Source organism: Macaca nemestrina, chromosome 1, assembly GCF_043159975.1.
Source record: "Macaca nemestrina isolate mMacNem1 chromosome 1, mMacNem.hap1, whole genome shotgun sequence".
In the NCBI taxonomy this organism is placed as follows: domain Eukaryota; kingdom Metazoa; phylum Chordata; class Mammalia; order Primates; family Cercopithecidae; genus Macaca; species Macaca nemestrina.
Window position 1 is genome coordinate 205,441,386 of NC_092125.1, and position 274,179 is coordinate 205,715,564.

The following is a 274,179-nucleotide window of genomic DNA, read 5'->3' on the forward strand; positions in this document are numbered from 1 at the left end:
AAACCCCGACTCTACCAAAAATACAAAAAAATTAGCCGGGTGTGGTGGTGGGCGCCTGTAGTCCCAGCTACTCGGGAGGCTGAGGCAGGAGAATGGCATGAACCCGGGACGCGGAGCTTGCAGTGAGCAGAGATCGTGCCACTGCACTCCAGCTGGGCGACAGAGCAAGACTCCCTATCAAAAAAAAAAAAAAAGGCCGGGCGCAGTGGCTCAAGCCTGTAATCCCAGCACTTTGGGAGGCCGAGACGGGCGGATCACGAGGTCAGGAGATCAAGACCATCCTGGCTAACACGGTGAAACCCCGTCTCTACTAAAAATACAAAAAATTAGCCGGGCGTGGTGGCGGGCGCCTGTAGTCCCAGCTACTCGGAGGCTGAGGCGGGAGAATGGCGTGAACCCGGGAGGCGGAGCTTGCAGTGAGACGAGATCGCGCCACTGCACTCCAGCCTGGGAGACACAGCGAGACTCCGTCTCAAAAAAAAAAAAAACAAAAAAACAAAAAAAAAAACAAAAAAAAAATGCTCTAGTGCAGGGGTCCCCAGTCTCCAGGTCACAGACCAGAACAAGTCCATGGCCTGTTAGGAACCAGGCCACACAACAGGACGTTAGCCAGCAAAGCTTCATCTGTATTTACAGGGTGCCTATCCCTTGCATTACCGCCTGAGCTCCGCCTCCTGTTAGATCAGCCCAGGCATTGGATTCTCATAAGAGCACAAACCCTATTTTGTGAACTCTGCATGTGAGGGATCTAGGCTGTTCACTCCTTATAATAATCTTTTTGGTTTTTTTTTTTTTTTTTTTTTGGAGACAGAGTCTCACCCTGTTACCCAGACTGGAGTGCAGTGGCTCGATCTCAACTCACTGCAACCTCCGCCTCCCAGGTTCAAGCAATTTTCATGCCTCAGCTTCCCCAGTAGCTGGGATTACAGGCCCTGCCACCATGCCCAGCTAATTTTTTTGTATTTTGAATAGAGACAGGGTTTTGCCATGTTGGCCAGGCTGGTCTCAAACTCCTGTCCTCAGGTGATCCACCTGCCTCAGCCTCCCAAAGTGTTGGGATTACAGGCGTGAGCCACCACGCCTGGCCTCCTTATGAGAATCTAATACCTGATGATCTGTCATTGTCTCCCATCACCCCCAGAGGGGACTGTCTAGTTGCAGGAAAACAAGCTCAAGGCTCCCAACTGATTCTACATTATGGTGAGTTATATAATCTTTTCATTATATATTACAATGTTACATTAATAATAATAAAGTGCACAATAAATGTAATGCGCTTGAGTTATCCCAAAACCATCCCCTCTCTGTCAGTGGAAATTGTCTTCCACAAAACCAGTCCCTCATGCCAAAAAAGGTTGGGAACTGCTGCTCTAGTCTTGGTGAGCGGAAGCCAAGCCCTGTTCTTACTGTCTCACTGTGACCCAGGGCAAGCCACTGCTCTGTGCAAGCCATTCCCTCACTCCGTGTTTACCAGTCTGAAATACATAAGACTTGTTGGAGCTGGAATGGGATTCTTCCCTCATTCCCATATAGGGCCCTGGGGTGGGAGGTGGGAAGAATTAAAGGGAGTGTAAATTGGAGTAACCTTGTCATCTGGCAACCAATCAGTCCCCAAGTTCTGTCACTCTATTTTTTTCTTTTTTTTGAGACGAAATTTTGCTCCTGTTGCCCGTGCTGGAGTGCAGTGGCACTATCCTGGTCACTGCAACCTTCACCTCCCAGGTTCAAGCGCTCCTCCTGCCTCAGCCTCCCGAGTAGCTAGGATTACAGGCTGGTGCCACCACGCCCAGCTAATTTTTGTATTTTTAGTAGAGATGGGGTTTCACCGTGTTGGCCAGGCTGGTCTTCAACTCTTGACCTCAGATGAACCACCAGCTTCGGCCTCCCAAAGTGCTGGGATTACAAGCGTGAGCCACTGCTCCCAGCCTACTCTTATTTTCTTGAGTCCCACTACCCTACTCCAAATCATTTGGAGCTCTGACTTGTCCCAGAACAGTGACCTTGCCACAGTAGGCCATCATAAACATGATTTAGATGGCTAGAAAATCCAGACAGTTTAATTTTGAGATGCTCCTACACTGGGAGTGTCCCAGGCCTCGGACTTACTTTGGTGCCCGGTCCTCAGTATGGATAGCTTCTTCTGTATGCAGTGATTGGCATCTCTGAGAGTGAAACTCACTCCGAGTGTTTAAAGGCCACTTTCTGGGGCTCCCTCTGGATTAATGGGCACCCAAAGTCCTTTCCTACCAGTCTACACATCCTCAACTTAGGATGTTGTGCTCTCAAGCCAAAGATTCATCAGCCTGAAAACCTGAGGTTCAACCACGAGTTGCCATATTTCTGGCCGTATCCTACCATCACCGCAATAGTAGTGTAGTGGTTAGGCATTTTGGCTGTAGATTCAAACAAATGGAGCATGATCCCGGCCCCACCTCTTGCTAATTACTTATTTAAGTTCTGGGCCTAATGTGGATAGTGCTTCCTTACCCCACAGGATGGTGGTGAGGAAAAAAATAAATTGGGAAAGTACTTGGCCCAACGCCTAGCATTCAGTAAATCCTCCAACATGGCAGTTGGAAGCCTTAAAATTATAACCGATAGCTATTAATTTAATATTATTTGCCAGTCACTGTGCTTTGCTCTTTATTAAAAAATTTTATTTTTGGCTGGGTGCAAGGGCTCACACCTGTAATCCCAGCACTTTGGGAGGCCGAGGCAAGCAGATCACCTGAGGTCAGGAGTTCAAGACCAGCCTGACCAACATGGTGAAACCCCATCTCTACTAAAAATACAAAAATTAGCTGGGCATGGTAACACGTGCCTGTAATCCCAGCTACTCAGGAGATTGAGGCATGAGAATTGCTTGAGCCCAGGAGGCAGAGGCTGCAGTGAGCCAAGATCGTGCCACTGCACTGCAGCCTAGGGGACAGAGAGATACTCTGTCATAACAAAATGGAAAGAGACAGTAGTCCCTTATCCTCTGTCCCCCAGTTCCCACTTCCCTTGAGTCGACTATTTCCAAGTCTTTTTCCTAGAACCTACCTGTGTATTTTAAAATATATACTTTCTACTACACTACTTTCTCACTTGCAGTTTCAGGTATTTAGCTGCTGCCCCCTCCCCATATACATAGACACTTATCTCTCCATCTCCTATGTTTTCTTTCTTTCGATTTATTTGTGAATTTTTTATGAGATGGAGTTTTGCTCTTGTCGCCCAGGCTGGAGTGCAATGGCGTGATCTTGGCTGACTGCAACCTCCACCTCCCGGGTTCAAGTGATTCTCCTGCCTCAGCCTCCTGAGTAGCTAGGCTTACAGGCATATGCCACCATGCCCAGCTAATTTTGTATTTTTAGTAGAGACGGGGTTTCTCCATGTTGGTCAGGCTGGTCTCGAACTCCCAACCTCAGGTGATCCGCCTACCTCAGCCTCCCACAGTGTTGGAATTACATGAGCCATCATGCCCAGCCTTTTTTTTTTTTTTTTTTTTTTTTTTTTTTTGAGACAGAGTCTCACTCTGTCACCCAGGTTGGAGTGCAATGGCAGGGTCTCTGCTCACTGCAACCTCTGCCTCCTGGGTTCAAGCAATTCTCCTGTCTCAGCCTCCGGGGTAGCTGGAACTGCAGGCACCCATCACCACACCCAGCTAATTTTTGTATTTTTAGTAGAGATGGGGTTTCACCATGTTGGTCAGGCTGGCCTCGAACTCCTGACCTCAGGTGATCCACCTGCCTCAGCCTCCTAAAGTGCTGGGATTACTGGCGTGAGCCACCGTGCCCTGACTTTTTTAAAAACAGGGTCTTGCTCTGTCACCCAGGCTGGAGTACAGTGTTATAATCATGGCCCACTGCAGCTTGGATGTCCTGGGCTCAAGCTGTCCTCCCACCTCAGCCTCCCTGCTCTCAATAGCTGGGTCTACAGGTGTGCACCACCACACCCAGAATTTTTTTTTTTTTTTTTTTTTGGTAGAGATTGGGGGTGGGGAGATGTCTCATGATATTGCCCAGGCTGGTCTCAAACTCCTGCCTTCATGGAATCCTCCCACCTCGGCTTCCCAAAGTGCTGGGATTACAGGCGTGAGCCACCATGCCCAGCCTTCCTGATATTTTGTTAAAGCACTGTTGAACATCCACATTATCATGACTGTAAGTATTATTTATAGCTGAGCCATATATTGTATTACATTACATTTATTTCGGGGTAACTAATCCAGGTTAAGAGAGGATGGAGGAAAGGATAAAATTGAAAGTAGGTGATGTGTTTGAATACCCAAAAGATTTATACTTCTGATATATTGGAACTGAATTAATGATACTTACACAAACAAAACAAAGTACATTAAAAACAAGGCAATTATTAACTACAGGGAATATAAAATGTAAAATAATCATAATAGCAAAGAATTGTAGCGCATTTACTACGTGGTTCTGGGCTCAGGTGGCAGCTGATTAGACTATGCACTTGGTAGCCTCCTGACCTCAAGCAAGTCACTTCAACTGGCAGGGAGTTTCCTGAAAGATAGTAGAGCTGATGTGAGGATTAAACAAGCTATTGCATGTAAAGTGCTCAATACAATGCCTACCCTATTGAAGTCACAATGTATACGAGTTATTAAGAATGAGATACTGGCCGGGCATGGTGGCTCACGCCTGTAATCCCAATACTTTGGGAAGCTGAGGCGGTTGGATCACCTGAGGTTGGGAGTTCGAGACCAGCTTTACCAACATGGCAAAACCCTGTCTCTACTAAAAATACAAAAAAATTAGCCAGGCATGGTGGTGCACGCCTGGACTCTTAGCTACTCGGGAGGTTGAGGCAGCAGAATCACTTGAACCCGGGAGGTGAAGGTTACAGTGAGCCAAGATTGCAGCACAGCACTCCAGCCCAGGCAACAGAGCAAGGCTCTGTTTCCAAAAAAAGAAAAAAAAGAAAAAAAAGAGGAGGTACTGTTTTTTTGTTTGTTTGTGTTTTGTTTGAGAGTCTCGCTCTGTCACCCAGGCTGGAGTGCAGTGGCACAATTTCGGCTCACCGCAACCTCCTCTTCCTGGGTTCAAGCGATTCTCGAGCCTCAGGCTCCTGAGTAGCTGGGACTACAATTGCGTGCCACCATACCCAACTAATTTGTTATATTTTTACTAAAAATATACAGGGTTTCACCGTGTTGGCCAGGCTGGTCTCACACGCCTGACCTCAGGTGAGCTGCCCACCTCAGCCTCCCTAACTGCTGGGATTACAGGTGTGTGGGCGGCAAGCCACCCAGGTGCCGAGGCAAGAGACTGAAGGCACAAGCTGTTCCAGTATCATAAAGAAAATGCTTAAAATAAGAGGTTATATTAGACACAGAATATAGACATGATTATATATGAATATTATCAATCATTACCTTGCAGCATTACTCTTTATTCCAATATTATAATAATCTCTGTTCTACAATTATAACCTAGGAAAAACCAGGCCATACAGAGATAGGAGCTGAAGGGACATGGTGAGAAGTGACCAGAAGACAAGAGTGTGAGCTCTCTGTCACACCCGGACAGGACCACTAGAGGGCTCCTTGGTCTAGCGGTAATGCCAGTGCCCGGGAATGCACCCATTACTTAGCAGACCTTGGTCTAGCAGTAGCGCCAGTGCCTGGGAAGGCACCCATTACCCATTACTTAGCAGGCCGGGAAAGGGAGTCTCCCTTTCCTCTGGGGAGTTAGAAAAGACTGCTCCACCACTTCTTGTGGAATGCCTGACAGTCAAGCCCGCTGGCAGCCATCTGGAGGCCTAAAAGTCTCCCTGTGATGCTGTGCTTCAGCAGTCATATTCCTGGTCCACTTTCACGTTCCGCCCTGTACACCTTGCTCTGCCTTCTAGATAGCAGTAGCAGAATTAGTGAGAATATTAGTCTTTGATCTCTCCAAGAAATGCATAGAATAATGACATAAGCTGTCCTCTCTCTCTCCGCCTCAACTACCAAACAGGGAAGGGCCCCCGTCTGGAGGACACGTGATTCGCGTGACCCTTACCTATCATTGGAGATGACTCACACTCCTTACCCTGTCCCCTTGCCTTGTATACAATAAATAACAGCACAGCCGGACATTCTGGGTCACTACCGGTCTCCGCATCTTGGCGGTAGTGGTCCCTGGGGCCCAGCTGTCTTTTTTTTTTTTTTTTTCCCCAAGACAGAGTCTCGCTCTGTCGCCCAGGCTGGAGTGCAGTGGTGCGATCTTGGCTTACTGCAAGCTCCCCCTCCTGGGTTCATGCCATTCTCCTGCCTCAGCCTCCTGAGTAGCTGGGACTACAGGCACCTGCCACCACGCCCGGCTAATTTTTTTTTTGGTATTTTTAGTAGAGACAGGGTTTTACCGTGTTAGCCAGGATGGCTACAGATCTTCCGACCTCGTGATCTGACCGCCTCGGCCACTCAAAGTGCTGGGATTACAGGTGTGAGCCACCGTGCCCGGCCCAGCTATCTTTTCTTCTATTTCTGTCTTTTGTCTTTATTTCTACAATCTCGTCTCCACACACGAGAAAAACCCACAGGCCCTGTAGTGCTGGTCCCCACACAGGTGTGAGCCACCACACCTGACCAATAATGAGGTACTTTTGTAGGTGTAGTGGCTCACGCCTGTAATCCCAACATTTTGGGAGGCCAAGGCAGGCAGATCACTTGGGTCCAGGAGTTTGACACCAGTCTGTACATCGTGGCAAAACCCTGTAATTACAAAAAAACACAAAATTAGCCAAGTGTGGTGACACACGCCTACAGTCCCAGCTACTTGGGAGGCTGAGGTGGGAGGATCACCTGAACCTGGGGAAGTCAAGGCTGCAGTGAGTGGTGACTGTGCCACTGCACTCCAGCCTGGGCAACAGAGTAAGACCCTGTCTCAAAAACAAACAAAAAAGAGGTACTTCCACCCTGCTATATGATATTGCTGAGTTGGAAAACTCCAATAAATATAATCCCAAAGGATTTTTTTGGGGGTGGAGTAGCAGACATACAAGCACTTTTCGCAAAGCAAATATTAAAATAGTATATATATATATGCCGGGCGCGGTGGCTCAAGCCTGTAATCCCAGCACTTTGGGAGGCCGAGACGGGCGGATCACGAGATCAGGAGATCGAGACCATTCTGGCTAACACAGTGAAACCTCGTCTCTACTAAAAAATACAAAAAACTAGCCGGGCAAGTTGGCGGGCGCCTGTAGTCCCAGCTACTCGGGAGGCTGAGGCAGGAGAATGGCGTAAACCCGGGAGGCGGAGCTTGCAGTGAGCTGAGATCCGGCCACTGCACTCCAGCCTGGGCGACAGAGCGAGACTCTGTCTCAGAAAAAAAAAAATAGTATATATATATAATTTTTTTTTTGGACGGAGACTCGCTCTGTCGCCCAGGCTGGAGTGCAGTGGCGTGATCTTGGCTTACTGCAAGCTCCACCTCCTGAGTTCACACCATACCATTCTCCTGCCTCAGCCTCCCGAGCAGCTGGGACTACAGATGCCCACCACTACGGCCGGCTAATCTTTTGTATTTTTAGTACAGATGGGGTTTCACCGTGTTAGCCAGGATGGTCTCCATCTCCTGACCTTGTGATCTGCCCGCCTCTGCCTCCCAGTGTTGGGATTACAGGCATGAGCCACTGCGCCTGGCCTTAAAGTTTTTAAATTTATTTTTTTTTGAAACGAGGTCTCGCTCTGTCACCCAGGCTGGAGTGCAGTGGCCCAATCGTGGCTCACTGCAACCTTCACCTCCCAGGTTCAAGCAATTCTGTGCCCCAGCCTTCCGAGTAGCTGGGATCACAGGCGCTTGACACCACACCAAGGTTTTTTTTTTTTTTTTTTTTTCCCCCCAGTAGAGACGGGTTTCACCGTCTTGGCTGGTCTTGAACTCCTGACCTCGTGATCCACCGACCTCGGCCTCCCAAAGTGCTGTGATTACAGGCGTTGAGTCACCGCGCCAGGCCTAATTTATTTTTTGAGATGGAATCTCGCTCTGTCACCTAGGCTGGAGTGTGGTGGCACGATCTCAGCTCACTGCAACCTCCGCCTCCCAGGTTCAAGCAATTCTCCTGCCTCAGCCTCCAGAGTAGCTGGGATTACAGGTGCGCACCACCATGCCCAGCTAATTTTTTGTATTTTTCGTACAGACGGGGCTTCATCATGATGGCCAAGCTGGTTTTGAACTCCTGACCTCAAGTGATCCGCCTGCCTTGCCCTCCCAAAGTGCTAGGATTACAGGCATGAGCCACATATTAAATTTTTTTAACATCATATTCATTTTCCCAAGTCTCTGACATCCAGTAATCCTCCTGGTGCTAATAAAACTTTCCTGTTACCATACACCGATTCTTTGTATCAGCACTGTCCGCTGTAACTTTCTGCAATGTGAAATGTGTTGTATTTGCAGTCCCATACCACAAGTACTAGCTTGTCATTACTGACTACTTGAAATGTGGCTTGTACAACTGAGTTTATTTCGTTTTAAAAGTATATTGATTTCAACGTAAATAGCCGCATGTGGCTAGTGACCACTGTATTGCACAGGTCAGCTCTGTATGATTTTTGTAGGTCAAGTGCTTGTGAAAATCTACAGTAGGCTGGGCGCGGTGGCTCAAGCCTGTAATCCCAGCACTTTGGGAGGCCGAGACGGGCGGATCACGAGGTTAGGAGATCGAGACCATCCTGGCTAACACGGTGAAACCCCGTCTCTACTAAAAAATACAAAAAACTAGCCGGGCGAGGTGGCGGGCGCCTGTAGTCCCAGCTACTTGGGAGGCTGAGGCAGGAGAATGGCGTAAACCCGGGAGGCAGAGCTTGCAGTGAGCCGAGATCCGGCCACTGCACTCCAGCCCGGGCGACAGAGCAAGACTCCGTCTCAAAAAAAAAAAAAAAAAAAAAAAAAAAAGAAAATCTACAGTAATATATATCATCGTTAAGAGTTATTGTGTAGCCGGGCGCGGTGGCTCAACCCTGTAATCCCAGCACTTTGGGAGGCCGAGGCGGGTGGATCACAAGGTCAGGAGATCGAGACCACAGTGAAACCCCGTCTCTACTAAAAATACAAAAAATTAGCCAGGCGCAGTGGCAGGCGCCTGTAGTCCCAGCTACTCAGGAGGCTGAGGCAGGAGAATGGCGGGAACCCGGGAGGCGGAGCTTGCAGTGAGCCGAGATCGCGCCACTGCACTCCAGCCTGGGCAACAGCGTGAGACTCCGTCTCAAAAAAAAAAATAAAATAAAATAAAAAAAAAGAGTTATTGTGTAAGGCGGGTGCAGTGGCTCCCGCCTGTAATGCTAGCACTTTGGGAGGCGGAGCAGTGTGGATCACCTGACGTCAGGAGTTCTAAACCAGCCTGGCCAACATGGTGAAACCCTGTCTCTACTAAACGTACAAAGCTACTCAGGAGGCTGAAACACGAGAATCATTTGAACCCAGGGGGTGGAGACTGCAGGGAGCCTAGATAGAGCCACTGCACTCCAGCCTGGGCGACAAAGCAAGACTCCATCTCAAAGAAAAAAAAAAAAAAAATAAGGCCAGGCGCAGTGGCTCATGCCTGTAACCCTAGCACTTTGGGAGGCTGAGGAGGGCGGATCACCTGAGGTCAGAAGTTCGAGACCAGCCTGGCCAACATGATGAAACCCTGTCTCTACTAAAAATATAAAAATTAGCCGGGCATAGTGGCGCATGACTGTAATTCCAGTGACCCGGGAAGCTGAGGCAGGAGCATCACTGGAACCCAGGAGGCAGATGCTGCAGTGAGCCAAGGTGGTGCCACTGCACTCCAGACTGGGCAACAGAACAAAACACTGTCTCAAAAAAAAAGTGCTGGGTGTGGTGGGGTATGCCCTATTTTTTATTATTATGCAATTAATGATGTCTGAAAAGAATACCTAAGTGGCTCAGTAAGCATTTATTTTTTCTTTTTGAGATGGAGTCTCGCTTCTTCACCCAGGCTGAAGTGCAGTGGTGCGATCTCAGTTCACTGCAACCTCCACCTCCTGGGTTCAAGCAATTCTCCTGCCTCAGCCTCCCCAGTAGCTGGGATTACAGGCATGTGCCACCACGCCCAGCTAATTTTTTAATTTTTAGTAGAGATGGGGTTTCACCATGTTGGACAGGCTGGTCTCAAACTCCTGACCTCAAGTGATCCACCCACCTTGGCCTCCCAAAGTGCTGGAATTACAGGTGTGACCCAGTGCACTTGGCCTCAGTAAGCATTTCTGGAGATGGTACTGTATTAAAAAATATAGTATAGTGGGCATGTGGCTCATGCCTGTTATCCCAGCACTTTGGGAGGCTGAGGTGGGCAGATCACAAGGTCAAGAGATCGAGACCATCCTGGCCAACATGGATGGTCTAAAATTTTTGTATTTCTAGTAGAGACAACAACCCTGTCTCTACTAAAAATACAAAAATTAGTTGGGTGTGGTGGCACACACCTGTAATCCCAGCTACTCGGGAGTCTGAGGTAGGAGAATCACTTGAACCCGAGAGGCGGAGGTTGCAGTGAGCCAAGATTGCACCATTGGACTCCAGTCTGGGTAACAAGAGCAAAACTCAGTCTCTAAATAAATAAATTGCCGGGCACGGTGGCTCGCCTGTAATCCCAGCACTTTGGGAGTCGGAGGCAGGCGGATCAGGAGGTCAGTAGTCCGAGACCAGCCTGGCCAACATAGTGAAACCCTATCTCTACTAAAAATACAAAAAAATTAGCCAGGCATGGCCAGGCGCGGTGGCTTACGCCTGTAATCCCAGCACTTTGGGAGGCTGAGGCAGGCGGATCACGAGGTCAGGAGAGCAAGATCATCCTGGCTAACATGGCAAAATCCCGTCTCTACTAAAAATACAAAAAAATTAACCAGGCATGGCGGCGAGTGCCTGTAGTCCCAGCTGCTGAGGAGGCTGAGAGCAGAATGGCGTGAACCCAGGAGGTGGAGGTTGCAGTGAGCCGAGATAGCGCCACTGCACTCCAGCCTAGATGACAGAGCAAGACTGTCTCAAAAAAAAAAAAAAAAAAAATCAGCCAGGCATGGTGGCACACGCCTATAGTCCCAGCTACTCAGGACGAGGCAGGAGAATCACTTGAACCTGGGAGGCGGAGGTTGTAGTGAGCCGAGATCGTGCCACTGCATTCCAGCCTGGGCAACACAGCAAGACTCCGTCCCAAAAAATAAATAAATAAAAATTTTTAGAAATTAGCTGGGCTTGCCGGGCGCGGTGGCTCACGCCTGTAATCCCAGCACTTTGGGAGGCCGAGGCGGGCGGATCACAAGGTCAGGAGATCGAGACCATCCTGGCTAACACTGTGAAACCCCGTCTCTACTAAAAATGCAAAAAATTAGCCGGGCGAGGCGGCGGGCGCCTGTAGTCCCAGCTACTTGGGAGGCTGAGGCAGGAGAATGGCGTGAACCCGGGAGGCGGAGCTTGCAGTGAGCCGAGATCGCGCCACTGCACTCCAGCCTGGGTGACTAAGCGAGACTCTGTCTCAAAAAAAAAAAAAAAAAAAAAAAAAAAAGAAATTAGCTGGGCTTGGTGGTGTGTGCCTGTAATCCCAGCTACTTGAGGCGCTGAGGCAGGAGAATCGCTTGAACACAGGAGGCAGAGGTTGCAGTGAGCCGAGATCACGCCATTGCACTCCAGCCTGGGTAGAAAAAGCAACTGTCTCAAAAAAAAAAAAAAAAAAAAAAAAAAAAAAAAAGGCCAGGCGCAGTGGCTCACGCCTGTAATCCTAGCACTTTGGGAGGCCGAAGCAGGCACATCACCTGAGATCAGGTGTTTGGGACCAGCCTGACCAACGGGGCAAGACCTCGTATCTACTAAAAATACAAAAAAATTTAGCCAGGCGTGGTGACGCATGCCTGCAATCCCAGCTACTCGGGAGGCTGAGGCAGGAGAATTGTCTGAACCCGGGAGGCGGAGGTTGCAGTGAGCCGAGATTGTGCCATTGTACTCCAGCCTGGGCGACAAGAGAGAAAGTCTGTCTCGGGGAAAAAAAAAAAAAAAATCTTCGTTTGGCATTAAAAGATCCACCCCACCTCTATTGTACTATGCAGCATTTAAAAATAATCCAGTGACTCCGAAACAGAAATACCCAAACAAAACTCAACTTTTTTCTTCCTTCTTGACAGATTTGAAGACTTTGTTAGTCACACTGACAGCTGGCTGGCACCTAAGGACATCTTGACATCACTTAAGTTGGGTTGTAGCCTCAACACCAGGTTTATAGTTCATTCTGTCTTTCCCAGCAGTGCCTGGCACATAGTATGTGCTCCCTTAAAAAGCAGGGAGTGTGTAGAAAACAAATGGCCTATTTTATAAAACTCTAAATTTATTCAAAATGTTAAAAGATTTTGTTCTACCTCCAAAATATTTTACAATTTAAAAAAATCAAAACTATATCCTATTTTCTCAGCCACTGTACAAGTTGCTGTTTCTGTCCCAGGACTAGTCTCTGGCCCTCCAACACTCTGTCCTTCCCTCAATCCCTCCCCTTTTACTATTGCTGTTAAGTTTGTTTATAAAACCCTCCACCCTCTCTCCCCACCCCACACCCTGCTCTGCTCTGCCCAGCCCAGCATGGCTTCTCTTTGCGATTCCAGGCTCTTGGCTGCAGGTAAAGACGAATGGATGGGTGCGATGGACAAAGGCAATGCCTGAGGGGCAAGAGTATGCTTTGTGCTTCTGGGAGAATCATTTTTCTCTTGGTCAAGTGGAGGATCATTCTTTTTTGTCCCATGGACACCTGTTCCGAGCCAAATATTTGGCTTACAGTTGCCCACAGCCATGCAGCTCTGCTTTTTCTGCACGTTCCTCTGGGCGTGGGTCCATGACAGACGGGTCTTATGACTATACCATTTGTTTGCCTGTAGACTGTTAGGGACAGGAAAGGGGCACATGACTAGAATGGGGCTTGATGGAGCCCAGCTTCTCAGAGAGTGGGCACCAAACCCCAGGGGGGAGGTTTTGGTTTTCTAGTAGGTAAAACCCGGGCCAACCAGGACCATGGAAGGTAGGGAAAAGGGGAGAAACGTCTAACCATATAGCTCTGGAACGAGCCATGTTCCTTCTGAAAATCCCCTGTCCATCCCCTCCTTTATTCTGTAGGTCCCAGGAGAATTCCAAAGAGGAGGAAGAAAAATAGGAAAAGGATGCTGTTCTGCTGATGGGAAAAGGCAGGAGCTGACATAGTGCTCAGGGCTGGGGAGAGGCCCGCTACCATCTGCAGCTGTCACTGCTTCCCTGTTCTGTGAGGGAGGTTGAGTGGGACAGAAGCCAGGCCCTCAGAGGCTTCATCAGCTCTGTTCCTTGTCCTTGACTAATAAGACTGTATGCTGGCCCCCGCTGGACACAGATAAGACCACACGGTTCTCCAGCTGTTTGCCCGTCATCTCCACAGGGCTCCAGGCGTCCTCATCCTGCCCTGTGCCCAGCTGGTAGTTGGTGCCCATGCCCCAGGCGAAAACACGACCTGCAAGAGAAAGAAATGGGTATAGCTGTCTCCAGGATCCCCAGCCCACTTTTCTGTGGCAGGAGAAACCTGGGAGATGGGTGTGGACTGTGGCCTTGGCCAACAGCAGCTTGGCAAGATCCCAGACTCTCGGAGTTCAGGGAAGTTGGGAGAACCCAAGGAGATGATGGATGAAAAAGAACGCTGTAAACCAGAGACCACAGTCCCTACACATTGCCAAAGGCTGCTCCTAGGTGTGGCATTCAAGACCCCAACCCCACCCTCCGTTCCCAGGATCAGCCACCTTTGAGACTGCCCTGATGTTCCTCTGCCTGGAATGGCATTCTTTGCTTTTCACAAAGAATGGAACCTTCAAGGTGCAGTGCAAGCCCCACTTCCTCAGGAAGTCTTCCCAGATATCTCAGGTCCAGCACCTCTGCCAGCTCCAGGCTTCTACAGGACCTCCATGGCTGTCCCTCTCATCTACTCAGGCTTTGGTGGTCACTTGTTCACACCCTCCTCCGCCATACTTGCTACAACTCTGACTACTAAGTCTTTTTTTCCCCTGATTTAGATTCTAAGTACAAGTGCCTGGGAAGCGGGCACATACAAGGTGATATATGAAGAGGTTACCCTGATGGAGAGAGCAGCCTGGGTTAGGAGTCTGGAGACTTGGGTTCCAGTCCCATTGCCTCCTTAGGCCTCAGTGATATCTCACTCTTTGCTATTTCTCTCCTCTGCATAATAAGTCACCTTTACTAAAATAATTTGTGTACTCATTTCATATTCATCAACACCAGAGCTTCTGAGAAGCAGGAACAGAGTGCATCACAAACACTGCTGTCTGCACCTCGGCTCCACCTGAGAGTGGACATCACAGCCTACTGGGGAACTGGGTAAGAACCATGACCCACAGGACCCAACTAGACAGAGTGTAGGCAGCCCCACTCACCATCCTTGGTCACAGCATACCCCACAGAGGCCCCACAAGCCACTGAGGAGACAGCAGGCAGCCTGGAGATGAGGGTGGGTATGCTCTTCTCCTCAGCACCCTCCCCAAGGCCCAGCCGCCCATACTCAGCCCGGCCCAGGCTGTATGCTTTTCCTGTGGGAGGAGGGAGAGAGATGAGCAATAGCAGACGGCGTGCTACAGGCAAAATGGGTGGCAGGCTAGGTGAGTGCCCCTGTCCATGGGAGTGTGTCACTGCTCCCAGGGCGATCAGAAGGAGATCTGCAGTGTCTCTTCCCAGTTTTGGAGGAGACCTAGGAGAATCTCTACATAGGCCCCCATTGAACTCACACTTGGAAGGGCACCAGGACTCTAGGAGGATGAGAGTGACTCTCATGGACCCACGTGTGGCACAACCCATGGAACAGACCCAGGCTCCAAGGACCACGGTCTCAGGAATCTGGCTAAGTCTAGGCCAGGGTACACTCCGCCCCCAAACTAGAGAAGGACGTAAAGGACCTACCTTCTGAATCCATGCAGACTGTATGGTGCTGGCCACCAGAGAAGCCCACCCAGGACTTGGTGGAATTCTTAAAGGATGTTAGGTTCTGGGGTATGAAGCAAGATTCTGTGCCCGGAGTTCCTGGGGGAAAGGCCGGAGCCATCAGGGGTGAAGGTGTTCTGAAAGCTGCCCTTCTCAATCCCCTCCCACAGTGAGGCCACCTCCCATCAGGATATGGACATTTTCACTTTACAGATGACAAAACTGTGATTTCGAGGGCTTAGACAACCCCGCAAAGGATGCACAATGAATGAGTGGTAGAGCCAGGACAGGAACGCAGGCTACTGGATCACGCCTGAAGCTGGGCTCAGGGCTCACCAAGCTGATGGTAGTTGGAGAGGCCAAAGCCGTACACGTGGCCCTCGTGGGAGATGGCAAAGGTGAAATAGGCACCACAAAAGGCATCCTGGAATCTCACGTGGCCCCGGCTTCCCCTGGATTTCAGCATCACACACTTGGGGACCAGGAGTCGTTCTGCAGGCAGAGGGAAAGGCACAGTCAGTGACAGACAGACACACACGGCTTCCCTCTGCCCCAAGTTTAATTCTCCTCCATTATAAAAGCCCTTGACAGGCTAAGTAGGGACTCTCATCCCTATTTTATAGAAAAAGAAACTGAGATCAAGAGAATATAAGTGCCTTGCTCAGATTCCCACAGTTATTAGAGGTATCATTTACATGGAACTTACCATCTGCCTGATATTCTTCTCATTAACTCATTTAACTTCAGAGCAACCTAATGAAGTAGGTTTATAGGTAGGTAGACTTAATGATGAAGAAACTATGTTCAGAGTCCCATAGACAGTAGGTGGCAAAACTACCAGAGCAGTCTGTCTCCAAAGTCTTAACCAATACCACAAGTCCATCTGCTGCAAGCCTGACCACAGCAAATCCTTCCCGCCTTTGGCCTTCACTGTGGGGGTGGCCTGCCAATTTGCCCTGCTGGAGGTACCAAGGCCACTTACCAAGACCTTGCCGGCCACCACGGTTGGCAAATAACTCAGGCACACGGCCTAGCTGGCCCTGTTCCCCGCAGCCCAAGGTGTAGAGGTCACCACCAGCTGTCAGCATCACCAAGTGGTCGTTTCCTGAGGATGAAAAGGTAAGGGATGCAGGCCACATCTGTAAGGCCCAAGGCTGGGCCAGCCCCAGAACAAGGTCCTCCAAGTCCTGCCCCGAGCAAGTACCCCCAGACCCACCTGAGGCCACCTTTACCACAGGCACGTCCAGCTGCACCTGCACTGGCACCATGCTCTTCTTCATGGGCTCCAACAGCCCAATCACACCGTTATTGTCCTAGAAGGGAGGGACAGGGCACTTATCAGCCAGTCCTGCCCGCGCCATACCAGTGAAATCCAGAAGGGCAGTGGCACCAGATGGGGATGGAGAGGTGGGCAGGAGCCGGGCCACATACTCAAATACTTATGAATGCAATCATTTATGGTCTGCAACTTGCATTAAAATAATCAAGGAGTCAGAGAGTGGATGTAAATAGAGATAAACAAGTCTGGCCATAAGTTGATAATCATTGAAACTGTGTGGCAAGTAAACGGGCGTTCAGTATACTATTCTGGGCCAGGCATGGTAGCTCATGCCAGTCATCCTAGCACTTTGGTAGGCCCAGGCAGGCAGATCGCTTGAGCTCAAGACCAGCTTGGGCAACATGGTGAAACCCCGTCCCCACAAAAAAATACAAAAACTAGCTGGGTGTGGTGGCACAAGCCTATAGTACCAACTACTTGCGAGGCTGAGGTGGAAGAAATCACCTGAGCCCAGGAAGTTGAGGCTGCAGTGAGCTAAGATGATGCCACTGCACTCTGGCCTGGGTGACAGAGCAGGATCTCATCTCTAATTAAAAAAGAAAGGAGGCCAGACGCGGTGGCTCACGCCTGCAATCCCAGCATTGTGGGAGGCCCAGAGGGGCGGATCACCTGAGATCAGGAATTCGCAACCAGCCTGGCCAATATGGTGAAACCCCATTTCTCCTAAAAATACAAAAATTAGCGAGGCATGGTGGCGCGTGCCTGTAATCCCAGCTACTTGGGAGGCTGAGGAAGGAGAATTGCTTGAGCCCAAGAGGCAGAGGTTGCAGTGAGCTGAGATTGTGTCATTGCACTCCAGCCTGGGTGACATTCTCCATAAAAAATTCAAAATAGACGTGATAAGAAAACACCCATCAGGCCGGTGCGGTGGCCCACGCCTGTAATCCCAGCACTTTGGGATGCTAAGGCGGGTAGATCGCTTGAGGTCAAGAATTCGAGACTAGCCTGGCCAACATGGTGAAACTCCATCTTTACTAAAATACAAAAATTAGCTGGGCGTGATGGTATGCGCCTGTAGTCCCAGCTACTTGGGAGGCTGAAGCAGAAGAATCGCTTGAACCTGGAAGGAGGAGGTTGCAGTGAGATCTCGTCACTGCACTCCAGCCTGGCTGATGGAGCGAGACTCCATCTAAAAAAAAATAGTAAGAAGAAAACAATTTTAATACAGAATTTGGCCCTGGGCACGGTGGCTCATGCCTGTAATCCCAGCACTTTGGGAGGCAGAGGCGGGTGGATCACCTGAGGTCAGGATTTTGAGACCAGCCTGACCAACAGGAGAAACCGCATCTCTACTGAAAATACAAAATTAGCCAGGCGTGGTGGCGCATGCCAGTAATCCTAGCTACTTGGGAGGCTGAGGCAGGAGAATCACTTAAACCCGGGAGGCAGAGGTTGTGGTAAGCCAAGACTGCGCTATTGCACTCCAGCCTGGGCAACAAGAGTGAAATTTCGTCTCTCAAAAGAAAAAAAAACAAAAAACCAGAATCTATTTTTTAAACTACACTCCTCTCTACCTTGGAAACTCTGAGATGCAACAATCCCTGCCTGCTTGCCCCATCCAAGCCTCTGGGGAATGTGGAAGAAGCAGTGCTGGCGAGGTGAGGTGGAGACGGAAGTCAGGGAGATGGGTGAAGACAGCAGGCCTCCTGGATCAGCCTCAACCCAGGGACATCCTTGACCCACTCGCTTCCCAGGACAGACACTTGATGACATTGGATCCAAGGAAGCAGCTGGTGGTGTGGCCCACATGAAGAAGCTAGAATCCTGGGTCTGGGCCTCAGCTCTATCTGTGGGCTTTCATCTCCCCACTAGTAAGTACCACGGATGCATGGAAGTGGATTATCTTTGGGGCCCCACCTGTTAGTTCTGCCTTTCAGGCCCCATGCAGACTTCCAGACCCAGCCTTACCCGGAAGGAGCCCCAGAGGAAGACACGGCCATCCTCGGTGAGGGCTGCTGTGTGACTGTCTCCTGCTGACACCTGTACCACCTTCTCTTGCAGCTCCACTTTCCCAGGGATCATCTCCGAGCCCTCCACTGATGTGTCCCTTCCCAGGGCACCCTCATCATTGCAGCCGAAGGAATAGACCTGTGCCCAGGATGCCCTCATTAATGCAAAGTCTGGCCTCGCAGTCCATTCTCATGTAGGCCACTCCCCGCTGGACTAGCCAGCTCCATTTCCACAGTGAACGTGTGTGGTTCAAAAGCCCTGCCCCAAGCCACCCAATCCCAGGCCTTGTCCAACCCTATGCCAGCCCCCAACACCTACCTGGCCACTTTTGCTTAGACACACGGTGTGCATGCCCCCAGCCTCAGCCTGCACAACATCCTCTGGAATGGATACCAGGGCCGGCTTCTTCCTCTCCATCACATTCTCACCCAGCCCCAGCTGGCCCACATCGCCCTGGCCTAGTGTCAGCACCAAGCCGGGTTCTGTGCTGTGGGACCTGTGTGAGACTGAAGGGTGAAGAAGATAGACCCTGAGTGTAGAGGATGACTACAGCGAGGAGAGGTCACAGGCTCTGCGATCAGACAAACCTGGGCGGAAGCCCCTGCTCTGCCACAGACCGTTAGTATGAACTTTCTAAGTTTTGTCATCTGTGAAATGGGGACAACAAAATACCTCTCTCACAGGATTTTTGTGGAGATTAAGAACTGAGGACATTATTCACATGAAAGGGGAGAAAGGGAAACAAGGAGACACTGGATACTGTGAAATGAATCTTGGTGGAGAGGGCAAGAGGGGCCGGGTACGGTGGCTCACACCTGTAATCCTAGCACTTTGGGAGGCCAAGGCGGGCGGATCACTTGAGGACAGGAGTTCGAGACCAGCCTGGCCAACAGTAGCCTGTAATCCCAGCTACTCGGGGGGGCTGAGGCAGGAGAATCACTTGAACCTAGGAGGCGGAGGTGGCAGAGCCGAGATCGCGCCATTGCCCTCTCTAGTCTAGGTGACAGAGTGAGACTCGATCTCAAAAAAAAAAAAAAAAGAAAAGAAAGCTAATTATTATTATTATTAGTTTGAGACGGAGTCTCCCTCTGTTGCCAGGCTGGAGTGCAGTGGCGGCTCTCGGCTAACTGCAACCTCTGCCTCCTGGGTTCAAGTGATTCCTCTGCCTCAGCCTCCTGTGTAGCTGGGATTACAGGTGCCCGCCACCATGCATGGCTAATTTTTTGTATTTTAGTAGAGACGGGGTTTCACCATGTTAGCCAGGATGGTCTGGATCTTCTGACCTCGTGATCCGCCCGCCTCAGCCTCCCAAAGTGTTGCGATTACAGGCGTGAGACACCGTGCCTGGCCGAAAGCTAATTATGATAGAATCTGCACCAAAAGCAAGGGAGACTACGTGGGTCAGAGCACAGTGCCCAATCTCCATCCTAGCCCTCCTCCATGCCCAGGCCGTCCGCCAGTGAGTAAGTTCAGCTCCCGGGCAAATCCACTGCAGAAACGGACTCCTCCCTCCGCCATCCAGTGGAAAGGCAGGAGGGGCAGGAGGAAGAGCGGCCAGCGGCATTTGCAGGAGGTGCGCACCAACCAGTGGGCGGCCCGGGGCCCTCTGTGGGCCAAAGGCAGCCCCCCAACCCGCAGTCCCGGGCAGCCAATGGCGCCCAGCCCCTCCCCCGAGGCTGTGGCACCGCTGAGGAGCCCGCGCTGGCAGCACAGAGGGCGCGCCGGGCGCGGAGCCACCTGGTCGGGTTTTCTGGTCAGGAGGGCTCGGCCCACAGGCACCTTGGCAGGAGCGGGCGCCAGGAATGCGGCGGGAGGCAGCGGCCCTCGCGTCTGCAAAAGACAGACACTGTCTGAGCGTGGGTCCACACTTCCCCTCCCAGTTTAGTGCTGGCTTTTCTTTCCTCCCTGTGCCCCTCCGGTGTCCCAGGAGAGAGGAAACCACAGCCACCTCCCTCAAATTCTGCCAGGCCATTATCTCATCTCATCCTCACACAGCCCAGAGCGGGTGGTGCTGCTTTGGCTGCCTCCATTTTATGAAGTTGATAATCCAAACTGGAGGATAAAGTGACTTGCCCATCAGCTAGAAAGTGGCAGAGCAAGGACTTGAACCCATGTCGTAAAGTCAGTGGTCCTAACCACAATGCATCACTGGCTGGGGTGAAGCCCTAGGGTCTAGTTTTTTTTGCCAGTACTGCCTAAGTGCTTTGGGAGGAGTTTCTGCCTACTTTGTGATTCCCAAAGAGTGGGATTCAACGAGCTATGGGAAACATTCCAGCTGGGTGGGGTTTCTGCTCATCCACACCCTTCAGTTTCAAGTGTCAGGAAGGAGGGAGCCCAGTCCCGGGTTCTCAGGGTTTCGAGGGGCCACCTGTACCCACAAAGAGGCCAAGGCCAACTTACCCTTCACCTTCTTGCTTTTGGGGATGGCATCTGCTGGGGGGGACCTTCTTTTAGCTATGCGCTTGGGTGACATCTTCCTGTCCTGAAAAAGTCAGTCAAATACTACATATCAGAAATGGCAAACATTTTCCTGGGCCAATTAGACAATATTTATCAAAAACCCTAGAAATAGGTTAAGAGGAATTGCCCAGCAATTCCACTTCTCAAAATGTATCCCAAGAACAGAATAATGGATGCACCCAAAGATCAATTACACAAATATTCTCTACTGTATTCTTCATAACATTGTAAAAACAACAAAAACAGAACCACCCAGGGGTTCAGTAGTAGTGAACTAGTTAAATATGTGGTATATTCATGATAGAACAGTATGAAGTCATCAAAAGTGATGTTTTCAGAGATCAATCTATTGAATAGAAAGATGTTCCCCATTGCCAAGTAAAGCAGAATGAAAAACAGATGGCCAGGTGCGGTGGCTCACATCTGTAATCCCAACACTGTGGGAGGCCGGAGCGGGCGGATTACCTGAGATCAGGAGTTCGAAACCAGCCTGGCCAACATGGCAAAACCCCATCTCTACTAAAAATACAAAAATTAGCCAGGCGCAGTGATGGGCGCCTGTAATCCCAGCTACTCAGGAGGCTGAGGCAGGAGAATTGCTTGAACCTGGGAGGTGGAGGTTGCAGTGAGTCAAGATGGAGTCACTGCACTCCAGCCTGGGCAACAGAGCCAGACTCTGTTTCAAAAAAAGAAAAAAAAAGGCTAGGCGCAGTGGCTCATGCCTGTAATCCCAGCACTTTGGGAGGCCAAGCTGGGTGGATCACTTGAGGTCAGGAGTCCGAGACCAGCCTGGCCAACATGGTAAAACCCCAGTGCCACTAAAAATATATATATACACAAAAATCAGCCAGGCATGGTGGTGCGTGACTGTAATCCCAGCTACTCGGGAGGCTGAGGCAGGAAAACTGCTTGAACCCAGGAGGTGGAGGTTGCAGTGAGCCAAGATCACAACATTGCACTCAGTACTCCAGCCTGGGTGACAGAGTGAAACTCCATCCCCCCACCAAAAAAAAAAAAAAAAAAAGAAAAACAGCCTATCATCCTTTTTTTGGAAAAAAAATGCATACACATAAAAAATATGAGAAAAATCTGGGGAAGAAAATATATCCCATATTAACAATGGTAACCTCTGGAAAATGGTATTATAGATAATAATTACTTGTTTCATTGTAACTTCCTATATTATCTAAGATGTTTAACAAGGAGCACTATATGTATTTTTCTTTTTTTTTGAGACGGAGTCTCACTCCCTCGCCAGGCTGGAGTGCACAGGCATCTCAGCTCACTGCAACTTCTGCCTCCCAGGTTGAAGCGATTCTTGTGCCTCAGCCTTCTGAGTAGCTGAGATTACAGGCGTGCATCACCATGCCCTACTTTGTTTTTTTTTTTTTTGAGACGGAGTCTCGTTCTGTCGCCCAGGCTAGAGTGCAATGGTGCAATCTCGGCTCACTGCAACCTCTGCCTCTTGGGTTCAAGTGATTCTCCTGCCTCAGCCTCTCCAGTAGCTGGGATTACAGGTGCTCACCACCACACCCAGCTAATTGTTGTATTTTTAGTAGAGACAAGGTTTCACCAGTTTGGCCAGGCTGGTCTCGAACTCCTGACCTCAGGTGATCCACCCCCTCCAACCCCTGGCCTCCCGAAGTGCTGGGACTATAGGCGTGAGCCACTGCACCTGGCCCAAATTTTGTATTTTTAGTAGAGACAGGGTTTCACCATGTTGGCCAGGCTGGTCTCAAACTCCTAATCTCAAGTGATCCACCTGCCTCAGCCTCCTGAAGTGCTGGGATTACAGGCGTGAGCCACTGCGTCCGACCAATTACATGTTTTTTGTTTTGTTTTGTTTTGTTTTTTGAAGCAGAGTTTTGTTCTTGTTGCCTATGCTGGAGTGCCATGGCACGATCTCGGCTCACCACAACCTCTACCTTCCAAGTTCAAGTGATTTTCCTGAATTTTGTATTTTTAGTAGAGATGGGGTTTCAACATGTTGATCACGCTGGTCTTGAACTCCTGACCTCAGGTGATCCACCCACCTCGGCCTCCCAAAGTGCTGAGATTACAGGCGTGAGCCACCGTGCCCAGTCACATGTATTTTAAAAAATTTTAAGTCTCGGCCAGGCGCGGTGGCTCAAGCCTGTAATCCCAGCACTTTGGGAGGCCGAGTCGGGCGGATCATGAGGTCAGGAGATCGAGACCATCCTGGCTAACATGGTGAAACCCCGTCTCCACTAAAGAATACAAAAAACTAGCCGAGCGAGGTGGCGGGTGCCTGTAGTCCCAGCTACTCGGGAGGCTGAGGCAGGAGAATGGCATAAACCCGGGAGGCAGAGCTTGCAGCGAGCTGAGATCCGGCCACTGCACTCCAGCCTGGGCGACAGAGCGAGACTCCGTCTCAAAAAAAAAAAAAAAAAAAAAAAAAAAATTTAAGTCTGTTGTAAAAAATTAAAGCATTCAAGAACAACATTAAGTGAAATATCCATCGTAACTTCATTCAACCCCATGTAAGCACCAGTAACTTTGGTAATGTGTTACTGTTAAAATCAGAGGGGGAGAAAAGCTATTATCTTTTCTTATGTGATTGATTTTTTTAGAGACAAGGTGCCACCACATCTGTAATCCTAGCACTTTGAGAGGTCGAGGCGGGAAGATCGCTTGAGCCCAGGCGTTCAAGACCAACCTGGGCAACATGACGAAACCCCATCTCTATCCAAAAAATTACAAAAATTAGCTGGGCATGGTGGTGCACGCCTGCAGTCCCAGCTACTCAGGAGGCTGAGGTGGGAGGATGGCTTCTGCCTGGGAGGCTGAGGCTGCAGTGAGCTGAGGTTGTGCCATTGCACTTCAGCCTGGGCGACAGAGTGAGACCCTGTCTCAAAAAAAACAAAAATACGTATGCACTTTAAGACGGCAGCTGCTGTGGGCAGGTTGCTCCGAGCATCAGCTGCCGGCATGTGAGTGTCATTCCTTGGGGTATTTCTGCCACTGCAGCCATCAGGCCTGCTGATTCTGGAAGAACAAGTTTGACAAACATGTTGTGGTCTGGTTCCGGTCAAGCAAAATTCTGGCACCAGTTCCTCATACTGTGCACCTGATGTCACCCAGCATGCGCCCTATTTTAAGGGTACAGCCGTTGTCAATGGAGAGTTCAAAGACTTAAGCCTTGATGACTTTGAGGGGAAATATTTGGTGCCTTTCTTCTATCCTTTGGATTTCTTTGTTTTTTTTTTCAAGATGGAGTCTTGCTCTGTCACCCAGGGTGGAGTACAGTGGCACGATCTCGGCTCACTACAACCTCCGCCTCCCAGGTTCAAGCGATTCTCCTGCCTCAGCCTCTCAAGTAGCTGGGAGGTGCCTGCCACCACGCCCGGCTAATTTTTGTATTTTTAGTAGAGATGGGATTTCACCATGTTGGTGAGGCTGGTCTTGAACTCTTGAACTCAGGTGATCCACCTGCCTCAGCCTCCCAAAGTGCTGAGATTACAGGCGTGAGCCACCGTGGTGGATTCCCACTTTAGCCATCTTGCCTGGATAAATACACCAAAGAAGAATGGCGGTTTGGGTCCCATGAACATCACACCTTTGTCACATTTCACTAAGCGAATTCCCGAGACTACGGTGTGCTGTTAGAAGGTCCTAGTCTTGCACTAAGAGGTCTCTTCATAACTGACCCCAGTTGAGTCATCAAGCACTTGAGTGTTTTTTGTTTTGTTTTGTTTTTTGAGAAGGAGTCTCGCTCTGTTGCCCAGGCTGGAGTGCAGTGGCGCAATCTCGGCTCACTGCAAGCTCTGCCTCTCAGGTTCACGCCATTCTCCTGCCTCAGCCTCCCAAGTAGCTGGGACTACAGGCGCCCGCCACTGCACCCAGCTAATTTTTTGTATTTTTTCAGTAGAGATGGGGTTTCACCATGTTAGCTGGAATGGTCTCGATCTCCTGACCGCCTCAGCCTCCCAAAGTGCTGGGATTACAGGCGTGAGCCACCACACCTGGCCGCACTTGAGTGTTAATGATCTCCCAGTGGGCTAAAGTGTGGAAGAAACCCGCCTCTTGGTGAAGGCGTTCCAGTATGTAGAAACCCATGGAAAAGTCTGCCCAGTGAATTGGACACAGGATTCTCTAAAAATCGAGCCAAATCCAGCTGCTTCCAAAGAGTATTTTCGGAAGGTAAATCAGTAGCTTGCCCATGTGTATCTTCACCTTCTCACCCCAGAGAAGAACCACAGTTGAAACCTGCTTTTATCATTTTAAAGATGATTATCTGTGGCCCGGAGTGGTGGCTCATGCCTGTAATCCCAGCACTTTGGGAGGCTGAGGTGGGCGGATCACCTGAGGTTGGGAATTTGAGACCAGCCTGACCAACACAGAGAAACCCTGTCACTACTAAAAATACAAAATTAGCCGGGCATGGTGGCGCATGCCTGTAATCCCAGCTACTCAGGAGGCTGAGGCAGGAGAATTGCTTGAACCCAGGAGGTGGAGGTTGCAGTGAGCCAAGACTGTACCACTGAACTCCAGCCTTGGCAACAAGAGTGAAACTTCATCTCAAAAAAAAAAAAAAAAAAAAGAAAGAAAAGATTGTTTGTAGGCTGGGCACGGTGGCTCATGCCTATAATACCAGCACTTTGGGAGGCTGAAGTGGGCGGATCACCTGAGGTCAGGAGTTCGAGACCAGCCTGGCTAACATGGTGAAACCCCTTCTCTACTAGAATACAAAAATTAGCTGGGCATGGTGGCGGGTGCCTGTAGTCCCAGCTACTCGGGAGGTTGAGGCAGGAGAACTGCTTGAACCCAGGAGGCAGAGGCTGCAGTGAGTGGAGATTGCACCACTGCACTCCAGCCTGGGCAACAGAGCGAGACTTCCTCTCAGGAAAAAAAAGAAAAATAAAAAGAGAAATCAGGCCGGTGCGGTGGCTCACGCCTATAATCCCAGCACTTTAGGAGGCTGAGGCAGGTGGATCATGAGGTCAGGAGATCGAGACCATCCTGGCCAACATGGTGAAACCCCGTCTCTACTAAACAAAATACAAAAATCTAGCCACTCCATCTCAAAACGGAACAAACAAAAACAAAACAACAAAAAAAGAGATCAAAGCTGTATATGCAGTCACACCAAAATACAAACACCAAGTATGACATAAACGGGGAAAGGAAACCATCTACGGGTGATTAGGAGGGGCGGCAGTGGGAAGATCCAGGGCAGCTGGAAGTCTCAGCCCCTCCACACTCCTAGTCTTTTAACTGCTGCTGCTGCTTCCCAAGACTTCCATGTCTTCTCCAGGCTTCTGGGAATACAGACATGCTCCCCAGCTCTCTAATTCTAATCCAGCCCAAATTGTGTCCAATGCCTTTTTTTTCTCTAAACGTACAGCTCTGGAAATAAATTTTTATTTATATATACATATTTTTTTTTTTTTTAGACAGGGTCTCACTCTCTGTCACCCAGGCTCAAGAGCAGTGGCACAATCATGGCTCATTGCAGATTTGATTGACCTCTTGAGCTCAGGTGATCCTCCCACCTCAGCCTCTAAGATAGCTGGGACTACAAGTCCGCATCACAATTCCCAGCTAATTTATTTTTATTTTTATTTTTTTTTTTGAGATGGAGTCTTGCTCTGTCACCCAGGCTGGAGTGCAGTGGCGCCATCTCCACTCACTGCAAGCTCCGCCTCCCGGGTTCACGCCATTCTCCTGCCTCAGCCTCCCAAGTAGCTGGAACTACAGGTGCCTGCCACCTCGCCCGGCTAGTTTTCTGTATTTTTTAGTAGAGACGGGGTTTCACCATGTTAGCCAGGATGGTCTTGATCTCCTGACCTCATGATCCGCCCGCCTCGGCCTCCCAAAGTGCTGGGATTACAGGCTTGACCCACCGCGCCTGGCCACTAATTTTTATATATTTTGTAGAGACAGGGTTTTGCTAAGTTACCCAGGCTTGTCTAGAACTCCTGGGCTCAAGCGACCTACCCGCCTCAGTCTCCCAAAGTCCTGGGATTACAACAGGGGTGAGCCATCATGCCCGCCGGAGCCATCGTCTTTAAGGTTATAAAAAACAGTCAAGTTGCCTAAGCCTTTACTTAATGTTACAAAGCGAAGGAGAACTCCAAGAGCCCTTCTCAGTTTCAGCTGTGGGCCTAACCAGCAGCCCCCTCATTCCTTCCTTCTAGTGGTTCCCAAAAGCCCAGCCTCTCTAGCTCTCCCCTCCATGGTACATGGACACAAGGCCAGGCACTTTTCTGCTGATTATCCTGTGGAAGGAGAACAAAATACTAAAGATGGGAAAGTAACCAAGGGCCCAGAAGCCTGACAAGCCTTTGCAGGCTGAGCTTCTGCGGGTTGTCACTGGCCCAGTTCTGACTGATGAGTTGGCAGTTCTGAACTTCACCCAACTTTTATTCTCCCAAAGCTGGGAATCCTCCAACCTGTCTTTTGAGACCTCTTGTCCCACACTAAAAATGCACATTCTTTGGGATTAGAGGGAACTGGATTCACCTTCCAGAGCTTGTGGCTGGCCAGTGGCCTTAACCTCTCTGAACTATATCCTCATCTATAAAAGGAGATGAAATGACTACTTCTCAGGGCTGTCATCAAGACTGAATGAAAAGGTTTTAAAACCACAAATATTTATAGTGCTTACTACTACTAAGTGAGGAGACCACCTCACTTATTGTCTCATGCCCCATATTGTCTCATGCCCAATTTCTGCCTCCAAAGAAAGAAGTAAAAACTAAAAGGCAGGCCGGGCGTGGTGGCTCAATCAAGCCTGCAATCCCAGCACTTTGGGAGGCCGAGATGGGCGGATCACGAGGTCAGGAGACAGAGACCATCCTGGCTAACACGGTGAAACCCGTCTCTACTAAAAATACAAAAAACTAGCCGGGCGAGGTGGCGGGCACATGTAGTCCCAGCTACTTGGGAGGCTGAGGCAGGAGAATGGCGTAAACTTGGGAGGTAGAGCTTCCAGTGAGCTGAGATCCGGCTACTGCACCCCAGCCTGGGCGACAGAGAAGACTCCATCTCAAAAAAAAACACAAAAAACTACAAGGCAGAAATGAAATCCACAGGCAGACAGCCCGGCACCGCACCCTGGATCTGGTTAAAGATCTACCCCTGACCTAACCGGTTATGTTATCTATAGATTCCAGACATTGTATGGAAAAGCACTGTGAAAATCCCTGTCCTGTTCTGTTCTGTTCTGTTCTGATTACCGGTGCACGCAGCCCCCAGTCAGCAGCCCCCAGTCGCGTACCCGCTGCTTGCTCAATCAATCATGACTCCCTCACGCGGACCCCCTTAGAGTTGTAAGCCCTTAAAAGGGACAGGAATTGCTCACTTGGGGAGCTCAGTTTTTGGAGACATGAGTCTTGCCGAAGCTCCTGGCCGAATAAAGCCCTTCCTTCTTTAACTCGGCGTCTGAGGGGCTTTGTCTGTGGCTTATCCTGCTACACTATTGCTTGGCTTTGGGCCAGGAGGCGTAGCAAGGATAAAGGAGACTAACCCTTTTTTACTCTCATAATTTGTTCATCCTTTTTATTTGTTTATTTTTGAGACAGGGTCCTGCCCAGACTGGAGTGCAGTGGCATGATCATGGCTCACTGCAGCCTCAACCACCTGGGCTTATGCCATCCTGGGTAGCTGGGACTACAGGTGTGCACCACCACGCCCGGCTAATTTTTGTACATTTTGTAGAAACAACGTCTTGCTATGTTGCCCAGGCTGGTCCCGAACTCCTGGGCTCAAGCGATTCTCTGGCCTTAGACTCCCAAAGGTGTTATTATAGGTGTGAGCCACCATGCCCGGCCTTTTATTTTATTCTTTTAAGAGAGGGGGTCTCACTCTGTGACCTAGGCTGGAGTGCACTCGTGCAATTACCTCAATGCAGCCTCAAACTCATGGACTCAAGCGATCTTCCCACCTCAGCTTCCCAAGAGGCTGGGATCATGGGCACATGCCACAGCACTTGGCTTGATTTGTTCATCCTAAAAAAGTCCAGGGGATTCTTGGCAGGCCTGCCCAGGATCCCCCTATGAGCTGGCCAAACACAAAGACTCCCAGGCTTGGGCTTAAATGACCAAGTAGATGGTAGATTTCCATGTAGTGAGATACACAACACTGGTGAACAAACAGGAGAGGAGAGACGTGAAGCTCCATGTTGCTAGGTATTTTCATTCAATCTGAAGTGCTTGGGCGCCATCCCAGAAAGGATGTCAGGCAGGCAAAGTTAGAAGGGCTAGGGGTGTGGAATATGAGGCACCCTTGTGGCCGGGCACGGTGGCTCACGCCTGTAATCCCAGCACGTTGGGAGGCCAAGGCGGGCAGATCACCTGAGGTCAGGCTGATCAACATGGGGAAACCCCATCTCTACTAAAAATACAAAATTAGCCGGACGTGGTGGCCCATGCTGTAATCCCAGCTACTCGGGAGTCTGAGGCAGGAGAATCGCTTGAACCCGGGAGGTGGAGGTTGCAGTGAGCCGAGTTTGCGCCATTGCACTCCAGCCTGGGCAACAAGAGTGAAACTCTATCCCTCCACCAAAAAAAGAGGCACCCTTGTTTTAGATAGACAGCTGTGTGCCAAGGCAAATATCCCATCAGTTTATCAGAATAATCTGTAGCAGTCTCCTGTGCCTGGGAGAGAGACTGTATTAGCATGAAAAAGTACTCACAAGAAGTCAGGAGAAAAAGCAGGAAACAATTATGTCAGCACAGTTGGTGCTGATGGCTGGGCTGCCATGAGCACAGCTTGGAATGCAGTCAGACACATAAGGGCTATGTGAAGTGTTGGTGTCATGGGGCATTAACCAAAAAATCTGTTATCGTGGATGGAACAGACCCAGTCAATCAACATCTCCTTAGTTATCTGTGTTTGGCTATTACTCTGGAGCGTTTCACTACAAGCTGGCCACAATGATCCCACTCTACAGAGAAGAAAACTGAGGCTCAGAAAGGTCAAGTATTTTACTCAAGATTGGAAGAGGAGGCCAAGATCTGAACCAAGTTAGTCAGACTCCAGAGCTGGTGCCCTTGAGTGTTATTAGAAATTTCTCTGCCTCCAGTCGGGCACGGTGGCTCACGCCTGTAATCCCAGCACTTTGGGAGGCCGAGGCGGGTGGATCAGGAGGTCAGGAGATCGAGACTGTCCTGGCTAACACAGTGATATCCCATCTCTACTAAAAATACAAAATACAGGCCGGGCGCGGTGGCTCACGCCTGTAATCCTAGCACTCTGGGAGGCCGAGGAGGGCAGATCACGAGGTCAGGAGATCGAGACCATCCTGGCTAACACAGTGAAATCCCGTCTCTACTAAAAAATACAAAAAATTAGCTGGGCGTGGTGGCGGGCGCCTGTAGTCCCAGCTAATCGGGAGGCTGAGGCAGGAGAATGGCGTAAACCCAGGAGGCGGAGGTTACAGTGAGCCGAGATCGCGCCACTGCACTCCAGCCTGGGCGACAGAGCAAGACTCCGCCTCAAAAAAACAAACAAACAAAAAATACAAAATACAAAAAATTAGCTAGGCGAGGTGGCGGGCGTCTGTAGTCCCGGCTACTCGGGAAGCTGAGGCAGGAGAATGGTGTGAACCCGGGAGGCGGAGGTTGCAGTGAACCGAGACCACGCCACTGCACTCCAGCCTGGGCGACACAGCAAGACTCAGTCTCAAAAAAAAAAAAAAAAAAAAATTTCTTCTGCCTCCTTCCTCCCCATGCTCCTTAGTAGTCTCTCAGCTTGCCTGGAACTATCTCTCTTCCTCCTTCCCCTAGGAAAGACAGCAACTTGTTGCTGGTCTTCTGGTCCCCACCCTCATCCCCTCATCTCATTCTCCAAGTCATTCGTGATAAATAAATGTGTGTGTGTGTGTGTATATATATTTTGAGACAGGGTCTCACTCTGTTGCCCAGGCTGTAGTGCAGTAGCACGTACATGGCTCACTGCAACCTCCACCTCCTAGGCTCAAGCGATCCTCCTGCCTCAGCATCCAAGCGTCCAGAGTAGCTGGGACTACAGGCATGTATCACCATGCTTGGCTAATGTGTAATTTTTTTTTTTTTTGTAGAGACAAGGTCTCACTATGTTGCCCAGGCTGGTCTCAAACCCCCGGGCTCAAGTGATCCTCCTACCTCGACCTCCCAAAGTGATGGGATTATAGGCGTGAGGTACTGTGCCCGGCCTCATTCATGATCTTTCCAAACCTCAAACCTGAAGCAAGCTGCTGGCCTGCTTGGACTCCTTATTGGTTCCCTTTGCCTGAAAGATAAAGCCCACGTTTCTTAGCATGGTCTTAGAGGTGTCCAACATCAGGTACTGACAGAACCTTTAGCTTCACATCCTATCTACCACATCCTCCCTTCTCTTCCCACACAATCTCCTTGCCAGACCCACTAGGCCAGAATGTTAACTGTCCTCTCCATACTATTTGCATCTCTTTACCTTGAATGCCTTCCCATCCCTTATCCCACTGGAAGAACATCTACTGGTGTCTCAAAGTCATCTCCTCTGATCCCTCCTCCATCCTGAGGATGGAGTCATTCTCTCTGAGAAACTGGGACAGACTTTTAGATCACAATCACTTTAATTTACATGCCTATCCACCACACCAATCAACTTCCTAAAAGCCCCTGGGGGCACCAGTCAACTCACTGTATCTTCCATATGCAAAACCCTTTTACTTCTCACAGGAAGCTGAAGAAGGCAGCACTGTCACTCCTATTTCACAGTTAAGGGACTGAGGCTCAGGAAGATAACTTTATTGGCCTAAGTTCACACAGCAAGTAAAGGGGAGCCTAGAAAAACAACCCAGGCCTATCTGACTGATTCTGAAGGCTGACCATGGTCCAGGCAGGGGCTAAGGCAGCCTGGACAGGCCTCCCGAGGATCCCCCACGCGCTTGGCCAAGTCCCAGAAGCAGAGAGCAGAAGCCAGCAGAGAAGGAGAGGACAGTGAGACCAGAGAGGAGACACTGAGGCAGCTGGGGCCTGAGGGAAGGTGGGGTGGGTGGTGACAGATCCGACGACAGACGACAGACATGGGGTAGGACAGTGGCAACAACTCCCTGCTGTGGTGGAGACAGCCTGAGTGCTCGTTGAGTCCCAGAGGAGAGGCTTCCTCTCCAAAATGAAGACTTGAGGCCCCGCACTGGGCTGCTGTGAGCAACTGCCAGGGAAGGGCAGGGGATGGAGGGCTACCTTTTTTTTTTTTTTTTTGAGACGGAGTCTGGCTCTGTCGCCCAGGCTGGAGTGCAGAGGCGTGATCTCGGCTCACTGCAAAGCTCCGCCTCCCAGGTTCACACCATTCTCCTGCCTCAGCCTCCCGAGTAGCTGGAACCACAGGCGCCCCCCACCTCGCCCGGCTACTTTTTTGCATTTTTAGTAGAGACGGGGTTTCACTGTGTTAGCCAGGATGGTCTCGATCTCCTGACCTCGTGATCCACCTGCCTTGGTCTCTCGAAGTGTTGGGATTACAGGCGTGAGCCACCGCGCCCGGCCGGAGGGCCATCTTCTAAAAGGTGGAGCCCTGTTCCCGGTACCTGCCTGCACAGCCTCTACTGCACAAACGGGTCTTTTGTACAGACTTCTTCTCTCACTGCTCTGGGTGTGTTTTCCTTTTTCTTCATCATCTTTTTTTTTTTTTTTTTTTTGAGATGGAGCCTTACTCTGTTGCCCAAGCTGGAGTTCAGCAGCACAATCTCAGCTCACTGCAACCTCCGCCTCCCAGGTTCAAGTGATTCTCCTGCCTCAGCCTCCCTAGTGCTGGGACTACAGGCGCATGCCACCACGCCTGGCTAATTGTTCTGTATTTTTAGTAAAGATGGGGTTTCGGCTGGGCGCGGTGGCTCAAGCCTGTAATCCCAGCACTTTGGGAGGCCGAGACGGGCGGATCACAAGGTCAGGAGATCGAGACCATCCTGGCTAACCTGGTGAAACCCCGTCTCTACTAAAAAAATACAAAAAAAAAAAAAAACTAGCCGGGTGAGATGGCGAGCGCCTGTAGTCCCAGCTACTCGGGAGGCTGAGGCAGAATGGCATAAACCCGGGAGGCGGAGCTTGCAGTGAGCCGAGATCCGGCCACTGCACTCCAGCCTGAGCAACAGAGCGAGACTCCGTCTCAAAAAAAAAAAAAAAAAAAAAGACGGTGTTTCACCATGTTGGCCAGACGGGTCTTGAACTCTTGAACTCCTGACCTCAGGTGATCTGCCCACCTCAGCCTCCCAAATTGCTGGGGTTACGAGCCTGGGCTCTCTCTCTCTGCCTGTGTTTTCTTTCTTTCTTTCTTTCTTTTTTTTGAGACGGAGTCTTGCTCTGTCGCCCAGGCTGGAGTGCAATGGCGTGATCTCGGCTCACTGCAAGCTCTGCCTCTGAGGTTCATGCCATTCTCCTGCCTCAGCCTCCCAAGTAGCTGGGACTACAGGTGCCTGCCACCACGGCCGGCTAATTTTTTGTATTTTTTTTTTTTTTTCAGTAGAGATGGGGTTTCACCGTGTTAGCCAGGATGGTTTCAATCTCCTGACCTCATGATCCACCCGCCTCGGCCTCCCAAAGTGCTGGGATTACAGGCGTGAGCCACTGCGCCCGGCCTGTGGCTGTTTTCTTAACCTGGCAGTGTCTGGGCTGGGAATAAGGAGTCGGCTTTTAGCATCAAGCTTCCCTGCCCAGCCCCACCCAACACAGCTTCCTTCTTCAAGGAGCGTACAGTCTCTGGGAGAAGAGTGAGACAGTCCCAGATAAGTTGGCTACAGAGTCAGCTTCCACCATCAGGCACTCCAGAATGCCCACAGCTGCCCTTTGAGGTGAGCAGATTCATCCCGGTTTTACAGCTAAGGGGAAGATGAGGCTCAGGGAAAGGTGGCCCAGGTCCCACAGAGGTGCAATGAAACCCCAGTCTCATGACCCTGCTCCACCAGAGCCAGAGCTGCCCTACCCCACCTCACTTTCCTTATTTATTGAAGAAAGTGGGTAGGCATGCCAGTCTAAACAGTCTGCCTGGAGTTTGGTGCTCCTGCCCTGACCTCCAGTGACCTCACCACAGCCTCAATTTCTGTAAAAGGAGACAGAGCCCTCCCAGACCACTGCAGCTGTGCCCTCCGTCCCCCACGCCAGGAGGGAGAACTTGCCTGCCAGACTCAGGCTGAAAAATCTCTTTGTGTGAAAGGTCCCCAGGAGGGAAGGGAGGAGAGGGCTCGTGTGTCAACAATATACATTTGGTGAGCTGCTGTTACGCCAGGCACAGAGCTGGTATATTTCACACTAGGAGTTTCTCACTTGGGATCCCCACTGGATACAACCTGTGCTTGGGTCTATGTGTTCATTTTTCCTGGGGGAAGGGACCCACAACTTCCACTAGATGTTGGAATGACTGCTTTATGAAAATTATAGGATATTACTATTTGGGAGGCTGAGACAGGAGAATTGCTTGAACCCAGGAGGTGGCGGCTGCAATGACCGAGAGCACGACACTGCATTCCAGCCTGGGCGATAGAGCAAGATTTCGTATCAGGAAAAAAAAAAAAAATTGGCCGGGTGCGGTGGCTCACACCCGTAATTCCGGCACTTTGGGAGGCCGAGGCAGGTGGACACCTGAGGTCACGAGTTCGAGACCGGCCTGGCCAACATAGTGAAACACCGTCTCTACTAAAAAAAAAAAAAAAAAATACAAAAATTAGCGGGGCCTGGTGGCGCTGTTCCTGTAGTCTCAGCTAGCTACTCGGCAGGCTGAGGCAGAATTGCTTGAACCTGGGAGGCGGAGGTTGCAGTGAGCCGAGATCACACCACTCCACTCCAGCCTGGGTAATAATTGCGGAAACTCCGTCTCAAAAAAAAAAAAATCATATCCTCACCACATGCCCCCTACCATTGCTATAAAGATAAGGAAACCAATGCTCTGGGGGACTGAGTGGGTTGCCCAAGGGCATCTGATGAGAAAGTTGTAAAGAGGAACAGAACAGGATTCCTGCTCTTGGGATGTCTTTGAAACAAGAGCCTCGGGAACTCCTAATTCATCTGTCCAGGTTTCACTCTGATGCCCTTCTTGGGGCAATCCTTCCCTGCCTCCTCCACCCCGCAGTGTTCCTTAGTCTTGCACCCAAGACCCTTCATGACCCAGCCCTTGCTGTATCATCTTGTTACTCTCCTCCTCCAGTCACCTCAAGACCTGTGATATCCCTTACCACAATATCTATACTTTCATGCCTTTGCACCTGCAGTCCCTCTGCCTGAATCACCCTAATCCCACTACCCTCAGACTGCCCGAAAAACTCTGTTCCTTCAAAACCCCATTCAAGAGTCACTTCACCTAGAAAGCCATCCCTGAGCCTCCTGGGTAGGGCGGGGGGTCCCCCTGAGGGTTCCCGTAACACCCCACACACTCAACTTTTGCTAGGCCACACAAGTCACACGTGGTCGAAGTTAGGTCAATATGTGATGAATGAAGACTTGGCAGTAGCGTTCGTCGCCCGGGCTCCAGGGCATAGTTCGCTAATGACACGGGCCTGCCCTTCTCACCACTGTCCCCCAGCCCTGCAAGAGCGGCACGGAATAGATGGCCAGCAAATAATTTGCTGACAGATTGAGCTGCTGCGGAGTTCGAGACACACGGCTCCCAAAGGTCCACAGCGGTGCCTGGGTGCCTGCCGACGCTGGGACTTCTCTCGCCGCAGCAGACCCCCAACTACCCACCCTCGAGCTCTGAAGATCCACCCTCTCCCGGGCAGGGCTCCCTGCCAGCTCTGCAAACCGCCTTCTCCAAACGCATGCTGGACAAAACCATTCTCCTCGCGGCAGAGACCCATCCCCCGCCCGGGCGGCCGCGCGCACCCGGCCCATCGCGCTCGCGCCGTTTGAATCTCCCGCCTGCGCGGGCGCCGCGGTGCAGGCGTGAGAGGCGCGGCGGCGGAGGGGCAGCGCGGCCCTAGCTCCCGCGAGGCGGGGCCCAGCGGCCGCTGGAGCGCCCCGCGGGGCCGGGGAATCGCGAGCCCGCATCGCGCCTTCCTGCCGCCGGGCTTCACGTGGGGCCAGCGCCGCGCGACACGGGCGAAAGCTGACAGCGACCTAGGCCCGCGTGGACCGGCCCGTGCTCCGGCTGTGGCCGCCCCGCGCACCGCCCTCTGCCCGGACCCTCCGCGCGCCCTGAGCGAGACCTACCTCGGTGCACGTCGGCCACAAGGAACTCCAGCGTTCCCCGCCGGGCCGCGAACTGCCCCAGAGCATGCGCTCTGCAGGCCTCTGGCCCCGACCCGGGCGAGAAAGGAAAACAAAGAGCCCGGCGGCCCCTGGCGGCCATCCCAGGATCTGCATGTGGCGCGCTCCCGGGCTGGGGGGAGCTCTTGGCCAGGCTGGCTCCCCTGGCCCGGTTCCAGTGAGTGTGTATTTTGGAAACCCCAAATCGGGACACGTGGACTAACAACCAGAAAGACTCCTTGAATTCGGTCTGTTTAGGAAAATCTCGTGCGGTAGGGTCTGTACGGAGAAAAAAGATATCTTCCCTACCCTCAAGAGGGCATGGAGAAGGATGAAAAATCAGACTATCAGCAACCACACAGCGCTATGACCGTGATACCCACAGGGGCATCTTACTCAGCGCGGGGCTTAAGAACGGCTTTCCAAGTTAAGTCTAGGAGGGCAGGACATCCTAGGAGAAGCGACGTTTGCAATGACAGGGAACCATGAGAACCCAGGGAGGTTGTGGGAAACTGCCAAGTAGATGGGAGCAGAGGGTGCCTGTGGGAGTGACAGATCATGGATGCAGGGTCTTGTGTGTCTAAGGGGTCCAGCCTGTATCCTGAGGCAGTGGGGATATATGAGGATTTGGGCACGGGAATGGCATGATCAGATTTTTTGCCCCGTGAGTTAACATCAGATGGGTATGTGCCCATGTCTTAAGGTTTGAGGGAGGCACATCTCACATGCGTGTGAACACCCAGTCATCATTCTTATGAGCTACAAAAGCATCCCGATATGATCAGATCTTATAGAACAAAATAGAGAATGGACTTGGGGAAAACGGGAGCCAAGTGGGGAAGAGCAAGAGGAACGAGAGAGACCAGATAAAATAGGAGATAAGGGTGTGAGTTGGGGTTGGGTTGGAGATGGAAAACAGGTACCAAGGAAAGGCTGTCTCTTGTTAATACACGCATTCTTCAGGATGGATACAAACAGTTCTTCAGGATTTCAGGTGTTCCCTGAAACCCTTGCAAATGATGTTTTGTTGATTTCGCGTTGATTCAGACTCTGAGTCATTCTACTGCACCCAAAGTCTAGATGGACACTTTTGATGAGTTCTTACCAACTGAACTTTTTTTTTTTTTTTTTAGACCGAGTCTCGCTCTTGTCAGCCAGGCTGGAGTGCAGTGTTGTGATCTCGGCTCACTGCAACCTCTGCCTGCCGGGTTCAAGCGATTCTCCTGCCTCAGCCTCCTGAATAGCTGGGATTACAGGTGACTGCCACAACACCTGGCTAATTTTTGTATTTTTAGTAGAGACAGGGTTTCGCCATGTTGGCCAGGCTGAATTTCTTCTATGCAGGGCCTGCCACAAAGGACTCCCCCGTCTTCAGAGTTTCTTACCTCTCCAAGTTTACCTCTGCCTCCATCATGGACTCCTCTTTTGGATGATGTACTGTGAAATTTCTCCAACTTTTAACCCTGGGATCTCTGATCTCCCTCTCTCTCTCTGCTGTCTTCCTCCAAGATCTTATTCATGTAGCTTCATGTAATAATAATAAATGATGATGATTATTATTGCCTATTTTGTAAGAGCCTTTATTTTGTTAACTACAGAAACATATCCATGTCAGCTCATGTGTTCCTCATGAAAACCTCATGGCAGTTGGAATATAAGAAAACTGAAGTTTAAAGAGGTAAAGCAAGTTTTCTGGGGTCATCGCACAAGTGGTGGAAGGTAACCTGAACTCTTTGTTTTTTTTTTGACATGGAGTCTCTGTTGCCCAGGCTGGAGTGCAGTGGCGCAATCTCGGCTTACTGCAACTGGGTTCAAGCAATTCTCCTGCCTCAGCCTCCCGAGTAGCTGGGATTATTACAGGCGCTCACCACGACACCCGGCTAATTTTTGTATTTTTAGTAGAGACAGGGTTTCACCGTCTTGGCCAGGCTGGTCTTGAATTCCTGACCTCATGATCCACCCACCTCAGCCTCCCAAAGTGCTGGGATTACAGGCGTGAGCCTCTGCACCCAGCCTTAATTTTTGTACTTTTAGTAGAGATGGGGTTTCTCCATTTTGGCCAGGCTGGTCTCAAACTCCTGACCCACCCAGGCTAGAGTGCTATGGCATGATTTCAGCTTACTGCAATCTCTGCCTCCTGGGTTCAAGCGATTCTCCTGCCTCAGCCTCCCGAGTAGCTGGGATTACAGGTGCCCACCACCATGCCCAGCTAATTTTTGTATTTTTAGTAGAGACAGGGTTTCGCCATGTTGGCCAGGCTGGACTTGAACTCCTAACGTCAGGTGATCCACCCGCCTCGGCCTCCCAAAGGGCTGGGATTACAGGCATGAGCCACCGTGCCTGGCCATTTTTTGTATTTTTAGTAGAGACCAGGTTTCACCATTTTTGCCAGGCTGGTCAGGAACTCCTGACCTCAGGTGACCCGCCCATCTTGGCCTCCCAAAGTGCTGGGATTACAGGCGTGAGCGACTGCACCTGGCATTTATTTATTTTTTAGTTTTGTATTTGTATTTTTTATTTTATTTTGAGATGGAGTCTCATTCTGTTGCCCATGCTGGAGTGCAGTGGTGCAGTCTCGGCTCACTGCAACCTCTGCCCCATGGGTTCAAGCAATTTTCCTGCCTCAGCCTCCGGAGTAGCTGGGATTATGGACACGCACCACCATGCTAGGCTCATTTTTGTATTTTTAATAGAGACCGGGTTTCACCATGTTGGCCAGGCTGGTCTTGAGCTCTTGACCTCAAGTGATCCACCCACCTTGGCCTCCCAAAGTGCTGGGATTACAGGTGTGAACTACCGCACCCCACCCCAGTTGTTCTTTTGAGACTGAGTCTCACTCTGTCACCCAGGGTGGAATGCAGTGGCAGATCTCGGCTCACTACAACCTCTGCCTCTCCGGCTCAAAAGATCCTCCTGCTTCAGCCTCCCGAGAAGCTGGGAACACGTATGTGCACCACCATGCCCAGCTAATTTTTTTTTTTTTTTTTTTTGAGACAAAGTCTCACTCTGTTGCCCAGGCTGGAGTATAATGGCATGATCTTGGCTCACTGCAATCTCTGCCTCCTGGGTTCAAGTAATTCTCCTGTTTCAGCCTCCTGAGTAGCTGGGATTACAGGTGTGCACCCGGCTAATTGCCCATCTAATTTTTGTATTTTTGGTAGAGACAGGGTTTCACTATGTTGGCCAGGCTGGTCTTGAACTTCTGAGCATCAGCAGTCAGCCTGCCTTGGCATCCCAAAGTGTTGGGATTACAGGAGTGAGCCACTGCTACCAGCTGATATGGAGGTCCTGGTTGTAATAATGTACTGTGGGTTTTATAACATATATAAAAGTAAAATACATGACAGTATCAAAGACTATATAGTGAGAAATGGAAGAAATATTTTTATTTTTATGTATGTATGTATTTATTTTTTTTTTTGAGACGGAGTCTCACTCTGTGGCCCAGGCTGGAGTGCAGTGGCACGATCTCCGCCCACTGCAAGCTCCGCCCCCAGGGTTCATGCCATTTTCCTGCCTCAGCCTCCTGAGTAACTGTGACTACAGGTGCCTGCCACCACGCATGGCTAATTTTTTTGTATTTTTAGTAGAGATGGGGTTTCACCCTGTTAAGCCAGGATGGTCTCAATCTCCTGACCTTGTGATCCGCCTGCCTCGGCCTCCCAAAGTGCTGGGATTACAGGCGTGAGCCACCGCGCCTGGCCAGAAATATTTTTAAGTGTCTTTTTTTTTTTTTTTTTTTTTTTTTGAGATGGAGTCACTGTCGCCCAGGCTAGATAGAGTTCAGTGGCGTGTTCTCAGCTCACGGCAACCTCTGCCTCCCGGGTTCAAGCAATTCTCCTGCCTCAGCCTCCTAGTAGCTAGGACTACAGGTACGTGCCACCATGCCCGGCTAATTTTTGTGTTTTTAGTAGAGAGGGGGTTTCACCATGTTGGCCAGCCTGGTCTCAAACTCCTGACCTCAGGTGATCCGCCGGTCTCAGCCTCCCAAAATGCTGGGATTACAGGCGTGAGCCACCGGACTTGGCCTTTTTTTTTTTTTTTTTTTTTTTTTGAGACGGAGACTCGCTCTGTCGCCTAGGCTGAAGTGCAGTGGCACGATCTCAGCTCACTGCAACCTCTGCTTCTAGGTTCAAGTGATTCTTCTGCCTCAGCCTCCCAGGTAGCTGAGACTACAGGCGAGCACCACCACACCTGGCCAGTTTTGTTTTTTTTTTCATTTTTAGTAGCGGTGGGGTTTCACCATACTGGCCAGGCTGGGGAAGATTCTTATACTACAGGTGAACTGGTTTAATATCAATGGAATGTAAACTATTATAAATTAAAAATGTACAATATGGCTGGACATGGTGACTCATGCCTGTATTCCCAGCGCTTTGGGAGGCCAAGGTGGGAGGATTGCTTGAGCCCTGGAGTTCAAGACCAGCCTGGACAACATCGTGAGACCTTGTCGCTACAAAAAATACAAAATTTAGCCAGCCATAGTGGCACATGCCTGTGGTCTTCACTACTCAGGAGACCAAGCTGGGAGGATCATTTGAACCTGGGAGTTCCAGTTTGAGGCTGCAGTGAGTCATGATCTTGCCACTGCACTCTAGCCTGGGTGACAAAGTGAGACCCTGTCCGAAAAAAAAAAAAAAGTAAATCGCCTAAAGTCTCCAATTAAAAGGCAGAGACTGTCATACTGAAAAACCTAAAATGTTACCTACAAGAAATAAAATTTAAAAATAAGGCCAGGCACAGTGGCTCATGCCTGTAATTCTAGCACTTCGGGAGGCCAAGGCAGGCAAATTGCCTGAGCTCAGGAATTTGAGACCAGCCTGGGCAACATGGTGAAACCCCATCTCTACTGAAATACAAAAAATTAGCCAGGCATGGTGGTGCATGTGGTAGTACCAGCTACACTAGAGGCTGAGACATGAGAATTGCTTGAAGCTGGGAGGCAGAGGTTGCAGTGAGCTGAGATCGCACCACTGCATTTTAGCTGGGCAAAAGATTGAGAATGTGTCTCCAAAAAATAAATGAATATGTAAATAAATATGCTCAGCCAATGCTGGATCTGCAAAAAGAAAAATAATATAAAAGTAAATACACAAATAATAAATTTGTACAAAAAGTAAAAGATACACTGTTGTTTTGTTTTTGAGTCAGGGTTTGCTCTGTTACCCAGGCTGGAGTGCAGTGGTGTAATCATAGCTCACTGCAGCCTCCACCTCTAGGGCTCAAGTGAGCCACCTCAGCCTCCCCAGTTGCTGGGACCATAGGCATACAGTACCACCCCTGTATTTTTTTGTAGAGACAGGCTTTTGCTGTGTTGCCTAGGTTATTGTTTTAACACTAGTCAAAAGAAACACTGGTGGCCAGCTGTGGTGGCTCACGCCTGTGAACCCAGCAGTTTGGGAGGCCGAGGCAGATGGATCACTTGAGGTCAGGAGTTGATGACTAGCCTGGCCAACATGGTGAAACCCCGTCTCTACTAAAAATACAAAAAAATTAGCTGGGCATGGTGGTGCGTGACTGTAATTCCAGCTACTCCGGAGGCAGAAGCTGCAGGGAGGTGAGATTGTGCAACTTCACTCTGGCTTTGGTGACAGAGTGAGACTCTTGTCTAAAAAAAAAAAGAGGCCGGGCGTGGTGGCTCACGCCTGTAATCACAGCACTCTGGGAGGCTGAGGCGGGCAGATCACGAGGGCAGGAGATCAATACCATCCTGGCTAACACGGTGAAACCCCGTCTCTACTAAAAATACAAAATATTAGCCGGGCATGGAGGCGTGCGCCTGTAGCCCCAGCTGTGAGACTCCGTCTCGGAGAAAAAAAAAAAAAAAAAAAGAAAAGAAAATAAAATAAAGAAAGATGGAGGTATGCAGCTATGAGCAAATTGCTAAAGTTTTCTGAATTTCAGTTTATTATTAAAAAATAGAAACAAAGCCTACTTCACCATTTTGTGAGATTAAGAAAAAAAAAAGCTGGAGTGGGAGACAAAGTAGATTTTATGGCAGAGTATTTAAAGGAGTCAATCAATCAAGAGACAATATCTAAAACATAGTTGTATAACTATATACAACTAATAACAGAACTTCAAAATACATGAAGCAAAATACATGAAGCAAAAACTTATAGAACTGCTAGGAGAAATATAAAAATCCACAATTACACTTGGAGATTTCAATATCCCTCTCGATAAATGATAGAGCGAAGTAGGTATGAAACTAGCAAGGACAGCCAGGCACTGTGGCTCACGCCTGTAATCCCAACACTTTGGGAGGCTGAGGCGGGTGGATCACCTGAGGTCAGGAGTTCGAGATCAGCCTGGCCAACATGGTGAAACCCTGTCTCTACTACAAATACAAAAATTAGCTGGCCAGGCATGGTGGCTCATGCCTGTAATCCCAGTACTTTGGGAGGCCGAGGCGGGTGGATAACCTGAGGGCAGGAGTTTGAGCCCAGCCTGGCCAACATGGCGAAACCCTGTCTCTACTAAAAAAACACAAAAATCAGCTGGGTGTGGTGCAGGCGCTTGTAATCCCAGCCACTTGGGAGGCTGAGGCAGGAAAATCGTTTGAACCCAGGATAGAGGTAGCAGTGAGCCCAGATCATGCCATTGCACTCCAGCCTGGGAGACAGAGAAAGACTCCATCTCAAAAAAAAAAGAGATCAGCCTTGAGGCTAGGGGCAGTGGCTCACGCCTGTAATCAACACTTTGAGATGCTGAGGCAGGCGGATCACTTGAGGTCAAGAGATCGAGACCAGCCTGGCCAACATGGTGAAACCCCCGTCTCTACTAAAAAATACAAAAAACATTAGCTGGGCATGGTGGTGTACGCCTGTAATCCCAGCTACTTGGGAGGCCGAGGTGGGAGAATTGCTGGAACCCGGGAGGCGGAGGTTGCAGCAAGTCAAGATGGCTCCATTGCACTCCCTCCTGGAGACAGAGTGAGACTCTGGTGGTGAAATAAAAAAAAAGGCCGAGCGCAGTGGCTCACGCCTGTAATCCCAGCACTTTGGGAGGCTGAGGCGGGCAGATCACAAGGTCAGGAGATCAAGACCATCCTGGCTAACATGGTGAAACCCTGTCTCTACTAAAAATACAAAAAAATTAGCTGGGCGTGGCGGCGTGTGCCTGTAGTCCCAGCTGCTGGGGAGACTGAGGCAGGAGAATGGCATGAACCCAGGAGGTGGAGCTTGCAGTGAGCTGAGATCGTGCCACTGCACTCCAGCCTGGGCAACAAAGTGAGACTGTCTTGAAAAAAAAAAAATATCGGAATTGGATACTGTATCCTTGCTTCCTGAGAAGTCAGAAAATGTTATTTAATAAGTGATCATGCCACTGCACTCCACCCAGAGACCCTAAGAAGCTTTTCACCGATATACTCCTTTGTCCTTATCACAACTCCACGAGGTAGTTTATCATTCTCATTTTGTGACATGAAATTGAGGCACAGGGTCTAAGTAACTCACCCAGAGCCTCATAAACAGCAAGTGGTGGGATCAGGATTCAAATCCGGGCGGTCTAGGACTTCTAAGATGGGCAACCAATACTGTCTGCCTACACAAAGAACAAAGGCCAGAGTGCCTGTTTGGAAAGTCTAAAGGGGTATTGCAAGCTGAAGTTCAGCAGAGTGGGATCTGAACACCTACTGACAGCTTTGCTTCAGCTGTATCTTGTAGGTCAATAGAAATTCTCATTTCCTGCCCAGCACTGCAGTTACCGAACTCCACCTGAGAATATGAATTGAAAACATACTAAAGTCACTGGTTCAGAAAAAAACCTTACTCAGGAGAGATCTATGTAGTTAGAGCAAGACACGAACGGGACTGGGCATACACAGATGGATGGGGCTGACTATCTGGCTTCTTCCTGAGCAGGGAACTTGAGGCCTGTTTCTGCAGAGGTGCCACTTCTGGTTGTGGACTTGGATTAGCCTTTTGGTTCCTGGGTTTCCCCATGGGAATATGCTGTATTAAAGCCCCCCTCAGCACTAATATGCTAAGTGCTTACCTAGAACAGTGCCTGGCACAGGTAAGCGCAAATGCAACTGGTTTAGGAAGATGCCTTGAGACTTACTGTCACCAGGCTGGAGCACAGTGGCGCTCTCAGCCCGCTACCACCTCCACCTACCGGGTTCCAGCATTTTTCCTGCCTCAGTCCCTACAGGCACACACCACCATGTCCGGGTATTTTTGTATTTTTAGTAGAGACAGGGTTTCACCATGTCGGTCAGGGTATCTAGATGTTGTGATCCACCTCCCTCGGTCTCTCTAAGTGCTGGGATTACAGGGGTGAGCCACCAAGCCCGGCTACATTTAAGATGCCCTCTTCAACACTGCCTCACTCCACTCCACTTCTAAGAAAAATCAAGCTGTGTATTCCCCTGCAATCCTAGCTAGTTAACTAGCTTCCATTCTCAGACCAGTCCTGCCCTGAACACCCTGACAAGCAAGCTCTAGTCCACCAAACTCCAATCTCACCCACCTCCTTCAAACCTGTCCCATCAACTTCCAAATGGCTGTCCCACCTCCCCTATGCCAGCAGATAGACTTTACCTTCTAGATGATTCCCCATTACTTCCCATCCTTCAGGGTACTGAATATTTATGTTGGCAGCCAGTGTAGGGGGCTTGACAAAGTTCCCATTATGACCCATGTCATGAGGCAACCAACTCTAGCAATCTTCAGGCTGAGGTGCACCAGGTAGCAAAGGCTCATACAACTCAGCTAGGGATACCACAACCTCCCATTGCTACCATTGATTTTCCTCCACTACATTGCAGGAAGCTAAAGGATTGGTCTAACAACTCATCTTGCACTCAACCCAGACTTATGGTCCTATTGGTCAGGATCTAATAACCATTTTCCCAATAACTTGCCAATATAAAGTGAACCCAAGGGGGACCCACCTGAGACTAGGTTTCAGGGCCTTTAGAACCGAAGCTATCATGCTAGTTTCCTTCAGCAGTACCATTCAGATTCTTGGCTGATGTCACCACAGCCATCTCCACATAAAAATGAACCACAAACATGTACAGCCATATTTATTTTAATACATTAACAAAGCAGATTAAGCAATTTGTTAGGAAAATTACAAATACATTAGAAATCACACAAAAGCAAAATACTCAAGGACTTTTAAAATACCCACCAACACTGTGTGCCTTCTGGAATCTGGCGTAAGGCCAAGCAGAGTCACTTCTCTGGTTCTTAAGGTATGAATGAGGTGAAAGAAGGTGCATTCCTAACCAAATGCCAAACTCCGAAGTCTTTAATACAAAACAGCAGCAGACTCTTAAAAGAGGTCCAGGTGTGGCGGCTTACGCCTACAATCCCAACTACTTGGGAGGCTGAGGTTGCAGCCAAGATTGCGGCACTGCACTCCAGCCTGGGCGACAGAGCAAGACTGTCTCAAAGAGGTATGAAACGCACCCCAATCTTTTGCTCTAAGTCTGCCAGACTGTCCAAACCTCCCTGTTAAAAAAAAAATGGTTTACCTAGTCTCCCTACTATATAAAGGACCCCAAAATTAAACATCAATGCTGAAGTGTGAACTGCAGACTGTCTTCTTTCCTAAAAGAAAATAAATAACGATTAGACTCCTGAAGATCCTATTTCAACTTAAAATCTAGTACACTGGACATGTTTCCTGCATGGTTTGTCTCCCCAGTCATTGTCCACAGGACTCTGGGAAGCTGTAGGAATATGCAGGCGCAGACACAACGCCCAGCTTCATCTTCAACGTTGTGGAAAGGGACTGTACATCATGGGGCAGAGCCCTAAGCTCCCGTAGGCCACTTGGACAGAGCCTGGGGAGAGTGACCTCCCAGGGTATCCACGTTGGAATGCTCATTAGTGAGGAATTGGAGTAACTGATAAATCCAATATTGCTAATCACCCACAGTATTTTCAAGGGCTATCTTTTTCTCAGCTCAGACTACAGATGTAGACAGCCAATTAGGCTTCCTACAGTTCACACTAGGTTAACTTTTACTACATTGCACACTTTTAATCAGCTGATTAAAAAAAGCAATTTTTACATTTGGGTGTATCAAACAAAAGTATTGCTCTGAGAATGATTCAATGCCTCAGAGGTAAATAAATCCTGACCGACTAAAATAAAGGTCTCTTCAATCCTGCTTCCATCACAGAAATCATTGACACAAGAGCTGATAAGCCAAAAACAATTAAATTTACTTACCAAGTAAGAGTTACTTGGAATCCTTAACAAATCCTGCAAAACAAGGTATTAATCTATTAGTACAGCAAAACACTAATCTTTTTCAATGAGGGGCCTCACGGTATAGCCTGGGGTTGGAGTGCAGTGGCACAATCATAGGTCATTGCAGCCTTGAACTCCTGGGCTCCAGCGATTCTCCTGCCTCCAGCTACCTATCATCATGCCTGGCTACTTTTTAGCCAATTTTTCTTAAACACTTATTAAGACTTCAATCCAGATTGAGTGCTCTAGAAGGTTGTTTCCTGCATGGTTTGTCTCCCCAGTCATTGTCCACAGGACTCTGGGAAGCTGTAGGAATATGCAGGCGCAGACTCAAGGCCCAGCTTTATCTCCAACGTTGTGGAAAGGGATTGTACATCACGGGGCAGAGCCCTATGCTCCCCTACGCCACTTGGACAGAGCCCGGGGAGAGTGACCTCCCGGGTGTATCCACGTTGGACAATCACTGTAATGCGTAAGTTTACAGATTCCAATAGGAAACAATTTCATCCATTCATGTCACTACAGATCTTAAACAAGAACGCAAACGAGTTTCCACCCTGTCCACAGTGGGGTGTTAAAAAAAAATCGGTTTCTAGACGGGTAACATGTCATATTCAGCTATTCTGATTACTTTTCAATAGGCGGTTAGTACCATGCGGAAGGTATGGCAGAAGCAAAGACAACAATTAGGCCCAGCTATCCTAAATTCAAATCAAACACGCGGACTCGTTAAATTACCCCCAAATCGGACAGGCACGGTGGCTCACGCCTGTAATCCTAAAAAAGCAAAAATAAAAATGACCCAACTCACAAAAGTACGAGAGAATTACGAACAGTATGCTTCGAAACTATGAAAATCTTAGGCAGGGTGGGGAGGACCGCAAGGTAAGGAGTTGGAGACCGGTCAACATGGTTAAATCCCGTCTCTACTAGAAATATAAAAATAAGCCGGCCGTGGTGGTACACGCCTGTAGTCCCAGCTACTCGGGAGGCTGAGGCAGGAGAATTGCTTGAGCCCAGTAGGGGTCGCGATCAAGAAAAAAAAAAAAAAAAAAGAAAAATTGAGAAAATTCTTAAAGGCAAGTAAGGATCCGGAATAAAACTGTGCAATTCCATTGAGAACGACAATGTGCATACTGAGAGGCAGTAAGATAAACAATGGTGGTGGCGGTGCACCTTCAGATTCAGAGACTCAGCGGGTCGGGTGGCAGCCCTGCAGGTCCCGAGGTCTCCATGGCCCACTTCTGGCCCAGGCCCTTCTAACGCGTACATTAGTTGGGACAGATGCCGCCTACGACATCCATATATAGTTTTAAATTACATGATTCTCGGCCAGGCGTGGTGGCTCACGCCTGTAATCCTAGCACTTTGGAAGGTCGAGGCCTGTGGATCACCGGAGGTCAGGAGTTCAAAACCAGCCTGACCAGTATAGCGAAACCCTGTCTCTACTAAGAATACAAAAATTGGCCGGGCGTGGTGGCGCATGCCTCAATCCCAGCTGCTGGGGAGGGTGAGGCACGAGAATCGCTTGAACCCGGCAGGCGGAGATTGCACCGAGCCAAGATCGTGCCACTGCAGCCCAGCCTGCGTGACAAACCGAGACTCCGTCTCAAAAAAATAAATACATAAATAAATAAAATACTATATGATCCTACGGAAGCCCGGCTGCTGATTCATGGTATTAGACCCACAACTCCGGCGGCAGGCATCTGATAACACTTACCAAGCCGAAGAGACGACCGCGAATCTTGTCTCCAAAAGGCCGAGTGAACGCAAAGCATCCTTATTTAAACCTTACGAAGTGCCCGGAAGTCATGGAATGTATAGTGCGCGTGCGCAGGAGCATGCGCAGTTAGAGAATCAGAAACTCGCGGAGGCTGCTGGGAATCTACTGTAGATTGAGTCCCACACCTTCCTGGCTCGGAATGCTCTCGCGGTAGTGGAGCCTTCGCGCGGGACCTTGCCTGGGAATGTACGTTACAGAAATAGGTTTGTAGGTATGTAGCTACAGAGGACGTTTACTTCTGTGCAATCATTGGACCCAGTCTGTAGGATATGCCCGTAGATAAACTGGCCAAAAAATTTTTGGAAGAGCCGAACGCGGTGGCTCACGCCTGTGATTACAGCACTTCTGAAGGCCGTGAGGGGCGGATCGTTTGAGGCCAGAAGTTCGAGACCAGCCTGAGCAGCGTGGCGAAATCCAGTCTTTACAAAAAATACAAAACAGAAGCCGGGCGTGGTGCCGCCAAATTCCAGTCCCAGCTACTCGGGAGGCTGAGGCATGAGAATCGTTTGAACCTGGGAGGCCGTGGTTGCAGTGAACCGAGATCGCGCCAGGGCTTTCCATCCTGGTCGACAGAGCGAGACTCTGTCTCCAAATAAATAAATAAGTAAAACGTTGGAATAATAAGAATGCAGAATTGAAAAACATACAGAGAAATACGGAGTATCAAAAGGAATTCAATCTATCCTCTGACCTGTGAAAGAAATCATTTGATAAATGTGAGGGTAAATAGGATGAAAGTGCCTCTAGACGAATCAGATAAAAATAAAAAACACCAGGCCTGGCGCGGATAAAAATAAATAAAACTAAAAAATAAACTCCTTTGCACAACAGTGTGAAGGAATGTGCTTAAAAGCACTGCTGTATACTTTTTTTTTTTGAGATGGAGTTTTGCTCTGTCACCCAGGCTGGAGTGCAGTGGGGCCATCTCGGCTCACTGCAACCTCCGCCTCCTGGATTCAAGCGATTCTCCTGACTCAGCCTCCCGAGTAGCTGGGAGTACAGGTGCCTGCCACCGTGCTAGGTTAATTTTTGTATTTTTAGCAGAGACGGGGTTTCACCATGTTGGCCAGGCTGCTCTCAAACTCCTGACCTGAAGTGATGCGCCTCGGCCTCCCATAGTGCTGGGGTTACCGGCTTGAGCCACCGCGCCTGGCCCCCTATACATTTTAAACTAGTTAAAATGGCAATTTGTACGTATATTTTACCACACAGACAAAACACTCCCAATATGAAGTAGGCAAGTAAAGAATGCTTACGATATATATACATGTGAAATGTTGCAAATATGATGGAATTTTTAGTATGGTGTAAGGTGAAAAAACGTTGGCTAGACGGACAGAGCTATCACAGCTGGGCTATCTTGAGTAGTAACGTTTATGGTGTTCCTCCTACACATTAGATTTTGTTCTGAATGCTTTATTACGCAAATTACTGTTACAGCAATTCTAAGACATTGGTATAATTATCCAGATTTTAAGATGTGAAGCAGGCCCAGAGCAGTGGTTCTTAAAGTGTGATCAGCAGACCACAGGGTTCCTGAGACCTTTTGGGAGGTTCATAAGGTCAGAACTATTTGATAATAATACTTAGACTTTATTTACCTTTTTTGCTTAGTTGATAAAAAATGATGTAAAAAACAGTGGTGGCAGGCATGGTGGCATGGGCCTGCAATCCTAGCTATTCAGGAGGGTGAGGTGGGAGGATTGCTTGAGCTCCAGATTTCAACAGCTTGCGCAACATAGTGAGGCCCCATTTTAAAAATAAACGAATTAACTAATTAATTTTAAAAAACAACAGTGGGTAAAACTGCTTGTGCCCTAGCACAATTCAAGGGCCTGTCACCAATGTGTACTGGTAGGTATCATCACAAAATCTCAAAATCAGTTAACAAAAATCACAATATCAGTGAAAAAGTTAAGATTTTTTTTTTTTTTTTTTTTGAGACGGAGTCTTGCTCTGTCGCCCAGGCTGGAGTGCAGTGGCGCCATCTTGGCTCATTGCAAGCTCCGCCTCCCGGGTTCACACCATTCCCCTGCCTCAGCCTACCAAGTAGCTGGGACTACAGGCGCCCGCCACCAAGCCCGGCTAATTTTTTTGTATTTTTAGTAGAGACGGGGTTTCACTATGTTAGCCAGGATGGTCTCCATCTCCTGACCTTGTGATCCGCCTGCCTCAGCCTGCCAAAGTGCTGGGATTACAGGAGTGAGCCACCGCGCCCGGCTAAGAATATTCTTGATGGGGAAATACAAATCATTAGTTTTACTAACTGTCAACGTTTAAATATCTGCCTCTTTAATAGTCTGCATGATAAAGTGAGAAGCACACATAGAACACTGCATACAGTACGGGGGATTTCTCTAGGAACTAATGTGAGTTATAAGCTGAAAGAGCCACATTTTTCACGGAATAACATTTAACTTGAAAGAATGGCTGACATCTTTTCCAACTACATATCCATGTGAGACTGAAACAAAAGTCTTTTTATTAAATTTTTTTTTTTTTTTTTTTTTTTTTTTTTTGAGACGGAGTCTCGCTCTGTCGCCCAGGCTGGAGTGCAGTGGCGCGATCTCGGCTCACTGCAAGCTCCGCCTCCCGGGTTCACACCATTCTCCTGCCTCAGCCTCCCGAGTAGCTGGGACTACAGGCGCCTGCCACCTCGCCCGGCTAATTTTTTGTATTTTTAGTAGAGACGGGGTTTCACCGTGGTCTCGATCTCCTGACCTTGTGATCCGCCCGCCTCGGCCTCCCAAAGTGCTGGGATTACAGGCGTGAGCCACCGCGCCCGGCAATTTTTTTTTTTTTTTGAGACGGAGTTTTGCTCTTGTTGCCCAGGCTGGAGTGCAATGGTGTGATCTCGGCTCACCACAACCTCCGCCTCTCGGGTTCAAGTGATTCTCCTGCCTCAGCCTCCCGAGTAGCTGGGATTACAGGCACGTGCCACCATGCCCGGCTAATTTTGTATATTCAGTAGAGATGGGGTTTCTCCATGTTGGTCAGGCTGGTCTCAAACTCCCAAACTCAGGTGATCTACCCCTCTTGGCCTCCCAAAGTGCTGGAATTACAGGCGTGAGCCACCGTGCCTGGCCTATTACAATTTTTTTTTTTAGAGACAGGGTCTCATTTTGTCACCCAGGTTAGACTGCACTGCAGCAATTATAGTACACTGCACCCTTAAAGCCCTGGTCTCAAGCAATCCTCCTGTTTCAGTCTCCCAAGGAGCTGGGACTACTGGTGTGAGCCACTGCACCTGGCTTAAACCAAAGTCATATATTCTAACTATATACTCAAACAAAACAACACATAATAACAGATTGAATGTAGGTCCAGATATGAGAATTGAACTGGATTCTATTAAACCAAACATTCAAGAGATTTGTAAAAAAATGTAAAACAGTACCACTGTTCTCACTAATTATTTTTGGAAAACTTTTTTTTTCCATAAAAATACATTGCTGGTGGGCGTGATGGCTCATGCCTGTAATCGAAACCAGCCTGGCCAACATGGTGACACTCCGTCTCTACTAAAAGTACAAAAATTAGCTGGGCATGATGGGGCACGGCTTTAATCCCAGCTACTTGGGAGGCTGAGGCAGGAGAATTGCTTGAACCTGGGAGGTGGAGGTTGCAGTGAGCCAAGATCACACCATTGCACTCCAGTTCTGGGCAACAGAGCAACACTCCGTCTTGGAAGAAAAAAAAAATTATATATTAATTCGAGTTCCTAGAGAAATTGGTTAAAAAAAATTAAAAAAAAAAAAATATATATATATATATTTTTTTTGAGACGGAGTCTCGCTCTGTCACCCAGGCTGGAGTGCAGTGGCCGGATCTCAGCTCACTGCAAGCTCCGCCTCCCGGGTTCACGCCATTCTCCTGCCTCAGCCTCCCGAGTAGCTGGGACTACAGGCGCCCGCCACCTCGCCCGGCTAGTTTTTTGTATTTTTTTAGTAGAGACGGGGTTTCACCGTGCTAGCCAGGATGGTCTCGATCTCCTGACCTCATGATCCGCCCGTCTCGGCCTCCCAAAGTGCTGGGATTACAGGCTTGAGCCACCGCGCCCGGCCTAAAATATATTATTAATGTAAACATGAAGTGGGATTATTATTATTGTTTTTTGAGATGGAGTTTCCATCTTGTTGCCCAGGCTAGAATGCAATGGTGCGATCTCGGCTTACTACACCCTCCACCTCCTGGGTTCAAGCGATTCTCCTGCCTTAGCCTCCTGAGTAGCTGGGATTACAGGCATGCACCACCATGCCTGGCTAATTTTGTATTTTTAGTAGAGATGGGGTTTCTCCATGTTGGTCAGGCTGGTCTCAAACTTCCGACCTCAAGTGATCCGCCCGCCTCTGCCTCTCAAAGTGCTGGGATTACAGGCGTGAGCCACCGCACGCAGCTATTATTATTATTTTTGAGATGGAGTCTAGCTTTGTCGCCCAGGCTGGAGTGCAGTGGTGCAATCTTAGCTTACTGCAACCTCTGCTTCCCAGGTTCAAGTGATTCTCCTGTCTCAGCCTCCCAAGTAGCTGGGATTACAGGTGCCCACCACTACAACGGGCTAATTTGTGTGTGTGTGTGTGTGTGTTTTTTTTTGAGACGGAGTCTCGCTCTGTCGCCCGGGCTGGAGTGCAGTGGCCGGATCTCAGCTCACTGCAAGCTCCCCCTCCCGGGTTTACGCCATTCTCCTGCCTCAGCCTCCGGAGTAGCTGGGACTACAGGCGCCCGCCACCTCGCCCAGCTAGTTTTTTGTATTTTTTAGTAGAGACGGGGTTTCACCGTGTTAGCCAGGATGGTCTCGATCTGCTGACCTTGTGATCCACCCACCTCGGCCTCCCAAAGTGCTGGGATGACAGGCTTGAGCCACCGCGCCCAGCCCAATTTTTGTGTTTTTAGTAGAGACAGGGTTTCACCATGTTGGCCAGGCTGATCTCGAACTCTGGAGCTCAAACAATCTGCCCGCCTTGGCCTCCTAAAGTGCTGGAATTACAGGCGTGGGCTACCGCGCCCAGTTAGATTATTGTTTTATTTTATTTATTTTTATTTATTTTTTTGAGACAGAGTTTCGCTCTTGTTGCCAAGGCTGGCGTGCAATGGCATGATCTCGGCTCACTGCAACCTTCACCTCTCAGGTTCAAGCTATTCTCCTGCCTCAGCCCCCAAGTAGCTGGGGTTACAGGTGCCCACCACCATGCCGGACAAATTTTTTTTTTTTTTTCAGTTGGAGTCTCACTCTGTCGCTTAGGCTGGAGTGCAGTGGTGAGATCTTAGCTCTCTATAAACGCCGCTTCCTGAGTTAATGTGATTCTCCTGCCTCCGCCTCCCGAGTAGCTGGGATTTCAGGCATGTGCCACCACGTCCGGCTAATTTTGTATTTTTAGTAGAGACGAAGTTTCACCATGTTGGCCAGTCTGGTCTGGAACTCTGGAACTCATGTCCTCGAGTGATCCACCTGCCTTGGCCTCCCAAAGTGCTGGGATTACAGATGTGAGCCACGCGCCCGCCCAAGAAGCAGTAGTTTTAGAGGAAAGACGACTAATAATTCTACTTCTTTGGCCACATTATCAGAATTCAATTTTAATCATTTATTCAACATTTACTTAATGAATATTACTTATTACTTGCTATGTGCGGTGTTAAGACACTGGAGATTCTGAAATGAAACACTGTTTCTGTCCTTGCAAACTCACAGTGGGAGAAATACACATGACAGGAAATTATACCAGTACTTGATGAAAACTGACATGGATAAAGTATTCTGAAACAAAGGACATAGACACTGAATAATTTGTTAAAGGCAGAGAAAGTTTCACTGGGGAGCTAAAATTTATGGGATTCGAATGGGTGTGGTGGCTCACGCCTATACTCCCAGCACTTTGGGAGGCCGAGGCGGGTGGATCATGTGAGGCCAAGACTCGTGACCAGCCTGGCCAACATGGTGAAACCCCGTCTCTACTACAAATACAAAATAGCCAGGTGTAGTGGTACGCACCCGTAATCCCAGCTACTCGGGAGGTTGAGGCAGGAGAATCGCATTAACCCAGGAAGCGGAGTTTATAGTGAGCTGAGATCTCACCACTGCACTCCTGCCTGGGCGACAGAGCAATATTCTATCTCAAAACAAACAAACAAACAAAAACAAAATACATAAATAAATAAAATAGATAAAACTTATGGGATTAGTAAAGGGGTGGAGCGTGGATGATGACAGTATTTCATGCTGAGGAACTAGCAGGTGCAAAGGAAGGCCTGTGGTCTCCCGGAAGAGTAAGAGGTCAGCTCAGTGAGGAATGTAAAGGTAGAACTGTTGGACTTTCCATGAGTTTGGGAAATAGGCAAGAGATGAATTACAAAATATCTTGTAGCCCAAGCCAAGGAGTTTAAAATTTATCCTGGAGGCCCAGCGCGGTGCCTCACACCTGTCATCCCAGCACTTTGGGAGGCCAAGGCAGGCGAATCACCTGAGGTCAGGAGTTTGAGACCAGCCTGACCAACATGGTGAAACCCTGTCTCTACTAAAATTACAAAAATTAGCTGGGTGTGGTGGTGGGCATCCATAATCCCAGGTACTTGAGAGGCTGAGGCAAGAGAATTGTTTGATCCTGGCGGCAGAGGTTGCAGTGAGCCGAGACTGCACCACTGCACTCCAGCCTGGGCAATGAGCAAAATTCTGTCACACACACCAAAAAAAGAAAAAAAGAAAGAAAGAAAAAAAAAAAAGGCTGGGCACGGTGGCTCATGCCTGTAATCCCTGCACTTTCAGAGGCCCAGGCGGGCAGATCACAAGGTCAGGACTTTGAGACCAGCCTGGCCAATATGGTGAAACCTCGTCTCTACTAAAAATATAAAAAAATTAGCCGGGTGTGACTGGGTGTGGTGGCTCATGCCTGTAATCCCAGAACTTTGGGAGGCCGAGGCAGGCAGATCACGAGGTTAGGAGTTCGAGACCAGCCTGGCCAATATGGTGAAACCCTGTCTCTACTAAAAAAATACAAAAATTAGCTGGGCGTGGTGGCGCAAGCCTGTAGTCCCAGCTACTCGGGAGGCTGAGGCAGGAGAATTGCTTGAACCCGGGAGGCGGAGGTTGCAGTGAGCCGAGATTGCGCCACTGCACTCTAGCCTGGGTGACAGAGTGAGATTTCGTCTCAAAAAAAAAAAAAAAAAAAAAGCCAGGTGTGGTGGTGTGAGCCTGTAGTCCCAGCTACTTGGGAGTCTTAGGCAGAAGTATTGCCTGAACCTGGGAGGCGGAGGTTGCAGTGAGCCAAGATGGCACCACTGCACTCTAGCCTGGGTGACACAGTGAGACTCCATCTCAAAATAAACAAAACTAACCAACTAATTAAATAAATAAAGTTCATCCTGCAGGTAACTGGGGGGCCAATAAATTTCGAAGTAAAAGTTTGCTCTGACCAGGTTTGCATTTTATTTTATTTTATTTATTTATTTTTATTTTTGAGACAGAGTCTTACTTTGTCACCCAAGCTGGAATGCAGTGCCGCAATCTCAGCTCACTGCAACCTCTGCCTTCCAGGTTTAAATGATTCTTGTGCCTCAGCCTCACAAGTAGCTGGGACTATAGGCGCATGGCACCATGACCAGGGTTTCACCATGTTTGCCAGGCTGGTCTCGAACTCCTGACCTCAAGTGATCCACCCGCCTCAGCCTCCCAAAGTGCTAGGATTACAGGCATGAGCCACCGTGCCTGGCCTGCATTTTATTTTTTTTAAATTTTTAAATATTTATTTTATTTTTTATTTTTTGACACTGAGTTTTGCTCTTTTTGCCCAGGCTGGAGTGCTATGGTGCAGTCTCGGCTCACTGTAACCTCTGCCTCCCGGTTCAAGTGTTTCTCCTGCTTCAGCCTCCCAAGTAGCTGGGATTACAGGCACCAGCCACCATGCCTACCTAATTTTTGTATTTTTATTAGAGACAGGATTTCACCATGTTGGCCAGGCTGGTCTTGAGCTCCTGATCTTAAGTGATCCACCCGCCTCGGCCTACCAAAGTGCTGGGATTACACCCAGCCCATGTTTGTATTTTAGAGAGGTAACTCTAGTGGCAAAATAGGAGGATAGATGGGAGAGACTGGTGGGGAGGATGTCATAAAGTCCCATTAAATTATGTTGCCTTTGAACTCAGATGGTAAACAAGGTGAGAAGAGATATAAGAATCAAGATATTTCTGGCCAGCCGTGGTGTCTCACGCCTGTAATCTCAGCATTTTGCGGGGCTGAGGAGGGAGAATCGCTTGAGGCCAAGGAGTTCAGGATCAGCCTGGGCAACATGGAGAGAGACCCCATCTCTACAACTTTTTTTTTTTTTTTTTGAGATGGAGTCTGCTCTGTCAGCCAGGCTAGAGTGCAGTGGCGCCATCTCAGCTCACTGCATTCTCTGCCTCCTGGGTTCAAGCAATTCTCCTGCCTCAGCCTCCCGAGTAGCTGGGACTGCAGGTGAGTGTCACCATGCCCCACTAATTTTTGTATTTTTAGTAGAGACGGGGTTTCACCATATTGGCCAGACTGGTCTCGAACTCCTGACCGCGTGATCCGCCCACCTTGACCTTCCAAAGTGCTGGGATTACAGGCATGAGCCACCGCACCCGGCCTACAAAAAATTTTTTAAACAGTTAGCTGAGTGTGGTGGCGCATGCCTGTAATCCCAGCTACTTATGAGGTGTGAGGATCACCTGAGCCAAGGAGATTGAGGCTGCAGTGAGTTGTGATCATGCCACTGCACTCCAGCCTGGGCAACAGAGCAGTAACCTATCTCAAAAAAAAAAAAATAAATAAAGACATTTCTGACGTAGGGTTTCTCATCCCACTGGAATTGCAAGGTAAGAGAGGAACTTGAAGATGCTAGGCTTAGGAGACTGAACATACTATGGTCTCTAGCCTTGATAAGTGGAAACACGGGCAGTGGGGGAGGAGTAACGTCCACATTGGAGTATATATGAGTTACCTGAGTAACATCTGGTTGTATATAAGTCCAAAGAGCAATTAGATATATGGGGTTGGGGTTCCTGTAAGAAATGTGAGTTGGTGATAAAAGATGTAGAAGTTGTCAGAATTAGGGTGGTGGCTAAAGTCATCTTGGAAGAATGAGGAGAGTGATGGGAGGACATGAAACCCAGCATTTATTTTATTTTGAGATATCGCTCTGTTGTTGAGGTTGGAATGCAGTGGCATGATCAGGACTCACTGCAGCCTGGGCCACCCGGGCTGAAATGATTCTCTCACCTCAGCCTCTTCTGAGTAACTGGAACTAGAAGCATGCACCACTGTGCTCGGCTAGTTTTTTAAATTTTTGATAGAGAGGGAGTCTCACTATACTGCCCAGGCTGGTCTTGAACTCCTGGCCTCAAGCAATCTGCCAATCTTGTCCTCCGAAAGTGCTAGGATCACAGGCATGAGCCACCACACCCGGTAAAACACAGCATTTATTTATTTTATTTTATTTATTTATTTTTGGATGGAGTCTCACTGTCACCCAGGCTGGAGTGCAGTGTTGTGATCTTAGCTCACTGCAACCTCCACCTCCCGGGTTCAAGCAATTCTCATGCCTCAGCCTCCCTAGTAGCTGGCACTACAAGCACATTGCCACCATGCCTAGCTAATTTTTTTGTAGTTTTAGTAGAGATGGGGTTTCACCATGTTGGCCAGGTTGGTCTCAAACTCCTGACTTCAGGTGAACCACCTGCCTCGGCCTCCCAAAGTGCTGGGATTACAGGCGTGAGCCACCACACCTGGCCGAAAACCCAGCATTTAAATGGTGTTCAAGGAAGAAGCCAGCAGCACAAAGAAAGGTCAGTCAGGGGCCGGGCGCGGTGGCTCAAGCCTGTAATCCCCGCACTTTGGGAGGCCGAGATGGGCGGATCACGAGGTCAGGAGATCGAGACCATCCTGGCTAACACGGTGAAACCCCGTCTCTACTAAGAAATACAAAAAATAGCCGGGCGAGGTGGCAGCGCCTGTAGTCCCAGCTACTCGGGAGGCTGAGGCCGGAGAATGGCGTGAACCCGGGAGGCGGAGCTTGCAGTGAGCTGAGATCCGGCCACTGCACTCCAGCCTGGGCTACAGAGCGAGACTCCGTCTCAAAAAAAAAAAAAAAAAAAAAGAAAGGTCAGTCAGGGAAGGAGAACCAGAAGACAGTGGTGCCTCAGAAGCCAAGGAAGAAGAGTTTTGAGGACTAGGACATTGCCCAAAGCACCAAATGTTGCAAAGCAGCCAAGTGCAATAACTGAAGGCCTTTGGAAGTGGCAGTTAACTGAAAAATCCCTGGTTACCACAGGAAAGCCATATTGGTTTGGATTTCATTTAGATTTTAATGAGCTGAGTGAATATGGCCTTAGATAGGGAAAACAACGTGCACAGACCAGAGGTTATGAAGCAAGGCCAAGAAGCCTGTTCAGTTTATATCTCCATCACTAGTTCTTCCTCTGTCAGTCATTTAGCTCAGCTGCCTGGCCTGGGAACTTGGGTTGTTTAACATTGGAATAGATTTTGTGAAGGGAGTATAGGAAAAGCAGGAAAGAGGGTAATCGATTGAAGAGAAATTGGGGTCACAGGAAGATTGTGTCTTTGTTGTGGGGGAGGGTAGGAAGGAGGTAAGCACTAAATAATTTATTTAATGCTCCCCCTCCCACAGTCCTCACTGAGGACTGTGTGTTCTCAGTGCCAGATGAAGGAACATTATAGCTATTTGTTCCTGTCAGATGACGTCTATGTTCTACACAGGAGGCAAAATTCTTTCAGGAAGAAATTAACAATATCCACACAAAACGACAGATGGAGCAAGAGGTCTGGGTTGCTGGTCATTCCTGGTTTTCCCTTCATGCCTCCTAGGGCTGAAATGGAATAGAACATTGAAACAGTGGTGCTGGCTGTGTTTCGGCTTCAGGGCTAGGATTTTCTTTGTTGCACATTGTCATCTGTTTATGCTTACTATTTCATTCTCTGCCTATTCAGTATCCATTGGACTTGCCCCTCCTCTTTTTTCAAGAGATAGGGTCTATGTTGCCCAGGCTGGTATTGAACTCCTGGGCTCAAGTGATCCTTCCACCTCAACTTTCCAAGCTGCTGGGACTACAAGTGTGCACCACTGCACCAGGCTGGACCTGCCTTTTCTTGGGGGATAGTTATATAAATCCACAGAGACCCAAAATTCATTCATCATTTTGGCAAACACTGGGCAATCTTCATCTTCAAAACAGCTTTCTTGAGACAATTTAACTCAAAAGGGCAATAGCAATTTGAGGCTTCTTTAGAGGGCTAGTAGAAGGGCAATCCGGGAGCAGGTGGACACAAGGAGTTCTGACTCATGGTTTAACTCTTGGTCAACGGTAGTGCACTAAACATGGCCAGTCTCTTAAGGGACAAGTAGAAGTCATTGCTGAGGCCACCTGGACTGAAACTGGGCTGCTTGCTGGAAAAGATAACATGAAGTACTAAGTGTCCTGGGTCCAGTGTGGTGGCTGATGCCTGTAGTCCCAGCACTTTGGGAGCCTGAGGCGGATGGATCACCTGAGGTCAGGAGTTCGAGACCAGCCTGGCCAACACGGTGAAACCCCATCTCTACTAAAAATATAAAAAATTAGCCGGGGGTGGTGGCAGATGCCTGTATTCCCAGCTACTCGGGAGGCTGAGGTAGGAGAATCGCTTGAATCCGGGAGGCAGAGGTTGTAGTGAGCCAAGATCATGCCACCACACTCCAGCCTGGGTGACAGAGCAAGACTCCGTCCTGAGGAAAAAAAAAAAAAAGAAAAAGTACTAAGTGTCCTTTTGTGATGTCATCTTGGGGGTCGTTATATGTGGTTAATATAAATTCTTTTTTTTTTTTTTTTTTTGAGACGGAGTTTTGTTCTTTTTGCCCAGGCTGGAATGCAATGGTTCTCGGTGCACTGCAACCTCCGCCTCCCAGGTTCAAGTGATTCTTCTGCCTTAGCCTCCCGAGTAGCTGGGATTACAGGCATGTGCCACCACGCCCGGCTAATTTTGTATTTTTAGTAGAGATGGGGTTTCTGCCTGTTGGTCAGGCTGGTCTCAAACTCCCGACCTCAGGTGATCCTCTTGGCCTCCCAAAGTGCTGGGATTACAGGTGTGAGCCACCGCATCCGGCCTAGAGTAAATTTTCATAGGGGCAGTTGATGGGCATGCAAGTGCTTGTCCTTGAATATATTAGAAGATTACATAATTTGTTTTGAACTTGGGGAAGCAATTTAATCTCAGTTTCCTAATTGGTGAAATGAGTATACTATCACTTACCAAACAGGCTGCAGTGGGCTAAATAGGATCAAGTGTCTGGTACATACGGGGTTCATAGTCGGCTCTAGTCTGTAGCCTATTCTTTCTCCGTATTTGTGCACTGACAGAAATAAACATGAATGACCCTCACCTCTGTCTACATTTAATGTCCTCACTACTATTTTTCTCTTCCTCATCCATTTCTCATTTTGGGACATTAGAAATAACTTACCTTTTTTTTTTTTTTTTTGAGGCAGAGTCTTGCTCTGTCACCCAGGCAGGAGTGCAGTGGTGCGACCTCAGCTCAATGCAAACTCCACCTCCCGGGTTCATGCCATTCTGCTGCCTCAGGCTCCCGAGTAGCTGGGACTACAGGTACCTACCACCATGCCCAGTTTTTTTGTATTTTTAGTAGAGATGGCGTTTCACTGTGTTAGCCAGGATGGTCTCGATCTCCTGACCTTGTGATCCGCCCGCCTCGGCCTCCCAAAATGCTGGGATTACAGGTGTGAGCCACCATGCCTGGCCTACATATCATTTTTAAGCTGGGTTTAATCTTTTGTGATAGAGTGTAATGTAAAAGAAAATACCTCGGCCGGGCGCGGTGGCTCAAGCCTGTAATCCCAGCACTTTGGGAGGCCGAGGCGGGCGGATCACAAGGTCAGGAGATCGAGACCACAGTGAAACCCCGTCTCTACTAAAAATACAAAAAATTAGCCGGGCGCGGTGGCGGGCGCCTGTAGTCCTAGCTACTCAGGAGGCTGAGGCAGGAGAATGGCATGAACCCAGGAGGCGGAGCTTGCAGTGAGCCGAGATCCCGCCACTGCACTCCAGCCTGGGCAACAGCCTGAGACTCCGTCTCAAAAAAAAAAAAAAAAAAAAAAAAAGAAAATACCTCACACCAGAAGAGTATAGTTGGTATTTAAAAATTCTAAAACATTTAATAATTAATATTGATGGGAAAAATGATATACAATGCAATTATTTATTTTACAAGGAGATTCTATACATCGGGGAGGCATCTTGAAGTACAATACACCAGGCTTTCATTTCTTTATGATTCTGAGTTTCCATATCAGTTGGTAAGGAAAGGGAACATAAAATCCATTTTTATATACATAAAAACAAAATAAACACCCAGAGACTTGACCCCCAAAATGTCTTGTTTCACTTGAAAAGAACATGAATGAGATGAAAGATGAACCAGATTACTTGGTGACGCACAGAAGGCGAACAAGTAGCTCAGGAAATCAAATCCTGTTTCAAGCTTGGCACGTTAAAGGTAAGAAAGGTAGTGAAAGAAGGGTTCAAAAATATCATCTCAAGCCACAAAAAATGCTGGCAGAAGACAGTCTCTAAACCAATAAGATAGAATGGTTAGAAGAAGTTAAGTTAGAGTTATTGTGTGGCTACCTTATATCCAGACCTCTAACAGACTGAGTGGAATTGTCACTTCTTTTCCCTCAGTTATCCCAAGTGTTAGTAAACTTCAAGGATGCTGGGCACGATGACTCACACTTTCAACCTCAGAACTTTGGGAGGCCGCAATGGGCAGAGTCCTTGAGCCCAGGTGTTCAAGATCAGCCTGGGCAACATTGCAAAACCTCATCTCTAAAACAACACAAAAATGAGCTGGCTGTGGTGGCACGTGCCTGTAGTCCCAGCTACTTAGAATGAAGTGGGAGGATCACTTGAGCCTGGGAGGCAGAGGTTGCTCTGAGCCAAGATTGTGCCACTGCACTCCAGCATGGGTGACAGAGTGAGACCCTATCTCCAAAAACAAAACAAATCAAAACCAAACAAAATGCTTCAAGGAAGGCCGGGCACGGTGGCTCATGCCTGTAATCCCAGCACTTTGGGAGGCCGGGTGGATCACCTGAGGTTGGGAGTTTGAGACCAGGCTGACTAACATGGAGAAACCCCATCTCTACTAAAAATACAAAATTAGCCGGGCGTGGTGGTACATGCCTGTAATCCCAGCTGTTCGAGAGGCTGAGGCAGGAGAATCGCTTGAACCTGGGAGGCAGAGGATGTGGTGAGCCAAGATCGCACCATTGCACTTCAGCCTGGGCAATGAGAGCAAAACTCCATCTCAAAAAAAAAAAAACCCAACAACAACAATAACAATAGAACTTCAAGGAGATATGGATCCAGCATTCTTTCTTTCTTTCTTTTGTTTTTTTGAGATGGAGTCTTGCTCTGTTGACTAGGCTGAAGTGCAGTTGTGTGATCTTGGCTCACTGCAACCTCCACCTCCCGGGTTCAAGTGACTCTCCTGCCTCAGCGTCCTGAGTAGTTGGGATTACAGGTGCCTGCCACCACACCTGGCTAATTTTTGTATTTTTGGTAGAGATGGGGTTTTACCATGTTGGCCAGGCTGGTCTCAAACTCCTGACCTCATGATCTTCCCGCCTTGGCCTCCCAAAGTGCTGAAATTACAAACGAGAGCCACCATGCCTGGCCTAGGTTTTGTTTTGAACTGATATTCTGATTCTTCAGCAAGTCTTATGTGGATATGAAAGGATGAAAATGTACTGAAAGATTATATACAGGACAAATAACAGGGACCCACAGAATAAATCAGAAGAAATCTGTGAAATAGCCACAACTTCTTGAACATTAAAGTGAAGGGAAAAAAGCCACATTCATCAGATTAAACAGAAACTATTAATTTTTTTTCTTCCATTTATAGTGTGGATAAGAATTGAAGCGAAACAGTGAGACCATATGGTTTTCAATACAAATTCAAAGAAAGCAACAAAACCTTCTGTTTTAGGAAATCGTATTAATATCTATTACAAATGCATAAAGTAGGGGGGCTGAGTCAATGCCCCAGCACCAACCATACTGGCTATAGTGTGGAAGAGGGGCGGGTGAGGTGGAAGCTGCCAGAGAGAGTCAGCAGGAGGATCAGCACTGGAGTGAAGAGGAAGCACGCAGCAGGAGAGGGCAAAGAGCACTGAGAACAAGAGGGGAGCAGTGGGCCATGATCGTGCCCTCTGCTTCTCCAGAGACCCTTTCCTATGCAGCAACCCACATCCAGCCAGACCTTACTGTGATTCCGGCTGGAAGTGTGGGGACCGACAGCTCATAAATGCTCCCACAGAGTTGATACAACTCTGCTTTAAGGAGGAGAATACATTTATTGGTCGAAGTGATTTAGAGAATATCATTTGGTAAATAAAACTACAATAGCCTATAAAATGTAACCCACAACTCAGTTTTCTGCCACGTTAGCATTAATATTAAGGCTTTTTTTTTTTTTTTTTGAGACGGAGTCTCACTCTGTCACCCAGGCTGGAGTGCAGTGGCGCTTGGCTCACTGCAACCTCCGCCTCCCAGGTTCAAGCAATTCTCCTGCCTCAGCCTCCCCAGTGGCTGGGACTACAGGCACAAGTCACCATGCCCGGCTAATTTTTGTGTTTTTTAGTAGAGACAGGGTTTTTGCCGTGTTGGCCAGGCTGGTCTTGAACTCCTGAACTCAGGTGATCCACCTGCCTCAGTCTCCCAAAGTGTTGGGATTACAGGTGCGAGCCACTGAACCTGGCTAAGGCTTTTTTTTTTTTTTTGCAAGGAAGGAATAAAAGGATTTATTGAAAATGAAAGTACACTCTACAGTGTGGGAGTGGGCCTGAGCACAGGGGCTCAAAAGGCCTTTCTTGTTTTGTATATAGAAAATATATGTGCTTTCTCATCTAACCAACTTTTTTTTTAAGACAGAGTCTCACTTTGTTGCCCAGGCTGGAGTGCAGTGGGCGGTGATCTTGGCTCACTGCAACCTCCACCTCCTGGGTTCAAGCGGTTCTCATGCCTCAGCCAGGCGCCACCACACCTGACTAATTTTTGTATTTTTAGTAGAGATGGGGTTTCGCTATGTTGGCCAGGCTGGTCTTGAATTCCTGACCTCAGGTGATTCACCCACCTCGGCTTCCCAAAGTGCTGGGATTATAGGCATGAGCCACTGCGCCTGGCTTCATCTAACCAATTTGGATTCTGGTTGGAGTTCACGAAAAACATAACTTCCCATTACTTCCAGATTATTTTGAAATAAAAAATCATGATGACTTGTGAGGAAAAGGAAGAACATGTCAGATCCTGAGCTTCCTCTCAGGCTTGAGTGCCCTCAAGAGACTGTATTGCTGTGTTATGAGAGGTACAGTGCAATGGCTTCATCTGATATGCCAGTGTGGTAAGGCTTCCCCTGGAGGTAGGGACTCTTTTACCAGAAGGTTGGGGGCCTCCAGGAGGTTTTCCCCATCAGGAATTGGATTTGATGGCTGGGATTTAGAGCCTACACATTTGGGTCTCACAATCAGGGCAGAGCAGGTAAGGCTAATGGTGCAAACTGTGCCTCAGCACAGGCAGTCATCTAGGGGAAGGGGTGGTGCAGCCAGTAAAACCTGGAACCTGCAAGTGGTCCAGAACTTTGGTGGCCAGTGAGGGAAAAACTCCTCAAGTAAGCTACAATATTGAAAGGTTCAAAAGCACTGACAAAGTGTTGTTTTGCCCCAGGTGCAGCACATGAGACTCTGTTCCAGTGAAATGCTACATTCAAAGAAGTGCTGTCCACCTCAGAAGATCCCAGAGGATGCAATTCTGGCTGTGCTGGGAAGTGCTAAAGTTCCCTCCATATGTCACTCTGGAGAAGGAAGCAGCAAAGCAGCCATGTTGAGTTCCTCTCTCAACCTTTGGCATCATGGACGATGGTAGCTAAAACAGATAAAAAAGAGACAAGTTACCACATGATGTCCATTGCTTTGCTATTAATGTATCAGTAGTAATGAAATTATATCCTAATTAATACTGCCTCTCCTCTGCTCTAATTCTACCTGACCTTTCTGTTGCATCTGATACTCCTCATCTGCTTCCTTCTTTCTTGAAACTCCTCTTGGCTTCTGTAACACTATCTTTTCCATAGTTTTCTCTCTTCTTCATTTGATCTTCCTCAAATGAATGTATGCTGTCCTGGTTCATTTTCCTCTGTCCACCCTTTAAATAAAAAACAACTTCCTTGGCCGGGAACGGTGGCTCATGCCTGTAATCAATCCCAACACTTTGGGAGGCCAAGGTGAGAAGATCATTTGAGCCCAGGAGTTTGAGAGCAGCCTGGGCAACATAGGGAGACCCTGTCTCTACAAAAGTTAGCCAGGTGTGGTGGCCTGTGCCTGTAGTCACAGCTACTGAGGAGGCTGAAGTGGGAGGATGGCTTGAACCTGAGAAGTTGAGGCTGCAATGAGCCATGATCATGCCATTGCACTCCAGCCTGGGTGACAGAGTGAGACCTTGTCTCAATAAAAATAAAATAAATAAATAAATAAATACATTCCCCCCTAAAGGTCCACTATCTTCTTTCATTTGTTTTTTTTTTTTTTTTTGAGACGGAGTCTCGCTCTGCTGCCCAAGCTGGAGTGCAGTGGTGTGATCTCAGCTCACTGCAAGCTCTGCCTCCCAGGTTCCCACCATTCTCCTGCCTCAGCTTCCTGAGTAGCTGGGACTACAGGCGCCCGCCAGCATGCCTGGCTAATTTTTTGTATTTTTAGTAGAGACGGGGTTTCACCGTGTTAGCCAGGATGGTCTCAATCTCCTGACCTCGTGATCCGCCTGCCTCGGCTTCCCAAAGTGCTGGGATTACAGGCGTGAGCCACTGTGCCCGGCCCTTTCATTTGTATCTCGAGACTTTGCTTTTTTTCTGGATTCTAGGCTGCCTATCTAACGGTCTTCTAGGTAACTCCGTATGTCATAGGCTCATCAAACTCAACACATGCAATTTATTTTCTAGCTTGTTCATTGTCTGCCTTCTTCTTTTAGAATAAAAGCTTGGCCAGGCATAGTGGCTCACACTTGTAATCCCAACACTTTGGGAGGCCAAGATGGGAGGATCACTTGAGGCCAGGAATTCAAGACCAGCCTGGGAAACATAGCAAGACCCCATCTCTATTAAAAAAATAAAAGAAAAAAAAAAAGAATAAAGCCTCATTGAGGACAGAGATTTTATCTTATTTCCTGCTGTATCCCAAGGACCTAGCACTATACCTATCATGTGGTAGGTGCTCAGTATTTGTTGAATAAACTAAACTGTTCAGCTAAACTCCTTATCACCTTCACAGACCTCTCAAAAAATACAACTTAGAAATATCAGAGTCATTCTGACTACTCCTTTATTTCATCTCTGGAATACAACAGATTGCCACATCTTGTTGATTCTATGCTTGAAATGTCTTTCAAATCTATCACCTTTGCATTCTCACTGTCGCTGGTCTGAGCTACCACTATGCTCACTATGATTATTTCAGACACTTCCTGTTTTCCTTGCTGCTAGTCTCTTCATCCTTCCATATCATCTTCCTTGTTTGCATCAGAGCTTGTTCTGAAATACACAGAATTTCCTGTTTATAAACTGCCAATGGTTCCAACATCCTAGCATAACAGTGAAAGCACTGCGAGGGACTGCAACCCATTTTCTAGCTTATTTTCATCACACTGCCCCATACATCCTCTGTTGAAGCTACATTTTCTATTATTCAGAAACGCCATGTGTTTTCCTCTCTCCCATCATCTTGCATAAGCCGGTCCTTCTTTTTCTTTTTTTTGTTCGAGACACAGTCTCGATCTCTTGCCCAGGTTGGAGTGCAGTTGCACAATCTTGGCTCACTGCAACCTCTGCTTCCAGGGTTCAAGTGATTCTCCTGCCTCAGCCTCCCAAGTAGCTGGGATTACAAGCATGCCACCATGCCCGACTAATTTTTGTATTTTTAGTAGAGACACGGTTTCACCATGTTGGCCAGGCAGGTCTCCACCTGGCCTCAAGTGATCCACCTGCCTCAGCCTCCCAAAGTGCTGGGATTACAGGTGTGAGCCACTGCACCCAGCCTATACTGGTCCTTCTGCTTACAAGGTTCTTTCCTTCCTTTTTTTTTTTTTTTTTTGAGACGAAGTCTCATTCTGTCGCCCAGGCTGGAGTGCAGTGGCTGGATCTCAGCTCACTGCAAGCTCCGCCCCGCTGGGTTCACGCCATTCTCCTGCCTCAGCCTCCCGAATAGCTGGGACTACAGGCGCCCGCCACCTCACCCGGCTAGTTTTTTGTATTTTTTAGTAGAGACGGGGTTTCACCGTGTTAGCCAGGATGGTCTCGATCTCCTGACCTCGTGATCCGCCCGTCTCGGCCTCCCAAAGTGCTGGGATTACAGGCTTGAGCCACTGCGCCCAGCCTTTCCTTCCTTTTTGTTCAGATTAATTTTTTTTATGTACCTTAAGATTTAGCATAAATGTCACATTCTATAACTCTTTCCTTTAGCAAAACTGTTCTTTTTAGCAATGGAATCTTACTTTGTTGTCCAGGCTTCAGTGCAGTAGTGTGACCATGGCTCACTGCTGTCTCAATCTCCCAGGCTCAAGTGAATTTCCCACCTCAGCCTCCCAAGTAGCTGGACTACAGGAGTGAGCCACTGCACCTTTTGGCTATTTTTGTTGTTGTTGTTGAGATGGAGTGTTGCTCTGTCACCCAGGCTGGAGTGCAGTGGTGCAATCTCGGCTCACTGCAACCTCCGCCTCCTGGGTTCAAGCAATTCTTCTGCCTCAGCCTCCTGGGTAGCTGGAACTATAGGCATGAGCCACGACACCCGGCTAATTTTTGTATTTTTAGTAGAGATGGGGTTTCACCATATTGGTTAGGCTGGTCTCGAACTCCTGACCTTGTGATCCGCCCACCTCGGCCTCCCAAAGTGCTGGGATTACAGGCATGAGCCACCATGCCCAGCCTGTACCTAATTTTTTTAAGTTTATTTTTTGTAGAGATGGGGCTCACTATGTTTCCCAGGCCGGTCTCAAAGTGATCCTTCCCTGTTGGCCTCCCAAAGTGCTAGGAGTGTGCCACTGCACCAGGCCCCTGCCTAATTCAAAAAATAGATTTTTTTTTTTTTTTTGTAGAGATGGAGTCTTACTATGTTGCTCAGGCTGGTCTCAAACTCCTGTGCTCAAGTGATCCTCCCGCCTCAGCCACTCAAAATGTCGAGATTACAGGCATGAACCACTGCACTCAACCTCATTTGCCTCTTTTATAAATGTTCTAAGAATCATGTAAAGATACTCTGACTGCTTCCATTTGTGGCTAGCTGATTCTTTGGATATGGGTGGCTCCTTAATCACAACCGTAATTCCAAATCAAAACACTTGATTTGTTGGCTTGTTGGCTTTGCTGGATTTCTTGGCTTGTTTCATGAGGACAGCTAATTAAAATGTTGTTTATACATTAAGTTGGTAAGATCAACTGTGCTAGACAGAACTGAAACCAGAGAGGGCAAGATCTTGTCTAACTTAGCACCGTTTATAACCTGAGAGAGTAAGGTACAACGAAGAGAGCACCTCATTATCCTTGAAGTCATTGATTTCTTTCTCTGAATCCTGGTTCTGCAATTTATTAGCAAGTCAACCAAGTTACTTAACCATTGTGAGCCTCCATTTCTTCAGTGATAAAATGGGGATGTTAACACATTTTGCATGTTTATTGTAAGGATGAAATAATATACATAAAATGCCACAATCAGAATAGGCGTTTGCTTATTTTTTTTTTGAGATGGAGTTTTGCTCTTATCACCCAGGCTAGAGTGCAATGGTACAATCTCGGCTCACTGCACCCTCTGCCTCCCGGGTTCAAGCGAGTCTCCTGCCTCAGCCTCCTGAGTAGTTGGGATTACAGGTGCCTGCTACCACGCCCAGCTAATTTTTGTATTTTTAGTAGAGACGGGGTTTCGCCATGTTGGTCAGGCTGGTTTAGAACTCCTGACTTCAGGTGATCCACCTGCCTTGGCCTCCCAAAGTGCTGGGATTACAGGCGTGAGCTGGCCTAGGCATTTACTATGGCTTCTTACTTTTCATCCCTTTGAATGCAGTCTTGCAATCAACACTGAGTGTTTTTCTTTTTACTGACGTCATTAGAGCCCTTCATACCTGAACAATGTTTTTTGGAAAACTCTACCTAGCACATGTATGACTGGGTCTTTTGGGTCTTACCGTGTAAAATGTTTGCTCTCTTCATGAACCTCCATCTCGGAGCTTTTAAATTCATTTAATTCTTTTCTTATGGCAGCCTGTGGAGTAGAAACAAAAATGTTCAGCTTCTTCTGGCTGCTTTGTACAGCAGTGTAACTTGTCATTTTTTCTTTTTTTCTTTTTTTTTTTTTGAGACAGAGTCTTGCTCTGTTGCCCAGGCTGGAGTGCAGTGGCGCAATCTCGGCTCACTGTAAGTTCCGTCTCCCGGGTTCACGCCATTCTCCTGCCTCAGCCTCCTGAGTAGCTGGGACTATAGGCGCCGCCACCATGCCCAGCTAATTTTTTGTATTTTTAGTAGAGACGGGGTTTCACCGTGTTAGTCAGGATGGTCTCGATCTCCTGACCTCGTGATCTGCCCGCCTCGGCCTCCCAAAGTGCTGAGATTACAGGCGTGAGCCACCGTGCCCGGCCGTCATTTTTTCTTTACTGTGTTTAACTTTGTAAGTCACTGCAACCCCTCACAGGCAACCCAGAGATACCCATCTGTCTCATAGTAAACCTAAAATTTCTAGTTTAATCAAAGTACTTGAAAATCTTGAAAGAGATATTGTAGCTTTTATAGTTTTTTTGTTTTTGTTTCTTCCTGAGATGGAGTCTCCCTCTGTTGCTGAGGCTGGAGTGCAATGGCGCAATCTCAGCTCACTGCAACCTTCGGCTCCTGGGTTCAGGTGATTCTCCTGCCTCAGCCTCCCGAGTAGCTGGGATTACAGGTGCACACCACCATGCCCGGCTATTTTGTATTTTTAGTACAGATGGGGTTTCACCATGTTGGCCAGGCTGGTCTTGAACTCCTGACTTCAAGAGATCTACCTGCCTCGGCCTCCCAAAGTGCTGGGATCACAGGTGTGAGCCATTGCACCTGGCTAGTTTTTTTTTTTTAATTTTTAATTTTTATTTACTTATTTTTTTTGAGACGGAGTCTTGCTCTGTCACCCAGGCTGGAGTGCAGTGGCACTATCTTGGCTCACTTCAAGCTCTGCCTCCGAGGTTCACACCATTCTCCTGCCTCAGCCTCCCGAGTAGCTGGGACTACAGGCGCCCGCCACCACGCCCTGCTAATTTTTCGTATTTTTAGTAGAGACGGGGTTTCACGGTGTTAGCCAGGATGGTCTCGATCTCCTGACCTCGTGATCCGCCTGCCTTGGCCTCCCGAAGTGCTGGGATTACAGGCGTGAGCCACCGCACCCAGCCTTTAATTTTTATTTTTGAGATGGAGTCTCACTCTGCTGCCCAGGCTGGAGTGCATTCTCATGATCTCGGCTCACTGCAACCTCCACCTCCTGGGTTCAAGCAATTCTCCTGCTTCAGCCTCCCGAGTAGCTGGGATTACAGGTGCACGCCATCACAAACCTGGCTAATTTTTGTATTTTTAGTAGAGACGGGGTTTCACCATGTTGGCCAGGCTCTCGAACTCCTGACCTCGAGGGATCCCTCCACCTTGGTCTCCCAAAGTGCTAGGATTACAGGCATAAGCCACCACGCCTGGCCAGCTTTTACAGTTTTTCACAGCATTATAAAAATGAGATATGGGTAATTACTAAAATATATAGCCCAAATTCTCTCTAACCAAACAACCACTGTTTAAAATGTATTCCTTCCAGTATTTTTACTCTGATATAGCAGGGATTTTCTTTCTTTCAGTATTGGTGGTGGAATTACCAAAACATTATACTGAGTTAGTATAACGTTTTGACTTGTTCAACTTGGCATTTTGTATCGTGATTTGAAATTTAATATTATATTAAAACTAAAGTTTTGTTTATGGTTCTCCCTTCTAGTTAGCATCTTGGATCCTCCAAATAAAGAGAAAAAGAAAAAGAGAAAAAGAGCAAGAGAGCGCTTTCCAGGTACCTTATCAGCAGGGGTCAGTTTGGTCCAAGGTTTGTCGGCTCGCCGGTCATAATCTTGAGCATCTGTTACCTCTACATATTCATTAAACCTCAGAATCTTCCTGGCAAGGAGTTCAGCCACAGTTGGCCTTTGACTGAGCTGAAGGAAATGGAGCCTCTTAGTTCACTAAGCCAATAATTAGGCATCAATCATGCATTCAAATTGCCTCTAACCCAGTGCTTCAATCTTCACTGGAATCACCTGGGGGAGCTTTATACACTATTGATCCCTGGAGGTCCAGCCCCCAGTGATTATGGTTATCTGGTGATTTTTTGTTTTGTTTTTTTTTGAGACAGGGTCTTGCCCTGTCACCCAGGCTGGAGTGCAGTGGCACAATCACAGCTCACTGCAGCCTCAACCTCCCAAGCTCAAATGATCCTACTACCTCAGCCTCCCAAGTAGCTGATATTACAGGCACATACCACCATGCCCAGCTATTTTTAAATTTTTTTTGTAGAGATGGGGTCTTGCCATGTTGACTGGGCTGCAAATTCATTTTTTTTCTTTTTATTTTCTTTCTTTTTTTTTTTTTTTTTTAAACGTAGAGACAAGGTTTCACTGTTTTCCCTAGGCTGGTCTTGAACTCCTGGGCTCAAGCAATCCTCCTGCCATGGCCTCCCAAAGTGCTGGGATTACAGGCGCAAGCCACTGTGCCTAACTGCAAATTAATTTCCAATCAAATAGGTCATCCAAATATAACACATATAGTTAACTGAACACACAGGGAGTAGTACCTTTCTAGTGAGCCGACGTTTAATTTCTCGTTTTTCTGCCTGACGATCAGCTTCATTTTTAGCTACAGTTGACAATCAGAAGGAAGGAAGATTACTCACAAATGACAATGTGCATATCAAATGTTTTAGTAATTACATTACAGATATTTCTTTTTCTTTTCTTTTCTTTTTTTTTTTTTGAGACGGAGTTTTGCTCTTGTTGCCCAGGCTGGAGTGCAATGTTGCAATCTCGGCTCACTGCAACCTCCGCCTCCTGGGTTCAAGCGATTCTCCTGTCTCAACCTCCCGAGTAGCTGGGATTACAGGCACATGCCATGCCCAGCTGATTTTTATATTTTTAATAGAGACAGTTTCATCATATTGGTCAGGTTGGTCTCGAACTCCTGACCTCAGGTGATCCTCCTGCCTTGGCCTTCCAAAGTGCTGGGATTATAGGTGTGAGCCACCGTGCCTGGCCCAGATATTTCTTTTTTTCTTTTTTCTTTTTTTTTTTGAGACGGAGTCTTGCTCTGTCACCCAGGCTGGAGGGCAGTGGCGCAATCTCGGCTCACTGCAAGCTCTGAGTCCCAGGTTCACGCCGTTCTCCTGCCTCAGCCTTCCAAGTAGCTAGGACTAAGGCGCCTGCCACCATGCCCAGCTAATTTTTTTGTATTTTTAGTAAAGACGGGGTTTCACCGTGTTAGTCAAGATGGTCTCAATCTCCTGACCTTGTGATCCACTCGCCTTGGTCCAGATATTTCCTATAGGCCCAAATCAGAATAAAATACTAACTCTGGAGATGGCTAAACAAAACAATTTTCTTGTCAACGATACAAACAGGTAAGAGCAAGAGTCAGCAAACTATGGCACCACATCTTGCCGGTTGTCTGTATTTTTCCTGCCCATGAGCTAAGAATAGTCTTTACATTTTTAAATGGTTTTGTAAGTACCTATTACATATAGTTGTTCATTTGCTTTTTGGCCTGCAAAACCCAAAATTTTTACTATGTACGCTTTAAGGAAAAGCCTGCAGATTCTTGCTCAAGAGTAACTGCTAAGAATGGGCAATGGCGATTACATGGAGTTTTGTGTGATATGTCTATAAGGGCTCCCACACTAGAAAATTTACTGAGTGATTTAAGTTGTGTATACCCAAGTAGTGCTGAGGGAACAGGGGATGGATTGGTCAGACTGAACATGCTCACAAATAGCCCTGAGGAAACCCAAACCTTCTCAGTGAGGAAACTTTTAAGGCCAAATTTTACTCTATATTCTGGAAAAACAAATCAAGTATGTGCCAGATTAGAATGCTATTTCAGGAAGTTAATTATGTACACAGACAGCAAATTAAATACCTGGTCCCATTTGGTAAGTACAGAGGTAAGAAAGTCTTAAGAGATTAAAGCAAGAGGAAAACTGCTGCATTTGGGACTTGCTTTGGGCCTCAGCCCTCAAATTCTAGGAATAGGAAGGTCTCCATATGCACAGCTACCTCCTTAGCTCCCTGAACACAGAAAAATTGGGCACATCTCCCATATACTGTCAAATCCTCCCAAATGCCCAAGGCAGTTCCAGGATACGGTGAGAACACTGAAACAAAGCTTTCTAGAGTATCACAGCACACTAAACAGTACCATAATAGCATCTTCCAAAGGAAGCTTGGTGAGCTCTGTTCCTTCATGGGGAACTAAATAGTCCTTGCCTGGCTGGAACCCTCTCCCTTAGCCCTTGTAGCAAATGCTTCTTTTCTCTTTCATGTGTATTAAAGTCAGAAACATACAAAGAAAATCTATACAACTTTATTTCCATAACTGGACTCACGTTGCAATATATTGCGTTGTTCTAGTTCTTCTGGTGTTGGTCTTTGACTCAGTCGCCTAAAAATGAGATAAGGGTAATGTTTATGTTGAACCTCCTAATCTTGTTTATAAAGATTTTTTTGGTCACAGTATATATTAGCCCCTATATAAGTAAGAAATCAACAAATTTTCAAACCAATATGTTTCACTTACAATTGTTTATAAAACAATTTCACATTAAAAGTGTTAACACAGATATCGCATTATAAAAAGGAACTATATATGCAAACAAGTGGCCAGGATTCTAGTTCTAGACCTTGATAAGAGCTATTAGCACAAAAAAGTTCAGTTAGACCTTGGCCAGGCGCGGTGGCTATAGCTTGCAGTGAGCCGAGATCGTGCCACTGCACTCCAGCCTGGGTGACAGAGCAAGACTACATCTCAAAAAAAAAAAAAAAAAAAAAAGTTCAGTTAGACCTTGAGTGTCCTCATCTGTGAAGCGAAGGTTTCAGATGGCTCCTAAACAAATTTGCTCCTTCAGAAGCGTTAGAGACTTTTTAGAAAACACAGATTCCCAAGAAACATTAACAGAAATTCTGATTCAGAAAATCAGGATGAAAAATGAAATTACATCTATCTAATATATAGATTTTTTTTTTTTTTAACACAAAACTTCTCCTATGACTCAGATGTCTCTCTTTAGATTCTTTTTTTTTTTTTTTTTTTTTTTTTTTTTTTGAGACGGAGTCTCGCTGTGTCTCCCAGGCTGGAGTGCAGTGGCGTGATCTCGGCTCACTGCAAGCTCCGCCTCCCGGGTTCACGCCATTCTCCCGCCTCAGCCTCCCAAGTAGCTGAGACTACAGGCGCCCGCCACCACGCCCGGCTAGTTTTTTGTATTTTTAGTAGAGACGGGGTTTCACCATGTTAGCCAGGATAGTCTGGATCTCCTGACCTCGTGATCCACCCGCCTCGGCCTCCCAAAGTGCTGGGATTACAGGCTTGAGCCACCGCGCCCGGCCTCTTTAGATTCTTAAAAAAATTTTTTAAAAATAGAGATGGGGGTCTCACTCTGTTGCCCAGGATAGTCTTGAACTCCTGGGCTCAAGCTATCTTACCACCTTGGCCTCCCAAACTGCTGGATTATAGGTGTAGTGGCGCAATCTCAGCTCACAGCAAGCTCTGCTTTCCAGTTCACGTCATTCTCCTGCCTCAGCCTCCCAAGTAGCTGGGACTACAGGTGCCTGCCACCATGCCTGGCTAATTTTTGGTATTTTTAGTAGAGACGAGGTTTCACCATGTTAGCCACGATGGTCTCAATCTCCTGACCTCGTGATCCGCCTGCCTCGGCCCCCCAAAGTGCTGGGATTACAGCGTGAGCCACCAAGCCCGGCCATGCACAGCTAGGTTTTTAAGGACAGATTTTTTTTTTTTTTTTGAGACAGAGTCTCGCTCTGTCGCCCAGGCTGGAGTGCAGTGGCGCCATCTCAGCTCACTGCAAGCTCCGCCTCCCGGGTTCATGCTATTCTCCTGCCTCAGCCTCCCAAGTAGCTGGGACTACAGGTGACCACCACCACGCCCCGGCTAAGTTTTTGTATTTTTAGTACAGACGGGGTTTCACCGTGTTAGCCAGGCTGCTCTCAATCTCCTGACCTTGTGATCCGCCTGCCTCAGCCTCCCAAAGTGCTGGGATTACAGGCTTGAGCCACCGTGCCCAGCCACAGCTAGGTTTTTAAATCAGTGGTTTAGGAACCACTGGAATTTAAGTTTGTCTCTTTCTGGGTGATATTCTATAATTCTATGATTTAAATATCAGTCTTTTCTGTGAAGCATTTGATAAAGTTATCTCACCTCATCACAGTTCTGAGATGTTATTCACCAATAACAATTTGTTGGCCAGGTGTGGTGGCTCATGCCTGTAATCCCCAGCACTTTGGGAAGCTGAAGCCGGTGGCTCACCTGAGGTCAGGAACTCAAAACCAGCCTGGCCAACATGGTGAAACCCCATCTCTACTAAAAAACAGAAAAATTAGCTGGAGGTTGTGGCGTGCTCCTGTAGTCCCAGGTACTTGGGAGGCTGAGGCAGGAAAATGCTTGAACTGGGAGATGGAGGTTGTGGTGAGCTGAAGCTCACACTACTACACTCCTGCCTGGGCGACAGAGTGAGACTCCATCTTAAAACAAACAAGCAAACAAAAACTACAATTTGTCATTTCTGGAATCAGAAAGTTACTCATTTCTTTCTTTTAATTTATACTTCTCAGACAGTATTTGCACTAATTAGCTAGTACTTGCAAATTTTTCAACTCTTTTGTTGCTTGCATAAGGAACTTCCAGTCCCATTCTACATACAACTTTTCTTTCTGAACAAGACCTTCCTTTTTTTTTTTGAGTCAGGGTCTCACTCTGTACCCAGGCTAGAGTGCAGTGGTGCGATCACAGCTCCATCTCCTAGGCTCAAATGATCCTCCTACCTCAAGGACCTTCCATTTTATTTATTTTTATTTTTTTTGAGACAGTCTTGCTCTGTCGCCCAGGCTGGAATGCAGTGGCTTGATCTCGGCTCATGGCAACCTCCGCCTCCCAGGTTCAAGCAATTCTCCTGCCTCAGCCTCCCAAGTTGCTGAGTACAGGCACCTGCCACCATACCCGGCTAATGTTTTTGTATTTCTAGTAGAGATGGGGTTTCACTATGTTGGCCAGGTGGGTCTCGAACTCCTGACCTTGTGATCTGCCTGCCTTGGCCTCCTAAAATGCTGGGATTACAGGTGGGAGCCAATGTGCCTGGCCTCCTTTTGTTTTTTTCTGAGACAGAGTTTCACTCTGTTGTCCAGGTTGGAGTTAAGTGGTGCAATCTTGACTCACAACAACCTCTGCCTCCCAGGTTCAAGCAATTTTTCTGGCTCAGCCTCCTTAGCAGCTGGGACTATAGGCACGTGCCACCACGCCTGGCTAATTTTTGTATTTTTAGTAGAGACAGGGTTTCACCATGTTGGCCAGGCTGGTCTCGAACTCCTGACCTCAGGTGATCCACCCACCTTGGCCTCCCAAAGTGTTGGGATTACAGGCGTGAGCCACTGCGCCCTGCCTGTATTTGTTTTTTAGGGCTGCTCTAAGAAATTACCGCAACTGTGTGGCTTAAAAAAAACAGAAATGTATTCTGTCATAGGTCTGGAGGCTAGAAGTCCAAAATCAAGGTATTGGTAATATTGGTTCCTTCTGAAGGCTCTGAGGGAGAACCTGTTCCACGGCTCACTCCATGCCTCTGGTGGCTGCTAGCAATCCTTAATATTCCTTCGTCTGTAAACATATCATCCATGGCCATGCACGGTAGCTCATGCCTATAATCCCAGCACTGTGGGAGGCCGAGGTGGGTGGACTACCTGAAGTTAGGAGTTCGAGACCAGCCTGGCCAACATGGTGAAACCCTGTCTCTACTAAAAGTACAAAAATTAGCTGGGCATGGTGGCAGGCACCTGTATTCCCAGCTACTTTGGAGGCTTTGGCAGGAGAATCGCTTGAACGTGGGAGACAGAGGTTGCAGTGAACTGAGATCGCACCACTGCACTCCAGTCCTGGCTACAAGAGTGAAACTCCGTCTCAAAATTAAAAAAACAAAAAACAAAAAAACCGCATCATCCCGACCCCTGCTCTGTCACATGACAATCTCCTCATGTATGTCTGTGTCCAAATTTCCTTCTTAAATAACACTAGTCATTGGATTAGAGCCCACCATAATCTAGAATGATTTCATCGTAACTTGATTATACCTGCAAAGACTCCACTTCCAAGTCAGGTCACATTAACAGGTACTGGGGGCTAGGACTTGAACATGTGTTTTTGGGAGACACAATTTTACCACCTATAAACCCCATCCCATTTCATCACATTCTTTTATAATTTCATCCTCCCTAACCCAAGGCAAATAATGATCTGCTTTCCATATAGATTTTCTATAATTTTATGTAAAATGGACTCAAAGAGTGTGTTCTTTTTTGTCTAGCTTCTTTTACTTAGCGTAACTGAGATCTACCTAAGTTGTGACATTGGCAATCATTCTTTCCTCTTTATTGCTGAGTAGTATTTCTTTGTTTTTGGAGAAACTGAGTCTCGCTTTATTGTCCAGGCTGGAGTGCAGTGGTGTGATCTCAACTCACTGCAACCTCTACTTCCTGGGTTCAAGCAATTCTCCTGTCTCAGCCTCCCCAGTAGCTGGGATTACAGTTGTGTGCCACCACGCCTGGCTAATTTTTGTAATTTTAGTAGGGACAGGGTTTTACCATATTGGTCAGGCTGTTCTTGAACTCCTGACTTCGGCTGATCCACCTGCCTCAGCCTCCCAAAGTGCTGGGATTACAGGCATGAGCCACTGCGCCCTGCCTGCTGAGTAGTATTTCATTATATGAATATACCACAGATTGTTCACATCTATTCACTTATTGATGGATGTTTGGGCTGTTTCTAGCTTTTGGCCATTACTAATAACAGCCAATGGAATGGCTGGATCATATGTAGAAGTATGTTCAATTTTTTAAAAAACTGCCAAAGTGTTTTCCTAAATACTTCTATTGTTTACATCCTTATTACCAGTGTATGAGAATCCAGTTGCTCCTCATCCTCAGCAACTCCTGGTATTTATTTATTTCTTTTCTTTTCTTTTTTTTTTTGAGACAGAATCTTTCTCTGTCACCCAGGATGGAGTGCAGTGGCCTGATCTTGGCTCACTGCAACCTCTGCCTCCCAGGTTCAAGCAATTCTTCTGTCTCTGCCTCCTGAGTAGCTGGGATTACAGGTGTGTACCACCACACCCAACTAATTTTTGTTTTTTGTTTTTTTTTTGAGACGGAGTCTAGCTCTGTCGCTCAGGCTGGAGTGCAGTGGCCGGATCTCAGCTCACTGCAAGCTCCGCCTCCCAGGTTCCCGCCATTCTCCTGCCTCAGCCTCCCGAGTAGCTGGGACTACAGGCGCCCGCCACCTCGCCCGGCTAGTTTTTTGTATTTTTTAGTAGAGACGGGGTTTCACCGTGTTAGCCAGGATGGTCTCGATCTCCTGACCTTGTGATCCGCCCGTCTCAGCCTCCCAAAGTGCTGGGATTACAGGCTTGAGCCACCACGCCCGGCCTAATTTTTGTATTTTTAGGAGAGATGAAGTTTCAGCATGTTGGCCAGGCTGGTCTTGAACATATGACCTGGTGATTTGCCTGCCTTGGCCTTCCAAAGTGCTGGGATTACAGGCGTGAGCCACTATGCCTGGCCTTGTCTTTCATTTATTATTTTTATTTTTGAGCCGGTCTTACTTTGTCACCCAGGCTGATGTGCAGTGATGCGATCATGGCTCACTGCAGCCTTGACCTCCAGGGCCCAAGGGATCCTCACAACTCAGCCCCACTCCGAGTAGCTGGTAATACAGGCATAGGCCACCACACCTGGCTAACTTTTCTATTTTTTTGTAGAGACGGGATTTCACGACGTTGCCCAGGCTGGTCTCAAGCTCCCGACCTCAAATAATCTGCTTGCCTTGGCCTCCCAAAGTGTTAGATTATAGGCGTGAGCCACTGCACCAGGCCTATATTGTCAGTCTTTTTTTTTTTTTTTTTTTTGAGACTAAGTCTCGCTCTTGTCCCCCAGTCTGGAGTGCAACAACGTGATCTCAGCTCACTGCAACCTCCGCCCCCTAGTTCAAGCGATTCTCCTGCCTCAGCCTCCCGAGTAGCTGGGATTATAGGTGAATAACACCATGCCCAGCTAATTTTTTGTATTCTAAGTAGAGATGGGGTTTCACCATGTTGGCCAGGCTGGTCTCGAACTCCTGACCTCAGGTGATCCTCCCGCCTTGGCCTCCCAAAGTGCTGGGATGACAGGTGTTGCCACCATGCCTGGCCTTTTTTTGAGATGCAGTTTCGCTCTTGTTACCCAGGCTGGAGTCCAATGGTGCGATCTCAGCTCACTGCAACCTCTGCTCCCCGGGGTTCAAGCGATTCTCCTGCTTCAGCCTCCCAAGTAACTGGGATTACAGGCATGTGCCACCACGCCCAGCTAATTTTGTATTTTTAGTAGAGATGGGGTTTCTCTATGTTGGTCAGGCTGGTCTCGAACTCCCAACCTCAGGGGATCCGCCTGCCTCAGCCTCCCAAAGTGCTGGGACTACAGGGGTGAGCCACCGCACCCGGCCTTGTCAGTCTTTTAAATTGCATAACTTTAGCCATCCTAGTGTAATCGTGGTGGTCTCTCATTGTGTGTGTGTTTTAAAATTTCAATCTTATAGTGATAACAACACTTACTATGAGATCTACCTTCTGAACAGACTTTTAAGTGTACAATACATTATTATTATTATTATTATTTTTGAGATGGAGTCTCACTCTGTTGCCCAGGCTGGAGTACAGTGGCACGATCTCGGCTCATTGCAACCTCCGCCTCCAGGTTCAAGCGATTCTCCTGCCTCAGCCTCCTGAGTAGCTGGGATTACAGGCACGTGCCACCACGCTCAGCTAATTTTTATATTTTCAGTAGAGACAGGGTTTCACCATGTTGGTCAGGCTGGTCTTGAACTCCTGACCTTGTGATCCGCCTGCCTCAGCCTCCCAAAGTGTTGGGATTATAGGCGTGAGCCTCGGCACCTGGCCAATACAGTATTAACTATTGACTGATTGATTGAGACAGAGTCTCACTCTGTTGCCCGGGCTGGAGTGCAGTGGCACGGGATCTCAGCTCACTGAAACCTCTGCCGCCCGGGTTCAAGCGATTCTCCTGCCTCAGCCTCCTGACTAGCTGAGATTACAGGTACCCGCCACAACACCCGTCTAAGTTTTGTACTTTTAGTAGAGATGGGGTTTCACCACGTTGGCCAGGCTGGTCTTGAACTCTTGACCTCGTGATCTGCCTGCCTTGGTGTTCCAAAGTGCTGGGATTACAGGTGTGCGCCACCATGCCCAGCCTATAGTATTAACTATAAACACAATGTTGTACAGCAGATCATAACAAACCTTATACTTATTAGCAACTCCCTATCACCCTTGCCTTCAATCCCTGAGCCCCTGACAACGACCTTTCTACTCTCTGCTTCTATAAATGTGACTATTTCAGATACCTCACAGAAGTAGAATCCACCCGCCTTGGCCTCCCAAGGTGCTGGTATTACAGGTGTGAGCCACTGCACCTAGCCCACGTATTCTAATTTTTTTGAGACAAGGTCTGGCTCTGTCACCCAGGCTGAGGGCAGTGGTGCGATCTTGGCTCATTGCAACCTCTGCCTCCCAGGCTTAAGCCATCCTCCCACCTAAGCCTCCCAAGTAGCTACAACTAAAGGCACATGCCACCAAGCTCAGCTAATTTTTTGTATTTTTTGTAGAGATGGTGTCTTGTTGTGTTGCCCAGGCTGGTCCTGAACTCCTGTGCTCAAGCTATCTATCTGCCTCGGCTTCCCAAAGTGCTGGGATTATAGGTGTGAGTCACTATGCCTGGCCCATAAATTCTTTTTTTTGTTGTTTGTTTGGAGACAGAGTCTCACTCTGTTGCTCAGGCTGGAGTGCAGCGGCGTGATCTCGGCTCACTGCAGCCTCTGCCTCCCAGGTTCAAGTGATTCTCCTGCCTTAGCCTCCCGAGTACCTAGGACTATAGGTGTGTGCCATCATGACGGGCTAATTTCTGTATTTTTAGTAGAGACAAGGTTTCGCCATTTTGGCCAGGCTGGTCTCGAACTCCTGACCTCAAGTGATCTGCCTGCCTCAGCCTCCCAAAGTGCTGGGATTACAGGCATGAGCCACCACGCCCGGTCAAATCTTGTATATTATTCATTTATTTATTTATTCATTTTTTAACTTTTTTCGAGATGGAGTCTCGCTCTGTCCTCCAGGCTGGGGTGCAGTGGCATGATCTGGGCTCATTGCAACTTCCACCTCCCAGGTTCAAGCGATTCTCTTGCCTCAGCCTCCCAAGTAGCTGGGATTACAGGAGCCCACAGTTTTTTTTTTTTTTTTTGAGACGGAGTCTCCCTCTGTCACCCAGGCTGGAGTGCAGTGGCGCGATCTTGGCTCACTGCAAGCTCCACCTCCTGGGTTCATGCCATTCTCCTGCCTCAGCCTCCTGAGTAGCTGGGACTACAGGTGCCCGCCACCACGCCTGGCTAATTTTTTTGTAATTTTAGTAGAGACGGGTTTTCACCATGTTAGCCAGGATGGTCTCGATCTCCTGACCTCGTGATCCACCTGCCTCGGCCTCTCAAAGTGCTGGGATTACAGGTGTGAGCCACTGCACCTGGACCATGTTTTTATATTTTTAAAGGTAGGAAAAAAAAAAAAAGAGTTTATATGGCCAGCAAATCCTAATATATATTTTTATTTATATATGTGTATATATTATATATATTTATAAATATATATTTTATACATACATATATAAATTATATATTAAATATATATTAATATATACATATATATTAAATATAACTATATTTATACCCTGTCTAGTATATAGACTACTGGGCTTAATTCTGCTGCCACAGCTTCCCACGTAGCTAGGACTACAGGGGCATGCTACCATGCCTGGCTATTTTATTTTTATTTTATTTTATTTTATTTATTTTATTTATTTATTTTGAGACGGAGTCTCGCTCTGTCACCCAGGCTGGAGTACAGTGGTCAGACCTTGGCTGCAAGCTCCGCCTCCCAGGTTTACGCCATTCTCCTGCCTCAGCCTCCCGAGTAGCTGGGACTACAAGCTACTCGCCCGGCTAGTTTTTTTGTATTTTTTTTTAGTAGAGACGGGGTTTCACCATGTTAGCCAGGATGGTCTCGATCTCCTGACCTCATGATCCGCCCGTCTCGGACTCCCAGAGTGCTGGGATTACAGGCTTGAGCCACTGCGCCCGGCCTTTATTTTTTTTGAGATGGAGTTTCACTCTGTCTTGCCCAGACTGGAATGCCATGGTGTGATCTCAGCTCACTGAAACCTCTACCTCCTGGGTTCAAGTGATTCTCTTGTCTCATAGTCCTGAGTAGCTGGGATTACAGGTGAGCACCACTACACCTGGCTAATTTTTGTATCTTTAGTAGACAGGGTTTTACCATGTTGGCCAGGCTGGTCTGGAACTCCTGACCTCATGTGATCCACATGCCTTGGCCTTCAAATATGCTAGGATTACAGGTGTGAGCCACTGTGCCTGACCTATTTTTATTTTTGTAGTGACAGAGTCTTGCTATATTGCCCAGGCTGGTCTCAAACTCCTGGCCTCAAGCAATTCTTCCACCTTGGCCTCCCAAAGTACCAGGATTACAGTCATGAGCCACTGCACCCTATCCTAAAATATTTACTATTTGGTTCTTCACAGAAAAAGTTTGCCAAATCCTGGCTTATCAGGTATAGGATTATGGCTGATTTATCTCTCTCTCTCTCTTTTTTTTTTTTTTGAGAGGGAATCTCACTCTGTCACCCAGGCTGGAGTGCAGTGCAAGCTCCGCCTCCCGAGTTCACGCCATTCTCCTGCCTCAGCCTCCTGAGTAGCTGGGACTACGGGCGCCCACCACCATGCCTGGCTAATTTTTTGTATTTTTAGTAGAGACGGGGTTTCATCGTGTTAGCCAGGATGGTCTTAATCTTCTGACCTCGTGATCTACCTGCCTTGGCCTCCCAAAGTGCTGGGATTACAGGCGTGAGCCACCACCTCCGGTCATGATTTATCTCTTTTATTTTGGTAATTTTTCAAACTACCATATAATAAACATGTCTGTCTTTACTTTTTTTTGAGACAAGGTCTTGCTCTGATGACTGGGCTGGAGTGCAGTAGGGCATGAGCACAGCTCACTGCAGTCTTGACCTCCTGAGCCGACCCTGAGCCCCTCCTAGGCTCAAGCAATCCCCCTGCCTCAGCCTCCTGAGTAACTGGGACCATAAATATGTGCCAGCACGTCTGGCTAAGTTTTTTGTTTTTTTGTCGAGACAGGGTCTTATCATGTTGCCTCAAACTCCTGGGCTCAAGTGATCCACCCACCTCAGCCTCCCAAAGTGCTGGGATTACAGGAGTGAGCCACTGTGCCCAAACTTCTCCCTTAATTTCAAAGTAGTCAGACCACAGAGGTCATACAGGATGATAATTATGTTTAAGTAAAGAAATTGCAGAGAACAATTTCTGCATCCAAAAAGTGTCTATTAGAAGACAAAGGGAAAACCTGCCCTGAGGTACAGCATACACAGTAAAGCCAGGTGTCTTTTTTTTTTTTTTTTTTTTTGAGACAGGGTCTTGCTCTGTCACCCAGGGTAGAGTGCAGTGGTGCAATCACAGCATACTGCAGACTTGATCTCTAGGGCTTAAGTGATCCTTCTACCTAAGCTCCCAGAATAGCTAGCTGGACTAGAGGTATGTGCCATCATGCCCAGCTAATTTTTAAATTTTTTGTACAGATGGGATCTCACTGTGTTACCCGGGTTGGTCTGAAACTCCTGGGCTCAAGTGATCCTCCCACCTCGGCCTCCCAAAATGTTGGGATTATAGGTGTGAGCCACCTTGCCCAGCCAAAACCAGGTATCTGCAATAGTACAGAAAAAGATATTTTAATTAGTAGACATGATAAATTAATTATTTTGTAGGGAACTGTGCCATGAGTTCCAGCTCCTTATCCTCTCTTTATTGGGAGAAATATCTGTGTCAAACAATAACCTGTCTATATAACCTGGATTCTTAAGGTGTTACATATGTAGAAAGCTGGCTTGCATTCAGTTTCTCTATCCTTTTGGTTCCAGTTGACTTGAAAAATATACTAACATTTTGAAAGGAGGCAGTTACATGGAACATACGAAACAGATATAATGCAAATATGGGTGTGACTGTTAATTGGGTTGGCATCTTATGGTTGAGCAACCAGATAAAAAAAAGTGACAGAGAAGCTTTTCTGTTCTGGGAACCATTCTGATTTCTGTAGAAACTTTTGCAAAACCTTATGTCTATCTCATGGTTTAAAGCTCTCACAGGCTGGCTGGGAGTGGTGGCTCACACCTGTAATCCCAGCACTTTGTGAGGCCAACGTGGGTGGATCACTTGAGGTCAGGAGTTCGAGACCAGGCTGGCCAACATGGTGAAACCCCATCTTTACTAAAATAACAAAAATTAGCCAGATGTGGTGGTATGCGCTTGTAGTTCCAGCTACTCGGGAGGCTGAGGCAGGAGAAGCACTTGAACCCAGGAGGCAGAGGTTGCAGTCAGTTAAGATCGTACCATTGCACTCTAGCCTGGGTGACAGAGTGAGGCTCCATCTCAAAAATAAAATAGGCCAGGCACTGTGGCTCATGCCTGTAATCCCAGCACTTTGGGAGGCCGAGATGGGTGGATCACGAGGTCAGGAGATCGAGACCATCCTGGCTAACATGGTGAAACCCCGTTCTACTAAAATGCAAAAAATTAGCCAGGCGTGGTGGTGGGCGCCTGTAGTCCCAGCTACTCGGGAGGCTGAGGCAGAAGAATTGCTTGAACCCTGGAGGTGGAGGCTGCGGTGAGCCGAGATGGCGCCACTGCACTCCAGCCTGGGCGACAGAGCGAGACTTTGTCTCAAAAAAAAATAAATAAAATAAAATAAAACAAAATAAAGCTCTCACAGGCAGCTACACCTTCAATTTCCAAATTCTTAGAGGATACCCAACTGTATACAATATATTTTTTGTTTCTTTTCTTTTCTTCTTCTTTTTTTTTTTTTTGAGACAGAGTCTTACTCTGTCACCCAGGCTGGAGTACAGTGGCGTAATCTCGGCTCACCGCAGCCTCCGCCTCCTGGGTTCAGGCAATTCTCCTGCCTCAGCCTCCCGAGTAGCTGGGACTATAGGCGCATGCCACCATGCCTGGCTAATTTTTGTATTTTTAGTAGAGATGGGGTTTCACCGTATTGGTCACGCTGGTCTTGAACTCCTGACCTCAGATGATCTGCCTGTCTTGGCCTCCCAAAGTGCTAGGATTATAGGCATGAGCCACCGCACCCAGCCTCTTTTCTTTCTTTTTTTTTTTTTTATAAAGTTAGATGCTACGTGGTAGATGGCAATGCCTTGTATGTGTGTTGTCAGGCCCAAAGGGACTCTCCATCCTTGTCAAGTGGAGTGCTAACCTTCTCACCTTTCATACAAAACCCAGTATGTATTTTTAAAAATTATACTCAAAATGATGGGTGTGGTGGCTCACACCTACAATCCCAAGACTTTCAGAGAGCAACGTGGGAGGAATGTTTGAGGCCATGAGTTCGAGACCAGCCTGGGAAACACAGACCCTGTCTCTACAAAAAATTATAAAAATTAGCAGGGCATGGTGGCGCATGCCTGAGGACCCAGCTATTCAAGAGGCTGAGGTGGGAGGGTGCCTTGAACCCAAGAGTTGGAGGCGGTGAGCCATGATCGAACCACTGCACTCCAGTGGTTCAAAAAATTACACTAAAAAAGATAAATGAATACTCCATGACAAAGTAAACATATAGGCTAGGTATAGGGGATCATGCCTGTAATCCCAGCATTTTGGGAGGCCAAGGTGGGTGATCATTTGTGGCCAGCAGTTCGAGACCAGCTTGGTCAACATGGCGAAACCCTGTCTCTGCTAAAAATACAAAATTAGCCTGGCGTGGTGGTGGGTGCCTATAACCCCAGCTACTCAGGAGACTGAGGCACGAGAATTGCTTGAACCTGGGAGATGGAGGTTACAGTGAGCTGAGATCGCGCCACTGTACTCCAGCCTGGGTGACAGAGCAAGACTGTCTCAAAAAAACAAAACAAAACAAAATAAAAAACCAACACATCTAACAACATCTAACACAAATACTGGCATAACCAAATCAATCAAGCGAATCTAAGCAAAGGCCTACCGGATCAGTGTGTTTCCAATCTGGTGCCGTATTTCATTCCACTCCTCCTTGCTTTTACAAGGCCAAGAATTCAGGTTCAACTCTGGTTCACTGGGTCTGTGGTTCAACTTCATTGCCAGTGTGTCTTTCCTCTTCACTTTGTTGGCGAGAGCACCTTTGCACACAGGGAAGAAAAATAGTAGAACTTGAGGCTTAAAGCCAAAGGTTCAACCTTACCTAGAGCTAGGCAAGAGTCTGAACAAATACAATATTTAATTCCCAGTTCCCACCTGGCCTCAAATGATCCAGCCAGACACTGAGGTGGGGGTAAAGCTAAAGACACCTAAAAATCTTTTTAGCCAGATGGACTCAGATGGTTAAAAGGTATCTTTTCTCTTCTATCAGGCCTCTACATTTTTCCTCCTTGATAAGAGTTGCAACAGGAGAGAGAATCTAAGCATGGGACAGCCCTCTGAATTAAAACATAAAGGCTTTCATACTAACACCCCATAGTCTGTTTTTAAAGCTGCCTTTCTACTTTATCAAGATTCAGTTATTTGCAAAGATGTGCGGGTATGAACATGTTTATTCATTAGACCAAAGGGAAAACATCACTTTTATCTTTTAGCCCATGTGCTACCTTTCCTCTACTCCATATTGTTTTATTTTTTCCTTTGAGACGGAGTTTTTGCTCTTGTTGCCTAGGCTGGAGTGCAGTGGCACGATTTTGGCTCATTGCAATCTCCGCCTCCTGGGTTCAAGTGATTCTCCTGCCTTAGCCTCCTGAGTAGCTGGGATTATAGGCGTGCATCACCACGCCCAGCTAATTTTTTGTAGTTTTAGTAGAGACGGGGTTTCATCATGTTGGCCAGGCTGGTCTTGAACTCCTGACCTCAGGTGATTCACCCACCTCGGCCTCCCAAAGTGTAGGGATTACAGGCGTAAGCCACCGTGCCTGGCCTTTTTTTTTGTTTGTTTGTTTTTGAGATGGAGTCTTGCTCTGTCACCCAGGCTGGAGTGCAGTGGCACGATCTTGGCTCACTGCAACCTCCACCTCCCAGGCTCAAGCAATTCTCCTGCCTCAGCCTCCTGAGTAGCTGGGGTTACAGGTGCCCGCTACCACGCCTGGCTAATTTTTTTTTTTTTTTTTGCAATGGAGTCTTGCTCTGTGACCTAGGCTGGATTGTAGTGGTGCAGTCTTGGCTCACTGCGACCTCTGCCTCCCGGGTTCAAGCAATTCTCCTGCCTCAGCCTCCTTAGTAGCTGGGATTACAGGCACCTGCTACCATGCTCAGCCAATTTTTTATTTTTAGAAGAGACGTAGTTTCACCATGTTGGCCAGGCTGATCTTGAACTCCTGACCTCAGGTGATCCGCCTGCCTCGGCCTCCCAAAGTGCTGGGATTATAGGTATGAGCCACCGTGCCTGGCCATGCCCAGCTAATTTTTTGTATTTTTAGAAGAGATGGGGTTTCACCATGTTGGCCAGGCTGGTCTCAAACTACTAATCTCACCCACCTCAGCCTCCCAAAGTGCTGGGATTAGAGGCACTTAGGTGAATAGTTTTAAAATTGGGGGCAAACAAAAACCTGAAATTAGTACAGCCATTATGGAAAACAGTATGGAGGTTCCTCAAAAGACTGAAAATAGGCCAAATGAGGTGGCTCATGCTCGTAATGCAGCACATTGGGAAGCCAAGGCAGGAAGATTGCTTGAGGCTGGGAGTTTGAGATCAGTCTGGGCAACACAGCAAGACTCCGTTTCTACTTAAAAAACAAAACAAGACCAACAAAACACCCTTAAAAATACAACTACTGGGCCAGTCGCAGTGGCTCATGCCTGTAATCCCAGCACTCTGGGAGGCCAAGGTGGGTGGATCACTCGGTCACGATCAAGAGATCGCGACCATCCCGGCCAACATGGTGAAACCCCGTCTATACTAAAAAAAAAAAACCAACCAAACAAACAAACAAAAAACTAAAATTAGCTGGGTGTGGTGGTACACACCTGTAATCCCAGCTACTTGAGAGGCTGAGGCAGAAGAATCGCTCGAACCCGGGAGGCAGAGGTTGCAGTGAGCTGAGAAAAAGCCAGTGCACTCCTGCCTGATAACAGAGTAAGCCTCCGTCTATTTAAAAAAAAAAAAAATGTAATCCCAGCACTTTGGGAGGCCGAGGCGGGCGGATCACAAGGTCAGGAGATCGAGACCATCCTGGCTAACACTGTGAAACCCCGTCTCTACTAAAAATGCAAAAAATTAGCCGGGTGAGGCGGCGGGCGCCTGTAGTCCCAGCTACTCGGGAGGCTGAGGCAGGAGAATGGCGTGAACCTGGCAGGCGGAGCTTGCAGTGAGCCGAGATCGCGCCACTGCACTCCAGCCTGGGCGACTAAGCGAGACTCTGTCTCAAAAAAAAAAAAAAAAAAAAAAAAATATATATATATATATATGAAAGGAAATCATCAAATCAATGTCATCCTTATTGCAGTACTATTTATAATCCCCAAGATATGGAATCAGACTAAGTGTCTATCAATAAACGAAGGGATAAAGAAAACGTGGTGTATATACACAATTGAATATTAGTCTGCCATGAAAAAGAAATAAATCCTGTAATTTGCAACAAAATGGATGAAACTGGAGGACATTATGTTAAGTGAAATAAGCCAGGCACAGAAAGATAAATGTTGTATGTTCTCACTCTTACGTGGGAGCTAAAAAAGTTGATCTCACAGAGGTAATAAATAAAATGGTGGTTACTAGAGGTTGGGAAGGGTAGAGGGGATGGGGGAGAGAAAGACTGGTTAATGGGTATAAAAATATAATTAGATAGAAGGAATAAGATCTAGGCCGGGTGTGGTGGCTCATGCCTGTAATTGCAGCACTTTGGGAGCTGAGGTGGGCAGATCACTTTGAGCTCACGAGTTCAAGACCAGCCTGGGCAACATGGTGAAACCCTGTCTCTACAAAAAAATACAAAAATTAGCTGCGTGTGGTGGCTCATGCCTGTGTTCTCAGCTACTTAGGAGGCTGAGGCGGGAGCATCACTTGAGCCAGAAAATGGAGGTTCCAGTGAGCTGAGACTGTGCCACTGCACTCCAGCCTGCAAAGTGAGACACTCTCAAAAAACAGGAATAAGATCTAGTGTTCGGTGGCACAATAGGGTGACTATAGTTAACAATAATTTATTGTATATTTCAAGATAACCAGAAAGGTAGATTTGGAATATTCCCAATACAAACAAATGGTAAGTGTTTGAGGTGATGGATACCCTGATTACCCATACACACATGCTTATATCAAAATATCTCATGTACCCCATAAAAATGTACTACTATTATATATCTATAAAAATTAAAAATAGGCTAGGCATGGTGGCCCATGCCTGTAATCCTAGAGCTTTGGGAGGTCAAGGCAGGGGGATCACATGAGGTCAGGAGTTCAAGAACAGCCTGGGCAGCTGGGCACAGTGGTTCACGCCTGTAATCTCAGAACTCTGGGAGGTGGGCAGATCATGAGATTGAGTTCGAGACCAGCCTGGCCAATATGGTGAAGCCCCGGCCTCTACTAAAAATACAAAAAAAAATTAGTTGGGCCTGGTGGCAGGCACCTGTAATCCCAGCTACTTGGGAGGCTGAGGCAGGAGAATTGCTTGAACCCGGGAGGTGGAGGTTGCAGTGAGCTGAGATCGTGCCACTGCATTCCAGACTGGGTGACAGAGCAAGACTCCTTCTCAAAATAAAATAAAATAAAATAAAATAAAATAAAATAAAAAAATCCTTTATGGCCAGGCGCGGTGGCTCACGCCTGTAATTCCAGCACTTTGGGAGGCTGAGGCAGGTGGATCACCTGAGGTCGGGAGTTTGAGACCAGCCTGACCAATGTGGTGAAGCCCATCTCTACTAAAAATACAAAATTAGCCAGGCATGGTGGCACATGCCTGTAATCCCAGCTACTTGGGAGGCTGAGGCAGGAGAATCACTTGAACCTGGGAGGTGGAGATTAAGGTGAGCTGAGATTGTGCCATTGCACTCTAGCCTGGGCACAAGAGCAAAATTCCGTCTCAAAAAAAAAAAAAGAACAGACTAGGCAACATAACAAGACCCATCTCTACAAAACAAAACAAAAAACCAAAGAAACCTAACCAGTTGTGGCACACATCTGTAGTCCTAGCTATTTGGGAGGTTGAGGCGTAAGGATCACTTAAGCCCAGGAGTTCAAGGCTACAGTGAACTACGATTGCACCACTGTACTCCAGCTGGGTGACAGAGCAAAACCTTGTCCAAAAAAAAAAAAAAATTAAATTAAAAAACCCCGAAAAACCTAACTGAGTGACTCAATCTACTTGGATCCCTGTCTTGGCTTGTTTTATCAGAGGGGTGATAACAGGGACAAGGAGTACTTCACAGTGGCTTCCAACATCAGTTAGCCAGATGAGTTAATGGGAGAAGGTACCTGTTTCCATATCTCTTTTGACACTTGCTAAGATCAGCAAATAGCTTTATCTGGAAAAGAATTTTCCCTTTTGCTTTTCCCTCCCTTTCTTACTCTGATAGCTTTCATCTTCATCTTCTTCATCTCGGTACTGAATGGGACCTTCTGAATCAGAGTCGCTCTCCTTCTCTTCTTCCTCCTGTACACACTGTGGTAATTTAGAAATGACTGAGGTAGATGTTATGTCTTCACTGAATGTGGATGGACAGGTTTGCTCCTCCTCTTCTTCATCGTCTGGACTAACAAATTAACATAATTATATTTTCTTTTTAGAAACAAAGAGGATAACTGACCTTTTTTTTTTTTTTTTTTTGAGATGGAGTTTCGCTCTGTCGCCCAGGCTGGAGTGCAGTGGCCGGATCTCAGCTCACTGCAAGCTCCGCCTCCTGGGTTCACGCCATTCTCCTGCCTCAGCCTCCCGAGTAGCTGGGACTACAGGTGCCCGCCACCTCGCCCGGCTAATTTTTTGTATTTTTTAGTAGAGACGGGGTTTCACCGTGTTAGCCAGCATGGTCTCGATCTCCTGACCTCGTGATCCGCCCATCTCGGCCTCCCAAAGTGCTGGGATTACAGGCTTGAGCCACCGCGCCCGGCCAAGGATAACTGACTTTTAAGACAAAGGACTGAAATAAAGTCTGAGCATAGTGGCTCATACCTGTAATCCCAGCACTTTGGGAGATGGAGATGGGGAAATTCACCTGAGGTCAGGAGTTTGAGACCAGCCTGGCCAACATGGTGAAACCCTGTCTCTACTAAAAATACAAAAATTAGTCAGGCATAGTGGTGGGCACCTGTAATCCCAGCTACTTGGGAGGCTGAGGCAGGAGGATCTCTTGAACCCAGGAGGCGGAGGTTGAAGTGAACCGAGATTGTGCCATTGCACTCCAGCCTGGGTGACGAGAGCGAGACTCCGTCTCAAAAAAAAAAAAAAAAAAAAAAGACAAAAGGACTGAAATAACCATAAAAAAAAAAAAAAAGAAAATCTATGAAGTAACTTATAATTCTCTCCCTTAACTTTTTTTTTTTTTTGAGACAGAGTCTCGTTCTGTCGCCCAGGCTGGAGTGCAGTGGCACGATCTCGGCTCACTGCAAGCTCCGCCTCCCGGGATCACGCCATTCTGCCTCAGTCTCCCGAGTAGCTGGGACTACAGGCGCCTGCCACCACGCCCGGCTAATTTTTTGTATTTTTTTTTTTAGCAGAGACGGTGTTTCACCGTGTTAGCCAGGATGGTCTTGATCTCCTGACCTCGTGATCCGCCCGCCTCGGCCTCCCAAAGTGCTGGGATTACAGGCGTGAGCCACCACACCCGGCCATTCTCCCTTAACTTTAACAATCTTGCTAAGAAACTTTTTAGCAGGTATTAATCTAAGGGTTCAAATTCCAGCTTTACCACTTATTAGGCACTGGTGCTTTCCAGCATTTGTCTAATGTCATTCTCACAAGCCTACAGAGTAAATATTATTCCCATTTAGAGATGATATAACTATAGAGCAGAAGGCTTAAGTAACTTAACATTACTATAAGCTAAGAGTGGTAGTGCTGCAATTTGAACCCAGCGCTATCTCACTCCAAGGTGAATGCTCTTAAGCACCACATTATACAATGCCTTCACTGTAGTATATAAAACTAACAGTTGTAATTTTTCATGTACATAATTTTGTAAATTTTGTGTCATCACAAAAATCTCCATGAAAAAAAAAATCACGAGAGTAAAAAGTTGAAATTTGGCCAGGCGCAGTGGCTCACACCCATGATCCCAGCATTCTATGAGGCTGAGGCAGGCAGACTGCTTGAGCCCAGGAGTTCACGACCAGCCTGGGCAACACAGCAAAACCCCATCTCTAACAAAAAATACAAAAATTAGCTGGGTGTGATGGCATGCGCCTGTAGTCACAGTTACTCGGGAGGCTGAGGAGGGAGAATGGCTTGAGCCCAGGAGGTGGAGGTTGCAGTGAGCCAAGACTGCACCACTGCATTCCAGCTTGGGTGAGAGAGTGCACTCCAACCTGTCTCAAACATAAATAAATAAATAAAAATAAAGTTTTAAGATAAGATTAAAAAAAGAAAGAGTCCAAATTCTATAACTTATCCTTTTGGCAGAGTATTCTTTGTACTTTAAATTTATTCACATTGCTGGGTGCGGTGGCTCATGCTCGTAATCGCAGCACTTTGTAAGACCAAGATGGGTGGATCACCTGAGGTCAGGAGTTTGAGACCACGCTGGCCAACATGGTGAAACCCCATCTCCACTAAAAATGCAAAAATCAGCTGGATGTGGTAGCACATGCCTGTAATCCCAGCTACTCGGGAGGCTGAGGCAGGAGAACCACTTGAACCTGGGTGACAGAGGTTACAGTAAGCTGAGATTGTGCTACTGCATTCCAGCCTGGGTGACAGAGCAGGACTCTATCTCGGGAAAAAAAAAAAAAAACTTTATTCACATTTTCTTTTTTTCTTTGAGACAGAATCTCGCTGTCGCCCAGGCTGGAGTACAGTGGCACAATCTTGGCTCACTGCAACCTCCACCTCCCAGTTAAAGCGATTCTCCTGCCTCAGCCTCCCAAGTAGCTGGGATTACAGGTATGCGCCACCACGCCTGGCTAATTTTTGTTATTTTCATAGAGACAGGGCTTTACTATATTGGCCAGGCTAGTCTTGAACTCCTGACCTCAGGTGATCAATCCATTCGCCTCAGCCTCCCAAAGTGCTGGGCTTACAGGTGTGGGCCACCGTGCCCGGCCCACATTTTCTTTCTATGAGTAATTTTTTCCAAGCAGGGCTATCTAGAGTAAAGGAGAAACAAGAGGCAAGCTTCAAAGGCACTTACACTTTCAGCATTTCAATAGTGATGGGAAGAGACCTGGTCCGACCCAGCGTACTGCTGTCCTCAGAAAAGCCGTCACTGGTTTCAAAGAGCAACGAGTGAGCTCTGTGAGAACCCTCCAGAGGAGGAGTCATGGGAAGTGGGCTGGTGAGGGCCTGCTGGATTCGAATATGCAGTGGGAGTGGAGGCAACCTAGAGGGTATATGGGGCTCCCCAAAGTTCTGGTCCAATATCCTCTTGGGGACTTCCTTTTTCTGATCTTCCTGCTGGGGAATCTCCTGGTGTAGATCTATGGATGGTGGAAACTCAATTTCTGGCACAACTTTAAAAGTCTTAGCAGAGAATGGAGGGGTGCGTGGAGGCTCTGGAGGTATATGAGCAGGCAGTGGGGGGGACGGAGAGCGAGGTGAGATCATTGATAGCAGTTCTGAGCCCATAGAACATGTGCTCTTCTCTCTTTCATCACTTGGTGTTTTTGTGGTGATGGCAGCAGCAGACTCCAAGGTGGGTACTGAGGTCGATGGAATGCCTCTCTTAGGTGGTAAGGGTGGGGACGGTTTTGATAACAATGTACCACTGTTTATTGCTTGGGACAGTTCAGCTGGAAAAGAGAGAGCAACACATCAATTTCACATGACTTTCCAATGCTTTGAAGGACTGGCCCAGGGCCTAGAATTAAAGTTGAGTTCAGTTTTAATCTTTCAAGCAAGTTAAATAATTTCATAGTTTTGCCATTCCCTACATATTTTATCCTGAAACGAAGTTTATATTTATTCAAATAGAAGGCCTAATAAATGTACAGAGGTGTAGGAAGACTGATGAGTAGCTTACTTCATTGCTATGGCAACAGATATGACAATTTTTTTTTTTTTTTGAGACAGGGTCTCACTCTCTCACCCAGACTGGAGTGCAGTGCGCACGATCTCGGTTTACCGCAACCTCTGCCTCCCAGGCTCAAGTGATTCTCCTGCCTCAGCCTACCAAGTAGCTGAGATTACAGGCACATGCCACTATGGCCCGGCTAATTTTTGTATTTTTAGTAGAGATGGGGTTTCACCATGTTGGCCAGGTTGGTCTCAAACTCCTGACCTCAAATGATCCACCTGCCTTGGCCTCTCAAAGTGTTGGGATTACAGGCGTGAGCCACGGCACCTGGCTGACAACTTTTTGTAATTTGATCTTTGTGTAGTTAATATGAATAGAGACAAAAACATCCAACAAAAAGTTATTTTGTGGCTGGGCACGGTGGCTCACGCCTGTAATCCCAATACTTTGGGAGGCCAAGGTGGGCAGATTACTTGAGGTCAGGAGTTCAAGACCAGCCTGGCCAACATGATGAAACCCCGTCTACTTAAAAAACAAAAACAACAACAAAAAAAACCCCAAAATTAGCTAGGTGTAGTGGCAGGCACCTGTAATCCCAGCTACTCGGGAGAGGTTGAGGTACGAGAATCTCTTGAACCTGGGAGGCAGAGGCTGCAGTGAGCCAAGGTCACGCCACCGCATTCCAGGCTGGACAGCACAAGATTCTGACTCAAAAAAAAAAAAAAAAAAAAAAAAAAAGATTATTTTGTATAACAGTACTCCATTAAAAAATTTAAACATTCAGATAGCATAAAATAAGTATTAGTGGGTATTGTTACCATATCCTGATAATGATATCTCAATATCTCAGCTGTGTTATAAAACTATCAATACTGACATCTTGAATTTTTATAGCAATTGCAAAGTCCTTTGAATAAATCAGTGTTTTCTGTCCTTGAAGTCATATTCTCCTTCTACCACCTGAGGTGACAGGGGAAACAAGATAGCATCTTTACCATTTTTCAGAAGGAAAAAGCGAGGCCACAGAAGTTAGGTGACTTTGCCCAAGATCATACTACAAACTGGCATGGACTCAGCTAGTATCCAGGTCTCTGACTATTTGACTGCATCTTACTGTCTCTATTTATTACTTTTTTTATTTTACTTTTTTTGAGACAGAGTCTCACTCTGTCGCCCAGGCTGGAGTGCAGTGGCACGATCTCGGCTCACTGCAAGCTCTGCCTCCTGGGTTCACGCCATTCTCCTGCCTCAGCCTCCCGAGTAGCTGGGATTACAGGTGCCTGCCACCAAGCCCAGCTAATTTTTTTTTGTATTTTTAGTAGAGATGGGGTTTCACTGTGTTAGCCAGGATGGTCTCAATCTCCTGACCTCGTGATCTGCCCACCTTGGCCTCCCAAAGTGCTGGGATTACAGGTGTGAGCCACCGCGCCCGGCCTACTGTCTCTAATTTTTATTACTGTGTACACCTCTTATGTTCCCTTTGCACCTCAGCTTCCCATGTTCACTCTCCACTACATGATGGGCTCCTTGATGGCAGGGCAACCTTGTCTCCATCAACGTATCATCCACAAGGCTGTGCACAGTACCTGGCATCTAGTGGACCCTCAATATATGCTTATGAGATGAGAAGCCCTCACCCTGTATCATGACAGTATATATTCCTATGATTTCACCAAAGCCCACAATGACTCAGCAAAGGTGTTGTTGTTTCAGCAAAATTCCTTTGGAGGGCTGCAGAAGACCTGTAAAAGTGGATCATTAGATCACACAGGAGCAAAACTGGTAAAATAATTAGAGTAGTCATTTTTTCCCTGCTGAAAGCAAAAAAAAAAAAAAAAAAAAAGTAGTTCTTTTGATCACCAACCTGTAACCTACTCAAACCCTTTATTTTTATTTTCATCCCATTCAGTATTCTCAAATGGTCTCAAAAACTTCCCTTAAATAAAACTGTATTTGTCCTAAATCCCAAAAATTGGAGACGTTCAAAGTAAAAGGCTAGCTAATTATTTTTTTCTTTTTTGAGACGGAGTTTCGCTCTTGCTGCCCAGGCTGGAGTGCAATGGCACCATCTCAGTTAACCACAACGTCTACCTCCTAGGTTCAAGTGATTCTCCTACCTGAGCCTCCCAAGTAGCTGGGATTATAGGCATGCGCCACCAGGCCCGGCTAATTTTTTGTATTTTTAGTAGAGACAGGTTTCTCTGTTGGTCAGGCTGGTCTTGAACTCCCGACCCCAGGTGATCCACCCACCTCGGCCTCCCAAAGTGCTGGGATTACAGGTGTGTGCCACTGTGCCCGGCCAAGGCTAGCTAATTTTGTAATTCTTCTTTTTTCTTCTGAAACAAGGTTTCCCTCTGTTGCCCAGGCTGGAGTGCAGTGGCATGAATAATAGCTCACTGTAGCCCCGATCTCCTGGGTTGAAGTGATCCTCTTGCTACAGCCTCCCAAGTAGCTAGGACTACAGGTCGATGCCACCATGCTTGGCTAAATTGTAATTTTTAGTAGAGACAAGGTCTCGGTATGCTGCCCAGGCTGGTCTTGAGCTCCTGGGCTCCAGTGATAGGCCCACCTCAGCCTCCCAAAGTGCTGGGATTATGGATGTGAGCCACCACACCCAGCTTCTTTTCTTTTTCTTTTTTATTTATTTATTTTTGAGACGGAGTCTCGCTGTGTCGCCCAGGCTGGGGTGCAGTGGTGCGATCTCGGCTCACTGCAAGCTCCGCCTCCTGGGTTCACGCCATTCTCCTGCCTCAGCCTCCGAGTAGCTGGGACTACAGGCGCCCGCCACCACCCCCGGCTAGTTTTTTGTATTTTTAGTAGAGACAGGGTTTCACCATGTTAGCCAGGGATGGTCTCGATCTCCTGACCTCGTGATCCACCCGCCTCGGCCTCCCAAAGTGCTGGGATTACAGGCTTGAGCCACCGCGCCCGGCCTTTCTTTTTCTTTTTAAATTAAATTATTTTAGACAGGGTCTCACTGTGTCACTGGAGTGCAGTGGCGCAGTCACGGCTCACTTCAGTTTTAACCTCCCTGGGCTCAGGTGATCCTCCTACCTCAGCCTCCCAAGTAGCTGGGACTATAGACATGTGCCACCATGCCCAGCTAATTTTTTGGGGGTTACTTTTTGTAGAGATAGGTTTCTCCACATTGTCTAGGCTGGTCTCAAACATTCTACCTGCCTCAGCCTCCCAAAGTGTTGGTACTACAGGTGTGAGCCAACCAGCCGTACCCAGCCTTTTTTTTTTTTTTTAGAGACAGGATGTCGCTCTGTTACCCAGGCTGGAGTGCAGTAGTGTAATCATAACTCACTGCAGCCTTGAACTCCTGTGCTTACCCAGTCCTCTTACTTCAACCTCCCAAGTAGCTAGAATTACAGGCACATGTCACCATGCCCAGCTAATTTTTAAATATTTTATAGAGATGGGGTCTTGCTACGTTGCTCAGGCTGGTCTTGAACTCCTGGCCTCAAGTGATCTTTCCACCTCGGCCTCCCCAAATGCTGGGATTATAGGCATGAGCCACCGTGCCTGGCCTAATTTTATAATGTTTTAATGTCACTCATTATAAATACTTTCTTTCTTTCTTTTTTTTTTTTTTTGAGACAGAGTCTCGCTCTGTTGCCTAGGTTGGAGTACAGTGGTGCAGTTTTGGCTCAATGCAACCACCACTTCCCGGGTTCAAGCGACTCTCCTGCCTCAGCCTCCTGAGTAGCTGGGATTACAGGCATGCACCACCATGCCCAGATCATTTTTTGTAGTTTTAGTAGAGACGGGGTTTCACCATGTTGCCTAGGCTGGTCTCAAACTCTGGGCCTCAAGCGATCTGCCCTCCTTGGTCTCTCAAAGTGCTGGGATTACAGGCGTGAGCCACCGTGCCTGGGCCCATTAATAAATTTTTAAAAAGGCTTTCTAGAAAAACACTTCATACACACACAAAAAGATTCTAAAAATATGAATTTTAGGAGCAGTGAAAGATATATTTTTGGAAAGATTGGATTTTTGCTGATTCTCTAAAAACAGCTGTTAGCTATTCCATCTACAACAAAACTCATTCCTGATGAGACCATAAATGAATATTTTTACTTTTGAATTAATAAGATAAATTATATTTGGTAATCTGAGGAAGGCATATATGTTAAGGAAGTAAATTCCGGTACATATACCCTGACAACAGCATCTGGCTGTAGTTTTGTGGAAAAATTCCAGAGTGTTTCTGGGATGGGTAATAATTCTCTTTCACCTGTTCAGCTATTGCTGGTAGTTTTTCCTTAGTCCTAATACTCCATGTTATACCAATGAGAAGACAGTAGTACTTCTGAAGCAATGGTTTCCAAACTTTTGGATTTCAGTGACTAAAACAATAAAAAAAATCTTGATCAACCTTAGATTGTTGGTTTTTTTTTTCTAGTTTTTTTATTGAGGTTGTCATTTTCTAAGATTTCCAAATAAGGCTTGATATTAAGTAAACCATTTATGAACATAATCCTTTTGTGAAAGAAATGGCATTTTAACCCCAAAGGATTACGAAGATTATAATTTTAGAATAAAAGAGAGTCCGTTAAATTAAATCTATTTAGCTTTAAGTAACGCTCTGTGAACTGTTCTATTTTTCTTCTTCTGCTGAGGACCCCTCATGGACTAATACTGATTCCTCAGTTACAAGGTCCTCAGTTACAAGGTCTATTTACCTCAAGCCAAGAATGAGCTCTGCAGTGTAGTCCAGGGTATCATACACAAATGATCATTTTATATGTTGCCTTAATTTGAAAAGGGTGGTATTCCACTGGTCTAGCACAGAGGCTCTCAATGTGTGCTCCCTGGACAGCAACATCAGTATCATCTGGGAACCTATTAGAAAGGCAAATTCTCAAGCCCATCTCAGACTTACTAAAATCAGAAACTCTAGGGGAAGCATCCAGCAGTCTGTTATCATAAGCTTTCTAGGTGATCCTGAGGAGAACACCAGTTTGCGAACACTACTGTAAGGAACAGAGGTCTGGACCTGAGAGTTGAAAAGCCTATGTTCAGTTTCTATCTTTCACTAACTACAACCTTTTTTTTTTTTTTTTTGAGATGGAGTTTCGCTCTTGTTGCCCAGGCTGGAGTGCAGTGGCACAATCTCAGCTCACTGCAGTGTCTGCCTCCCGGGTTCAAGCAATTCTCCTGCCTCAGCTTCCCGAGTAGCTGGGATTACAGGTGCCTGCCACCATGCCCAGCTAATTTTTTGTATTTTTAGTGGAGATGGGGTTTCGCCATGTTGGCCAGGCTAGTCTTGAACTCCTGACCTCAGGTGATCTGCTTCCCAAAGTGCTGGGATCACAGGCATGAGTCACCACGCCCGGCTTACAACCTTGAATGAATCACACACAATGTCTTCATGTTCTAATTGCCCTACCTATAGAAAAGATAAAATCGGTTTCCTGCAGCACAAGGTAGTTTTGAAAATAAGCATGTGAAGGCTCCCCAAGTTCCTCACAGATAAGTCAACATGACACTATCCTTCCAAAGTGGTGGTAATAACAACTTCACCCTGTTTTCATCAAGCTACTCCAAACTGTCATACTCATAAAATATTCTAAGCCTGTTTTTCAAGGTTTGAATCACTCCACCCAACTTGGTGATATTAAATATTTAATGAGTATAGTTTTTATTCATTCATTCAATCCTGAACAAGAACTTTAAGCAGTACTAAGCCTAGTATCATTTTTCCTGAAAAAACTATATTTTTATTAGCTTTGAAGCACTCATTAGCTTTCCTCTCCCTTTCTTGAAAATTCTTCTAAGAAACTGTACATTTATATAAAGAAAGTAGACTTAAATAGAACTTTGGGTAAATGCAAAAAATTTACTAAACCCATACAAATTTACTGATTATGTTACCTGCTTTCTCTACCATCACTTATTTTAATATAAGAATAGCATTCTTAACTCTCCCAAGATAAAACATGATTTTCTCAGAACAATTTAAGTAATACCTTCTGCAGTTCCCTATGAAAATAACTATGCCAGACACTGAATCCCAAGTTCCACTGACATCTACAGAATCATCCTTTTATCTACTAGACTCATTTATGCTTATGGAAGGCATAGGTAGTTTTAAGTAGATTAAACAAATTTTCATTTGAAAAGTTTGCCTTGCCCCTTGTGAGCTGAGGCATTATTCTAATTTTTTCACAAGTGCCACAGATAACTCCATGCAGGTGGAATCTGTTATGGTCTTCACATATCCAGTCCAACTATACACACACACATACACACACACACACACACACAAATATAGTGTTTTGGAATCACTGTTTTAGAAAAACAGATTAAATATTAGATTAAAAAGTAGATTAAAACCCCCCAAACTTAAATCTAATCTTAGTGATGTTTACATTTATGGCCATCTGCCTCAGTTTCACGACTTTTTTTGTTTGTTTTTGTTTTTTTGAGACGGAGTCTCTCTCTGTCGCCCAGGCTGGAGTGCACAATCTTGGCTCACTACAACTTCCGCCTCCTGCGTTCAAGCAATTCTCTTGCCTCAGCCTCCCAAGTAGCTGTGACTACAGGCACGTGCCACCACGCCCAGCTAATTTTTTGTATTTTTAGTAGAGACGGGGTTTCACCATGTTAGCCAGGATGGTCTCGATCTCCTGACCTTGTTGTGATCCACCCACCTCGGCCTCCCAAAGTGCTGGGATTACAGGCGTGAGCCACTGCACCCAGCCTATTTTTTCTTAACCTAAGACTTTTCTCCATATTGAGGTCATTCAAAGGGACAAGATATGGAAAATTCTCAGAGACTATCAATATTATACCAGTTATCCAATAAAATAACCATCCAACATCAAACCAAACCCAAAACACCAGAAGCCTAAAGACTTACTTACCAATGACAGGGTTGCTATTTCTGTGAGCTGGTTTAGGGGGAGGGATAGGGGGCTGCTTGGCAGGGACCACATGAGTGAGGCTTAAGGTAGCAGTAGTGTTAGTGCTGGCAGGAGTAGCAGGCAGAATCCTGGGTGCTGGGGAAGGAGTGACAGACAGATTAACAGTCTTTGCGAGGCTTGTGGCAGCAGTGGTGGCAGCGGGTGCTGTGGTGATGGAGGTGGAGATGATGAACCTTGCCATGCCGCCAGAGGAAGTGGCATCCTTTGCTTGACCTTCATTTGCTTCATGAGAAGAGGACAAGGGTCTTTTGGGAGGAAGTAAAGGTTGTTTGGGTACATTCTCAGGAACAGACTCTGCTTCAGAATTAGGCTGGCTTCCAGTTGAGCCTGTGTAATAACATGTATGATATAAAAAGGGAAGAGAGAGTAACAAGAGAGACTGAAAAAGCTAACACATCTATGAATTTATGGCCAATTTCACCAATTAATTTATAGATTAGCTCATAGGTTACCGTTCTCGATGCCTCCCAACCTCCCCATACTTAGGAAATGTCAGTAAGAAAGGCTCAGTAAGAGATGCTCATTGTGGTAGTGATTCTTCACACGAGGGCTAGGCTACTGGAGGAGAGCCACAACAAAATTCCTTGGGTGAAAGAAGTGGAATGTGTAGCTGGAAAAAATCCTATAGGTATCTGATACTAAACATCCTCTTCCCTTCTTGAGGATCACAAATTTGGTATTTTGTGAATAAAAGTGGAGCAGGGGAGGAAATTCCCCTTAAAGTTGCTAATTAAGGTATTGCTAAAGGAGAATGTAATTCTCTCTAGATTTTACTTTTCCCTATTCTCTTGCAAACTCCTTATGTAACGGAGAATAACTGGCTCATGGCTCTTAAACTCAAAAATCCAGAGTTTCTTACCTAGTCGTTTCTTTAGGTCCTCTTCTGGAATAGCTTTCCTAAGACTTGCTAATCTTACTGGCTCTTCCTCTACTTGGACTGGACTAGATGATGTAGCATTCCCTACAGGGGTGGTATGGCCATTCTTTAACATGGCATGGCTTGGCTTTCCTGGATCCTCACCACCTGCAAGGTGAAAGAAGAGTACAAAGTGATGAAGTTGGCATGAACAGATAGAAGAGTTAGTAATTTCTTTTCTTCTTTTTCTCTCTTTTTAAAATTGAGACAGGGTCTCACTATGTTGCCCAGGCTGGTCTTGAACTCCTGGGCTCAAGCAATCTGCCCGCCTTGGCCTCCCAAAATGCTAGGATGAATGGCATGAACCACTGCACCTGGCCAGAGTTGGTGATTTGAGACAGGGTCTCACAGACCAGGCTGGAGTGCAGTGGCATGATTTTGGCTCACTGCAGCCTCTGCCTCCCAGGCTGAAGTGATCTTCCTGCTTCAGCCTCCCAAATGGCTGGGACCACAGGTGTGTGCCTCCACACCCAGCTAATTTTTTTTATTTTTGATGGAGATAGGGTCTCACTATGTTGCCTAGGCTGGTATCGAACTCCTGGGCTCAAGTGATCCACCCGCCTCGGCCTCCAAAAGTGCTGGGATTATAGGTGTGGGCCATAGCACCTGGACCAGAGTTGGTAATTTCTTTTTTTTTTTTTTTGAGATGGAGTCTCGCTCTGCCGCCTAGGCTGGAGTGCAATGGCACAATCTTGGCTCACTGTAAGCTCTGCCTCCTAGGTTCATGCCACTCTCCTGCCTCAGCCCCGAGTAGCTAGGACTACAGGCGCCTGCTACCACACCTGGCTAATTTTTTGTATTTTTTAGTGGAGACGGGGTTTCACCGTGTTAGCCAGGATGGTCTCGATCTCCTGACCTTGTGGTCCGCCTGCCTCGGCCTCCCAAAGTGCTGGGATTACAGGCGTGAGCCACTGCGCCCAGCCCAGGGTTGGTGATTTCTAAACTTTCTTATCTTCTTTCCCCCATCTTCCTGTTTTAGTTTATTATTGAGATCTAGATTATCTGGATGCTTAAACAGAAATAAGTAATTTCTTTTTCCAATACATGTTTGATAGGCTATCATGTGCCAAGTATGTTGTTATATGAATAAGACCAATAAAACCCAGGCGCAGTGTCTCACCTGTAATCTCAGCACTTTGGGAGGCTGAGGCAGGTGGATCACCTGAGGTCAAGAGTTCGAGATCAGGCCGGGCGCGGTGGCTCAAGCCTGTAATCCCAGCACTTTGGGAGGCCAAGGCGGGTGGATCACGAGGTCAGGAGATCGAGACTATCCTGGCTAACATGGTGAAACCCCGTCTCTACTAAAAATACAAAAAACTAGCCGGGCGTGGTGGCGGGTGCCTGTAGTCTCAGCTACTTGGGAGGCTGAGGCGGGAGAATGGCGTGAACCCGGGAGGCGGAGCTTGCAGTGAGCCGAGATCACGCCACTGCACTCCAGCCTGGGAGACACAGCGAGACTCCGTCTCAAAAAAAAAAAAAAAAAAAAAAAAAAAAGAGTTCGAGATCAGCCTGGCTAACATGATGAAACCTTGTCTCTACTAAAAATACAAAAATTAGCCAGGTATGGTGGCAGGTGCCTGTAATCCCAGCTACTCAGGAGGCTGAGGCAGGAGAATCAATTGAACCCAGGAGGCAGAGGTTGCAATAAGCCAAGATTGCATCATTGCACTCCAGCCTGGGCAACAGAGCAAAACTTCCAACTCAAAGGAAAAAAAAAAAAAAAAAAAGACAGATGAATAGGGCAAACTTATTATATATAAGTAACTACAATGTTAAATGTCAAGAGCTCTAATTAGTGAAGTACTGTGGTAGGAATGAAGAATAAATCATTCTCCTGGAGTAAGAACAGAGTTAGGAAGGCATCACAGAAAGTATCTGAGCTGGAGTTGAGATGGTCTTGCTATGTTACCAGGATGGGTCTTGAACTCCTGGGCTCAAGCAATCCTCCTCTCTCAGACTCCCTATTAGATGGGACTATGGCACACACCACCATGCCTTGCTTTTAACTGGATCGTGAAGGAGTAGGAGCCTACCATACTGAATAAAGTCAGTCTGTTTGGAAGAAGCATAGCATGTATAAAGGTGTGAAGTTATTCAACATGTTTGGGGCACTGGCAACTAGTTTGGTCTGGCAGGAGAATAGATTCACATAAGAAATGGTTATGGGGGGCCGGGTGCAGTGGCTCACACCTGTAATCCCAACACTTTGGGAGGCCGAGGCGGGTGGATCACCTGAGGTCAGGAGTTTGAGACCAGCCTCGCCAATACAGTGAAACCCTGTCTCTACTAAAAATACAAAAATTAGTTGGGTGTGGTGGCAGGCACCTGTAATCCCAGCTACTCGGGAGGTGAGGCAATAGACTCCATCTCAAAAAAAAAAAAAAAAAAAAGAAATGGTTATGGGCTGGGCACAGCGGTGCTCATGCCTATAATCCCAACAATTTGGGAGGCTGAGGTGGGAGGATTGCTTGAGCCCAAGAGTTTGAGATCAGCCTGCGAAACATAGTGAGACCCTGTCTCTACGAAAAAGTAAAAAAACTAGCTGGGTGTGATGGCACGCACCTAGTCCCAGCTAACTGGGAGGCTAAGGTGGGAGGACTGTCTGAACCCAGGAGGTCAAGGGTGCAGTAAGCTATGATCAGACCTCTGGTCTCTAGCCTGGGTGACAGAGTGATATCTAGCATTATTCTTCATGAAGTTCCAATAAGAGGTGGAGTGTGGGCTCAAAGTAATGAAGATTCTAAGGCAAGTGAAAAGGTACTTCAAAAGCCAAAGTAATCTGACAACTACTTTTTACTTTTAAAACAGGGTGGTGGTAAGATGACAACAACTATACAAAAATAGTAAGTTACTGCCCATGTTTAACAAAAACAAGATTTTCTAGAATATCGAAGCAATGATTTCAAAGCCAACAAAGACTGCTCTTCGTGAAAACAACATAATCAAAGTTTAAGACGGTGTTAATTAGTTTCTACTCAGTACACACTAGTAAAATACATGTAAAACTGATCAGTTATCTCAAGTTACTTAATCAGGGATGTCTACTTTGCAGTATCATTTCTTATATGAAATACAGAGGGTTCTGCAATGTTAATGAAGTGCAGTAGTACTGTGGGGCTTTAACATCATTGAATGTTCTCCCTAAACCCAGAAAATCAATTAAAATCTATTAAGTATTTTATAGTATAGTCAAGTTAGCACTACAATCAAGCCAAAAGCCACCTTTAAAAAAAACAAAAAAAAACAACAAAAACAGGGTCTCACTCTGTCGCCCAGGCTGGAGTGCAGTGGTACAATACATACTTACTGCAGCCTTTCATCTCCTGGGCTCAAGCCTTCCTCCATCTTTTGGGCTCAGGTAGCTAGGACTACAGGCCTGCAATACCATACCTGGTTAATTAAAAAAATTTTTTTATAGAGATGAGGTCTCACTATGTGGCTCAGGCTGGTCTTGAACTACTGAGTTCAAGGGATCCTCCCACACTGGCCTCCGAAAGTGCTGGGATTACAGCATGAGCCACCATGCCTGGCCAAACAAAGGCCCCCTTTAAGTATGAAGAGGACTTCAAGGTTCAAACACTATCTTTGGTCTAAAATGCAGATCTATAAGCCAGCATGAGGCCCATCCCTGTTTTTAGATACAGAATAAAGCTTAGGTCCGTTATCTGGTTGGCAGAGTGGCATCTTGTCCAATGGCTGCAACTTGTTTATTAATTGGGCCTTTGAACGTGTAGGCTAAAAACAACTTGGATTAGGAGCTAATAGAAAGTGTAGGGCAAAAGATCGTTGGGCGTAGTGGCTCATGCCTGTAATCCCAGAACTTTGGGAGGCCGAGGCAGGTGGATCACTTGAGCTCAGGAGTTTGAGACCAGCCTGGCCAACATGGTGAAACCCCGTCTCAACTAAAAATACAAAAATTAGCTGGGCGTGGTGATGCATGCCTACAATTTCAGCTACTTGGGAGGCTGAGGAAGGAGAATTGCTTGAACCCAGGAGGCAGAGGTTGCCATGAGTATAGGGCAAAAGAGATTGAAGATGAAAAACAAGAAATAAGTAATGTATGTGGTTTATGATAAGTGAGCAAGAAAGGTGAAAAGAAAGGCCATGGAAAGTGGAATGGCTGTATCAAAAAAGCAAGGGCCAGGCCAAGTGTGGTGGCTCACGCCTGTAATCCCAGCACTTGGGGAGGCTGAGGTGGGTGGATCACTTGAGGTCAGGAGTTCAAGACCAGCCTGGCCAACATGGTGAAACCCCGTCTCTACTAAAAATACAAAAATTAGCCAGGTATGGTGGCAGGTGCCTGTAATCCCAGCTCCTCGGGAGGCTGAGGCTGGAAAATTGCTTGAACCCAGGACATGGAGGTTGCAGTGAGCCAAGATCACGCCACTGTACTCCAGCCTGGGAGACAGAGTGAGACTGTCTCAAAAAAGAAAGCAAACCAAGGGCCACAGAGGTGCTACAGTGGAATCATTATAATAGTATGTAACTACCTAAATACTGAGAAGATTTTGTGTCCTAATGTAAAAAACAAATAGAGTTATGTAAAACAAAAGTTACACATGCTCATAACTAATCACATACAAAAAAAAAAAAAAAAAAAAAAGGAAAGAAACTATCCCATAGTGCCTGGGCACAGCACCTTACGCCTGTAATCCCAGCACTTTGGGAGGCTAAGGCAGGAGGACTGCTTGTGCTGCCCAGGAGTTTGAGACTGGTCTGGGCAACATAGGGAGACCCTGTCTCAATTAAAAAAAAAAAAAACAAAAAAAACCCACTCAAGTTCCCACTTCAACTTCAGAGGTAATCAATTGTAATAATATTTCAAATTGCTCTGTCAAGCTTATTTTCTCTGGTTAGTTTTTATACAGTTGAGATAATAAATCTTCAATACATACAATTTAATTTTTTGAATAGGCAATATATTCACATGGTTTAAAGCCCAAAAAGTATACAGTAATACTCCATCTGTTTGGTTCCTTTCCCCTATTCTTCAAAGCATGCGATTTTTTTTTTTTTTAGGAGTCTTGCTCTGTTGCCCAGGTTGGAGTGCAGTGGCACCATCTCAGCTCACTGCAACCTCTGCCTCCTGAGTTCGAGTGATTCTCCTGCCTCAGCCTTCCAAGTAGCTGGAACTACAGGTGTCTGCTACTATGCCCTCTTAATTTTTTGTATTTTTAGTAGAGGCGGGGTTTCACCATGTTGGCCAGGCTGGTCTCAAACTCCTGACTTTAAGTGTTCTGCCTGCGTCAGCCTCCCAAAGTGCTGGGATTACAGGCGTGAGCCACCATGCCTGGCCAGTATACAATATGTTTTTAAAACTTGGCTTTCAGATTTTGCCTCATGCAATATAACTCAAATGAAGAGAAATGAGATGCAACCAATGTACTATACTTTTACATTTACAATAACTTGCTTCATAGAGTCACACACTGAAGAAAGTCTTGACATTATTTTTGTTTTGTTTTTTTGTTTTGACATTATTAAACAAATAATGAGTATGGACTGGTGCAATGATGGGCATGGGTACAAATGTGTTCAAAAAAGAAAATGAGCTGGGCACAGTGGTTCAAGCCTGTAATCCCAGCACTTTGGGAAGCCAAGGTGGGTAGAACACCTGAGACCAGGAGTTCGAGACCAGCCTGGCCAACTTGGTGAAACACCATTTCTACTAAAAATACAAAAATTAGCCAGGCACAGTGGCTCACGCCTGTAATCCCAGAACTTTGGGAGGCTGAGGCGGGTGGATCACCTGAGGTTAGGAGTTCAAGACCAGCCTGACCAACATGGTGAAACCCCATCTCTACTAAAAAGACAGAAGTTAGCTGGGGGTGGTGGCAGGTGCCTGTAATCCCAGCTACTTGGGAGGCTGAGGCACGAGAATTGCTTGAACCCAGGAGGCAGAAGTTGCAGTGAGCCGAGGCTGCACCACTGCACTCCAGCCTGGGCAACAGAGCGAGACTCTGTCTCAAGGGGAAAAAAAAAAAAAGACACACAATACTGCAGCTGGCACAAAGTTGAGGATGTACAAAGAGGAAAGGAATGTTTGCCCCAAGGAAGGAAGGGTGAACTTTTTTGTTGTTTTTTAAAGGCCACCCTCCAACCCAAAAATAGCAATACAAAAGAAAGAAAGAAAATTCAAATACCTAGTCAGACCCAATGAAAGACCAAGTGCACAGATACAGGCATATGCTATTCATTTGTAAACTCACCTTGCTCAGGGTCTTCCAACAAAACCCCTCTTTTAACCAGCTCTTCTCTTGGTTTTCGCATAGATATTTTCCGTTCTAAAACTAACATTAAATTGGAAAATGGCACTCAGAAATGTGATAGTTGAAAGTCAACCTTACACTTAACATTCTAATTCTACAGGTAAAAGAATAAAGTAGTTTAAGTTTATATTCTCAGGAAAGAAAATAACTAGTAGACTAACTTCAAATTTATTTGTTTTTTTAATTTATTTATTTATTTATTTTTTTTGAGACGGAGTCTCGCTCTGTCGCCGGGGCTGGAGCGCAGTGGCCGGATCTCAGCTCACTGCAAGCTCCGCCTCCCGGGTTTACGCCATTCTCCTGCCTCAGCCTCCTGTGTAGCTGGGACTACAGGCGCCCGCCACCTCGCCCGGCTAGTTTTTTTGTATTTTTTTAGTAGAGACGGGGTTTCACCGTGTTCGCCAGGATGGTCTCGATCTCCTGACCTCGTGATCCGCCCGTCTCGGCCTCCCAAAGTGCTGGGATTACAGGCTTGAGCCACCGCGCCCGGCCCTAACTTCAAATTTAAAATCTTAAATTTCTTTTATAACCTGTGCTATCAGGAAAGCATCACTTCCAAAAAACTAGCCTTACATAATTGTAACTTAAGAGAAAATTTCATTAGTAAGTTATTTATGGATGAACTTTGTGTGGATGGGCAGAGTAGGAAAAAAAATAAGCATTTTATTTATGTATGTATTAATTCATTTAATCATTTTCTTCACCAAGTTCTGATGGAAAGAAGCATCTTAGATTTGCTACAGTTCAGGAATTCCATTCACCACTCAATAGATACGTATATCCCATCAAAATACAAACCTGGGGATGAGGGTATACAATATTAGGTTTAGTAAATGACCATTTTGATGTTTAATTCTAAAAGATTAAACTCTGGCCAGCCACAGTGGCTCACGCTTGTAATCCCAGCACTTTGGAAGGCTGAGGTGGGAGCATCGCTTGAGCCCAGGAGTTCAAGACCAGCCTGGGAAACATAAGGAGACCCCGTCTCTACAAAATATTTAAAAATTAACTGGGCACAGTAGCTCATGCTTGTACTTACAGCTACTTGGGAGGCTGAGGCAGGAGGATTGCATGAGCCCAGGAGGTTGAATATTCAGTGAGCTGTGACTGCGCCACTGTACTCCAGCCTGGGCAACAGAGGGAGATCCTGTCTCACCAAAAAAAAAAAAAAAAAAGAAAAGAATAAAAGATTAAACACCCTCTTCAAATAGAGGACTACAGAAACTCGGTAAGATAAGGAAAAATTAAATACTTCTAACATAGAGAACTCTAACTCAGAACACACATTTAACCCTTAATATCTCACCTTCTGAAGTCTCTTTAAATTTATCACTACTTTTTTTTTTCCTCCATTTCCAGGGCTTGAAGATCTTGCCAAAGCCTGAGAACTTGCTCTTCCTTTTGGTAGGAGGTGTTGTGTCTCCTGCTTCCACACTGTCCATGACCATGCCTGGCTCTGTAGCGGGCTGATCTGCTTCCTCTGTTACATGGAGAGAAGAGAGGGAAGGAAGCAAATGTATTATTTCAGCATAATCATTAAAATGCCCCTTCCCCTCTCTTCCTGTGGTAGTTGGAAAGGATCGGAGCAATGATAAACAATCATGCAGACAGAGAGACTCCTGGACATCACATGGACACCAAATATCAAAATCCATTAACAGATAAATTACTAAGGAGGAAAAGGAACCAAACCAAGCTGACATCATTTTTAGGACAAAATCTGGTGCAATGATCAGAGCCAGCTCAAAATCTTTTAAAGGTGCATGTATACAAAATGTGGATGTCTTACCAAATGCATGAGATCTTGCCTTACTGAGGCAGGGAATTCCAACCTCATTAGTAAGTGAGTCATTTTCTCTATTAAACATTGCCCTTTCCCTGACCTTTTCAGGATATAAATAGTTCAGGGAGAGTTAACACATTAATTGTTAATACCTTACTTATATCTGCTCATCAAATTATTTTCTCCCTTCACAAAAAGGACCCTAGGTACTGGGAGGTGCAGAAGCATTAGAAAGTGGGTGCATTAAATTGGAGCAAAATATTTTCAGAAAGTAGAGGTGAGATTCCAATTTGCCTACCATAGTAGTGCTTTAGAGACTATTATAGGCTAGGCACAGTGGCTCATTTCTGTAATCCCAGCACTTTGGGAGGCTGAAGCAGGTAGATCGCTTAAGCTCAGAAGCTTGAGACCAACTAGGGCAATAAGGTGAAACCCTGTCTCTACAACAAATACAAAAACAAAAATTAGCCGGGCATGGTGGTGTGCACCTGTAGTCCCAACTACTCAGGAGGCTGAGGTGGGAGAATGACTTGAGCCCGGGAGGTCAATGCTGCAGTGGGCCGTGATTACGCCACTGTACTCCAGCCTGGGCAATAGAGTGAGAGCCTGTCTCAAAAACAAAAACAAAAATAATAATAATATTAAGGATTTGACACAAAACATAACTGACATGATACATGTGCAGAATTGAAATAAAGGCCATGAACCCCTCATAATGACCACACATGCAGGGTTTAGTTAGTTTTAATGGCAGAGAAAGGAGAGCCAAGGCAGGGCCAAGAATTTAAAGAAAAAAAAAAAATAATAAACCCAGCAGGAAAAGCAACAAAAAAAAGCAGGAAGGTACACAATGCAGCTTTGCACTCCACCTACTGTTCCAAGGTTCTCTGGAGAAGTCTAGAGAGGAAGAAAAAAAGAGTCATGTGGAAAAACCATCCTGAAATTAAAGTGGAACCTCTATTTTGTAGAAATACATCAAGGAACAGCATATGATAAGCTAACATGTTGACTGCAAACAATTTCACATCTGAAGCAAATCACACTTTTGGAGGAGGGTAAAAAGATCATAATAATCACTAAAAAATCTTTTAAAAAAATTTATTATTATTATTTTAGAAACAGGGTCTCACTCTGTTGCCCAGGCAGAAGCACAGTGGTGTAATCATAGCTCACTGCAGCCTAAAATTCCTGATCTCAAATGATCCTCCTGCCTCAGCCTCCTGAGTAACCAGGACTATAGGCAAGTACCATCATGCCTGGCTAATTAGAAAGTTTTTTTTTTTGTAGAGAGAGGGTCTCAAATGCCTGGTCTCAAGAAATCCTCCCTGCTTGGCCTCCCAAAGCACTGGGATTAAAGGTGTGTATCACCACACCTGGCCCCTCTTTTAAAACTAGATATTTTCTTTTTTTTTTTTTTTTGAGACGGAGTCTCGCTCTGTCGCCCAGGCTGGAGTGCAGTGGCGCAATCTCGGCTCACTGCAAGCTCCGCCTCCTGGGCTTACGCCATTCTCCTGCCTCAGCCTCCCGAGTAGCTGGGATTACAGGCGACCGCCAACTCACCCGGCTAGTTTTTTGTATTTTTTAGTAGAGACGGGGTTTCACCGTGTTAGCCAGGATGGTCTCGATCTCCTGACCTCGTGATCCACCCGTCTCGGCCTCCCAAAGTGCTGGGATTACAGGCTTGAGCCACCGCGCCCGGCCAAAACTAGATATTTTCAAAAAAGAAAATACACAACCAACAGGATTACATTTTTAAAAGAAACAACTGGCAAATTCAATCTTTTTTTCAGTTGATTGATGGAGGTCTAGGGAAGTTTTTCAGTAAAGGTTAGATTTATACAATCGTAATTACCACAGTAAATGCAATGATGACTACTGATGCATTAGTTTGCTATACCCAGAAGACTTAGGCAAAATAGAGTCCTCATTACTAAAGGGCAAAAGATGGAAATGATAAGAGGACAGTGACTCTTCCTAGTTGCATGTCTTATTCAAGGACATTCTGGATCTCAATTGCTTTAACACTTTACATGAAATACAATAGAATCTGATTCTCTCTCTCTCTCTCTCTCTCTCTCTCTCTCTCTCTCTCTCTAATTATTTTAGAGACAGGGTTTTGTTCTGTTGCCCAGCATGGAGTGCAGTGACACAATCACAGCTCACTGTGGCCTTCAACTCTAGGACTCAAGTAATACTCTGCCTCAGCCTCCTGAGTAGCTGAGATTACAGGCAAATACTTGAAATTATGAGAATGTCTCAGATTACAGACACTGGCTACGACATCTGGCTTCTCCTCTTTTTTAGGTAAAGACAGACCAGCCTGGGGAACATGAAGAAACCCTATCTCTTAAAAAAAAAAAAAAAAAAAAGGCTGGGTGTGGTGGCTCAAGCCTGTAATCCCAGCACTCTGGGAGGCCGAGACAGGCGGATCACGAGGTCAGGAGATCGAGACCATCCTGGCTAACACAGTGAAGCCCCATCTCTACTAAAAACTACAAAAAACTAGCCGGGCGAGGTGGCAGGTGCCTGTAGTCCCAGCTACTCGGGAGGCTGAGGCAGGAGAATGGCGTAAACCTGGGAGGCGGAGCTTGCAGTGAGCTGAGATCCGGCCATGGCATTCCAGCCTGGGCGACAGAGCGAGACTCGTCTCAAAAAAAAAAAAAATTAGTTGGGCATGGTGGTATGTGCCTGGTGCCAGCCACTTGTGAGGCTGAGGTAGGAAGATCGCTTGAGTTCAGGAGGTCCAGGCTGCATTGAGCTGTGATCGTGCCACTGCACTCCAGCCTGGGCAACAGAGCCATACTGATATAGTTTAGATATATGTCCATGCTCAAATCTCAGGTTGAATTGTAATCTTCAGTACTGGAAGTGGGGCCTGGTTGGAGGTGACTGGATCTTGGGGGTGGATTTCTCATGAATGGTTTAGCACCATCCATTTGGTGCTGCCTTAGCAATAGTGATTGAGTTCTCATGAGATCCGGTTGTTTAAAAGTAAGTGGCGTCACCCTCTTTGCTCTCTTGGTCCTGCTCTGGTCATGTGACATGCTTATTCCTGGTTGGTCCTCTGTCATGATTGTAAGTTTCCTGAGACCTCCCCAGAAGCAGGGCAGATTGCAAGCATTATGTTTCCTGTACAGCCTACAGAACCACGAGCCAAATAAAGCTCTTTTCTTTATAAGTTACCCCGTGTCAGGGATTTCTTTATAGCAATGCAAGAATGGCTTAATACAAGGACCTTGTCTCAAAAAAAAGTAGTTGATACATAAGCAGAATATGTATTAAAAAAGAAAAAAAGCCACTGAATACAAAAAACAAAGAGAGCAACATTTTCTTTGCTTGTTATGCAAATGTGCTTGATTTTCATGTTTACAAAACTTTTAGAGGCTGATGTCCTTCTTTCCTCCTACCTCCTGTGTTGGGGTCGAGCCACACCTGGCCCTGACTCAGTTATCTCAAATTCACACATACATATTCATATCCTCATATTCTCCCTCTTTCCTTCCCCTCTTCTTCCTGCTCTCCAGGACAAACAGTACCTTATTTCCAAGACTCTGAAATCTGTCCAAATACTTGGAATCAGCCCAATTGCCTTTTCAAAATACAGAATCTCCAGGAGGTAGGACTTGAGAATCTGTTTGAAAATATACCTCCAGGTCAGCCTAGGGTCCTAAGGTCAGCCGGGTGTGTTAAACCCAATACCAGATTATTATCTGGAAACCTCATGGAGGTTAAAAGAGACAGAGGCAGGCATTCTTTGGCTATAGGCTGCTTCTTTTTTTTTTTTTTTTGAGACGGAGTCTCGCTCTGTTCCCCTGGCTGGAGTGCAATGGTGCGATCTCGGCTCACTGTAAGCTCAGCCTCCCGGGATCACGCCATTCTCTTGCCTCAGCCTCCTGAGTAGCTGGGACTACAGGTGCCCGCCACCGCGCCCGGCTAATTTTTTTTTTGTATTTTTTTTTTTTTTTTTTTTTTTTGAGACGGAGTCTCGCTCTGTCACCCGGGCTGGAGTGCAGTGGCTGGATCTCAGCTCACTGCAAGCTCCGCCTCCCGGGTTCATGCCATTCTCCTGCCTCAGCCTCCTGAGTAGCTGGGACTACAGGCGCCCGCCACCTCGCCCGGCTAGCTTTTTGTATTTTTTAGTAGAGACGGGGTTTCACCGTGTTAGCCAGGATGGTCTCGATCTCCTGACCTTGTGATCCGCCTGCCTCGGCCTCCCAAAGTGCTGGGATTACAGGCGTGAGCCACCACGCCCGGCCTAGGCTGCTTCTTTGTTGAAGAAAAATGAACTAGAGGCCGGGCACAGTGGCTCATGCCTGTAATCCCAGCACTTTGGAAGGCCGAGGCCGGCAGACCACCTGAGATCAGGAATTTGAGACCAGCCTGGCCAACATGGTGAAACCTCGTCTCTACTAAAAGTACAAAAATTATCTGGGTGTGGTGGTACATGCCTATAATCCCAGCTACTTGGGAGGCTGAGGCAGGAGAATCGCTTGAACCCAGGAGGTGGAGGTTGCAGTGAGCAGAGCTGGTCTCAAACTGCTGGGTTCAAGTGTCCTTCCGCCTCAGTCTCCCAACGTGGTAGGATAACTGGAGTGTTTAGACCATTTATACTTAATGCTTTTCCTATGTATCTCAAATATGGTCCAAGTTACAAATAAACAACAGAAGTTCACAGTTATTGCTTTCCAAATTTATAATACATTATCTCCAATTATGTGTATTTGGAAAGTGTATTGTGCAATTGTTTGGTATGGTGTTCTAAATATGCCAATTATGTCAAGGTGGTTAATAATATACAAATCATTAAGATCCCTTCTGATTTGTTGTCTGCTTGCTCTATCAGTAACTGAGAGAGGTATGTTAACATCTCTAATTATGAAAGTGATTTCTCTTAGTTCTATTAATTTTTGCTTTATATACTTTAAGCTGTTATGAGGTATATACAAATTTAGAGTTATTATATCTTCCTTTTGAATGGACTCTTTTATCTTTGTAGGTTCAATCAATCCTCTGGCCTCAGTCTCCAGAGTAGCTGGGATTAAGTGCGTGTGCCACCACAACGGGTTAACTAAAAAATAATAATAATTTTTAGTAGAGACAAGGTCTTGCTATATTGCCCAGGCTGGTCTCAAACCCCTGAGCTCAAGGGATCCTCCCACCTTGGCCTTTCAAAGTGCTGGGATTACAGGCATGAGCAGCTGCACCCAGCTTGACAATTATCTAATTGGAGTTGTTTTTTTTTGAAACAAGATCTTGCTGTGTCACCAAGGCTGGAATGCAATGGTGTGATCTCAGCTCCTGCAGCCTCAACTTCCCAGGTTCAAGTAATTGTCTCACCTCAGCCTATTCAGTAGCTAGGACTATAGGCATGCATCACCATGCCCTGCTGATTTTTAAATTTTTTGTAGAGATGGGGTCTCATTATGTTGCCCAGGCTGGTCTCAAACTCCTGGGTTCAAGTGGTCCTTCTGCCTCCGTCTCCCAACATGGTGGGACAATTAGAGTGTTTAGGCCATTTATATTTAATGCTTTTACTGGCATAGTTGAATTTTAAGTCTATTATTTTGCTATTCATTTTCTATTTGGCTCATTTATTCAGTGCATCCTTGACTTATTACAAACTTGTTAATTTAGTACTTTTAACGCTTTTCAACAATGCAAGGATCTTTTTTTTTTTTTAAGATGGAGTCTTGCTCTCAGTGGCACGATCCTGGCTTACTGTAACCTCTGCCTCCCAGGTTCCAGCGATTCTCCTGCCTCAGCCTCTCGAGTAGCTGGGATTACAGGTGCGGGCCACCATGCACCATGCTTAGCACATTTTTGTATTTTCAGTAGAGATGGGGCTTCACTATGCAGGCCACGCTGGTCTTGAACTCCTGGCCTCAAGTGGTCCTCCTGCTTCAGTTTCCCAAAGTGCTGGGATTACAGGCATGAGCCACTGTCCCTGACTTATTTATTTATTTATTGAGACAGAGTCTCGCTCTGTGTTATTTATTTATTTATTGAGACAGGGTCTCATTCTGTCATCCAGGCTGGAGTGCAGTGGTGTGATCTCGGCTCACTGCAACCTCTGACTCCTGGGTTCAAGTGATTCTCCTGCCTCAGCCTCCTGAGTAGCTGGGATTACAGGTACGCAACACCACACCCAGCTACTTTTTTTTATTTTTAGTGGAGTCGAGGTTTCACCATGTTGGCCAGGCTGGTCTCAAACTCCTGCCCACCTCAGCCTCTCAAAGTGTTGGGATTACAGTTGTGAGCACTGTGCCTGGCCAGGCTGGGATTTAAATCTACATCTCTCTGACTTCAAAGTCTGTGATTCTTTCTACCATAATGCCTGCAGAATAAAGGTTCAGCTGAAATTTTACAAGTCTTTGCAACATCTGGTTTCCTTCACTCACAATGGTTTTCAGAATATAATTTACAAAGCTGGCATGATCTGATTTAATTCTCACCATCTAGATGGTTGGTATTCATCTCTATATAGTTTATTTTAACAATTTGATAGTCATCTCAAACATTGTTCAATGTTAAAATCTTAAAATGGTAGAAATTCTAAAATTAGGTTTCTTTTAAAATTTTGTTTTGAGACAGGGTCTGACTCTGTCATCCAGGCTGGAGTGCAGTGGTGCGATCATGGCTCACTATAGCTTCGACCTCCTGGGCTCAAGCCATTCCCCCACCTCATCCTCCCAAGTAGCTGGGACCACAGGTGCATACTACCACATGCAGCTAATTTTTTTTTTTTTTTTTTTTTTTTTTTTGAGACGGAGTCTCGCTCTGTCACCCAGGCTGGAGTGCAGTGGCCGGATCTCAGCTCACTGCAAGCTCTGCCTCCCGGGTTTACGCCATTCTCCTGCCTCAGCCTCCCGAGTAGCTGGGACTACAGGCGCCCGCCACCTCGCCCGGCTAGTTTTTTGTATTTCTTAATAGAGACGGGGTTTCACCGTGTTAGCCAGGATGGTCTCGATCTCCTGACCTCGTGATCCGCCCGTCTCGGCCTCCCAAAGTGCTGGGATTACAGGCTTGAGCCACCGCGCCCGGCCACATGCAGCTAATTTTTAAATTTTTTGTGGAGGTGGGTTATCAGTATTTTACCCACAATTGTCTCTCAAACTCCTAGGCTCAAGTGATCCTCCCGCCTCGGCCTCCCAAAGTGCTGGGATTACAGGCGTGAGCCACTGCGCCTGACCTCTTTTTTTTTTTCCCCAGACAGGCTCTCTTGGCCGTCCGGCCTAGAGGAGGGCAGTGGCACAATCACTGCTCACTGTAGCCTTGATGTCCTAGGCTCAAGTCATCCTTCTGCTTCAGCTTCCCAAGTAGCTGGGACTAATGCCATGCACCACGTGTGGCTAATTTTTATTTTTTGCAGAGATGGAGTCTCACTTTGTTGCCCAGACTGGTGTCAAAGTTCTGGACTCATGTGATCCTTCTGCCCAAAGTACTGGAATTACAGGTGTGAGCCACCATGCCCAGCCCCAAACATTTTCTGATTTTACATTTAAAATAAAATTAACTCTTGAACAACATGGGGGTTAGCGGCACCAATCTCTTTGGAGTAGAAAACCCACATTTAACTTTTACTGCCCCAGAACTTAACCACTAATAACCTACTTTAGGCTAGAAGCCTTATTGATAGCAAAAATGGTCATTTAACACGTACTTGGTATGTTATAGGTATATACTATATTTTTGGGGGGGTTATAAAAACTTATTATAAAGAATGTTACCACTAACAAATGCAGACAGGCTAGGACACCATGGTACTGGGTGGAGGACAGCTAGCTCTTTGGAAAGTGAAAGGTTTGGGTGGCGTGGGCCTCATGCCACGCTGATTGGTCAGTGGATGCCCCTGTGCCAAACACATGCCGAACACCACAGGGCATCAGGACATCAGATGCCTGCTCTGTGTGCCCACAAGTGTTCCTTGTTTCATCTGGGCCTTTGAAGGGAGCACACCCAGAAGCAAGCAACTGAAGCCAAGGGGCTTCCTAAGGTGCACCAGGCTTGTCTCTGAAGTCACAGCAACACCATTTTAAGCAGTATGTTTAATGGATGATTTCCACAAACTATCTATGAAATTTCTAACCATCACAATTCAGTGAAGTACAAAACACTGAGTTACAGGCTGTGGGAAGAGAAGGCAGCACCAATGGTGGCACCTTCCAATCCTGGTTGTTCTAGGGGCAGGGAGAGGGGAAGGTCTTTTCTTTAACCAAGCCCTTCATTTCAATGTACAAAAGAATTGCTCTGATCAATATTAAATTGTATTGACAACAAAATGAGGCCAGGCACGGTGGCTCACTCCTGGAATCCCAGCACTTTGGGAGGCCGAGGTGGGTGGATCACAATGTCAGAAGATCATCCTGGCTAACATGGTGAAACTCCGTCTCTACTAAAAATACAAAAAATCAGCCGGGCGTGGTGGCGGGCACCTGTAGTCCCAGCTACTCAGGAGGCTGAGGCAGGAGAATAGCATGAACCCAGGAGGTGGAGCTTGCAGTGAGCCGCGATAGCCCCACTGTACTCCAGCCTGGGTGACAGAGCGAGACTCCATCTCAAAAATAAAAAAACCACAAACAACCACACACACACCAAAATGGACTAAAAAGCAAATACTACTCTATGTTGGGGTGGAAGTGGGAGGAAAGACTGAGTCCTTCAAAGCAGGAAGGGAGATAGCAGGGGGAAGGTTCTGTGCCTGTGACCTGGGTGGCCACTCACGCTGCTTCATTTTTACTTTCAGTGGTCTCAGGAAGGTCTGATTTTTCTTCTCTTTCTTCCTCTTTGTATTGGCTTGGAAGTTTCGCCGGCTGTCCACACGACCATCTCCACTTTCCTCAAAGTTTTTCTGCCACTCTCTTTCTTGTTTGGCTTCTTCTTGAGCTTCAATCTCTTCTTCCCCTTGTCATTTCCTTTCATGCATCTCTTTGGCTTCTCTTTCCTTTCAATTTCTAGCTCAGCAAAGAGTTTGTTTACATACAGCTTGTTTGAACAGTTCAAGATCATCCTCCTCTACAAATGCAGGTTTTCCTTCCTTTTTGTTTTTTTCACTCTTTCAGTGTGTTCCACGTATTCTTTTTTATTTTTAGTTTTTTGAGACACAGTTTTGCCCTTGTTGCCCAGGCTGGAGTGCAATGGCGTGATCTCGGCTCATGAAACCTCTGCCTCCCGAATTCAAGTGATTCTCCTGCCTCAGCCTCCCAAGTAGCCAAGTAGCTGGGATTACAGGCGCCTGCCACCACACCTGGATAATTTTTGTATTTTTAGTAGAGACGGGGTTTCACCATGTTGGCCAGGCTGGTCTCGAACTCCTGACCTCAGGTGATCTGCCCACCTCGGCCTCCCAAAGTGCTGAGATTACAGGCGTGTGCCACTGTGCCCGGTCGTGTTCCACGTATTCCTTTTCTGCCTAAATTACATCCAGGGCCCTCTTCTTCTGGTCCTGATCCAGTAGCAACTTGTAAGCTTTGTCCATAGCTTCAAAAGCCTTTTGTGCTCTGTCAGCATCATGATTTTTGTCAGGACATACCAATGTGGATAACTGCCGAAACCTCTTTTTTTTAATTTCTTCATCTGTAACTTCTGAAGAACCTCAAATGGGTTCAAACTAAAGTAAGAGGAACCAGGACAGGTCCGTCTTTCAATCTGATTTTTGGATGTTGGAACTAAGTCTCTCTTCTCTATTTGTGTCACCTCACTGTAGAAGGTCAGAAATATGTCCTCTGTGCTGCCTCCGCTGCCCAAAGTCCTGCTCTCTCCTGATGCCGCCATTTCCCGGGCCCAGCCACCACCTATGTACTATATACTTAAAAAAATGGCAGGCAACTGCAGCTATAGACCTCAATCTATGGTACACATCAAGCAATTCAACTTTTCCTATTTTTTTTCTTTTTCTCATTTTTCAACTTTTTCTTATAATGTCATGACTCTTCTCTGCTTTTTAAGAGCAATTCCAGGCCGGGCGCGGTGGCTCAAGCCTGTAATCCCAGCACTTTGGGAGGCCGAGACGGGTGGATCACAAGGTCAGGAGATTGAGACCATCCTGGCTAACCCGGTGAAACCCCGTCTCTACTAAAAAATACAAAAAACTAGCCGGGCGAGGTGGCGGGCGCCTGTAGTCCCAGCTACTCGGGAGGCTGAGGCAGGAGAATGGCGTGAACCCAGGAGGCGGAGCTTGCAGTGAGCTGAGATCCGGCCACTGCACTCCAGCCTGGGCGACAGAGCAAGACTCCGTCTCAAAAAAAAAAAAAAAAAAAAGAAAAACTGCTCACTAGAAGATTAGCATCATACAGCATTTTAAGTGGATACTGGCAATACTTGAGCTCACTTCAATAGTAATAGGAGGTAACTATGAAATTACAGCAGTACAGTATATGCTATAGTTAATTTAATTCATTTTTATTTTTATTTATTTTTCTGAGACAAAGTTTCGCTCTTGTTACCCAGGCTGGAGTGCAATGGCATGATCTCAGCTCACTGCAACTTCTGCCTCCTGGGTTCAAGCAATTCTCTTGCTCAGCTTCCCAAGTAGCCGGGATTACAGGTGTGCACCACCACACCTAGCTAATTTTTGTATTTTTAGTAGAGACGGGGTTTTGCCATGTTGGCTAGGCTGGTCTTGAACTCCTGACCTCAGGTGATCTACCTGCCTTGGTCTCCCAAAGTGCTGGGATTACAGGTGTGAGCCACTGTGCCTGGCTTTATTTTTATTTTTATTATTTATTTGTATTTTTTATTTTTGGAGATGGAATCTCACTGTCTCCCAGGTTGGAGTGCAGTGGTGCGATCTCAGCTCACTGCAACCTCCGCCTTCCAGGTTCAAGTGATTCTCCTGCCTTAGCCTCCTAAGTAGCTGGGACTACAGGCGTGCACCACCATGCCCAGCTAATTTTAGTAGAGATGAGGTTTCGACATGTTGACCAGGCTGGTCTTGAACTCCTGATCTCAAGTGATCCACCCACCTTGGCCTCCCAGAGTGCTGGGATTACAGGCATGAGCCACCATGCCCAGCCTCTTTTTAAAAATTGTTGAGGCCGGGCGCGGTGGCTCAAGCCTGTAATCCCAGCACTTTGGGAGGCCGAGACGGGCAGATCACGAGGTCAGGAGATCGAGACCATCCTGGCTAACAAGGTGAAACCCCATCTCAACTAAAAAATACAAAAAAAAAAATAACTAGCCGGGCGAGGTGGCGGGCGCCTGTAGTCCCAGCTACTTGGGAGGCTGAGGCAGGAGAATGGCGTAAACCCGGGAGGCGGAGCTTGCAGTGAGCTGAGATCCGGCCACTGCATCCCAGCCTGGGCGACAGAGCGAGACTCCCTCTCAAAAAAAATAAAAAATAAAAAAAATTAAAAAAATAAAAATAAAAAATTGTTGAGACAGCATCTCACTCTTGCCCAGGCTAGAGTGCAGTGGCAGGATGAGAGCTCACTGCAGCCTCCAACTCCTGGGGACATCAAGCGATTCTCCCACCTCAGCTGTCTGAGTAGCTGAGACAACAGGCATGCGCCACCACGGCTGGCTAACTTTTAAATTTTTTCTAGAGATAGGGTCTCACTATGTTGCCCGGGTTGACCTTGAACTCCTGGCCTCAAGTAATCCTCTTGCCTCAGATTCCCAAAGTGCTGGAATTACAGGCAAAAGCCACCACATCTGGCCTGTCTGTGAGTTTTTTTCAAATCGTTGTAAGTCTCCAAACAATTTGTCAGTACATTTATTGAAAAACATCCACACATAAGAACCTACACAGTTGAAACCTGTGAACTGTAATCTGGATTCTAAGAGTTCTTAAGTATATTCTCCTAGTTTGCCACGAGTAAAATATTGTGCTAAAGGAGCTAGAAACCAAATTTAATGAAGATCTAAATATGCCAGGTAAAAGTGTTTTAGCTGCAAAATGAAGAGTTGTGAAGAATGCATAAATTTGCCAGGCATGGTGGCTCATGCTTTTAATCCTAGCACTCTGGGAGGTCAAGGTCGTGGGGATCACTTGAGCCCAGGAGTTTGAGATCAGCCTGAGCAACATAGGGAGACCCTGTCTCTACAAAAAAAAAAAAAAAAAAAAAAATTAGCCAGGTGTTGTGCTTGCCTATAGTCTTAGCCACTTGGGAGGCTGGGGCAGGAGGATCCTTTGATCTCAGGAGGTTGAGTCTATAGTGAGCTGTGATCGTGCCACTGCACTCCAGCCTGGGCAACAAGTGAGACCCTGTCTCAAAAAAAAAAAAAAAATTAATGCATAAGTCCTTCATAGCAGTGGCTGACTAGATCTAATTAAGCCATTTATCTCTAAAACTGCTACAATAACACTGGACAGGGCACAGTGATATGCACCTGTTGTCCCAGTTACTCAGGAGGCTGAGGCAGGAGGATTGCTTGAGTCTAGGAGTTGAGGCTGTATTGTGTTATGTATAATTGCACCTGTGAATAGCCACTGCACTCCAGCCTGGGCAACACAGCAATACCCTTTATCTAAAAATAAATAAATAAAAAACAAAAACAAAAAAAACCCCTGCTACAATAGTCCAAGCTTCAAGCTTCTCAGTATGAATTTCTGTTTAACAAGAAGATTCAATTGCAATGTTTAGAAACTGTAACAGAAACAAAGAGAAACTGACAGATGAATACATTACAGAAAAAAGAGCAGGCCGGGCACAGTGGCTCACGCCTGTAATCCTAGCACATTGGAAGGCCAGGTGGGTGGACTGCTTAAACCCAGGAGGTCAAGACCAGCCTGGGCAACATACTGAGACGTCATCTCTACAAAAATGCAAAAATTAGGTTGGGTGTGGTGGCTTGTGCCTATAATCCCAGCACTTTGGGAGGCTGAGGTGGGTGGATCACTTCAGGTCAGGAGTTTGAGACCAGAATGGCCAACATGAAACCCTGTTTCGACTAAAACAAAACACAAAAAACAAAAAAACAAAATTAGCTGGGTGTGGTGGCACGTGCCTGTAGTTCCAGCTACTCAGGAGGCTGAGGCACGAGAATCTCTTGAACCCGGGAGGCAGAGGTTGCAGTGAGCTGAGACCACTCCACTGCACTCCAGCATGGGCCACAGAGCAAGACTCCCTCTCAAAAACAAAACAAAACAAAACAAAAACCACACAGACACAACAATTGGCTGGGCGTGGTGGCATGCACCTGCAGTCCCAGCTACTTGGTAGACTAAGGTGAGGGAACTCCTTAATTAAGCTCAGGTGGTTGAGGCTGCAGTGAGCTGTGATCGTGCCACTGTACTACAACCTGGGTGACAGAGGGAGACCCTGCCTCAAAAAACAAACAAACAAAAAAACAAAAACTATACTCAGGTATCCAGAAATCATCACTATTTTTTAAAAAATGATATAAGTACACCCAAATTTGTTCTATACTAATAAAGGACTAAGAAAAATGAGCCTGAAACTGTTCATATGCCAATTTTGCATATAAATCTTTGTTCTCAGCATCTCTGATTTTATAAAATGCTCCCTCTAATTTCCAATTTGACAGAGAAAATATAGGCAGGCAGTCACATTTGGATATCCTGTTGTTTCTGTTTAAACTAGTTACGGCATTTTAAATGGCCTATGGCCCCATTCTGTTTTCTATGAGTGAAAAAAAAAAAAAAATTTCCCTTTGTTTGCCAGATATCAGGGTGTAGGATGCTGGGTATAGTTTTATAATTGTGTGTTCCAAAGAAAACACCTTTTCTTTGAGTCATGTAGCTACAGGCCATTAGGAAAGCACGTCACAGAGTTGACAGTCTTGGTGTTTTCTGGAGGGGGCGGAGGCTGGGAGTGGAAGATAACTAACCAAATTACAGTTGGAGTTTCCTGTTTGAGTAGTACCCTGAAACCAGGCCTGGTATTTAAACTACTTACTCCCTTATTCAAGTTGTAGCACCCCACATATCATAGGCTTGTTTCTTATATCATGAACTATGCAGAGTTCTAGTAGTTTCTTCAACCACCATATTTTTCCTAGTCAATATTTAATTGAAGTTTTTAAGTGCAAGTGTAGTTGGTTCATACAAATTTCAGGGGCGATTTTTTTTTTTTTTTTGAGAGACAGTGTTACTCTGTAACGCTGGCTGGAGGGCAATGGCATGATCTCAGCTCACTGCAACCCCTGCCTCCTGGGTTCAAGGGATTCTCCTGTCTCAGCCTCCCAAGTAGCTGAAATTACAGATGCCCGCCACCATACCCGGCTAACTTTTGTATTTTTAGTAGAGACGGGGTTTCACCATGTTGGCCAGGCTGGGCTCCAACTCCTGACCTCAGGGATCTACCCACCTTGGCCTCCCAAAGTGCTGGGATTACAGGAGTGAGCCACAGCGCCTGGCCACTGGCTGTGATTTTTAAATAAATGTATGATATTTATAAAAACCACTTAGCACCTTTCATCTTCAGATAAAATATTCATTAACTATTTACTATAGATGCATATTATACCTGTATAACTTGATGGAGATATAAAACAGGATTAAACGATATGTCCTAGGTCAAAGATAATGTTAATTTTAGAATTAGATTTACAACCAATTCTTTATTTTATTATACATATATATATATTTTTTGGATATGGGGTTATGTTACCCAGGCTAGAGTGCAGTGGCTATTAAGGGGCGCGATCATGGTGCACTGCAGCCTCAAACTCCTGGTCTCAAGTAATCCTGCTGCTTCAGCCTCTCAAATCACTGGGGCTCTAGGGGTGCCCCACACCCGGCACAGCTAGTTTTTTTTTTTTTGTTGTTATTGTTTTGTTTTGAGACACTGTCTCACTGTTTCACTCAGCTTGGAGTACAATGGCATGATCATAACTCACTGTAACCTTGAACTCCTGGGCTCAAGCAATCTTCCCGCCTCAGCTTCTGAGAAGCTAGAACTACAGGCGCATACCACCTCACCTGGCTAATTTTCTGAGTAGAGATCAGGTTTCGCTATATTGCCCAGGCTGGTCTCGAACTCCTGGCCTCAAGCAATCCTCCTGCCTCAGTCCCCCAAAGTGTGTGAGCTACCATGCCTTACCTCTTAATCATCCACGTTGATGGCAAGATAAGGCACAGGCAACGGGAATCCACAGAAAACAGTTTTCAGCATAGCCTCACTTTCCCCCCGCTTTATTTGACTTAGTAATAAGTAACAAAAGTTATTGGATCTGTATGAATTCTATCTTTATGTTTTATACCTTATCAGGTTTTCTTTTTTTTTTTTTTTTTTTGGTGTCTCACTCTGTCGCCCGGGCTAGAGTGCAGTGGCGCGATCTCGGCTCACTGCAAGCTCCGCCTCCCGGGTTCACGCCATTCTCCTGCCTCAGCCTCCCCAGTAGCTGGGACTACAGGAGTCCGCCACCATGCCCGGCTAATTTTTTTGTATTTTTAGTAGAAACGGGGTTTCACTGTGTTAGTCAGGATGGTCTCGATCTCTTGACCTCGTGATCTGCCCGCCTCATTCTCCCAAAGTGCTGGGATTACAGGAGTGAGCCACCGCGCCCGGCCGATGTATGATTTTATTCCAAGGTATATATACACTTCACTAAGAAGAAGTACCAAGTATCTTCATAATATAATGGTTTAGTCTATTTTTAAGCCCACCTAGCTGGAAACAGATTTGCTATAAACAACCTTTCCACAGTATCAGAACATTGTAAATGTAGAACATTCATTTATGGTATTTACACTACTGAACTTATTTTTGCCTTCTAAAAGAGGATTATTATTGGCTTTAAAGAACTGTTTCAGAAAACTTCGGCAAAATTACAGAAAGTAAACCTGCCACTAATGAACAAAGCAGGCTTTGTCTAGAGAAGGCCCACAACTTCCTGTGGAAATACTGCATAGCTCTGACCTTTGGGAATCAGAAAGAATTGGGCAAAGCAGTCAGGAGAAGATAGGTGGAAGGTCTCTCTCTCTGAACTTGCAGGTACAGTTATGTCTGAGATTCTACCTCTGGAAAAACACAGATTTCTGCCCATGATTGTATCAAGTAGTGATGTTGCTTTACCACTGGCAACTTAATGTGCACATTGCTCTGATAAAAAAATTCCAGGTTAAGGGTATGTTTTTATAGTGAAGGGCCAGAATATAAGCTATTCACTCATGGGAAAAAACCTTCAAACTTTCCAAAGTTTACTTGCAAGTAGAAAGAGGAAATACATAACTGGGCATGGTGGTGGGCGCCTGTAATGCCAGCTACTTGGGAGGCTGAGGCAGGAGAATCGCCTGAATCCAGGAGGCAGAGGATGTAGTAAGCCAAGATCGTGCCACTGCACTCCAGCCTGGGCGACAGAGTGAGACTGTCTCAAAAAAAAAAAAAAAAAAAAAAAGAAAGAAAGAGGAAATACACATGTATGTTGTGATAATAGGTCTATTAGTCCATTCTTGCATTACTATAAAGAATTACCTGAGGCCGGGTACAGTGGCTCACACCTGCTGGGAGGCCGAGGCAGGAGGATCATCTGAGGTCAGGAGTTTGAGACCAGCCTGGCCAATATGGCGAAACCCCGTCTCTACTAAAAATATAAAAATTTGGCCGGGTGCGGTGGCTCACGCTTGTAATCCCAGCACTTTGGGAGGCTGAGGCGGGTGGATCACGAGGTCAGGAGATCGAGACCATCCTGGCTAACACAGTGAAACCCCGTCTCTACTAAAAATACAAAAAAAATTAGCCGGGCGTGGTGGCAGTCACCTGTAGTCCCAGCTACTTGGGAGACTGAGGCAGGAGAATGAGGCAGGAGAATGGCGTGAACCCGGGAGGCGGAGCTTGCAGTGAGCCGAGATTGCACCACTGCACTCCAGTCTGGGCCACAGAGCGAGACTCTGTCTCAAAAAAAAAAAAAATTAGCCAGGCATGGTGGTGCGTGCCTGTAGTCCCAGCTACGAGGCTGAAGTAAAAGAATCACTTGAACCCAGGAGGCAGAGATTGCAGTGAGCTGAGATCATGCCACTGGACTCCAGCCTGGGCAACAGAGTGAGACTCTAAATAAATAAATAAATAAATAAAAAGAAATACCTGAGACTGGGTAATTTATAAAGAAAAGAGGTTTTACTGGCTCATGGTTCTGCAGTCTGTATAGGAAGAATGATGCTAGTATCTGCCTGGCTTCAGGGGAAGCTGCAGAAACTTACCATCATGCTGGAAGATGAAGGGGGAGTAGACATGTCATATGGCCCAGAACAGGAGCAAGAGAGCAAGGGTGCAGGTGCCACACACACTTTTTTTTTTTGAGATGGAGCCTCATTCTGTTGCACAGGCTGGAGTGCAGTGGTGGTCTTGGCTCATCACAACCTTTGCCTCCAGGGTTCAACGGATTCTCCTGCCTCAGCCTCCCAAGTAGCTGGGACTACAGGCACGTGCCACCATGCCCAGCTAATTTTTGTATTTTTAGTAGAGACAGGGCTTCACCATGTTGGCCAGGCTAGTCTTGAACTCTCGACCTCGTGATCCGCCTGCCTCGGCCTCCCAAAGTGCTGGGATTACTGGCATGAGCCACCGCGCCCAGCCTCCACACACTTTTAAATGACCAGATCTCATGAGAACTTACTATCCTGAATACAGTACTAAGCGGATGGTGTTAAACCATTCATGAGAAATCCACCCCATGATCCAATCACCTCCCACCAGGTCCCACTTTCAACATTGGGAATTACAATTCAACATGAGACTTGGTTGGGGACCTAGAGCCAAACCTTATCAATAGTGTATTTAGAAAATCCACTGGAGCAGAGAGAGGGATCAAAAATTTTTGGTTGGTATTCCAAATTTGATAATAACAGAGAATCCTTTAAGGAGTTTATGACAGACCCCTATATTGCCACCTCCTCCTGAACACTGGATTACATGAGAAAAGTAAGCCTGTTTCTTCTTAAAAGGAAGCATTTACTGTTAGATAAACAGCAGACAGGTATGAGAAATGTCTTTTTAATTCTGATAACCAAATACTACTAAGACTTTTTCTACAAAATCCCATGAAGTACTTTATTTTAAATTAACCTATCTATTATTTACTCCTGTTTTATTGTTGTTATGTAGCTATGTTAAATTTTATTCATCCAGCAATCTCCTTAGGATTTTGCCTCTAAGTGATAATGTATTTCTTTTCCTTTCTTTTTTTTCAGACATAGTCTTGCTCTGTTGCCCAGCCTGCAGACATGATCATGGCTCACTGCAACCTCAACCTCCTGGGCTCAAGTGATCCTCCCATCCCAGCCTCTTGAAGATCTGGGACTATAGGTGTGCACCACCACGACTGGCTAATTTTTACATTTTTTTGTAGAGATGGGGGATGATATATTTCCAAATCACATTCCCAAAAACTACTTCCATTATCATAAGGGTGAGAACCCCATAACTCCAAATTTCAGAAAAAATAAATCAAATGGTGATAGAAAAGGAATGCAGGAAAGAGAATATACAGTATCTTTTATAGCAATGTATTATTACGCAAAAGAAAAGTGGGGGGAAAAGTTAATTAGTGAATTAGGGTAAATGAAGGGGCAAAAAGGAAAAAAAAAAAAGAGAGGTGAAATGGAAAGACAGAGGAGGAAAGTTCCAAACCAAATGGTTGGAAAGAATTTATTAAAAATCTTTGGTCCTTCTAATTAAAATTAGGAAGGGCTGGGTACAGTGACTCATGCTTGTAATCCTAGCACTTTGGGAGGCCGAAGTGGGAGGATCGTGTGAGCCCAGGAGTTCAAGACCAGCCTGGGCACATAGCGAGACTGTCTTAAAAAAGAATAATTAAATATGGCTGGGCAAGGTGGCTCACGCCTGCAATCCCTGCGCTTCAGAGGGCCGAGGCAGGTGGATCACGAGGTCAGGAGTTCAAGACCAGCCTGGTCAAGATGGTGAAACCCTGTCTCTACTAAAAATACAAAAACTGGCTGGGTGTGCTGGCAGGCACCTGTAATCCCAGCTACTCAGGAGGCTGAGGCAGAGAACTGCTTGAACCCGGGAGGCGGAGGTTGCAGTGAGCCGAAATTGTGCCACTGCACTCTGCTTGGGCAACAGAGCGAGACTCTGCCTCGAAGAAATTAAATAAATAAACAATTAAATAATATAAAAATGGCAAAGACCAAATGATCTGAAGAGACATTTCTCAAAAGAAGACATAAAAATGGCCAAACAGGCCAAGGGCTGTGGCTTACGCCTGTAATCCCAGTACTTTGGGAGGCTGAGGCGGGCGGATCACAAGGTCAGGAGATCAAGACCATCCTGGCAACATGGTGAAACCCCGTTTCTATTAAAAATACAAAAATTAGCTGGGCATGGTGACACGTGCCTGTAATCCCAGCTACTTGGGAGCCTGGGGCAGGAGAATAGCTTGAACCAGGGAGTTGGAGGTTGCAGTGAGCTGAGACTGCTCGCACCACTGCACTCCGGCCTGGCGACAGAGTGAGAGAGACTCTGTTTCCAAAAAAAAAAAAAAAAGGCCAAATATATTTTTTAAATGCTCAACATAACTAATCATCAGGTGAATGCAAATCAAAACCACAGTGAGGTATCAGCTCACCCCAGTTAGGAGGCTATTATCAAAAAGACAAAAAGTAGCCAGTGCTGGTGAGGGTGCAGAGTAAAGGGAACGCTATACACTGTCGGTGGGAATGTAAACTAGTACAGCCACTATGGGGAACAGTATGGAGGGTCCTCAAAAAAAACTACAAATAGAACTACCGTATGATCCAGCAATACCATTACTGAGAATACATCCAAAGGAAAGGAAATCATTATACTGAAGAGATATCTGCACTTCCATGTTTACAACAACAGCCAAGATATGGAATCAACCTAGGTGTTCAACAACAGATGAATGGATAAAGAAAATGTGGTATACATAAAAAATGGAATACCATTTAGCCACAAAAAAGAATGAGCCAGGTATACTAGCTCACAACTGTAATCCCAGCACTTTGGGAGGCTGAGGCAGGAAGATCACTTGATTCCAGGTCCAGGAATTTGAGACCAGTCAGGGCAACAGAGTGAGACCTGGTCTCTTCAAAAACCAAAAAAACTAGCCAGGTGTGGCGGCATGTGCCTATAGTTCCAGCTACTTGAGAGGCTGAGGTGGGAGGATTGCTTGAACCTAGGAGGCTGAAGCTGCAGTAAGCTGTGATTGTGTCACTGTACTCCAGCCTGGGTGACAGAGTGGGACCCTGTCTCAAGAAAAAAAAAAAAAAGAATTAGCTGGGTGTGGCGGTGTGTGCCCGTAGTCTCAGCTACTCGGGAGGCTGAGGCAGGAGAATTGCTTGAACCTGGGAGGCAGAGGTTGCAGCGAGCTGAGATCATGCCACTGAACTCCAGCCTGGGCAACAGAGTGAGACTTGCCTAAAAAAAAAAAGGAAAAGAAAAAGAAAAAAAGAAAGAGAGAGAGGGAGGGAGGGAGGGAGGGAGGGAGGGGGGAGGGAGGGAGGGAGGGAGGGAGGAATCCTGTCATTCTCAGCAACATGGATGGAACTAAGGACATTATTTTAAGTGAAATAAGCTAGGAACAGGAAGTTAAACACCACATGTTCTCACTCATACACAGAAGCTAAAAAAAAGTTGATCTCATAGGAGTAAAAAGTACAACAGAGGCTACTAGAGGCTGGGAGAGATAACAGGAAGGGAAGGATAGGAAAAGATTTGTTAAAGAATACAAAATTATAGCTAGATAGGAGAAAAAAGTTCTAGTGTTCTATACCACTTCAGGATGACTATAGTTAACAATAATATATAGTTTCAAACAACTGAGGAGTATTTCAACCTTCCCAATACAAATAAATAATACATATTGGAGATGATGAATATGCTAATTACCCTAATCTAATCACATCGTACATATTGAAATATCCACTATGTATCCCATCAACAGGTACAATTATTTTCAATTAAAAAAAAATAAATTGGCCAGGGCAGTGGCTCACAACTGTAATCCCAGCAATTTGGGAAGCCAAGGCAGGCAGATCACTTGAGGTCAGGAGTTTGAGAGCAACCTGGCCAACATGGTGAAACCCCATCTCTACTAAAAATACAAAAATTAGCCAGCCTTAGTGGTGGGCACCTGTAGTCCCAGCTACTCAGGAGGATGAGACAGGAGAGTCACTTGAACCTGGGAAGCAAAGGTTGCAGTGAGCCGAGATCACGCCACTGCACTCCAGCCTGGGTGACAGAGTGAGATTTCATCTCGAAAATAAGTAAATAAATAAATATACAATCAAACAAACAAAACCTTTTTTTTTTTTTTGAGACAGAGTCTGGCTCTGTCACCAGGCTGGAGTGCGGTGGCGCGATCTTGGCTCACTGCAACCTCTGCCTCCCTGGTTCAAGCGATTCTCTTGCCTCAGCCTCCCGAGTAGCTGGGACTACAGGCACGCACCAGCATGCCCAGCTAATGTTTGTATTTTTAGTAGAGACAGGGTTTCACCGTGTTAGCCAGGATGTTCTCAATCTCCTGACCTCATGATCCTCCCACCTGGGCCTCCCAAAGTGCTGGGATTACAGGCTTTGTGAACCACCACACCCGGCCAAAAAAAAAAAAACGTTTAAAAATAAAAAATCTATTGAAAAAATTCTTTGGTCTTGTGCCTAATTTAAGGATATGTGATAATTAGCTAGTTGTTTTAATATGACACATAGTAAAGAATTTTGGTAAGCAAAAAACAGTTTTTATGTTCATTAAGAACTACCAAGTAGGATTTGAAAGTTTGTGTTTCTTTTTCTTGAGACAGTGTCTCCCTGACACCCAGGCTGGAGTACAGAGGGGCAATCATGAGTCACTGCAGCCTCAACCTACCAGGCTCAAGCAATCCTCCCACCTAGCTTCCCAAGTAGCTGGGACTACAGATGAGTACCACCACAATGGCTAAAGTTTTATTTTTGTAGAAGCGGTGTCTCCCTACGTTGCGCAGGCTGGTACCAAACTCCTGGACTCAAGTGATCCTCCTGCGACAGCCTCCGAAAGTGCTGGGATTATAGGCATGAACTAATGTGCTCTGCCCCAACTGCAATGCTTTATCTAGATAAATCTACATGCTTCTCCTATGAACATATTTTATTTAAGGATAATTTTTTTCAATTAACTGATGAGAACATATTTCCTTGAATGGATACCACAGCACAGATTCCTAATCTACATTCAAATACTCAGTTTACCGGTTGTCAGAAAGATCCTACAGTAGAAACACTGGTTGGATATGGTTGTAATAGCTCATAAATTTGCATATGAGTCCTCACGCAAAGATTATTTATTTGAAAGCAGACTCTTTGGTTAATAGCTCTGGGCTTCCATTACAAGTCAAGGGAATCAATTAACTTAAAAAAAGGAGTGGGATGGGCTTGGTGGCTCACACCTGTAATCCTAGCACTTTGGGAGCCCAAGATGGGAGGATCAATTGAGGCTAGAGTTGGAGACCAGCCTGGTCAACACAGTGAGACCCCATTTTTACAAAAATAAATTTTTTAAGTAAAAAAAAAAAAAAAATCAAATAAAAAAAAAGAAGTATGCCTTAATTTAAAAAAATATATATAAATATTTTGGATACCTTTTTCATATTTTAAATTCTCAACTACAAAACAAACTTCTTGAGGGCCTAGACATGAATGGTATCTACACAGGGGCCTCTCTGTTATTCACAGTGCCTGAAAGTAATAATAAATCAATTCAATATATTCATCATGTGTTTTGCATCAGTTGACTTGTCAAACCTAGCACTGTTAATTTCAAAGCTCAAAATTAAGTGCTATATCATAGGCCTAGAAGAGTAAACAAATAATTTAGGTTTTAATTTACTTTGTACATTTATCATTCCAAATAATCTGGTAAGATTTTCCAATCAGCTACCCACATAAAGGCTTTTAAACTTAAATGAAGAAACTGTTGTTTGGTGAAAACCTTTAATGGAATTGGTATAGTTCTCAAGGTTTTCAATGTTAAACCTTCATAACCTGATCCTGATCTGCTCAAAGAGAATACATCCTGAATTATAAATAGCACAATAATGGAGTCAGTCCATGAAAATAGCTTATAGTCAACTACTTATTATCTAGGTAATAGGAAGTAAAACCCCAAAATTAAATCCAGAGGAAACATAAAAACCTTAGTTAGGCTCCTGATTTCTATTTCTTCCTCAAATGTCTTTTATTAGGGCTACTGGTAGGAATAGAATTGATGAATTTCAGCTACTTGGGAGGCTGAGGCAGGAGAATCACTTGAACCCGGGGGGTAGAGGTTGCAGTGAGCCGAGATCGCACCACTGCACTCCAGCCTGGGCGACAGAGTGAGACTCCATCTCAAAAAAAAAAAAAAAGAATTGATGAATTTGATTCTTACTTTTTTTCAGAAGCATAAAAATACCAAACTTTACTCAGATGAACTTTTTTATACAGTATATAGATGTTAGATGGACATTCTTCTTAAATACCACCACTTACCACTAAATTGTACTTGCTTTACAATTTATTGTTTTTCAAAGCCCTTTCATTTCCATCTCATAGATAAATGCCCAGCGTTGAGTCCTTACTATACTTGCTAACAAACAACTACTGTTTGGCATAGAAACCACAGGAGAATTTATGGCCCAAAAGTGAGTTATTTATCAAATATAGGAGAATGTTTAATTCTGGAAACAAAGAAGCAAAATGTCATCAGAAGGGAATGCAGAAGAGAAGGATAAGATGAGGTTTATCTTTATGTTCTAAATTTCATCTGTTAGGCTGGGTAGTGGTCCCAGATGATTCTTTATGTTTTTCTTTATACCTTTTTCTATTTATGAAACATTTCAATTTTTTTTTTTTTTTTTTTTTGAGAAGGAGTCTCGCTTTGTCGCCCAGGCTGGAGTGCAGTGGCCAGATCTCAGCTCACTGCAAGCTCCCCCTCCCGGGTTTACGCCATTCTCCTGCCTCAGCCTCCCGAATAGCTGGGACTACAGGTGCTCGCCACCACGCCCAGCTAGTTTTTGTATTTTTTTAGTAGAGATGGGGGTTTCACCGTGTTAGCCAGGATGGTCTCGATCTCCTGACCTCGTGATCCGCCCGTCTCGGCCTCCCAAAGTGCTGGGATTACAGGCTTGAGCCACCGCGCCCGGCCAACATTTCATTTTTTTAAGTGAGTTAATGAATTGATAAAGACACAGCCCTAGTGATCAAGGTAAAGTGAGTCAAGTCCTGACTTCAGTTCTGAAAATTTGTTGCTGAATGACTCACTTTGTGATCCATGTGGCTCAGTGTCAGTAACACATGAAAAATACTGCTGAAGATATTTCATCTAGGAAGTTCTCAGGTGAAAATACTACCCTTAGAAACAAAATCTCATTACATTACGAAACATTTGGGAGTGTTACCTGTGTTTCCACACTTTATGCATTTTTAAAAAGTCACCAACATTTTTTGTTTCTGAAAAAACAAAAAACACAGCCTAGGACTGAACATGTTTTCTGCTTCTCCATAAATCCAAGTGAAGGTATAAATCTTATTTAAATATTATAATGTCCAGAAATGATTCACAGGCTTTCCCTAGTTTTGCTTATATTTAATCAACCCTTTAATGAACATCCGCTTAAAACTGTTTTTCCCAATTTATGATTGTCATCTTATATAAAACCCTACAAGATTAGGAAAATGAGCTTGCAGTGACAAGTGACTACAATTGCACGTAGAAGATTTGAAATTCTGAGCTATACTCACAATCAGCTTGGTCTCTAGCTATCCCTTAGACAGTAACATTTCAAATGTACCAACTTCAGAAAAGTTTATATCAAAGCATTGACTTAAGAGAAACGGAAACACTAGCACAATGGAAAATGCCTGAGACTTATTAGGAAAATGTATAACCAAGTCTAAAAACTTAATTCTTAAAAGTGGTTCTGTCTATAGAAGTTAACAGTTCTATTTTCCAAGTTTTGTAAAATACTAGCAAAATATCTTTGAATTCTAAATACATTTCTGTAGCATTTATCTTTAGTAATGGCAAGAAATTAACAGACAATTCCTTAGCAATATAATATAAAAAACTTCAAAGAGATCAAGTAAAACAAAACTGTGAGTGATAAATTAATAAACTAAATTTTTTAAGGTTTTAAGTTTTAAAAAACCTAATTTTTTTAAGTTTCTCGCCATGTTCTGCATGACTTCATTCATTCTTCACAAACATAAACATTTCAAAGTTGGGATCATCAACATTCTTGTGTTTAACTTCGCATAAATACTCAAGTTCACCTGTAAATCTGCCTTGCTTCTGTCAAGATTTTCTGTTTCTCTGCCTTCTATTACTCACCAACTGCATCTGGATTTACCGGTCTGGAGACATCGGCTTGCCCCATGATTATATTGTCTGATGTATCTCACGACAACAAACTGTCCTGGACAAAAGCAAACTTTTCATAAAAGATAAATCCACATAAAGAGGGGACATGCGATCCTCTTTCAGTGTCACTGCCAAACATCAGGAAATGGCATAAGGTCAGTTCATCTGCTGAAGTTTCTGTTTCCCATACAGCCTGGGCACTTACAGTTCTTACAAAACTCTCTTCACACTGGCTCTCTTCACCCAGGAATGCCTGTCATTCCAGAATGCACACTGTGTAGAGCTGAAGTGCAGGAAGGGGAGGAGACTGCCAACCACATTCTAGTTGCTGACTGGCATAGCCCAAAAGTCCACACCCCCTGTTCCTGACTTTTGAGCTTGGCTGGAACTCTCCAGGCTCTGAGTCATAGAAGAAAGGGAGCCTGCTCAAGAGTACACCAAAGAATTTACAAATTTAATCACACAAAAACACCAGGATGGTTATGAGTAAAAGGCTAATGGGAGCAGTAATCCATTCAAAGGTGTGTTTTAGACACAGGTTTACCTCAAAAGTATCAGATTTCACTGTGTTACGGACTGAATGTTTGTGTCCCCTTACAATTTATATATGGAAATTCTGACGCCCAGTGTGATGGTATAGGAAGTGGGTTCTTTGAGAGATAATTAGGTCATTGAGGGTAAAGCCCTTGCTAATAGGATTAGTACTTTATCAAAAAGGACCCAGACAGCTCTCTCTTTCCATCATGTGAGGCTATGCAAGACGACAACTGTCTGGAAACCAGGAAGAAGGCCCTCACAGATACCCAGTCTCCTGGTACCTTGACCTTGGACTTCCCAGTATCCAGAACTGTTAGAAATAAATGTCTGTGGCTGGGCCTGGTGACTCATGCCTGTAATCCCAGCACTTTGGGAGGGCAAGGCTGAAGGATTATTTAAGCCCAAGAGCTTGAGATCAGCATGGGTAACATAATGAGACTCTGACTCTAAAAAATTTAAAAATTAGCCAGGCATGGTGGCGTGTGCCAGCAGCCCCCAGCTACTGGAGGGAGGGGAGGTGAGGTGGGAGAATTGCTTGAGCCCAGAGGTGAGTTGTGAGCTGTGATTACACCGCTGCACTCCAGCCTAGGCAACAATGCAAGACCCTGCCTCAAAAATAAACAAATAAAAATAAAAGAAATAAATGTTTGTTTAAGCCCCCCCAGTCTATAGTATTCTGTTATAGTAGCCTGAACAGACTAAGACATGCTACTTATTCTAAAATTTTATTTCCTACCTATAGGTGGGCATGCCCAAAGCAAGGTGAGATCTATGTACTGGGAATTAATAACATTAGAAACAATATTTTAGGACTGAATATATCTTTTCTGAGAATACGGACAACTATTTCTGAAAATCTGCTTACTAAAACAATAAACTTGAAATAAATATTTGGAAGGCATTATATAATAGTCTCTTCCTGCTAAAAATCAATAATCTCCATATGATCTTGGGGAATAAGAAATTACAAAGAGTAGCCCTACATGCTGGGCATAATACATAGAAATATCACCTAATCACATGCAGCAAATGAATGTCCAATTTGCACATTGATTTTTCCTTTTTTATCCATAACTAACTTACATACAGCCAAGTACATAAATATTAAGGATACAGCTTGATAAATTTTTATTTAGTATAGTAACACCAAATTTTCTAAATGTTAAAAAGACACACATAACACAACCTTAACATAACCTCCACATAACCTGGATTATTCCACTAACATCTGAAGGTAAAAGAGGAAGCTAACAATTTTGAGTAATATATTAAGGAGTTTTACACTGGTTACTGCATTTAATCATCACCACAACTAACCATGCATTGTGAGGTATATTTATTTACCCTATTTTCAGATAAGAAAACTAGGGCTAGTAAGGTCAAATCCTGTGTCTTATATCACCAAGCTAGTAAGTACCAAAGCGCTAATATTCCTTCAATAAAAGACAGCAACCACTGGGTGGAGTGGCGTGCACCTGTAGTCTCAGCTACTGAGACTGAGACTGAGGCTGAGGTGGGAGGATCACTTGACCCCATGAGTCTGAGTCCAGCCTTGGCAACATAGTGAGCCCTGTCTCTAAAAAAAAAATTAAAACAATTTTTTTTTTTTTTTGAGATGGAGTCTCGCTCTGTCGCCCAGGCTGGAGTGCAGTGGCCGGATCTCAGTTCACTGCAAGCTCCGCCTCCTGGGTTCTTGCCATTCTCCCGTCTCAGCCTCCTGAGTAGCTGGGACTACAGACGCCCGCCACCTCGCCCGGCTAGTTTTTTGTATTTTTTAGTAAAGACGGGGTTTCTTTTTTTTTTTTTTTTGAGACGGAGTCTTGCTCTGTCGCCCAGGCTGGAGTGCAGTGGCCAGATCTCAGCTCACTGCAAGCTCCGCCTCCCGGGTTCCCGCCATTCTCCTGCCTCAGCCTCCCGAGTAGCTGGGACCACAGGGGCCGCCACCTCGCCCGGCTAATTTTTTGTGTTTTTAGTAGAGACGGGGTTTCGCCGTGTTAGCCAGGATGGTCTCGATCTCCTGACCTTGTGATCCGCCCGTCTCGGCCTCCCAAAGTGCTGGGATTACAGGCTTGAGCCACCGCGCCCGGCCTAGAGACGGGGTTACACCGTGTTAGCCAGGATGGTCTCGATCTCCTGACCTAGTGATCCACCCGTCTCGGCCTCCCAAAGTGCTGGGATTACAGGCTTGAGCCACCGTGCCCGGCCAAAACAATTTTTTAAAGACAGCTACCAAAAAAAAAAGGGAGTTTTTCATTTAAATCTTTAGTCTCCAAACTGAGATCCCAGAAGATTTCTAGCATCTGAACTTTCCCGTATTTAGCCTGTCCTTGGTACATTCTCTTCTCTATTATCTTAGCCCCATTATCTGTTTTTGATAGAGAAAAAAACAGCAAAGGTAACAAAAAAGAAAACCTCAATGCTAAGGCATCAGTGAGGGAAAAAAGTGCAGAAACATTCAGACAACATTAAATTGTTAATATTGGTAGTAATTAGAAAAACATTATGATGTTGACCATTAAAACAGGAAAGAAAGTAAAAGGAAAAATGCACTGAAAGCACAATTCAATTTAATAATGCCCAATACTTTGGAACCTAGGTACTTATACTTATTAGCATAAAAGCAGACCATAGCAAGAGCAGTTTCCATTGTTGTAAAATGGGAATGCAAAAGGTGGCAAATGCATTGCTTGGCACTCAGGAGGTGCTCAACATATTGTAATTAACAACATCATTATCACCATCATCATCATCATCATGGAGCCAATATGGTATATTACTTATGAGCATGAACTTTGCAGTCAGACTGAAATTTTAATTCCAGCTCTACCACTTATTAAGTGTTAACTCAAGACAAGTTACTTCACCTCTCTAAGTCTCAGTTTTCTTTTTTTTTTTTTTTTTTGTTGAGACGGAGTCTCGCTCTGTCGCCCGGGCTGGAGTGCAGTGGCTAGATCTCAGCTCACTGCAAGCTCCGCCTCCCGGGTTTACGCCATTCTCCTGCCTCAGCCTCCCGTGTAGCTGGGACTACAGGCGCCCGCCACCTCGCCCGGCTAATTTTTTGTATTTTTAGTAGAGACGGGGTTTCACCGTGTTAGCCAGGATGGTTTCGATCTCCTGACCTCGTGATCCGCCCGTCTCGGCCTCCCAAAGTGCTAGGATTACAGGCTTGAGCCACCGCGCCCGGCCAAGTCTCAGTTTTCTAGTATTATAAAACTACACAACAACAATTACTAGTACAAGGCTGAAAGTGGTGGCTCACGCTTGTAATCCCAGCACTTTAGGAGGTCAAGGCGGGCAGGTCACCTGAGGTCAGGAGTTTGAAACCAGCCTGGCCAACATGGTGAAATCCCGGTTCTACTAAAAATACAAAAATTAGCTGGGAGTGGTAGCACATGCCTGTAATCCCAGATAGGAGGCTGAGGCATGAGAATTGCTTGAACTCAGGAGGCAGAGGTTGCAGTGAGCCACGATCATGCCACTGCACTCCAGCCTGGGCAACAGAGCGAGACCCTGTCTCAAAGAAAAAAAAAAAAATTACTAGTACAGGGAATTTGTAAGGATTAAATGACATGAACAGAAATGAAGTGCTTTGTAATGTTCCTGGGACCTGAAAACCTCTCAATAAATGCAAATCAAGAAAGGAGAGGCCAGGTCAAGAGTATGACTCCAGAGAGCAAGTTGGAAGAAGCAGGCCAGAGAGAAAGTCTGAACACAACCAGTTGCTGTATAGAAACATTAAGCAAATGGAAGGACCCAGATATAAGCATTACCTTGAATATTTGGGTAAGTTCAAACCCGGCACATTGAACATGCACACACACACACACAGCCCAGAAACAGTACCTTCTAATCTATGTAGACATGACCATACAAGAGTATAACAAGATAGATTTATGGATCTAGGTAGAGCTGCTAAAACCATCTGCCAAATTTAAATGCCAAAATAAAAACCACCTGCCAAATGTAAAAGGCCAGGCACAGTGGCTCATTCCTGTAATCCCAGCATTTGGAGAGGTGAAGGTAGGAGGATCCCTCGAGCCTAGGAGTTTGAGACTAGCCTGTGCAATAAAGTAAGGCCCTGTCTCTAATAAATAAAATAAAATAAAATAAAAGCCAAATCTTGTCATGGCTCACTGCTGATTCTACCATATTGTGAGAGTAGCAATAAAACTTCAAGAATGAAAGGGGCTGGGCACAGTGGCTCATGCCTGTAATCCCAGCACTTTGGAAGGCCAGGGTAGGAGGATCACAAGGTCAGGAGATTGAGAACATCTTGGCCAACATGGTGAAACCCCATCTCTACTAAAAATACAAAAATTAGACGGGCATGGTGGTGCGTGCCTGTAGTCCCAGCTATTCAGGAGGCTGAGGCAGGAGAATCACTTGAACCTGGGAGACAGAGGTTGCAGTGAGCCAAGATAGCGCTACTGGCTACTGCATTCTAGCCTGGGCGACAAGAGTGAAACTCCATCTCGAAGGAAAAAAAAAGAATGAAAGGATTCTTAGTGATCATTTGGCTCAATTTCAATCTCCTACTTATTGCAGAAGGAGGAAACTGAGGTTCAAAGAGGTTAAATGCCTTGCTCAGAGCAAGAACTAAAATCCAGGTATCCTTATTCTGACTCCCAGACTCACTGAAGCTCTTGTATAAATGGCCAAGAATTTTTAAGCTCCAAAAGAAATATTCATTTTCCAAGGAAGTCCACACTCTACAACTAATCTCTCAGAAATGCTAAGTCTAGGCGGGGCACAGTGGCTCACGCCTGTAATCCCACCACTTTGGGACGCTAAGCTGGGCAGATCATGAGATGAGGAGTTTGAGATGAGCCTGACGAACATGATGAAACCCCGTCTCTACTAAAAATACAAATATTAGCTGGGCGTGGTGGCGGGCACCTGCAATCCCAGCTACACAGGAGGCTGAGGCAGGAGAATGGCTTGAATTCAGGAAGCAGAGGTTGCAGTAAGCCAAGATTGCACCACTGCACTCTAGCCTGGGTAACAGAGCAAGACTCTGTCTCAAAAAAATAAAATAAAAAACAAAATAAAGAGAAATGCTAAGTCTAGGCCCAGTGCAGTGGCTTGCTCCTGTAATCCCAGCACTCTCAGAGGCCGAGGCAGGAGGATCACCTGAGGTCAGGAGTTCGAGACCAGCCTGGCCAACATGGTAACACCCCGTCTCTACTAAAAATACAAAAATTAGCCGGGCGTGGTGGCTGGCGCCTATAGTACCAGCTATACAGGAGGCTGAGGCAGGAGAATCGATTGAACCTGGGAGGCGGAGGTTGCAGTGAGCTGAGATCGTGCCAATGCACTCCAGCCTGGGTAACAGGGCGAGACTGTCTCAAAATAAGAAAGAAAAGAAAAGAAAAGAAGAAAGAAATGCTACGTCTGTTGCCTATGTGCCAAGACACTACATGTTCCCTGACAATCATGTTTAATTTTTCTTTTAACAATCAGTATTTACTCTGTGCTAATTGGTAAGCAGACAAGCAGAAATGTAGGATGATACTGGCACACCAATGACATTAAAATTAACAATAAAGCCTTGAGTTCATTTTAGTCTTCTATGCAATATGGTTTTTTTGGTTTTTTTTTTTTTTTAGATGGAGTCTTGCTCAGTCGCCCAGGCTGGAGTGCGGTGGCGCGATCTCGGCTCACTGCAAGCTCCGCCTCCCAGGTTCACGCCATTCTCCTGCCTCAGGCTCCCGAGTAGCTGGGACTACAGGCACCCGCCACTACGCTCGGCTAATTTTTTTATTTTTATTTTTTGTATTTTTAGTAGAGACGAGGTTTCACCGTGTTAGCCAGGATGGTCTCGATCTCCTGACCTCGTGATTCCGCCCGTCTCAGCCTCCCAAAGCACTGGGATTACAGGCGTGAGCCACCGTGCCCGGTCACATTATGTTTTAGAAATTTAAAAGGAAGTCTCACTTTAACTTTGTAAGAAGTAGACAGGTATCTCTTGTTATTTGTTAGCTAATAAGATACTCCCTTTTTAGAGTACTTACTCTTCACAGCTTAGTGCCTCAAGGGGAAGTAGCAGAATTAAAATTTGTGATTCTCTTCCTATTCTATTTAGGGAAAGAGCAAGAAACCTTCGGTCAGGTGCAGTGGCTCATGCCTCTAATCCCAGCACTTTGGGAGGCCAACGTGGGTGAACTGCTTGAGTACATGAGTTCAAGACCAGCCAGGGTAACATGGTAAAACCCCATCTCTACAAAAAAAAAAAAAAAATACAAAAATTAGCCAAGCATAGTGGCACATGCCAGTAGTCCCAGCTACTTGGGAGGCTGAGGCAGAAGGATTGTTTGAGCCCAGGATGCAAAGGTTGCAGTGAGCTGAGATCGTGCCATTGCACTCCAGCCTGGATGACAGAGTGAGACCCCTTCTCAAAAAAAACCTAAACACCTTAGAAAAATAAGATTTAATAGGCAAAGCAACTGAAGCTACCATTGAGATTTAGACAGCACTTAAAGCCCTCTAATAAGAGTCTTTTTTCATTTTTATTTTTCTTTAGAGACAGAGTCTTGCTCTGTCACTTAGGCTGGAATGCAATGGTGCGATCATAGCTCACTGGAACTTCTGGCCTCAAGCAATCGTCCCACCACAGCCTCCTGAGTAGCTAGAACTTCAGGCATGTGCCACCCACCCAGCTAATTTTTAAACTTTTTTTTTTGTAGAGACAGGGTCACACTATATTGCCCAGGCTGTCTCAAACTCCTGGACTCAACAGATCCTAGTGGGAGAAAAAAATTAAAGTTTTACTTTAAAAAGAGAGAGAGAGAGACAGATCCTCTAGCAGATCCTCTAGCCTCAGCTTCCCGAAGTGCTGGGATTACAGGCATGAACCACTGCACCCGACCCAAGCAGTCCTTATTTTATTAAAGAACTGTTTCTAATTACCACGTTTAACCTATAAATTGCTGGGCATACCAAATATATATATATATATTTCTTTTTTGATACAGAGTCTCGCTGTGTCGCCCAGGCTGGAGGGCAGTGGCGCGATCTTGGCTCACTGCAACCTCCGCCTCCCAGGTTCAAGTGATTCTCCTGCCTTAGCCTCCTGAGTAGCTGGGATTACAGGTGTGCACCACCACGCCCAGCTAATTTTTGTATTTTTAGCAGAGACGGGGTTTTGCCACATTGGTCAGGCTCGTCTCAAACTCCTAACCTCATGATCCGCCCACCTCGGCCTCCCAAAGTACTGGGATTACAGGCATGAGCCACTGTGCCCGGCCAATATATTATTTTCCTAAAAGCCTAGATTTGGACAGTTCCACAGGTAGTGCTCAACAGAGAAACTTAAGATCATCACCTAACAGCACAAGTTGCTCCAAAGTAGGCCACATAAATGTGAACTGAATTTCTCATCAGGAAGCCATGAATTGTTCCTTCCCTCCACTAAACTAATGCTGATTTGTTAAAATTGTTTATAAGCAGTAAGACATTGTGGAATATCTTCCCCAGGTTCCATCCAGAAGATGTGGAAGACTTTATCTTCCTTTTCCTGAACAAAATATAGTTTGATTGTCTTCTTATATGTTAGTCACTGGGAGGCCAGGATGGTCTAGATCTCCTGACCTCATGATCCACCTGCCTCGGCCTCCCAAAGTGCTGGGATTACAGGCATGAGCCACTGCGCCTGGCCCCATGTTTATATATTTTTTGTTTTGTTTTGTTTTGTTTTTTTGAGATGGAGTGTCACTCTGTGGCCCAGGTTGGAGTGCAGTGGCATGATCTTGGCTCACTGCAAGCTCCGCCTCCTGGATTTACTCCATTCTCCTGTCTCAGCCTCCCGAGTAGCTGGGACTACAGGCGCCTGCCACCATGCCCGGCTAATTTTTTGTATTTTTTAGTAGAAACGGGGTTTCACCGTGTTAGCTAGGATGGTCTCAATCTCCCAACCTCGTGATCCGCCCACCTCGGCCTCCCACAGTGCTGAGATTACAGGTGCAAGCCACCGTGCCCAGCCTATATTTTTAATAAACACTTTACAAGATCAATCACAGGAGTATAATGCTTAAAATTGAATGTATTTTTATGCTGAAGTACGAATACAAATTGGATTACCTAGGAAAATCAGCTCTTGACTATTTTAATTATAGCTCCCTCAGCTTAATTCAGCATACTTCTTTCTTATGGCCTGAGATGTCTGAGGGAGGTAAACTCCAGCGAGGAGTTAGGAAGAAGTCACTTTCCTCTAGGACACGATGACCAACAGAAATTACTAGCAAATCATACAAATACATATTCACATCAAAGACTAATTTTCAACCTCTGAATATATAATTAGGGGAAAGAGCAGCTTTCTTTTCTTTACCCCATGATCTACTCTAGGCTGGCCAGCACTGGATAGTTACGGGAGGTAACATCCTACATGTGGAAATTAGAAAGCCTTGCTAGTAATCTGCAAACTCTTCATCTTCTCATCTATTTGTACAAATTGCTTCCTTTGCCAGGAATTTCTTTCCTAGATCCATTTGGCAAATTCCTACCCATCCATTAAGAACTGTGTGAAGTCAAGGCTGCAGTCAGCCATGACTGTACCACTGCACTCCAGCCTGGGAGACAGAGTGAGACCCAGCCTCAAAAAAGAAAAAAATTTACCAAAAAAAAAAAAAAAAGAACTCACTCAACTGTTGCTACCTCTGTGTGGGACTTTCCTTAATCACTCAAGCAGAATTCTCATAAAAATTTACTGAACCCTAATTGTGTGCCCAGCACTATGCTGGTACTAAAAAAAACAGTTTTTGCCCATAAGGTGATTATAGCTCAAGAAAACAGGATTTAGGCCAGGTGCGGTGGCTCACACCTGTAATCTCAGCACTTTGGGAAGCCAAGGTGGGCGGATCACTTGAGGTCAGGAATTTGAGATCAGCCTGGTCAACACGGCAAAACCCCATCTCTATTAAAAATACAAATATTAGCCAGGCATGGCAGTGCATGCCTGTAATCCCAGCTACTCAAGAGGCTGAGGCAGGAGAATTGCTTGAACCCGGGAGGCAGAGGTTGTAGTGAGCCAAGATCGAGCCACTGCACTCCACCCTGGGCAGGACAGAGTGAAATTCTGTTTCAAAAAAAAAAAAATAGAAAAGAAAGAAAAGGAAAAAAAGAAAAGACAACAGGATTTATAACAGAGTATGAATACTTAGGTTTATGCGAACACATATTGGTGTGTATAAGTGTGTCTAGCCTTGTCCTGATGTCAGATAAATTTTATTTTTATTTTTAGGCAGAGTTTTGCTCTGTTACCTGGGCTAGAGTGCAAAGGTGTGATCATGACTCACTGCAGCTTCAAACTCCTGGGTCTAAGCGATCCTCCTGCCTCGGCCTTCCAAGTAGGTACGACTACAGGTGCACGTCACCACTCATGGCTTTAAAACAATTTTTTTTTTTTGTAGAGCCAGAGTCTCCCTATGTTGCCCAGGCTGGTCTATAGCTCCTGGCTTCAAGCAATCCTGCTGCTTCAGCCTCCCAAAGTGCTGGGATTTCAGGTGTGAACCACAGTGCCTGGCAACAGAAAATATCTCAAATGAAGTGACATCTAGAATCTGAAAAAGTCAGCTGGGCATAGTGGCTCACGCCTGTAATCCCAGCACTTTGGGAGGCCGAGGCGGGTAGATCACGAGGTCAAGAGATCAAGACCATCCTGGCTAACATGGTGAAACCCTGTCTCTACTAAAAATACAAAAAAAAAATTAGCCATGTGTGGTGGTGGGTGCCTGTAGTCCCAGCTACTCAGGAGGCTGAGGCAGGAGAATGGTGTGAACCCAGGAGGCAGAGCTTGCAATGAGCCAAGATCGTGCCACTGCACTCCAGCCTGGGCGACAGTGCGAGACTCTGTCTCAAAAAAAAAAAAAAAAAAAAAAAAAAAGAATCTGAAAGAGTCAGCCATAGGAGGGATGACAGAAGTGAGAAAAAGGTACAAGCACCAAGGGATAATACTGGAGAGGTAAAGAGCTAATCATAACTATGGTTTTTCTGGACACACCACCAAAAAAAAGTTTTTCTCTGATCTCAGGATAAAGCTAGACACACTTACACCTACCAATATATGTTTGCATGGTGCCTAAGTTCTCATACTCTGTTATAAAGTACACCAGCCTGAACTGCAGTAATCTTCAGACTTCTCAATTAAGCTAGAAACTCCTTGTGGGCAGGGCCCATGATGTATTTATCCTTAAATTCTCAATGCTTGTCACACATGATGTACAGTATACATGCACCGAGTATTATTAATCTTGAGTATAAGGAAAGAAACAGCATTCTTTAATTTTAAGCTTTTCTCAGAGATTCTATTCTACCATAGACTATTTTACCCTGGTAGAATATTCATCCACTATATTCATCCAAGGTAGACTATTCATCCACTATTCTACCATGGATAGGCCATCATCTCTACATTTCTTCTGACCTCCAACAGTAGAACTTTTCTCATGGAGGCCAGAAAAAATGTCGAGACTATAGACTGTTCTATCATTCCACACAATCCTAGGAGCTGCTGTGAAACTCTTACTTTTGTGGGGGAAAAAAAAATATGTTCATGTGGTTTTTGAGAACATACTGCTTTGCAAGTAGTAACAAAGGAGATAGATTTGTCATATGAACCGTCACATACTCCCTCATTTAATCACAACTGTGAGGCTCAAGTTCCTTAGTAGGAAGTGTTTGTACGTCATGTGAACTAGCCTGAAGAACAGGCTGAAAGTGACAGAAGGTTAAAGTTAAGGCAGGGCCATTGGAATCACCAGATACTCATGCCACTTACCCCAAATAATACTGGTTTATTTCTGTGGCTAGCTCATTGGATGCAAAAAACAAACTGCCTCCTATTCTACATCAAACACTATAACTCTTGTTCCCTCCTTTGCCTCCACTTCTAGAAGGCAGCATGGTTTACCAATGGAAAAAAGCACAGGGTTTACAGTCATATAACTATGTAAAATCTCAGCTTTCCCATTTACTGATTAGGTTACTCTGGAAAATTATTTTACTTACATGCACTTCAGTTTACACATCTGTAAAATGAAGAAAACTGTTCATAGAGTTATAAAAATTAAATAAGAAAAATTTCCAAAGACTACCTAATGATTAGAGGTGCTTAATATATTTTGGTTCCTCTCCTTCCATTTAGATTCTCTATATAAATGAACCCCACCTCCCCAATAGTTTAAATTAAACCACCACAGTTCTTTAGGAAAAACTGGAGAGGTTCTGTTATGCTTTTATGTCACAGAAGCTACATTATCTCTTCTTCTCTCAATAATGGTAGGCACGAAGTAATGTATATGTTTAAAACCTACAATACGTTGGACTTTTATTAGCAAGAGAAACTGAAATTATGCCAGCAGGACAGCTTTCAGCTCCACAAAATGAAAGATCACACTCTAAGAAACTGGAACTATAGGGATTTTGCCTTGTTGTTTTCTTTTCAAGTTTTGGTTTTCTGGCCAATAAGCTCTTGAGGATATCCCAGGGGATAGGGAGAAGCTTCTGGAACTGAGGAAGGAGTTATAAGAAATCATAATCAACAGGAAAGTTTCAGTTAATATAGGTGAAAGATTTGGATAGGGATTTGAGGAGTTCCTTAGGGTCCAGTAAAGTCAGTGGGAAAGGTAGGCCTAGAAGAAGGTGAGAACTAGCTGAATGGAGATGAGAAGATGTAGAAAAAATAAGTGAGCAAAAAGATTCATATGTTGTGGGATGAAGGAAAAGGGGAAATGAGAAGAGGATGTAAATGACACTGATGGAACTTTAAACCACCATGTGACATCAGACAATTGATTCAAATCATTGCCAAGGTCCCTTCCAACCAATGATTTAACCGATTCAACATTCTGTTTCAAATAATGGTTCAAAGAAATGTTTTCAGTTTTTAGTTTTCTAAATTTTTTTGTCAGTGATTTTAAGCTCACAAATAAATAAATGTTTTACTATGGAAAGGGTAGTGACCATAGTGTACTCTATATAACTAATCTAATTCAATGCTTGCTATATGCAAAATAAGTGTTAAATGAATTAGATTAAAATTATTGAGAAACCACAACCCTCATTTATTCACTCCACAAATATTTGCTGAGTACCTCTAATGTGTCAGTTATTATGCTAGGTGTTGGGACACAGCAGTGAATACAACAGGGGAAAATAATCCCTGCCCTCTTCCTATTACATTAGATGGTGACAAGTACCACAGAGTAAAAACGGGAGGAAAGGAAAATAAGGTGGGCTGAAAGGGAGGGTGCTAAATTATAAACTGGGTGAGCGGAAGGGCCTCAGTGGGAAGATGACATATAAGTGAAGACCCGCAGTAAACAACACATTCCTAAATTAACTTCCTCTGTCTTCTTCCTAACACTATAGCACTTTTTTTTTTTTTTGAGACAGGGTCTCGCCCAGGCTGGAATGCAGTGGCGCAATTTCAGCTCACTGCAACTTCCGCCTCCTGAGTTCAAGTGATTCTCCTGCCTCAGGCCCCCATGTAGCTGGGATTACAGGTGCGCACCACCATGCCTGGCTAATTTTTGTATTTTTAGTAGAGACGGGGTTTCACCATGTTGGCCAGGCTGGTCTCGAACTCTTGACCTCAAGTGATCCACATCCCGCTGCCTCCCAAAGTGCTGGGATTAAAGGTGTAAGCCACTGCGTCTGGCCAAATACTATACTGTTTTTAGTTCTAATGGCAGCAAAACAAAAAGCAACATTTCCAAGCATACTAAAAGTAAATAAGAATTACATTATTTTAATCATTGGTAGAGAAGTATTGGTTATCAAATATGCTGCTCAGTTCTCTATGTGCACTGTCTATGTGCACTGTCCAATATGTGGCCACTAGCCACATATGATTATTTACATTTATATTATTAAAATGAGATACAAATTACAATTCAGTCTCTCAGTTTTGTTAGCCACATTTTAGGTGCTCAGTAGCTAGCTACATATGACTACACATTGGAGAGTGGCAGATACAGAACATTTCCATCTTTGCACAAAGTTCTACTGGACATGCTGAACTTAAAGGATTTTTAAAGCCCACTCAGAAGTCTTCCAAGGCCAGGTGCAGTCCAGGTTCATTACTGTAATCCCAGCACTTTGGGAGGCCAAGGTGGGAGGATTGCTTGAACCCAGGAGTTTGAGACCAGTGGGGGCAGAGCTTGTCTCTATTAAAAAAAAAAAAAAAAAAAAAAAAGTCTTCTAGTAATAACAGGGTATCTCAAAGAACCAATTCCACGTTTCATCAGCATGTGGTATCTGTTTTTCATAGTACCAACTACTATTGGTAGTATAGGCTGAAGAAATCATCACAGCTAAATAAAAGTTTCATCTTATTTAGTTTCAAACTCTTGGACTATTTATATTCGCAATCTTTTTTTTTTGAAAAGGTTTCTCACTCTGTTGCCCAGACTGGAATGCAGTGGTGTGATCTCAGCTCACTGCAACCTCTGCCTCCTGGGTTCAAGCGATTCTCCCACCTCAGCCTCCCAAGTAGCTGAGATTACAGGTGCCCGCCACTACGCCCAGCTAATTTTTGTATTTTAGTAGAGACGGGGTTTCATCATGTTGGTCAGGCTGGTCTCAAACTCCTCACCTCAGGTGATCCACCCAGCTCTGCCTCCCAAAGTGCTGGGATTACAGGTGTGAGCCACCGCGCCCAGCCCAGTTGACATCTATTAAGGAACCAAGAGGTATCAATGATGTGTAGAAACTAGGCAGAAATCAAGGAGCCCACATCACAGAGGTCTGAAACATGTTGACTGTGACTAGTGACTCAAAGAGATGACTATTAGCCATTGCCACTTAATCTTCCTTCTCTCTGTTTCACAACTCTTCCTAATTTGACTGGCCCTCAATATTCACTTTAAGTGAGTGAGAAAGAAACCTGAATATTACCAACACTAGATATCCAGTGGGAACACAGTATGTGTCTGATGACAGCTAGCTATAACATTTGTAAAAGTTATGCAGAAATTCCTAACAAGAAATCTCCTTAAACAATATTGTTTTCCAGTACATGTATAGGAGAATATAGCCTTCATCCTCTACTAAATAAAAATTCTCAGTAATGAACATCTAGTTACACTACGATTCAATAAAAATTCCTATAGAAGAACTAGAATTACTATATAAATAGTGTTTCTATCAAACCTGTTCAAGCCAGTAATTCAAAAGCACTTTGTTGTTGTCAGGCTTGGTGGCTCACCCCTGTAATCCCAGCACTCTGGGAGGCCAAGGCAGGCAGATCACGAGATCAGGAGTTTGAGACCATCCTGGCTAACACAGTGAAACTCTGTCTCTACTAAAAATACAAAAAATTAGCGGGGCGTGGTAGCACACACCTGTAGTCCCAGCTACTTGGAAGGCTGAGGCAGGAGAATCGCTTGAACCCAGGAGGCGGAGTTTGCAGTGAGCTGAGATGGTGCCACTGCACTCCAGCCTGGGTGACAGAGAGAGACTCCGTCTAAAATAAATAAATAAATAAAATTTAAAAATAAAAATAAATAAAAATAGCTCTTCAGCTGGATATGGTGGCTCATGCCTGTAATCTTAGCACTTTGGAAGGCTGAGGTGGGAAGATCGCTTGAGCTCAGGAGGTGGGGACCAGTCTGGGCAACAAGGTCGGGAGTGGTGGCCATATGCCTGTAGTTCCAACTACATGGGAGGCTGAGGCAGGAGGATCACTTGAACCCAGGAGGTAAAGGCTGCAGCGAGCCGTGTTCACACCATTATACTCCAGTCTGGGCAACAGAGTGAGACCCTGTCTCAAAAATATAAATAAATTAATTAATTAATAATTTTTAAAAATAGTTCTGCTTTTCTAATTCCTATCAGAAACACTTAGAAGGACAAAACTGCAGCACTACCAGTTTTTAATCACTCAAAGTTGATTTCTGGTCTCTGTTTCTTCTCTCCTTGATTTATGTTTCCTAGTTTCTAATCATTTCCCTAAATGGTAAAAACTGCTATCTGAAAAATTAGAACATAAATAAAATAAAGTTAAGTTCAAATTTATCTACTCTGTTATGTGTGAAAAGATTTGAAGAGGCTCACGCCTATAATCCCAGTACTTTGGGAGGCCGAGATGGGTGAATCACAAGGTTAGGAGCTCGAGACAAGCCTGGCCAACATGGTGAAACCCCGTCTCTACCAAAAATACAAAAATTTAGCTGGGCGTAGTGGCGAGCGCCTGTAATCCCAGCTACTCGGGAGGCTGAGGCAGGAGAATCGCTTGAACCCAGGAGGCGGAGACTGCAGTGAGCCGAGATCGTGCCACTGCACTCCAGCCTGGTCGACAGAGTGAGACTCTATCTCAAAAAAAAAAGAAAAGATTTGAAGAAAGCTAAAACTTAGAAAATAAACTAAATTCAACTTCCCAAGTATTCTTTCTCCCAATTATCTATGAATAATAATAGCTAACATGAATCGAACATGTGTTATAATCCCAACGATTGTTCTAAATATTTTACACATACTAACTTGTCTAATTCTTACAAGTCTGTGAGAAAGACGGCATTTATTATCCCCATTTTATATGAGGAAACTGAGTCACATAGGAGTAAACTGGTCTAAGGTAAAAACCGGCAAAGTTAGGATTCATATCTAAGTAATCTGGATCTGAGTCTCCATCCTTTGCTACACCATAAACCTGGATATACAACAAAAACTCTCTAGCCCTAGTCTTTCATTAGAAACCCAAAATTACTGAAGCACAGGTTTATATAACCTTTTAACCATACTTATGCTACTTGGAGCATTATTATTAGCAATGTACAAATATGTTTTATGAGAGTGCAAGATATTTATTTACTCATTTATTTATTTGAGGCAGGATCTCACTCTGTTGCCCAGGCTGGAGTATAGTGGCGTGATCACGCCTCACTGCAGCCTCGACCTCCCTGGCTTAAACAATCCTCCCATCTTAGCTTCTTAAGTAGCTAGGACTACAGGAATGCACCACCACACCTGGCTAATTTTGTTTATTTTTTTGTCAAAACAAGGTCTTGCCATGCTGCCCCAGAATGGTCTTGAACTCCTGGGCTCAGGGATCCTCCCACCTCCTACAGTGCTGGGATTACAGGCATGAGCCACCACACCCAGCCCTGTGTATACTCTCTAAGGTAGTTAAGAAGTCTCTAGTTTTAGGCCGGGTGTGGTGGCTCACGCCTGTAATCCCAGGAATTTGGGAGACAGAGGCAGGCGGATTACTTGAGGTCAGGAGTTTGAGACTAGCCTGGTCAACATGGGGAAACCCCATCTCTACTAAAACTACAAAAACATTAGCTGGGCTCAGTGGCACAGCTACTTGGGAGGCTGAGGCAGGAGAATTGCTTGAACCCGGGAGGTGAAGGCTGCAGGGAGCTGAGATGGCACCACCGCACTCCAGCCTGGAGCAAGACTCTGTCTCAAAAGAAAAGAAGTCTCTATTTTTTACCTATTTCCCCATGGTCACCAAATTCTCTTTTTAGATACAAAACAAACACAGTAAAACAAAAAAACTTGCCCTAAAGAAACTGCCACTAAACTGTTTAAAGAACATAGATATAGAGAAAGAAATACAGGCTGGTCAGAAGCAGTGTGGTTTACAACTAATTGATCACAACCACTTACAGATTTATTTGTTCCTTCTCCCCTCCCACTGCTTCATTTGACTAGCCTTAAAAATAAATAAAGGAAAAGAAGGGAAATACAGTCATCGTTCAGTATCCAAGGGGGATTGGTTCCAGGACTCTCCTTGGACACCAAAATCCATGGATGCTTAAGTCCCTTATATAAAGTGGCAAAGTGTTTACTTATAACCTATACACATCCTCCATAATACTTAGTCTTCTCTAAATTATTTATAATACCTAACACTGTAAATGTGATGTAAAGTTTTTATACTGTATTGAAAAAAATTGCATTACCATTTATTGTTATATAATTATTAATTTTCCCCAAGTATTTTCAATCTGTGGTTGGTTAAATCCATGGATGTGAAACCCTCAGAAACAGAAGGCTGACTATACATGCTATACAATTAAGTTTTAATATTTCCACAAGTACAAATCATGCTGAATAACATGGCAGGAAATTCCAATAACACAAGTATTTTTATCTGTATAAAATCACTTCACTCTGTCTCACATTAAAAGTTCTCAATCTCCTCTTTGAGAGCTGAAAATGTAACTTACTCATTTTTTTCTGCATGGCAGTTAGGGCAGTGAGCCAACAAAACTTTATTGAATGAATCAGTAAGTCATTCAGTCAGTCAGTCATACATCCATCCATCATTCACCTTTGGGGTAGGGTTAGGATAGTAACTGGCCTTCATTGAAACCAACATTAAGCCATGTATCCTGGATTCATTATGAGATTATAACTAGAACTAAACAAATACACACCTTCAGTATTAAGCCAAGTTCCCTATCCTAGCAGGAATGTCCTTCTTTGGTTCCACTTTTGTCTTGTACTATTTAAGATATAATTCTTTTTTTTTTTTTTTTTTTTTTGAGACGGAGTCTCGCTGTGTCGCCCAGGCTGGAGTGCAGTGGCGCGATCTCGGCTCACTGCAAGCTCCGCCTCCCGGGTTCACGCCATTCTCCTGCCTCAGCCTCCGAGTAGCTGGGACTACAGGCGCCCGCCACCACGCCCAGCTAGTTTTTTGTATTTTTAGTAGAGACGGGGTTTCACCGTGTGAGCCAGGATGGTCTCGATCTCCTGACCTCGTGATCCACCCGCCTCGGCCTCCCAAAGTGCTGGGATTACAGGCTTGAGCCACCGCGCCCGGCCTTAAGATATAATTCTTAAGCCTTCTTGCTATTTGTGCCCTTTGATTACTGAGCTCTAAACTGAAGTGACGAAAAGACTGACTCACCCTGTGCGGGGAAATGGACAAAATAAAGCAGCCAGGCCTACCTTTTAGAGCATCTAAATTAGTTTTAAGAAATCAATGAAAAGAAACAAAGAATATAGCAGCATCAAAGGAAACCTAAATAAGAAATTTTAAAATTCTTAAAGAGGTCAAATATAGTATTAATCTTTTTATGCAATAATAAAAAGGAAAGCTATAGCTATAGATTACAATCTGATATGACGTTACTCTGGCTACCGCAAGATAAACACTGGTTTGATGAGGAATCAACAACAACAACAAAAAAAGCCCCATGAAATCTTCAATGAGGATCAAAGGCCATCAGCACCATCTACAAGATGGTCCATTATACTACCATTACCTTCATTCAGTGGAAGCCTCAATTATAGCATGTGAGTGTGTATGTGTGTGTGTATATGTGAACATGCCCATGTGCTCTGGTTTCACTGATGTTTCAAACAGTAATCTTGTAAAAATTACCCTGCCTTTGGGTCAACTCAAAGCTCTGATCATGAAAGGTCATTTTGAACATGATAGGACATGCAGAAGCCAGCCAGTGAGGCTGTTTTGACTGCAGTAATAAACACATTGTAGAACTGGTACAAAAACTGACAAATTGTTCTATGGAAAAGAACATAAAGTCCAAAAATGCACCCAAGACCTTACAAAACTTAGTGTGACCAAACTGGCATCATAAACCAATTAAAAAGGGGAGTTTGCTAACTTCTTAGCTTTAATTTTTTTCTAAGTTATATTTGATAATCGCTTTGTCAAATATCAAAAGCAAATGTAAGTTCTCTTCAACTATTAATGTTGTATTAAACCTATATAATAAATTTAGGAATGACACCAATAATTTTTCCAGTTTTTCCCATTACTTGACATAATGGATCTAATTTACTTATCTACAGCACACTTCTAGTTTTATCATATAGGCTATGTTGCTGAGATCACTCCTAGGTATTTTATAATTTGGGTTGTTATTGTAAATTACTCAACTCCTTTAGATTTTCTATAGCTAACAATCCTCTTTTTTTTTTGAGACAGGGTCTCAACCTGTCACCCAGGCTGGAGTGCAGTGACACAATCATGGCTTGTATTAGTTTGTTCTCACACTGCTATAAAGAACTGCCCAAGACTGGGTAATTTATAAAGGAAAGGGGTTTAATTGACTCACAGTTCAGTATGGTTGAGGAGGCCTCAGGAAACTTACCATAACGGTGGAAGGTGAAGGAGAAGCAAGGCATCTTCTTCACAAGGTGGCAGGAAGGAGAAGGGCCAAGTGAAGGGGGAAGAGCTCCTTGTAAAACTATCAGATCTTGTGAGAACTCAATATCATGAGAACAGCATGGGGCAAACTGCCCCCATAATTCAATTACCTCCACCTGGTCTCTACCTTGACATGTGGGGATTATAGGGATTATGGGGTTTACAATTCAAGATGAGATTTGGGTGGGAAGACAAAGCCTAACCATATCAATGGCTTACTGCAGCCTCAATCTCCTGGGAACAAGTGATCCTCCCAGCCTCCTGAGTAGCTGGCACCACAGGACTGCGAGACCACTCCCAGTTCATTTTTCTATTATTTGTAGAGCTGGGGTTTCACAATGTTGCTCAGGCTGCGCTCAGATGATTTGCCTGCCTCAGTCTCCCAAAGCACTGGGATTACAGGTGTGAGCCACTGCACCTGGTCTAGAGAACTGGTCTTGATCCTATCAAAGTATGTAAGCAATGTTGTAACAGAAAAAAATGAACTAGAAGGATATATACAACATTCATGGTATGTATGGGTTGTCACTAGACAAAGGTGGTCAAAGGAGACTTTACCTAACAAGTTTTACTTTATAAAATGTGTCTTAATGTTATCAGTTTTTAAATCAATTTGGTAGAAATGCCAGCGTCACTATTATTTAAATATTTAAGAATAAAAATAAATTATCCTATTCCTAGGGTAACTAAAGCTTTTAACTAGAAGAGTTGAATTTTCTCATCTACAAAGATAAGCAAGCATATCATTTTTGTTCTAGTTTTTGACCTATCAAGGTAATAATTTGTAACTATTTATAGATTAGCCAGGTATGGTGGCCGCTCACCTATAGTCCCAGCTACTTGGCAGGCTGAAGCAGGAGAATCGCTTGAACCCAGGAGGCGGAGGTTTGAGTGAGCTGAGATCGAGTACTCCCACCTCTATCGCCAGTACTCCCGCCTGGGCGACAGAGTGAGACTTCATCTCAAAAAAAGTGTGTGTGTGTATATATATACACACATATATATGCACACACACAAATATATATACACACATAATCACTTTATATATATTTTTTACACTGTATATATACACATATACATTTACACTTTATGTGTGTGTGTATATATATGTAAAGTGACAATATATATAACCCTTAGATATTGCAATAAATCCTCTTGGGTCATATTCTTTCAATATATTTATAGATTTGACATATCAAATGGGCAAAGAAGCAGGCCAGCCACAGTGGCTCACGCCTGTAATCCTAGCACTTTGGGAAGCCAAGGCGGGTGGATCGCTTAAGGTCAGGAGTTCGAGACCAGCCTGGCCAACATGGTGAAACCCTGTCTCTACTAAAAATACAAAAAATTTAGCTGAGCATGGTGGTGGGCACCAAACAAACAAGCAAAAAACAGCTATAAATTGGCATGTTAAAAAAATGTAACTACTGTACATAGATAACTTCCTTAAAAAAATCATAAAAGTAGATATATCAAAATGTTATTAGTAATTATCAATGGATAGAAAGGTCAAATGATTTAAATTTTTCTCCTTTTTTTTTATTTTTTGAGATGGAGTCTCACTCTGTCACCCAGGCTGGAGTACAGTGGCACAATCTCAGCTCACTGCAACCTCCACCTCCAGGGTTCAAGCAATTCTCCTGTCTCAGCCTCTCAAGTAGCTGGGACTATAGGCGCATGCCACCATGCCCGGCTAATTTTTGTATTTTTGGTAGAGACAGGGTTTCACCATATTAGCCAGGCTGGTCTCAAACTCCTGACCTCGGGTGATCCACCGCCTCAGCCTCCCAAAGTCCTGAGATTACAGGTGTGAGCCATTGTATCTGGCCTTAAAATTTTCTCCTTTATGCCATATTTTCTCATTTTTCTCAAAGAAATACATATTGTTTTTGTAATAAGAAAAAAACAATGATTTGTTGGATTTAATCTACATGTAATTTATATAGACTTTCTACAGTTGTATTAAGTGGAATAGAACAAATGTATTTTTTTGTTTGTTTTATTTTGTTTTGTTTTGTTTTTTGAGACAGAGTCTTGCTCTGTCACCCAGGCCAGAGTGCAGTGGTGCAATCTTGGGTCACTGCAACCTCTGCCTCCCAGGTTCAGATGATTCTCCTGCCTCAGCCTCCCAAGTGGCTGGGGTTACAGAGGTGCCTGCCACCATGCCCAGCTATTTTTTTTTTTTTTGTATTTTTAGTAGAGACAGGGTTTTGCCATGTTGGGCAGGGTGTCTCAAACTCCTGACCTCAGGTGATCTGCCTGCCTTGGCTTCCCAATGTGCTGGGATAGGAGTGAGCCACCACACCCAGCTGGACAAATGTATTTTTACACTGTCTTTGTCAGTATTTATTTATTTATTTATTTATTTATTTAGAGATAGGGTCTTGCTCTGTCCTCCAGGCTGGAGTGCACTGGCACAATCTCATTTCACTGCAGCCTTGACCTCTTGGGCTAAGCAATGCTCCCACCTGAGCCTCCCAAACAGCTGAGACTATAGATGTGCGCCAGCAAACCTGGCTAACTTTTTAAAAGATTCTTGTGGCTCTTTTTTTTTTTTTTGTAGAAACAGGGTCTCCCAATGTTGCCTAGGCTGTTCTTGAACTCCTGGGCTCAAGCAATCCTACCGTATGGGCCTCCCAAAGGACTGAGATTGGAGGCATGAGCCACTGTGCCCAGCCTGTCAGTTTTTAGTTATTAAGATTTTGCCAACTTTATAAAATAAACAGGTATACTTTCTTTTTCTCTGCTATACTGATTGATATAGCTTTATAGAGCTGTCCCCTCTTATCTACAGTTTCACTTTCTGCAGTTTCAGTTACTTGTGGTTGACCACAGTCCAAAGATAAAATATGGAAAATTTCTAGAAATAAATAACTTGTAAGTTTTAAATCATGTGCCACTCTGAGTATCATGATGAAATCTCATGCCATCCTGCTCTGTCCTGCCCAGGTGTGAATCATCCATCTCCTTGTCCAGCATATCCACACCGTATGTGTTTCACTGCCTGTTAATCACTTAGCAGCCATCTCAGTTGCCATATCAACTGTGGCGGTATTGCAGTGCTTGTGTTCAAGTAATCCTTGTTTTACTTATTTGTTCCATTTTATTATTAGTTATTATTAAATTCTTACTGTGCCTAATTTATAATCCCAACTTTATAGCAGGTATATATATGTATGTATGTATATATAGGAAAAAACAGTACGTACTGGGGTTCAGTATTATCCATGATTTCAGGGATCCACTAGCAGTATTGGTCTTGGTATAACCCCCATAGATAAGGAGGGACTACTACAATGACCTGCTTCATCAATATGAATTAAATTGTCCATAAAACCCCTGGCCTAATCACATTTTAACACTAGTCTACATAGGATTTTTATTTCTTGAGTCACTTTGGCAAATTATATTTTCCTAGAAAATTATCCATTTCGGGGCGAAGGAAGCGGGACCAGCAAAAAAAAAAAAAAGAAAAAGAAAAGGAAAATTACCCATTTTATCAGGAATTCAACAGGGTGTCAAGGTAATTCAGTGGACAAAGGAGAATATTTCCAACTTTGTACCATATCTAAAAATTAACTCAAAAAGAATCAATGACTTAAAATAAAACCCAAAACTATAAACATCATAAAGAAAAAAAATAGAGGAAAACCTCTGTGAACTTTGGTTAAGCAAAGATTTCTTCAAGAAAACACAAAAATTATGAACCATAAAAGACAAAATAGATTAAATTGGATTGCATTACTTTAAAAGCCTCTGAAAACAAACAGACAAGCCACAGACTGGAAGAAAACATTTGTATGACATACATCATCGTCTGTGCAGGGTGCATGATACACTGATAAGGGCTCAGTTTGCAGCAATAAATTCAGATGGAAATCAGTCCATGCATTTAGTCAACCTATCCCACTTGATATGATTTTCTAGGAGTAAGGCATAGTCAGAAGTGATAAAAAGTGGTGAGAGGACACAGGCAATAGTACAGAATGTCAGCATTACTGCCTTTCCAGGCTTGTATACTACTACTACTACAGCTCATCTTTTTCTACTTACAGAAAAAATAATTACATAACATCTGTTATTCAAGTTCACAGAATTTGGTGTCTGTGTACTCTATTTTCCTTAAGATTGGTAATTCTATCTTATGCAGAAAAATTAAAACCACTGGAAGAAACACATACAGATATGTATTGTGTGTTTACTACTGGGCGGTGGGTAGGATGTAACAGTAAAAAGATGTTGACCTCCATAAGTTTATACTCCTTTAGGAAATAAGATGACAGAGGATATTTAGTATATATTTATAATAATGCTATATTAAATTTCTCATCAAGACCACTAGGAGAAAAAATGGAACTAGCATCATTTTTGGCATCACATAATACTGGAGGAATTTATCTCCTACACCCCAAGGATGTCAAAACTAATTAAGCTTGTATTTTGTCTTTCATTCTTAAAGGGGAGGGAGGGAAGGACTATGTTACTGGCATATTTTGAGCTTCAAGTGGTAACAACATAACATCAAAAATGTTTTCCCATGAACTTTGAAGTGCATTATGTCTTGAGTTTGGCTCCTTGGCAAACGTTCTTAAACAGCTAGAAAAAAACTCCTTTATAGCATCATAATAATAATTTATAAATTCAGATACAGAATAAGAAAAAAATAATTGACTTTGTTTAGGAAATAATAAATTCTATTTGCTACCTTAACAAACTGCTTCTCCTATTTCCTATATGATACAAATTCTAATCAAAAGGAGGTATTATCTTATAAATTTGTTTCCAGAATGTCATGCATATGAATAAAGCCTTTGCAACTAGCTTTAAGTTCAGAATGCAAACTGATAATCCATATCTCATTAAACAATCATCAAACACACACCCAAAAAAATTTTCGACACGTCATGCTCATATTTATACAAGAGAGGGTATATAGAAACTTAATGAAGCATTCAGATGATTTAAAACATTTTGGGAAGGCAATTAGTATGTAGATCCTCCTCCACCTCAAAAATCTTTAGAAGGAAGTCATAACTCAGTATTTTTAAATAAGTGATATGCCAGGGTTTCAGTCCCTTTTATTCTGGCATGCTGTTGGAAGAGTGACTGTTAACTCTATAAACAGTTGAAAAGGGAGGAAGAAAGCAGAAGCAGGAATTAGCTATTTTTGAAAGTAGTGGGGTGTGGAGCATCATAGTAGCACAAATTCTATGCACATCCTCTCTGGATCCTTCCTTCACTCAGTACTTACGTACAGTGTAGTCATTAATCTTTCCTTTCTTCTTCTTCTTTTTTTTTTTTTTTTTTTTTTTGAGAGAGTCTCGCTCTGTCGCCCAGGCAGGAGTGGAGTGGCATGATCTTGGGTCACCGCAACCTCTGCCTCCCGGGTTCAACCAATTCTCCTGCCTTAGCCTCCCGAGTAGCTGGGACTACAGGTGCACGCCAGCACGCCCAGGTAAATTTTTGTATTTTAGTAGAGACGGGGATTCACTGTGTTGCCCAGGTTGGTCTCAAATTCCTCAGCTCAGGTGATCCGCCCACCTCGGCCTCCCAAAGTGCTAGGATTACAGGGGTGAGCCACCGCGCCCAGCCTAATTTTCTCTCTCTTTTTTTTTTTTTGAGACGGGGTCTCGCTCTGTCGCCCAGCCTGGAGTGCGGTGGCCGGATCTCAGCTCACTGCAAGCTCCGCCTCCCGGGTTTACGCCATTCTCCTGCCTCAGCCTCCCGAGTAGCTGGGGCTACAGGCGCCCACCACCTCGCCCGGCTAGTTTTTTGTATTTTTTAGTAGAGGCAGGGTTTCACCGTGTTAGCCAAGATGGTCTCGATCTCCTGACCTCGTGATCCGCCCGCCTTGGCCTCCCAAAATGCTGGGATTACAGGTGTGACCCATCCCGCTCGGCCAATTTTTTCTTTTAACTGGTAGTATACACCAATACAGGTTAACAAGTAATATATTCATTGTATTTTATCCAGGTCTCTGAAATGAGATGAAAGGGAGGTGACCTAAAATCAGGAGAAGCAAGGTAAAAGCTGTTTGATTCCTCTATCACTTTCCCTGCTCCATGATCTTCAATGTCTGTCCTACACTAACCCTGGTGGAATTTTGGAATCTGTTTTCCAAGAAAGTGTAAAGCAAATGGTTTCTGGAATGGTGTCACAAAAGGCAACTTATGGTAGGGATATGGTACAAAAAATGGAAGGGATTGGGTGCAATAGCTCATGCCTGCACTCTCAACATTTTGGGAGGCCGAGATGGGAGGATCAGTTGAGCCGAGGAGTTCAAGACTAGCCTGGGCAACATAGGGAGACCGCATCTTTACAAAAAGTAAAAATATTAGTCAGGCATGGTGGTACGTGCCTATAGTCCCAGCTACTTGGGAGGCTGAGGTGGAAGGATTGCTTGAGCTCAGGAGGTTGAGGTTGCAATGCCTTTTTTTTTTTTTTTTTTTTTTTTTTGAGACAGAGGAAGACTCCAACTCAAAAAATAAATAAAAATGAAATGAAAAATAAAAAGGCCAGGTGCAGAGGCTCATGCCTGTAATCTCAGCACTTTGGTAGGACGAGGCAGGCAGATCACCTGAGGTCAGGAGTTCAAGACCAGCCTGGCCAACATGGTGAAACCCTAAAACTACAAAAATTAGCCCGGCGGTGGTGGGTGCCTGTAATCCCAGCTACTCGGGAGGCTGAGGCCAGGAGAATCGTTTGAACCAGGGAGGCAGAGGTTGCAGTAAGCTGAGATGGCGCCGCTGCACTCTAGCCTGGGTAACAGAGCAAGACTCTATCTCAAAAAATAAAAACAAAATACAAACATAAATAAAATTTTAAAATGGAAGATAATTAAGTGAAAATACGCGTAATTAATGCTGAATGCAGCAGCCTCTTTACTCAGCCTTCTTCACCCCTTACCATCAAAACACAGTGGGAAGACTGTGCCTCTTAGACCCTGATACTGGTATGAGAATATTCATCAACAATAAAGCCAAGAAGCTCACCCAAGGCAACCTGCCTATGCATTTAAAGCTTCTAACTGACTATTTAGTCCCTCACTTTTAATCGTCAGCAGACAGCTAATTATTACTAGACATCAGAGAAAAACCCTAACATAAAAGAAATCAATCAATATTTAAAAACAATGTTAGGAAAAAAAGAGACTATGCAGGGCAAGGAAAATCAGTTGAAAGAATGAAAGGATATTATAAAAAGAAACATTCAGAGACTTAAAAAAGACCTCCTGGAGATCAAAAACTAATAGTAGAAAAGAAAAATGTAATAAAAGTAGAAGATAAAGTTGAATAAATCTTGCAGGAAACATATCTAAAGGAAAAAGAAGTGAACTAATTATTCCAGGAGGTTCAACATCAAGAAGCTACTGGCAACCAAGACAGAGGAAGACATGAGGGTTTAGGAAACAAAGGAGCTAACACAGGAAAGAAGCAAAGTTGCCAGGAAAATGGAGACTGGATAACCCAGGATGACAGTCGCGTACCACCTCTACAGACTGCAAGGCCACCTGAACAGACTAGAGCCATGTGACTCAAGAGACATATTGAAGGCCGTCATCATCAATATCTCTGCTGCCACTTATCCTTTTTAAAGCTAAGAACACAGTACCCAGGAGAGCCTGGCCCTCAGCCTGTCTTGACTAAATGCTTATGGATTTCTTTTTTGAACATACTTGGTTGCCTAATGAGTTCCAGACACTCATTTCACCCCACAGAAGTTTCTTTAACCCAGCGGTCCCCAACCTTTCTGGCACCAGGGACCGGGTTCATAGAAGACCATTTTTCTACAGACAGGGGTGTTGGGGTGGTTTGGGATGAAATTGTTCCACCTAATTGCTGATCTGACAGGAAGTGGAGCTCAGACTGTAATGCTCACTGGCCCACTGCTCACCTCCTGCAGCCGGGGGGTAGTGGTGCAGGGTACTCCTGCTTAGGAGAAACCACAGAGTTGATCACTCCCTCTGACCATATTTCTGTCAAATGCCCAAGACCTAGTCCACACTGAAACCCTGCCCAATACAATCTCCATGATTAAGTCTTAACTTTACTCATGACTTCCATAGATGGGCCTCTAAGAACATCAGGAAAATGAAGCAAGTATAATCTGCTGATCTCTGGGGATCCCTGAGATCCTTTCAGAAGTCCAAGAGGTAAAACTAAATACATAAGAATACAAAAAAATTGGCCAGGCGCAGTGGCTCACGCCTGTAATCCCAGCACTTTGGAAGGCCGAGGCAGGCGGATTACGAGGTCAGGAGATCAAGACCATCCTGGCCAACATGGTGAAACCCTGTCTCTACTAAAAATACAAAAAAATTAGCTGGGCTTTGGGGCGGGTGCCTGTACTCCCAGCTACTTGGTAGGCTGAGGCAGGAGAATGGCGTGAACCTGGGAAGCAGAGTTTGCTGTGAGCTGAGATTGCGCCACTGCACTCCAGCCTGGGTGACAGAGCGAGACTCTGTCTCAAAAAAAAAAAAAAAAAAAATTATTTGCCTTTTCCACTGTGTTGACACTTGCACTGATTGTACAAAAGAAATGGTGAGCAAAACTGTTAGCACCTTAACACAAATCAAGGCAACAGCACCAAACTGTAGCAGAAATCATTGTATTCTTCATAACTACACAGTTATAGTGAAAAATAAATTCATTTTTAAGAATGTCCTTGATAAAGCAATAAAAAATATTAGTTTTAATAAATATCAACCCTTTAGTACATATATTTTTATTACTGTATATGATGAAACAGAAATATGTATAAAGCACATTTGTATACTAAGTATGATGGTTATCTCCAGGAAAGGCATTTGTGTAATTGAGCTGCAAACTGAACTAGACAGTTTTCTTCATGGAATACTATTTTTACTTGAAAGACTGAACAAAAAGCTATGTTATTCAAGCTTAGATAGCTGACAGGCATTTTCTCAAAAGTAAGCCTGTCACTAATAACGAAAATTAACAGTATTTGTTGCTAGTGACAGAATTCAAGCTTTCAAGTGAAATTCCAATTTTGGAAAATTTACATCCAGAGTGAGCTTGACAGCTTCCCAACATTTAACATTTTTTTCAATGAGACCAACAGTGATATTAACGAACATGATATTTAAATATCATATAATGAAATGTGTAAGTATCTGTCCAGGTAGAAAAGGTCCTAGAGACCTTAGGTTTATCCTTCTAGTACTTTATTTGTAAAAATCCCTCACTACTTTTATTTCCAGAATACTACAAATAATTCTTTCTTTCTTTCGGCGGTGGTGGGGGGGGGGCGGTTTCTGGGTTTTTTTTGTCTTTTCTTTTCTTTATGTTATTTTTTACTTCAATAGGTTTTTGGGGAACAGGTAGTATTTGGTTACATGAATAAGTGCTTTAGTGGTGATTTCTGAGATTCTGGTGCAACCATCATCCAAGCAGTGTACACTGTACACAATGTGTAGTCTTTTATCTCTTTTTCAATATTTTTACTTAATTATTAGCTAACTTAATTATAACAAAATTCTCACTCCACCAAAAGAAATAAACTCATTTTACATCCTCAATTCTTTTCTTTGTCAAATGGCACTGAGTACACCAAATTCTTATCATATGTATATGTATAGTAAACAACTAAGAAAAAAATCAGTATAACGTTTAGAAGGAAAAATGGAGACAGAGCAGACTGGTTGTTAAATATAACTATGAATCATTTCTGTTTTTCTCTAAAATCCATATTATGATTGAATAAATGTTAATTTATAAATTCTAAGATTTAAATAAGTGTTTAGAAAAAAATAATTTCAGGCCAGGTGTGTTGGCTCACACCTGTAATCCAAACACTTTGGGAAGCCAAGGCAGGTGGATCACCTGAGGTCAGGAGTTCAATATCACCCTGGCCAATATGGCAAAACCCCGTCTCTATTAAAAATACAAAAATTAGTTGGGCATGGTGGCAGGCGCCTGTAGTCCCAGCTACTTGGGAGACTGAGGCAGGAGAATTGCTTGAACCCGGGAGGCAGAGGTTGCAGTGAGCTGAGATCACTCCAGCCTGGATGACAGAGCAAGACTCCATCTCAAAAAAACCCCCCAAAACCAAAAACAAACCAAAAAAATAAAAAATAATCTCAGCCGGGCATGGTGGCTCATGCCTGCAATCCCAGCACTTTAGAAGGCTGAGGCGGGTGGATCACCTGAGGTCAAGTGTTCAAGACCAGCCTGGCCAACATGGTGAAACCCCATCTCTACTAAAAATAGAAAAATTAGCTGGGCGTGGTGGCAGGTGCCAGTAATCCCTGCTACTCAGGAGGAGGCTGAGGCAGGAGAATCACTTGAACCTGGGAGGTGGAGGTTGCAGTGAAGTGAGATTGTGCCATTGCACTCCAGCCTGGGTAACAAGAGTGAAACTCCGTCTCAAATAAAAAAAAGAAAAAAAAAAAAAGAAAAAAATAATCTCACTAGCACAGAACTCAAATTTCTACCTATCTTAGTAAACAATCAAAAGCACATTTCACTTTATGCTTCAATTGACTACTGGCCAACTATAACTTCTATAGCAACTTTCATGTTGATACTCTCTAGAAAATTTAAGTTATATTTAAGGTTAATTTCAATTGAATTTAATTGTTTAATAATAAATTTGATTGATAAGATTATATTAAAATTTAGGTTATGTTTACTTAAGTGAAGCAAGGAGGTAGTCAGAATGAAAACTTAGGTTTCCAGTACAAACCTATGGAGTTGTCATGTATTATTCTAGTTTATCATATGGTCATGTTCTTTTGAATTTGTCACGAGACTACTATGATAAAACTTAATTTACCAAATTCTTCAAGATTTAACTTGGTAATGAAGCTACAAATTTGTGAATAAGTGGCCGGGCACGGTGGCTCACGCCTATAATCCCAGCACTTTGGGAGGCCAAGGCGGGCAGATCACGAGGTCAGGAGCTCGAGATCATCCTGGCCAACATGGTGAAACCCCATCTCTACTAAAAATACAAAAAATGAGCCGGGTGTGGTGGCATATGCCTGTAGTCCCAGCTACTCAGGAGGCTGAGGCAGGAGAATCGCTTGAACCCGGGAGGCGGAGGTTGCAGTGAGCCCAGATCGCGCCACTGCACTCCAGCCTGGCGACAGAGCGAGACTCCATCTCAAAAAAAAAAAAAAAAAAAAAGAAAAAAAAAAATTTATGACTAAGTACACACTGCCCTCTTGTGTTCAAACTAAGGATGGATCTAATTGATGAACTAGGTGTAATCCTAAAAACTACTCTTCCAGGGGAAAAAAAAGCCAAGGTCCTAAAGAAATCATTTAAGGTTGCTAAAAGCAGAAAAATTCTGATCTTACAAGGTAATAAGGAGCAGTCTTCTCAAGGCAAGGCAAAAGCTCTTAATCTGAGCCAGATGATTGCTAGTACCAGTAGCCAAAAAAACCTAATCTCAGTGAGTATTATATAGTAGTATTTTTACTATACTTCCTCAAGCTGCACTGGCATAAAAAGGGATTCAGACTTCTTTCCGTGTGATGAAGGATCAGAAAATGCTTGAAATGAATGCTTCCTCCAGCATGCTGAAATTAAACCAGTAAAACTGCCTCTGATTTCTTTTTTTTCTTTTTTGCTAATGTGTATTTTAAAATGAAAAGTACTTCCTAACTAGTCTTCCTAGTCAATGTTATGGTTTCAAAAAATGTGATATCCTAAGACATATCTCTCACTTTGAAATAAGCATCAGTTAAAAATAGGGCCAGGAGTGGTGGAGTACGCCTGTAGTCTTAGCTACGTGGGAAATATGCATAATTAATACTGAATGCAACAGCCTCTTAACTCAGTCTTCTTCACCCCTTAACATCCAAACACAGTGGGAGACTAAAGCAGGAAGACTGCTTGAGCCCAGGAGTTCAAGGATGTAGCATGCTATGATTGCGTCTGTGAATAGCCACTGAACTCCAGCCTGGGCAACACAGTGATACCCAGTCTTAAAAAAAAAAAAAAAGAAAGAAAAGAAAGAAAAGAAAGAAAGAGAAAAAGGGGTTCCACACACAGTAAATGACTTTATCGCCAAAAAGGCAGACATTAAACCTTTGTATATCTAGACTTACATTCCCTTACTCATGTTGTTAGATGAAATATACGCAGGCTAAACTTAATTAGAAGTATTAGGCTGGGTGCAGTGGCTCATGCCTGTAATTCCAACACTTTGGGAGGCAAGGCAGGTGGATCCCTTGAGCCTAGGAATTGCAGAAGGGCCTGCTCAACAAGGCAAAGCCCTGTCTCTACCAAAAAAAAAAAATCAGTCTGGCATAGGGGTGCACACCTGTAGTCCCAGCTACTCAGGAGGCTGAGTTGAAAGGATTGCCTGAGCCCAGGAGGTCAAGGCTGCAGTGAGCTCTGATGGTGCCACTGCACTCCAGCCTGGGTGACAGAGTGAGACACTATCTCCAAAAATAAAAAAATAAAAAAATTACATATATATATATATATATAGACACACACACACATATATATTACACATGCCTGCTATTATGATTACTTCCATGTTATCTTTTTATTTTCTTTTATTTTCTTTTTTTTTGAGACAGGGTCTCCCTGTGTCGCCAAGGCTAGAGTGCGGTGGTGTGATCCCAGCTTACTGCAACCTCCGCCTTCCGGTCCTCAAGTGATTCTCCTGCCTCACCCTCCCAAGTAGCTGAGATTACAGGCCCCCGCCACCACGCCCAGCTAATTTTTGTATTTTTAGTAGAGATGGGGTTTCACCACGTCAGCCAGGTTGGTCTCGAACTCCTGACCTCAAGTGATCTGCTCATCTCGGCCTCCCAAAGTGCTGGGATTACAGGCATGAGCCATCGCGCCCAGTCACTTCCACGTTATCTTTCATTGGCCAAGTACTAATGAAGCACTACAAAGCACACTTGTTCCTGAAATATGAGCAGAACTACATTTCCAACCAAAGAGAAGTATATATAAGTTACTGAAATATTATGACAGAGAAATTTATTTACTTATTTTTCTTTTTTTGAGACAGAGTCTTGCTCTGTTGCCTAGGATGGAGCGTAATGGCAAGATCTCAGCTCACTGCAATCTCTGCTTCCTGGATTCAAGCGTTTCTCGTGCCTCAGCCTCCAGAGTAGCTGGGATTACAGGTGTGTGCCACCATGCCCAGCTAAATTTTTGTATTTTTCTTAGAGACGGGGTTTTGTCATGTTGGCCAGGCTGGTTTCGAACTCCCAGCCTCAAGTGATCTGCCTGCCTCAGCTTCCCAAGGTGCTAGGATTACAGGCGTGAGCCACCACACCCAGATAAGATACAGAAACTTAAATTTCTCATTTTAACTTGTCAAATGGTTCTTGATTTTTTTCATTAAAAATGTTATTTGTGTAATATATAATGGGTTTATCAATGTTTTTAAACAAAGTAATATTTTTAAAGTTTCTCAGGTTTAATTTATAATACAGCAAATATCAATAGACATGTCATATAAACAAAAGGTCATTGGCACTCTATCATTAAGTATATAACTGGATCCTTATAGAAGCAAAAAGTTTGAGACCCATTATTCTGGAGAGTAGCATACTGAACATGAAAAAAACCAATTAACTCTCAAAGCTTTAATGGAGGTAAGGATAAAACAGAAATGTCATTTACTAAGAAAAATGCAGGTGATACTCACCAAATGGATCTTCCATGCCACTATTAACCAGTTTAGGGAGATGAGATATTGTTTCTAAAAAGAGAAAAAGGTAAATGATACACTTAATACATATAGTCCCCATCACCTTTTATTTATTTATTTATTTATTTATTTATTTATTTATTTATTTTGAGACGGAGTCTCGCTGTGTCTCCCAGGCTGGAGTGCAGTGGCGTGATCTCGGCTCACTGCAAGCTCCGCCTCCCGGGTTCATACCATTCTCCCGCCTCAGCCTCCCAAGTAGCTGGGACTACAGGCGCTCGCCACCACGCCCGGCTAGTTTTTTGTATTTTTAGTAGAGACGGGGTTTCACCATGTTAGCCAGGATAGTCTTGATCTCCTGACCTCGTGATCCACCCGCCTCGGCCTCCCAAAGTGCTGGGATTACAGGCTTGAGCCACCGCGCCCGGCCACCTTTTATGCTTTTAAAAAAATAATCCTAATTCAGTAACATTGACCGTAGTTTAAAAGTGGAACATTATAGAAATGTACAACTTATTAAATGGTAGGGTTTTTTTTTTGAGACAGGAGCTCCCTATGTTGCCCAGACTGGATTTTAACTCTTGGGCTTAAGTGATCCTCCCACGTCGGCCTCTTGAGGATTACAACAGCCTGCTACTGTGCCAGGCTGGGAGTTATTTTAGGGGAATTGAGATACAGATGTACAATATTAGATTATCATAAAACATTTAAGGCTAATTTTTGTCTTAAAATATATTATTCTCAGTTTCCTCAAATAAGCTCCCTTTCCAATCCTCATTTTGAATTTACGAGAGTGTAAGGAAAAAGGCAAGTTTTTTTGTAAGAAAAATACAACACCTGAGAAAGGGCATGAGGAACATCTTTGAAGAAGGAGATTGGTTTTGCCTAAGGAAAATGGAAGTTATTTTAGACACAGAAGGATGGTTCAGTAAGCTGTAAGTTTGTCCACTCAAGTATGAAAATAAAACAAAAAATGTTTCAAATGAAAGTTGACTAAGTATAATATACAACCTCCTGCACCCCTAGTCAAGACAAGTGTCAAATCTGCCCTATCCAGCTTCCTACTCCTCCTGTGGTTTTTATCCTAAGGTCATTCCCTAACAGTCTAAATACAAAACTCCAATTCAGAGCCTGCTTTTTATAAATCACAACCTACTGGACAGGAATGATTGGAGAAACTTGGGAGTAAGATGCAGTTACAGGGCTGGGCGCAGTGGCTCACAGGCTACTGGTACTAGCAATCATCTGGCTCAGATTAAGAGCTTTTGTCTTGCTTTGAGAAGACTGCTCTTTATTACCTTGTAAGATCAGAATTTTTCTGCTTTTAACGACTTTAGATTATTTCTTTAGGACCTTGGCTTTTTTTCCCCCTCAAGAGTAGTTTTTACCTAGTTCATCAATTAGATCCATCCTTAGTTTGAACACAAGAGGGCAGTCTGTACTGATTCATAAATTTTGTAGCTTTATTACCAAGTTAATTCTTGAAGAATTTGGTAAATTGAGTTTTATCATAGTAGCCTGGTGACAAATTCTAAAGAACATGACCACATGATAAACTAGAATAATACATGACAACTCCATAGGTTTGTACTGGAAACCTAAGTTTTCATTCCGACTTACCTCCTTGCTTCACTTAAGTAAACATAACCTAAATTTTAATATAATCTTATCAATCAAATTTATTAAACAATTAAATTCAATTGAAATTAACCTTAAATATAACTTAAATTTACTAGAGAGTATCAAAGTGAGAGCTGCTATAGAAGTTATGGTTGGCCAGCAGTCAATTGAGGCATAAAGTGAAATGTGCTTTTGATTGTTTACTAAGATAGGTAGAAATTTGAGTTCTGTGCTAGTGAGATTATTTTTTTCTTTTTCTTTCTTTTTTTTTTTTTTGAGACGGAGTCTTGCTCTGTCGCCCCGGCTGGAGTGCAGTGGCCGGATCTCAGCTCACTGCAAGCTCCGCCTCCCGGGTTCACGCCATTCTCCTGCCTCAGCCTCCAGAGTAGCTAGAGCTACAGGCGCCCGCCACCGCGCCCAGCTAGTTTTTTTGTATTTTTTTAGTAGAGATGGGGTTTCACCGTGTTGGCCAGGATGGTCTCGATCTCCTGACCTCGTGATCCACCCGTCTCGGCCTCCCAAAGTGCTGGGATTACAGGCTTGAGCCACCGCGCCTGGCCTCTTTTTTTTTTTTTTTAAGACTGAGTTTTGCTCATTGCCCAGGCTGGAGTGCAATGGTGCAATCTCAGCTCACTGCAACCTCCGCCTCCTGGGTTCGAGTGATTCTCCTGCCTCAGCCTCTTGAGTACCTGGGATTACACGCACCTGCCACCATGCCCTGCTAATTTTTGTATTTTTAGTAGAGATGGGGTTTTACCATGTTGGCCAGGCTGATCTCGAACTCCTAACTGGTGGTCATTCCCTGGTCACCGAATGTGAAATTGAAATACACATACTTGGGATCAGGCGTGGTGGTTCATGCCAGTAATCCCAGCACTTTGGGAGGCCGAGGTGGGTGGATCACCTGAGGTCAGGAGTTTGAGACCAGATTGGCCAACATGGTGAAACCCTGTCTCTACTAAAAATACAAAAATCAGCTGGGCATGGTGGCCTGCACCTGTAGTCCCAGCTACTCAGGAAGCTGAGTCATGAGAATCGCTTGAACCTGGGAGTCGAAAGTTGCAGTGAGCTCAGACCATGCCACTGAACTCCAGCCTGGGCAACAGAGTAAGATTCGGTCTCAAAAAAGAAAAAAGAAAAAGAAAAAAATTTAAAGTTTTGTGCTTCAAAGGACACCATCAAAAAAGTGATAAGGCAACACACAGAATGGGAGAAAATTTTTGCAAATCATCTATCTGATAAGGAACCTATATGTAGAATACATAAAGAACAATGACTCAATAACAAAGACAACCCAATTTTAAAATGGGCAAAGGATGTATATAAACATTTCATAAGAGAAGATATACAGTCAATAGGCATATGAAAAGATCTTTAACATCTTTAGCCCTATAGGAAATGCAAATCAATGTCACAATGAAATAACACTTCACACCCATTATGATGGCTATAATAAATAAAAAAGGTAATAACAGTGTTGGGAGCTAAACCAAGAACACATGGATACTAGAAGGGGAACAACAGACACTGGGCCTGCTTGAGGGTGAAGGATGAGGGGATCAGAAAAAATACCTATCAGGTACTATAGTTATTACCGGGGTGACTAAATTATCTGTACACCAAACTCCCGTGACACACAGTTTACCAACATAACAAACCAGAACATGTATGTGTACCCCGAACGTAAAATAAAAGTTAAATAAATAAATAAATAAATAACAAGTATTAGGAAAGATGTAGAGAAAATGGGGCCTCAATACACTGCTGGTGAGAATGTAAAATGATGTAGCCGATTTGGAAGAGTAACAGTTCACCAAACAGTTAAACATAGAGTTTACCATATGATCCACTCCTAGGTATACATCCAAGAGAAGTAAAAACATATGTCAAGGCCAGGTGCGGTGGCTCACGCCTGTAATCCCAGCACTTTGGGAGGCCGAGGCGGGCAGATCACCTGAGGTCAGGAGTTTGAGACCAGCCTGGTCAATAGGGTGAAATCCTGTCTCTACTAAAAATACAAAAATTAGCTGGGCATGGTGGCGGGGGCCTGTAGTCCCAGCTACTTGGGAGGCTGAGGCAGGAGTCACTTGAAACCGGGAGATGGAGGTTGCAGTGAGCTGAGATCGCGCCACTGCACTCCAGCCTGGGTTACAGTGTGAAACTCCATCTTATAAAAAAAAAAAAGGATGTCCATACAAAACCTTGTACACAGGCCAGGTGTGTGGCTCATGCCTGTAATCCCAACACTTTGGGAGCATAAGGCAGGCAGATCACTTGAAGTCAGGAGTTCGAGACAAGCCTAGCAAAATGGTGAAACCCCGTCTCTACAAAAAATACAAAAATTACTCGGGCGTGGTGGCCCATGCCTGTAGTCCCAGCTAACGACAAAACAAACGTCCCCAAAACAAACAAATGAAAAACCTTTATACAAATGTTCATAGCAGCACTATTCATAATAGCTAAAAAGTGAAAACCACCCAATGTCTATCCACTGATCACTGGATAAACAAAATGAATACAATGGAACATTCAACATAAAAAGAAATGAAGTATTAATACATGTTATAACATGCATAAACATTTAAAACACACTAAATGAAAGAGGCTAATCACAAAGGACCATACAGCCTATGATTCCACTTACATGAAATGTCCATAATAGGTAAGTCTATAGAGTCAGAAAGTTTGCAGTGGCCTATGTTGGGGGTGGGTGGGGAGGAGATTAGAGAGTGACAGCTAAGGGGAACAGAGTTTTTTGGGGGGTAATTATAATGTTCTAAAATTGGTTAGAGTGATGGTTATACAACTTGCAAATATATTAAAAGCCATTAAGTTGTACACTATAAACTGTAAAGTAACTGTAAATTTTACAGTATATGAATTATATCTCAAAAATACTGGTTTTTGTTTTGTTTTGTTTTTTAAGCAGTAGATTTGCAACAAAAGGGTATATTATGGGAGCATGCTGTTGCCCTGGCTGGATCCCCCATTAAGGAATGACAGGACTGCTGTTGGGAGACAGCCTACAACTGTCAATCCTTTCAGGGAGTGCCTCAGATATGAAGAGTTGACTCAAGGAAGGTCACATCCTTCTCAGAAGTCCACATCCAATCAAGACCAGAGTGTAAGCCCAGCCGTTACAGTACACATGAGACAACTCTAAAAGGTCATTTTAGCTCCAGAGCCCCCGTGGGGTCCACTAAGGCTCCTGTTGGATCTCTATTGCCGCTTGACTTCTCCCTGTGGCCAAATACTGCTGCTCCTGTCCCCTCCCTTCCACGGGTGTTGATCCCAAGAGCACTTCCTAAAAAGCATTCTTCAGGCTGTACTATCAGAGTCTGCCTCAAAGATAACCCAACCTAGGACAGTACTCCTTTAAGAATAGGACTTTGCTGACAGTTTGCCAGCCATCTGATACTTTCCAGTTCTAATACTAAGCTACTGAAATCACAGACCGCAATTTTCCAATACCACATGATCCTTTCACATGTTCCAAGGGACTCTTATAGACCTCTAATTTCTCTATTAGATTATACTGAACTCTTCCAAAGCACAGAATTCATCTACTTCTTTTGATTGATGTTATAATATCAATCCTAGGGGATGATCCTAGGTTTGTGATGGAAAGTTTCCAGTAACAAAATACCCCTGTTCTTACAGAATCACAAACAGAAGGATGTCTTGCTAGAAAAATCCTGTGTAGTTTTTGCAGAGAAGCCTACTTTGTGTCTCCACTAACTGGATGCCTGTGCAAGACAGAAATATTTCTATGACCTCTGTAACCACCCATAAACAGATAATGCTCAAACCTATACATATTTTCAGTCCAGATCTTTCTTGGAAGCTCAAGGTAAAAGCCAAAGCCCTTTCAACAGCTTATAGTGCCCTAAGACAAAAGTCACATACTCCCATCATGTTCAAGTACTCTTCCCCTTTCTCACTAAACTCCAGGCAGATGAACCTCCTTGCTGTTCCTTCGATGTGCCAGGCATGCTGAGGCTCTCTGCACTGGAATATTCTTCCCCTACATATTCATTTCTCAATTCCTTTGGGACTTTGCTTAAATGTTACCTTCTCAGTTAAGTCTTCCTCATCACCCTACCTTAAATTGCAATCACCAAGACCACTCTACCTCAGCTTTATCTCTTTTTCCAGCTATTTCTCAAAGCACTTATTCTAATATACTACATATTTACCTTTTAAATTTGTCATCTCCTCTCATTAAAATATAAGCTCTCTCAGGACAGGTATTTTGCCTGTTTTTGTCCACTGCTGTATCTCCAACACCTAAAATAGTTCCTGAAAAACAGCAAGTGCTCAATAACTATTTTTTCATATGAACGAGATCCAAATTCACATGTCCAAATCACTCAACATCTCCACTTAGATATCTACAAACCTCTGTTCTACATGCACAACTCATTATCTACCTCCTACTTAACCTTAGTCCTTCTTCTTCCTGCAGCTTTCACCATCCACCTAACTGACCAAATGAGAAGTCTCATCCTCTACTTCATGAGTGACTTCCAAAACATATCTTAGATCTTTGTCTTCATCTTCATTGCCTAAACACACAATAGAATCCAAAATACTCTCACTTCCTCTGGACTGTTCCCCTCCAATCTGTGTTTCACAGGCCTAGTAACTGTTAAGTGTTCACTAAACTGGGATCTATGGACCTCCTGGTCTTTGTTTTCCCAGTTCAACTGAGGTAGTCTCTTTGGCAGAAACCTCCTCCTCTTCCTGACCTCTACATATTGCAGAATCCCAAGATTTGGTCCTTAAATCTCATCTCCTTGCTATCTTTACTCCTCTACTCCCTAGAATATAATTGGCATGTGGCAGAAATAATTCTTTATTGTGTATTGTCCTATACACTGCAGGACATTTAGCAACCCTCACTTAGTATCCCTCACTCCAGCCCATTAGATGCCCACAGCCTCCCCAGTGATTAGGATGTCCAAAATCAGCCTGCTAAATTTTATTTATTTATTTATTTATTTTTGAGATGGAGTCTCACTCTGTTGCCCAGGTTGGAGTGCAGTGGCGTGATCTCAGTTCACTGCAACTTCTGCTGCGAAGTCCAAGCGATTCTCCTGCCTCAGTCTCCTGAGTAGCTGGAATTACAGGCACCTGCCACTGCACCCAGCTAATTTTTGTATTTTTAGTACAGACGGGGTTTCACCATATTGGTGAGGCTGATCTCAAACTCCTGACCTCGTGATCCACCTGCCTCGGCCTCCCAAAGTGCTGAGATTACAGGCGTGAGCCACCACGCCTGGCCCAGCCCACTAAATTTCTAAATACCTCCTAGAGAAGCAGTAATCAATCCCTTCCCTGCAAAATGAACCCTGACTAGTCATCTCATCCAGTCCTACAATTTTTTTTTTTTTTGGAGACAGGGTCTCTGTCACCCAGCCTGGAGTGCAGCAGCGCAATCATAACTCACTGAAGCTGTGAACTCCTGAGCTCAACTGATCCTCCCACCTCAGCCTCCTGAGTAGCTAGGACTACAAGCATATACCACTCACCCAGCTAACTGTAAAATTTTTTATTTTTATTTTATTTTATTGTTTTTTGAGATGGAGTTTTACTCTTGTCGCCCAGGCTGGAGTGCAATGACGTGATCTTAGCTCACTGCAACCTCTGCCTCCTGGGATCAAGCGATTCTCCTGCCTCAGCCTCCCTAGTAGCTGGGATGACAGGCACCTGCCATCACGCCCAGCTAATTTTTGTATTTTTAGTAGAGACAGGATTTCACCATGTTGGCCAGCTGGTCTCGAACTCCTGCCCTCAGGTGATCCACCTGCCTCAGCCTCCCAAAGTGCTGGGATTATGCCTGTGCAAGACAGAAATATTCCTGTGGCCTCTGTAACCACCCATAAACAGATGGTGCTCAAACCTATATGGTGAGCCACAGCACCTGGTGAGCCACTGTACTCAGCCTAAATTTTTAAAATTTTTTGTACAGATGGGGTCACAATGTTGTCTAGGCTGGTCTCAAACTCCTGACCTCAAGCGATCCTCCCATCTTGGCCTCCCAAAGTGCTGGGATTACAGACATAGGCCAATATGCCTAGCCTAGTTCTACCATTTTTAATACCCCCTATATACACTGATGATATAAACAAATTCTTATTTCCAGGCCGAACATCTCCCCTGAACTTCATCAGACTGATATATCTACAGCATACTCAATACTCTATTTGGAAATCTGGCAAGTTTCACAAACATACCATGTTTTAAAGAACAAATTCTTGATTTCCCACTCCCAATTTGTTCTTCCCCCAGTATTCCCTATTCATGAGTAGGGCAACAGATGTAAAGCACTTAGAAAAAGAGTAGGCATCTGTGTTAAGCTGCTATTTTGTATCATCATTTCAGTAAAATGGTAGCTTAAGTTTTCTAGTTGCTCAACAAGGTGTCATCCTTGACTCTTCTCTTTCTCTCACAGCTACAATTAAATCATTACCAAGTCTTATTGCCTCTGCCTCCAAAATACATCCATAATTTAACCACTTCTCACCCTAGTCCAAGCTATCACCATCTCTTGCTAGGCTAGTACAATCAACCCCTAATTAACCTCCCTTCTACTCAGACTCCTATATTCTGTTATCCTCAGACTGGCCTGGGTGATCCTTCCAAAAAGTAAAGCAGAGCTGGATGCAGTGGCTGATGGCTATAATCGCAGTACTTTGGGATACTGAGGTGGGAGGATCACTTGAGGCCAGGAGTTCGAGACCAGCTTGGGCAACATAGTAAAATCCCTGTCTCTACAAAAAAATTTAAAAATTAGATGAGCGTGGTGGTGCGTGCCTGTAGTCCTAGCTACTCTGAGGCGGGAGGACAGCTTGAGCCCAGAAGTTTGAGGTTATAGTGAGCTATGATTGCACCATGGCACTCCAGCATGGGCAACAGAGCCAGACCCTGCCTTATTAACAACAACAACAAAAAAAAAGGTGCGGTGGCTCACGCCTGTACGCCTAGCATTTTGGGAGGCCGAGGGGGGCAGATCACCTGAGGTCAGGAGTTCAAAACCAGCCTGGCCAACATGGTGAAACCCCATCTCTACTAAAAATACAAAAATTAGCTGGGTGTGGTGGCAGGCGCCTACAATCCCAGCTACTTGGGAGGCTGAGGCAGGAGAATGGCTTGAACTCGGGAGGTGGAGGTTGCAGTGAGCCAAGATCTTGCCACTGCACTCCAGCCTGGATGACAGAGAGAGACTCCATCTCTAAAAAAAAAAAAAAAAAGTAAAGCATGTCATATATTCCTACTGTAACCAAGTATCCCAGCCTCAAAATGCGTTTTAAAACTTTTTTCCTTTCTTGCTTTCAGCCTTGAAACATACTTTGAAACTCTTTGTTTCCCTTTCCTATCAGGTACTTCCATGAACAATGCTCACTTATCTAATTATGTGCTTGCTTACAAATTCCAGGGGCCAATTTTGAAACAAACCAGGCAGAGAGAGCCAGTTGCAGAATCCTCCCACCTAAGAGGAGTTCTGAACAGTTGGCCCACCACTATTGGGCGGAAGTCAGGATGAAGAAAACCAGAACTCCAGACAGGTGATGAACTCAAGACAGCCATGGGAACAAGATTTGAATGCCTACCCTCTCCTGTACCACTATCACATATTTCCCATATCTTTGCCTTCTTAAAACCCTTCACTCAGGCTGGGAGTGGTGGCTCACACCTATAATCCCAGCACTGTGGGAGGCTGAGGCAGGCAGATCACCTGAGGTCAGGAGTTCAAGACCAGCCTGGCCAACACAGGGAAACCCCGTCTCTACTAGAACTACAAAAATTAGCAGGGAATGGTGGCGTGCGCCTGTAGTCCTGGCTACTCTGGAGGTTAAGGCAGGAGAATCGCTTGAACCTGGGAGGCAGAGGTTGCAGTAAGCTGAGATCGTGCCACTGCACTCCAGTCTGGGTGACAGAGTGAGACTCCATCTCAAAAAAAACCTTTCACTCAGCCCAAAAAACTGGAATGGTCTTTTGAAGACATGAGCCTGGCCATTCCTCAGCTCCTACCATTTGGTTAATAAAACTACTTTCTTTAAACCACACCTGGCTTCTCTCTTTTTCAGCCTCTGAGTGGCAAGCAGCCAGACTTAAGCCGGCTACACCATCACATCTGAAACTAACTTCAGATTTCTCTCTCTCTTTTTTTGTTTTTTAATTGAGATGGAGTCTTGCTCTGTCACCCAGGCTGGAGTGCAGTGGCACCATCTTGGCTCACTGTAATCTCTGACTCCCGGGTTCGAGCGATTCTCCTGCTTCAACCTCCTGAGTAGCTGGGATTACAGGCATGCACCAAGAGGCCTGGTTAATTTTTGTATTTTTAGAAGAGATGGGTTTCACCATGTTGGCCAGGCTGGTCTCAAACTCCTGACCTCAAGTGATCTGCCCACCTCGGCCTCCCAAAGTGCTGGGATTGCAGGCATGAGCCATCACACCTGACAACTGCAGATTTCTTACCACGGCCTATAAGATCCTACATGTCCTGGTCCCTGTCTACTCCACTGACCACATTTCCAACTTCTCTTGCTCACTCTGTTTCAGCCATACTGAGCTTACAATTGTTTCTGTAACATAACAAGCACATTTTTACCCTAGGGTTTGCAGTTGTTGTTCAGTCAGCCTGGAATGCTCTTTTCCCAGAAACTGCATGATTTGCTCCATTATTTCAGGTCACTCAAATGTGACTCCCTCAAAGAGGCCTTTCCTTGGCAACTCCTTTTCATCACTTTCTATCCATTTATCCTGTTTTATTTTTATTTTTAATGTATCACTATCTGATGGTATACTATCTGTAATTTATCTATAGATATGCTTACCTAAGTTCTTATTGTGTCTCTCCCAATCTGGAAAGTATCATTAGATACTTTATCTGTTCTGTTCACTACTATATCCCTGCATTTAGAATGTGCATACACTAGGTACTAAAAAAATACTTACCGAATAAACAAATTAACACTAGCACCAAACAGTACTACATAGTCTGAGACCAACAAGAAATTAATAGGAATGGAATTAAGTAAGTGTCCATGATGCATGTGAGCCATGAGAAAACCAAATAACTTCAAAGGAACAAGTTTCCTGGCAATGTGAATACTGAAAAGTGGTAAAAGAAATAAATCATCCCATATCACTTAATAGTAGAGACATACTAAACTCAAAAAAGAATTATACACAGCAGAAATTTCATTTCAACACAAAATTATTCATCATATATATACTTTTTGAGACGGAGTCTCGCTGTGTCACCCAGGCTGGAGTGAAGTGGCACGACCTTGGCTCACTGTAACCTTCCACCTCCTGGATTCAAGCGATTCTCCTGCCTCAGCCTCCCAAGTAGCTGGGATTACGGGCATGTGCCACCACGCCCAGCTAATTTTTGTACTTTTAGTAGAGATGGGGTTTCACCATGTTGGCCAGGCTGGTCTCGAACTCCTGACCTCTGGTGATCTAACCACCTCTGCTTCTCAAAGTGCGGGGATTACAGGCGTGATCTACTGTGCGTGGCCTATTCATCATATTAATAGTAATTTTAACACTTTATAATTGTTATATTAAAATTTGAAAACTTGTTAGTTTTATACTCAAGACCTGTATGTTTATACTTACGTTTTCTTTCTTTTTTTTTTTTTTCAAGATAGGGTCTGGCTCTGTCACCCAGGCTAGAGTGCCAGTGGCATGATCATGGCTCACTGCAACCTCCACTTCCTGGGTTCAAGTGATCCTCCCACCTCTCAGCCTCCCAAGTAGCTGGGACTACAGGTGCGTGCCACCACGCCCGGCTAATTTTTCTATTTTTTTGTAGAGAGAGAGTTTTGCCATGTTGCCCAGGCTGGTCTCAAATTCTTGGGCTGAAGCTATCCACCTACCTTGGCCTCCCAAAGTGCTGGGATTATAGGCATGAGTCACCACACTCGGCCAGTTTATACCTACTTTTATGTTTGTAATATTGACTTACCAGTATAATAAAAATATTTTAAGCCAATACTGAGGATTAACAATAAAAATTTTCCTTTAAAAAGCATTACTTGGATTAAGAAATCCTGTTCTAGAACAAAAAGCTTATCACAACATCCCCCTGCTCTCTATATAACCTTTCATTGCCCAAGACAAAGTTGCCCAAGTTGAAGTTCAAAGTCCTAACTTGATTTACATAATCCTGTGTGATCCAGCCTGTTGACTTTCCTGACCTCATCCCCTGCCAGTCTTTTACGTTGCTTAAACCAAATGATGTCCCATTTCCTAAACGAATCATATTCCTTCTCACCTAACCCCTTTACACATGCTGTTCCCTTTACCTTTAAAAACTAATTTTCCTACCTCTTTTTTTATTTTTTGAGGCAGAGTTTTGCTCCTGTTGCCCAGGCTGGAGTGCAACGGCACAATCTCGGCTCACTGCAACCTCCACCTCCCGGGTTCAAGCGATTCTCCTGACTCAGCTTCCTGAGTAGCTGGGATTACAGGCATGCGCCACAACAGCCAGCTAATTTTGTATTTTTAGTAGAGACAGGGTTGGTCCATGTTGGTCAGGCTGGTCTTGAACTCCCGACCTCATGTGATCCACCCGCCTTGGCCTCCAAAAGTGCTGGGATTACAGATGTGATGAGCCACTGCGCCCGGCCTTTCCTACCTCTTTATACAGCTAATTCCTTTAAATCTCAAGCTTGGATAATGTATCTTCCATAATACCTTCTGTATTAGAGTTCTTCTCAGAAACAGAACCAGAGGATGGATACAAAACATACATACTTGAGATCTGATAAAACTATTGCCTCAAAAGTGCTTCTTTTGGAATATTAGCATTTAATTAATTAATTTTTTTTCTTTTTTGAGACAGAGTCTTGTTCTGTCGCCCAGGCTGGAGTACAGTAGCATGATCTTGGCTCACTGCAAACTCCAGCTCCCAGGTTCAAGCAATTCTCCTGCCTCAGCCTCCCAAGTAGCTGGGATTACAGGCATGTGCCCCCACGCCTGGCTAATGTTTGTATTTTCAGTAGAGGCAGGGTTTTACCATGTTGACCAGGCTGGTCTCGAACTCCTGACTTCAAGTGATCCGCCTGCCTTAGCCTCCCAAAGTGCTGGGATTATAGGCATGAGCCACCACGTGCAGCCTATTTTATTTTTTGAGACAGGGTCTACCTACTCTGTCACCCAGGCTGGAGTGCGGTGGCATGATCTTGGCTCACTGCAACCTTCGCCTGTGGGGTTCAAGTGATTCTCCTGCCTCAGCCTCCTGAGCAGCTGGGACTACAGGCACGTGCCACTATGCCTGGCTAATTTTTTGTATTTTTAGTAGAGATGGGGTTTCACCATGCTGGCCAGGTTGGTCTCAAACTCCTGACCTTGTGATCTGCCCGCCTTGGCCTCCCAAAGTGCCAGGATTACAGGCATGAGCCACCCTGGCCAGCCACCCAACAGATATTTAATGCTGCTGTTGCTAATGGCAGCCACAGCCTTGGTGGTGTTAACATAGGTATACGAGAATTCTAAAATATATTATCCTCTTCCCAGCTTTAACAGAACTCTTCAAATGCATCAATTCCTCAACTTGGTAACCATGGCTAGGTCAGTTCAGTGAAAGCAACACAGAAGCATGTATTACAGGCTAGAAACTTGATATTAAAATCAAAAATTAGGCCGGGGCCGTGGCTCAAACCTGTAATCTCAGCACTTTGGGAGGCAGAGGCGGGCGGATCATGAGGTCAGGAGATCAAGACCATCCTAGCCAACATGGTGAAAACCCATTTCTACTAAAAATACAACAACAACAACAACAACAGAAATTAGCAGGGTGTGGTGGCACGCGCCTGTAGTCCCAGCTACTCGGGAGGCTGAGGCAGAGGAATCGCTTGAACCCGGGAGGCGGAGGTTGTAGTGAGCCGAGATCACGCCACTGCACACCAGCCTGGCAACAGAGCAAGACTCTCAAAAAAAAAACAAACAAAAAACAAGCAAACTTTATTTTTTTTCTCAACTACCCTAATAATAGCTTCATTCCTTGTTTCATTTTGAATGTCCAAGATAGCCTCAGGTTGTACACACAGATATAAATGAATCTACTAAGATGGAAACCATCAAGTATGAAAATATTTTCTGCCTTTTCTATTCCTTTATGGGCAATTGCTGTAATGCTAGACCTGTGTTCTTCAAAATAACCTTCTCCATCCTGAGAAAGCTTAACAAGTCAGGCAAAAATCAAAAGAACAAAAATTTACTGCTTAAGAGAACTTCCATTATCTTTCATTGGACAAATGAGCACAAGTTCAAATATCAATCACACACAAACTGGTTAATGATTAGCACAAGTTCAAATATCAATCACACACAAACTGGTTAATGATTCTGGTTACAAAATATAATACTATAGAATAATTTAACCTTCTTGTCTTTGGGGATTCAAGTGGGAATAATAATACTCATCTTCAATGAGAATCTCATGAAATAGCATTTATTATAAAATAAAACACTAAGAAATGGGCTGTGCCTGGCACATAGTGGGCAGTCTTAAAGCTCACCCCACTCCTACATTTCAGTTGCAAAAAAAAAAGCAGATTTTGATTCTATCATGATTCTAAGCCTGATCAAAATACACAATGTCTAAAAACACCAAGATAATGAAACCTAAATTTACATTGGCAGAATGAACAACTAAAGTGTTATTTCCACATTTTCTTGGACTTGATTTAAAAGCACATCACGGCCAGGCACGGTGGGTCACGCCTGCAATCCCAGCACTTTGGGAGGCCGAGATAGGTGGATCACCTGAGGTAAGGAATTTGAGACCAGCCTGGCCAACATGGTGAAACCCCGTCTGTACTAAAAATTAAAAAAAAATGAAAAAAAAAAAAAAATTAGCCGGCGTGGTGGCATAAGCCTGTAATCCCAGCTACTCGGGAGGCTGAGGCAAGAGAATCGCTTGAACCCAGGAGGCAGAGGTTGCAATGAGCTGAGATTGTGCCATTGCACTCCAGCCTGGGAAACAAGAACAAAACACCACCTCAAAAAAAAAAAAAAAAAAAGGCACATCACTAGAGAAAATTAAGAAAGTAGTAAGGTATCACCTATTCTTCTAGAGTGACCTTCAGATGCTACTACATTAATATAAGGAGTAAATACTGTAATCTACACACTTTTTTTTTTTTTTTGAGACGGAGTCTCTGTCGCTCAGGCTAGAGAACAATGGCACGATCTCGGCTCACTGCAACCTCTGCCTCCTGGGTTCAAGCAATTCTTCCAACTCAGCCTCCCGAGTAGCTGGGATTACAGGTGTACACCACCAGGCCCAGTTAATTTTTGTGTTTTTGTAGAGATGGGGTTTCACCGTGTTGGCCAGGCTGGTCTTGAACTCCTGACCTCAAGAGATCCACTCACCTCGACCTCCTAAAGTGCTGGGATTACAGGCGTGAGCCACTGTGCCTGGCTACATGCATCTTTATTATCTGTCACCAATTTACCCTTTTCCCTGGAAATCTGGAAGCCTAGAAATCCTCTACATTTCCCTAACTTTCTTTGCTATTTCTAAACTATTTTTGTTACTACTTAGAGAAATTTAGTAGCTACAAACAAAAGCAGTTAATAAAGAACTTAATTTGTTTTTGCCTATCACAAAGAAAATGAAACATTATACAGAGGTTTACAATCATGTTCTTAGTAAAGATGGAGTTTTATAAATGGAAAAGCCTGTTCAAAAAAAAAAGTTATGCTTAAGAAAAGTTTGTTTTTAAGCACAAATATTCAACGTCTAACATATTACTGAAGGGTAAAGACATAAAAATGAAACTTTCTCCTTTGAAGAAAAACTGACCTCCTCCTCTTTGTTAAACATAGTACTTCTGTTACCATTAAGAAGCATGAATCAGCTCTTTAAAACAGAGGTATGGCTTACTGATAAGCAAAACCATTGCGTGCTAATCCAAATTATCTCAGAAAATAACACTAGTGAGTTACAAAGGACATTACTTTCAGAAAACATGCTTACAGAGCTCAGGAAGGGCAATTCTTCATCATCACTGATCATGACAAAATCAACACACACAAAAATGAAGCCGTATTTATTTCTGGCATCGTATGTATCACATTTTGAGGAAACCTCAAAGACGAAACATACTTTTAAAAGATGGCTGGCTGGGCACAGTGGCTCACACCTGTAATCCCAGCACTTTAGGAGGCCGAGGTGGGTGGATCACCTGAGGTCAGGAGTTCGAGACCAACCTGGCCAACATGGCGAAACCCCATCTCTACTGAAAGTACAAAAATTAGCTGGGCGTGGTGACGGGTGCCTGTAATCCCAGCTACTCAGGAGGCTGAGGCAGGAGAATCGCTTGAACCCAGGAGGCAGAGATTGCAGTGAGCTGAGATCACGCCCCTGCACTCCAGCCTGGACAACAATAACAAGACTCCATCTTGGAAAAAAAAAAGATGGCCAAGTCCGGGCGTGGTGGCTCATGCCAGTAATCCCAGAACTTTGGGAGGCTGAGGCAAGTGGATCACCTGAGGTCGGGAGTTCGAGACCAGCCTGACCAACATGGAGAAACCCCATCTCTACTAAAAATACAAAATTAGCCAGGCGTGGTGGCACATGCCTGTAATCCCAGCTACTCAGGAGGCTGAGCCAGGAGAACGACTTGAACTTGGGAGGCAGAGGTGAGCCGAGATCGCACCACTGCACTCCAACCTGGGCAACAAGAGAAAAACTCTGTTTCAAAAGAAAAAAGAAAAAAAAAAAAAAAAAAAAAAAAGATGGCCAGGAGAGGTGGCTCACACCTGTAATCCTAGTGCTTCTGTAGGTCAAGGCAAGAAGATCACTTGAGGCCAGGAGCTTGAGACCAGCTCAGACAACATAGCAAGATCCCATCTCCATAAAAACAATTTTTTAAAATAAGCTTGGTGTGGTAGTGCACATGTGTTGTCCCAGCTACTCAGGATGATAAGGCAGGAGGATTTCTTTTCTTTTCCTTTCTTTCTTCCTTTCCTTTCCTTCCTTTCTCTCTCTCCTCCCTCTCTCTTTCTTCCTCCCTCCCTCCCTTCCTTCGTTTCCCTCCCTCCCTTTTTTTACTTTTTTTTTTTTTTTTTTTTTTTGAGACGGAGTCTCACTCTGTAGCCCAGGCTGGAGTGCAGTGGCCGGATCGCAGCTCACTGCAAGCTCCGCCTCCCGGGTTCACGCCATTCTCCGGCCTCAGCCTCCCAGGTAGCTGGGACTACAGGCGCCCGCCACCTCGCCCGGCTAGTTTTTTGTATTTCTTAGTAGAGACGGGGTTTCACCGTGTTAGCCAGGATGGTCTCGATCTCCTGACCTCATGATCCACCCGTCTCGGCCTCCCAAAGTGCTGGGATTACAGGCTTGAGCCACCGCGCCCGGCCTTTTTTTACTTTTTAAACCTTTTTATTAAAAACTAAGACACTAACAACACATTAGCCTAGGCTTCCACAGGGACAGGATCATGAATATCGCTGTCTTCCACTTCTACATCTTGACTTCTTGAAAGGTCTTCAGGGGTACTAACAGGCATGGAGCTGTCATCTCCTATAATAACAGTGCCTTCTTGTAGAATATCTACTGAAGGACCTGCTAGAGGCTGTTTTACTGTTAACTTTTAAAAAAAAATAAGGCTGGGTGAGGTGGCTCACACCTGTAATGACAGCACTTTGGGAGTCCAAGGTGAGCAAACTGCTTGAGCCCAGGAGTTCAAGATCAGTCTGGGCCACATGGCAAAACCTTGTCTCTACAGGGAAGAAGAAAAAAAAAAAAGTTAGCCAGTATGGTGGCATGTGCCTGTAGTGCCAGCTACTTGGGAGACTGAGGTGGGAGGATCACCTGAACCTGGGAGGTCAAGGCTGCAGTGAGCCCTGATTGTGCCATTGCACTCCAGCCTGGGCAACAGAGTGAGACCCCATCTCAAAAATAAAAATAAAATAAAATAAAAATGTGTGTGTGTGTGTGTGTGTGTGTGTGTGTGTAGAAGGAATACACACTAACAATTAAAAAGTATAGTAAATACATAAGCCAGTAATATAGTCATTTATTATCATTATCAAGTATTATATGCTATACATAATTGTATGTGCTATAGTTTTATATGACTGCCAGCACAGGTTTGTTTACTATCAGCATTACCACAAACGTGAGTAATGCATTGTGCTATGACATCAGGATGGCTACATCACCAGGCAATAGGAATTTTTCAGCTCCATTTTAATCTTACAAGACCACCATCATATGTGCAGTCCAGCACTGACGGAAGTGTTACTATGCAGTGCATTCATTTAATAGAATGAGCCTACTGTAGTGGTTTGCATTTACCAAGAAATTAGTGTTGCCATAGTGGAAGGATGAACCCTTCTCCCAAGTATATAAAGATGTTGTCCCAGAAGTCTTATCTCCTACCTAATTTTATTTAAGAAAGTAAAGTATGTAAAAGATTGTTAGTAAAATTCCCAATCATATTGGTATCACCAATAGGTTAAAAGAGATTGTGCCATATTTTGGTTTTTAACTGACAAAAATTATATATAGTTATGGTGTATAAAATGACATTTTGAAATACAGTAGTCCCCTCTTATCCTTGGGGGATACATTCCAAGACCCTCAGTGGATAACTGAAACAATGGACAGTACTGAATCCAATTGCCCTCAATCAAAGCATGTTTTTGTTCATGTCTCTCACCCACAAATTTAGCATCTTTTCCTTCTTCACTAGGAACTCATCGTGCACTGTGATTGTAACTTCTGCAATGTGGAGTACAACAGCAAAACTAGCACAATTTTCTTTTTTTGTCTTCACAATTTCACAGATAGAAAACTCACTCTTTCAAATGTAACATGCAGGGTTCATTAAAAAAAAAAAAAATTCATTTTTACAATAGATTTTAGCAATCTTGACCTAAGATTTTTTTTTTTTTTTTTCCTTAGTAAGTCTAGAACTTTCATCTTTTTGCTTAAAGGATGCACTTAATAGTTTATTGGCTGGGAGTGGTGGCTCACACCTGTAATCCCAGCACTTTGGGAGGCCGAGGCGGGCAGATCGCTTGAGCCCAGGAGTTCGAGACCAGCCTGGGTAACACAGCAAAAACCTCATCTCTACAAAAACCACAAAAATTATCCAGGCATGGTGATGCACATCTGCAATCCCAGCTACTCTGGAGGCTGAGGTGCCAGGATTCTTTGAGCTCAGGAGAGGTGGAGGTTGCCGTGAGCAATGATGGGGCCACTGAACTCCAGTCTGGGCAACAGAGCAAGAGTCTGTCTCAAAAAAAAAAAAAAAAAGAATTTATCCTTGGTATATCCAAATTGCCAGCGTCACTATTCTTGCACTTTGAGGCCATTATTAAGTAAAAATAAGGGTTACTTGAACACGAGCACTGCAATAGCCTGAGTCAATCTGATAACCAAGTCTGCTACTAAAGGGCATGTAGCATACTCAGTGTGGAGACATGAGCAAAGAGATGATTCACAACATATGCAGGACGGCAAGGGAGATTTCATCACACTACTCAGAATGGCACGCACGCTATTTAAAACTAACAAATTATTTGTTGCTGGAATTTTTCATATCTTCAGCCCATGGCTCATCTTGGGTAAGTAAAACCACAGAAAGCAAAACAGTTGATAATGGGGAGCGCTACTGTAGTGAAGACTGTGGAATGGCTAAATCAAACTAATTAACATGTCCATTACCTAAAATAATTAAGTTTTTTTGTGGTGAGAACACTTAAAATCTATTCTCAGCAATTTTCAAGTATAGAACATATTTTTACTGGCCGGGCGAGGTCTCATGCCTGTAATCCCAGCACTTTGGGAGGCCGAGGTGGGCGGATCACCTGAGGTTGGGAGTTCGAGATCAGTCTGACCAACATGGAAAAACCCCATCTCTACTAAAAATACAAAAAATTAGCCAGGCATGGTGGTGAATGCCTGTAATTTCAGTTACTCGGGAGGCTGAGGCAGGAGAATCGCTTGAACCTGGGAGGCGGAGGTTGCGGTGAGCCGAGATCGTGCCATTGCACTCCAGCCTGGCCAAGAAGAGCGAAACTCTGTCTCAAAAAAAAAATATATATATATATAGAGAGAGAGAGAGAGAGACCAAGGTCACTATGTTGTACAACAGATTTCTTGTGCTTATTCCTTCTAACAGAAATTTTATACTCTTTGACCACCAGCCCCCCAGTCTCCACCCCGACACAGCTCCTGGTAACCACCATTTTATTCTCTGCTTCTATGAGTTTTACTTTAATATTATTATTTTTATTTATTTATTTATTTATTTTTTTTGAGAGAGAGTCTCCCTCTGTAGCCCAGGCTGGAGTGCAGTGGTGCGATCTTAGCTCACTGCAACCTCTGCCTCCTGGGTTCACACCATTCTCCTGCCTCAGCCTCCTGAGTAGCTGGGACTACAAGCGCCTGCCACCACGCCCAGCTAATTTTTTGTATTTTTAGTAGAGACGGGGTTTCACCATGTTAGCCATGATGGTCTCAATTTCCTGACCTCCATGATCCGCCCGCCTTGGCCTCCCAAAGTGCTGGGATTACAGGTATAAGCCACCGTGCCAGGCCTATTACTATTATTTTTTGAGACGGAGTCTCGCTCTGTCACCCAGGCTGGAGTGCAGTGGTGCCATCTTGGCTCGCGACCTCCGCCTCCTGGGTTCAAGTGATTCTCCTGTCTCAGTCTCCCAAGTAGCTGGGGTTACAGATGTGTGCCACTATGCCTGGCAAATTTTTGTATTTTTAGTAGAGACGGGTTTCAACACGTTGACCAGGCTGGTCTTGAACTCCTGACCTCATGATTCGCCTGCCTCAGCCTCCGAAAGCGCTGGCATTACAGGTGTGAGCCATTGTGCCCAGCCTATTTTATTATTTTTATTTATTCATTTATTTTTTTCTTATTGAGATGGAGTCTCGCTTTGTCACCCAGGTTGGACTACAGTGGCACAATCTCAGCTCACTGCAACCTCCACCTCCTAGGTTCAAAAGATTCTCTCACCTCAGCTTCCCGAGTAGCCGGACTACAGGCATGTACCACTCACACCCAGATAGTTTTTTTTTTTTTTTTTTTTTGAGATGAAGTTTCGCTCTTGTTGCCCAGGCTGGAGTGCAATGGCATGATCTAGGCTCACTGCAACCTCCGCCTCCTGGGTTCAAGTAATTCTCCTGCCTCAGCCTCCTGAGTAGCTGGGATTACAGGTGCCCGCCACCACGCAAAGCTAATTTTTGTATTTTTAGTAGAGATGGCGTTTCACCACGTTGGCCAGGCTGGTCTTGAACTCCTGACCTCGTGATCCACCCGCCTCAGCCTCCCAAAGTGCTGGAATCACAGGCGTGAACCACCGCACCTGTCCTATTTTATTATTTTTTTTAAAACAGAATCTCACTCTGTCGCCCAGGCTGGAATGCAGTGGCATAATCACGGCTCACTACAGCCTCAACCTCCCCGGGCTCAGGTGAGATCTTTCTACCTCAGCCTCCCAAGTAGCTGGGACTACAGGTGCACACCACCACACCCAGCTAATTTTCATATTTTTTGTAGAGATGGGATTTCACCATGTTGCCCAGGCTGGTCTCAAACTCCTCAGCTCAAGCAATCTGCCTGCCTCCGCCTAGCAAAATGCTGTGTTACAGGCTTGAATCACCTGTGCCCAGCCTGGAATTGTTTTCTTTTTTTTGAGACAGAATTTCTGTCTCTGTTGCTCAGGCTGGAGTGCAGTGGCACAATCTCAGCTCACTGCAACCTCCGCCTCCCAGGTTCAAGCGATTCTCCTATCTCAGCCTCCCGAGTAGCTGGGACTACAGGCGCGTGCCACGATGCCCAGTTAATTTTGTATTTTTAGTAGAAACCATGTCGGCCAGGATTGTTTCCCTCTCTTGACCTCATGATCCGCCTGCCTCAGCCTCCCAAAGTGCTGAGATTACAGGCGTGAGCCACTGCGCCCGGCCTGAGGGCTCTGCTTTTTAACCTTGCTTAATAAACAATCAACTAACCTAAGCTTTCCCAAAAAACAACCATTTCTCTATGAGTCCTATTCTCAGGTAAACAAGAAATTATACACATCATCAACACTAGTGTGAGAAAGATACTTCACTATTTTTTTAAATATCGTTGGTCCTATATAAAGTGAAGATTTTAAATATCTAATGACCTAAGTGGACACCAGTATCACAAGACTAATAAAAACACTTCGTAATTTGGTGTCTTACAAGGTTCAAAATGCCCTCACAAAGCAATTGCTACTGAAAATAATTGGATAACATTATTTAAAAAAACACAAGGCCGGGCATGGTGACTCACACCACCACATATATACACCCAACATAGGAGCACCCAGATTCATAAAGCAAGTTCTTAGAGACCTTCAAAGAGACCTAGACTCCCACAAAATAATAGTGAGAGTCTTTAACACCCCACTGACAATATTAGATCATCAAGACAGAAAATTAACAAAGATATTCGGGATTCAAACTTAGCACTGGGTCAAAGGGACCTGATAAGACACCTACAGAACCCTCCATCCAAAAACAACAGAATTGGTCAGGCATGATGGCTCACATCTGTAATCCCAGCACTTTGGGAGGCCGAGGCAGGTGGATCACCTGAAGTCAGGAGTTCAAGACCAACCTGACCAACATGGCGAAACCCTGTCTCTACTAAAAGTCCAAAAATTTGCCAAGATTGGTGGCACATGCCTGTAGTCCCAGCTACTCGGGAGGCTGAGGCAGGAGAATTGTTTGAATCTGGGAGGTGGAGGCTGCAGTGAGCTGAGATCACACCACTGCACTCCAGCCTGGGTGACACAGCAAGACTCTGTCTCAAAAAAACAAACAAACAAAAAACAGAATATACATTCTTCTCACAGCTGAACTGAAGGAGACTGAGACACTGAAAACTCATTCAGAAGATCAACAAATCCAGGAGGGATTTGGGTTTTTTGTGTTTTATTTTATTTATTTATTTATTATTATTTTTTGAGATATGGTCTCACTCTGTTGTCCAGGCTGGAGCACAGTGGTGCAATCTTGGCTCATTGCAACCTCCACCTCCCAGGCTGAAGCGATTCTCATGCCTCAGGCTCCCAAGTAGCTAGGATTACAGGTATGGACCACCATGCCGGGCTAATTATATTCTTAGTAGAGATGGGGTTTCGCTGTGTTGGCCAGGCTGGTCTGAAACTCCTTGCCTCAAGTGATCCACCCACCTTGGCCTCCCAAAGTGCTGGGATTACAGGCATGAAGCCCTTGCGTCTGGTGGAGTTGGTTCTTTGAAAAAAGTAATACAATAGACTGCTAGCTAGACTAATAAAGATGAAAAGAGAGAAGATTCAAATAATCACAATCAGAAATGACAAGGGGCTATTACTGCTGACCCCACAGAAATACAAATATCCATCCGATAATATTATGAACACCTCTATGTACATAAACTAGAAAATCTAGAAAAAACGGATAATTCCTAGACACATACACCCTCCCAAGAATGAACCAGGAAGAAACTGAATCCCCGAACAGACCAGTAACGAGCTCTGCAACTGAGTCGGTAATAAACAGCCTATCAGCCAAAAAGAGCCCAGGACCAGATGGATTCACAGCTGAATTCCAACAGATGTACCAAGAAGAGCTGGTACCATTCCTGCTGAAACTATTCCAAAAGAATGAAGAGGAGGGACTCCTTCCTAACTCATTCTATGAGGCCAGCATCATCCTGATACCAAAACTTGGCAGAGACATTAACAAAAAAAGAAAACTTCAGGTCAATATTCTTGATGAATATCGATGCAAAAATCCTCAACAAAATACTGGCAAATCAAATCCAGCAACACATCAAAAAGCTTACCCACTACGATCAAGTAGGCTTTAGACCTGGGATGCAAGGTTGGTTCAACATACGCAAATGTGTAAATATGATTCATCACATAAACAGAACTAAAGACAAAAACCACATGATTATCTCAACAGATGCAGGAAAGGCTTTCAATAAAATTCAATACCGCTTCATGTTAAAAATTCAATAAAGTAGGTATTTAAGGGCATCTAAATAGGAAGAGAGGAAGTCAAACTATCTTTGTTTGTAAACAACATGATCCTATATCCAGAAAACCCCATGGTCTCAGCACAAAAGCTCCTTAAGCTGATAAACAACTTCAGCAAAATCTCAGGATATAAAATCAATGTGAAAAATCACTAACATTCCTATACATCAACAATGGTCAAGCTGAGCACCAAATCAGGAACACAATCCCATTCACAACTGCTACACACACACACACACACAAATACCTAGGAATATAGCTAACCAGTGAGGTGAAAGATGTCTACAAAGAGAACTACAAAACACTGCTCAAAGAAATCAGAGATGACACAAACGAACGGAAAAACATCCCATGCCTATGGATAGGAAGAATCAATATTGTTAAAATGACCATACTGCCCAAAGAAATGTACAGATTCCATCCTATGCCTTTTAAAGTACTACTGACATTCTTCACAAAACTAGAAAAAAAAATTGTTTTGAAATTCATATGGAACCAAAAAGGAGCCCAAAGAGCCAAGGAAATCCTAAGCAAAAAGAACAAAGCTGGAGGCATCATGCTCTCCAACATCAAACTATATCACAAGGCTATAGTAACCAATACAGCATGGTACTGGTACAAAAAAAGACACACAGACCAATGGAACAGAATAGAGAACTCAGAAATAAAGGCCACACACCTACAAGTATCTGATCTTTGATACACCAGACAAAAATAGGCAATGAGGAATTCCCCATTCAATAAATGGTGCAGGAGGCCAGGCGCAGTGGCTCATGCCTGTAATCCCAACACTTTGGGAAGTCAACGCGGGTGGATCGCTTGAGGTCAGGAGTTCGAGACCAGCCTGACCAACATGGTGAAACCCTGTCTCTACTAAAAATACAAAAATTAGCCAGACATGGTGGCGGGTGCCTGTAGTCCGGCTACTCAGTAGGCTGAGTCAGGAGAATTACTTCAACCCAGGAGGCAGAGGTTGCAGTGAGCTGAGATCATGCCACTGCACTCCAGCCTGGGTGACAGAACGAGACTCTGTCTAAAAATAAATAAATAAATAATAAATAAATAAGCAGTGTTGGGATAACTGGTTAGCCATATGCAGAAGATTGAAAATGGATCTGTTCATTACTCTATACACAAAAATTAACCTAAGACAGATTAAAGACTTAAATGTCCAACCCAAAACTACAAAAACCCTGGAAGATAACCTAGGCAATACCATTCTGGACATAAAAATAGGTAAAAATTTCATGAAAGAGACACCAAAAGCAATTATTACAAAAGCAAAAACTGATAAATGGGATCTAATTGAAGAGCTCCTGCACAGCAAAGGAAACTACCAACAGGGTGAACAGACAACCTACAGAATGGGAGAAAATTCTTGCAAACTATGCATCTGACAAAGGTCTAATATCCAGCATCTATAAGGAACTTAAATTTGTAAGAAGAAAACCAAGCAACCCCATTAAAGAGTAGGCAAAGGGCTGGGGGCACTGGCTCACACCTGTAATCCCAACACTTTGGGAGGCCGAGGCAGGTGGATCACTTGAGGCCAGGAATTCGAGACCAGCCTGGCCAACATGGTGAAACCTCATCTCTACTAAAAATACAAAAATTAGCCAGGCGTGGTGGTGTGGTCATCCCAGCTACTTGGGAGGCTGAAGCATAAGAATCATTTGAAGCTGGGAAGCAGAAGTTTCAGTGAGCCAAGACTGTGCCACTGCACTCCAACCTGGGCAACAGAGCAAGACTCTGTCTCAAAAAGAAAAAAGTGGGAAAGGACATGAACTAACACTTTTCAAAAGAAGACATACATACAGCCAACAATCATATGAAAAAAGCTCAACATCACTGACCATTAGAGAAATGCAAATCGAAACCACAATGAGATACCATCTTATGCCAGTCAGGATAACTAGTATTAAAAAGTCAAAAAATAGGCCAGGCCAGGTGCGGTGGCTCATGCCTGTAATCCCAGCATTTTGGGAGGCTGAGGCGGGTGGATCACGAGGTCAGGAGATTGAGACCATCCTGGCTAACATGGTTTAACTCCGTCTCTACTAAAAACACAAAGAATTAGCCGGGCGTGGTGGCATGCGCCTGTAGTCCCAACTACTCGGGAGGCTGAGGCAGGAGAATCGCTTGAATCTGGGAGTCGGAGGTTGCAGTGAGCTGAGATCGCACCACTGCACTCTAGCCTGGGCAACAGAGCGAGACTCTATCTCAAAAAAAAAAAAAAAAAGGCCAGGCTCAGTGGCTTACGGCTGTAATCTCAGCACTTTGGGAGGCCGAGGCAGGCAGATCACGAGCTCAGGATTTCGAGACCAGACTGGCCAACATGGTGAAACCCTGTCTCTACAAAAATACAAAAATTAGCTGGGCTTGGTGATGTGGGCCTGTAATCCCAGCTACTCGAAAGGCTGAGAGGAGAACTGCCTGAACCCGGGAGGCAGAGGCGGAGGCTGTAGTGAGCCAAGATCGCACCACTGCACTCCAGCTTGGGTGACACAGCAAGACTCCATCTCAGAAAAAAAAAAAAGTCAAAAAATAATAGATGCCGGCGAGGTTGTGGAGAAAAAGCAATGCTTATACGTTGTTGGTGGGAGTATAAATTAGTTCAACTATTGTGGAAGACAGTGTGGCAATTCCTCAAAGACTTTTTTTTTTTTTTTTTTTTTTTGAGACGGAGTCTCGCTCTGTCCCCCAGGCTGGAGTGCAGTGGCGCTATCTCGGCTCACTGCAAGCTCCGCCTCCCGGGTTTACGCCATTCTCCTGCCTCAGCCTCCCGAGTAGCTGGGACTACAGGCGCCCGCCACCTCGCCCGGCTAATTTTTTTGTATTTTTAGTAGAGACGGGGTTTCATTGTGTTAGCCAGGATGGTCTCAATCTCCTGACCTCGTGATCCGCCCGTCTCGGCCTCCCAAAGTGCTGGGATTACAGGCTTGAGCCACCGCGCCCGGCCTCCTCAAAGACTTAAAACAAAAATACCATTCAACCCAGAAATCCCCCCATTACTGGTTATATACCCAAAGGAATATAAATCATTCTATTATAAAGACATATGCACACATATGTTCACTGCAGCACTATTCACAACAGTAAAGACATGGAATCAACCTAAATGTCCATCAAAAGTAGACTAGATAAAGAAAATGTGGTACATATACACCATGCAATACTATGCTGCCATAAAATCCAACAAGATCATGTCCTTTGCAGGAACACAGGTGGAGCTGGAAGCCATTATCTTTAGCAAAATAATGCAGAAACAGAAAAACAAATATCACATGTTCCAAATACCGCATGATGAGAACACATGGACACAGAGGGGAACAACACTCACTGGTGCCTATCAGAGAGTGGAGGATGGGAGCAGGGAGAGGATCTGGACAAATAACTAATGGGCACTAGGCTTAATACCTGGGTGCTAAAATAATCTGCACAACAAACCTCCATGATACAAGTTTACCTATACACCAAACCTTGCACATATCTCTCTGAATATAAAAGTTAAATTAAAAAAAACACAGAATAATATTTTTATCCCACACATCTATATTAGTTTGTCCAAAAGTTTAAAAAAAGTTGATAATAGAAACACAAGTTGAGAATACAATATTTACTCCACTTATGGACAAATAATTTTACAATTATGAAATATAAGAAATTACAGGCCAGGGCCAGTCACAGGGGCTCACACCTTTGTAATCCTAGCACTCTGGGAGGCCAAGGTGGATGGATCACTTGAGACCAGGAGTTCAAGACTAGCCTAGGCAACATGGTGAAATCCCATCTTTACAAAAATTTTTAAAAATTAGCCTGGCTTGGTGGCCCGCACCTATAGTCCCAGCTACCCGGGAGGCTGAGGTGGAAGGATCACCTATGTGAGTCTGGGGAGGTAGAGGTTGCAGTGAGCTGTGGTCGCACCACTGCACTCCAGCCTGGGTGACAGACTGAGACTCCGTTTCAAAAAAAAGAAAGAAAGAAATTACAGGCTGGCCATGGTGGCTCATGCATGTAATTCAAGCACTTTGGGAGGCCCAGGCAGGAAGATCGCTTAAGCCTAGGAATTCAAGACCAGCCTAGGCAATGTGGCGAAATCCCGTCTCTACAAAAACCACAAAAATTAGCCAGGCGTGGCGGTGTGCCTGTAGTCCCAGCTACTCAGCAGGCTGAGATGGGAAGATTGCTTGAGCCCTGAGGGGTTGAGGCTGCAGTGAGCCATGACTGTGCCACTGTACTCCAGCCTGGGCAACAGAGCAAGACTGTCTTAAAAAAATAAATACATGCATAAATAAAAATGAAAATAAACCAACCTAGATCAGTGCCTGGGTAACAGAATAATCAACTGGTAACAACTACTCTTATTTCACCTTCCATGTCACCACTTCCAAATATATCTTCTCTCACCCTTTATTTCTTCATGTTCCTCTTCAAAGTTGACTGCTTTATAAGCTTTTCATCTATTTCCATCTAAGGCTTCTTCATTATCTACATTTTCTCTGTGCAGATCTCCAATATCTGCCTCTCTGCTGGGTGCTTTCCCTTTCACTTCAAACATGTCAAACCTCTCCCATCCTTAAAATCAAAACAAAACAAAACATTCTAAATACTTCCTCTATTTTTTCCCCTTGTGCCCTTGGGTTGTTAAAAAAAAACGGGGGGGGAGGTGGAGGGAGAAAGAAAGGAAGGAAGGAAGGAAGGACGGAAGGAACGAAGACAAAAAAATGGTAAAAAAAAATTTTTTTTTGAGATGAAGTCTCACTCTCTCACCCAGGCTGGAGGGCAGTTGTGGGACCGCAGCTCACTGCAACCCCTACCTCCTCAGGTTCAGGTAGGTGATCCTTGCACCACCTCAGCCTCCTGGGGTAGCTGGGACTATAGGTGCGGGCCACCACACCAGGCTTTTTTTTTTTTTTTTTTTTTTTTTTTTAGTAGAGACGGGGTTTCACCACGTTGGCCAAGCTGGTCTTGAACTCCTGACCTCAGGTGATCCACCCGCCTCAGCCTCCCAAAGTGCTGGGAATACAAATGTGAGCCACTGTGCCTGGCCAAATTTTTTTTTTTTTTTTTGAGACAGAGTCTTCGCTTTGTCGCCCAGGCTGGAGTGCAGTGGTGCGATCTCAGCTCACTGCAAGCGCCGCCTCCCAGGTTCACGCCATTCTCCTGCCTCAGCTTCCCAACCAGCTGACACTACAGGCGCCCGCCACCACGCCTGGCTAATTTTTTTATTTTTTATTTTTTTGAGACGGAGTCTTGCTCTGTCGCCCAGGCTGGAGTGCAGTGGCGCAATCTCGGCTCACAGAAAGCTCCGCCTACCGGGTTCACGCCATTCTCCTGCCTCAGCCTCCTGTGTAGCTGGGACTACAGGCGCCCGCCACCACACCCGGCTAATTTTTTGTATTTTTAGCAGAGAAACACGGGGTTTCACCGTGTTAGCCAGGATGGTCTCCATCTCCTGACCTCATGATCTGCCCGCCTCGGCCTCCCAAAGTGTTGGGATTACTGGTGTGAGCCACCGTGTCCGGTCAAAAATTTTTAACAAGTAAATAAATACCTTCTCTAAACCCTCTCATCTACCTTCAAGAGAGTAAGCAATTTTTTTTTTTTTTTTTTTTTTTTTTTTTTTTTTTTTTTGAGATGGGCTTTCACTCTGTCTACCTGGGCTGGAGTGCAGTGGCGCAATGATGGCTCACTGCAGCCTCAACCTTCCAGGCTCAGGCAATCCTCCCATTTCAGCCTCCAGAGTAGCTGGGACTATAGGAGTGTGCCATTATGCTGAGCTAACCTTTGTGTATTTTTTGTAGAGACAAGGTTCTACCATGTTGGTCAGACTAGTCTTGAACTCCACCTTGTGGCCTCAAACGATTCTAGGATTACAGGCCAGAGCCACCATGCCTGGCCTACAGATCATTTTAAAAGGCTTTGATGGGCTGGGTGTGGTGGCTCACGCCTGTGATCCTAGCACTTCGGGAGGCCGAGGCGGGTGGATCACTTGAGGTCAGGAGTTCAAAACTAGCCTGGCCAACACGGTGAAACCCCATCTCTACTAAAAATACAAAAAATAATCAGGGCATAGTGGTGCATGCCTGTAATTCCAACTACTCAGGAGGCTGAGGCAAGAGAATCGCTTGAACCCAAAAGGCAGAGGTTGCAGTGTACTGAGATCACACCACTGCACTCCAGCTTGGGCAACAGAGCGAGACTCCCATCTAAAAAAAAAAAAAAAAGGTGGGCACAATGGCTCACGCCTGTAATCCTAGCACTATGGGAGGCCAAGGTGGGTGGATTACCTGAGGTCAGGAGTTTGGGACCTCGGGACCAGCCTGGCCAACATGGCGAAACCCTGTCTCTACTAAAAACACAAAAATTAGCTGGGCATGGTGGTGGGCACCTGTAATCCCAGCTACTCGGGAGGCTGAGGCTGGAGAATCACTTGAACCTGGGAGGCAGAGGTTGCAATAAGCTGAGATCACAGGGTCACTCCAGCCTGAATGACAAGAGTGAAACTCCATTTCAAAAAAACAGTTTAAAGGTCTACATAGGCCCAGCGCAGTGGCTCACGCCTGTAATCCCAGCACTTTGGGAGGCCAAGGTGGGCGGATTGCTCCAGCTCAGGAGTTCAAGACTGGTCTGGGCAACATAATGAGACCTTGTCTCTACTAAAAGAAAAAAAAAAGAAAAAATTAACCAGGCATGGTGGTGCACGCCTGTAGTCCCAGTTACTCAGGGGGCTAAGGTGGGAGGAGTGCTTGAGCCTGGGAGAGATCAAGGCTGCAGTAAGCCCTGATCATGCCATTGGACTCTAGCCTGGGTGACAGAGTGGGACCTTGTCTCAAAAAAAAAAAAAATTGAGACAGAGTCTCACTCTGTCACCCAGGCTGGAGTCCAGTGGCACAATCTTGGCTCACTGCAACCTCCACCTCCTGGGTTCAAGTGATTCTTGTGCCTTAGCCTCCCGAGTAGTTGGGACCACAGGAGTGAAAAAAAAAAAAAAAAAGAAAGAAAGAAGAGAATAGAAAAAGGTCTACATAATTTGGTTATGGTAGCCCCTGTGAAGAAATGACTGTGAAAGTTTTACAACGGGAATTTAGAGCTCCCTCAGAATAAAGAATCCATCCATTCCGTTCTCTCTTTCCTATTTTATTTATTTACTTATTTTTTGAAACAGGGTCTCCAGCTCTGTCACCCAGAATGTAGTGTGGTGACACAATCATAGCTCACTGCAGCCTCAAACCGTGGGGCTCAAGTGATCCTCCTATCTCAGCCTCCTGAGTAACTGGGACTACAGATGTCCACTACCATGCCTGGCTGATTTAAAAAAAATTTTTTTTTTGCAGAGACAAAGTCTTGCTATGTTGCCCAGGCTGGTCTCAAACTCCTGGCATAAACATAAAGTGATCCTCCTGCCTTAGCCTCCTGAAGCACTGGAATTACACACATGAGCCACCAGGCCTAGCCTCTCTCTTTCTTTATAAATAATCTTCTTCCAATGCTCCTTGTTTTCTTTTCTTTTCTTTTCTGGGGGGGGGGGGGGTGTAGGGGTGGTAGGGGAATGGAATCTTGCTCTGTCACCCAGGCTGGAGTGCCGTGGCACAATCTCTGCTCACTGAAACCTCTGCCTCCTGGGATCAAGCAAGTCTCATGCCTCAGCCTCCCAAGTAACTGGGACTACAAGCATGGGCCACCACCCCCAGCTAATTGTTTGTATTTTTAGTAGAGATGGGGTTTCACCATGTTGGCCAGGCTTGTCTCGAACTCCTGGCCTCAAGTGATCTGCTTGCTTTGGCCTCCCAAAGTGCTGCGATTACAGGCGTGAGCCACCATGATGGGCCTCTTCTTCTAATACTAGTAAAAATAACTTGCTACGGGAATTTGAAGCATATAATGTATCCAAATACTTATTCTACTCCCTCTTGGAAACAATTCACAAGATAGGAGGAGCAGGAATCAATTACATCCATGTTAAAGACAAGAAAACTAAAGCTCAAAGAGGTTGAGTTGCTCAAGGTTGCAATTATATGAGGGGATTTTATTTATTCAGTGCTTATTTACTGTCAGACTCCTTCCTCTTCCCAGCCAACCCTAATCAGCAGGTAAACCCCAAGAGGGAAAACACTTGTTTTCATTGTTTTGTCCTCAGTGTCTACAACAGTGCCTAGAATATAACAGGCTTTCCGTATTTGTTGACTGAATGAACAGATGGTTTTGGAAATGAAGTAAACCAACAGCAAAAGCACAAGGAAAAAAAGTTATTTCCCATTATAATGCACTAATAAAAGATTTCAAACAGGCTTCTACCAGTTAGAAAGGCTAGACTACATAATTGTATTGACTCAATTCCATTGGCATGTTATGCATTTTACCTAATAAGTAAGGGAGGTGAAGTAGGTTTCTGTTTCTGATGTCACATTCATGGCATGTACTAACATAAATCCAAGACTTAACTGCAGGTTTGAAACTGATTAAAAGTTTTTATTAAAAGCAGAAACTAGAGAAAGCATTCTCTTGAGTCCCAATGGTCTGACTAAAAAAGTACAGTATCTTAATTTCAGTTCTATCTTCAATGTTAGTTTCAGCAGCCAAAGCTATTGTATTTATGTTCTCCAACACAGTTAATAAACCTTATAGTAAAGATTAGGGGAAAGCAAAACTCAGTAACTCATCACTTTTTGAGCGTTGCATAAAACTGCCATTCTGCCTAGGCACAAGGTAATCACAGCATATCAGAAGACAAAGTAATGGCACCAATGTTCAGTATAATTTATGAGAAAGAGCCGGGCGCGGTGGCTCACGCCTGTAATCCCAGCACTTTGGAAGGCCGAGGCGGGCGGATCACAAGGTCAGGAGATCGAGACCATGGTGAAACCCCGTCTCTACTAAAAATAGAAAAAAATTAGCCAGGCGCAGTGGCGGGCGCCTGTAGTCCCAGCTACTCGGGAGGCTGAGGCAGGAGAATGGCGTGAACCCGGAGGCGGAGCTTGCAGTGAGCCGAGATCGCGCCATTGCACTCCAGCCTGGGCGACAGAGCGAGACTTCGTCTCAAAAAAAAAAAAATAAAATAAAAAATAATAATAATAATAATTTATGAGAAAGACTCATTGTTTATGGTTCCAGAAATTCCAGTTCCTTGTAAATCGATTGCCTTAACTGGAAAATATTTTCCATTTTCTCCAATATTTAGATTTTAGCAAATTAAAGCTGTTGGTGCTGGTAAGATTAGTAACTGTAGTAAGTGTGAGGTAACTGAACGAGAACTAGACTTGAAGTATGGTTTACTCTGATATTTACTACCTGGGTTAACTATAACCTTGAGCAAGTCACTTAAACATTTTAGAGGCTAGGCTTTATCAGTTGTAAAATGAGAGTAACAACCATCTCATAGAACTGTAGTGAGGAGTAAATGACACAAAGTATATTAACTTGTTTAAAAAATGATACTGGGAGGCTGGGCATGGTGACTAACGCCTGTAATCCCAGCACTTTGGGAGGCTGAGGTGAGAGGATCACCTAAGTCAAGGAATTTGAGACCAGGCTGGGCAACATGGCGAGACCTGTCTCTATAAAAATTATAAAATAAAATTATGGGCCAGGCACGATAGCTGATGCCTGTAATCCCAGAACTTTGGGAGGCCGAAATGGGCGGATCACCTGAGGTCAGGAGTTCAAGACCAGCGTGGCCAACATGGTGAAACCTCCTCTTGGCCAAGTGTGGTGGCTCACGCCTGTAATTCCAGCACTTTGGGAGGCCGAGACAGGCAGATCACGAGATCAGGAGATCAAGACCATCCTGGCGAACGCGGTGAAACCCCATCTCTACTAAAATACAAAAAAAAAAATTGCCGGGCATGGTGGCGGGCGCCTGTAGTCCCAGCTACTCAGGAGGCTGAGGCAGGAGAATTGTGTGAACCCGGGAGGCGGAGCTTGCAGTGAGCCGAGATCGCGCCACTGCACTCCAGCCTAGGTGACAGAGTGAGACTCCATCTCAAAAAAAAAAAAACAAAAAAAAAAAAAGAAAAAAGAAACTCTGTCTCTACTAAAAATACAAAATTAGCCAGGCGTGTTGGCACGTTCCTATAATCCCAGCTATTCAGGAGGCTGAGGCAGGAGAATCACTTAAACCCAGGAGGCAGAGGTTGCAGTGAGCCACGATCGTGTCATTAAACTCCAGCCTGGGCAAAAAGAGTGAAACTCCGTCTCAAAAAAAAAAGAAAGAAAACTTATGTTTAAAACAAACAAAATAAATATATAGCCAGACACAGTGGCTCACGCATATAATCCCAGCACTCTCGGAGGCTAAGGCAGGAGGACTGCTTGAGTCCAGGAGTTCAAGACCAGCCTGGGCAGCATAGGGAAACCTTGGGTTCACAAAAAAATTAAAAAATTAGCCAAGTGTGGTAGTGAGCACCTGTAGTCCCAACTACTCAGAAGGCTGAAGTGGGAGGATCACTTGAGCCCAGGAGGTTGAGGCTACAGTGAGCCACGATCATAGCATTGTATTCCAGCCTGGGGGACAGAACAAGACCTTGTCTCAAAAAATAATCATAATCATAATCATAAAAATAAATAATATTGAGAAAATTGTCGTGTTTGTACAATTAAGTAACAGTCAATAGCAACTGCTGTTTCTTTTGTTTTTTTTGTTTTTTTTTTGAGACTGAGTCTCGCTCTGTCACCCAGGCTGGAGTGCAGTGGCACAATCTCGGCTCACTGCAACCTCCGCCTCCCAGGTTCAAGTGATTCTGCCTCAGCCTCTCAAGTAGCTGGGATTACAGATGCCCACCACCACACCTGGCTAATTTTTGTATTTTCAGTAGAGACAGGGTTTCACCATGTTGGCCAGGCTGATCTCAAACTCCTGACCGCAGGTGATCCACCCGCCTCGGCCTCCCAAAGTGCTGGGATTACAGGTGTGGGCCACCGCGCCCCGCCAGTTTATTATTAAAACTAGAGCAATTCTATGGTTGCTTCTTCAAACCATAGCCAGGAAAACACAGAAGACCTTCACTCACTGCTGGATTAAAAACTGAAGAACTGCATTATCCCTATACAGTATTACTAATACAATCTAGGATTCTCAAGAGTAAGTCATTTCCATTGTGAGATATCAAACAAAGTTATACAGTGTGAAGGGCTTTATTTGCCTACTTGGCTAGGGCAGGAATTAACCTATCTGACTTCATTAACCTTCCCTGATTCATGTAAAGGAATCCTCCTGGCTATCCTCATCCCAGAGACTTGAAACACGAATTAATCTATTTTTCAAAAGGGTTATTTGCAGTGACCTTCTTTAGAATTTTTTATTGGCCGGGCATGGTGGCTCACACCTGTAATCCCAGCACTTTGGGAGGTGGAGGCAGGCGAATCACTTGAGGTCAGGAGTTTGAGACCAGCCTGGCCAACACGGTAGAACACCATGTCTACTAAAAAAAAAAAAAAAAAAAAAAATTAGCCAGGCGTGGTGGCACATGCCTGTAATCTCAGCTACTCGGGAGGCTGTGCCAGGAGAATCGCTTGAAACCAGGAGGCAGAGGTTGCAGTGAGCCAAGATGATGCCACTGCACAGCCTGAGCAACAGAGCAAGAATCTACCTCAAAAAACAAAAATAGAATTCTTTATCTTAAGGTTTAATACCAGCACTTTAAGAGGGAGGATCACTTGAGGCCAGGAGTCCAAGAGCAGCCTGGGCAACAGAGTGGGACCCCAATCACTAAGAAATTTTTTTAAAAAAATTTTTAATTAGCTGGGCTGGTGGCCTGTGTCTGTTGACCCAGCTACTCTGGAGGTTGAGGCTTGAGCCCAGGAGGAGGTCCAGGCTGCAGTGAGCAGTGCTCACCTCACTGCATTCCAGCCTGGGAAACCCAGCGAGACCCTATTTCAAAAAATAAATACATAAAAATTGGCCAGGCATGGTGGCTCATGCTTGTAATCCCAGCACTTTGGGAGACCGAGGCAGGTGGATCACCTGAGGTTAGGAGTTCAAGGCCAGCCTGGCCAACAGGGTGAAACCTTGTCTTTACTAAAAATACAAAAATTAGCTGGGCTTGCTGGCACACACCTGTAATCCCAGCTACTCAGGAGGCTGAGGCAGGAGAATCACTTCAATCTGGGAAGTGAAGGTTGCAGTGAGCCAAGATCACACCATTGCACTCCAGCCTGGGTAACAGAGTGACACTCGGTCTCAAAATAAATAAATACATATAAATAACTTAAATAGTCGAGCATAGTGGCTCACACGTCTATTCCCAGGCATCTGGGAGCCTCGGGTGGGAGGATGGCTTAAGCCAGGAAGTTCGAGGCTGCAGTGAACTAGGAGCTCTCCACTGTACTCAAGCTTCAGCAACCAAGCAAGACTCTGGTCTCTTAAATGAAACAAACAAACAAATTTTACCTTAAGCTGATTCTAACAATGCAGTCCTCCAACAGGAGGACATACACAGTTACCACTATCTAGCCAAATTTGATCAAATCCACAATCCAAGCAATTCCGCGGTTTCTGGTAAGAATCTACCACACCTCATCCCCTAAACTGGCTTCATTCCTTTTGTTTTGTTTTGTTTTAGACGGGGTTCTTGCTGTGTTGCCCAGGCTGGTCGCGAACTTCTGGCCTCAAGCGATTCTCCTGCCTCAGCCTCCAGAATAGTTGGCATTACAGGCGCGTGCCACCACGCTCGAAATTCATTCCTTTAATTTAGCGAAAAAGTAAGTGACTTCTAGAAGCCACTGGGTTTCTGGTTCCTCTATAAAGCAAATCCTTCCACTGAAGGACTTTTTCCTTCCACTTTTTGTTTTAAAAAGAAAAAGAAAAGAAAGAGGTTGGACGGAGCCCTCGCTGAGTGTCTGAATGAAGCACTGGAGGTTTTTTGGGTTTTTTTTTGCAAGCAATCAGTGATGCCCTGTAAGTCACTCTCCCCCGAGATTTGGGAGGTGCGTGAACTGCCATTCTACCATTCACCACTGGTTCTTTGGTCCAGCGATCACAGATGTGAGCTGCATAGACATCGCAGCAAATTCGATGCCTTCCCGGTTTCCCGGAGCGGGGTGTAAAGGGTGGCAGAGAGGGGGTCACTTCTTTTTCTTAAACTCATCTCTCCACCAAGAAAAACGCTGGAGTTTCGTGCCCTGAAGCCGCCCGGGCTGATGTTTAAAAGTTAAATAATAACCTCCAGGTTTCTACAGAAACTCCGCCTGGCTCCGAAGCCCCCGCTCTAACCAGCCGGGGTGCGGAGGTCTGAGGCAGGACGGTTTTGAAAAATGTACTTTGACCCGATCCGGTTACTGTAACCGGATCCCCAGGGAGCAGTCCCCGTTGGGGACCGGCGGAACAGGCTCCCCCGTGGCGGACACTCCATGCACCGGCACAAAGGGGGCGCAACGCAGCCCAGACAAAAGGGCCCAGCCAAGTCTCGGGGGGCGGAGAGGGCGAGCCTGCGCGGGCCCTGCCGCAGGCGGAGACGCCCGGGCTGGACCGTTGTGGGAGGGCTGAGGAGGGAGGCAGCGGCCCCGCCCCGCCCTGGCCCGAAGCGACGGCGACCCGGGCCGTTACCTTCTGCCCGGACCGGGACCCTCTCGCACAGCCAAGAACGGGGCCGCAGCCTGAGAGGAGCCCGCAGCCTGATACTGAGCAGGTCCTGCTCACTTTCCCTTGCTCGCTGAACTCACCCAGGTCTCCGCCGCCGCCTCCTCAGCCTCCACAGCAGCCTCTCCCGGAAATCCTACCTGGCCCGTTGGCCGCCAGGCAGCAGCCGGAGCCCTCGGCCCCCGGGGAGGGGGGGAAAAAGGGAGCGGGCTGGACAGTGAGGGGTAGGACGTGCCGCCGCGGAGACTCACGGGACTTGTAGTCCCCAGCAGGGGCCGGTTGCGCGGTGAGCTGAACAAAATGGCGGGAAGCGTGCGTCCTTTCTCTCCGGGCGGTAGTCTTCCTTACAGCCTCTCTGGGCATGCGCTGGCCGCTGTGCGCGCCTTGTGTGTAAAAGAACTTGGGCACCTTTCCTGCTACTGTGGGAGGCAAAGGTCTTTGGACTTGGGAGGGCAGGGTTCAATAGTGGGCTCCAGGCAGTATCCAAAAAGGGGACTGACACAAGAGTGTTGTTTGAGAATACTGTGTCCCTGACTGGCCAAATTTCAATCATAACCTCTCCAAAGGAAAAACTATTTATTGAGGACCAATTTGAAGTGCAAAAAACGTACACGCAAGTTATCTACCCTCAGTGTTGTAAGAAACCCAGGAATCATTCTGGACACTTCCCTCAAGCCATTAAGTCCAGTCATTCTACATCCCCAGTATTTTAATTCATTTCGATATCCTTCACTGCTATCACCTAGTGAAAACCACCATCACTTCTCTCCAAGTCTCAGTGGTTTCAGGCCGCTAGGCTATCACCCTCCGAAATCTTTCCTTGCTGCTGCCAGACGACCCTTCTAAATGCAAACCCATTGTATCACACAACCTAAATTAGACCTACATGTAAAACTTGAAGCTACGGCACGTCTAGAGGACATTCCAGGAGAAAAATCGATGTGACTTTTCAAATGCACAATCCATAAAATTAAAAAAATTGGCCAGGCGCGGTGGCGTGTGCCTCTAATCCCAGCTACTCAGGAGGCTGAGGCAGGAGAATCGCTTGAACCCAGGAGGCGGAGGTTGCAGTGAGCCGAGATCGCGCCATTGCACTCCAGCCTGGGCGACAGATCAAGACTCTGTCTCAAAACAAACAAACAAAAAAATTATCCCGGGCTTACTGGCATGCGCCTGTAGTCCCAGCTACTTGGGAGGCTTAGGTGAGAGGATCACTTGAGCCTGGGAGGTCGAGATCGCACCAGTGCACTCCAGCCTGGGCAACAGAGTGAGACCCTGTCTCAGTAGAAAAAGAAAAAGGAAGAAAAAAAGAATTGGCTAGGTGCAGTGACTCACACCTATACATCCCAGCACTTTGGGAGGCCGAGGCGAGAGGATTCCTTGAGCCCAGGAGTTTGAGACCAGCCTGTCAGCCTGGGCAACAGAGTGAGACCCCATCTCTACAAAAACAATTTTAAAACTTAGCTGGGCATGGTGGAACATGCCTATAGTCCCAGGTACTCAGGAGGCTGAGGTGGGAGGATTGTTTGAGCTGGGGAGGTCCAGACTGCAGTGAGCTGTGATGGTGCCACTGCACTCCAACCTGGACGACAGAGGGAGACCTTGTCTCAGAAAAAATTTTAAAATATATTTATTGGCCCGGTGCGGTGGCTCACGCCTGTAATTCCAGCACTTTGGGAGGTTGAGGCGGGTAGATCACCTGAGGTCAGGAGTTCAAGACCAGCCTGGCCAACATGGTGAAACCCTCTCTCTACTAAAAATACAAAAATTTATTGGGCGTGATGGCCCACGTCTGTAATCCCAGCTACTTAGGAGGCTGAGGCAGGAGAATTGCTTGAACCTGGGAGGCGGAGGTTTCAGTGAGCCGAGATTGCACCATTGCACTCCAGCCTGGGTGACAAGAAGGAAACTCAGTCTCAAAAATAAAATTTAAATTTAAATTCAAAAATATATTTTTGAAATTATTAGGCTACACATGATAACTCATGACTGTAATCCCAGCACTCTAGAAGGCCAAGGCTGGAGGACTGGTTGAGACCATGGCGTCAAGACCAGCCTGGGCAACATAGTGAGACTCCATCTCTAAAATATAAATAAATAAAATGTTTTTTTTTTTTTTTTTTTGAGACGGAGTCTCGCTCTGTCGCCCAGGCTGGAGTGCAGTGGCGCGATCTCGGCTCACTGCAAGCTCCGCCTCCCGGGTTCACGCCATTCTCCTGCCTCAGCCTCCCGAGTAGCTGGGACTACAGGCGCCCACAACCGCGCCCGGCTAATTTTTTTTTTGTATTTTTAGTAGAGACGGGGTTTCACCGTGGTCTCGATCTCCTGACCTTGTGATCCGCCCGCCTCGGCCTCCCAAAGTGCTGGGATTACAGGCGTGAGCCACTGCGCCCGGCCAAAAATTTTTTTAAAAATTGAATAAATTGTATATCATCAAAATTTCAAACTTTACTCAAGACTGTTGTGAAAATAAAGACAAGCTGGCCAGGCACAGTGACTCACCCTGTAATCCCAACACTTTCAGAGACTGAAGCAAGTGAATCACCTGAGGTCAGGAGTTCAAGACCAGCCTGGCCAACATGGTGAAACCCCATCTCTACTAAAAATACAAAACAAAAAAATAGCTGGGTGTGGTGGTGCATGCCTGTAATCCTAGCTACTTGGGAGGCTGAGGCAGGAGAACTGCTTGAATCCAGGAGGTGGAGGTTGCAGTGAGCAGAGATTGTGCCATTGCACTCCAGCCTGGGCAATGAGCAAAACTCCATAAAAAAAAAAAAAAAAAAAAAAAAAAAAAAGAAAGAAAGAAAGAAAAAGAAAATGAAGACAAGCCACAGATCAGAGTAAAATTGCTGCAAAACATATAACCATTACCTGGAAATATACAGAGTTCTTTCAACTCAACAAGAAGACAAACAACCCAATTTGAAAAACGATTAGCACAGACAATTTACCAAAGAAGAGAAACTAAATGGATGGCAAATAACATGAAAGATGTTAGGGGAAAAAAAAGGAAACACAATGAGATTACACTACCCACCACTGGAATGACTAAAAGGACTGGCAATACCAAGTATTAGCATGAATACAGAGCAACAAGAATTCTCATACATTGATGGTACCATTTTAAGATGATAAAAACCACTTTGGAAAGTGGTTTGGCAGGTTTTTTTTTTTTTTTTTTTAAATATCCTGATTGTGTTTATGGTTTCAAGGGTGTATAAATATATCAAAACTCATCAAGGCTGGGCACAGTGGCTTATGCCTATAATCCCAGCACTTTGGGAGGTCAAGGCAGGCAGATCGCTTGAGCTCACTAGTTCGAGACCAACCTGGACAACATGGTGAAATCCTGTCTCTACAAAAAAAAATACAAAAATTAGTCAGGTATGGTGACGGGCACCTGTAGCCCCAGCTATGTGGGAGACTTAGTTGTGAGGATGGCTTGAGCCCAGGAGGTGGAGGTTGAAATGAGTCAAGACCATGCCACTACACTCCAGCTTGTGCAACAGAGCAAGACCCTGTCAAAAAAATAAAAAATAAAAAAAGTGCATTTCATTGCTCATCAATTATACTTCACTAAATCTGAAAAATAGTATAGTAGAAAAAATTAAAAGAAAATTTTAAAAAAATTAAAAAAAAATTTTTTTAATTAAAATTAAAAGAAAGAAAATTCGTCAATGGCTTTCCAGTACCCTCAGGAAAAACAGACAAACAAAATTATTTTGCCACAGAAACTATTGCAGGCTGGGCGCACTGGCTCACACCTGGAATCCCAGCACTTTGGGAGGCCGAGGCAGGTGGATCACCTGAAGTCAAAAGTTCAAGGCCAGCCTGGCCAACACGGTGAAACCCCATCTCTACTAAAAATACAAAAAAATTAGTGGGGTGTGGTGGCAGGCACCTGTAATTACAGCTACTCAGCAGGCTGAGGCAGGAAAATCACTTGAACCTGGGAGGCGGAGGTTGCAGTGAGCCGAGATCGTGCCACTGCACTCCAGCCTGGGCAACAAGGGCGAGATTCCATCTCAAAAAAAAAAAAAGAGGCTGAGGCAGGAGAATTGCTTGAACCTGGATGGCAGAGGTTTCAGTGAGCCAAGATTGCACCACTGCACTCTAGCCTGGGTGACAGAGTGAGACTCTGTCTCAAAAAAAAAAAAAAAAAAAAAAAAAACAACTCTATTGTAGAGCTTCAATATCATCCATGGTTTCAAGGAAGAGGACTAATGGATGGCAACTTGAAATCCTAGGTAATAATAGCAGTGGGAACAATAGTAGCAGTGACAGCAGTAATAATAAAACAATTTTTTCTTGAATACCTACCATGTACCAGATATTTTGCATACATCTTAATTAAGATTCCATCCAGAAGCCGGGTGCAGTGGCTGACACCTGTAATCCCACCACTTTGGGAGGCCAAGCCGAGTGGATCACCTGAGGTCAGAAGTTCGAGACCAGCCTGGCCAACATGGCGAAACCCTGTCTTGACTAAAAAAACGCAAAAACATTGGCTGGGCATGGTGGTGCGTGCCAGTAATCCCAGCTACTTGGGAGGCTGAGGCAGGAGAATCGCTTGAACCCAGAAGGCGGAGATTGCAGTGAGCCAAGATCACACCATTGCATTCCAGCCTGGGCAACAAGAGCAAAACTCCATCTCAAAAAAAAAAAAAAAAAAATTCCATCCAGAAAGTAGAACCTAAGACAGGTGTTAGTTGCAGGTAATTTACTTAAAAGGTGATCCCAGGGATTTAAAGTGAAAGTCCAGAATAAAATAGGAAGAGGAGAAAAGCCAACACAAGGATGTATTAACGTGTTCACTGCTGTGGGCACCTGGGGCTGGATCCTACCAAGCCCATCTGATAATTTTCTTTCTTTCTTTCTTTTTCTTTTTTTTCTTTTTTTCAACTGGGCAGCCTCCTGAACCAGAGTGGGCTCAGCGACTCCCCATCTGAGTATTTTCTGTAATGCCTCTCATTATGGTCTTCTGAAAGGCTGACAGAGAAGCATTTAACCCTTGGTTTATATTCTCCATTGGTTTGGATTTCCCCAGGAGGCATTAACTTCCTTGCACTTCTGGGTAGGCACTCACCAGTGTCCTACATTATGGTTTAGGAAAAGCTCCAGAACATAGAGAAAGATACAAGGAGAATTGAAGCCTTCACTGAATTGTTTTCAAAAGCTTTGCCCATTGGGAAGGCTGAGAGGATGGAAGGTAAGGGACAAGATGTCCCACACCATCCCTTGCGGTGCTCAGATTCATCCATGCGCTCCATTAGATCCAGTCCATCACCTAGTTTTCAAGATAATGGCTAGCTGTCATCTTGACAGAAAACTCAGTGGTGCTTAAAATTCTTTGCAAAATGTTTGTTGTCCCGTATGCCTTTTGTGCCCTATAACATACCATACTCAACCATATAGATGATTCTCACCAATAGTGTTAAGTGAAAGCAGCCAGACAAGAGTACAACATTTGATTTCATGTGGATAAAATACAAGACAGGCAAAAATATTCTGTTCAAGGCCAGGATAGCAGCCATCCTTTGGGGTAAGAGAGCAGTGTCTAGAAGGGGGATGAGAGGAGATTTTGCTGGTATTACTTATCAGATATGTGATTTACAAATACGTTCTCCCAATCTGTGGCTTGTCTTTCTTTTTCTTTTCTTTCTTTTTTTTTTGAGACAGAGTCTTGCTCTATCGCCAGGCTGAAGGGCAGTGGCGCGACTTAGCTCACTGCAACCTGTGCCTCCCAGGTTCAAGCGATTTTCCTGCCTCAGCCCCTTAGCCTCCCGAGAAGCTGGGACTACAGCTGCAAGCCACCATGCCCAGCTAATTTTTGTATTTTTAGTAGAGACAGGTTTCACCATGTTGGCCAGGATGGTCTCGATCTCTTGACCTCGTGATCCACTCAACTCGGCCTCCCAAAGTGCCGGGATTACAGGTGTGAGCCACCGCGCCCAGCCTGTGGCTGGTCTTTTCATTCTCTTTACAGAATCTTTCACACAGCAGAATTTAAAATTTTTGAAGGCTGGGCATGGTGGCTTATACCTGTAATCCCAAAACTTTGGGAGGCTGAGGCAGGCAGACCACCTGAGGTCAGGAGTTCAAGAGCAGCCTGGCTAACATCGAGAAACCCTGTTTCTACTAAAAATACAAAAAAATTAGCTGGGCGTGGTGGCACATGCCTGTAATCCCAGCTACTCAGGAGGCTGAGGCAGGAGAATTGCTTGAACCCGGGAGGAGGCAGTTGCAGTAAGCCGAGATCGAGCCATTGCACCCAGCTTGGGCAACAAGAAGAAAACTCCATCTCAAAAAGAAATAAATAAAATAAAATATTTGAGTAAGTCCAATATTTCCATTTTTTAATCTTATGGATGGTGTCATATCTAAGAAATCTTTGTCTAATCCAAGATCACAAAAATGTCCACCTAAATTTTCTTCTAGAAATGTATAGTTTTATGTTTATTTTTATTTTTTCGAGATGGAGTTTCGCTGTTGTTGCCCAGGTGGGGTGGAGTGCAGTGGCGCGATCTCGGCTCACTGAAAGCTCCGCCTCCTGGGTTCACGCCATTCTCCTGCCTCAGCCTCCTGAGTAGCTGGGACTACAGGCGCCCGCCACCGCGCCCGGCTAGTTTTTTGTATTTTTTAGTAGAGACGGGGTTTCACCGTGTTAGCCAGGATGGTCTCGATCTCCTGACCTCGTGATCCGCCCGTCTCGGCCTCCCAAAGTGCTGGGATTACAGGCTTGAGCCACCGCGCCTGGCCTAAAAATTTTTTTTTTGAGATGGAATTTCGCTCTTTGTCACCCAGGCCGGAGTGCAGTGGCACGATCTAGCTCACTGCAACCTCTGCCCACCCCCAGGTTCAAGCTATTCTCCTGCCTCAGCCTCCCAAGTAGCTGGCATTACCGGCACCCACCACGACAGCCAGCTAATTTTTGTATTTTTGGTAGAGACGGGGTTTCACCGTGTTGGCCAAGCTGGTCTCGAACGCCTGACCTCAGGTGATCCGCCCACCTCAGCCTCCCAAAGTGCTGGGATTACAGGCATGAGCCACTGCGCCCGACCGGCCAAATAATTTTTTAAAACGCAAACTCAAAAAGGGTTGGGGATCACTAAAACAGTTCCACTGAACAGTTTAAAATCACCATGATGGGCCTGGTTCAGCACTTTGGGAGGCCAAGGCAGAAGGCTCACTCTTTTTTTTTTTTTTTGAGGAGTCTCACTCTGTCGCCCAGGCTGGAGTGCAGTGGCACGATCTCAGCTCACTGCAACATCTGCCTCCCAGTTCAAGTGATTCTCCTGCCTCAGCTTCCCAAGTAGCTGGCACTTACAGGCACCTGCCACTGTGCCTGGCTAATTTTTTGTATTTTTAGTAGAGACTGGGTTTCACTGTGTTAGCCAGGATGGTCTCGATCTCCTGACCTCGTGATCCAACCTTGTGATCTGCCCGCCTCGGCCTCCCAAAATGCTGGGATTACAGGCATGAGCCACTGCGCCCAGCCAGACGTCTCACTTTTGAGCACAGGAGTTCAAGACTGGCCTGGGCAACACAGCAAGACTCCCATCTCTGCAAAAATTAAAATAATAAAAATGAGCAAGCCGTGGTGGATACCTATAGTCTCAGTTATTCAGGAGGCTGAGGCAGGAAAATCGCTTGAGCCCAGGAGTTCGAGGTTACAGTGAGCTATGATCGTACCAGTACACTTCAGCCTGGGTGACAGAGTGCGACCCTGCATCTAAAAGAAATAAATAGGCCGGGCGCGGTGGCTCACGCCTGTAATCCCAGCACTTTGGGAGGCCGAGGCGGGCGGATCACGAGGTCAGGAGATCGAGACCATCCTGGCTAACACGGTGAAACCCCGTCTCTACTAAAAATGCAAAAAATTAGCCGGGCGAGGCGGCGGGCGCCTGTAGTCCCAGCTACTCGGGAGGCTGAGGCAGGAGAATGGCGTGAACCCGGGAGGCGGAGCTTGCAGTGAGCCGAGATCGCGCCACTGCACTCCAGCCCGGGCGACAGAGCGAGACTCCGTCTCAAAAAAAAAAAAAAAAAAAAGAAATAAATAATAATAATAAAATAAATAAATAAAATCACCACGACGTTTGCTGGATTGGATGATTTCACTGCAGCTTCAAATCCTGAGGGTTCTCTCAAGCCTGGCAGTTCTCACTGAGTTAAGAAACGAAAAGTCAAATTTATTGGCAAAGAATGAATTAGGCCAATCAGAAGATAATATGCAAATGATAAGTGTGAATTTATAGTTTCCTCCCTACAGCTTTGAACATTGCAGAATTTAGAGAAGAAACTGTGAATGTTGCTGCCACCTGCAGGCCACATCTCTCAATATCAGGTTCCTGGAAGTACCTGGTGGGATTCTTATTTCAATTGAGTCCTCTGTTAGGCTCTGGATTGGAGAAAGAGTGATTTACAGATTTCTCCCTTTTTGCTGTCATCATCCCATACTCTGCCACAAACTCAAATGGCTAAAAGCGGGGAGCTGTGGCATTCAATTATCTGTGTTTGAATCCTGTCTTTACCTTGGGTAAATCAGATACCTATTCTTTTTTTTCTTTTTTCTTTTTTTTCTTTTTTCTTTTTTTTTTTTTTAAGATGGGGTTTCGCTCTTGTTGCCCAGGCTGGGGTGCAATGGTGTGATCTCGGCTCACTGAAGTCTCCACCTCCTGGGTTCAAGCAGTTCTCCTGCCTCACAAGCGCCTGCCACCATGCCTGGCTAATTTTTTGTATTTTTAGTAGAGACAGTGTTTCACTACGTTGGCCAGGTTGGTCTTGAACTCCTGGTCTCAGGTGATCTGCCTGCCTAGGCCTTCCAAAGTGCTGGGATTACAGGTGTGAGCCACTGTGCACAGCAATCAGATACCTATTCTACACTTCAGTTTCCTCATCTATAAAATGGGGATAAGAGTAGCTCCTTTACATAGGTGTTGTGAGGATTAAATTAGATCACATAGAGTACTTAGCACAATGCCTGGCACATAGTGAACACGCAACAAATATTAATGGTTGTCAAGTTGTCATTGTCAGGCAGAGCTTCAGAGCCTCTCTCATTCTTTTTTCTTTTTCCCCAGCTCAATTTAAGATTCAAGGCCCTCCCATTCTAAACTGACGAATTGTACCTGGACATGCAAAAGTCTATTGGAAAGACCTGTAACATCTGGTTCCACCACTTACTGATTGTGGGCAAGCATCTTAACCTCTCTGAACCTTACTTGACCTCACAGATGGTTTTGGAGATTACATGAAATCATCTGTGTAAAGCACCAACACAGTGCCTGGCATGGAGTGGACAGTTAATAGGTGGAATGATGATGGAGTGATGACTAACACAGAAATACTTACCAAGTATAGCTAAAGGTTGAGCAGCACAGGTTGCAAATAGGCAGGCCATAGGCAGTCACTAACCTACAGATAGTTTGTTTTGGCCCACAGTGATTTACATTTTAACCCCAGGAATTTTACATTCAAGTCTGAATTATTAATTTCTCTTTTAAAATGTGAAGATCTGCCGGGTGCAGTGGCTCATGCCTGTAATCCCAGCACTTTGGGAGGCTGAGACAGGCAGATCACCTGAGGTCAGGAGTTCGAGACCAGCCTGACCACCATGGAGAACCCCATCTCTACTAAAAATACAAAATTAGCTGGGCGTGGTGGCGTATGCCTGTAATCCCAGCTACTCAGGAGGCTGAGGCAGGAGAATCGCTTGAACCTGGGAGGCGGAGGTTGCAGTGAGCTGAGTTTGCACCACTGCACTTCAGCCTGGGCAAAAGAATGAAACTCCCTCTCTGGGCCAGGCGCAGTGGCTCATGTCTACAATCTCAGCATTTTGGGAGGCCGAGACGGGGGGATTGCTTAAGTCCAGGAGTTTGAGACCAGCCTGGGTCAACATGGCGAAACGTCGGTCTCTACTAAAAATACAAAAAATTAGCCGGGTGTGGTGGCATGCATCTATAGTCCTAGCTACTTGGGAGGCTGAGGTGGGAGAATCATCTGAAGCCTGAGAGGTCAAAGTTGCAGTGAACCAAGATTGCACCACTGCATTCCAGCCTGGACAACCAGAGTGAGACCCTGTCTCAAAAAAAGTTTTATTTTTATTTTTTTATTTTTGAGATAGCGTCTTGCTTTGTCGCCCAGGCTGGAGTGTAGTGGCGCGATCTCGGCTCACTGCAAGCTCCACCTTCCGGGTTCAAGCGATTAGCCTCCCAAGTAGCTGGGACTACAGGTGCCTGCCACCATGCCTGGCTAATTTTTTTTATATTTTTAATAGATACGGGGTTTCACCGTGTTAGCCAGGATGGTCTCGATCGCCTGACCTCGTGATCCAACCTCGTGATCTGACTGCCTCGGCCTCCCAAACTGCTGGGATTACAGGCGTGAGACACCGTGCCTGGCCAAATTTTTTTTTTTTTTTTTTTTTTGAGACGGGGTCTGGCTCTGTTGCTCAGGCTGGAGTGCAGTGGTGGATCTCGGCTCACTGCAACCTCCACCTCCTGGGCTCAAGCGATTCTCCTGCCTCAGCCTCCTGAGTAGCTGGGACTACAGGCACACCCCACCACACCTGGCTAATTTTTTTTTTTTTTTTTTTTTTTTTTTTTTTTTGTAGAGACGGGGTTTTACCATGTCGGGCAGGCTGGTCTCAAACTCCTGGCCTCAGGTGATCTGCCTGCCTAGGCCTCCCAAAGTGCTCGGATTAAAGGTGTGAACCACTATGCCCAGCCTGAAAACAATTTTTGTAAAGTAAGAAATAAATAAGGCCAGGCATGGTGGCTCACGCCTGTAATCCCAGCACTTTGGGAGGCCAAGGCAGGGGATCACCTGAGGTCAGGAGTTAAAGACCAGCCTGGCCTACATGGTGAAACCCTGTCTCTATTAAAAATACAAAAATTAGCCAGATGCGGTAGTACGTGCCTGTAGTCCCAGCTACTCAGGAGGTTGAGGCAGGAGAATTGCTTGAACCTGGGAGGCAGAGTTTGCAGTGAGCTGAGGTCGCACCACTGCACTCCAGCCTGGGCGACAGAGTACGACTCTGTCTCAAAAAAAAAAAAAAAAAAGAAAAGAAAAGAATCAAATACAATAAAATGTGAAGTCCTGACAGTGTATTACACTGATCTATACGGAAGGTGGCACGTAACAGAGAAACCTAATTTCTTCTAAGGAAGCTAAGCAATGCTCCCTGAAGAAGTGATGCTAAAGCTGAGACAGGAGTTGACTGGCGGTGAACCTGATAAAGAGGTGGGGAATGCTGCTCCAAGCGTAAGGACTGCTGAGTCCCAAGGCCTTGGTCAGGAAGATTCTTGCCTCAAAGAAACCTCAGGGTAGCCAGGTGGCCAGAGCACAGTGAGCAAGACAATAGGAAGAAGATGAGGCTTCCGTTAGCAGCTTAAGGATTTTGGTCTTTATCATGAGGACAAATGTATTTCAAAGCTAAAAGCTGCGAGGTAGCCAATTGTGTAACAAACTGAGGAGCTAGACAGAAACAGAAGGGAGAAAGATCAGAGGTCAATAATTAACAGCTGAGACGGCAGAGAAGTACAAGGATAGTATAGAATCTAGAAACTGTGGGCTGGGCACGGTGGCTCACACCTGTAATCCCAGCACTTTGGGAGGCTGAGGTGGGTGGATCACGAGGTCAGGAGATTGAGACCATCCTGGCTACCACGGTGAAACCCCGTCTCTACTAAAAATACAAAATATTAGCTGGGCGTGGTGGTGGGCGCCTGTAGTCCCAGCTACTCGTGAGGCTGAGGCAGGAGAATGGCATGAACCTGGGAGGCGGAACTTGCAGTAAGCCGAGATCGCGCCATTGCACTCCAGCCTGGGTGACAGAGCGAGACTCCATCTCAAAGTAAAAAAAAGAAAGAAAGAAAGAAAGAAACTGTGGGCATGCAGGACAGCCTTTCAGGTGTGGTCTGGCAAAAGGCAGACTTTACGGGAACCAAGGTAAGTGGGACGCCAAGATGAATATCTTATGTTCATTTAAATAGTGGAAAAATGAGAAGACCAGACATTTCGTCAAGGGCATATTACAAGTGAGATATGGAGCTAGATTTACAATACCTCTCTTAATTTGTTGCTCCTCCCATTAGTTTTCTCAAGGCAAGTAAACTCAGTACAATACTTCGTTGGTAATACTACTAATGTATCTCATTTATTAAGAGTTTGCTAAATGTTGGGCTCTATATTTATGTGCATTATTATCTTGTTTTTTTCACCGAGTTAGCGAGAACGGTCCACCCAAAATATTATGAACCAAGAGACTATTAGACATTGGAGACAGAAATAAATGAAACAGACACCATCCCTCTCCTTTGGGAATTCACAGTTCAGAAAGGAAGTGAGTAGTTGAAGAAGTAATTATAGGCTGGGCACCTGGCTCATGTCTGTAATCCCAGCACTTTCGGAGGCCAACGCGAGTGGATCACCTTAGGTCAGGGGTTTAAGACCAGCCTGGCCAACATGGTGAAAACCCGTTTCTATTAAAGATACAAAAAAAATTAGCCGGGTGTGGTGGTGCGTGCCTGTAATCCCAGCTACTTGGGAGGCTGAGGCAGGAGAATTGCTTGAACCCAGGAGGCAGAGGTTGTAGTGAGCCAGGATCTCGCCATTGCACTCCAACCTGAGTGACAGAGTGAGACTGTTTAAAAAAAAAAAAAAAAAAAGGAAGTAATTATAAAGAGTAATTGGCAGGTGCTACCAGGAGAATATAACAGTGAACCAACCTACCATGGGTGGCAGGGAAGGCATTCTGGAAGAAGTGACGGTCAAGCTGAAAAATCAGGGGGAATTAACAAGGTGAAACATGGAGGCCAAGCACGGTAACTCAAGCCTGTAATCCCAGTACATTGGGAGGCCGAGGCAGGTGGATCACTTGAGGTCAGGAGTTCGAGATCAGACTGGCCAACATGGTGAAACCCCGACTCTACTAAAAATACAAACATTAGCTGGGCAGTAGTGGCATGCGACTGTAATCCCAGCTACTTGGGAGGCTGAGGCAGAAAAATCCCCTTGAGCCTGGGAGGTGGAGGTTGGCGTGAGCTGAGATTACACCACTGTACTTCAGTCTGGGTGACAGAGTGAGACCCTGTCTCAAAAAAAAAAAAAAAAAAAAAAAAGACAGCACACCAACATGGCACATGTATACATATGTAAGAAACCTGCATGTTGTGCATGTGTACCCTAGAACTTAAAGTATAATTTAAAAAAAAAAGAAAAGAAAAAAGTAAAGAAAAAGATAATTTAAAAAATAAATAAATAAAAATACAAAAATTAGCTGGGCATGGTGGCACATGCCTATAATCCTAGCTACTTGGAAGGCTGAGGCAGGAGAATCACTTGAGTCTGGGAGGCAGTGGTTGCACTGAGCCAAGATCAAGCCACTTCACTCCAGCCTAGGCGACAGAGCTAGACCCTGTCTGTCTGTCTGTCTGTCTGTCTCTCTCTCTCTCTCTTTCTCTCTCTCTCTCTCACACACACACACACACATACACACACACACACAAAATCCAAACATGGGGTTTCACCCTTCATGAAACAAGAGTGTTTCAGGCAAAGACAACAGCAGATGGAAGGCCCTATTCTCACAATAACTTCATTCAATAAGTTCTATTATTATTCCCTTCTCACAGATAAGAAAACTCAAATTCAGAGGTGAAGTAACTGACCCACTAGGTGGTGTTGGAGGCAGGATGTAAGCCTGTATCCACCTAGACTAGAGCTCTTTCTTTTAGCTGCTAAACCAAATATTTCTATTAGTTTGCCCTTTCTTTCTAAGGATCATGTGAGTGGAATGGGATTATTAATTGAGACGTCTGCAATGCAGGAATTTGAAATTGTGGCTTACAAACTATGCAAGCATGTCTGTGTCATTGTTGGCTGTAAATTTTGCAATGACAGCTATTTAGTGACACAGCTCTTTTGCTAATATCTGAATGGATATTCATTTCAATTTAATATGATTCAACAGCTGTGTATTAAGTGCCTACTACATGTCAGGCATGATGCCAGGCATGGTGCCAGGCCTTGTCAGTTACCAAGATGATGAGACAAGTTTCTAGGTACTAGGCTAAAGATCATGTTAATCACTAACAATTTTTTAAAAATAAATAACAAAGCCATAACCCTGGCAGTTAGAAACCATAGGTAACTTATTGCAATAGCTACAGGTTTGAGCATCAACCATGTGCTAAGCACTGTATGAGGTACCTTAATGAAAATTTAAATGGTCATGATCGGCCAGGCGTGATGGCTCAAGCTTCTAATTCCAGCACTCTGGGAGGCTGAGGCAGGCAGATCACCTGGGGTCAGGAGTTTGAGACCAGCCTGGCCAACATGGTGAAACCCCGTCTCCATTAAAAATACAAAAAAAAATTAGCCAGGTGCAGTGGCATGTGCCTGTAGTCCCAGCTACTCAGGAGGCTGAGGCAGGAGAATTGCTTGAGCCTAGGAGGCAGAGGTTGCAGTGAGCTGAGATTGCACCACTATACTCCAGCCTGGGCAACAGAGAGAGACTCCATCTAAAAAAAAAAAAAAAAAAAAAAAGGTCATGATCATAAATTAAAAGTGCCTACTGTGAGCTCTGTGTTAAGCAGTTTATATTATTATCTCTAACTCTCATGTTCATTCCATAAGGCTAATATCATAGTTCAATGATATTATCATTTCTCATTTTACAGGTAAGGAAATGAGCTTTGGACATTTTTGCCTGACATCCCAGAGACAATAAAAGAGAAGAACTAGAGCTCAAACCCAGATATTCCTGATGCCATACGTGAACTCTAGACAATTACACCACATTACCTCTGTTAAGGAGAGTCAGCTAGTCAAAAATCAGGGGAATGTGGAATTTTATATAGCTAAGCACACATCCAGAAAGGAAAAATAAATATTGGTGCTTTTACAACTCTCCAGGAAAGTAAAGAACTTCATTCTACCATTTAATTCTGCCAAAATTTGCCTCTAGAATTATCTTTAAATTTAATTAATAACTGAAGCTTAGAATCCCTGGTATCAAGATATAGTTCCTTTCATTCTTGTTTTATACACATGTAGGAAAGAAAATAAACTATTTTGCAAAACTCAGTATCAGACAACAAAGTGACCCCATTAAGAATGTGGTACAAGCTGTACCACACTGCCGTGCTTTGTAAACTAGGAGGGAAAAAATAATTCCACAGGAGACAACCATCAGCCCTGGGCGGTATGAACATCCTGTCTCCATGATTACTTGTGGCTATCAGCAGGGAGGTATGCAGTCTTGTTCCATATGTTCAGATATGGCCACAGGTGAAATCTGTGTGGCTAAGGAAGTGCACAGAATTGGCTCTGTGACACATGAACCAGGAAGATCAATGTTGTGTCCAGACATATGGATGTTTGTGTTTCCATCTGCATACCAGTCCTTTGTCTCAACATAAAAATGCAGGAAAATAAACTAATACTTATTGAGTACCACTTAGTATATGTTATATTATTATCTCAACAATTAATATTGTAGAAACTGGAGTTCAGACAGAAGGTAGAACTTCTATCACAGCAACCATAACAAATTACTTATTATATATTATTACTAAAACAACAATGATAGAGTCCATTAATTGAGTGCATATTATGTGCCACGCACTGTGCAGGGCATTCCCCATTATTTCACTTATAATCCTCATGACAACCCTGTGATATGACGACAATTACCCATTTTACAGAAAAAGAGACACATATGATGTTAAGCAACTTTCCAAGGTCACATGGTTAGCAAGTAGCATCTGTCTGTGTCTGTCCCCCCAACAATTAGTGTAAGTTTCTTAAGGGCAAGGACTGTTTATTTTTCTTTTCTTTTTTTTCGAGACGGAGTTTCGCTCTTGTTGCCCAGGCTGGAGTGCAATGGCACAATCTTGGCTCACTGCAACCTCCGCCTCCCAGGTTTAAGCGATTCTCCTGCCTAGCCTCCCAAGTAGCTGGGATTACAGGCAACTGCCACCACGCCCTGCTAATTTTTTATATTTTTAGTAGAGACAGAGTTTCACTATGTTGGCCAGGCTAGTCTCAAACTCCTGACCTCAGGCGATCCACCCGCCTCCACCTCCCAAAGTGTTGGGATTACAGGCGTGAGCCACCATGCCTGGACAAGGACTGTATTTTTCAATTCTGTATTTCTAGGCTCTAACACTGTGCTTGGCACAGAGTAGAGATAATTCTGTAAATATTTTTGAATAAATTAGTGAAAAACAAACAATAACTCCCAAGATAAGGGGCAGAGCCATAATTGGGATTTAGGTCTTCTTTTCATCTTCTTCTTTTTATTTTTTGAAACAGATTCTCACTCTGTTGCCCAGACTGGAGTGTAGTGGCGTGATCTTGGCTCACTGCAACCTCTGCCTCCTGGGTTCAAGCAATTCTCATGCCTCAGCCTCCTGAGGAGCTGGGATTACAGGAGTGTGCCACCATGCTTGGCTACTTTTTGTATTTTTAGTAGAGACAGGGTTTTTCCATGTTTCCTAGACTGGTCTCAAACTCCTGGGGTCAAGCGGTCCCATAATTGCATATTGCCTGCCCAAATCAGGGTCCTGATTAATGACTCACATGCCTGTTTCACAATGGAAATTTCTATTAGGCATTTTCCATACAAGTATAATAGAGTGATTCTACCTCCACGTTTTTATGTTGCAGAAATACTGGCATAATATGTAAAGATGTTTTACCAGGGGGTGTCTACTATTGATATTTCAGAAAAAAGTTCTTCTTTTTTATTTTTATTTTTATTTTTATTTTTATTTTTTTATTTTTTATTTTTTTTGAGATGGAGTCTAGGTCTGTCGCCCAGGCTGGAGTGCAGTGGCCGGATCTCAGCTCACTGCAAGCTCCGCCTCCCGGGTTCACGCCATTCTCCTGCCTCAGCCTCCCGAGTAGCTGGGACTACAGGCGACCGCCGCCTCGCCCGGCTAGTTTTTTGTATTTTTTAGTAGAGACGGGGTTTCACTGGGTTAGCCAGGATGGTCTCGATCTCCTGACCTCGTGATCCGCCGGTCTCGGCCTCCCAAAGTGCTGGGATTACAGGCTTGAGCCACCGTGCCCGGCCAGTTCTTCTTTTTTAATTTAAAAAAAAAAAAAAAAAAAAAAAAAAAAGGCCAGGCGCAGTGGCTCACACCTGTAATCCCAGCACTTTGGGAGGCCAAGGCCAGAGGATTTCTTGAGCCCAGAAGTTTGAGACTAGCCTGGGCGACAAGTGGACCCCCATCTCTATTTGTTAAAAAAAAAATTAAAAAGAAAAGAAAAAGAAAAACTATGAAAAATATCCATTAATGGAGGAAAGACTAATGGTATATCTATTCTATAAAATATCATATAACTTTAAAGAGAGTAAGGTAGCTCTACTTATACTAATGTAGAAGAATGGTTAGAAGATTGCATTATGTGGAATAAACAGGCTTCAGAATGTTAACTATGGTTTAGTGTGCATAATAGTAATCATGTCTTCAACGTTCTTGTTGTCGTTGTTGTTGAGATGGAGTCTCACTCTGTCGCCCAGGCTGGAGTGCAGTGGTACAATCTTGGCTCACTGCAACCTCCACCTCCTAGGTTCAAGTGATTCTCCTGCCTCAGCCTCCTGAGTAGCTGGGATTATAGGTGTGTGCCACCATGCCTGGCTAATTTTTGTATTTTTCATAGAGAGAGGGTTTCACCATGTTGGTCAGGCTGGTCTCGAACTCCTGACCTCAGGTGATCCGCCTGCCTTGGCCTCCCAAAGTGCTGGGATTTTACAAGTGTAAGCCACCATGCCCAGACCTAAAATAGTGTTTATTGGATGCTTACAATATACTTGGACCTCTGCTAAGCATTTTGATTTCATAGACAAAAAAAGTGGGAAAAATGTGTCTCTTAAAATCAAAAATTGCATTTTGCAGGTCGGGAAATTGGGAAGATGTTACTCAAAGGATACAAAATTTCAGTTAGACATGAGGAATAAGTTTAAGAGATTTATTGCACAACATAGTAACTATAGTTAATAACAGTATATAGGCCAACGGGTGACTCATGCCTATAATCCCAACACTTTGGGAGGCTGAGGTGGGAGGATTGCTTGAGCCCAAGAGTTTGAGACCAGCCTAGGTAACAAAGTGAGATCCCATCTCTTCAAAAAAAATTTTTATTTACCTGGGTTTGGTGGCGAGTGCCTGTGGTCCCAGCCACATGGGAAGCTGGGGTGGGAGGATCACTTGAGCCCAGGAGGTCGAGGCTGCAGTGGGCCATATTTGTAATGATGGGGGCAGTAAATGCAATAGAATGTTCCAGGTAGAAAAAAAGATGAGTAGGAATAAGCCTGGCAGGCCCAAGAATGCTGCATCTCGGCCAGAAATGAGAAAATGAAGTAGTAGTCTGATATAGTAAGGAATTAACATACCTTTGATAACCCTGGAAATAGGGGTGAAATGCAGCTGAAATCACAAGGACTGGTGGAAGACCTAGTTCACTTCCCCCACTGCAGCCTCTCAGCAGAAGCACAGAGGTTTATTCTCTTGAGAGAGTAAAACAGACAGTCTCTGGAATAAGGGTCAGCAGGCACAGTTAATGGCCCTATTTCAAAAAAGGGGAATTACGATTTGGTTGGTTTTTCCTACACTCTGCTCCCAGAATGCTGGGCAAATGACTCTTCTTCTTTGGGGAAGATGAAGCCAAGTATGAAAGATCTAAATATAATGGCACTGGGATCTCCCCCAAAATAGCTCTTCATGATCAGTGACCTAAGGGACACTGGCTCATAGACAAATGACCTCATGGCTGGTGTCTCCCATCTTCATGCACAGAACTTCCAATCAGCTTTTAGTCCCCAACTTTTATTCATGGGCAGGATGCCAAGGTTTACCAAACACAAGGCTTTCCTCTAAGAGAAAAGGTAGAGACCAAAACAAACAAAAGAAAGAAACTCGTGAGATGGGCCAAGATACCATAGCGACGGCAGCTCCAGCCGGCCCTCAGCGATACTAGCACCTCCCCTAGGAGACCGTTGCAGGCAGCCAGGCCCCTTCCCAACGGTAACCATGTGTGACAGAAAGGCTGTGATCAAAAATGCAGACATGTCAGAAGAGACAACAGGACTCGGTGGAGTGTGATACTCGGGCGCTGGAGAAATGTAACATAGAGAAGGACACTGCGGCTCATATCAGGAAAGAATTTGACAAGAAGTAAAATCCCATCTGGCATTGCGTCATGGGGAGGAACATGTGACACACGAAACCAAATACTTCATCTACTTTTACCTGGGCCAAATGGCCATTCTTCTGTTCAAATCTGGTTAAAAGCATGGACTGTGCCACACACCCAGTATCCATCCAAAAACAAGGACTGCACCCTAAATTCCAAATACCGGAGACTGAAATTTTCAGGCTTGCCAAGGGAACACCTAGGTCTTTGAACTTTTATTGTGTTTTGTACAGGGCATTCTCTGTACCAGTTTGTTGTGGTTATAAAACACTTAGCAAAATTAAAAAAGAAAGAAAGAAAGAAAGAAAGAAAGAAAGAAAGAAAGAAAGAAAGAAAGAAAGAAAGAAAGAAAGAAAGAAACTTGTAGGAAATTGAGATAATGTGGAGAGAAAACTTTTTATTAATTTATTTTAATTAAATATATACATTTATTTATTTTGTATAATAGAGACAGGTTTTCACTACGTCGCCCAGGCTGGCCTCAAATTCCTGGGCTCAAGCAATCCTTCTGTCTTGACCTCCCAAAGTGCTACGATTACAGGCATGAGACACCATGCACTGCTGAGAGAATAAAACTTTAAACACTGCATATACTCAAAGAAAAAAAAGAGAAGAACTGATACTTGAATATATAGAACAATAGCAAGAAACAATAATAAAGAATTTTCAGAAGAAAAAGTTCTTAAATATGAAACAAAAAGAAATATGAAAGCACAAATCATAGTGCAGTAGAAATATTAGAACATATGGTGGAGGAAATCTCCTAGAAAATAGAACAAAAAGACAAAGATATGGAAAATAGGAGGAAAAATAAGAAAATTAGATTAATCAAGTTAGTGCAACAGCTGAATAAAAGTTCCATAAAGAGGAAACAGTCAGGCATGATGGCTCACGCCTGTAATCCCCAGAACTTTGAGATGCCCAGGTGGTAGGAGGATCTCTTGAGCTCAGAAGTTCAAGACCAGCCTGGGCAACATAGCAAGACTCTGTCTCTACAAAAAAATTTTAAAAATTACCAGACTCGGCAACATGGCAAAACTCCTTCTCTACAAAAAGTATGAAAATTAGCTGGGTGCACTGGCACCCACCTGAAGTCCCAGCTACTCCGGAGGCTAAGGTAGGAGGATCATTTGAGCCTGGGAGGTAGAGGTTGCAGTGAGCCATGATCGTACCACTGCACTCCAGCCTGGGCAACAGAATGAGGCTCTGTCTCAAAAACTAAAAATAAAAAAAATCAGCCAGGCATGGGAGTATGTGCCCGTAGTCCCAGCTACAAGGGAGGCTGAGGTGGGAGGATCACTTGAGCTCAGAAGGTCAAGACTGCAGCAAACCATCATCATGCAATTGCACTCCAGCCTGGGCCACAGAAGGAGACCCCATCTCTAAAAAAGAAAAAGATAAAAAGGGAGAGAGTGGCCAGGAGCGGTGGCTCATGCCTGTAATCCCAGCACTTAGGGAGGCCAAGGTGGGATGATTTCCTGAGTCCAGGAGTTGAGACCAGCCTAAGCAACATAGCGAGACACTGTCTCTACAAAAAATTGAAAAAAAGAGCTAGATGTGGTGGCATGTCCCTGTAGTCCTAGCTACTGAGGAAGCTGAGATGGGAGGATTGCTTGAGTCCAGGAGGTCCAGGCTGCCGTGAGCCATGATTGTTGTGCCACTGCGCTCCAGCTTCTGAGACAGAGCAAGACCCTATCTCAACAATAACAACAACAACAACAACAACAAAAGGCAGGCACAATGGCTCATGCCTGTAATCCCAGCACTTTGGGAGGCTGAGGGAGGCTAATCATTTGAGGTCAGGAGTTCAAGACCAGCCTTGTCAACATGGTGAAACCCTATCTCCACTAAAAAATACAAAAATTAGCCAGGCATGGTGGTGGGCACCTGTAATCCCAGCTACTCGGGAGGATGAGGCAGGAGATTCACTGAACCTGGGAGGCGGAGGTTGCAGTGAACCAAGAAAGCGCCATTGCACTCCAGCCTGAATGTCAGGGCAAGACTCCGTCTCAAAAAAAAGAGAGAGAGAACAGATTTTAAAAAGTTGAGGAGGCCGGGCAGAGTGGCTCATGCCTGTAATCCTAGCAGTTTGGAAGGCCGAGGCAGGCAGATCACAAGGTCAGGAGGTCGAGAACATCCTGGCCAACATGGTGAAACCCCGTCTCTACTAAAAATACAAAAATCTGCTGGGTGTAGTGGCTCATGCCTGTAATCTCAGCTACTCGGGAGGTTGAGGCATGAGAATCGCTTGAACCCAGGAGGCAGAGGTTGCAGTGAGCCGAGATCGCACCACTGCACTCCAGCCTGGTGACAGAGCGAGACTCCGTCTAAAAAAAAAAAGTTGAAGAAATATTACAAAATAATTTAAAACATTTTCCATAAATTTCCAGATTGAAAGGGCCCACTGCGTGCCTAGAACAATGAATGAGAATAAACCTATATCATGACTTACTACTGTGACACGTCAGGACCTGCAGACAAAGACAAGATTCCATCAGTTTCCAAACAGAAAAGATATAAATCCCACATAGCAGATCAGAGATCAGAATGGCTTTAGACTGCTCAATGGCAACATTTGAAGTAAAAAAGAAGGGAGGAATGTCTTCAAAATTCTGAAAGGTGATGATTTCCAACCTACGATTCTGTACCTTGTGAAAACATTAACACCATCATTCAAATATGTGGGTAAAGACATAATCAGATATACAAGAACTAAACATTTTTCCCTCTGATGCATCATTTCACAAGAAACTACTAGCAGATATGGTCTACCAAAACCAGAGGGCAAACACAGATAAAGTTCAGGAAACTTTAGATAAAAGTTCGGGACACAGGAAACAGGAAAGTCAATACAGGAGAAAAGCAAAAGGAATCCTCAAGAGGAGGGAGGGGCTGGGCGCGGTGGCTCACACCTGTAATCCCAGCACTTTGGGAGGCCAAGGCGGGTGGATCACGAGGTCAGGAGATCGAGACCATCCTAGCTAACATGGTGTAACCCCATCTCTACTGAAAATACAAAAATTAGCTGGGCGCCGTGGTGGGTGCCTGTAATCTCAGCTACTTGGGCAGGAGAATCGCTTGAACCCAGGAGGCGGAGGTTGCAGTAAGCTGAGATCATGCCACAGCACTCTAACCTGGGCGACAGAGCAAGACTTCCATCTCAAAAAAAAAAAAAAAGGTAGTAATACTACAGTTTCTAGGCTAGCGCAACCGTTGCCATCCCCTCGCCACACCAATATCCTCCCTCCAGGAGATCACTAGGGGAATCTAGGGTCTTTAAAAGAAGATGGGCTTCCTGGTATTGAGAGAAGGAAAATGTTATACTATAAAAAGGAAGCAAAGACATCACAAGCAAATGTAACATGTTGACCTTGTTTGGATCCTGACTCAAATAAACCATAAAAAGACATTTTTAGGCCAGGAGTGGTGGCTCATGCCTGTAATCCCAGCACTTTGGGAGGCCGAGGCAAGCGGATCACCTGAGGTTGGGAGTTCGAGACCAGCCTGACCAACATGGAGAAACCCCCTCTTTACTAAAGATACAAAAAATTGGCCGGGCGTGGTGGCTCACGCCTATAATCCCAGCACTTTGGGAGGCTGAGGCGGGCAGATCATGAGGTCAGGAGATGGAGACCATCCTGGCTAACACGGTGAAACCCCGTCTCTCTACTAAAAATACAAAAAAAATTAGCCAGGTGTGGGGGCGGGCACCTGTAGTCCCAGCTACTCGGGAGGCTGAGGCAGGAGAATGGCGTGAACCCAGGAGGCGGAGCTTGCAGTGAGCCGAGATCGCGCCACTGCACTCCAGCCTGGGCGACATAGCGAAAGGATCTATAAAATATCAGACTCCATCTCAAAAAAAAAAAAGATACAAAAAATTAGCTGGGCATGGCGGCGCATGCCTGTAATCCCAACTACTTGGGAGGCTGAGGCAGGAGAATTGCTTGAACCCAGGAGGCAGAAGTTGTGGTGAGCCGAGATCTTCCCATTGCACTCCAGGCTGGGCATTAAGAGTTAACTCTTAAAATATATATCTTAAAATATATATATAGAGAGAGGCAATTAGGGAACTGTGAATAATAATTGGATATCATGTGATATTAGGAAACTGTTGGCCAGATGAGGTGGCTCATGCTTGTAATCCCAGAATTTTGGGAGGCTGAGGAGGGAGGATCGTCTGAGGCCAGGAGTTCGAAACCAGCTTGGTCAGCAAAGCCAGACCCTGTCTCTACAAAAAAATTTAAAAATTAGCTGGGCGTGGCAGCATGCACCTGCAGTCCCAGCTACTCGAGAGGCTGAAGTGGAAGGATTGCTTGGGCCCAGGAGGTAGAGGCTATAGTAAGCCATGATCACACCACTGCACTCCAGCCCGGGTCACAGAGTAGGACCCTGTCTCAACCCTCTCCCACAAAAACAAACACACACAGAAACAAAACTCATAAAAGCAATATGGACAAAAATTAAATTATGCATAATCCCACTATCACCATGCCTGGTTAATTTCTGTAATTTTGGGGTAGAGACAGGGTTTTGCTATGTTGCCCAGGCTGGTCTCAAACTCCTGGGCTCAAGTAATCCACTCACCTCAGCCTTTCAAAATGCTGGGATTACAGACGTGAGCCACTGCATCTGGCCTTTTATTATTATTTTTTTTTCTGTACAGATGGGGCCTTGCTATGTTGCTGGCCTTGAATTCCTGGGCTGAAGCTATCCTCCCGACTTAGCCTCTCAAAGTGCTGGGATTACAGGTGCGAACCACTGCACCTGGCCTGCAGTTTTAATTAATTAATTTACTTATTTATTTAAGAGTGAGACAAAGTCTCACTCTGTTGCCTAGGCTGGAGTGCAGTGGCACCATCTTAGCTCACTGCAACCTCCACCTCCCGGGTTCAAGTGATTTCTGGCTAATTTTTGTATTTTTAGTAGAGACAGGGTTTCACTGTGTTGGCCAGGCTGGTCTCAAATCCCTGACCTGAAGTGATTCGCTCGCCTCGGCCTCCCAAAGTGCTAAGATTATAGGTGTGAGCCAAGGCGCCTGGCCTGCAGCTTTAATTTAAATTCTAGAAGTTGAGGAGATGGCTGGGCTCAAGTCACAAAGAAAGCATCTCTAATTTTTGGACTAAGTGGAGTTGTTTAAAAATGGAAACTGGTATGGGAAGCATGCAGGAGTGATGCAGGGTACAGGCTGTATGTTTCTTTCCAATGACTATGTTGAGTTATCGTCCACCTGGAGTGCTGGCTGGCTGGCCCTATTTCAGCTGCAGCCGGACTGTTGATTAACCACACTGAGGTAATCTCAACATGGGGAAGAATTCTGCACTGGGTCTTCATGCCTGGTTAGTTTCAAGATCAGCCCCTGGAATTTCTTTTTTTTTTTTTTTTTTTTTTGAGACGGAGTCTTGCTGTGTCCCCCAGGCTGGAGTGCAGTGGCGCGATCTCGGCTCACTGCAAGCTCCGCCTCCCAGATTCACGCCATTCTCCTGCCTCAGCCTCCTGAGTAGCTGGGACTACAGGCGCCCACTACCGCGCCAGGCTAATTTTTTGTATTTTTAGTAGAGACGGTGTTTCACCGTGGTCTCGATCTCCTGACCTTGTGATCCGCCCGCCTCGGCCTCCCAAAGTGCTAGGATTACAGGCGTGAGCCACCGCGCCTGGCCAAGGAATTTATTTTTTCTTCCTTTTTTTTTTTGTTTTTGAGATGGAGTCTCGCTCTGTCACCCAGGCTGGAGTGCAGTGGTGTGATCTCAGCTCACTGTAACCTCCGCCTCCCGGGTTCAAGCGATTCTCCTGCTTCAGCCTCATGAGTAGCCAGGATTACAGGCACCCGCCACCATGCCTGGCTAATTTTTGTATTTTTAGTAGAGATGGGGTTTCACCATGTTGGTCAGGCTGGTCTTGAACTCCTGACCTTGTGATCTGCCCACCTTGGCCTCCCAAAGTGCTGGGTTTATGGGCATGAGCCACTGCGCCCGGCCAGCCCCTGGAATTTCTAAATGAACATATACTCAGTTAGCTGTGCATGGTACAACAAAGTGTCAGGTGGGAAAGGGAGAGAAAAGAATTCTAAAATAGGTTTCAAGGCTACATCTTAAAATTAAGAAGGAAGACCAGGTGGAGTGGCTCATGCCTGTAATCCCAGCACTTTGGGAAGCCTAGGTGGGTGGATTACCTGAGGTCAGGAGTTCTAGACCAGCACGGCCAACATGGTGAAACCCTGTCTCTATTAAAAATACAAAAATTAACCGGGCATGGTAGTGGGTGCCTGTAATCCCAGCTACTCGGGAGGCTGAAGCAGGAGAATCGCTTGAACCCAGGAGGCAGAGGTTGCAGTGAGCAGAGATCACACTATTGCACTCTAGCCTGGGCAACAAGAGCGAAATGCAGTCTCAAAAAAAAGAAAAAAGATTAAAAAGGAAAGGAAGGGAAAAAAACCAAAATACATTTTAAGTCTGAGATACTCAGTTACAATAATAATAATTTTAATGGCTGCATAATATTCCACCAAATGGGTTTGCCAAAATTTATTTAACTGCTTCTCTTTTTTTGTTTTTGGTTTTTTTGAGACAGAGTCTCACTCTGTCACCCAGGCTGGAGTGCAGTGGCGTGATCTTGGCTCACGACAACTTCTGCTCCCCAGGTATAAGCAATTCTCTGCCTCAGCCTCCTGAGTAGCTGGGATTACAGGCGCATGCCACCACGCCTGGCTAATTTTTTGTATTTTTAGTAGAGACTGGGCTTCACCATCTTGGCCAGTCTTGTCTTGAACTCCTGACCTTGTGATCCACCCGCCTTGGCCTCCCAAAGTGCTGGGATTACAGGTGTGAGCCACCAAGCCCAGCCAACCGCTTCTCTTTTGTTGAACATTTAGGTTGTTTCAAGATTTTTATTATTAAGAAATATAAGTGGCTGGGCGCAGTGGCTCACGCCTGTTATCCCAGAACTTTCTGGGAGGCCGAGGCGGGTGGATCAGGAGGTCAGGAGTTGAAGACCAGCCTGGCCAACACGGTGAAACCCAGTCTCTACTAAAAATACAAAAAAAATTAGCTGGGCATGGTGGCGGGCACCTGTAATCCAAGCTACTCAGGAGGCTGAGGCAAGAGAATCACTTGAACCCGGGCAGCGGAGATTGCAGTGAGCCGAGATCACGCCACTGCACTCCAGCCTGGGCAACAAGAGCGAAACTGCATGCAAAAGTAATAATAATAATAATAATACCCCCATTTTAGGGCCAGGCATGGTGGCTCATGCCTACAATCCCAGCATTTTGGAAGGCTGAGGTGGGAGGATCACTTGAGGCCAGTGTTCGAGATCAGCCTGGCCAACCTAGCAAGAGTAATAGGTATACTTTTTTTCTTCAAGAAATACCATACCTAAAATAGTATTGTAAACCTATTTTGAAATCAATTTGTTTGACATCTCCCCAACCCACCCCAAAAATCCAACGATTATTTGAACAATGCTAAAGTGTTTCATTTATCAAAATAAATACTTTGAAGGAAACTACTTATTTAAATGTTTATCTTCTGATATATTTGTTTTTCTAAATTAGTCTTGTCAGTTCACATTCATACTATCGAGGACAAATACAGAAACAATTATAGTCAACTTGACGAAAGGCCAGCGTGATGACTCACATCCTGTCTGCCTCTAAAGTTAAATGTTGGTTCTTTATTGTTGGGCCCCATATCTGATCTGTCAAGAAACTGTTGGCTGGGAACTCCTGAGGTCAGGAGTTTGAGACCAGCCTGGCCAACATAGTGAAACCCCTTCTCTACTAAAAATACAAAAAATTAGCTGGGCACAGTCGCCAGCACCTGTAATCCCAGCTACTTGGGAGGCTGAGGCAGGAGAATCGCTTAAACCTGGGAGAAAGGTTGCAATGAACCGAGATCACACCACTGCACGCTGGCCTGGGCGACAGTGCAAGACTCCATCTCAGAAAAAAAAAAGGAACTGTCATTGCCTAAAAGCATCCTAGGGATCCTTTCTCATTTGAAAAAAAGAGGAGATAACTTTTCAAAGGAGATGGAGAAGGCTGACTCCTCCTTCATACTCATATACTGGCCACAAGGGCTAACAAGCATGGTACAGGCAAGGTAGAAAATCCCAGACATCCTTAATCCCCTACTAAAGCAATACTCTTTCTTTGTTTTATGTTTGTGTGTGTGTGTGTGTTGTTGTTGTTATTGTTGGAAATGGAGTCTTGCTCTGTTACCCATGCTAGAGTGCAGTGACGACATCTTGGCTCACCGCAACCTCAACCTACTGGGCCTAGGTGATTCTCTCATCTCAGCCTCCCCAGTAGCGGGGATTACAGGTGTGTACCACCATGCCCAGCTAATTTTTGTATTTTTTTTAGAGACAGGGTCTTGCTATGTTGCTCAGGCTGGTCTCAAACTCCTGACCTCAAGTGATCCATCTGCCTTGGCCTTCCAAAGTGCTGGGATTACAGGTGTGAGCCACTTATTAACGTTTTGAAATATTTATTTTCATACCATTGTGTCTACGTACATGTACTGTAAAAAGGTAGCATATTAACATATTATTTTAAAGCTTTTTTTAAATTACAACTTACATGTATATAATGTTTACTCTAGGCCAGGTACTATCCCAAACGTTATTACATATAATAACTCATTTAAACCTCATGATAACACTATAAAGAAGGCAATATTAGTATCCCATTTAATGATAAGGAGACTAAGGCAGAGGAGTTAGGTAATTTGCCTTAGGCCACACAGTTAATAAGTTACCTATCTGGAATATTTTTCCATTAAATTCATTTCTACAAATTCTTTTTGTATGGCTATATCTTATTGTACGGATGTGCAGTTTCATTTACTTATTCCATTACTTTTTATTAGACAACAAGATTATTTCCACTAAGCATGGTGGTGCACGCCTATCACCCCAGCACTTTGAGAGTCTGAGGTGGGAGGATTGTTTGAGCCTGGAGGTGAAAGCTATGGTAAGCCGTGTTGGTGCCACTGTATTCTAGCCTGGGCAACAGAGCGAGACCCTGTCTCGAAAAAATAAATAAATAAAAAATAGAAAATTATTTCCATTTTTTGCTAAATCACACACATCACTAAGATAAGCCACCTTATACTAAACCTTTGTGAAAATTCTTCTTTTCTTAGGCTAGATGAGCTTAAGAAGAATTGGCATTGATTTTTATTTCCTCCAAAAATGTACTCCTTTCTCCATGTTCTCTGTGACCTTAAATGTTGTAAATTTTAACATTTTTGCCTAGCGCAACTTTTTAAAATTCATTTTTTCAGTTCTGAGAAATAAATTAGGATACTAAAGCATGAACAGCTTCTTCAGAGTGAAAAAGCCACAGTTGGCCAGGCGCAGAGGCTCACACCTGTAATCCCAGCACTTTGGGAGGCCAAAGCAGGCAGATCACTTGAGCCCAGGAGTTCAAGACCAGCCTGGCCAACAAGGCAAAACCCTGTCTAAAAATTTTATCTAAAAATACAAAATATTTAGATGAGCATGGTGGTACATTCCTATAATCCCAGCTACTTAGGAAGCTGACATATGAGAATTGCTTGAGGCACGAGAATTGCTTGGGAGGCAGAGGTTGCAGTGAGCCGAGATTGTGCCACTGCTCTCCAGCCTGGATGACAGAGTGATACTCTGTCTCAAAAAAATAAAAAAAAAATAATAATAAGCCGGTGCTGGGCACAGTGGCTTAAGCCTGTAATCCCAGCACTTTGGGAGGCCGAGGCGGGCGGATCACGAGGTCAGGAGATCGAGATCATCCTAGCTAACATGGTGAAACCCCATCTCTAGAAAACATACAAAAAATTAGCCGGGCGTGGTGGTGGGCGCCTGTAGTCCCAGCTACTCAGGAGGCTGAGGCAGGAGAATAGCGCGAACCCGGGAGGCAGAGGTTGCAGTGAGCCAAGATCGAGCCACTGCACTCCAGGCTGGGCAACAGTGCGAGACTCCGTCTCAAAAAATAATAATAATAATAAAAATAATAATAATAAGCCAGGCATGGTGGCTTACGCCTGTAATCCCAGCACTTTGGGAGGCCGAGATGGGTGGATCACCTGAGATCAGTGGTTCAAGACCAGCCCGGCCAACATGGTGAAACCCCGTCTTCACTAAAAATACAAAAAATTAGCTGGGCGTGGTGGTGCATGCCTGTAATCCCAGCTACTTGGGAGGCTGAGGCAGGAGAATTGCTTGAATCCGAGAGGTGGAGGTTGCAGTCAGCTGAGATTGCGCCACTGCACTCCAGCCTGGGCAGCAGAGAGAGAAAAAAAAAAGGATAAAGCCACGGTCAAAAAGCTACCCTTTCTACAATTTCCTCCTGCTTGCTACAGATGCTGAGCCTCATGGCGTACATACCATCTCATTGAAGAGGAATGTTAACCTGGGACAAACCAGCTTACACAGGCAAGATTCTTTTGGTCTCCAAGTCAGCATTCACAAGTTCACTCACTCATTCACTCAACAACTATTTGAAAGGTCATTATATGAGTAGTACTAAGCTAGGTAGGGGTTATGGGGTTCATAGAAATAAAAAGTATTTAGAACAGTGCTAAATAAAACATTTAACACAGTGCCAGCATAAATATTGATGTATTGATCAATTATTATGTGCCAGGCACTGTGCTAAATGAGTGGATTATCTCATTTAATCTCTACAACAATCTCTAGGAACAGTCTATGATCATAGGCATTTTGCAGACAAGAAGACTAAGCCTCACAGAGGTTTACCCAGCTTGAACAACATACATGCCGTGGAGTTTAGATTTAAACCTAAGATTCCAAAGTTTGTGCTCTTAATCCTTATGCTATACTACAAAACACAGCTCCTCTCCTTAGGAAGCATACGGTCTTGCTCATAATACTAAAACTGGGCCAGGCGCGGTGGCTCATGGCTGTAATCCCAGCACTTTGGGAGGCTGAGGTGGGCAGATCACTTGAGGTCGGGAGTTCGAGACCAGCCTGACCAACACGGAGAAACCCTGTCTCTACTAAAAACACAAAATTAGCCAGGCATGGTGGTGCATGCCTGTAATCCCAGCTACTTGGGAGGCTGAGGCAGGAGAATCCCTTGAACCTGGGAGGTGGACAATGCGGTGAGCCAAGATCACACCATTGCACTCCAGTCTGGGCAACAAGAGCGAAATTCTGTCTCAAAAGACAAAAATAAAAAATAACAAAGTCAGATAGTAATAAATGCTATGAAAAAATAAATAAAGAGATAGGCTGGGTGTGATGGCTCATGCCTGTAATCCCAGCACTTTGGGAGGCTGAGACAGGTGGATTGCTTGAGGTCAGGAGTTCGAGACCAGCCTGGCCAACATGGTGAAACCCTAACTCTACTAAAAATATAAAAATTAGCTGGACATGGTTGTGCACGCCTGTAATCCCAGCTACTTGGGAGGCTGAGGCAGGAGAATCACTTGAACCCGGGAGGCGGAGGTTGTAGTGAGTCCAGATGGTGCCACTGTACTCCAGCCTGGGAAACAAAGTGAGACTCTGTCTCAAAAAAAAAAAAAAAAAAAAGATAAAGGGATAGAGAGATAGAGAGTAGAGAATGAGTTTGCTACTTAATTCTGGATGGTCAGGGACTCTTCTCTGACATTTTAGCAGAGACCTAAAAGGTGAAGAAAGCCAGCCACACTGAATTCTGGGCAGGGGGTGTTCCATGAAAAGATGCTGGTTCTCTTTCAAATTAATCTATTCATATTCAATGAAGTTCCAATAAAAATTCCAGTAGTAATGTTGAGAATCTACAACTTACTCTAAAATGAATATGAAAGAATAAAGGCCTATGAAAATCCAGTCTACATTTGTGTTGTTGTTGAGACGGGGTCTCAGTGTGTCACCCAGGCTGGAATGTAGTGGTGTCATCACACCTCACTGCAACCTCAACTGCCCAAGCGCAAGAGATCCTCCTACCTCAGCCTCCCACATAGCTGGAACCACAGGTGCATGCCATCACACCTGGCTAATTCAAAAAAATTTTTTTTGCAGAGATAAGTTCTCACTATGTTGCCCAGGCTGGTCTTGAATTCCTGGCCTCAAGTGATCCTCTTGCCCTGGCCTCCCAAAGTACTGGGATTATAAGCATGAGTCATCATGCCTGGATGCTAAATCTATTTTCTTTTCTTTATTATTATTTTTTGAAATATTACTACACTGTAAGTCTATTTTAGAGGACAAAAAGGTAAGGGTACCTGCCCTATTGGTAGAAATGGCTCTACTATAAAGCCATAACAATAAAAACATTGTGTTGCTGGCACTGAAACAAAGAAATAAAAAGTAGAATGGAGAGCTTAAAAATAAAGTATATACAAGGAAACCTAATATGTAACAACGGTAGCATCAGAAAGCACTGAAAATTGTTTTTCAGATGGTGGTAGAAAAACTAATTCACTGCAGGGAGAAGAAAGCTGGATTTTTACTTGAAACCACCTAGAAGATGGACTCCAGATGGATTAAAGACCTAAATATGAAAGTTAAAACTATAAAGCTAAGAAGGAAAATCTGTGTTCCCTAGGGGTAAATAAAGACTTCCTAAACAAAATTCTAGGCCGGGCACCATGGCTCATGCCTATAATCCTAGCATTTTGGGAGAATGAGGCGGGAGGATTGCCTGAGCTCAGGAGTTCAAGACCAGCCTGACCAACATAGTAAAATCCCGTCTCTACTAAAAGTAAAAAAATTTAGCCAGGCGTGGTGGCGCACACGTATAGTCTCAGCTACTCAGGAGGCTAAGGCATGAGAATCGCTTGAACCCACAAGGCAGAGGTTGCAGTGACCTGAGATCCTACCACTTTACTCCAGCCTGGGGGAAAGAGTAAGACTCTGTCTCAAAAAGAAAAACAAAGAAACAAGATTCCAAACCATAATACCGTCAAAATTTAGGACATCTGCTTAAATAATGACATCACAGATAAAGTTAACAGAAAGGTGACAGACTGAGAGAAGATATTTATAATGTTTTAAGCAAAGGATTAATATCTAGAATATACAAAGTTTCTGCAGATCAATACCATTGAAAATAAAAAATTTAAAAATGGGTAAAGAATACAGATACCTTAGTTTCACATACTAAAAAAGTTTATATACTGTTACATACAAAGAAAGAAATGAAAAGGTTCAAATATAATTATAATCAGAGACAAGCAAATCAAAGCAACCAAGAGCTGCCATTTTACATCCATCAAACTGGCAAAAATTAGAAAGATGACTCATGCCACATCACACCAACTGGTGAGGATGAGGCTGTGAGTTCTTGTTCACTAGCAATAGTAATTGTTACAATACTAATAGTAAATACAATACAATAGTAAATGTTACAGCCATTCTGAAAAGTAACCTGCAATAGTTGGCAAATGTGAGCATGCCCATAGCTATATAGCCCAGGGGCTTTTTCTTTCTTTTTTTTTTTTTTTTGAGACAGAGTTTCACTCTTGTTGCCCAGGCTGGAGTGCAATGGCAGGATCTCGGCTCACCGCAGCCTCTGCCTCCTGGGTTCAAGCGATTCTCCTGCTTCAGCCTCCTGAGTAGCTGGGATTATAGGCATGCGCCACCACACCTGGCTAATTTTGTATTTTTATATTTTTAGTAGAAACGGGGTTTCTCCATGTTGGTCAGGCTGGTCTTGAACTCCCAACCTCAGGTAATCTGTCCACCTTGGTCTCCCAAAGTGCTGGGATTACAAGCGTGAGCCACCGTGCCCAGTCACCCAGGGGAATTTTTATAACAATCTATGAATTTGCTTATTTTATCATTTTTTATGGCAGTGAAGAGTTGTAGGCAATCTCAGGTGTTGTTTTTTTTTGTTTTTGTTTTTGTTTTGGTGGGGGGACAGAGTCTCACTCTGTCGGCCAGGCTGGAGTGCAGTGGCACAATCTCAGCTCACTGCAACCTCTGTCTCCCAGGCTTAAGCAATTCTCCTGCCTCAGGCTCCCAAGGAGCTGGGATTACAGGCGTGTGCTACCACGCCCGGCTAATTTTTATATTTTTAGTAGAGATGGGGTTTCACCATGTTGGCCAGGTTGGTCTCGAACTCCTGACAGGTAATCCGCCCACCTCAGCCTCCCAAAGTGCTGAGACTACAGACGTGAGCCACTATGCCCGGCCAGATTTGTTTTTTATTGTTGTTTTTAATAGATGCAGGGTCTTGCTGTCCCTGAGGCTGGAGTGCAATGACACCGTAATAGCTCTGCAGCCTCAACCTCCTGGGCTCAAATGATCTTCCTGCCTCAGCCTCCCAAGTGGCTAGGACTACAGGCCTGTGCCACCATGCCAAGCTTAAAAAAATTATTTTTTGTTTTAGAGATGGGGTCTCACTATGTTGTCCAGGCTGGTCTCAAATTCCTGGCCTCAGGCAATCCTTTCACCTCAGCTTCCCAAAGTGCTGGGATTATAGGCATGAACTACCCACCCAGCAGCAATCTAGGTTTCTATCAAACAAAGGGACTAAATGAGTAAAACATGGTGGATACACAGTGATTATGGGCCTAGATTGTGGAGATGATCTGCCTGATTTGAAATTCAGGCTCCACCACTTACTAGTTCTGACTTTGGACAACAGAAAAAATAAATTTGAGGCTGGTTGCAGAGGCTCATGCCTGTAATCCCACCATTTTGGGAGGCCAAGGCAGGCGGATTGTTTGAGCCCACGAATTTTAGACTATCCTGGGCAACATGGTGAAACCCTATCTCTACAAAAAAATACAATAATTAGCCAGGCGTGGTGGTGCCTGCATGCCTGTAGTCCCAGCTACCGAGGAGGCTGAGGTGGGAAGACCACCTGAGCCCGGGAGGTCAAGGTTGCAGTGAGCTGTGATTGTGCCACTGCGCTCCAGCCTAGGCAACAGAGTGAGAAGACTATCTCAAAAAAAAAAAAAAAAAAAAAAAAAATTGAGAAACCTCTCTGTATAACCTCATTTATAAAATGGAAGTAATAACAAATCACAACCCTCATACAGTTGTTATGAGAAGTACATGAGTTGAAACATTTAAAGTACCTGTCATGACTGGGCATGATGGCTCAAATCTGTAATTCCAGCACTTTGGGAGGCTGAGGTGGGTGGATTGCCTGAGATCAGGAGTTCAAGACCAGCCTGACCAACATGGTGAATTCCTGTCTCTCTACTAAAAGTACAAAAATTGGTCGGGTGTGGTGGTGGGTGCCTGTAATCCCAGCTACTCGGGAGGCTGAGGCAGGAGAATCGCTTGAACCTGGGAGGCAGAAGTTGCAGTGAGCTGCGATTGCACCATTGCACTCCAGCCTGGCAACAAGAGCAAAACTCCCTCTAAAAAAAAAAAAAAAGGCCAGGCGCGGTGGCTCACGCCTGTAATCCCAGCACTTTGGGAGAACGAGGCGGGTGGATCATGAGGTCAGGAGTTCAAGTCTAGCCTGGCCAAGATGATGAAACCTCATCTCTACTAAAAATACAAAAACATTAGCCGGGTGTGGTGGCACGCGCCTGTAATCCCAGCTACTCGGGAGGCTGAGGCAGGAGAATGGTGTGAATCCAGGAGGCGGAGCTTGCAGTGAGCCAAGATCGCACCACTGCACTCCAGGCTGGGCAACAGAGCAAGACTCCGTCTCAAAAAAAAAAAATCAAAATTAGCCAGGTGTGGTGGCAAACGCCTGTAATCCCAGCTAGCCAGGAGGCTGAGGTAGGAGCATTGCTTGAACCCAGGAGGAGGAGGTTGCAGTGAGCCAAGATGGCACCACTGCACTCCAGCCTGGGCGACAGAGTCTCTGTTTTGAGACAGAGATTCTGTCTCAAAAAATGAATGAATGAATAAATAATAAAAATAAAGTACCTGTCATGGAGCAAGCACTATTTAAACACTAATACTTGTATTAGTATGAAAGCATATGCAAGTTGGAAATTATGAGTTAGATTTACACAGAGTAACAAGTACATATTGGGCCAGGCACAGTGGCTCATGTCTGTAATCCCCGCATTTTGGGAGGCAGGCAGATCCCTTGAGTTCAGGAGTTCGAGACCAACCTGGTCAACATGGTGAAACCCTCTCTCTAATAAAGATACAAAAATTAGCTGGAAATCACCTGAACCCAGGAGGTGGAGGAGGTTTTAGCGAGCCGAGATGGAGCCACTGCACTCCAGCCTGGGCAACAGAGCAAGACTCTACCTCAAAAAAAAAAAAAAAAAAAAAAGTTAAAAAAAAAAGTACTTATCACAAAGAAAATGTTAATGTTTACACTTGCCAGGCGCTGCGGCTCACATTTCTAATCCCGGCACTTTGGGAGGCTGACTCGGGCGGATCGCTTGAGGTTAGGAGTTTGAAACTAGCCTGGTCTATATGGTGAAACTCCGTCTCTACTAAAAATACAAAACTTAGCCAGGTGTGGTGGCGCACGCCTGTAATCCCAGCTACTCGCGAAGTTGAGGCACGAGGATTACTTGAATCCAGGAGTCAGAGGTTGCAGTGAGCCAAGACTGTGCCACTGCACTCCAGCCTGGGCAGCAGAGTAAAACTGTGTCTCAAAAAAAAAAAAAAAAGGTTGTGGGGGGCTGGGCCTGGTGGCTTACGCCTATAATCCCAGCGCTTTGGAAGGCCGAAGCAAGTGGATCACCTGAGGTCAGGAGTTCAAGACCAGCCTGGCCAACATGGTGAAACCCTGTCTCTACTAAAAATACAAAAATTAGCCTGGCATGGTGACATGAACCTGTAATCCCAGCTACTCGAAAAGCCAAGGCAGGAGAATCACTTGAACCTGGGAGGCGGAGGCTGCAGTGAGCCAAGATCATGCCATTGCACTCCGGCCTGGGTGACAGAGCAAGACTCTGTCTCAAAAAAAAATAAATAAAAGCTCTATTGTTACACGGCTTATAAAACCAAAAAAATTGGGATCAAACTGAAAATCATGAAGTATTCAATTAGATAATTTATAGCAAATTCATATGATGAAATAGAAATAACAATTATATTTGTCAATATTTAAATACCAGCTCTGCCAATCAGTAGCTGTATAGCTCAGGGAAAGTTAATTTATCCATATGCACCAGTTCCTGTTTACAAAATGGGTTTAACATACCTGAAGCACTTAGGATAGCACTGACACATAACACGAACTCAATAAACTAGCTTTAAAAAAAAAATTTTTGGCTGGGTGCGGTGGCTCATGCCTGTAATCCCAGCACTTTGGGAGGCCGAGGCAGGGAGTTTGAGACCAGCCTGACCAACATGGTGAAACTCCCTCTCTTAAAAATAGAAAATTAGGCCGGGCGCGGTGGCTCATGCCTATAATCCCAGCACTTTGGGAGGCCGACGCAGGCGGATCATGAGGTCAGGAGATCGAGACCATCCTGGTTAACACGGTGAAACCCCATCTCTACTAAAAATACAAAAAATTAGCTGGGTGTGGTGGCAGGCACCTGTGGTCCTAGCTACTCAGGAGGCTGAGGCAGGAGAATGGCCTGAACCCGGGAGGTGGAGCTTGCAGTGAGTCGAGATTGTGCCACTGCACTCCAGCCTGGGTGACAGAGCAAGAGTCTGTCTCAAAAAAAAAAAGAAAAAAAAAAATTAGCCAGGCGTGGTGGTGCATGCCTGTAATCCCAGCTACTTGGGAAGCTGAGGCAGTAGAATCACTTGAACGTGGGAGGTGGAGGTTGCAGTGAGCTGAGATCATGGCAGTACTACACTTGAGCCTGGGCAACAAGAGCGAAACTCTTGTCTCAAAAAAACAAAAAAAAATTTAACAAAAGGAGATTGTAGACAAATATCTTGGAAAGAAGATGTTAATGATAGATGAATGGGAAAAAAGGGTTATAAAGCAGTATATATGGAATCTTCTCTATAAAATAAACACATTTCATATACATAAATTTATAAAAAGTAAAGACTAGAAGGATAAATACCAAAATAGAACTAGTACTCTCTTTGGATAATAGGTGTTATTTTTTATCTGTACCGTATTTTATAAGTTTTCAACAATAAATGTGCTACTTTTATGACAGGTGAAAACTCTCATCCTCATCTCTACCATAATTAAAACTAGGAACTGTCATTTTTTTGCTTCAACTGGTAATGAATCCACCCCAAATTTACAGGGTAAAGGAATAAAGAATCAGAATTACACAGACATTTCTCTTCATTGGCTTTATTACCATATAACACAAGCTCACAGCCTCTAATGTTACAAACCTTATACACAAATGGCCAAACAAGAAATTTTCCTTTCCAAAAGCTAATTTATTCCGGTTTCCCCTCTTTATTTTTATTTTTATTTTTGAGACAGAGTTTTGCTCTTCTCACCCAGGCTGGAGTGCAATAGTGTCATCTCTGGTCACAGCAACCTTCACCTCCTGGATTCAAGCAATTCTCCAGCCTCAGCCTCCTAAGTAGCTGGGATTACAGGCGCCCGCCACCATGCCCGGCTAAATTTTGTATTTTTCGTGGAGATGGGGTTTCACCATGTTGGCCAGGTTGGTCTCAAACTCCCGACCTCGGGTGATCCACCCACCCCGGCCTCCCAAAGCGCTGGGATTAGAGGTGTGAGCCACCGCGCTTGGCCTGGTTTCCCCTTTTAATAATACAGTGGGATTAGATAGATTCTCCATGACATCCTGAGCCTTTAATGTAGAAAGGCTGTCACGAAAGTGAAATCACCACATAAGAACAGTGCAAAGAACCAATTAATTCTCACCATCCTCTCCCTGAAGGAAGAATGCCTGCCTGGCAATGGTGAAATGAGGCATTTAAAACATATTTTTTTGGCCGGGCATGGTGGCTCATGTCTGTAATCCCAGCACTTTGGGAGGCCAAGGTGGGTGGATCACAAGGTCAGGAGTTTGAGAATAGCCTGACCCACATGGTGAATCTCCATCTCTACTAAAAATACAAAAATTAGCTGAGCATGGTGGTGGGTGCCTGTAATCCCAGCTACTCAGGAGGCTGAGGCAGAACTGCTTGAACCCGGGAGGCAGAGGTTGCAGTGAGTCAAGATCGTGTCACTGCACTCCAGCCTGGGAAACAGAGCGAGACTCTGTCTCAAAAACAAAATAAAACAAAAACCAAAAAAAAAGCAAACATTTTTTCAAGCAAGTAAGGACAGGCCCCAAATGTGGACAGATCCTCTTAGTCACATGAGCCTCTTGGGGTCTATTTTCTCTAGGTGAACCAGAGGTTTTAGCTGCTCTGCAAAGTTCTTCATGTCATCAGAGACCACATCCTGCCCAGCAGGTGCTACCACACTTAATTCCACGAGATAGGAGAGTGACAAGGCCTCAGTGCTGTCTGTGTTCCCTGGCACCAGGATGCGGAAAATCTTGTACACCATAATCTTCATGATGCCCTTACGGAACAAATGTCCCTTAGCAACAAACTCATGGTCCATGCGGAAGCCCATTTCCATCAAGAAGTCGGTGAGGTTCTCAGATGTGGCAATGTCCACGCAGTTTCGCACCAGGGCGTGGCGATTCTTGTCTCCCATTTCTGGCTGTCCCAGGTAGCGCAGATGCCAGGGTGCTCCTGCCCTGTCCATAGAGCGTCGGGCCCTAAGAACAAATGGGCTGGCTTGCTGGCCCTTAAGGAGGAATACCATCTCATGGTCAAGGAAAGTCTCAGGTTCCATGTTGTCACACAAACCACGAAGGCGGTGGATGAGGCTTTCCAAACTGTGATCTAAAACACTTCCTGAAAACGGAACAAGCACCACTGAGTCCTATCTTTCATTTTAGGTCATGGAGTTAGCATACAATTGAAAAAACTTAATGAAAAACCAAAACAGTTTAGTGAAGCATTTCATAAAACATAGGGCCAAACATGAGATTTTAGAGAAGTTGCACTACCAAGGTATTGTATAACGTTGTGAGAAAGTTATTTCCCTTTTCAATTTTTTGGAATTTTCTTATTTAACACTACAATGTCTTTAGGCCTCCTCTAATGCTAATCTCCAGCAGGCCTTGGGCTTAGAGCCTTTAATCAGCAACAGGGTCTATCTAGAATGTAATAATACTGTTTTAATTATGTATTTATTTATTTTGGTAGAGATGGGGTCTTACTATGTTGCCCAGGTTGGTCTTGAACTCCTGGCCTTGGTCTCCCAAAGTGTTGGGATTACAGGCACAAGCCACCATGCCCAGCCAATAACACTATTTTGTTGTCATATAGTTTAACAATTGCCTTCTATTTCCAACAAATCAAACTTTTCCATTTATAGAAATATAAAGTTTCACCCCCTTTTTCTGAGACGGAGTCTAGCTGTGTCTCCAGGCTGGAGTGCAGTGGTGCGATCTCAGCTCACTGCAACCTCCGCCTCCTGGGTTCAAGCGATTCTCCTGCCTCAGCCTCCTGAGTAGCTGGACTACAGGCGTGCGCCACCATGCCCAGCTAATTTTTGGATTTTTAGTAGAGATAGGGTTTCACCACATTGGCCAGGATGGTCTTGATCTCTTGACCTCATGATCCGCCCTTCTCAGCCTCCCAAAGTGCTGAGATGACAGGCGTGGAGCCACCGCACCCAGCTAAAGTTTCCTTTTTATCAGGAAAAGTTTTCCTCTTCTATGTGTAAGTAGAAGAGAGTGAATTGCTTCATAGAATCTTCATCCTCTTGGCAACATCTGACACAGTTCTTATAGTAGCTTATACCCACTATGAAATCTATTCTTCCCTTGGCCTCTGAGACACAACTTTCTTGGTCCTTCACTTAACTTGCTGAGCAGCCCGTTTAAGTCTTCTTTGCTTGGTCTCTCTCATCTTCCCTAAACACTGGAGGACTAGGACTCAATGCTGGTCCTCTTCTGTATCAATACTCTTTTCCTGCCTAGGTGACTTTATTTGGTCCCATGGCTTTAAATATCATTTAGGCCCTGAGGACTCCCACATTTTTATCTCTGGACCACAGAAGAAAACATCCAACTGACTACTCAATTTCCTCACTTGGATGCCTAACAGACATCTTTATCTTAACACGTTCAATATCAAACTGTTGATTTTTTCCTCCAAAATCTTATTCATCCTGCAGTCTTCACCATCACAGTAAATGGCAACTCTCTGCTTCTAGTTGGTTACCCGGGCCAAAACCCGGAAAATCATCTTTCACTTCTTTCTTTCTCCCACACCCTCCATTTAATCCGTATTTTTGAAACAAATGCAGAATGCAATCACTTCTTGCTCCTCGGGTCACTTCAACCTATAGTCCCTTCAAATGAAGTCACCCTCATTTCTTGCCTGGTCTTTGCAAATAGCCTGTTTCTACCTTTGCCTTCTTCCTCTCTTCTCCACACAAAAGCCAAATGATCTATTATATTATTGGGCAGATAATAACACTCCTCTACTCAGAACACTCCAGTGGCTTCCTGTGTCACTCAGAATAAAAGCCAATGTCTAGCACTCCTCTACTCAGAACACTCCAGTGGCTTCCTGTGTCACTCAGAATAAAAGCCAACGTCTTTACCATTGTTGACAAAGCCCTACATATTATGGTCTCTGCTACCTGCCAAACAACATCTCCTTCTATTCTTCCCCTTGATCATTATCTTCAGGAGTGACCTTCCTGCCAGACCCCTTCCCCTATTCTCTATGCTTAGGATGTTCTTCCCATCTGCATGTCTACTCTATCACTTTTGTCAGGTCTGCTCAAGTGACTTTATCATCAGGGCCTTTTCTGATCACCCTAATAAAATAGTATGTGTCCTACCAATCTCTAGCCACTTTCCTGCTTTATTTTTATGGCATAGATTTGTTGTTGTTGTTGTTGTTGTTTAGATAGGGTCTCGCTCTGTCTCCAGGCTATAGAGCAGTGGCGAGATTATAACTCTTTGTAGCCCCCATCTTGGGGGTTCAAGTGATCCTCCCACCTCAGCCTCCCAAATAGTTCGGACTACAGGTACATACCACCATGCCCAGCTAATTTTTCTTTATTTTCAGTAGAGGTGAGTTCTTGCTATGTTGTCCAGACTGATCCTGAATTCCTGAACTCAAGCAATACTGCAGCCTTAGCCTCCCAAACGACTGGAATTACAGTCATAAGCCTGTAATAGCTGGCTTGACATACATTATTTTTTAGTCATCTTTCTCTCTCCATGGCTATGGCTCAAATGTTTGGAACATATTCAGATACTTGTTGACAAAATCTGGCCTGGCGCAGTGGCTCACGCCTGTAATCCCAGCACTTTGGGAGACCAAGGCAGGTGGATCACCTGAGGTCAGGAGTTCAAGACCAGCCTGGCCAACGTGGAGAAACCCCATCTCTACTAAAAATACAAACATTAGCTAGCCATGGTGGTGCACGCCTGTAACCCCGCTACTTAGGAGGCTGAGGCAGGAGAATTGCTTGAACCTGGGAGGTGGAGGCTGCAGTAAGCTGAGATTGCACCACTGTGCTCCATCCTGGGCAACAGAGTGAGAATCCATCTTAAAAAAAAAAAAAAAAAATCAGAGAAACAGGACCTAGAAAGATAGCTGCTGAGGGTTTGGCATAGAGGGGAGTGGGAATTAGTGTTTAAGGGGTAAAGAGTTGCAGTTTTATAGGATGATAAACAAGCATTTTAGGCTGGGCGTGGCGGCTCATCCCTGTAATCCTAGCACTTTGGGAGGCCAAGGCAAGTGTATCACTTGAAGGCAAGAGTTCAAGATCAGTTTGGCCAACATAATGAAACTGCAACTCTCTACTAAAAATACAAAAACTAGCCGGGCATGGTGATGCACGCCTGCAATCCCAGCTATTCGGGGGGCTGAAATACAAGAATCCACTGAACCGGGAAGTGGAGGTTGCATGAGCTGTTATCATGCCACTGCATTGCAGCCTGGGTGACCGATCGAGACTCTGTCTCAAAGAAAAAAACAGTTGTACTAAGTATTTTTTCAAGCTACTCACAATAAACCAAAGTTCTAAAGATCTGTTGTTCAGCAATGTTAATATACTTAACAATACTGAACAGTACACTTAAATATGTTAAGGTTTTTTTTTTTTTTTGAGACAGAGTCTCGCTCTGTCGCCCAGGCTGGAGTGCAGTGTGGCGATCTCGGCTCACTGCAATCTCCGCCTCCCAGGCTCGCACCATTGTCCTGCCTCAGCCTCCCAAGTAGCTGGGACTACAGGCACCCGCCACCACGCCGGACTAATTTCTTTCTGTATTTTTAGTAGAGACGGGGTTTCACCGTGTTAGCCAGGATGGTCTCAATCTCCTGACCTCGTGATCCACCCGCCTCGGCTTCCCAAAGTGCTCGGATTACACGCGTGAGTCACTGCACCCGGCCAAGATGGCAGATTTAATATGTTTAGTGCATGTAAAACTGTAATTTAAAGTAACAGTTAAAAACATAGTTGGGTGCCAGAAACTGTGCAGGCTGCTTTTGTGTTGTCTCTCATCTTAAGGGAAGCTGAACAGAGAAGAGGAAAACAGGTAATCCAATTTCCCTGGTTCACTTACCCTGCAATAGGTACTCCATCATGTTAATGGTGCCCCCAGTGACAGGCATCATGGTGACTGGAGGTGCCTCCATGGTGTCTAAGTTGAAGACAACACAACTGGACTCAGAGCCCCCAGTCAGGTAAGGCACGGGATATACCTGGAAAAGAGTTCACTTGTTTATACATCAGAGTAGTCGAGAGAGACCAAATCTGTTGTGGCACTGGCCTTCAAATCAAAAGATTCATTCATTTAAAAACATTTCAGTGTCTTACATGGCCAGTTCCAGGAACTGATGATACAGAAATATAAAAAGGAGATCTGGTCATGGAGTTACAGCATTGCCTTCTAGTCTCAAGTTCTGAAACCTCCAAGTTACCTGTGCAATCTTGAGAAAGTCCTGTCTATAACCCCTCACCCTGGGACTCAATATCTTCCTCATAAAATGAGACCAGCAATTTTTTTTTTTTTTTTTTTTGAGACAGAGTTTCACTCTTGTCGCTCAGGCTGGAGTGCAATGGTGCAATCTCTGTTCACTGCAGCCTCCGCCTCCCAGGTTCAAGCGATTCTCCTGCCTCAGCTTCCCGAGTAGCTGGGATTACAGGCACCCACAACCATACCCGGCTAATTTTTTTTTATATTTTTAGTAGAGACAGAGTTTTGTCATGTTGGCCAGGTTGGCCTTGAACTCCTGGCCTCAGATGATCCTCAGGTGAGTCGGCCTCCCAAAGTGCTGGCATTATAGGCGTGAGCCACCACGCCCGGCCAAAGGCCAATGATTTTTAACTCCCAAGGTTATGTGGCTCAAACGAGATAATAAAGAGGCAACAAAATTCAGAAGAACTGAAAAGTGTCTTAAGGGACCTTCATTTTTATAGATGAGGACATTGAGACTCAGAGAGGGACAGGATACACACAGCAACTTGGTAGCAGAGTTGGGACCAAACTAGAATCTAGGCATTCCATCGCTCTGAAAATGCCTTTCCCCCATACCCTTTTCTTTTTTGGTGACAGGATCTCGCTCTGTAGCCCAGGATGGAGTGCAGTGGGGGAGTTCCTAGTTCACTATAACCTCAAACTCCTGGGCTCAAGCAATCCTCCCACCTCAGCCTCCCGAGTAGCTGGGACTACAGGAGGGAGAGTCACTGCGGCTAGCCTAAAAATGCCTTTTAAAGAGAGCCAAGGCCAGGCGCGGTTTCTCACACCTGTAATCCCAGCACTTTGGGAGGCCGAGGCCGGCGGATCAACCGGAGGTTGGGAGTTCGAGACCAGCCTGACCAACATTAAGAAACTCCGTCTCTACTAAAAATACAAAAAATTAGCTAGGCCTGGTGGCGAGCGCCTGCAATCCCAGCTACTCGGGAGGCTGACGCAGCAGAATCGCTTGAACCCGGAAGGCGAGGTTGTGGTGAGCTGAGATCGCGCCGTTGCACTCCAGCCTGTGCAACAAGAGCGAAACTCCGTCTCAAAAAAAAAAGAGAGAGCCAAGAGGAAGTTATTTTAAAATGATGGTATATGGGTCCTTCTAAGCCAGCATCCACAACACGTGTCCACTTAAACACTAGAAGCACACCTCCTTGAGGCTCTAGTGTCTTCTCGAGAAGTCGGGAATTATATGCACCCGCGCACCTAGGAGCCTTTGAGCGACGATTAGATCCCAGTCCTCCGGTTACCGGAGCCCGGGAAGCCCCCAGACCGGTGCAACCAGCCAACTTCCTGCTCTTCTCACTTCCGGTCGGAAGCCGAAGTCTCACAAACCTCGAAACTGCCGTTCCCAAACGTATGGGTGCCGAGAAGGCCGAAGAGCGTCATTGCGGACAGACAATCAGAAGCGCATGCGCAAAATGCTGGGCTGCTGTAAGAAAGATGGCGGCCTCCTTTGGAGCTTTCCTCCGGGGTCTACCTGGCGCCTTGACGTCACAGGCCATCCTCTAGGAAAATATTTTTAGGTTTGACAACCTGGAGATGTATTTGTGCAGAAAGTCTCTTGGAACTGATAGGACTTACAGAGATTATAATGGGCTTAAAAAGAAAAATGAACTGAGGGCGCGGTGGCTCACGCCTGTAACCCCAGCACTTTGGGAGGCTGAGGCAGGTGGATCACTTGAGATCACGAGTTTGAGACCAGCCTGGCCAAGATGGTAAAACCCCGTCTCTATTAAAAATACAAAAATTAGCCGGACATGGTGGCACGCGCCTGTAATCGCAGTTACTAGGGAAGCTGAGGTGGGCGAATCGCTTGAACGTGGGAGGCAGAAGTTGCAGCGAACCGAGATCGCCCACTGCACTGTAGCCTGGGATACAGAGAGAGGCTCTGTCTCAAAAAAATAAATAAATAAAAAATAAATAAAAATTTAAAAGTCTGGAAAAGGAGTAGGTCCAGATCCAGGAGTACTCTGCAGTGCCAGACTAAAAGAACACGTGTGAGCTTTAAAAGAACCCTGGTTGCAACATGGAGAAAAGTTTGGGAAAGGAGAGAGCCTAGAGAAAAATGACCAGGCGGGACATGGTGGCTCAGGCCTGTAATCCCAGCACTTTGGGAGGCCAAGGCGGGCAGATAGCTTGAGCTCAGGAATTAAGACCAGCCTGAACAACATGGTGAAACCCTGTCTCTACAAACAATACAAAAATTAACTGAACGTAGTGGCTTGTACCTGCAGTCCCAGCTACTTGGGAGGCTGAGGTGGGAGGATTGCTTGAGCCCAGGAGGCAGAGGTTGCGGTGAGCTGAGGTAGTGCCACTGCACTCCAGCCTGTGCAACAGAGGGAGATCCTGTCTGGAAAAAAATTAAAGAAAAAAGACCAGTTAGGCGCTTTAGTACAACTCCGGCTGAGAAACAACTGTCAGAAAAAGATTTTAAAAATGTAAAAGAGGAAATTAGCTGGGCATGGTGGAACACGCCTGTAGTCCCAGCTACTCAGGTGGCTGAGGCACCAAAATCGCTTGAACCCAGGAGGCGGAGGTTGCAGTGAGCCAACATCGTGCCACTGCACTCCAGCCTGGGCAACAGAGCAAGACTCTGTCCTAAAAAAAAAATATATATATATATATACGTAAAAGAATTCTTTAATGACTAACCAGAGGTAGAGGCAGAGAGATGAAGGAGTCACAAATGCCCAGATTTCTACCTTGGGTGGCTATTGCAGCACTTTTTTTCTCTAAGCTAGAAAACACAGAGCAGTGTGGGTGAGACAGGAAAGATGAGTTCATATGTAGACACATTGAGCATCAGGTGTCTATGGGACACCCAAATGGCAAAGTTCAGGGGAAAGAAATGGGCTACAGATAGAGATTTCAAAACCATAGCCTCATAGATGGTAGCTAAAAGCCATGACATTGAATGAGATCATCCTGAAAGAGTGTACTAAATAGGAAAAGAAGATTGACAAGGACTGGGCCTTGCATAGCACTCTGGCAGTTATTAGAATTGCATATGCCCTAGGGTTTAGCATGTGCCTCCTGATCGACCTGGTGATGCACAAAATTGGGCAGAGTGACCAGCTCTCAAGTGCTGTAATGATTAGAGGAGGCTGTGAACTTCTTTGGCCTCTCTTTTCCTATACAGACACTAATTGCAGCATAGAAAGTCCAGTGAATTACAGGTCATTTGAGACCCCATAGGGTTTACCTAGATTTTAGCTGGTATTTTGAAGAAGGGTAAATTTTTTTGAAAAGGTAGGGGAGATAGACAGAAAATGGCTAAACAATATGATAATACCTGAAGGAGGCCTGGGGATTATAGGGATGAGTTTCTCTGATAAGGATATGATGCCTAGAGCTTAGGATGGGACTCACTCCTGTACTTTGCCACTACACAGCTGTGCAACCTTGGGTAATTCACTTCCCCTCCCTGAGCCTCAGCTTCCTTGTTTTGTAAAATAGAGATAAATAATAGTACTTTCAAAGAAGTTTGCCAAAATCAAATGAGATGGTTATAAAGCGTTTAGCGTAGTGCTTGGCTTATTGTAAGCACTTAATATTTTTATTTTCTTTTATTTTTATCTAATTTTATTTATTTTTTTAGAGACGGGGTCTCACTGTATTGCCCACGCTGGTCTCAAACTCCTGGCCTCAAGCCATCCTCCCATCTTGGCCTCCTAAAGTGTTGGGATTACAGGCGTGAGCCATCGTGCCTGGTCTGTAGGCATTAATAAGCAGTAGCTATTAGCGTTTTTTTTTTTTTTTTTTTAGATGGAGTCTTGCTCTGTTGCCCAGGCTGGAGTGCAGTGGCGCGATCTTGGCTCACGGCAACCTCCGCCTCCTGGGTTCAAGCTATTCTCCTGCCTCAGCCTCCCAAGTAGCTGGGATTACAGGTGCATGCCACCACACCAGGCTAATTTTTGTATTTGTAGTAGAGATGGGGTTTCACCATGTTGGTCAGGCTGGTCTCAAACTCCTGACCTTGTGATCCACCTGCCTCAGCCTCCCAAAGTGCTGGGATCACAGGCGTGAGCCACAGCATCCGGCCACTATTAGCTGTTATTTTCTTTTATAGCTCTCATTAGAGCAGTCACTTGAGTCATATGCTATCTTTTATGTTTTATTTTTATTTTTTTGAGACGGAGGTTTGCTCTTGTTGCCCATGCTGGAGTGCCATGGTGCGATCTTGACTCACTGAAACTTCCGCCTCCCGGGTTCAAGCGATTCTCCTGCCTCAGCCTCCCGAGTAGCTGGAATTATAGTCATGCACCACCAGGCCCAGCTAATTTTGTATTTTTAGTAGAGATGGAGTTTCTCCATGTTAGTCAGGCAGGTCTCGAACTTCCAACCTCAGGTGTTCCACCCGCCTCGGCCTCCCAAAGTGCTGGGATTACAAGAGTGAGCCACCGTGCCTGGCCTTGTTTTTGTTTTGTTTTGTTTGAGACGGAGTCTCGCTCTGTCACCCAGACTGGAGTGTAGTGGCGCAATCTCCACTCACTGCAACCTCCACCTCCCGGGTTCATGCCATTCTCCTGCCTCAGCCTCCTGAGCAGCTGAGACCACTGGCACCCGCCACTACGCCCAGCTAATTTTTTGTATTTTTAGTAGAGACGGGGTATCACCGTGTTAGCCAAGATGGTCTTGATCTCCTGACCTTGTGATCCACCCGCCTCAGCCTCCCAAAGTGCTGGGATTAGAGGCGTAAGCCACCATGTCTGGCATTTGTTTGTTTTTTTGAGAGATGAGGTCTCACTGTTGCCCAGGGTGGAGGGTAGGGGTGTGACTACGGCTCTCTGCAGCCTCAACCTCCTGGGCTCAAGTGATCCTTCCACCTCAGCCTCCCAAGTAGCTGGGACCACAGGGGCACACCACCATGCCTGGCTAATTTTTTTTTTTTTTTGGTAAAGATCGAGGGTCTCCCTATGTTGTCCAGGCTGGTCTTGAACTCCTGGGCTCAAGCAGTTCTCCCACCTTGGCCTCCCAAAGTGCTGTGATTACAGGTGTGAGACACCATGCCCTGCCCTAGCCACATTCTGAGTGTATTTTATTTTTTGTTCTGTTTTTAATTCATTTTTTCAAAATTATTTTTTTCATTTTTTGGGAGACTCACTGGATCTGTGAATGTATTTTGTGCATGGCTCATCTACCTGGAGAGATTATAAACATCTTGAAGTGAGGAATCATATATATATATATGTAAATTTTTTTTTTTTTTTTTTTTTGAGACGAAGTCTCGCTCTATCGCCCAGGCTGGAATGCAGTGGCCGGATCTCAGTTCACTGCAAGCTCCGCCTCCCGGGTTCACGCCATTCTCCTGCCTCAGCCTCCCGAGTAGCTAGGACTACAGGCGCCCGCCACCTTGCCCAGCTAGCTTTTTGTATTTTTTTTTAGTAGAGACGGGGTTTCACCATGTTAGCCAGGATGGTCTCAATCTCCTGACCTCGTGATCCGCCCGTCTCGGCCTCCCAAAGTGCTGGAATTACAGGCTTGAGCCACCGCGCCCGGCCAATTTTTTTTTTTTTTTAAACAGAGTCTCACTCGGTCACCCATACTGGAGTGCAGTGGCGTCATCTTGGCTCACTGCAATCTTTGCCTCCTAGGTTCAAGTGATTCTTGTGCCTCAGCCTCCTAAGTAGCTGGGATGACAGGCGTGAGCCACCACACCCAGCTAATTTTTGTAGTTTTAGTAGAGAGGGGGTTCGCCATGTTGGCCAAGCTGGTCTTGAACCCCTGACCTCAGGTGATCTGCCTGCCTCAGCCTCCCAAAGTTCTGGGATTACAGGCGTGAGCCACTGCGCCCAGCCCCAGCTTTTTTTGTTTGTTTGTTTTTCTTTTCTTTTTTTATAGAGACAGGGTCTCACTATATTGACCAGGCTGGTCTCCAACTCCTGGGCTCAAGAAATTCTGCTGCCTAGGCCTCCCAAAGTGCTGGGATTATAGGTGTGAGGCACAACACCAAGTCAATAATTTTTTATATTGAGTACTTGCTGAAATGATAACGTTTTGGATATTGGAATTAAATAAAAATATTTTATTACATTTAATTTAACTTGTTTATTTATTTTTATTTCTTTGTTTTGTTTTGAGATGGAGTCTTGCTCTGTCATCCAGGCTGGAGTGCAGTGGCGTGATCTTGGCTCACTGCAACTTCCGCCTCCCAGGTTTAAGCAATTCTCCTTAACTCAGCCTCCCCAATAACTGGAACTACAGGCGCCTGCCACCACGCCCGGCTAATTTTTGTATTTTTTAGTAGAGACAGGGTTTTACCATGTTGGCCAGGCTGGTCTTGAACTCCTGACTTCAGGTGTCCACCGGCTTCAGCCTCCCAAAGTGCTGGGATTACAGGCATAAGCCACCTAGCCCAGCTTATTTTTACAAGGTGCTACTAGAATATTTATTTATTTATATTTTTGTTTATTTATTTGGAGACAGAGCCTTTCTCTGTCTCCCAGGTTGGAGTGCAGTGGCATAATCTTGGCTCACTGCAACGTCTGCCTCTCAAACTCAAGCAATTCTCATGCTTCAGCCTCCTGAGTAACTGGGACTACAGACTCATGCCACCACGCCCGCCTATTTTTTTTGTTTTGTTTTGTTTTTTTAAGTAGACCAGGTTTCACCATGTTGGCCAGGCTGGTCTTGAACTCCTGTCCTCAAGTGATCCCCCCGCCTCGGCCTCCCAGATTGCTTGTGTGAGCCACCATGCCTGGCCTAGAATATTTAAAAGTACATATGTGACTCACATACTTCTATTGGACAGTACTGCTATAGGATCTAGATTTGAAACTGTGGCTTTACAGCCAGACAGATCCATAATTCTGGCCACTGCTTTTGTGAGTCTAGGCAGTTTATTTAACTTCTTAGGTCTTTGGCAGTGCCTGGCATATACTGTATATCGTAGGTACGCAATGAATCAGATTTACTATTAGGGGAATGGTTTAAGAACTGGGGAATGTTTAATTAGAAAAGACTTACGAAGAGTGGAACATGACATCTTCCAGTATATGAATATATGACAAAGCCAGTGGGGATTGAGGAGAGATGAAGAGGAGAGGGCTAGGGTTAGGGTTAGGGTTAGGGTATATTTAACTCATTTAACTCTCACAACCATGGGGACTTCAGCCCACTTAACAGATGAGGAAATAGGCTCTGAGAAGTTAAGTACGTTGCTGATAAGTGTCAGAGTCAGGATTAAAAGCCAAATCTGTCTGCCTCCAGAGATTTATTGTACTAAGACTTTGCTCTGTGTTACTTTGGATTGCTATAACAAATTACCATAGACTGGACGGCCAAAACAATGAATGACTGCGCACATTTCTGGAGGCTAGGAAGTCCAAGATTGAGGTGCTGATAGATATGGTGTCTGGTGAGGGTCGGCTTCATGGATTGCAGATGGCTTTGTTCTCATCACATGGCTGAAAGAAAAATCATCTCTCTTGTTTTTTCCTACAAGGGCACTAATCTCAATCATGAAGACTTCACCCTCATGACGTAATTATCTCCCAAAGGCTCACCATCACATTGGAGGTTAGGATTCTTTTTTTTAAAGGCCCTCCAGGTGTTCACAGTGCCTATGTAGTGCTGGGCAAATTTCTGCTCCTCCCAGGATTCAGCATATGAATTTTGGGGAGACACAAACATTCAATCTATAAAAGCCTTCTGAGAAAAACTGACTGCTTTTGTATAGTTCCAGAGGACAGGACTAGAATTGTTGGGTGAAAATTACAGGGATATAGATTTCAGCTTAATATAAGGAACAACTAACTGGTCACAGTGGTGGTGTCCAGTAATGGAAGGGGGGCCCAGATATGAAGTAGACTCCCTTCCAGTGGAAATATTGAAGGAGAGACTGTGGTAGAAAGAATTCTTAGGCCGGGCGCGGTGGCTCAAGCCTGTAATTCCAGCACTTTGGGAGGCCGAGACGGGCGGATCACGAGGTCAGGAGATCGAGACCATCCTGGCTAACACGATGAAACCCCACCTCTACTAAAAAAATACAAAAAACTAGCCAGGCGAGGTGGCAGGCGCCTGTAGTCCCAGCTACCGGGAGGCGGAGCTTGCAGTGAGCTGAGATCCGGCCACTGCACTCCAGCCTGGGCGACAGAGCAAGATCCGTCTCAAAAAAAAAAAAAAAGAATTCTTGACCGGGCATGGTAGCTCACACCTGTAATCCCAGTACTTTGGGAGGCTTAGGTGGGCAGGTCACCTGAGGTCAGGAGTTCAAGACCAGCCTGGGCAACATGGTGAAACCCCATCTCTACTAAAAACACAAAAATTAGCTGGGCATGGTAGCACATACATGTAATGCCAGCTACTCGGGAGGCTGAGGCAGGAGAATCGCTTAAACCTGGGAGGCGGAGGTTGCAGTGAGCCAAGATGGCGTCACTGCACTCTAGCCTGGGCAACAGAGCGAGACTCTATCTCAAAAAAAAGAAAAGAAAGAATTCTTGCTCTGAGTGGGAGAGATTGCATTATCGTATTTCCTTGATTCCTAGACACTATCCACTCTAAGTCATAGTATTGATTCAATAACAGAGTTTCAGGCAATTGATAAACACTCTCTATATATGTATATATCTGTTATAAATTGAAGCCCGATAAACCCAGACACAAAATGCATGTTAGAGTTGAGAAAATGCAGTAGTCGAACTTTATGATTTCATAGATACTTAGCCTTAGTAATTCTTTGCCTTTGGATTTTTTTCCTGTTATGACAACTACAGCATCATTATTAATAGTAATGACCATCAGCAAACACCCAATGACAAATAAGAAATGACACTACTCCTGTTCTTAAGGAGTTTAGTTTGCTAAGAAACAGGTTAAACATCTCATGTAATTTTGTGCCTAGTGTTCTTCATTGGGTGCTGACTCAAGAAATTCACCTCCCCATGCCGCTGGCTGAATGACAGGCAGCATTAGCCATTTAGTTCTCTTAATCTCAAGGCGGGGCCCTGAGAAAGTCTGTTGCAGAAGGGTAATTGGCCTATTTACTTGCTCCCTTCCTCTTAGCCCAGCCAACCCAACTCTAGCCTCTGGTTGACCAGGTGTTGAGGTGCCTTGAGGGGATAGGCTATAATAGTTAATGTATTACATGTATCCATAAAAGATTAAAGATTAGCTCTGTTTTAGCTGAACTGTAACTGTCTGTTTGGGTTTCTCCCCTCCTAGGCTGTCTGGGGAAATCAGTGTTGGTTTTAGTCTAAAGATAATTAACCCACTGGGTCTCAAATTTCCTGGACAGCTCCCCTTGAGTGAGTGATTACTGGGTGCAGGCTCTGGGGTAAGCACTTTCTGTGAATCTGTTTTTTTTTTTTTTTTTTTTTTTTTTGAGATGAAGTCTCACTCTGTCACCCAGACGGAAGTGCAGTGGCACGATCTCCACTCACTGCAACCTCCACCTCCCAGGTTCAAGTGATTCTCTTGCCTCAGCTTCCCAAATAGCTGGGATTACGAGTGTGCACCACCACGCTTGCCTAATTTTTGTATTTTTAGTAGAGACGAGGTTTCACCACATTGGCCAGGCTGGTCTCCAACTCCTGACCTCAGGTGATCCACCCGCCTCAGCCTCCCAAAGTGCTGGGATTACAGGTGTGAGCCACCATGCTCAGCTGAATCTGTATAATTCATTTCCTCCTCATACTAGCTCTCAGAAGCAGGTGGTATTGTCTCCATCTCCTAGCTGCCAGAATTGCAAGTCTGCTATATAATCTATTTGGAAGTAAAATGGTTTGTTTCTGGTCCTCTAATATCTCATCACAATTACCCGCTTCCTTGGGTCGAATGGTTTTACACCATTATTTATACCATCAACTTAAATGTTTTCTGGAGGAGACTCTGTACAACCCAGAGGAGATGAGGAAGCCCAAAAAGACTTCATGGAGAAGCAGAAGGGCAGAGGTTAACACACTAGTGCTTAGGACTTAAGTTGGGTCCTGGACAAGATGGGTCCTGGACATGGTGGATCATACCTGTAATTCCAGCACTTTGGGCGACCGAGGCACGTGGATCACTTGAGCCCAGTAGTTCGAGACCAGCCTAGGCAACATAGGGAAACCCCATCTCTACAAAAAATTTAAAAATTATCCAGACATGGTAGCCCGTGCCTGTAATTCCAGCTACTCGGGAGGCTGAGGTGGGAGTGTTGTTTGAGCCCAGGAGGTCAAGGCTATGGTGAGCTGAGATGCTGCCACTGCACTCCAGCCTGGGTGACAGAGCCAAACTGTCTCAAAAAAAAAAAAATAAATAAAAGGAGAGAGAAAGAGAGAGAATTAGTGAAAAGAACATTGTAAGGAGAGTTGGCATATTCTCCGTATGGGCATAGCAAGCGCGTTGTGGCACACAATACAGTCAGCACTTACTATGTGCCTGCGGTAGGCAAGGCACCATGCTGGACTTTGATATAAAGAATAAGTGGGACAACCTAAACCCCTACCCTGACAGAGTCCACATTCTAGTGATAAAATATTAAATAATATTAATATTAAAATGGTTACAAAAGAAATAAGGTGGAAAATATTTATGATATAATATTAACTAATATAATATTAAGCCAGTTACAAATGTACAGTGTGATTTTAATTATATGCAGTCCTTAAAACATGTTTACACAGGGGAAGAAAACATAGCACTCTAATATTAACAATAATTGCCTTTGTTTAACTTTGTTTAATGGGACCAGAGATTATTTTATCTCCACTTGTCTCTGGTTTCCTTTTTTTTTTTTTTTTTTTTGAGACGGAGTTTCGCTCTGTCACCCAGGCTAGAAAGCAGTGGCGCAATCTCAGCCTAATGTAACCTCCACCTCCTGGGTTCAAGCAATTCTCCTGCCTCTTTTTTTTTTTTTTTTCGAGACAAGCTCTCACTTTGTCACCCAGGCTGGAGTGCAGTGGCAAGATCATAGCTCACTGCAGCATCAACCTCCCGGGCTCGAGCAATCCTCCCGCCTCAATCTACCAAGTAACTGGGAGTGAGCCACGACACCCAGCCTGTTTTCCAAATTTTTGATGAGTGTGGGTTACTTAAAAAGAGTAAAAGAAAATAACTTTTTTTTCTTTTAAAGGAAAAAAAAAAAAAAAAAATGGCCGGGTGCAGTAGCTCATGTCTGTAATCCCAGCACATTAGGAGGCCAAGGCGGGCAGATCACCTGAGGTCAGGAGTTCAAGACAAGCCTGACCAACATGGAGAAACCCTGTCTGTACTAAAAATACAAAATTATCAGGGCGTGGTGGTGCGTGCCTGTAATCCCAGATACTCGGGAGGCTGAGGTGAGAGAATCGCTTGAACCTGGGAGGTAGAGTTTGCGGTGAGCTGAGATCATGCCATTGCATTCCTACTTGGGCAATGAGAGAGAAACTCTCTCAAAACAAAAACAAAAACAAAAACAAAAACAAAAAAAAAATAGCCCTGCGCAGTGGATCACGGCTGTAATCCCAGCATTCTGGGAGGCCGAGGCGGGTGGATCACAAGGTCAGGAGTTCAAGACCAGCCTGACCAATATGGTGAAACCCTGTCTCTACTAAAAATACAAAAATTAGCTGGGTGTGGTGGCCCATGCCTGTAGTCCCAGCTGCTTGGGAGGCGGAGGCAGGAGAATCGCTTGAACCTGGGAGGCAGAGGTTGCAGTGAGCCAAGATCGCACCATTGCACTCCAGCCTGGGTGACAGAGGGAGACTCCATCTCAAAAAAAAAAAAAAAAAAAAACTTGAAACAAACAAAAGGTCCACATACAAGTGGATAAACAAATTGTGATTTATTTCTACAATGGAATACTCAGCAATAAAAAAAAAAGCTACTGATGTACATAAGAAGATAGATTAATCTAAACTGAGTGTGGTGGCATGCAACCATAGTCCCAGATATTCTGGAGGCTGAGGCAGGAGGATCCCTTGAGCCCAGGAGTTTGAGGCTGCAGTGCGCTATGATTGTGCCACTGTGCTCCAGCCTGGGTGATGGAGCAAGACCCTTCCTCTAAAATAATAATAACCATATTCTAAGTGAAAGAAGTCAGACACAAAAGAGTATGTAATTCGTGATTCCATCTATGTGATATTCTAGAAGAGACAAAACTAATCTACAGTGAGAGAAATAAAATCGTGCTTGTCTAGGGTGGGAAGTAGAGAGGACTCATTGCAAGGGAACATAAGGGAACTTTCTGGAAAAATGGAAATATTTATATTTTGATTGTGATGTCAGGTGCTCAAGTGTGTATATTTGTCAACACTCATCAAGATGTACATTTCAATGGATACGTTTTATTTAATTTAATTTAATTTTATTTTATTTTATTTATTTTGAGATGGAGTTTTGCTCTTGTCACCCAGGCTGGAGTGCAATGGCATGAACTCGGTGCACTGCAACCTCCACTTCCTGGGTTCAAGCGATTCTCCTGCCTCAGCTTCCCAAGTGGCTGGGATTATAGGTACACACCACCATGCACAGCTAATTTTTGTATATTTGGTAGAGACAGAGTTTTGCCATTTTGCCCAGGCTGGTCTTGAACTCCTGACCTCAGGTGATCCGCCTGCTTCGGCCTCCCAAAGTGCTGGGATTACAGGTGTGAGCCACTGCGCCCGGCCTACCTGGATGCATTTTAATTGTATGTAAATGTATCTCAATGAAATTGATTAAAATAATGAAAAACATTTATAGTTTTTTTCTGGTTACAAGAGCATTATGTGCTCATTGTAAGAAATTCTAGGCCGGGCGCGGTGGCTCAAGCCTGTAATCCCAGCACTTTGGGAGGCCGAGACGGAGGGATCACGAGGTCAGGAGATCGAGACCATCCTGGCTAACACGGTGAAACCCCGTCTCTACTAAAAAAAATACAAAAAACTAGCCGGGCGAGGTGGCGGGCGCCTGTAGTCCCAGCTACTCGGGAGGCTGAGGCAGGAGAATGGCGTAAACCCGGGAGGCGGAGCTTGCAGTGAGCTGAGATCCGGTCACTGCACTCCAGCCTGGGCGACAGAGTGAGACTCCGTCTCAAAAAAAAAAAAAAGAAAGAAATTCTAATATATTTTATTTTATTAATTATTTTGAAATGGGATCTCACTCTGTCACCCAGGCTGGAGTGCATTGGGCACTGCAACCTCCAGCTTCCGTGCTCAGGTGATCCTGCCACTGAAGACTCCCGAGTAGCTGTGAATAGCTGGGCTAGGTGGCTCACACGCCTGTGATCCCAGCGCTTTGGAAGGCCGAGGTGGGTAGATCACCTGAGGTCGGGTGTTCGAGATCAGCCTGGCCAACACGGTGAAACCCTGTCTCTACTAAAAGTACAAAAATCAGCTGGGCATGGGCATGGGCATGGCAGCGCACGCCTGTAATCCCAGCTACTCGGGAAGTTGAGGCAGGAGAATCGTTCAAACCTGGGAGGCGGAGGTTGCAGTGAGCCGAGATCGTGCCACTACACTCCAGCCTGGGCGACAGAGTGAGAATCCATCTAAAAAAAACCCCAAAAAACAAAAAACACAACCAAACACCAAGTAGCTGGGAACAAAGGCACCCACCACCATGACTGGCTAATTTTTTGTATTTTTGGTAGAGATGGGGTTTCACCATGTTGCCCAGGCTGGTCTCGAACTCCCAAGCTCGAGTGATCCTCTCCCCTTGGCCTCCCAAAGTGTTGGGATTACAGGCATAAGCCACCATGGCAGGCCTAGAAATTATACTATTTTAGAAGAAAACTCTAAAATGTACAGAAAAAAAAATACTTTTGCCATTTTGAGAAATTAGAAAGTCACTACAATTCTAAGCACAGGGTTTGGTACACAGTAAATATTAGTAAATAAACTAACAGAGTAAGAGAGATAATTAATCCCATTAGGAAGCAGAGAAGAATGAATAGACTGGAGTGCCCAGAAATCCCAGGTTTCTACAGAAATCTAGAAGTCCTGCTAGAGGATAAGACTGTCAGCTGTGGCAGATAGGTGTGTGAGTTCGACAGGTGGGAGAGAAGTGAGAATGGAGGTTAGACAGGTGAGCTGATAAGGAATCAGTGTTTGAATGGCTTTTCTACAAACTCTTTAGGATTTTCTTCTCTCATTTCCTTGGGGGAAAGAGTGAGAATGTGAGGCCAGCATGGCGGCTCATGTACTTTGGGACACCGAGTCGGAAGGATTGCTTGAGCTCAGGGGACATTTTTTTTTTTTTTTTTTTTTGAGTCTGTCATCCAGACTAGAGTGCAGTGGTGCGATCCCAGCTCAATGCAACCTCTGCCTCCCGGGTTCAAGTGATTCTCCTGCCTCAGCCTCCCCAGTAGCTGGGACTACAGGTACATGCCACCATGCCTGGCTAATTTTTGTATTTTTAGTAGAGATGGGGGTATTGCCATGTTGGCCAGGCTAGTCTTGAACTCCCGACCTCAGGTGATCCACCCGCCTCGACCTCCCAAAGTGCTGGGATTACAGGCATGAGCCACAATGCCTGGCCGAGCTCAGGAGTTTGAGACCAGTGTGGGCAATATAACAAGAACTCATTTCTACTAAAAATTAATAAAAATTAGCCAGGTGTGATGGCACATGCCTATAGTCTTAGCTACTTAGGAGGCTGAGGCAGGAGAATCTCTTGAGCCTGAGAGATAGAGGCTGCAGTGAGCTTGATCACACCACTGCACTCCAGCCTGGGCAATAGAGCAAGACTCTGTCTCAAAGCAAACAAACAAACAAACAAAAGAGAGTGAGAATGTGTCAGGACAAAAATGTCAAAAATCATAATGGCAAAGGAAAGCTAAGAGTATGGATGGGCATGGTGGCTCATCCCTATAATCCCAGCACTTTGGAAGGATGAGACAGGTGGATCACTTGAACCCAGGAGTTCAAGACCAGTCTGGGCAACATGCCAAAACCTCATCTCTACAAAAAATACAAAAATCAGCCGAACATGGTAGTGTATACCTGTGGTCCCAGCTACTTGGGAGGTTGAGACAGCAGGATTGCTTGAACCCGACAGGTCAAGGCTGCAGTGAACTGTAATGGTGCCACTGCATCCCATCCTGAGCAACACAGCGAGACCCCGTCTCAAAAAATAAAATAGGCCAGGTGCGGTGGCTCACACCTGTAATCCCAGCACTTTGGGAGGCCCAGGTGGGTGGATCACCTGAGGTCAGGAGTTTGTGACCAGCCTGGCCAACATGGTGAAACCCTGTCACTACTGAAAATACAAAAAAATAGCCGAGTGTGGTGGTGGGTGCCTGTAATCTCAGCTACTCGGGAGGCTGAGGCAGGAGAGTTGCTTGAACCTGGGAGGTAGAGATTACAGTGAGCCAAGATCACACCATTGCACTCCAGCCTGAGCAACAAGAATGAAACTCCGTCTCATAAAACAAAACAGAACGAAACAAAAAATATTAGCCAGGCGTGGTGGCCGGTGCCTGTAATCTCAGCTACTTGGGAGGCCGAGGAAGGAGAACTGCTGGAACCCAGGAGGCAGAGCTTGCAGTGAGCCGAGATTGTGCCACTGCACTCCAGCCCAAGCGACAACAGCAAGACTCCATCTCAAACAAAAAATAATAAAATAAAATAAAATAATAAAAAGAGAAAATCTAAGAATAAATAAAGGGGGAAGGCCTGGCACAGTGGCTCACGCCTGTAATCCCACCACTTTGGGAGGCTGAGGCAGACAGATCACTTGAGGTCAGGCATTCAAGAGTAGCCTGGCAAACATGGCAAAACTCCGTCTCTACTAAAAATACAAAAAATTTGCCAGCATTGTGGTGGACACCTGTAATCCCAGCTACTCGGGAGGCTGAGGCAGGAGAATTGCTTGACCCAGGAGGCGGAGGTTGCAGTGAGTCGAGATTACGCCATTGCACTCTAGCCTGGGCAACAGAAGGAGACTCCGTTAAAAAAAAAAGGGGGGAGGGGAAGTGGGCTTAGTTGCTTGGCAATGACCAAGCCAACCACAGAGCTAATTGTCAACATTGTTGTCCTTCCTGCTTGGCCGGAGTATTATTGACTAATTCCACCTGCTTGTCCTCAGCGAATAGAATTATATCAGTCAGCAATTATGTGCCAAGAACCCATAGAAAGGCCCACATTGGCATTATTTGTGGATGCAAAAACAGTTGAAGACTCAAGTCCCAGCTCCCATTATAATGGGAAAAAGCGAGCCAGTAACATTGGGTCACCAGGTGCTTTTCATTCATCATTTCAGTGCATTCTCCTACCATCAGGGCTAGGAGAGAAGCAGTATGGCGAAGGGCAAAGAGGCAGACATGCCCAGGCTGAGATGGCAGCTCTACTTCCTATAAATCGGGTGGCCTCAAGCAGTGACATCCTCTCCTATGTCATTATAAGATAAAGAGGAAATGTAGATGACGCACCTAGCACAGTGGTGAGTACTGTGACTGGGTTGCTGGTACTATGGTCATCCCAATTTTACAGATGTGGACATGGCTCAATGGAAGTCACAATAAAGTTGTCATGTGCAAGAGCTGCAGCTTGCTAGGAAGTCTCCGAGGTAAAAGAACTTCTTATCACTGCTGTCTGCTGTTCCCCCAGAGGAAGTTCAAGAAGGGGCTGTACAGGAAACAAAGACCACGCTCAAGGTGTGAATGAGGGAAAGGCCTTTCTGCATAAAATCATAGGACCATAGACTTAAAGGTGAAAGAGGCCTCCAGCCTCGTTAGTCCCGCTTCCGATCTCCCACCCCACAGAACGGATGGGGAAATCAAGACCCCTAGAGTGGAAGGGAATTGCCTAAATGACTCAACAGGGAATAGCAAGCCCTGAGCCATAGACAGACTTTTCTCTTGAACATTTCCTTCTGAACCCACGTTCTTTAGTCATACAGACTTAGGGTTGATTCCTGACCCTGTGCTAACCAGCTGTGTGACTTTGGTGAGTGATGTAACATCTCTGATCTTCAGTACCTGCATTTGTAAAATGAAATAATAGCATCTATCTCACTGATTTGCTATAAAGATTAAATTATACAGGGCATGTAGGGTGCACAGTAATTTAAATATGTATGTAGTTCCCATTTTACAGATGAGGAACTGGAGCTTGTTGAAACTTCCCTTGGCTCAGGATGGTACCTCAGGTTAGAGAGCCTACAAGAAGAGAAAGAAAACCTGGGTGAGAACTGGATGGCTACAGGTAACCCAGGCTCTCCTTGCACCTATCACTGGGAACCACCTTTCTGTCCAGGAGCTCAGGATGACCGAGGCCGCCCAGTGACCTTTCCTGCCTCTCCTGCCTCAATGCACAAACAGGTTGGTTGTGAAACAAGCCCGGGTGGTGACTCAGCCTGGAGGCCTGCTCTACTAGTCAGCGCGAGCAGACTGGAGCTGTTTGGTTGAGCCTGGAGAGGACACCATGTCTAACAAACACATTGGTTGTCAAAGCTCTGACGGGGGTGCCAAGCACAGACTGTGAACTCTGGTCCTTGAGGCGTCACAGATGACTGAACTGGGGTACCTAAGTTGCATACAACATCTCCTGGTCGTTGTTCTGGTTTAACAACCTTCCAGGGCCAATGTCAGGAAGAGGGGAATGTTTTGGAGGCTGGAGAGGTCCTATTTCTCAAGAGGCATCTTGGCACGGTGACCAGGACCTGGGCTTTTGGCATCCACATCCTGCAGAGCTGAGTTCACATCCTGGCTCTGGCTGCTCACTGGCTATAAGACTTTGGGCAACCCTTTCAAGTTTGAACTTCCTTATTCTATACAATGCTCACCTTTTTATTTTTATTTTATTTATTTTTTTCAGACAGGCTCTTGCTCTGGTGCTCAGGTTGGAATGCAGTGGCGCTATCTTGGCCCACTGTAGCCTCAACCTCTCAGGCACAAGTGATCATCCTGCCTCAGCCCACCCCCTGAGTAGCTGGGACCACAGGCATGTGCCACCACATCTGGCTAATTGTTTAATTGAGATGGGATCTCCCTATGTTGCCTACGCTGGTCTCAAACTTTTGGACTCAAGTGATCCTCCCACCTCAGCCTTCTAAAGTGCTGGTGTGAGCCACTGTGTCCAGTCAAAATTATCTTTTAGAGATAAAAGATGTAAAACTTGTGAAACATAGAAACTCTTCATAAACTGTTATTAGATTCCTGAGCCCAAATCTGCCCCTTCCTTCACTCTAAATGGAAATTGCCCCTCCTGGCCGGGCGCAGTGGCTCATGCCTGCAATCCCAGCTTTATGGGAGTCTGAGGCAGGTGGATCACCTGAGGTTAAGAGTTCAAGACCAGTCTGGTGAACATAGTGAAACCCTGTCTCTACTAAAAAAATACCAAAAATTAGCCGGGCATAGTGGCGAGTGCCTGTATTCCCAGCTACTCGGGAGGCTGAGACAGGAGAATTGCTTGAACCTAGGAGGTGGAGGTTGCAATAAGCTAAGACCATGCCATTGCACTCCAGCCTGGGCAACAAGAGTGAAACTCTGTCTCAAAAAAAAAAAAAAAAAAAGAAAGAAAGAAAGAGAGAAATTGCCCCTCCTGCTCTCCTGCTATTGTAGAGTACTTTCTCATTCACCCAGAGGTAGTAAAAAAACCACCATTCCCAATGGTCTTGAGGTCTAATAACAACAACAACGAAAAGCAACCAGCACTGCACTTATATAGCAATCTAGAACTCATTGTTCAGTATGAGTTGTTTTTTTTTGTTTTGTTTTTTTTAATTGGCTAGGTATCGAGGCATGTGCCTGTAGTTGCGGCTGCTGAGGAAGGGGAGGCAGAGGCAGGAGGGTTGAGCCCTGGAGTTGGAGGCTGTGCTAAACTTTGATGGCATCACTGTACTCCAGCCTGGGCAACAAAGACAGACCCTGTCTCTTTTTTTTTTTGAAACTGAGTTTCGCTCTTTTTGTCCAGGGAGTGCAGTGGCGTGATCTCTGCTCACCGCAACCTCCGCCCCCTGGGTTCAAGCAATTCTCCGACCTAAGCCTCCCAAGTAGCAGGGATTACAGGCATGTGCCACCACGCCCAGCTGATTTTTGTATTTTTAGTAGAGATGGGGTTTCTCCATGTTAGTCAGGCTAGTCTCGAACTCCCGACCTCAGGTGATCCACCCACCTCGGCCTCTCAAAGTGCTGGGATTACAGGCGTGAGCCACCGCGCCCAGCTGACCCTGTCTCTTAATAAAAAAAGGTTGATTCTAGGATTGTAGAATAGATAGTTTAAAAGCATGGGATATGAGGGGAAGCCTCAGCTATATTAATTTTGTATTCCAGTTTCATGTTGACTTGATACATAAGATGACGTTTTGTTTCAAAGGCTTTTATTGTGAGAACACGATGTCTGGAGTTAAAGGTGTTGGCATATTCCACACATCTGTACTTATTCTTGAGTGTGATTGCTTAGGAATGAATAGGATTTAAATTTATTAATGTTTCGAGAGGGTGTCAAATTGAGAACCAGGAAGATCCACTTACACTAAAAATGACTCTAAAGTAAGTTGGTTAAAAAATTAGATCCCAGGCCGGGCGCGGTGGCTCAAGCCTGTAATCCCAGCACTTTGGGAGGCCGAGACGGGCGGATCACAAGGTCAGGAGATCGAGACCATCCTGGCTAACACGGTGAAACCGTCTCTACTAAAAAAATACAAAAAACTAGCCGGGCGTGCTGGCAGGCGCCTGTAGTCCTAGCTACTTGGGAGGCTGAGGCAGGAGAATGGCGGGAACCCGGGAGGTGGAGCTTGCAGTGAGCTGAGATCCGGTCACTGCACTCCAGCCTGGGCGACAGAGAATGAGACTCTGTCTCAAAAAAAAAATTAGATCCCAAAGATTCTTGGTGAATTTTGAAGTCTTCTTCAGTATATCCATATTATTATTATTATTTATTTATGTATTTATTTTTTTGAGACGGAGTTTTTACTCTTGTCACCCAGGCTGGAGCACAATGGTGCAATCTCAGCTCACTGCAACCTCCGCCTCCCAGGTTTAGGCGATTCTTCAGCCTTGCCTCCTGAGTAGCTGGGATTATAGGCATGTACTACCACGCCCAGCTAATTTTTTTTCTTTTTTCTTTTTTTGATACGGAGTCTCACTCTGTCCCCCAGACTGGAGTGCAGTGGTGCAATCTCGGCTCACTGCAACCTCCACCTCCCAGGTTCAAGTGATTCTCCTGCCTCAGCCTCCTGAGTAGCTGGGATTACAGGCTCCCAACTCCATACCCGGCTAATTTTTATATTTTTAGTAGAGATGGGGTTTCACTATGTTGGCCAGGCTGGTCTTGGACTCCTGACCTCAGGTGATCCACCCGCCTTGGCCTCCCAAAGTGCTGGGATTACAGGTGTGAGCAGCTGCGCCCAGCCTAATTTTGTATTTTTGGTAGAGATGGGGTTTCACTATGTTGGCCAAGCTGGTCTCGAACTCCTGACCTCAGATAATCCACCCACATCAGCCTCCCAAAGTGCTGGGATTACAGGCAGGAGCCATTGCACCCAGCTAGTATATCCATATTAAAAGAAGATGACAGAAGCCAAAATAAAAGAATTATGGGCTGACAGGGCAACTGGATTAAAATAAGCTTCAGTTCCATTAAAAAGGGCTAATCTGAAGATAGATTTTGACTCCAGCTCTTTAGAGGATCTACAATGACCTTGATGGACAGTGGGAAAAAATCACAACATGAAATTCCTTGAATAAAAATTTATTGACTTATAAAAACAAAAACAGCAACCAGCACAACTATCATAGACAGAAGCGCCAGGCTGGTTGTATCACTGTTATCCTATTGGTCACTTGATTCATTTCCTAGTGTTAGAAAAGACATTTTATTTATTTATTTATTTATTGAGATGTCACCAGGCTGGAGTGTAGTGGCGCGATCTCAGCTCACTGCAACCTCCGCCTCACAGGTTCAAGCGGTTCTCCTGCCTCAGCCTCCTGAGTAGCTGGTACTACAGGTGCCCACCACCATGCCCGGCTAACTTTTGTATTTTTAGTAGAGATGGGGTTTCACCATGTTGGCCAGGATGGTCTTGATCTCTTGACCTTGTCATCTGCCCGCCCTGGCCTCCCAAAGTGCTGGGATTACAGGAGTGAGCCACCGTGCCCGGCCAAAAGACATTTTAAATCAAGGAGAGTGGTAGCCTGAATAATCCCTCTCAACGATGCTCAAGCCCTAATCTCTGGAACCTGTTAGTGTTACCTTATATATAACATAATTGCTTTGCAGAAGGGAGTCAGTTAAGAATCCCTAGGGAGAGTAGCCTGGATTATCCAGGTGGGCCCTAAATGTAATCATACAGATCCTTATAAGGGGGAAGTAGAGAAAGATTTGACTACTGAAGAGAAGGCAATGAGATGATGAAAGCAGAGGCTGGAGTGATGCAACCTCAAGTTGAGGAATCCAACAGCCACCAGTCGCTGGAAGAGGCAAGGCATGAGTTCTTCCCTGGAGCCTTTAGAAGCAACCAGCCCTGCCAGTGCCTTGATTTCAGCCCCTTAAGACTCATTACAGACTTCTGGCCTCTGGAACAGCAAGAGAGTATATTTCTGTTGTTTTAAGTCACAAAATTTGTGGTAATTTATTGCAACAACTATAGGAAACTAATTCAAGGGATGTGGTTGAATCATTATTATTATTATTACTTTTTTTTTTTTTTTTTTTTTTTTTTGAGACGGAGTCTCGCTCTGTCGCCCAGGCTGGAGTGCAGTGGCGCGATCTCGGCTCACTGCAAGCTCCGCCTCCCGGGTTCACGCCATTCTCCTGCCTCAGCCTCCTGAGTAGCTGGGACTACAGGCGCCCACAACCGCGCCCGGCTAATTTTTTGTATTTTTAGTAGAGACGGGGTTTCACCGTGGTCTCGATCTCCTGACCTTGTGATCCGCCCGCCTCGGCCTCCAAAGTGCTGGGATTACAGGCGTGAGCCACCGCGCCCGGCCACTTTTTTTTTTTTGAGACAGAATCTCGCTTTTGTTGCCCAGGCTGAAGTGCCGTGCACTGGTGCAATCTCGGCTCACTGCAACCTCTACCTCCTGGGTTCAAGCGATTCTCGTGCCTCAGCCTCTGGAGTAGCTGGAATTACAGGCGTGCAACACCATGCCCAGCTAATTTTTGTATTTGTAGTAGAGATGGGGTTTCGCCATGTTGCCCAGTCTGGTCTTGAATTCCTGGCCACAGTTGATCTGCCTGCCTCAGCTTCCCAAAGTGCTGGGATTACAGGCATAAGCCACTGCGCCTGGCATATTATTATACTTTTAGAGATAGAGTCTCACTTTGTTGCCCAGGCTGGTGTGCAGTGGCATGGTCACTGCATTAATTTTTTTTTTTTAGATGGAGTCTTGCTCTGTCACCCAGGCTGGAGTACAATGGCACGATCTCAGTTCACTGCAACCTCCACCTCCTGGGTTCCAGTGATTCTCCTGCCTCAGCCTCCCAAGTAGCTGGGACTACAGGTGTGTGCCACCACACCCAGCTAATTTTTTGTATTTTTCAGTAGAGACAGGGTTTCACCATATTGGCCAGGCTGGTCTCGAACTCCTGACCTTGTGACCCACTCGCCTCGGCCTCCCAGAGTGCTGAGATTACAGGCGTGAGCCACCGTGCCCAGCCACTGTGTGGATTATTAATTATAAAAATTAATACTTGTGGTATATCCACATATGGAATATCATTCAACAATAAAAAGGAATGAGGCACATGAAATGTCCAGAATAGGTAGATCTACAGGAACAGAAAGTGTATCAGTGGTTACCTAGGGCTGGAGGGATGTAAGGGGTGGGGGAGTGATGGCTAAGTGGTATGGGGGTTATTTTGGGGGTAATCAAAATGTTCTAAAATTGATTGTGGTGATAGTTGCACAACTCAGCATTCTAAGAAGCAGTGAAATGTGCATTTGTATAGTGTATGAACTATACCTCAACAAAGCTGTTCAAAAATACTGAAAGCTAACATTTAGCTAACGTATACTGAACACTCGCCATTACTGTGCTGCAATTTATGTGCCTTCTCATTTAATCCTGGAATAATAATAATACTGTATACCTAGCATAAGCACTTGCTACATGACAGGAACCTTTTTTCTTTTTTTTCCGCTCTGTCACCCAGGCTGGAGTGCAATGGCACAATCTCGGCTTGCCGCAACTTCCACCTCCCGGGTTCAAGCGAACCTCCTGCCTCAGCCTCCCGAGTAGCTGGGATTACAGGCATGAGCCACCACACCCGGAAATTTTTGTATTTTTTTAGTGGAGACGGGGTTTCTCCATGTTGGTCAGGCTGCTCTGCAACTTCCGACCTCAGGTGATCATTCCGCCTTGGCTTTCCAACGTGCTGGGATTAAAGGCGTGAGCCACTGCGCCCAGCCAGGAATTTTTTTTTTTTTTTTTAAGAGGTAGGGTCGACCGGGCGCCGTGGCTCATGTCTGTAATCCCAGCACTTGGGGGGCCAAGGTGGGCAGATCACGAGGTCAGCAGATCGAGGCCATTCTGGCTAATACGGTGAAACCCCCTCTGTACTAAAAAAAATACAAAAAATTAGCCGGGCGAGGTGGCGGGCGCCTGTAGTCCCAGCTACTCGGGAGGCTGAGGCAGGAGAATGGCGTGAACCCGGGAAGTGGAGCTTGCAGTGAGCCTAGATTGCGCCACTGCACTCCAGTCTGGGTGACAGAGTGAGACTCTGTCTCAAAAAAAAAAAAAAAAAAAAAAAAAAAAAGAGAGAGAGAGAGAGAAAGGGTCTCGCTCTGTCACCAAGGCTGGAATGCAGTGGCACAATCATAGCTCACTTCATACTTGATCCTGGGCTCAAGGGATCCTCCTGCCTCAGCCTCCCAAGTACCTGGAATTATAGGTATGAGCCACTCTGCCTATTTTTTTCTCTTCTTTTCTTTTGAGACGGAGTTTCACTCTTGTTGCCCAGGCTGGAGTACAGTTGTGCGATCTTGGCTCACCGCCACCTCTGCCTCCCAGGTTGAAGCGATTTTCCTCTCTCAGCCTCCTGAGTCGCTGGGGTTACAGGCATGCGCCACCATGCCCAGCTAATTTTATATTTTTAGTAGAGACGGGGTTTCTCCACGTTGGTCAGGCTGGTCTCGAACTTCCGACCTCAGGTGATCTACCCTCCTCAGCCTCCCAAAGTGCTGGAATTACAGGCATGAGCCTCTGCACCCGGCCTGCCTGACTCCTTTAAAGTATTTTTTATATGCATCAACTCATTAATTTCCCTATGAACCTAAAAATGTAGATACAATTATTACCCCTTATTTTTATTTTATTTTATTTTATTTTATTTTATTTTATTTTATTTTATTTTATTTTATTTTAGACAGGGTCTTGCTCTGTCACCCTGGTGGGGCGCAGTGGTGCAATCATGGTTCACTGCAGCCTGAAGCTCCCTGGCTCAAGTGTTCCTGTCACCTCAGCCTCCCAAGTAGCTGGGACTATAGGCATGTGCCACCACGCCTGGCTAATTTTTTTTTTTTTTTTTTTTTTTTTTTAACAAACACAAAGTCTCACTATGTTGCCCAGGCTTATTAGCCCATTTTAAGATAAGGAAACTGGGGTCTGAGAGGTTAAATAACTTGCCTAGGTTCACACGGCTTGTAAGTGGTAGAACCAGGATTTCAACTCAAGTTGTTGGACTCCTGAGCCCAAGATCTTAACTATTTTGTTTGTCTGCAACTACACCTGCACCATGGGACTGGCCCCCTGGGCTGGCTGATTGGATCTGCAGAACTCTCCCTTTCCTATCTCCAGTCCTTTGCATGGCTCAGCTGCACTTCCTGTATCTTCAGAAAGAAAGTCCCCTTTCTAGCTTAAAGCTGAGGAGGTTTCTGTTACATACCTGATTCAATAAGGGCAAATGCTGCCTACAGGGTAGCACAGGGGCTTCCTAAGAGCTCAGTGAGCAGAGAACATGTGATCCTAGCATCTGGGAGCCCACAAAGACCATGTGCCAGAGAAAAGACGAAGTGCTTAAGCTTCCCCAAAGGCCAACAGCTCAGCAGCCCTTGGCTATATGTATTTCAATGTGTAAGTGTCCTGTGAAGAGTTTTTAAAATAAAAAATAACTTATGTTGCTGTTTTTTAAACTATATGCTTACTAAAGTTAATCACAGCCATAACAGGAAGAAAATTTCTTTTTATTCTTTTAAAAATAAAAAATTTTA

General features: G+C 45.2%; 3 protein-coding genes, 1 long non-coding RNA gene, 2 other non-coding genes and 5 pseudogenes across 33 annotated transcripts; 3 read left to right on the forward strand and 8 right to left on the reverse strand.

Annotated features, from left to right (window-relative positions):
- Positions 1–13,044: 13,044 nt before the first annotated feature.
- Positions 13,045–44,666, reverse strand: LOC105494565 (regulator of chromosome condensation 1). Of its 6 annotated transcripts, none has more exons than XM_011763104.3 (12): positions 44,378–44,666; positions 37,217–37,355; positions 20,614–20,695; positions 19,993–20,043; positions 18,532–18,719; positions 18,172–18,351; positions 16,141–16,237; positions 15,907–16,029; positions 15,261–15,416; positions 14,904–15,023; positions 14,384–14,536; positions 13,045–13,452 (listed from the first exon to the last, which is right to left on the reverse strand). In XM_011763104.3, the coding sequence occupies exons 3-12, from the start codon at positions 20,684–20,686 to the stop codon at positions 13,277–13,279; spliced, it is 1,317 nt and encodes a 438-aa protein (XP_011761406.1). In that variant the 5' UTR covers positions 20,687–20,695; positions 37,217–37,355; positions 44,378–44,666; the 3' UTR covers positions 13,045–13,276. The 6 variants fall into 6 exon arrangements, with proteins under 6 accessions (XP_011761406.1, XP_011761408.1, XP_070953698.1 ...); XM_011763106.3 differs by having other exon boundaries at positions 44,307–44,412; XM_071097597.1 differs by lacking the exon at positions 44,378–44,666 and adding an exon at positions 43,292–43,445.
- On the forward strand, positions 23,566–24,926 carry LOC139357133 (thioredoxin-dependent peroxide reductase, mitochondrial pseudogene; annotated as a pseudogene).
- On the reverse strand, positions 36,505–36,602 carry LOC112429066 (small nucleolar RNA U13; annotated as a pseudogene).
- Positions 44,667–45,461: 795 nt separating the features above from the next.
- On the reverse strand, positions 45,462–45,665 carry LOC112429104 (small nucleolar RNA SNORA73 family). Its single transcript, XR_003021226.1, has one exon. It is a non-coding gene; the product is annotated as a small nucleolar RNA SNORA73 family (small nucleolar RNA).
- A 629-nt stretch (positions 45,666–46,294) lies between these two features.
- Positions 46,295–46,499, reverse strand: LOC112429103 (small nucleolar RNA SNORA73 family). Its single transcript, XR_003021225.1, has one exon. It is a non-coding gene; the product is annotated as a small nucleolar RNA SNORA73 family (small nucleolar RNA).
- Positions 46,500–61,035: 14,536 nt separating this feature from the next.
- On the reverse strand, positions 61,036–206,367 carry LOC105494564 (phosphatase and actin regulator 4). Of its 20 annotated transcripts, XM_071097638.1 has the most exons (17): positions 206,230–206,348; positions 196,978–197,145; positions 168,910–168,963; positions 111,234–111,257; positions 109,884–110,057; positions 109,617–109,724; positions 108,518–108,598; positions 102,252–102,416; positions 101,333–101,719; positions 93,639–94,236; positions 90,865–91,049; positions 86,341–86,494; positions 73,537–73,592; positions 71,737–71,798; positions 70,964–71,101; positions 69,074–69,150; positions 61,036–64,774 (listed from the first exon to the last, which is right to left on the reverse strand). In XM_071097638.1, exons 3-17 carry the CDS (start codon positions 168,923–168,925, stop codon positions 64,759–64,761), a joined length of 2,241 nt encoding a protein of 746 aa, XP_070953739.1. In that variant the 5' UTR covers positions 168,926–168,963; positions 196,978–197,145; positions 206,230–206,348; the 3' UTR covers positions 61,036–64,758. The 20 variants fall into 20 exon arrangements, with proteins under 20 accessions (XP_070953739.1, XP_070953737.1, XP_070953766.1 ...); XM_071097636.1 differs by lacking the exon at positions 196,978–197,145 and having other exon boundaries at positions 206,230–206,367; XM_071097665.1 differs by lacking the exon at positions 111,234–111,257.
- On the reverse strand, positions 85,501–85,618 carry LOC112429058 (U6atac minor spliceosomal RNA; annotated as a pseudogene).
- On the reverse strand, positions 114,625–120,152 carry LOC139363515 (dnaJ homolog subfamily C member 8-like; annotated as a pseudogene).
- On the forward strand, positions 206,063–221,103 carry LOC139363516 (uncharacterized). 2 transcript variants are annotated; one of them, XR_011624112.1, is made up of 3 exons: positions 206,063–206,195; positions 218,376–218,489; positions 220,828–221,103. It is a non-coding gene; the product is annotated as an uncharacterized lncRNA (long non-coding RNA). The 2 variants fall into 2 exon arrangements; XR_011624111.1 differs by lacking the exon at positions 206,063–206,195 and adding an exon at positions 206,284–206,432.
- A 4,083-nt stretch (positions 221,104–225,186) lies between these two features.
- Positions 225,187–225,489, forward strand: LOC112429029 (dynein light chain 1, cytoplasmic-like; annotated as a pseudogene).
- Positions 225,490–243,431: 17,942 nt separating this feature from the next.
- LOC105494562 (mediator complex subunit 18) lies at positions 243,432–250,494 on the reverse strand. Of its 3 annotated transcripts, none has more exons than XM_011763089.3 (3): positions 250,351–250,494; positions 248,743–248,881; positions 243,432–245,002 (listed from the first exon to the last, which is right to left on the reverse strand). In XM_011763089.3, exons 2-3 carry the CDS (start codon positions 248,813–248,815, stop codon positions 244,449–244,451), a joined length of 627 nt encoding a protein of 208 aa, XP_011761391.1. In that variant the 5' UTR covers positions 248,816–248,881; positions 250,351–250,494; the 3' UTR covers positions 243,432–244,448. The 3 variants fall into 3 exon arrangements, with proteins under 3 accessions (XP_011761391.1, XP_011761390.1, XP_011761388.3); XM_011763088.2 differs by having other exon boundaries at positions 250,295–250,468; XM_011763086.3 differs by lacking the exon at positions 250,351–250,494 and adding an exon at positions 249,101–249,154.
- Positions 250,495–274,179: the final 23,685 nt, after the last annotated feature.

Excerpts from the sequence above, each read along its gene's own strand:
- LOC105494565 (XM_011763103.3), bottom strand. The coding sequence starts at position 35,861 with ATGCTCTGGGGCAGTTCGCGGCCCGGCGGGGAACGCTGGAGTTCCTTG. Across the intron at positions 20,044-20,613 it reads CAAAAGCAAGAAGGTGAAGG|ACGCGAGGGCCGCTGCCTCC; the intron begins GTAAGTTGGCCT and ends TGTCTTTTGCAG. Across the intron at positions 16,238-18,171 it reads TCCTCTGGGGCTCCTTCCGG|GACAATAACGGTGTGATTGG; the intron begins GTAAGGCTGGGT and ends CCTCCCTTCTAG.
- LOC105494564 (XM_071097615.1), bottom strand. Across the intron at positions 110,058-111,233 it reads CTCCAGAGAACCTTGGAACA|AGGAAGCAGATCAGCCCGCT; the intron begins GTAGGTGGAGTG and ends TCCATGTAACAG. Across the intron at positions 71,799-73,536 it reads ACAACGCAATATATTGCAAC|CTAAAAATGAAGCTGATCGT; the intron begins GTGAGTCCAGTT and ends TGTCAACTGTAG.
- LOC105494562 (XM_011763089.3), bottom strand. The coding sequence starts at position 248,815 with ATGGAGGCACCTCCAGTCACCATGATGCCTGTCACTGGGGGCACCATT. Across the intron at positions 245,003-248,742 it reads GATGGAGTACCTATTGCAGG|GAAGTGTTTTAGATCACAGT; the intron begins GTAAGTGAACCA and ends TTCCGTTTTCAG.